This window comes from Salminus brasiliensis, chromosome 9 (genome assembly GCF_030463535.1).
Source record: "Salminus brasiliensis chromosome 9, fSalBra1.hap2, whole genome shotgun sequence".
Taxonomy (NCBI): Eukaryota; Metazoa; Chordata; class Actinopteri; order Characiformes; family Bryconidae; genus Salminus; species Salminus brasiliensis.
The window spans coordinates 18,827,272-19,115,629 of NC_132886.1; the positions used below are offsets into that span (position 1 = coordinate 18,827,272).

At 41.7% G+C, this 288,358-nt stretch overlaps 12 protein-coding genes and 6 non-coding genes across 20 annotated transcripts; 14 read left to right on the forward strand and 4 right to left on the reverse strand.

Moving 5' to 3' along the window:
• The first annotated feature begins 1,414 nt into the window (after window positions 1-1,414).
• On the forward strand, window positions 1,415-8,638 carry naa40 (N-alpha-acetyltransferase 40, NatD catalytic subunit). The gene is made up of 8 exons (XM_072686820.1): window positions 1,415-1,807; window positions 3,313-3,408; window positions 3,516-3,568; window positions 3,667-3,762; window positions 4,736-4,894; window positions 5,132-5,215; window positions 5,915-5,992; window positions 6,833-8,638. Exons 1-8 carry the CDS (start codon window positions 1,802-1,804, stop codon window positions 6,975-6,977), a joined length of 717 nt encoding a protein of 238 aa, XP_072542921.1. The 5' UTR covers window positions 1,415-1,801; the 3' UTR covers window positions 6,978-8,638.
• Window positions 8,639-10,220: 1,582 nt separating this feature from the next.
• On the forward strand, window positions 10,221-14,608 carry b3gat3 (beta-1,3-glucuronyltransferase 3 (glucuronosyltransferase I)). The gene is made up of 5 exons (XM_072686821.1): window positions 10,221-10,774; window positions 11,166-11,334; window positions 11,463-11,814; window positions 12,413-12,703; window positions 12,894-14,608. The coding sequence occupies exons 1-5, from the start codon at window positions 10,693-10,695 to the stop codon at window positions 12,990-12,992; spliced, it is 993 nt and encodes a 330-aa protein (XP_072542922.1). The 5' UTR covers window positions 10,221-10,692; the 3' UTR covers window positions 12,993-14,608.
• A 3,138-nt stretch (window positions 14,609-17,746) lies between these two features.
• Window positions 17,747-22,830, forward strand: LOC140561597 (uncharacterized). 2 transcript variants are annotated; one of them, XM_072686822.1, is made up of 3 exons: window positions 17,747-17,797; window positions 19,314-19,935; window positions 21,455-22,830. In XM_072686822.1, the coding sequence occupies exons 2-3, from the start codon at window positions 19,342-19,344 to the stop codon at window positions 21,605-21,607; spliced, it is 747 nt and encodes a 248-aa protein (XP_072542923.1). In that variant the 5' UTR covers window positions 17,747-17,797; window positions 19,314-19,341; the 3' UTR covers window positions 21,608-22,830. The 2 variants fall into 2 exon arrangements, with proteins under 2 accessions (XP_072542923.1, XP_072542924.1); XM_072686823.1 differs by lacking the exon at window positions 17,747-17,797 and adding an exon at window positions 18,869-18,933.
• Window positions 22,831-28,435: 5,605 nt separating this feature from the next.
• LOC140563254 (small nucleolar RNA SNORD31) lies at window positions 28,436-28,506 on the forward strand. The gene has a single exon (XR_011980473.1). It is a non-coding gene; the product is annotated as a small nucleolar RNA SNORD31 (small nucleolar RNA).
• Window positions 28,507-29,312: 806 nt separating this feature from the next.
• LOC140563255 (small nucleolar RNA SNORD31) lies at window positions 29,313-29,381 on the forward strand. Its single transcript, XR_011980474.1, has one exon. It is a non-coding gene; the product is annotated as a small nucleolar RNA SNORD31 (small nucleolar RNA).
• A 217-nt stretch (window positions 29,382-29,598) lies between these two features.
• LOC140563253 (small nucleolar RNA SNORD31) lies at window positions 29,599-29,668 on the forward strand. The gene has a single exon (XR_011980472.1). It is a non-coding gene; the product is annotated as a small nucleolar RNA SNORD31 (small nucleolar RNA).
• Window positions 29,669-30,779: 1,111 nt separating this feature from the next.
• On the forward strand, window positions 30,780-30,850 carry LOC140563256 (small nucleolar RNA SNORD31). Its single transcript, XR_011980475.1, has one exon. It is a non-coding gene; the product is annotated as a small nucleolar RNA SNORD31 (small nucleolar RNA).
• A 193-nt stretch (window positions 30,851-31,043) lies between these two features.
• LOC140563252 (small nucleolar RNA SNORD29) lies at window positions 31,044-31,109 on the forward strand. Its single transcript, XR_011980471.1, has one exon. It is a non-coding gene; the product is annotated as a small nucleolar RNA SNORD29 (small nucleolar RNA).
• A 388-nt stretch (window positions 31,110-31,497) lies between these two features.
• On the forward strand, window positions 31,498-31,623 carry LOC140563257 (small nucleolar RNA SNORD22). Its single transcript, XR_011980476.1, has one exon. It is a non-coding gene; the product is annotated as a small nucleolar RNA SNORD22 (small nucleolar RNA).
• A 666-nt stretch (window positions 31,624-32,289) lies between these two features.
• On the reverse strand, window positions 32,290-36,249 carry arl2 (ADP-ribosylation factor-like 2). Its single transcript, XM_072686824.1, has 5 exons — window positions 36,013-36,249; window positions 35,700-35,810; window positions 34,433-34,595; window positions 34,228-34,308; window positions 32,290-32,655 (listed from the first exon to the last, which is right to left on the reverse strand). The coding sequence occupies exons 1-5, from the start codon at window positions 36,075-36,077 to the stop codon at window positions 32,521-32,523; spliced, it is 555 nt and encodes a 184-aa protein (XP_072542925.1). The 5' UTR covers window positions 36,078-36,249; the 3' UTR covers window positions 32,290-32,520.
• Window positions 36,250-39,092: 2,843 nt separating this feature from the next.
• batf2 (basic leucine zipper ATF-like transcription factor 2) lies at window positions 39,093-44,208 on the forward strand. The gene is made up of 3 exons (XM_072686826.1): window positions 39,093-39,308; window positions 40,152-40,259; window positions 42,662-44,208. Exons 1-3 carry the CDS (start codon window positions 39,228-39,230, stop codon window positions 42,968-42,970), a joined length of 498 nt encoding a protein of 165 aa, XP_072542927.1. The 5' UTR covers window positions 39,093-39,227; the 3' UTR covers window positions 42,971-44,208.
• Window positions 44,209-44,972: 764 nt separating this feature from the next.
• On the forward strand, window positions 44,973-83,626 carry ppp2r5b (protein phosphatase 2, regulatory subunit B', beta). The gene is made up of 13 exons (XM_072687686.1): window positions 44,973-46,593; window positions 61,555-61,751; window positions 65,382-65,483; window positions 65,577-65,669; window positions 67,100-67,230; window positions 67,550-67,609; window positions 73,207-73,315; window positions 77,590-77,643; window positions 77,769-77,819; window positions 78,245-78,364; window positions 78,819-78,946; window positions 80,101-80,202; window positions 81,403-83,626. Exons 1-13 carry the CDS (start codon window positions 46,398-46,400, stop codon window positions 81,569-81,571), a joined length of 1,512 nt encoding a protein of 503 aa, XP_072543787.1. The 5' UTR covers window positions 44,973-46,397; the 3' UTR covers window positions 81,572-83,626.
• Window positions 83,627-91,295: 7,669 nt separating this feature from the next.
• Window positions 91,296-98,875, reverse strand: gpha2 (glycoprotein hormone subunit alpha 2). The gene is made up of 6 exons (XM_072686827.1): window positions 98,789-98,875; window positions 98,505-98,618; window positions 95,004-95,268; window positions 92,825-92,954; window positions 92,518-92,702; window positions 91,296-91,571 (listed from the first exon to the last, which is right to left on the reverse strand). Exons 4-6 carry the CDS (start codon window positions 92,940-92,942, stop codon window positions 91,467-91,469), a joined length of 408 nt encoding a protein of 135 aa, XP_072542928.1. The 5' UTR covers window positions 92,943-92,954; window positions 95,004-95,268; window positions 98,505-98,618; window positions 98,789-98,875; the 3' UTR covers window positions 91,296-91,466.
• A 1,141-nt stretch (window positions 98,876-100,016) lies between these two features.
• On the reverse strand, window positions 100,017-107,800 carry LOC140562223 (uncharacterized). The gene is made up of 9 exons (XM_072687689.1): window positions 107,741-107,800; window positions 107,320-107,448; window positions 106,706-106,754; window positions 106,534-106,609; window positions 106,232-106,354; window positions 106,108-106,136; window positions 104,407-104,555; window positions 100,662-100,713; window positions 100,017-100,263 (listed from the first exon to the last, which is right to left on the reverse strand). The coding sequence occupies exons 2-9, from the start codon at window positions 107,418-107,420 to the stop codon at window positions 100,069-100,071; spliced, it is 774 nt and encodes a 257-aa protein (XP_072543790.1). The 5' UTR covers window positions 107,421-107,448; window positions 107,741-107,800; the 3' UTR covers window positions 100,017-100,068.
• Window positions 107,801-108,059: 259 nt separating this feature from the next.
• LOC140562222 (glyoxal reductase) lies at window positions 108,060-110,252 on the forward strand. Its single transcript, XM_072687687.1, has 2 exons — window positions 108,060-108,931; window positions 109,255-110,252. The coding sequence occupies exon 2, from the start codon at window positions 109,270-109,272 to the stop codon at window positions 110,134-110,136; it is 867 nt and encodes a 288-aa protein (XP_072543788.1). The 5' UTR covers window positions 108,060-108,931; window positions 109,255-109,269; the 3' UTR covers window positions 110,137-110,252.
• A 320-nt stretch (window positions 110,253-110,572) lies between these two features.
• Window positions 110,573-115,777, reverse strand: badb (BCL2 associated agonist of cell death b). The gene is made up of 4 exons (XM_072687690.1): window positions 115,688-115,777; window positions 112,913-113,056; window positions 112,025-112,227; window positions 110,573-111,546 (listed from the first exon to the last, which is right to left on the reverse strand). The coding sequence occupies exons 2-4, from the start codon at window positions 113,046-113,048 to the stop codon at window positions 111,406-111,408; spliced, it is 480 nt and encodes a 159-aa protein (XP_072543791.1). The 5' UTR covers window positions 113,049-113,056; window positions 115,688-115,777; the 3' UTR covers window positions 110,573-111,405.
• Window positions 115,778-117,111: 1,334 nt separating this feature from the next.
• On the forward strand, window positions 117,112-218,102 carry exoc6b (exocyst complex component 6B). Its single transcript, XM_072687693.1, has 22 exons — window positions 117,112-117,313; window positions 134,243-134,408; window positions 134,559-134,606; window positions 134,705-134,795; window positions 135,161-135,206; window positions 137,090-137,294; window positions 149,714-149,884; window positions 154,866-154,934; window positions 163,156-163,239; window positions 163,970-164,016; window positions 164,660-164,780; window positions 165,412-165,483; window positions 165,822-165,919; window positions 166,774-166,879; window positions 166,977-167,086; window positions 173,266-173,377; window positions 176,225-176,359; window positions 176,529-176,708; window positions 189,167-189,308; window positions 191,752-191,825; window positions 210,578-210,690; window positions 216,334-218,102. Exons 1-22 carry the CDS (start codon window positions 117,225-117,227, stop codon window positions 216,458-216,460), a joined length of 2,406 nt encoding a protein of 801 aa, XP_072543794.1. The 5' UTR covers window positions 117,112-117,224; the 3' UTR covers window positions 216,461-218,102.
• Window positions 218,103-238,526: 20,424 nt separating this feature from the next.
• Window positions 238,527-262,160, forward strand: cyp26b1 (cytochrome P450, family 26, subfamily b, polypeptide 1). Of its 2 annotated transcripts, none has more exons than XM_072687694.1 (6): window positions 238,527-239,486; window positions 251,027-251,251; window positions 257,411-257,686; window positions 257,882-258,037; window positions 259,086-259,367; window positions 259,724-262,160. In XM_072687694.1, exons 1-6 carry the CDS (start codon window positions 239,283-239,285, stop codon window positions 260,114-260,116), a joined length of 1,536 nt encoding a protein of 511 aa, XP_072543795.1. In that variant the 5' UTR covers window positions 238,527-239,282; the 3' UTR covers window positions 260,117-262,160. The 2 variants fall into 2 exon arrangements, with proteins under 2 accessions (XP_072543795.1, XP_072543796.1); XM_072687695.1 differs by lacking the exon at window positions 238,527-239,486 and adding an exon at window positions 240,156-240,212.
• Window positions 262,161-288,358: the final 26,198 nt, after the last annotated feature.

Sequence of the window (288,358 nt, forward strand, 5' to 3'; positions counted from 1 at the left end):
TTTTCTTTGGGCGCGATTTAAGCATACAACAGGCTTCATCCTCCATGGCCGTACATTTGGCTGGTTGTGAGCCCTGTTTGCAGCCTTTTATCTGCATCTATATATAAGCTCAGTATTCAATGTGCAGGGCTGTCCCCCCCCCCCCAAAAAGCATCTTAGCACAAAGATAGCGCCCAGGTTCTAACAGTAACAGCTTTCTTTTTTAGCAGAGCCGAGCTTCTACTTTCAAGATGTCAAAGCAGAACATTTCCAGAGATGAGTGTAAGAGTTCATTTCTGTCATATCAACAATTAGCAAACAGTGATAGTATCACATCCAATGCTTTAAGGGTGCTCCACAGTCTAAATCAAAGCAGTCACACGTGTCCATGAAGAACAGCAAAGCCACATTTAACACTAACATCCTGCACTTTCCTCACCTGTAGGTGGAGAGTTTTTCTGGTGTATTTTTACTGGTGTGTATATTTTTGGTGTAATTAGTTCTCACCTTAAAATATTAATACCAAAAAATGTGTGTTTGGTACAGAAAACATAAAAACAAAGAGTAGGGCAAATGTGTAGAATAGGTACTTCACTATATGGACAAAAGTATTGGGACACCTGCTCATTCATTGTTTCTTCTAGAAACAATGAACGAGCAGGTGTCCCAATACTTTTGTCCATATATATGTATCCGACTTTTGTTGGAGAAACTGTCTGTACTGTCCAGGAAAGGGTCTTATATGTATTGCTGGAGAATTGCTGTGAGGATTTGATTGCATTCAGCAATAAGAGTGCAAAGGAGGTCAGGATGTTGGATGATCACCAACCCACCTCATTCCAAAAGTACCGGATGGTTCACCATCATCCCAGAGAACACAGTTCCACCGCTACACAGTTCAATGCTGGGGGGCTTTATACCCCTCTAGTCCACACCTGGAATTAGGCATGGTGCCAGTAGGCTCATGTTTATCTGAGAGTCCAATTCTATTGTCAATACTTCTCTACAGGGACTAGACAAGCTGTGTGCGTGTGTGTGTGCACATTTGAACATCTGTGTCAGCAATGGGTGTAACTTGAAGTAGCTGAACGCACTCATTAGAAGGGGTGTCCACAAATATTTGGACACATATTACACTTTTCCTCCCCGCTCTCTGCTTTCCACTTAGATATAATGGCAGATCATGGGCTTATTCTTTCACAATGACTTCATCTGGACTATCCACTGATATCCCATCACTGCTGAAGTCAAGGGAACCTCCTGTTCAAGGGAGCAGGAAGGCTTTAAAAGTATCACTATCTGTATCCATACGAGGCTAACCATGGTAGCCTTGGTATGATCGAAAATAACGTGCAGTATCGGCTACCCCAGCCCACCTGTACAGTTCAGTTATGAGGAACCACGAAGAGAACTCATGACCCCGAACCCGTGTCGTCATTTCCCCAAGACTGCCGTGGAGGGGAGAGCGAGCGAGCGAGCGAGGGGAAGAGAGAGAGAGAAAAGGAAGAAAGAGTAGAGCACAGAGACGCGATTGTCGTCTCCACTATTTGGCGCCAATCTGGCGGAGAAAGAGAAGGCGAATAAAAATAGTATGCGAGTTCATATCGCCTGTTCGGATTTCGATGCTGTGTTGAGCTAGCCGGGCTAGCTAGCTGGAGCTTAGCTTGTTGTTTTGTTATTGAGGGCTAGCCCGCTCGTTAGCTAGCATTTACCACCCTGTGCATCAAAGCCCCGCTGCTCTTTCTGCCAGACCAAAATCCCGAGGCAGTCGATAACGTTATAGCCTAAGTTTCTCCAAGGTGGTCGCTTTAAAGTCTGCGAAATGGGGGTGAGTTTTCTTTATGTTTTCTGTTGCTAGCCTGCCTTTAGGCTCTCTTTCCGTGCGGCAGTTTGAACAAAGAGTCGAAGCGGAGCGCACCAAGTGCTGATCCCTCCAGAGGGAGCGAGGGGAACATGAGGAGGGGGCGAAAGGAGAGCGAGCGAGCGAGCGAGGGAGAGAGAGAAAGTGATAGTGATGGCGATGGAGACCCAGCCTCGTTGGCTAACTGTGGACATTTGGGTTTCAGCCTCAGGATTGAGGGATGCCCTACAGTTGTGTTAAAGTACTGGCTGACGGCCATTCACCCTGCCACCAAATTATTGATGGCAGCACCGTTTGCGCCATTTCCCACGAATCAACAGCGTGTAGTGTGAAACATGCCATATGACTGCCTACTCCTTCAGGCTTGGATTATGAGCTAAGGGCAGGATTTCACTGCAAAATAGTGACCTATATATTTATATATATTTATATTTATTTGTTTGAGTCGCCTCGTGCGCTCAAGCCAGACATAGACTTTAACGTTAGCTAGCAAGTGGCATTGCTGGAAGCAGCAGCAGCAGCAGCTGAACATGTGGGCCGCCATAATGGACATGCCACCAGCCCAACTTGCCCCTTCTCAGTTTCAGCTACACCTCATGCGGTTTGTGAAGGAGATCATTTCTTAAACTGTTCTTACTGGACTTCTGTTTTGTAGTTCCCTTTCTGTTCCTCTCTAGTTTTGAGCATCGGTTTCCTGCTATTTATAGGCCTACCTTTTTTAGAAAGGCACATGTACGGTACATCAAAATAGTTCTCTTCATATATCCCAACTTGGAAAGCTGGAGTTAGATCACAGGGTCAGCCCTATGCAGCAGGGAGAGTTTAGGGCCTTGCTTAAGGCCCAGCAGTGACACCTTTGCAGCCATGGGCATCAGCCTCACAGCCCTGTGATCAACTACACAGTGCTCTAACCACTGATCTACCACAGCCCCAAAATGTAACGTCCTCATGTTCAGCTGGGCAGTGTGTCCAGTGCTCCAGCCTCTTTCTCTCAGTCTGTTTTCTCAAACTACCTCAGGATCAGAAGAGGTGACCTGAAATTTGTTTTTGTGACCAATGTGAATATGAGATCAGTGCTTTCTGAATACCAGCTCTGCGTAGTACGTTACTGTATAAGTAGGCTAAACAGCATGTCACCATGACGCTACATCCTTTCTCCTCCATACAGAAGAGGGTACCGTTCTCCTATATTTACTCTGCTGCTTGCCCTTGACCTGTTGCCTCTTCTAATATGTCCTTCCCATGTGATAAAATTGGTCTGGAGTATCCCTCCTTCACATTGAGTTGAGTTGCATGATGATCACACACTTAAGAGATGTAACCTGTGGTGAAATAGGCAGGGATGTGTTGTTGCAAAGACATTTTTTATGCCCCCCACTGTTGTAGAAGTAGGACATTGCTCCAGCCTATTTGAGGCTCGTTCGGGATTCATATTTGATAATCTCTCTTTTCTCTATTCGGTATATCTGCAGAGAAAGTCAAACAGAGCGAAAGAGAAGAAGCAGAGAAGGCTTGAAGAAAGGGCAGCCATGGATGCAGTGTGTGCTAAAGTGGATGCAGCCAACAAGGTCTCGGAGCTTCTCAATGTCCTCAAAGTTTAAACACTATATAACAGTATTTGAAACTTGTTGCATTTCGCTTTTTATTTTAATCTCAACATCTTTTGTCCCTGCAGCTTGATGACCCTCTGGCTGCTTTTCCGGTGTTTAAAAAGTATGACAGAAATGGGTAAGTTGTCAGTTTGGAATTTCATCATTTTGTTGAGATGTTGTCTAGTCCTTAAAGCTCACTGAGGCCTGTGGTGGTGTACTCTTCTTCTGTGGCAGGTTAAATCTGGAGATTGAGTGTAAGCGGGTGTCTACACTCTCTCCCATCACTGTGGAGTGGGCCTATGAACTGACCAGAGCTAACATGCAGACCCTGTAGGTATTGTGTACACAGAAAATATATACATTTAGGTTTATTTTGGATGAAGCGTGTTTGAAATGCATCAATTGTACTTTTTATGTCCCTAATATGGATTCTGATATCGGAACCCAAATTAATTACCAATGTTCTAGGAGGTTCATGAGTCCCTCCCGCAAATGAGGCCAGAATCTGTCCTGAGTGTGGACTTGGCCATTCTGGACAGGTGTGAAAACGCTTAGTTACTGCTGTTCAAGTTTTATATCAGCTGTGACTAAGGTTGCTGTACTTCTTCTGCAGGATCAAGTCCCCACCTTGAACTTTTTCTAGTCTCTTTTTGGTGGTGGGGCTCATTACCAGTGGTTGTTTTATTTTTTCATCTAAAATTCAGTCACCTTGGTTTTTGTACCACCTTGTTGGTGAATAACAGCTTCAGCCATTTTTTTTAGTTTTGACAATAAACAGAATTTGCCAGTAAACGTATAGATTGGTAGGTTACAGGCAAACAGTGGTTGCTATTTGTGTTACATGTTCTTAAGAAGCTGTTCTGACTTTGTGGTGAGAGTGTTTTGTAAATGCAGTGCAAGTGCTCATTTCTGTTATGTTCTCCCTCCCTTGCACAACTAGAAACCGATTAGTATTTTAGTAAATTAATCAAGCACATGGCTTTTGTACTTGCTTAGCCTCTCCATTTAAATAACCACCATTTTTAAAGACAATCTGGGGTTGAAAACAGCTTTCACACTTGGCTGAATGAACCACACTGCTGGGACAAATGTGGATTGGCATTGGTTCCGATACAGGTCCAGTCCTACTGTGTGTAGATGTGTGCAAGGTTCTTTTATATGATATAATCACTTAATATCAAAGTGGCATGTCTGTTAGCTTTCACACTTTAAGCTTTATCTTTATCTGCACATCAGCTTAATGAATCCTGGTGTTTTAACCAGTGTTGCCCTTTATGTCTAATGGTGTCTGTCGATCTGTTAGATATGAACAGAGTGAGTGGGGGTGGAAGGAGCGAGAGAAGAGGGAGGAGATGAAGGACGAGAGGGCATGGTATCTCCTGGCCCGCGATACCGACTCCACTCCTGTTGCTTTCTCTCATTTCCGATTTGATGTGGAATGCGGCGACGAGGTGTTATATTGGTAAGGTATTTTGTTTTCTAAATATATACATATTTTCCCACAGTTTAATGCGAAAGTTTGCGCACCCTTGGCCAAATAACACTTTTTGTAGAAGCATTTTTCTCTCCGTTCTTGTAGTTGTAATTTCTTCCCATTCTTCTTTGCAGGGTCGTAGTTCTAAAATATGCCGTCTGTGTGTTATAGAAGAATGTAAATGCAGTGGTTGGATGTTAGACTAATCATGTTTTTTCCCCTCAGCTATGAAGTCCAATTGGAGAGCAAGGTCAGACGGAAAGGCTTGGGGAAGTTTCTTATCCAAATTCTACAGCTCATTGCCAACAGGTACAAGGCCCTATATGTGTTAAGCAATGTAAGAGCATGGACAATTCATTCATGCTAATAAATGGTTTTGCCATGGCTTCTGGCATTGCTGGATATGCATATTTATAGAAATCATACCAGTATTTCCACAAAATGATATTCAGCACCAAAACAAACAGTAATTTTAAAATTAGTAAAATAAGGGGGGGGTGTAGCATTGTAATTGTTGGCCCTATTTTTGAGACATTGCTAGTTTGATCCCCAGTGATGCCACAGCTAGAATTAGCCTTGCTCTCCTTGTTTGCTGGTTAGTTTTAGCACTTATTGTTTTCCTTTAAGCATCTTCAGTTAACTAATAATGTTGCATTAGTTGCTGTTTGGGGAAAAAAGGGGCCTTTGCGGTCCTAGCTAGTGACTAAGAATTGGAAATGAGTAAAATTTGGGGGATAAAAATGGAAGCGTTTCTTAAGTGAAGAGTAATTCTAATGTTACCTGTCTTAGTTTTTCAACTTACTGAAATCCTGCTGCATAAAAATACTGGATTGTGTTCCTAATTGTGAATTCTTTTCAGACAAATGTTTCAATTTATTAACACATCTTTTAACAAACTTTCAAAAGACATTTGATCTAGCCGAAGACCTTAACTCCATTCTTAATTTATTATGTACCTCTTTTGCTAAGGTTTCTGATGCACTGCTTTCTGTATGTTTTCTGCTTCAGCACACAGATGAAGAAGGTCATGTTGACTGTATTTAAACACAACCATGGGGCCTACCAGTTCTTTCGGGAGGCCTTGCAGTAAGTTGAATCTCCTACAGTTTTTTTGTTTGTTTGTTTTTTTTAAACTTTGGTTAATGTCCTGCTTGTGTTAATGTGCTGTGTGGTACAAAATATGAGCTTTGATTTAAAGGTCTATACAACTAAAGCAGGGTGAATTCTGAACAAAGTGCCTCAAAAGGGAGACTCTTCCCGACTGTTCATTGGTCAGTTGGTCACACAACTGAGCATGCATTTTACTTGTTTGCTTAAGCACATAATTCACCTCATTCTGTGCTGGTCAACAACTGAAACAAATTCCAGCCATGGAAGTTGAGCTTGTAAAATCAGCAAGTAGCATGAAATAAAGCAAAAACAACAAGCATTGAGTGGTTTAAATAAAGTCATAAACTCAACTCAGTGGGACATGGGCAAACATAGCCAGAAAAAGTAAAATGCAATGTTTTTTTTGCTGTTTTACACACTTTATATTCTGATTCTTAGACATGTGATGTTGATGGCACACACTTTAGAAACACACTTTGGTTCTGGTTGTCAGCTACAACTTGCATTGAATTGTAATTTAATCAAAGTTTAAGGTGCTTAGAGATTCCCACACTCTCAACCATGACCCTCCCCTAAATGTGCATTTTTTTAAATGGGAGAGCATGCGTCTCCATGAGAGTTTGGTTCAATTTGGCAGCATCCTTAGTGTGTAGTATCAAGTTGTCTCCAATATTTCTGTCCAAAAATGCCAGGAATGCATACAGAAAGAGATTTGAGTCCTATATGGTTCAGAGTAAGACCTTTTCCTAAATTGTTTCATTGCTTGGACATCATTTGTGTGCATGCTCCTTCTCATCACTGTCCTCTCTGTTTCAGATTCGAGATCGACGACACTTCGCCCAGTATGTCTGGTTGCTGTGGTGACGACTGTTCCTATGAGATTCTGAGTCGGCGAACAAAATACGGCGAGGCCTCGGGTCACGCGCATGCTGGCAGCCACTGTGGAGGCTGCTGCCATTAGGTGCAGACCTTTTTCTTCCTTTGTACGGAACCACTCCTCATCCTACACTTCAATCAGCAGTCACCTCTTTGCCCCAAATTACCTCCATATAAAATGCCCTTAAGCCTAGTTCAGTCACACTCTGTGCGGGAGTGCCGGATGTCAGACGAGAGCCAGTCAGAGTGCCTCTGATGTTGGTTGGTTTCACTCCCCCACTCTAGCAAGCGTTTTTGAAAAGTTTACTTTCCTGTTGTCATGAGCTTCCTCGTTTGGCTAGGTTGATAAGATTTTTAAAGAGAAAATAGAGTTCATACAGATCTCCACATTTTAGATGGGAGATAATTCCCCTCATAGTTTTATCTGTGTCTAATTCACATAAACCATGTAAACATTCATTCCTGTCATGAGTTTAAATCAGCTGAAGGTCATTCTGTCCATCAGTGATTTGCGTTTGTGGGAAGGCCATGATCTCTACCTCTCTACCGAGTTGGTCATGACTATTATTTAACATGGGGAAATAAAGAATGCAGTGCTTGAAAGAGGAGGTGCTGTACAGACGCTCTATGCTCTATAGCTGAGAATGAGAATCTGCGTATTTTCAGACACGCAAAACTAATGGTGCTCTTCCGTCACTCTAAAGCTGTATCAATAAGGCGTGTTGAAGTTAAGGCTGTGGAGTGGTGACTGAACTTGGCCTTAGATTAGCCTCTCATAGCGGCATCTCTGAAGGTCCTCCTTGCGCTCGTTCTTAGTTTTTACCTGACTCTCGTCTGTAATTGGAGGTACAAGAACTGTGTTCCACTTTCAGTTTTATTAAGTTTTGAATAATGGAGATGGCAGTAATGACCATTGTGACCACTCGGCGTAAAGAACTCCTCTCACCTCAGGAACAAGCATGGTGAGTTTGTTCTCTCGGATCTGTACATCCAGCCCTGATAATCACAACAAAAGCTCAAGGCTGCACTTTATGCTTTTAGCCTACAATTGCCTGTGTCCCAGGCTGCTGGGTTTATTTCTTCTTCTTCTTTTTTTGAATGTCAAACTGGTTGTTACTGCCATTTTTTTTCCGTTCTTTTTTTTCCCCCTCCCTCCTCTCTACTGCTCTTTCAGGGTACATGTATTTTAACGAAATGCAAGGAGCTTGCCTATGTGTTGTATTACTTCAAGAAACTGAATACAATGGCTTTGTATTCTTTATAATCACTCAAAACTAGTCTGTCTCAGGTCATTCAACTAAATCAAACCTATAACAAATGTTTTATAATGGCTATATATAGGGGATTGCTGTTAAAGGATGTTGATGTTCTCTATCTCTATCTGATGAAGGGGTTGGTGTGTGTTGCAATGGACCCTTAGTGTAGAAAACTACCTTTTTCTTTTTTCCCCCCTTGCTTACTTTTATTATTAAGCATCATGGCATTTTTTTTTTATTAAGTCACTTCTGTATATCCATGTTTTTTGTTTCTGAACTGTATATAATCTATTTGCCTTGTTCATTTAATTTGCCTTCACAAAAGTCTTTTGGGGGGAATGATGTTGAAGAAGTTCAAAAAGTGACCAGATGTTTGAGAAATGAGTATTCCTGTCTTGTGCTTTGTTGTTGATGCAGAAAGGGAAAGTCATTTCAGCTTTCAGTGTTTTATTTGTATGAAGCAAATAAAGGAAACTTGTTTGACTCAGAATCGCTTCGTTTTCATTGCAAGTCTATTTTGTGCTCATCGATAAATCGCGACCTACTGATTGTGGACTAACTGGCCTCCTAGTGTCCTAGCAGAGATTTGAGACCTCTAAGACGAAGAAGTTGAAGAAGTTGACTCCTAAAGGGCTAGTTTGATTTTAATATGTGAACATTAATAAATATACACTTAAGAAATAGCTTTATACCTTCTTACCTATTAGAATAATGAGTTTGGTACATTAAAATGACATAACGTGAACCTATTGTGTTGTCTCCTCATTTGACTCCTTAAATTCACGCCCCCAAAATGTACACTAGGCTCATCGCTACAACTTCTTTAAGGGGAAAAATGAAAACAAGGCTAAAAGCTAATGCTAGGTTAATTGGAGTGCTGTTGCAGGGGGATGGCAATTGCCTACAATCTCTTCAGGTAGATAACTGGACACCAACATGGCAAGAGTGGGGAATAATACATTTAAAAATTAATAACATGAGTTCTTGTTTCAGTGTAAGTCTAGGGCTAGACTATGCTACATGGCTCCGGTGAGCTGCTGTGGCGATGTAAAATCAGGAGTGTGTCTGAAACTGCCCTCTTCGTTATCTCCTACATGCTGAAATCCAGGGCAAATACAGAGCACTATTATAGGGAACAGGATTCAACAAGGTACATCTTCCTTAGAGAAGCTGTATGTGAATTTTTAAATAAAACAATGCACTGAATTATGGGTATTCCAATGTCTGCTAGGGTACATTGTTTGTACACTAGAATTGTGGGGCATTGTGGGATTGTCATAGTGCACTTAAATATCTGCTGTTTTTGGGCACCACTACAAAATGGCAGCGCCCCAAAGCTCATAGTGCACTTTTTATTCTGAGACAAAATAACAGGCTTGTAAAACATGCATCTGAAAAAATGCATCATTACATTTCATTACTGAAAATACTGGTTTTAACACATACATCCGTCACCATCATACCGCAGTCCATATTTAGGAAGTAAACCTTAAAAATATCCAGTTATGAACTCACTGTTTTTGTGAGCTTACGAAAATCAAAGCATTTACATGTATCTGTCTATGTGTCTGTTCTTTATCAGCCTGGGCGGCTGTTTGAATAAGAGCCTTTAATCAAAGCACAGATCATTTACACATATATATATATATATATATATATATATATATATATATATATATATTTATATATATATATATATACATACATATATAGGTCACACAACCTTTCCTAAAGTAGCCTGTTCACAATTAAAGTTTTATAATAGTCACAATTTTTAGAATTAGTTTGAACAAATTTCTGCACAATTCTGTTCAATATATATATATATATATATAATTTAAAAGCAATACAACATTTGTGTGGTATAAATGGTATGATTGCCTATATTTTGTCGTTCCATTTATATAGATGGAAATATTGGAAATGGCTATTAATTAGTAATATTTATTTACGTTTTGGTCATTAGAAGAAAATGAAATGTAAAATAAGTTTATAAAACGGCGCTTTAACACGTTGACGAAAATAGATCGGAACTACAGCGGCTCGTCCCGTGTTCAGGGGGAATGTAATGGTTGTTGCTCCACGGCGGAAAATGTTGGCGCTGTGTGTGTGAGGTGAATTCAGCTGCAATGTCAGTAACTTTGCGGCCGCTTAATGGCTGATTCGGCCCAATATGGTGCATGGAGTGGCAGTTAAGAAGGACTCGGAAAGTGTATTACACTGCCTGGGCTGTTCTGAGGTAAAACAAATGTTACGGTAGTAGTGTCGGTCAGTCTGACTGTGAACACAGTCCAGCTCGCCCGGTTCTCTCGCTGGCCACGGTCATCTGACTGGGGGTTTTATTCTTCCGGCTAGCGGTCCAGCTAGCTGGGGTGAAAATATCCCTGTTTGAAGCTGGTCATTATGTTCTGCATTGGGTCGCGACCAAAACGCCAGGCTCTCGTAAAAGGAATACCTGCGCTGTGTTGGTGATCGCAGGACCCGCATCAGTCAGTCTGGTTCGGTTCTTGATGTCAGCGTTAGTTTAGCACTTCTACCACGACAATGAAGCTCAAACTCAAAACCGTGTTCCTGCTCTACTTCATGGTGTCTCTGCTGGGCCTCGTCTATGCGCTGATGCAGCTAGGTAAGACTGGGAAGCCTGATGTTGTTATAGTAACATCTATCTAAGACACCCTATGTAGTTTGCATTCATCTAATTCAAGGGGCATCCATTCCCCTCAGCAAATGGCAAGTGTCAGCTAGAGGGGCCTGTATAAATGCTACGGAGCTCCATCCAGTTTCTTTGGGATAAGCATAAGTACCATTGTTTATCACTAATGCTCTTGTGGGTGAAAGTAGGGTTGAACCCTCACAGCAGTGTTCCAACAGCTAGTGTAATTCCTTCTTTGAAGAGTAGAGGCTGTTTCTGCAGCAAAATGGGGGAAACCTTTCAAACCCTTTGATTTTTTGACTCTCTGTATGTAGCATATGTACATTATTCTAAAAGCATTGACAGATTTTGCTGATTTTTCCAGGTCAGCGCTGTGACTGTCGAGAACATGACTTGCCTAAAGACCGGACCATCTCTCGATTGAGAGGGGAGCTGCATAAGTTACAGGAACAGATGAGAAAGTCAGAACCAACAAAAGCTTCCAGGAAAACAAATCTGCCTACCATCTATGTAATAACACCTACCTATGCAAGGTATGTAGGTGTATGTTTAAGAAATTGGAAGTGTTGACATCTAAGACATTCAAGTCTGCATCTGTTTTCCAAACAAACTGTTCTCTCTGTGTCCATCCCATCCTATCCCATCCCATGTCCTGTTCCAGATTGGTTCAGAAGGCTGAGCTCACTCGCTTGTCCCAGACATTCCTGCATGTTCCCCAGCTCCACTGGATCCTGGTGGAGGACGCTGCACATCGGACGCCTTTAGTCAGGGACTTTCTAGCTTCTTCTGGTCTGACATACACCCACCTCCACATGCTGACCCCGAAAGATAGGAAACTCCAGGAGGGTGACCCCAGCTGGCTTAAGCCACGCGGAGCTGAGCAGAGGAATGAGGGTTTGCGTTGGCTGAGGGAGACAGCTGCTGCAGCTGGGGGGAAGGGGTTGACCATTGAGAATGCTGTTGTGTATTTTGCAGATGATGACAACACCTACAGCCTGCAGCTCTTTGAGGAGGTGAGTACGTTGAAGGTTATTTTGCCTTCTTGTTATTCTGATCTGCCAACCTACTTTCTGTTGTTTACCGTTACACCCCTAATACAAATAAAGGGTGAAGAAAGCTGCTAGTTTGGCTAAGCAGTACTACAGACTGCAGCCATGTATGCTTGTTGGTGTGCATTTTTACCTTATGCCACTGTCCCTTTTATGATGTGGATTGCAAGATCACTGTTCTTACTACTTCTTTATGTAAGTAGTAGTATTTGTATGTAGGTAATTCTCAGAATTATGTAATCATAAGCACATGTACCTTTTTAGACAACTGTATTGTGCCTCCAGGAGGAAAACAACTGATTTATATCATTGTAAGCTTGGGGATGCGTAATATGTATGAGCATCTACTATATTCATGGATTTAAAACACATTGGGACTCAGAAGATAATGTAAGTGAAGTGAAAACCATTTATTTCTTAAAAATAGTCTTACTAACAGCTACTGCCCATATCCCCACTACTTTAATCAAGAATACACCATTGCTAAGATCTCTTATACCAGCAAACGTACATCTACTACTATGTTGCTTCTACTTTCATTCCCAATATTTATCTGTTCCAGATGCGGGACACAGAGAGAGTCTCCGTGTGGCCAGTGGGTCTGGTAGGGGGGATGAAGTTTGAGCGGCCTGTAGTGGAGAATGGAAAGGTAGTTCGGTTTCACACTGGCTGGCGTCCCAGTCGCCCCTTCCCCATCGACATGGCTGGCTTTGCTGTCTCCCTGAAACTGGTTTTGGCCAATCCTGAAGCTCTGTTTGATGGTGATGCTCAGAATGGCTTCCTGGAAAGCAGCTTCCTTCAAAACATGGTTACAATGGAGGAACTCGAGCCGAAAGCAGACATGTGCAGTAAGGTGGGATTTGGCTGATCAGCTAATTGCTTAAGTTACTACACGTGTGTTGGGTTAAATCTGTATACTTCAGAGTATAATGGGAGATGAGGCACATTTAGCTTTGAATTGTATGTCCTGAAATCCCGTTTTCATGAGTAGAAATGATGCCCGCAAATCAAATACATGGTCTTTGTTTTGTTTGCTGTTGCAGGTACTGGTGTGGCACACTCGCACAGAAAAGCCAAAGATGAAGAGGGAGGATGCTCTTATAAAGCAGGGGTTAGGATCCGATCCCAATGTGGAGGTGTGAATCCTTGTACTCCAGTGCACACACACACCCACTGAGATCTGAATCATTTGGAGTGTAAAATTTGAAATGTTCCATATTGCCATATTTAAGCTCTTCTGCACCGATATATTTCTCTCAGTGCATTCTCAAATGTACAGCGGAAAAGGAGAATATTAAATACTGAGTCTTGTAGGCTGAGATTAAGTTCAGTCACTGGGTGTCCGACATATCATCGCATTCTCTACGTAGTTATTCAGGCCATAATAATAATCGTCAGTATTGTTGTATTTGCAAGAACCTGTATAAATAATAACAACGCTACTCCTAAATCATTTTATGGTTTAACTGCTTTTATGGCAAGACTGCTCACCCTGAACTATGAACCAGCGTTATGAGACAACTTTGCTGAATGTGAGATGTTTCATGCAGTTTTGCTCTGACGCAAACACTTTTTACCATGGCTTGACAAAGTCTGAGTACAGGAAGAATATAAACAGAAGACTGGAACCCTGCTGAAAATCAGTCACTATACTGCGATTTAAATAAACATTAGATGCTGGACCCAGTTTTGAATATTTTTAAATTAATTGAGCAGCTCATTATTCATTTTTCTTATTGTGATAGAGGTCACATGACTTCTTCTGTAAATATTTCAAGGTTAAAACAACAGTAGTGTCCTAACTTGTATTTCATCATTTTGTTCTAGAAATGGGCTCCGAACTGGTTATATGTAATATATGACATTTTATCAAAGTGTTTGAATAGTGTAATGGATGCGAGCAGACCTTTAGACGCACTAACCAAGCACACCGTCATTTTATAAATGAGGTCATGTGTACACTCATTCACGAACTGGCCAGGATGTCGAGTATATAGGTCAATTAGGGACTTCAAGAGTTAAAGTAAAGGATAAAGTGCTATAAGAAAACTTCCATGTGTTTTAAAGGGTCTGTGACACATTTGTCAACGTTGGCTCTTAAGGGGTTAAATTCTAAACCATTGCTATGCATTATGTATGTAATGCAATAGTCACATTTATACTGTACTGGGCATGGGAAGAAGGGAAAGTAGTAACCTACAAAAATAATGTGATGTAAGATGTGTGCTGTGTTCTCATTGCTACTGAGATTTCAGTTGTATATACTGTAGAATGCCATTATTTATATCTGAAAACGAAATGTTTACAAGTGTGAAGTTGTTTGTAGCGTCTCGGTTGGAGTGATTGAGTTTGACATTAATGTCTGAATTAAATATCTGGTATAATTTTACTGAATGAACAGAATGGAGTAAGTGCAGAATCGGGAATGGCCCGGCTCATACCAGGACATTTCAAGTATTTTATTTATACATGTTTCCTCTCCTTGGTGTGTCAGGGCTCATGTTGTCTGGCAATGATGAACTTTGTATGTCTGATCATTTAGATTAGTGGTTATAGGTATTTGTGTCTGTGCGTGTGTATGAGTGCAGTTTCATATGTATTTAGCTTCCATAGAGTTCTGTAGAATGTAAGTAGTTCACCATCCCTGCCTCAAGCCTCTGTATGTTTGTCTTGTGCCTCCTGTTGTAATTGTTGTGTTTATCTGCTGTCTGTAGAGTTCTTTTAAAATGCCTTCGAATAAAAGAGGTGTTTTACACAAGCGTCTGTGTTCTGCTTTCCACAGGACTGGCTTTTGGAAGCTTTAAGATGTTCCTTGATGCCACATGTACTCAGGAATGTGAAGTGTTTTTATATCTTAGGCCTTACGATGAAGTCACGTCTAACGTCTCCTGTTCCTCAGTCCCCTACAATACAGGAGGAATCTGATTTTACCATGAGTGAAATAGGAGGAAGGTCAGTGTTTACTAGTACGACTGCAGATTGTTTTATTGCACCACACAATGGAATCAAGTGTAGAGAACTGTAACATCCAGAGCAGAACAGACCCACCCAACAGAGACCGGGCATTTAGAACACTGACGGTTATTTTACTCGGAAAAGAATACACACGCTATGAACAGATTGACTGATGGAGTGGAGAGCAATCCAGAACCATGTCAACAGGGGAGATTTTTTTGTATGTACACACGTGAAAATTGAAAAGTGTCAATTTAAAACAAGAGAAATGCAGTCTAGAACATTGAGAACAGAGAGACTCAATTCTAGACTGGTATGAAGGGAAGGAGACCATTCTAGAAGTGGAGAACAGTCTAGAACAGTGTAAATGAAAGAGAACATTCCATTTTTATTATTTATTGTGTGACTAGCAGAACATAAAACATTTTAGAAGTGGAGAACATTCTAGAACAGTGTGAATATAGAGGAACCTTCTGGAACCTTGTAAATGGTGGAGCACATTTTAGAAGGGGATACTCGGACAGAGCAAGCATAAGTTAACATTCTAGATCACTGAGAACGAAACTTTGTAAATGGAGGAGAACAAGAACATGAATATGAACAGAAGTAGAATCTCCTCCTGGTCACGATTAGGTTCAGGTTTGTTGGGTCGTACTCTGGTACTCACTGGTTAAGTGGGTGGAGAGGTCACGGTTAGGTGCCTCAGTGTGCTGTTTGTTATCTGACAGAACATCAGTACTGCTTCTTTGACTGACATGTCCATGTAAGAGCTGAACCCATCATAGCCTTGTATGGAGTGTCAGTGCTCACTCATTCCCCAGCCTCAGGTCACTACAGGGATGTTGCTAGGTGAGTTATAGCCCTGGTGACTGCAGGAAATAAAGAACACCAACAACACACCCGTCTTAATCATGACTCATGACCACATCCCAGCTTCCAAATGTACTGCTCTCCTTACACACACACCGGCACACGTAATGACATGCACAGCTGCAAAACAGCTGCTTCTACTGCTCACACAAATACGGACTGATGATGATCGCTGGCGGGGGGTGGGGTGGGGGGGGGGGTAGATAGATTCACAAGCTGCTGAAAGACTTTCGCATGCAAGATTACTCACACCGGCTCAGCGGTCACGGTATCATGGCTTGACCTGTTGCTCCCATTTAGCCTCTGTTTGTTATATGGCACACCTACTGTTTCCGGGGATAAAGCACATTCCTCCCAGTAACCATTCCTTCCATAAACACTCTAATAAGCTCAGATTCAATACTTAAGTTGCTTGACTTGGGATGGGAGGTGTCAGTTTAAGTTGTAGAGAACATGACCAAAACTCTCCGGATGCTACTGGTGACTAACAATGTTCTCAATAATTGCATTTCTAAAGGAATACTGGTGAAAAATCTAATTTACACAATATACCTTTTCTGTAAGTTGACCAGCCAGGATGTGTTCAGATTCTAAAATCTGCCTTTATTTTAGGTTTAAATTGGAGCTATGAGGTTATGTTGCTAACAAGTAGGCTAATTAAAGCTTACATCTACCAATTAGCAAACTGTGTCCTCTCAACAGGGAAATTCTACAATTCACTACTGAGTGGATAAAAACCCACGTAGACCCAGAATTAATTCCAAGCTGTTTTGTGCTGGTCTCGTACAGGTTTGGTGAATTCAATGGAAAAACCTTTCTTGCTGTTGTTTGGTGGCCTTTTATAGACAGATATCCCTGCACAAAAAACCAAAAGTGATATGTGACTATATTTGTATTTTAGCCTAATCTTTACAGTGTTTTTAGAGCATTTCTTCTTTGCTTTAGTTTAAATCTCCCCATAATGCATTTTGTGAGCTTGTTTATGCTTTATCATTATTGTTATTTTTGTTGTTGTTATCATTCTTTAATATATTTAACTGCTTTCTTGCAACTGCAAACAAGAAAATGATCTCAGTGTCCTTCCCCCTGAACCATCAGTCATTTACATAAAACATCATGAAAACAGGTTGAAAATGTGCTGGAATTGAAATGACAGCGAAACTGTAATTAAAACTGGACATTTATGTTCTTATCTGTATTTCCTCAAAGCATTTTGTTTAAAGGTACAATTTAAAGGTACAGATCCTCCATACATAGCTAAATGGTTTGGTTTCAAATACATTACCATTACATACATAAGCCATTTTCATTGCTTTTTGTATCAGCTTAATTTACAGAGTGCCATTTGTCAATGCTATACAATAATTCATACACTACCATCTACTGAGAAATTTGGTTATTCATTACAATGTGTACTTTCAGAATTAGTATTTGTATTTCTTAGCTTTTATTAAATTGTAATGAGTGGTATAAGGATGTCAGCCTAACTAATCAGCGTAACGTCCACTAGTTGTTAGCTAGAGTAGCCCCATAGCCCCAGCTGCAAAAAAACAACAACAAAAGAACCACACATTTCACACTTCTTTCTCACCTATGACTGCTTGTGATTGAGTTACATGTAACTACGGGCTTTGATTGTTTTGTGTACCCAAGTAACTCGAGTCTTCTGCTTTGGGTCGAGAGTTGTCATTAATGCTGGCGCAATAACGAGGATTTTGTGGTGGAAACCTTTGATGGTGCAAAACATGTTGACAAGTACTGGGACAGCCATGAACTCTAGCTTCTTTCTGAAGTCCTCCACAGCCTCAGATTTAGAAGTTCATACACTGTCTGTATGTTTCTCTATCATCATTCCTAGACACTCCTAAGACATGTGTAGCTCATGTTGTTAATTGCACTGTGTTAAGACTAACCTCTTATTTCTTATCTAGAGAGAACGCAGGAGAACAAGGAGAGAGAGAGAGAGAGAGAGAGAGAGAGAGAGAGAGAGAGAGATACTGTTTGTTCTAGTGACGACAGGTTCAGACAGGGTCTGTGACGATAGTGTGGGAGTGTGTATGAGGTGAGCCGAGGGTTCACAGAGCACAGAGAGAAAGCCGCGCTTTGAGAGAGAACACTGCAGGTAAGCTACTTCTCTACTCTTAACCCAGCAAATTCATGCTTTTATTAGACAGTATTGGCTTTGATGGCTCAGTTTTGATTGGTAAGCATATTTTTCATGATACGCAATATGTCAGGACCTTTTTTTTTTTTTAAGAATCAAACTTGAACTTGAATACAATGAATCTCAGTTAGATTTCACTTGATTACAGGTCTCCGACATCAATATACAGTAAATACATAAACTGCCTGAAGACTTAACTAGTCTGTGGTAAATAGGCAGACAGTTTAAATATTAACAGTGTTGTTATTTGATCAGTGTCAGAGGTAACTGTGAAAAGGAATGGCAGATAAATAGGGAGTCGTATGTAAATCAAGTGCATACTATAAGCCTAAATGTGATACTAAATATTACACTACTGTCAATATTGAGAGGAAATTTTATATATCCAAAATAGGAATATTAGAGGAGATGGAAAAACTGTACTTGCATACATTAACGTATGTAAACGGAAAGATACTTTACTTTTTATGCTCATATACCACCTAATAAAACAATAAAATGTTAATGTAAAATTTACAAAAATGAAGTTACAACATACACGTATCTGCAGCCCATTACAAAGGTAATCTGTACTCAGTAACTGCAGCAAAAGGACATAGGCAGTTTTACACATTCTCCATTTCCAAACATATATGTCAATACAACACAAGCGTACAATAATCCATACCTGTCCAAAGTACCGAGTGACATTTTTAATGTCTGGTGATGTGTTTAAATGACGCCACTTTGGCAGCAGCCAAGTTCCAGCACGGCCAGGCAGAGTCAAAGTCAAAGTGAGGCTGGAGCTCGTCTTATCTATCTGCACAGTAGGCACACAGATACAGAGACATACAGATATGGCAACACATACACACAAGCACACGCGTGTACTGTACTTTGGACATTGTGAGCATGATGAGGTGACAGATAAAACCACAGCAGAAGAATGAGAGATATGCACCCTCAGCCCTCACAGAGCTCTGAACAGGCCTGACGTCAGGCTCAACTGATTCCTCATTGTTCTTTTGCAGAAGAACTGCTTTTTCACTTTTAACATATTGAGAGTCAAAAGCTGTGGAAGTCACTGCAGGAAAACCTAAGAGAGATTTTAAAAAGTAAAACCTTTAAAATGTTATTTTAAAAGCTGTTGAATCTTATTTAAAAAAATGATTACAGTAGGATTAGTGCATTCACTAAATAAAATCAGTAGAATTTCCATTTTATATTTCTATTCAAATCTTGCAGTTAATTTTAGTATTTTATTTTTTGTTAGTTTTTACATTTACTTTTCTTTCCTGTGTATTTTACTCATTTTTACCGTGTTTTTACAGCATTTTTTCTTTCTTTCAGTTTAAATCTCCCTATAATGCATTTTGTGAGCTTGTTTATGATTTATTATTATTATTATTATTATTACTATTGTTGTTGTTTGTTGTTGCTGACATTGTTATATATATTTATCTGTATAATCTTTTCTGCCTTCTTCTACCTTCAGTTTGAAAAAAAATCACTTTGGCAAGACCATGACGATCGGCAAGAGTTCCAAGAAAAACAAAGCTCCCCGCTCTCCTCCTTTTTTGGACCGGGCCAGTGGATTCTACGGACGCTTAGATGAAGCGGAAACAGAGGTGGGGAAAGAGGTGGAGACCAAAGAGAGTGAGTCACAAACAAAGCCAGGAGCAGGAGAAAGCAGCAAAGATGAGCAGGAGCATGCCATTTTTGACTTCAGTGAGGGCATGATGGAGGACGATGGGGCCACCCTGCTGCAGAGAAAGCCCAGCCGCCTGAGCCGCCGCTGGAGTAGGAAAAGCTCCAGGAGGACCAAATCTGAGCAGAAGAGCAGGAGAGCTGAAACTGAGGCAGTTTCTTCAGTGGATCAGAACGTGGATATGCAGCCAGAAAGCAGAGCTGAACCTGGACCAGCCAATGCGGCTCCAGAACCAATGCTGGTCCACTTCTCTATTAGAGAAGAAGCTGACGATCAGATGCTCATCTCGGCTACTAAGGAGAGACAGGTGGAGATGGATGAGAAGAAGAGAGGAGGAGAAACGGAGGAGAAATCAGGCGGAGAAAATATGAAGGTCGTGAAAAGCAGCACACTAAAGAATTATCGCAAGGTGAGATAACATAAACGTATGACTTAGGAGATAAGAAAAGGTTTGGCACCTTAAACTCATACCACACATTCCTCAATAGCCTGTTCCGGGTGTTCAATTGATCGCACATTGCCCTTGGACAGGTACATCTGTTAAAGTTAGTTAAAGTTTAACTCCCTGTTGATCTAATCCATGCATAATGAACTTTTATGGAAGCTGTTCTCTTACCTAATGTGGCTACAAAAAAAATGGGTCTATTCTTGCCGATCACTAAACTTTTCCTAGCTCTAGCTGTAGGCTATAATGTAATGACACTCTTTCTTCTGGTTGCTTCTTATATTTTCCATGTTCCTTCATGTTCCCTGACCACCCCCCACCCAGTTTCTTTTCCACCCCTCATTTCACAGGGCATTCCTGGTGGGCTCTATTCCATGTCCATGCCTTTTAATCAGTCTCTCTGTTTATACGATATATGTTAAGAGGAAAGGGAGGAGACTGGCATAGGGAGATAATCGCCCTCTTTTACTCTTTGTTCATACTGAACAACCTTGACTCAAGGGCTTTACTTTCATCAAGAAGAATTCCTGCAGCCAGTTAACCCATTCATGTCCAACAGCTAAGTTTAGTGTGACAGGGAAAAGTACCACAGAACGCTGTGTTTAATGCATGTCATTCTCGTACTTTTATTCACTATATCCTGTGGATTCTGTATTGTTTTGGTAATCATTAGTCCCATATGACTAAAACACTTATTTTAAAGAGATTTGCCCTTTTTTAGCTGTATGGTTTGATCATGTTCTAAAGGGGAAGTGCATTTAGTGGTATGGAGTTGCCAGTGTGTCTTTACTCTTACATTAGGACATCTGAAAACTCAGCAGGGCCAACCGAACCTCTGTCTATACCACAGTACTCATCACACACCTAGCTTGTTGTTGGACCTTGCTGCGTACAGGGGGTATAGGCAGTTGCTGAACATTTCTCACTGACAGACCTATGCTCGACCTAAAACTGACAGTGAGATGTGTAAAAACCCCACAACCAGTAGGAGGTCTTGGGCAAGACTTCTAGAACTACATGCTCCAACCTGTGTAACATTACTGACTGTCAGTTGCTCTGCATAAGAGTGTCTGGCAAATACCATAAATACAGATTAAACGTGTTTAAGTACAGATTGTTCCTAATAAACTGACAATGGCATGCATGCAGTGGTGGCTCAGCGGTTAGAGCACCGGGCTATCAATATCAGGGTTGTGGGTTCGATTCCCGGGCTTGGCAAGCTGCCACTGTTGGGCCCTTGAGCAAGGCCCTTTACCCTCTCTGCTCCCCGGGCGCTGGAGTTGGCTGCCCACCGCTCTGGGTGTGTGTGTACTCACTGCCCCTAGTTCACTAGTGTGTGTGTGTGTGTTCACTACCACAGATGGGTTAAATGCGGAGGACACATTTCTCTGTACAGTGTACAGTGACAAATATGTGCACCTTTACCTTTAATGTTAACCTGAATTGCTACATTGTTGTGATAAAACTCTCATTCTTTGCTCAGGCTTTCGACAGAGCACTCCGCCGAGGCTGGGAGACCTTCGTTGCGAACCTGCACAGTGTCACCCTCACTCCTGTCTCTTCCTCCTCTTCCTCCTCGTCCTCTCCAACCTCGTCCACAGTGAACAGAAACGCTGCTTTGGCAGAGTACAGATAACACAAGATCAGAATGTCATTTGTTCTGAAAGTAGTTTTTGACATTTCAGTTAATAATTGGCTGTGAATGTGTTAATATGATATTTATTTTTTATCCTTTCAAGTAATTTACATTTATTATTAATCGTTAAACTGTACACTGTACACTAACTGTACAGCTCAGGGGGCTTTAATTGCACTAATGGAAACATTGATCGTATGACCAGCAGAGTCATCTGTTTCAGCTTATCTGTTGTTTTATGGTTCTACGTTATGTAAAGCTGATCTTGTTTTAGGATGGTTTGCAATGCTTAACCTGAGAGAGCAAGGATGATTACTAATGCTTACTAATTAGTTTAGTGCTGGTTGATTATTTGGGCATGGTCAGCTAATATGCTGTTCCTGCATACATAAACACAGGGCCTTCAGCCTACAGAACATGTACCCTCACACCACCTACTGAAGTATTTCAGCACTTTTTCTAGATGTTAAGAAACAGAAGAGCTGGGAACAGAATGATGGAGGCAGAGTCAGCAATATGTCTTTGTAACTGGGCAAGGGCCTAAATATCCAACTCTGGGAGCTCAATTTAAAACAAATGTTTGTCTTTTTAAATATTTCTCTTCTTGGCCATGAAGTGTCAAGGCTCCTTTATTCTCTCTTTACGTGCAAAATGAACATGTCCTTTTCACTGTCACTGCCTACATATGTGCACTTTACGTTGGCATGCATGTTAGGGAGTACATCCACTAGAGGGCAGTTCAGAGTCAAGCGCTTCTGACAACCGCAAACATGGCGACTACCTCTTGACTGACTGACTTACTTACTTACCTACTTATTTACTTAAATACTTACTACAGAAAAGACGGACGCGGCCGCAGTTTAAACGGATAAAAACGGCGCTAAAACGATCATCCATACGTTTCTTTTAGGCCAGAGTTTCTTCTTCGCCGTGTCCATATGGCCGTGGTCGTGTCTCACCTGAACGATTGGCTACACTGCCCCCCCGCGATTTCCAGCGGTACTGCTCCGTTCCGTCCGGTCCGGATCCGTAAACTTCCCCAGAACGCAAAGTACGTTAAACAAACGTGGAGCATAAATGAGCCTTAAGACTGAGCCACCTGTCTGAGTTGTGTGTACTGTTTTTAAATTATTTTATTCATTATTTATCATCATATATTTTCAGTTTCAGATCGAAAGTATAGGCCTTTAATGTCTGCAGAAATAAAAAGGTGTTAATTTTTTTGCATGTGTCAATTCTTATATGTAAATAAAACAACATTAAGTGTAGGGGCAGTGGTGGCTCAGCGGTTAGAGCTCCGGGCTGTCATTAACATGGTTGTGGGTTCGATTCCCGGGCTCGGCAAGCTGCCACTGTTGGGCCCTTGAGCAAGGCCCTTTACCCTCTCTGCTCCCCGGGCACTGGAGTTGGCTGCCCACCGCTCTGGGTGTGTGTGTGTACTCACTGCCCCTAACACGTGTGTGTGTGTGTGTGTGTGTGTGTGTGTGTGTGTGTGTTCACTACCAGATGGGTTAAATGCGGAGGACACATTTCGCTGTACAGTGACAAATACGTGCACCTTTACCTTTTTTTTTACCTTTACTGTGTATGTCGATAAAACGGTCTTAGACCATATTTTGGAGCATTTCTATTGGTGCATTCTTTTTCAAATGTGACACACTATAGAGAGCAAATGCCAGAATTTAAATTATGTAAAATAAATAAATAAAAGTGAACAAAATGCAAAAATGGAGATAATAAGCTTTTTGTGTGACAGTGATGATATGTTATGTTAAATTAAGTAAAGGATAAATAATAAATAATGTACAGCATATTTCATTTATGTGGAACCAATCAACATTACCAATTTAACTCTTCTCCCGTGTGGGCACAGAGAAATCTGCCCATAATTCACTCCTTTCTAAAAAAGCTATTTGCTTGAGCACTCCTTGAGAAATCCTTTATTATGTAGATAAAAGGTGCTAGTTATGAGTGAATGTGCTCAGGGGACTCCATGCTCATTTTGAGTTATCCATAATTTAAAACAGTTATTCAAATCAGGGCCTACTTATTAGGCCAGGTCTGGTTTCTTTACTATACAGACAAATGTTTTTTGATACTTTAAGTTGCACCCATTGCTGACACAGATGTGCAAATGCACACACACAGTTTGTCCAGTCCCTGTAGAGAAGTATTGGCAATATAATCCCAATATTTTGTCCATATGGTGAATTTTGTGTGGTTGTTAGGCAGGCAAGAACATAAAATAACCCTTTGTTTACATCTAACCCATTTGAATTCTATTGATTTGGTGGAATTCCCCAAAAGAGACCTGATGACCTGGGGAAAGAAGCCGTTTTACGGTATGTGCTGTGATGTTGTGTGTGAGAGGCATTAAGGAAGACTGGGTCCTTGTCCAGGAGTTGAGAGAGGTCAGTACCTATGATTTAAGACACTGCTGAGCAGTCAAGTGACCAAACGACACTGATGAATCCAGTCAGAACAGTACTATGACAGCCATTGCAAGAAGGTGTAGCGCCATCTGGTGAAAGGACAGTGAAAGTCTCAACATAAAAAAGATAGAATCTACTGTTGAGTTTTCAAAAGGCAAATTGAATTGACTTGAGGGACTGCTGGTCACACTGTTTTTTGGTAGGCGTGGGGTGGCCACCTTCAGCATGGATGAATAAGCGATACCAGTTCTGAATGTCACTCCATTTATTTGATGTCCTGGAGAAAAATCCAAGTCAAGTCAAGTGGGTTTTATTGTCATTTCAGCTACATACAGAGTACACAGTGAAATGAAACAACGTTCCTCCAGGACCATGGTGCAACATAGACACAGTGCATACAGAACACAAGTGCAACACAATACAAGTGCGGACAGACAACACAACACAGTACAGACAGAGAATAATAAATAATTGGCGGTAGTGTGCAAATTATGCAGTGTGTAATAAATATTGAGTCCAGTGAGGTAGTAAAGTTATTAGTGCAAATGCTATGTGCAAAAAATGCTTCCCATTTTATCTAGGGTAAATGGTTGGAGAGAGAGAGAGAGAGAGAGAGAGAGAGAGAGAGAGAGAGAGTGTGCATGTAACAGAAAAGACATCAGTTCAGAAGTTGAGTTGAGTTGAGAAGTCTGATGGCTTGGGGGAAGAAGCTATTGCAGAGTCTGGTCGTGTTGGACCGGATGCTGCGGTACCTTCTTCCTGATGGCAGGAGGGAGAACAGTCTGTGTGAAGGGTGGGTGGAGTCATCCATGTTCAGACTGGTATGCTCAGCATGTAGGAGATGATCTGCCCCTGAAATACAGTCACTCACCTGGCAGCCAGGTCTGTTCTTTTGAATTCATCATCCTTTAGGAGCATTTCCCTAAAGTGATTGTAGTGCATTCATCATGTAGTTCTGTCAGCTAGCGAGGTTGAGCTTTTAACAGACCTGTTCAAGGTCACTGAACATAGAGTATGCATAGAGAGGCCATACAGACAGCAAGGCCAGTTGCTGTTGGAAACACCAAACTTCTTTTAATGTACTTTAGTGCAGTGCATTCCTCCCTTCCCTTGCCTGCATCAACAGGAGAGGGACACTGGACACTTTGTAAGGGACTGGTCCTCTCACCTGTGGGTCAGTTTGGCTTTAAAGCATGATGAACTACAGCTCTTAAAGGTTGTAGCAAGTGTCTTAACATCTTCAACGAGGGAGAGAATATTACTACTGGGTTCCGAGACATTTTTCAAGACTTCCATTCAAGATAGCTGTATCTCATTGAAAGCCCACATGGGTGATTTTTCAATTATGGAAACATTTATAGGCTCTAAATTTATGTTTGACATTCTTTAATATAGAATAAAAAGCTTAGGTATTAAATCTATTATTTATTGCACCAACAACTAAAAAAAATTATTCGAGAGGTGGTTGGATCGTTTTCTGCCGGATGCTGAATGGCACATCTTAAAACCGCCAGCACAACAGGTGGAACACCTCCCCGCTGCCTGGTACTGGCTGTCACTTTTACCAGCAGATCCTAAAGCTGTTATTACTCCAAATGGTCCGTCCTACATCAGCTGGCACTCTATCTGACATTCTAAAGCAGCAGGCACACCAACTGGCACATCCTGAAGCTGCTGACACTTCATTTGGCACATTCTAAAGCAGCCAGCACAGCACAACATCCAGCACATCCTAAAGCTGCCAGCACTTAATCGGGCAAAATCTAAAGTAGCCGGCACAGCATACCATCCGGCACATCATAAAGCACCTGGAACACCAACTGCCACATCTTAAAACTGACGGCACAGTATCTGTCACATCTTAAAGCTGCTGGCATAGCGCACACACAAGCAAGCAGCTGATATGGCACACCATCTAGCATATACTAAAGCAGCTGGTTCACCAACTGGCACATCTGAAAGTTGCCTGCACTTCATCCGCCACATCCTAAAGATGCTGGCACTACATCCAGCACATTTTAAATCTGCCAGCGTGGCACAGCACCCAGGACATCCTTAAGCTTTCAGCACTCCATTTGGTACATCTAAAAGCTCCTGGGACACAATCCGGCACATCCAATCGCAGCTGCGTTGTTCACATAGCAAAAACATTTGCTATATATCTGCGTCACTGACTGAAAACAACCCAGGCAGATGTTAACAATCAGACGTTCATTGCTATCTTGGCAGTAAATTGTCAACACAGGTGCGTGGCCAATGCGCATACACCCCTGCTTTGCGCCACTGAAATAGCAGTCCGCCGAAGTCAGACCGCACCTGGCTCTTAAAGGGAATAGCATGTGACACTCTGATTGGTTAATTGCATGTTACGCCCAAAACACACCCATGATTACTTAGGAGACTTGGTACATGCCTTTTAAGCTGCGCAAAGTGTACTTTTACGCTAAATCAAGCTGCGCGGTGCGCGGTTGATGGCTCGCCAGAAGATCGCTAAAATAGGGCCCCTGGTGATGGTAATGCATTATTTCCTACAACAAATTCACGCTGTTTTTAAGTCAATATGGCCCTAAGAAATCAGTTGAGAGCTCTAGAGAACACAGAAACCAGTAAATACTTTTATACTAAATTATCTGGATTTCTGCACTATGACACTTGGCAAATTAATCTAAAATATTTAAAGCGATATAAACTCAGTCTTGGCCATCATTAGTCTTTACTTTAAAGTATGCAGTCATTGTATTGCTAATATTTTTTAATGTTAAGATGGCAAAAAGAACCCCTAATTAAAGAATCTCCATGAAACCAGCTTGGCGGATAGCTCTTACTTTAATATCACAGGTTAGGCTGCCAGTTAGCTAAGAAACTAGATGAGGAGCTCGGATATGGGCGACCTAAGCAACTCTGCCCTGTATTCATTACCAGGGGCAGGGCTGATCAACTGCTTTCCCACTTCCCATCAACATCTAACCTTCTGGTTTATTGTCAAACTGGTATGAATGTGTTCACTGGTATGTCATTCTCTCTTCTGCAGTCCTTAAGGATTCAATGAGAGACGCAGTTTGTTTAATTGTCAGTACCAGACAACTGCATCTGATAAGAGACAAGTAGCAGCTCTAGCACTTGGTAGGTGGCGGTATATACAACTAACCCGGATGAAGAGGAAGAAGAAGGGCGGGGCTTATCGAGGCACATAAAACAGGCTGCCGCCTTTCCTTCGGCCACTTTGTTGCTGCATACATCACGGTGAGTTGAGCTGCGTGTTTCGGCTTTATGCAATTTATTAACAATATCACTCGTTTTTGCTTTAAGCTTTGCTGCATTATGTGTATGATTATGCAGATGCTAATTTACAGGCGCTTTATAGTAAAAGTAGCTCCCTGCTAGACAGGCCCTGCTGTGAACAGATTTTACTGTAGCTTCGTGTTGGGGCTGGGGTTTTCTAATCCGGTGCCATCCAGGGCGTGTAAGTGGTAGTATGCTAAATTTAACATTGATTATTGAAGTTAACATGGTGTTTTTCTTTGTGCGTAGTGTATTTACCTTCTGTTTTGGTGAATTAGCTTTTGGTCGTGCAGTCGTGGCCAGGCAGTAATGTCTGATCTCTCAGTGATGATAACTTTCACAGACCTGTACTGAAACGCTGTGATTGCAAATATGATTATCTGACGAGAGATTCATTAACGTGCATTAAGATTCACTGCAGCTAGTTTGTGGCCTGTTGTGCGGATCTTGGCACGTGCTCGAAGTTTCTCTCGTGTTTGCACGTGCGGCCCTGGGAACTGACCAAGCGCCCTCTTCTCTGCTTTGTATTTGCAGTTGCGTGAAGGATGATCCTCTGCACTACAATAGGTATGTTTCATCTTTAATATTTTGATAGAGCAGAAATAAAATGCAGCTGCAAATGTCATTATATCAAACTGCTATGAGGATTCCTGAACTCTCTCTTTCTGGATTCTTTTGAAGACACCATGTTCTTTCTGAGTAGTTTAATCTTTGGTTCTGAAGTTCTGGTGAATTAAGGGTGGTGTGTGACTTTTGAACATGCTGTTTTTGCAGATTCATCAAGCTGCTTGGTGAAGTGTTTACCCCTTCAGGTAGGTTAAAAAAAATATTGATCACTTCTATCTTGTCTGGGTGCTTAATGATGAATCTATTGACAAGCATATGTCTGATTTGCTGTGATGCTTCCAATTTTATATCTGAAGCCCTTACTAGCTCTGTTTTAGTAGTACCTGGCTCTGCTCTTTGCTAAATTAATTTCTTTACCCAACAGGTAGAAAACAATGATTCTTCTTCCTGCCCCTGGAGCTATGGAAGAAGTCATTTAACCTGTGGTAAGCTGCCTCTGGTGTGGGGTTTCTTTGTTTTCAAATAAGGTGGCCTGAGTTGAGACAAAATGGAGAACTGATGACTTGCATACCGCCCCAGTCTGAATTTGAGCTGACTGATTGGTAGTTCTGATCCTCTGCTTGATGCTTTAATATATAATCTCAATCTGGACAGTGTTTTTGTGGCTTTTTTTCTTACGGTGCTTAAGTCTTTAAAAAAAAACCTGGTTACACTACTGGTGTCTATTCTTAATGACTGGTTTGTGTCCAACAGGTCATGGCTAAAAGTGAAGACCCAGAGGTTCCAGCCCATGACTGGTAAGTTTGCTCTTCTGGACTGAATCAAGCTCTTGAAGATCAAGTGTAGAGAAATGACTTGATATTGCCTCTGATATATTAAATGTGTGTTGGGCAGTTAGAAATGTTGTCTAATTGGTCATTCTATTGAATTACCAATTCAGTCTGGTATATACCTAGAGCTCACTAGCCCTAAAATGTATAATATTAAATTAAATATTAAATAGAAAATGAAGGGGTTTCCAAAATGGCTGTCCATGTCTTAATGGGTTGAAAAATGTCTTGCAGCAGAAACTGGGAGAATACTCTTGAGCTACGGATGCCAGACTAGTGCGGCAGAAGGTCCCGTCAGACTTGTGGTAAGGGTGCTCTTGTATGTGCATGCATGTAAACAGCGTCTGAGAATGATGAAGGGTTAATCCCATCATTTCTGGACGACTATTTAGTCAAATGGCATTTCTAGTCACCAAAGTCTGATCAGACAAATGCCAGGCCGGTAATCTGCTCTTGCCCAAGATAATTTCTTAACTTTCCTTTTTGCTTACCCAGGTGCTTCTGGAATGATGCTCAGTCAAGACTTGGTGAGTAAATGTTCATGGTTCCGTTGTATAGGGCTGTCTGTAAGGATAAGTTTAAGGTGGTGCCAATGGGAGAACTGATGACTAGTATACCGCCCCAGTCTGATTTGAGCTGACTGATTGGTAGCTCTGATGTCCTTTTATTAATTTGGTCTATAACCTGGCTTTGCTTCTGGACCTCCTGAAGTATTCTAATAAGGCCAAAGTACACTTGCAGGCACTAACAGTTAAACCTGTCCCATTTAAGGTGGTGTTTCTTTGCATGGTTGAGATGGAGCTGCTAAGTCAAGCCCTTCTAAACAGGTAAGACCTTATATTCATTATGATTTGTCAAAGAACTGGGTCTGGTCTTATAAATGAGAACTGATGACTTGCATACCGCCCCAGTCTGATTTGAGCTGACTGATTGGTTGCTTCTGATCTCTTGCTTAATAAGCTGGTTTGCCATTTTGTCATTGCCTTAATTCCTAATGGAACACTTGTGTTCTGCAGGTCCTGGTTAAAAGTGAAACTGTAGGGGTCTCAGCCCATAACTGGTAAGGGTTTTTTTTTATTTTATTTTTTTTTATAAAAATGTATTAACCAATGCCTGTTAGGCCTGATCTCCATGATGAATTGTTTTCCTAGCTCAGGTTGAACCCATGTGAAAAGAATTCTTAACATCTGAGAGATTGGCTTGAGTTTTCCTCATTTTATTCAGTTAGGTTATGTAGATCAACTTTTCCCTTTGGTGTTTTAGGCCTTTTGAATGTCTGGGCTGAGGTGGATGGCTCAAAAGAATGGTGAGTATGCTTTTAACTGTAGTTGTGCACACTGGATGAGTTTAGAAAAACCTATTTATCATGCTTGTCTGAAACTGCATATCTCCCCCATCTGCTTGATCCTAAATGGTTCTACTCAATCTGGACATGAAGTAAATTAAGCTGTTGAAGTGGCATTGGTTAGGATCCAGCAAGTGTAGAAAAAGGATTTGATATTACCCCAGTCTGATTTTGAGCTGACTGATCATCTGATCTGTCAAATGCATGTTGCAGTTAGAAACATCTTATAGGGGGCATTCTGTGTAAGAATGCATCTGGTATATATCTAGGGCTTAAGCCTTAAAATGGAAAAAGAAATGTTTGCAAGATGGCTGCCCCTATGCTTGTCTGAGACTGGCCAGATCTTAATCTTCATTTCTTTCCTTTGACAGGCCTGTTATGTAAAATCAGGAGGACCTGGCTGTCTTAAATGCCAGGTATGTATCATACTTGATACACACTTTCTTTTCAGTCTGCATCTTATGATGATTTACCTGTAGAATCTCGTTCGTCTGAACCCCTGTTGATATATTCCACTACTGATGATGCAGAACTATACTTATGTATACTTTATGTAACTTGTGGTAAGTGAAAACTAATTTTTTTTTTTAACTTTTTTAGGGTGGACCTGCCAAGTGGACTTCAATCTGCTGGCTTGGAAATCAGGTGGGTAATGAATTGAACATGCACATCTGTACATAATTCTGTTTGCTGCCCTTTATGTAGTTTGGCAAATGATTGGTAATGGTAAAAATTGCATACTGCCCCAGTCTGATTTGAGCTGACTGATTGGTATCTCTGATCTATTTGATATTTAGCTATACTTGGTTAATCTAGAGGATGGCGCTAGTGACCAGCCCTGTTTACAGTGAAACCTGGGGGTTTGTGTTCTATTCTTAATTGCACATTTGTCCAACAGGTCATGGCAAGTGAAGAGATGGGGGTCCCAGTTTGTGACTGGTAAGTTTGCAATACCTTTTCTTTTGACCTGTTGAACCTGATCTCTGTGATGAAGATCCTAAGCTCACTTTGAACCACTGTGAAAAGTTTATGAACACCTGAGAGATGTACACTGTTGTAGCATGCCTGTCTGAGACTGGCCAGATCCTAACTTTCATTTTCTCTACTTGCAGGCCTGCACTATGTAGAATGGTAGGACTGTCTGTTAAATTCCAGGTATATATCACTTGATACTCTCACTTTCCTGCCAGTCTGCATCTTATGATGATTTACCTGTAGAATCTCGTTCGTCTGAACCCCTGTTGATATATTCCACTACTACTGATGATGCAGAAGTACACTTTATATTTATGTAACCAGTGGGGATTGAGAATTAAGTTTCTTTCCTTCTTATTTAAAGGAGGTCCACCCAAGTTGGTATATACCACCCAAGTTGAAGGCTTCTGTACAGGTAAACTAGCACACTTTTACACATGGTTACTGAAATGCTGCTGGTCTGAATGATGAAACTTGCACATGTCTTACGCCCTGTGTTGGCACCAGAACCTGAGAAGGTGAACCCACTGGTGTCCACAGGGCAACAAGGGGATGGTCTGTTGGGGTACCAACAGTCTGACTGGCCCAGCTGTAATGTTGCTAGCATCTTTTTTTTTTTATGCCTTTCTTACAGTGCCTTGTTCATTTTGTTTTAAGGTGCTGCAATAAATGCTTTCCTGGAATGATGGTCTGCTGTGTCCAGTCTCCTACAGCTGATCATGAAATGCACTTCTGAAGCCCTACAGTCCACTATACTGCGTAGTTTCTCCCCTTCAATTTTGTTTCCTTTGGAAATGGTTGGGCCTGTGCCCTATAATCTCTGCATTTTACTGCTGTTAAGTATTATGGCACATCTTTCAATAAACTTCTCTTGAAAATCAACTTGTCAGTGTGGTAGTTACTATGAGTGATTAAACAGGCAAGGACTGCATAAACTGCAAATGGAAAGCAAGATTTCATTCTGTATTTGAGAAGTTTAGTCTGCTGCACCCTTGCAAATAACCAATGTGAAGTGTTGGATACTTAAATGCAACATTCAGCTGGACTGGCTTGAACTACAGTAGGAGAAAGCTTATGGCTGCATTGTTGGTAGCTTTACTTTAAGGACTAGCTGAAGCTAGTGCACTCAACTTGCTTGTCCTCATTACTCACTTGATGCCAAAAGCATGTATTTTACCTTTTAATTCTTAGATTTGATTTGCAGGGAGTTAAAATACAAATGAAAAAAATAATGAAATACAAACATGAACCTGTATATTATGGTATTTATTTGGTTTAAAGTGGGTAATGAAAGCAATTTCAACAGGGGTGATAAAGTAAAATCCAGTCAACTCATACTGCAAACAAGGCAATGTTAAGGAAACATTTCTCCACTGTTGCCACATGGAAAATAAAAGCTTAAATATGTAAACTCATTTCAGGTTAGTATACTACAAATGCCAGTGGCCACTTCATAGAGTTGTAATATTTAAGGCAGTTTTCTCAATCAGCTGTAAAGATCCTAGCAGCAATATCATCCAGGAGCCAGTCTACACCCATGAGGAGGTTCTCGCCTGTCACTGCACTGCAGCCCATTATACACCAATGATGTGTCTTAATGTCATCCAGTGCTAATGCCTGTCAAGAGAATGAAACCATAATGTAAATTAAGTGTTTATTAACAGAAGCTTTAGAGGAGACAGAAAATGTTGAATGGAAGTTTGGGAAACTAGACCAAGTTTAAAAAAAAAAAATGTCCACACACCATATAAGGTAGCTGCTATTACCAAACTAAATGAAAGGAGGGTGTTCTTAGTTGTCGGCCTTGAAAGCCCACACCACTTTTATCCTCGTACATGAAAATGATGTAATTCTGAACTGCCAAATTTGTCACCATATGTTTTTGCATTTTATAAATAAAATATACACACTAAAAACACTTATTTTCTTTAATTGAAACATCATACTAATAATAACTAATTAATTAAATACTTAATTGAATACATAATCTAGCCATTGCAGCTGTGACAGAGCAGCATCACCCCTCCTAAACCATCACTGTCAGTTTTTACCACTAGATCTAGTTAAAAGTAGTGACCCCATTTACAGCTGGTCACTGCAAGTGACTAGTATAAGGATTGTATCCTGATGAGATTTTAGCCACCTGCATTTACACTTTAAAGTCAAATGCATATCCGGCTGTGTGGGACGGAATATGCAAACTGAATGCACGACAATTATTACTGATGTTTGGGTTGCTGAATGAGTCTTGGAGAGACAGATGCGTTTACACTGCTATAACGTAGCTCAAATGCGCCTTGGACCACTTTCTTAAGTGGTTTGAGTGATCGGATTTGTATCTGTTTTAAATGTGTCTTCTGTTTACACCTGCAATTTATTTGGCTTGTCCTTATCCAGATATAATCCTGGATGGATGCAGTAACCAGGTGTAAACAGGGTTTTTGGGCAGTCATTCAGTGTGGTCGAATCAATGTGGTTAGCTGGGCACTCTTAAATGAGATTACAGCAGTAATAGTAATAGACTTTGCTGATGTAAACAGCATGTCTATTTATTCCGTCCATGTTTTCCCACTTTGTATATTTAACACACGGAGGTTGAAAATGATGTAATTCTGATCTGCCAAATTTGCATTAATCAACGGTCACCATTTGTTTGCAAAGGGCCAGTATAGCTGACTGTTTCTTACACCCAACAAGAGCACATCTCATATTACATATTTCTGTAGACAGACCAACCGACTGAGGAGTAGAATCAGGTGTGCTTCTCCTTGAACAACAACAACAAAAAAAAACAAAAAACACTGTACCAGCATCAGCTCTTTGTGGATAAGACTGGTGAAGGAATTTTAATGTGGGACACAGAACTGTGAATTTTTGTGTTTTCTTGTTATAAAAAAGGTAAAATTCACAGCTTTGACCTTTTAACCTAATTTAAACCCATGATTAGTAGGTTTAAGCATTAAAAAACACCATTGCTTTGACACTGTGTCTCACTCCTTTGGGGGTGTTACTGTACAAATGATTTCTCACCACACCAGACAACTTAGGCCCAAAGTAAGAACTGTTCAGTAGGAAAAACCCTTAGATTTCTTACTTTTGGGCAATGCTGTGTTTAGGTTATCTGGCTAATTGAGAAATCTTGCTTGAAATATTCCCTTGGTGTATACGGTCTCAAAAAGAAACACTAACCTCTCTGATAGCATCCTTGGACAATGCACCAGGCAGATCTTGTTTGTTTGCAAATACAAGAAGAGTGGCTCCAGCTAGTCTCTGGCAAGATAAATATGTAAGAAATATGAATAGACATGCAAAAAAGCAGACAAATTAAAAAAACAAACTTGAACATATAATCCAGTATTTGAATCATTCAGTACTACTGATTAAACATTCTCACCTCCTCCAGTAACAGTGCACTAAGTTCTTTTTTGCAGTCCTCCAGTCTCAGTCTGTCTGCACTATCCACCACCCACACCAGTCCATCTGTGCTTTCGAAGTAATTCCTCCAGTAGGACCGCAATGATTTCTGACCCCCTACATCCCAGATATTTAACTTGAACCTATTCTTACAGAAAAAAAAAGTGAGAAGATAGGGGATAGGCAGGATGTATGCTTTAGAAACTACCATTATTAAAGATAATACAACCTGGACTAGAAAGAGATATTATTCCATTCAGTAATGATGCAGGATTCATTTAACACATATCTGGGCTGAGGTCAGTTTAGCCAGTTTATGCAGTAAATTAAACATTGAAAATGAACAGCTAATGTAAGTATTTTGGATTTAAAGCAACAGTTCACAAAAACAATTTCCCCATGCCCTGAACACAGTCAGTTGGTCTAGATGTGTTTGATTTCTGCAGTTTAGTTGCAAATTATATTGCTAGACAGATTTCAGTTACTTCCTACTCCATTAGTCCTGACCAAAAAAAAAAAAAAAAAAGCTTTCAGATACCAAGAATCCCAGCAGTCATCGGCAGGGGCCCTGCCCGATTTTGTTCCCCATGAAAAGATAGAACATGCTGGGCTCCACAACGCTAAAACTATGCCAACAACCAAAATATTAAATTAATATTAGGGCCCCTGTGAGTCACAGGCTCTTAGATTCATCCTAACCCTAGTCCTTTCCCCTCCGCAGGGCACAGGACATTAATCTGACACCAGAAATAATGTTGAACTCCAATGTCAGACAGATGTTAAATTGTTGAAAATGAAACTCGAGTTGATGTCAAAACCAAACATTGTACAGATGCTGAACTTTGGTTAGACAATAGGTTGATACCAAGATTCAACATCAGAAAAACGTTGAATTTCATGACTAAACACAAACAACATATCAACGTTGTTTACATATTCACTTAGCGTGGCCTGTTAACATTATGAACTGATGTTTGTCAATTTGACGTTGGCGTGTGACGTTTGGAAGACGTTGGATTTTGGTTACTCAACATCACACTTAATACCAAAAAAATAACAACGTCAGCTGTCATCACTGTTCCACGTTAAACAGACGTTGGAATTAGACATTGAATTTTGGTCACGATTCACAATCAAACAGATATAATAACCAACTGACTACAAATGGGGGAAGATGAAAACTGAGCCGCTGTCAAAATGTATACGATGTACAAAAGTTAAAGGTACAGTTCAGGTTTAGACATTACCCTCTATGTTCTAACGTCTTTATGTTGAATCCTAACGTTGGAGAAATAGTGCTGACATCCTCGCCATTGAATTTCTTCAGGATGGTCGTTTTTCCAGCGTTGTCCAGACCACTACACTCACGGTTAAGGGGGCACGGGACAGTTTTTACAGACAGCAACATCACATCAATAACAACAATCCTGACTAGACAGCGTTAACAACCAGGCAGATGAATAGAGTAACTAACATTCATCATTTACATACACCAGCTTTAAAAATAAGGACACACCTGCAGTGTGGTAACATGCTAGCTAGCTAACTCATGAAGGATACAGCATTAGGAGGCGCATCTCCCGCTCCTTGTGTTTCAACTTTCTGAGTATTGTCAATAAACCCATGGTGAACTCTCCTACCAGAAACAAAATGACGCAAAAGACAGACTGAAACACTATAATTATACTATAATTGTGAAATTACGTCGCTGGCTAACATCCTTTGTTTGGGTTCTCAGAAAACGCCTCTGCTCCGCTATTCCCTCACGCTTGCAGCGCCTTCCCTGAAACCAGGAAGTGTTACTGTCGGCCGCTCCAACATGCTCAAATCTAATTGGTCACCAGGTCTAGGAGAAAAAATGGTTTACGAGATTGATTGGCTATCTGTCCTGAGTGGCGCCGCCCTTTGAGTCTGACTAAGAGCGTGTCTGCACGGTAATTGGTTAAAGCCACCGTCAATCACAGGAAAACCTTCCATTCAGACTAAACACAGAGTATTTTGCTAAACAGACCCTTTTCACAAACACTAATCCTTTACGTTTTCCTCGGTTTAACTAAATCATCCCCTCTAAATTGAGGGAATATTTGGTGTGGCCTTTGTATGTCAAATTTGTGTGTTTTGAAAGAGTCACGTAAAGAAAAGTTTTCACATGACAACGTAAGTAATGTTTTTTTTTTTTTTTCAGGTTTCAGGTATTAACACGTAAACATTATCAATGATTACCTTTTATGTGCTGTTACACAAGAAATGATGTTATGTTAGCATACATCTGCAAAGTTTTAGAGGCACTAAAAATGTTTCATAAACATCTCTTGGAGCTTCCCGAGTGGCACAGCTGTCTAAGCGTTTACCTTTCATCAGAAGGTCACCACCCCAGTGATGTCACAGAAATCTGTAACTGGGGGCCAGAGAGATTATAATTAGCATAGCTCTATTGGTGCAGGGTGACCCTCCATCTCCACCATCACTCAGAGTGATGCTAACCAGTGAGGCTGTCAGTTAGCTGGGGTAACAGACCTTGCAGTTGGGATTCCCCTTCAAGTGTGTTCAGCTATCCAACGATGCTGTGTTAGTGGCAGTTTTGAAAGACGCTGTGGTTGGTTGGGGGGATTGATAGCTACTGGGTGGGAATCGGAAATGACTAAAAATGCATCGAATATTGGAAAAAAATAAAAACTACAAATCTTTTGGACAGAAATGAATAGATCAGGTATTAATCAGCCAATAGATCAGCCCATAATGTAAGCACAGACACAGTTTTGGGCCATCCTTTTACAGTGAAGGGTAGTTTAATAATTGTTAATAATGTTTATAAATGTTTAATAATAAGCTACAGCAAAAACACATATAACTGTATTATACAAACAATAAATTTTTAATACAGTTCAAAGTGTGGGCCATATTTAAGATTTTAAAATAGACAATAAAAAAGGGAAAGCAAAAAGCATATTGCTGACTGCAGAATGTTATGCAACCTTCAACTAACAGAAGGGGGTCAGACAGAACACTCCCTCATTTCCCAAACACTCCCTTCACACATACCACGCCTACAGGATGCATGGCCATATATGGTGTTAGAAAGATGAGGCAATGGTTGTGTTAGAGACAGAGGCAGACTGCAAAAGAATCAGCAAGTATCATTCAGAGATATGCTTATCTGATGCCGACTGACACACCAGCCTCTTCTGTGGCATTTGTGTTTGCTACCTATTAGTTCCTATTGCCCATGCATGGTGGTCCTCAGAAAAAGCTACGTCAGGGGCCCTCTAGCCATGCTGTTAAAACATCCAGTAAAACATGCAGTTAATTTTGCGGTTATTTGCCTTCCTTCAAGCTCAGTTCTTTTCTATGAGTGATATGTTGAGGAAAACCTTTTTACCTAGCCGTTGTAGGTAAGTCACGCGTACATGAATTTAATATATACCGTAGACAACTTCTCAGACACAGCAGCACATTTTCTCACTTAAAATGAATAGAGGTAATAGTTTTTAAACCATGTAATGTTTGTTTTTAGTTTTCGTACCGTTATTATTAATCCATCCATCCTTGTATCCTCTTCTATGCCCGGAATCATTTGGTGCAAGGCAGGAACGTCCCCAGACAGGGCGCTGGTTCATTTCAGGTTGCCACACATAACCACATGTTCACTTACTCCTACATCCCTACAAAAATAAGGTGCTACAAATGGTTCTTTGAGTGATCCCATAGAAGAACCACTTTTGGTTTCTTTTGTAAAGTATCTGTGAGTGTAGAGAACCTTTAAACTAGTAAAAAAAACCTTTATATCAACTTCTTTAAACTTTAAAAGGTTCTTCACCCATATGTCTGGGTTCTTCATAGAACCCAAAAAGTAGAGGCACACAGTAGAGGTCCTTTTTTATTCTTTGGTCTTTTTTAAATGAGGCCTACTCAAATTACTCCTACTTTACTCAGTTCCTAATAATGTCGTGTCTCACTGTGAACTTGGCTCCGGATCAGGGGGTTTTCTGACCATTCTGACTTCACAGGAAATGGAATTTGGAGAGCACAGCCTGGGTCCTGGGACAGTCTACTGCGAATGTAAAGTTAAGGCTGGGATGGGACAGTTCCCATCAGATTCCCCATCATCCCATTCAGACAGTTATTGTAAACACAGCAATAAACCTTGATGACACAATGCATTTCATAATGTCTCTATGTTTGTGGGTGTGTGTATATGGTGGGTGTATCTAGACGGTAGAGGAAAGATGCTCCAAAAGACTCCTGTAACCCTAGGGGCTCAGGATGTGCCTCTACTTGAAGTGAACACTCAGACCATGATTCATAGTGAGGGTTTTTGAAGCGTGGCAGAACTTACTGGTGTATTTGTGGTGTTCCTGACAGGAATAATTAGGATAAACGTTTGTGTGTGTGTGTGTGTGTGTGTGTGTGTGTGTGTGTGTGTGCGCGTGTTGTAAGTAGCAGACCATGTGTGGGCGTTTGTAGGAGTGTGGGTGCGGGAACTGAGCAGTACGGGAAGAGGCTCGTGCTTCCTCTGATCCGCGAACCCGGCCATTTAAAATAAGGCGAAACTGAAAGCTCGTGCGCTCCAGCGCGAGGTATAAAGCCGCCAGAGTTTCATCATCAGTCCCTGTGCACGAGCTCGCCCCTCTGCGCTCAATCAGACCTCAGACCTGCCCGCGCGCGCGCGCGTGTGTGTGTGTGTGTGTGTGAGTGTGTGTTTAAACGAGCTTCTTCATTTGGGTATGACAGTAGAGCTCTGACTGCTGCAGTGCTTAAACACGGTCAGCTTCGAGATGCCGGTTGCGCTCATGGATAAACTGGAAGGGGATTCGAGCTCTGTCTGTGGAAGCGACTGTCAGAGTCCTCACGACTGGGTAATGCGATTATTACACACACAGTTATCTTAATATGACACACAAATCAAATAATAATTCATATCTGTGCTGAAGATTATTGATATCGTTGTTGTTTTATGTTGTTTATATATATAAATTTGTTATTATATAAAAAACATTATATATGTTTTTAATAATAATAATAATAATAATAAAAATAATAACACACACACAAACATATATATAATACATATTTAGTAGGATCAAATATGTATGAGCTTGTAAGACATGCCCACTGTGTCGTAAAATGCATACTAGTACTAGTGATAGATGAGAGTGGAAAATAATAATAATTATTATCATCATTATTATTTATTGTACTAGTAGCAGTAGAAGTGTATGAATTATGTCTGTATTCTTGTATTGTATTACATTACTGTGGTGTTTTCTAAATTGAAATATATTGTTTCAGTACATTGTTCAAAAACACCAATGTTAGACTGACCACAAATACACGGTACACAGTGATTGGATGTGAGTGTATCAGTTCACCCACTGCCAGTGCTCTCCTGCAGGGAGGCCAGTACACAGGCACAGTAAACCTAATGAGTCCTTCATTGAAGTTAAGTTAGGTCAGGTTTACAGATTCATACAATCAGTCCCAAATCAGTAACCAAACATCTAACCTCTTTCAATAACTTCACTGAAAACAACACACTCTGACTACTGCATCCATGTGTATTCGTAGTCATTCTACTGTTCTGCAGTGTTTCTACAGGCAGAAACACACTCACTCACTGCCAAGACTTTTTCATGTCAGGTATGTGCTGAATGTCCAGCACTGGACGCGTATTTACACATTCGAGGCTTGCTGTGTTTTAGGAGACTGATCAGCCGGGTAAGAGGGTATGTCAGCGGCGACAGAGGAACAGAGATGCAGCCCGCAGGAGTCGCAAAAAGCAAACAGAGAGAGCAGATGTGCTGCATGAGGTCAGTGTACTTTTACACATACCAGCACTGTTTAAGATATTGTCTAGGACAGTCTGAGTGAGTGTGGGTGTTGAATGATTTCACACTATGGATTAAGTGATGTGGGTATTCAGCAGTATATAGTCATGTACTGTCAGGGTGGGTTACAGTGTATTGCAGTGTTGGTGTATGTGTGTGTGGGAAAAAATGCGCCTGTCCTGGCAGGCATTTCTTGGAAATACGCTGTCTGAAAGGAAGAGGGAACCGGGGTCACGGGAGGTCAAATTCCTCACTTCATTTGAGTGGTTTTATGTTAACTATTAGAAATTGGTTGTAAAGCGGTTCTGTGTTTATATGCTTACTTTTTTGGGGGGAGTGGGGGGGCATTTTCCTCTTGTGTGCTTTATGAATAACTTTAACAGAGAACAGACTTTTCATTCGGACCCTGTTTCACTTTCACTTTTGCGGCTGTGCAAATATTGGACTTTCCCTTTCTTGACCTCCTCACACCTTGTTTTGTTCAGAATTCCAGAGAACGATATGACTTATCAGACACAATGAGTGACTCTAACATTTAATCAAAGCAAGAGATTTTTCTAGGGAACACAGAACAGCAATCGGTGCAAAGCACATAACTTTTAATCACAAAGCAGGCAAAAGGGTTCTTTCTTCTTAGAGTGATGCCATGGAACCAGGGGACGTTTTTAGACTACTTGTTGTACTGGGGCACACACAGCATTTAGAGCCCTCTGCTTGCCTGATGATATTATTGGTTAATGTTATTAATAATGTTATTAACAGTATAGCATGTTTTTATTATTATATTATTAATAATATTACTTTCACATGCATACATAAAATGTTCCATTTGAGGAATAAAACTACATTTTAAATGTATGATTTTGTGTTTGCATCAATTAATTTTAAATTAGGCTTTTAAACTAGTAGCTTATAGGTATTTTACATAAAGTTATATAGGCTATATCATGAAGCTCATTTTGCAAGCTTGTGTTATCAATGCCTCTTTTACTAGCTAGTAGAAATAAAGCCTATGCTAATGTAACTATGCGATTATACATGGCTATAAGTAAAACGTATAGCTATGAGCTATCATTACCTTGTCTTTTACATGGCTGACTTTGATTTCAAACATTTACGAATGTCCATTACTCAAAACACCGGCTCTGACTGAGAGTGTGACTGCTCACGTTTGGTAAGGCGCATTATGGGGCATTATGGGAACTGTAAACCCTGTGGTGAATCCTGGCGTGTCCTGTAATTCTGCTCTGGAATTTGGGATACAGTTGACGTTCTGGCGTGCCCCAGTTTATCGGGTCTATTGACGCCCCTGCAAGGAACCAACTTTAGTTCCCTAAAGAACCATCTCTACATAATGTAGAAGTTCTACAGTTAAACAGTTAAAGCTAGAACCGCCTGTTAATGCCAAGAACTTCATTTTTAACCGTGTACTATGTTTAGTTACTACACATCTATGAATCTCTTCATCCAATCAAGACACTCTGCAAGAACAAATAATACAGCCACAGCAAGTGTAAGAACGCTTCTTGAACAAAAAGAAACCAAATGGATTTTTTGGCTTTTAGAGTGATGCTATAGAACCACTTTTGGTTCCCTAAAGAACCAGTTCTGCAAATGAGATGTGCGAGTGAGTGTGAAGAACATTCAGGTTTAAAGGATTGCCACATAATGTAAAGTTTCTATAACAATTAAAGCTAGAACCATCTATTCATGTCAGGAACTATTTAGGAACCATCATCTTTAACAGTGTGCTTTAAATCCATTTATTATCATAAATCATTTGAATATGATAAGAAAACTCCAAAGAAGCCAAACCCACCAGACACTTTGCTAAAACAATTGCACTATATGTCCACATGTTTGTGGACACCCCTTCTAATGAATACATTCAGCTACTTTAAGTTGCAATCATTGCTGAGACAGATGTGCAAATGCAAACACACAACTTGTCTAGTTCCTGTAGAGAAGTACTGCCAATAGAATAGGACTCCCCAGCACAGACAAACATGAACCCATTGACACCATGCCCAATGCCAGGCGTGGGCTAGAGGGATATAAAGCTCCCCAACATTGAGCTGTGTAGCAGTGGAACTGTGTTCTCTGGAATGATGGTGCTCAATCCAATACTTTTGGGATGAGTTGGGGGACAAGGTGGGGTGGTGATCATCCAACATCTTGACCTCTGTATTGCTCTTGTTGCCAAATGCAATCAAATCCTCACAGCAATGTAGCCTAAATGTTTTTTTAAGGAACATATTGTTCCCTAAAGAACTTCCCTAAATGGCTTTATTTGGCTTCTTTAAAACACAATGCTTTAAACACCGTCAGTAAACTGTGTTTATATTTGGGCTAAAAACTCTACCCTTGCTTGTCCACGCCGACAGGAATTGCAGGCTCTGGAGCAGTCCAACGCTGCCTACGTGAAAGAGATCGCTGATTTGAAGAAGGAACTGCAGCACTACACTACAGTTTTAAAGGAACATGAACCCCACTGTACTGTACGATGCTGGTCGGGGCCCTCAGTCCCCCTTACAGCTTCCACACCCAGCACCTTCCCCTCAGACGTAACCCAAACCTCCCACCCAAGCCCGGTTCCAGACCTTCCACTTCTGCCGTCACCCATACCAGAGCTCTCTCTAGCCGAACTTCTGGACAGGACTGACTGGTTGCCTTGGGACCCTATGGACATGTAAGAGTGCCCTACTTTAAAAAACAACAACAAACAAACATGGTGGCTGTTGAAGGAAGCAGATGTTTAGCAACCAAACAAAGACATTCCAGAAACACCATTCTGTATAATTCACTTCCAGCCCTAATCTGGCTTTAATACTCAGATCCTCATTGACCCTTAGAAGTCGAGAGATGTTACTTTCCTTTCATTGAACTATTTTTAATTATACTACATTTATTATAGTGTAATTACAAAATAGTCTATGTCAAATTGTAGCACACTTATCTTACTGCTGACGATAACTGCGACCTCTAAGGGTTAAGAAGAGGGTAATTTGGCCGGGATAGGTGTGCTGGAGCTGGAACTTAACTCTGCAGGACCAGGACTGGATGACCCAGCTATAAACTTTAGGCAACACTGGCCTACACACCACTACTGACTATTAAACCACTTGCTGCTGATCTGTGCGATTTTGATGTGAGATACAAATATATGTGTATTTGTTGAATCTATAATTATTACATTTAATTTAATCAGAAATATGAATTAATGGTGCATTAACTATTCACTTTATTAGAAAAACCAATAGTGTGCTTCTAGTCCCTGACCACCTTAATATGTCCACCTTAGTGGAGTTCTGGGATATATATATATATATATATATATATATATATATATATATATATATATATATATATATATACATACATACACACCTTCTATTTACTTTTGCCATTTGATATCATTTGAATCTGGCAGCTACTCTTTACATTGTGTAAATAGACCATTACGCCAAATAACTAATAATATATTATATTATATATATATATATTAAAATGTAGACAGTAAGTCATTTTTACATTGACTTCCATTTAAAGTTAAGATATTTTACAGAAAAGCTGCAATTTTGGAGATGAAAGGTTTTTGTGTGTTAACAATGATATATGAATTCATCACACTGGGTGGAAGAAAAAAAAGAAAAGACTAAATGCTTATTAAAACATACAGGGCTCTTCTCTAGATGATGTGTATAGTCAGTGTACAGTAAGATTCAGCTTCACATCAGAGAATTCATATGTATTTGTATATGGAGTTTTCAGGTATAAAGTGTAGATTGTATTAAATGACCCAATGCAGCCACTGGCAATTGAGCATTAAGTCACAAGTCCTATTTGTGTTATACATACAGTATGTGTGTGTTTAAGAAAGATGTGCATTTCATTACTATTTTAAATACAAAGGACAGAGTGTACTTGGCTTTGTTTATGACGATTAAACATTTAAATGTTTAATTAAAAGTATAAGATGTGTAAAGAGTTGTTGTAGTACACTGAACACACACACCACCACCACGTTTATCGCTCCACTGTGAGACAGAGCACCAGCAGAACCCAATCAAACATCAACGAGAGACAGACAGAGAGAGACAGAGAGAGAGAGAGACAGAGAGAGAGACAGAGAGAGAAAGGATGAGAGAGAGAGAGAGAGAGAGAGAGAGAGAGAGAGAGAGAGAGAGAGAGAAAGGATGAGAGAGAGAGAGACAGAGAGAGAAAGGATGAGAGAGAGAGAGAGAGAGAGAGAGAGAGAGAGAGAGAGAGAGAGAGAGAGAGAGAAAGGATGAGAGAGAGAGAGACAGAGAAAGAGAGAAAGGATGAGAGAGAGAGAGAGAAAGGATGAGAGAGAGAGAGAGAGAGAAAGGATGAGAGAGAGAGACAGAGAGAGAGACAGAGAGAGAAAGAGAGAAAGGATATGAGAGAGAGAGAGAGAGAGAGAGAGAAAGGATGAGAGAGAGAGAGACAGAGAGAGAAAGAGAGAAAGGATGAGAGAGAGAGAGAGAAAGGATGAGAGAGAGAGAGAGAGAGAAAGGATGAGAGAGAGAGACAGAGAGAGAGACAGAGAGAGAAAGAGAGAAAGGATGAGAGAGAGAGAGAGAGAGAGAGAGAGAGAGAAAGGATGAGAGAGGGGGTGAGAGACATAATCATTGCCTACCACAAACACAACCACACACACACACACACACACACGCCGCTCGGATTTCACACACAGCCGAACCGAACCAGCGCTGCTCTCCTGACTTCATCCTGCCCGCGTGCGCAGACAAAACCCAAAAGACGCGCATCGAGCGGCCTCGTGAGCGCGCGGGAGCGAATTCATAAACAGCGAAATAAATAAATAAGTGGTCTACATAGGAGCGAGACAGCGCCATCCGCAGTGTGCAGCCTCGCCTCCATCTCCTTTGCAGCACCTGTGCGCGCGCGGACACGGCAGAGGAGAGGTGGAGGAGGAGGAGTTGGGAGAGCAGCGGTGGAGCGACGGGGACAGACAAGACAGAGAGAGAGAGAGAGAACGTCAGGCGCGAGGGAAGGGGGAAAGTGAACGGAGGAGTAGAGGAGAGTATAGCCACGCTCTAAAGCGACTGTCCTTCATTAGTGGAGGAGGAGAAGGAGCAGGAGGCCTCTGCTGCTGTTGCTGCTGTGAGCCTCGCGGAGTCTCGCGCGTGCCGAGGCGCGTCCCCGCCCTGCGCGCGCGCTCACGGCCGCGGGGTGAGGAGGATAGAGAGAGAGAGAGAGCGCGAGAGAGAGAGGGAGAGAGAGAGAGAGAGAAAGAGAGAGAGAGAGAGAGAGAGCGCGCGCGCGAGAGAGAGCATCGAGACGACGAGCGAGCGCCTCTTACGAGATCACATCAACAGCTCGAGGCATCCGACCGGATTTTATTGCTGTTTATTATCATCGTTGTTGTTATTGTTATTATTATTGTTTTTTATAAATCCCTCCTTTGGACTGCCGACATGGAGCGACGGCGTTGATGGGCAGCGGGGCGGCGCGGCGCGTGCACTGCAGCTCCCTTCGATTTTTTTACCTTATTATTATATTTGTATTTTTAATACTTCCCGCATCTGATCCGGACTCTGCCTGCAAGCGTGTAAACATTGAACTAATCCGACATTTAGGCCGATGACTGTCTGATGACGGCAATAGGAGCAGGCTTTCTTCTTTATAGTGGCGGCACATGGGCTCCCCCATATTCCTATAAGTAGACCTGCTCGGCTATAGGCAGCTCTCTGCAGCGGTCATTGTCTTGGAGATGCGCTCGCGTTCGCTTTTAAGGCACGTCCCGTGCTGAAGAAGAAGGAGGGGGAAAGCACGGAGGGGGGAAATCGCGTATTGCCTCGAATCGAGCATTGGACCCCCTCCATCCACACCTTGACCGGCTTTATTTATTTCCCTCTCTCGCCCTACCCCCTCCATCCCCTCATTCCATTCGCGTTTGAAGCTGCTGTTCTTTGCCTCCTTCTCTCCATCCCAGCCTGTTTTGTCAGCAGCCACAGCTACGGCTGTGAGTGGTGCTCTTCATTCGCCGTATCTCTCTCTTCCTCCTCCTCCTTCTCCTCCTTCTCCTTGTCCTCCTCCTCTTCCTTGAAGCATCAGCCAAGGCTTCTGCAGGCAGACATGGAGACCCCCACTAAGCTCCCTCCGTCCAGCCCGTCCTCGCCCACCACGGGCTTCTCCGTGCCCAGTGCCGAGAAGGTGGACGGCTTCCCCCGCAGGTCCATGCGCCGGGCCCGCCAGAGAAGGTCCCACAGCTCCTCGCAGTTCCGCTACCAGAGCTCGCAGGTGGAGCTGACGCCTCTGCCGCTGCTCAAAGGTAAGGCCACGGGCTGCTGGGACAAGCCAGGAGGCCATGTTGTGTTGTGTGTGAGAGTGTGTGTGTGTGTTGAGTTAGACTGTTTGTCTCAGCATCATCAGATTCCACACCTGAAACACATGAATGAAAATGAATCCAACCATGTTCCTACATGGTTCTTGGCCTGAGCATGCAAATCTACACTCTTAGCAAAAAAGGTCTATATAGTACACAGTACTGAAAAAGGGTTAGTAGGGCTTGTAGGGCTATATGTCAATATTTTACTATTTACTTTAGAAAAGCAATGAGAGAAGAACCATTTAACCAGGCAAAGAACCATTGCTTTTGTGAGTTGTCATGGTTCAGTGTAGTACCATTGCCTTTACTAAAGAATGCTTGAAGAACCTCCTTTTCCTAGGGTGTAAGAGATTGACACTAAACCCTTACCTTATGTGTAGGATCCTTACGCTTCAGAAAGGTTCTTCACACTAAGGCATTGTCAATTGCTCTTGAGAGAAATAGTAATAAAAGGTTCTTGGAGGAACCAGAAGTAGTCATTGTATGATATTGCTTCCAGTGACCCTTAATTTTTGGAATTCATACATTTGGAGGAGTCAAGTTACACTCAAGGACTGGCTTGTGGTGTGTAGGCCTCAACCAGGTCAGCATGTGCCACCAGATGTTCTCAGGAAGAGGAGGAGACAGATTTTGGTTACAGAAACCCAGCAAGATCAAAAGTGGAGCCTTGTGCGTTTGATTTCCGGTATTGTAGAACTTCCATATTCATGGTTCATCTATAATGCACAGCTTTACGGCTTTTGGAAGCAGCTCTCAGATGTTAGCTGAACTAGTTTTTTTTTACTTTCCTTCTTCTTGCGGTTAAGGGTATAATGTTGGTGCCTATATCAGCATATCAGCTTATTGCTGCAGGTTGAGATCTTTGACTAAGGTTGCCTATTGTGCTTTTATGCACAAAAAGGTGCAGGAGGCAGTGGAACCAAATGAACCATAGCTGAGAACAGAGACATTGAGGCATTAGAAAAGGAAAAAGTGGTTGACATGTGAATGGGAACACGGAAAGTCCTGCTGTCGGATGAAAGGAGCCAATCATATTGTTGTTAAACACCACAAACATCATGCATTTTACCCTTTTGGTTGTAATAGAGATGTGAAGGTGGATTTTTTTTTACCAATGTAAAGGTTCTTCAGACTTCTTTATGGAACTAAAGCGGTATAGCATATTTGAAGAGTTCACCCCCCAGATCCTACACCCCTGCTTGCATGATACTCACTATTTTTGATGTCCAGCACCCAGAACATTGATCTCATATTTCTCTCAGCCAGTCATCACCAACATTGGGGGGGGTTGTTCATCATACGAGACCTCCGTGTGAATTAGTTGATGTCTAAATCAGAGTGTTCTGCTGGATCTCCTTTTAAAAGATGAGCAACAGTAGAATGGCCAAGGCCAGGCGCTCACCAAATCAAGACTGGGTTTCAGTACAAAACCTACCAATCCACATTTATTCAGATACTCCAGTCATCTTTGTCACCTTGACAACTCAAGCAGCGAAGCCTCCATGCTCTGAATGCTGTTTCGATGCTTACGTTATACAACAGGAGATTGCGTCCACCCTCCACAGGATATTAAACATATTTCTCGATGAATCACTAAAACGCGCCCTGATGTATTTAAAAAACAGGGTGTATTTCTGACCATAGTTCATAGGGCAGATTCAGCCATCTCCTCCACCGATCACACGTATGATTCAATTAGTTTTTATTATTTATTTCATTCAGACGCCCACAACACATGCATGATTCACACTCTGGCGTCATGCGGTTCGCGCGGTTGATTCATTTGGGATGCGTTTTTTTAGTTAGGATTTCTAGTGCAGCAGGATTTGGCAGGACATCTCCCCATGTGAGAGTGCAGATGTGGGTTTGCTGCCAGGATGGGGGGTCTGGACTGAGCCGTTGTCCTGCTTTACCACCCTGATGGCCTGCTTCTAGTGGCACACACGAAGCGCTAGTAGAGAGAGAGAGCAGTTCTATAACAACTCGACTGTCCTTGTCATCGATTCATTATATCTGACTGCTAAGGCTTGTAACATCCATGCCCCCCGTTGTCTTTATCACTCAGTGTTTTTGGTGTTGATCTTTTTGGTGTAGCTCTATCTCTTGCTTTACGTTATTAAAGCCATCAATACTAACCATGGCGGACATGTTAGCAATAGCTATAACCTGCCCAGCGTTTTTATTAAACAATATAAAATGAGTCTGCTGTTGCCACGTTCCTCAAAGGCGGTCTTTGACCTGAATTTACAGTTTGGTTTCTAATGGGACTAGCAGCCAAACCACTCGCTGTCATAGTGCATGTGCTCCATTTTGAAGTGTACTGAGCACAAGCTGGCAACAGCACATGCTTTAGTCTAAAAACATTTAAAGCAGCCATGTATAAAATTGGCTTATTGCCTTTTCCATGTTGTATGTGGTATCTACTTAAGTATTTAAAGTAGCACATGATCAGTTTGCACAGACCAGCCAAAGTCCAGTGTGTCATGTTTTTTTTTACGCTTCTCGCACGGAAATGTAAGCTTCTCCTCAGGCAAGGAATTACCTAAGCTTTATGACTTAGCCGTGATGTTGCAACCTCATGCCGGTGGACATTGCAGCAGTTCTGCAGAAAAGTGTGAACAACCGCATTCACAAATGATCATCATGAGTCATTTCATTGGTGTTGGATCAAGCCCGAACAATTGTGCAAGAATTTTTGGAATCAACACTAATGCAGATATTACAGTTAATATAGTCACAGTTTATGGTTGATGTTTTGATTCATGAATTGCGCCATGGAACATTTAGCACCGTAGAGAACACACATTATCACTTGCACTGTACACACCATGCAATAAGCATTATATTAGGACAGTGCAGACAACCTGTCCGATATGCAAAAACCCAGTACAGAGATGAATCGGGTGTTAAAGCTGCATAAAGCTGTACATGTCACTGTTGCATAGTAGTAGCAGTATGTGATTGACGTGAGCGTGGCACTGTCCAAGGGCTTCCTTAAGCATAAGTGTAATATGTTTAGTGATCAATGTACAATCAATAGGTACAGCTAGGCCCTTAAGGCCCAATTGTGTACTACTTTCCAAAAGTACACTACTTTCACTTTATAAGGAGGAAGGGTGCTCCCTAAACTAAAAGTATGGAGGACGTACAAATGAGGGTACCACCATGGTGACAAGCAAGGTATTACTTATATTACCAGAGGAAAGCCCCACCAGTTTGTACAGAAGTCCACAATAGTTACTGAATAATACGCCTTAGTGTGTAGTAAGCTTTTCTGCGTTAAGGGGTTAAAGTGTAAAGAACTGCCACACGAGCCATGCCTGGTTCTCAATGCTGGTATTATGTTCTAAAATATGCGCAGCACTATATCAGCTCAGGGGTTTACTCAGCCTAGACAAGCTGATAAAACAATATATAAAGTGACTGGTCTGACCTGAGTCGTACAGTCTATTGAACATTTCTAAAATAAGACCAGATTTTGTGCTTCAAATGAATACAAAGACATCATTTTCTGTAGCATGCCTTCATAGAGGCCCTCTGTTTCACTACGACTGATGACCAAAACACTCATCAAGATGATTACCGCATTCAGGAGAAGGTGGGCTCCTCCTTTTTTAAGATTAGGAAGTAGTAGACAACTCAACAGAAGTGTAGTTTAACTGTGTGAAAGTCCATACTGCATCTGCCTGTATGTCTAAAATAAGGTTTATTAGGTCACGTTTCTCTACAGTAATCTATAATTATGCTAGAAATAGAGACTATCTGACAGTGGTGTGCTAGCAGTTGACAACAGAACATGATGACACTGGCCATGAGAGACATATTCGCAAATGGAGCTAAATGTATAACAGAGAACAGTGTAAATTTACTATATTAAAACATGTCATTAATTAATCATGTTGTTTTTTTTGCCATTTTAGGTGTCTCACTTGTGCTTGTTTTGATAAGCACTGAAGAATGAGTATAACCTAAAACCTAAAGCCTAGGCCTAAAGCATCACATGCTATCCTCAAACTGTGTCAAACAGTTAAGTAACCTCAAACAGACTTGCTTGTGTGGTTTCTCACACCATGTGCCACTGTTATTTACATAAAGAAGAAAAGTACAGACACAATCCAGACTTCAAAATGGCTCTAAATGCTGTTTTAGCCTCATGGTGCACTCTTGTCCATGAGGCTGATTTGGCTAATCCTCTACATGGGTAATAGAAAAATGGTAAAACTAATGAATTTAAATGCAATGTTAAATACAGTTAGTAAGTAGTAAGTTAGTACATTTATACGTATCTAATCTTAAAGGAAGTGATTTGATTTTTTTTTAACTGGGTAAATCACCAGCCACCACAGCTTCATATGCGTGGCCATATGTGCTGTACTATTTCTCCAACATCCCTCTTATTCTGGCTTGGTAGAAATACAGATGTGTGTCTTCATTATCTCCAGCACTCCACATAAGCGCCATGTGCAGCTGTGTGTGACAGACATTGAATCATGCAGCTGTTCATGAATGTGTGGCCGTAGCCGTATGTTCATAAACGTATTGGTGTGTAGGCGTTGGAGACTGAACGTGACAGCTTTTGCTGTATGTAAAAAGAAACATTACTTAGTTTTTAGTTGGAAACTTCAAGTGAATGATCTTGACGGATAATATAATAATCAAATGGGAAAACCATGAAACGATTAAACCACCGGTCTCACATGAGAGAGAATCTGTGCTGTGACTATAAGAAGAGATTCTGGGCCATAACACCTTCACTGGACACTAGTGGTACAACAGTGACAGCATTTTCAGATTGTGATTTTTCATTTTTAAAGGGTCAGGATCTGATGCGACTTTGAACAACGTAAGTCCCAAAACTGGCAAAAATAAGGTTGATTACTTGAGCATAGCATAGACCCCTCCATCTGTCCGCTAACTTTATTCTGATAGGGTGTACCCAGATTCCAAGTTTTGGTTATTGACATTTACATACACAAATATATCTCTTGCCACTGGAAAAACAACCCTTGTATCTCTTCCTCTTTTAATGTAATTTAAAAATCACCTTTACATTTTCTCAAAATTGCATCAGGAATGGACCAAAAGAAATTAATATTAAAAATTGTGAATGTTTATTTCTCCTTGCCCGTAAAGTTCCACTGAGTTTGAATGAGATATGGTTTTGGTCTGACAGAGGCACTTACATATTATACTTCAATAAAAAAAGTCTAAATGTCGCCACAAAGTGAGTACACAAATAAATAAATTGGTATTTATTCATTATTTATTTATTAGTTGACTGTCATTTTAATATGGAAGGCCTATTTTCCTTGCAGCAGGACCCATAGTTTCTAGTCCTAGTTACCACCCTGTAGAGAATGACAGTGTTGGTCTGTGATTGGGGAAATAACTGAATTAGGCCATATGTATACATGATTTGCATGATTGTAATTAGTCTTACCTCAAGTCCAACACTAAATTGGCTTCTGCTGGTCCGCGTGAGCGAGTGTGTGTTTCTGTAAATAGCCTCTCTAGCCTGAAGCAGAGCTTTTCTTCCGCAATAGGCCACTCAGAACAGACTCTTTTTGCAATCTTCATTGCTCAATGGAGTCAACTTCTAGTTTCAAAGTGATGTTTTGGGTTTTATATTTGGCCACTTGAAAACCATTAATCGGGTGCTTTGATGTGACAGTGATTTGTTTTCATGCGGGTTGGGAAATGCATACACCTCTTGAATGCTAATGATTTGTATTCAAGTTATATTTCTGTGTTTGTATGGTGAGGAAATTAGCTGTGCTCTAATCATCAATGCATCTGTGTGTGTATATATATGTTAGGCCTGTTTCACAGCCCTGCAGTGCTTGAGTCATGCATTTCCCTGCATTCTACTTAGCTCTTTCTGTGTGTGTGTGTGCATGCAAGTGTGTGTGAGTGCTTTCATGTTCATATAGCTCCAGCTGGACAGAGTGGTGTAGGGTTACAGTATACAGAAGGTTTGCTCTTTCTCTGGCCTCCTCTGATCAATAAAAGGGGCAAGAGAGAATGAGGGAGATAAGAGGGCACGGAGAGAGACAGTACAGCCAGAAAGAGTGAACAATAGAACGTTGGAGAACCAAGTGAATCTACAATCTAAAATCTTTGATTTGAAATTTGAAAGGATTTGATTCTTCGCTTCTTAACTTACACTTTGAGAAATAATTCTGATAAATCAAACCAAAACAAGGCTGATGAATCAAACCAAAACAAGGCTTGCAGGAACAATTTCAGTGGATGGTTGAAGGGCTCAAATGCTGTTGTTGTAATGTTATGAGAACAGTTGTGTTTTTATATACCTGCATAGTCACCTTACAACAGTTTAGCCCCGCCCATTCATGCTGGAGTCATAAAAGGTGCTACTGTCTGGGCTGGGCCAGTCAATAAAAACAGAATCTAGAGGCACAGTAATAAACCAAGCCTGTTTAATCCTAAGGAATAAATAGAGGTCAGAATATGGTCATGTAAAACATATTAGAAGTGACTTACCCAAACCCACATATTATAAAGACAGAGATAATAAACAAGAGAACAAAATATATAGAATATGGGTCCGTTAAAGAATCACTTTCATGTAAATTAAATGTGTGAGTGTGAAAAACCGCCACATAATTTGATGGGTGTACGAAAGAAAAAGTAAAACACACTAGATGTTTAGGCAGTGTAATTACTCAGCAAAGCCACTACCAACCATTTCATAGCATCCAAATATGTGTTCTGCTGTGGCCTATATTTGACGTTGGGTCAATGCAATGTGTTAATTAATTCAAGCAAAGAGCTTCAATCCAGTCTGTGTTCTTGTGAATACCAAATAAAGAACACGGTAAATGCTTGCATGAGAAAGAGCCTCCTGTATAAGCTGTGTTCTTGCACACATTGCTGCTTGTTGGTTGTTTACCGGCTTGCTGTGTTCCTTTGCTCATTTTATTTATTGTGTACATTTTCATATGTGTAAATATTTATGTTTAGCTTTGCTAAATGATTCATTTTATCTGCTTAGAAATCTTGTTCAAATCTATCCAACGTATATTCAAATTTATCCTTAAAATACTGAGCTACATTTTTTATTCCAGATGTATCGAATGCATTAATGCTGTTGGAACAAAACATACTTCATCTCCATTTTTGTTGTTTGTAGCTTTTTACACAATTCTAAAAATCCATATGTCCTTTCCATAGTCTTTTCATGGTGAATTGTACAGTAGTGACTGGTCCAAATTGTTGAATAAACACCTCTCTAAGCTTTGACCCTATTATCAAGTGATTATCAGTTGTTTATTCTAGATTTTCTATCAGACAATTCACAACAGAATATAAAGAATGGCTGTCGGAAACAAAACCTACTATCCACATTTCTGTTGTTTGTAGCTTTTTACATAATTTAATAATGCCAGCTGTCCTTAGTATTCTGTGGTTATTTCATGGTGAATTGTAGAAATGCTAACTCGCTAAGTAACAGATTTGGCATGTTGTCCTCCAAGCGTATTTAGATGTGCAATGATGTTGAATCAGTCAAAAAGATGCATTTGGCTGGATTTACATGTCTTGGTGGAAGCTACTAGCCTATAGTCTAGCCTATAGCCTCACCACCAGCATCAGTGTCGTTGTGAGATGGGGAAGTCCTAGCTAGTGAGTGTAAACCAGCAACAAAATTAGGGAGGAAATTAAGGAAGAAAAGGAAAGTTTTTTTCAATCATTTTTGAGACATGAGGCTTTGTTCAGACAGCGTAATGTGTGTAATGCAAACTTTATAGGAGCATTCCTGTTGGTCCATTCATCAGCAGCTGCCATTTGCAAGTGGTGATAAAACCTAAAAAAAAACAGAATTTTAATTTGACAGAAAAAAAAAACATGCTGATTTGCCTGTTCCTCTGCAGTGCTGCTGTTTTTACCGTATTTCCCCAGCCGCTAGGTGCTGAGGCGGTTTTGGTGGCTCCGAAAATAGAGCAGCAGCTCATCAGCCACCCAAACACAGTAACCGTTATTTAACAAGAGAGAGTCTCTGTGCTCAGAGAGAGTGAGAGAGGGAGAGAGAGAGAGGTACTAGAGGGAGTGATGGAGAATGGAGAGGGTGGGGTGGGGAACGAGTAAGAATAGAGAGGAAGAGAGAGAGAGAGATAGAGAGAGAGAAAGAGAATGGCCGAGTGAAGGATGACATCATCCCTGTTGCTCTCTCCACCCCACTTTCTCTTGCACTGCCATTTCGTCCATTTCTCCCTCTATTGCTCACTGTCTATTCTCTCTCTCTCTGTCTCTCTCACTCTCTCTCGCCCCCTCTGCCTCGCTCATTGGCTACACTATATTTAGCTGCAGCTTGGAGTTGAGGATATTAGTGGGTGTTTAATTCAGTGATGGTGAGCCTTGCTGCAGAGGGGCTTGCCCTTTAAGACTTCCCTGTTAAAGTCATTTCACTGAACAGTTCACATTCAGTTACTGCTGTTCTGTTCAGCCTTCAAAACTCTGTTCACACACAGCTGTTACACTCCATTCACTCCACGTTCACACACTGCAGTTATCCCATTCACTTCATGTTCACACACTGTAGTTACCCCATTCACTCCATGTTCACACACAGCAGTTTAACCCCATTCACTCCATGTTCACACCCTGCAGTTTAACCCCATTCACTCCAAGTTCACACACTGTAGTTACCCTATTTACTCTATGTTCACACACTGCAGTTACCCCATTTACTCTATGTTCACACACAGCTGTTACACTCCATTCACTCCATGTTCACACCCTGCAGTTTAATCCCATTCACTCCATGTTCACGCACTGCAGTTACCCCATTCACTCCATGTTCACACACTGTAGTTACCCCATTCACTCCATGTTTACACTCTGCAGTTTAACCCCATTTACTCCACGTTCACACACTGTAGTTACCCCATTCACTCCATGTTTACACTCTGCAGTTTAACCCCATTCACTCCATGTTTACATACTGCAGTTACTCCATTCACTCCACATTCACACACTGCATTTACCCCATTCACTCCACATTCACACACCGCAGTTACCCCATTCACTCCATGTTCACACACTGCAGTTACCCCATTCACTCCATGTTCACACACTGTAGTTACCCCATTCACTCCATGTTCACACCCTGCAGTTTAATCCCATTCACTCCATGTTCACGCACTGCAGTTACCCCATTCACTCCATGTTCACACACTGTAGTTACCCCATTTACTCCATGTTCACACACTGTAGTTACCCCATTCACTCCATGTTTACACTCTGCAGTTTAACCCCATTTACTCCACGTTCACACACTGTAGTTACCCCATTCACTCCATGTTTACACTCTGCAGTTTAACCCCATTCACTCCATGTTTACATACTGCAGTTACTCCATTCACTCCACATTCACACACTGCATTTACCCCATTCACTCCACATTCACACACCGCAGTTACCCCATTCACTCCATGTTCACACACTGCAGTTACCCCATTCACTCCATGTTCACACACAGCAGTTTAACCCCATTCACTCTATGTTCACACACTGCCGTTACCCCATTCACTCCATGTTCACGCACTGCAGTTACCCCATTCACTCCACATTCACACACCACAGTTACCCCATTCACTCCACATTCACACACTGCAGTTACCCCATTCACTCCACATTCACACACCGCAGTTACCCCATTCACTCCATGTTCACACACAGCAGTTTAACCCCATTCACTCTATGTTCACACACAGTATTTTAACCCCATTCACTCCATGTTCACGCACTGCAGTTACCCCATTCACTCCACATTCACACACTGCAGTTACCCCATTCACTCCATGTTTACACTCTGCAGTTTAACCCCATTTACTCCACGTTCACACACTGTAGTTACCCCATTCACTCCATGTTTACACACTGCAGTTTAACCCCATTCACTCCATGTTTACATACTGCAGTTACTCCATTCACTCCACATTCACACACTGCAGTTACCCCATTCACTCCACATTCACACACTGCAGTTACCCCATTCACTCCACATTCACACACCGCAGTTACCCCATTCACTCCATGTTCACACACAGCAGTTAAACCCCATTCACTCCATGTTCACACACAGTATTTTAACCCCATTCACTCCATGTTCACGCACTGCAGTTACCCAATTCACTCCACGTTCACACACTGCAGTTACCCCTTTCACTCCACGTTCACACACTGCAGTTACCTCATTTACTCCATGTTCATACACTGCAGTTTAACCACATTCACTCCATGTTCACACACTGCAGTTACCCCATTCACTCCATGTTCACGCACTGCAGTTACCCCATTCACTCCATGTTTACACAGTGCAGTTACCCCATTAACTCCATGTTTACACACCGCAGTTACCCCATTCACTCCATGTTCACACACTGCAGTTTAACCCCATTCACTCCATGTTCACACACACCAGTGTAACTACATTCACTCCATGTTCACACAATAATTTAGTCTACTACTGACTGGAGATGCGTTATATATTGTTGGCAAACATTTCATTTAGTTTAATTAGAAATGAAAAGAATGACCCTGTTTACCACATAAATACATCCATATACATTGTGTGTAATTACAAATAATATTTATTTTATTATTGTGGGGAAATATATTTTTTATTATCTTATTTAACTAATGTGAGCATAGCAGCAAATGTATTTAGTGGCATTTTCAAACAGTATATTTCAGATTAGCTGAAACACTTCTAGCTTCTTGCTTCTGAATGCTATGTGGTGATGCTAAACAAAGTGTGCTGCAATTTCCTCATTACATTGAATAGGATTTTTGTGAGTGGTCTGTAATGCTTGTCCATCTTTGCAACAGTTGCCTCGAAAGATTGGATTTGTGGGCAGAACGGGGATAGATCATTTCTGTTCACTTTATACTGTAATGCATCAGTTTGTCTCTGTCCTAACTCATTCATTAGCCTTGGCCATTTTTATTTCGGGGCACTGTAAAATGCTTTCCTCCCCCTGCCTCATTCTCTCCTCCCTCTTTTACAGTCCCTCTCCTTCTCCCCCCGCCCTTCTCTCCTCTCTCACTTTTCCCTAGACAATTCAGCTTTTCTGTCCTTGCCTGTAGCGGTGTCATGCTCTCTTGCTCTCCTGCTCCTAAGCTCTCTCTCCCTCTTTCACACACACACACACACACACACAGACACACACACACACACACACACACACACACACACCTCACCCCTTTCTTTACATTTATCTCAGTTGTTTTTGCCTTTCTCTCCTTTTTTCTTTCTCTCCTGCTATCTCTCTTTCTCACTTCTTTATTCTTTCCTCTTGATCTCCTCTTTTTCTCTCTGCTGTATTTGACACAGGCTGTGAAGGTTAAGTCTAATCCATTTTTAATGGAGAGTAATTGTATGAAGAGGTGGCGTACTGGGACTGCATAGAAGGAGCTAGAGAGATAGAGAGCAAGAAAGAAAGAGAGGGAGATAGAGAGGGAGGGAGGATGCATTTGGCACATAAACAAAGCAGTTGAAATCAGTAGGCCATGTTGTGTGTAAGTCTCTCTCCCCTGAAAGGCAGTATTAGCCGTGTGTGTGAGTGTGTATGTGTGTGTGTAGCGAGCTGAACTTGTGGGGGGGGCGTTGTGATTGAGTCGGATCATAAAGCCTGATCACAGTGCACTGTGGCCTAAGTGAGGCTAAGAGTGAGCAGGGTTTTAAAAGAAAGCACATCATAATCCTGTTAAGACACAGCTGTGTCAGCACGTCTCACTTTACAAATGCTCACTCTTGCTCACAAAGGCACGAGCATTTATTCTCTGATCAGATGTATTCGTGTGTGTCTAATAAAGTACTTTCGCAGTGTAGGAGCCTCTTTTATAGTAAACAATGTCTGCTCTGGAAAATGCCACAGGATGTAGAGTAGTTATGAGTTCTATGAGAACTATGAAAAAATAAAGCATTAAAAAAAATAAATATATATCTCTCTCTCTATATATATATTGCATGTATATATATATATATATATATATATATATATATATATATATATATATATATATATATATATATATATGCAATATATATATATACATGCAGTGAAGCACTGGCTGTAGATGTGAAATGTAGTTCAGGTTCTGAAGTATATGAGTGATTGTTGCAGTTATTGACTGAAAGTATCACTGTCATGGTCTCGAAGCACAGACTGTCAGTGTTGACGTCATGGTCTGGAAGCGTAGATGGTAGGGTTATGCAATATAAGTGCTAGGGTTATGGACAAGTGTTGATATTATGAACAGCACATATAGACATTAAGTGTTGATGTTATTGACAGTCAGTGTTGAGGTTTTGGACTGTAAGTTTAAATGTAGATGCTATAATTATAGACTGTTAAGTGTTAATGTTAGTTATAATGTGTAAGTTTGGTCAAGGGCTGTAAGTGTTAACATTATGTACTGGAAAGTTGAGGCTTCAGACTGTAAGAGTTGGGGTTATGGACTATAAGTGTGGATGTTGCAGTTATAGACTGTCATTATGGACGTTGAGATTATAGACTGTAAATGTTATGGGTTGTGGATGCTGAGGTTATGGGCTATACATGTAGATTTTAGAGCCAAGTACTTTAAGTGATAGGGGTTATGGACCGTATATGTGGATGTTGGAGATATGAACTGAAAATGTGAATGCTGGGATTCACTGTAAGTGTGCATGTTGGAGGTAAGGACTGTACATGTTAGGGCTATGAATTGTGAGCATGTAATTTGGGATGATGGACTCTAAGTAATGGGGTATGGACTGTGAAGTATTTTACATGCTGTGTTTATGAAGTGTTTGGGGTTTTGGGTTGTGTTGATGTTGATATTATGGATCATAAATAATGTTAAGGTTATGGACTGTAAATGCTGCTGTTGACATTATGGATTGTAAGTGTTGAGTTTGGGGTCATAGACTGGTTATAGATTGTAATTGATTAGATTTTGTGTTAGGATTGTTGACCAAAAGTGTTTTATGGACTGTAAATGTTTAGGTTATGGACTGTTAGTTCTAATGTTGGGGTTATGGACTGCATGTGTTAAGTTTGTTGTTTTTAACTCTGTGTGTTAAGTTCAGGGTTATGGACTGTGTGTGTTAAGTTTGGGGTTATGGACTGTATGTGTTAAGTTTGCGGTTATGGACTGTGTGTGTTAAGTTTGGGGTTATGGACTGTATGTAATTGATTTGGGGTTATGGACTGTATGTGTTAAGTTTGTGGTTATGGACTGTTTGTGTTAAGTTTGGGGTTATGGACTGTTTGTGTTAAGTTTGGGGTTATGGACTGTATGTAATTGATTTGGGGTTATGGACTGTGTGTGTTAAATTTGGGGTTATGGACTATATGTGGTAAGTTTGGGGTTATGGACTGAATGTAATAGATTTGGGGTTATGGACTGTATGTGTTAAGTTCGGGGTTATGGACTGTATGTGTTAAGTTCGGGGTTATGGACTGTGTATGTTAAATTTGGGATTATGGACTGTATGTGATAAGTTTGGGGTTATGGACTGTGTGTGTTAAATTTGGGGTTATGGACTATATGTGGTAAGTTTGGGGTTATGGACTGAATGTAATAGATTTGGGGTTATGGACTGTATGTGTTAAGTTCGGGGTTATGGACTGTATGTGTTAAGTTCGGGGTTATGGACTGTGTATGTTAAATTTGGGATTATGGACTGTATGTGATAAGTTTGGGGTTATGGACTGTGTGTGTTAAATTTGGGGTTATGGACTGCATGTGATAAGTTTGGGGTTATGGATTGTGTGTTAAATGTGGGGTTATGGACTGTATGTGTTAAGTTTTGGGTTATGGACTGTATGTGTTAAGTTTGGGGTTATGGACTGTGTATGTTAAATTTGGGATTATGGACTGTATGTGATAAGTTTGGGGTTATGGACTGTGTGTTAAATTTGGGGTTATGGACTGTATGTGTTAAGTTTGGGGTTTTTGAACTATATGCGATAAGTTTGGGGTTATGGACTATGTGTGTTAAATTTGGGGTTATGGACTGTATGTGTTAGGTTTGGGGTTTTTGAACTATATGCGATAAGTTTGGGGTTATGGACTATGTGTGTTAAATTTGGGGTTATGGACTGTATGTGTTAAGTTTGGGGTTTTTGAACTATATGCGATAAGTTTGGGGTTATGGACTATGTGTGTTAAATTTGGGGTTATGGACTGTATGTGTTAAGTTTGGGGTTTTTGAACTATATGCGATAAGTTTGGGGTTATGGACTATGTGTGTTAAATTTGGGGTTATGGACTGTATGTGTTAGGTTTGTGGTTATGGACTGTACGTGTTATAGATTATAACTGATGAGTTTTTGTATTTTAAATGTTGGGATCGTGGACTGAAAGTGTTAAGGTTATGGACTGTGAATGTTTGGGGCATGCACCATGTCAAGGTTATGGAATGTGATGCTTATGACATGGAACCGTGTCTGATCACATTGAGGTTGTTTCTCAGCGGCATTGATGATCAAAAATGTGTGCTTAGTTCTGACGATGTGATTGGCTGAGAGACATTCAGTCCAGAGGAGGAGAAAGGAATTTTTATGATTGGAGTTTCCTCAGCATTTGTAACTTGTTAGTCAGTTTTTGTTTGTTCTTCTTTGTCTCAAAATATAATATAATACTCAATATCAACAACATATTTGGTATAATCTCAATGATATGCTTGAGGTAGTGCAATACCATGAGACATTACTTGTGGTGTGCTAATCTTTGGCCATGGGACACTAGTGCCACTAGCACTACCTTTTACTTCCTCCTGTAATTACGCACACAGTCAATTAACCTCCCTCCTCTCTCTCTCTCTCTCTCTCTCTCTCTCTCTGTCTCTCTCTCTCTTTCTCTCTCTCTCTCTCTCTCTCTCTCTCTCTCTCTCAGATGCCCCGGTGGCAGAGCTACATGACCTGTTCTGTAAGAAGCTGCAGCAGTGCTGTGTTCTCTTTGACTTTCTGGACTGTGTGGCGGACCTGAAGGGGAAAGAGATCAAGCGGGCGGCGCTCAATGAACTAGTGGAGAGCGTGGCCACCAGCCGTGGTGTCCTCATTGAACCTCTCTATCCTGAGGCCATCAAGATGGTGAGATGGACAGCATGGTGGGAACGAGTGAACCAAGATAAAGATAGAGAGTAAATAGATTAGGGGCTAAATGGAGGAGAAGAGGGGAAAGAAGAGATAAGGCTGTCCTGCGTTAGTTAAAGATGTTTTTTTTTACAGTGGAGTTCTTAAACTTAAGACAAACAGAACAGGAGAATGGCCTATTGATACCACCATTCAGTAGAGAATTGACAACGGTGCTGCTTTAAAAATAAATGTCCAAATGTTTGTGGACACCTTTTCTAATGAATGCATTCAGTTACTTTAAGTTGCACCCATTCCTGACACAGATGTACAAATGCACACACACAGCTTGTAGAGAAGTATTTCCAATAGAACAGCCCAATCTGGAGCAGATACATAAATCTATTGACACCATGCCAAAAGCCAGGCGTGGGCTAGAGGGATATAAAGCCCCCCAGCGTTGAGCTGTGGAGCAGTGAAACTGTGTTCTCTGGAATGATGGTGCTCTATCCAGTCCCTTTGGGATGAGTTGGGGAGGTGGGGTGGTAATGATCCAACATCCTGACCTCACTTACACTCTTGTCACTGAATGCAATCAAATCCTCACAGCAATTCTCCAAAATCTAGTAGAAAGCCTTCCCTGGACAGTAGAGTACATTTACTTCCAACAAAAGCAGGACAAACCCTCGAATTGAAATGAATACCATTGATCTCAAAAGATACAATGAATGAGCAGGCGTCCCAATACTTTTGCCCATATGTGTATGTTAGTCTAATTGTAGGCTTATTCAAGGTCTAGAAGACTGGCTCTGTGTGCCCACAAATATCCAGGCACCCCTTTTAATTAGTGAATTCAGCTAATTAAAGGTTCACCCATTGCTGACACAGGTTTTCAGATGTGCACACACAGCTTGTAGAATTTCTAATGAGCCTGGTGTCTTCATGCCCAATACCAAGTTTCAACTAGAGGGTTATAAAGCCCCTTCAGGAGGGGAGGACTATTGAGCAGTGCAGCTGTGCTCTGTGCAGTCATATATATCCATGCAGTAGCTTTGGGACAAGTTGTGGCATTTGTAATCTAGGAGTTATCCTCCAACGTAAAAACCTGACCATACTAAGGTAGCTGACTAGGGAAAGATGGGAAGGAGAAACCCTTGATTACAGAAGAGCTGGTGACACTAGCTGTATGTAAGTTCAAACTCATGCAAGTACTAACAAGCGTTTACTAAGATCAAGTTATAGTTTGCACTACACAAACTAGTCTTTATGTAGAACAAATATACAATGTTTACAGATGTAAGTGAAATGTACAAAAAGTATTGGGACACCTGCTCAGTCATTGTTTCTTTCAAAATCAAGGGTATTTAAAGGAGTTTATCCTGCTTTTGTTGGAGTAACTGTTTCTATAGTCCAGGGTAGGCCTTCTACTTGATTTTGGGGCATTGCTTTGAGGATATGACGGCATTCATCGACAAGAGCATTAGTGAGATCAACATGTTGGCTGATCACCACCCTACTTCATCCCCAACTTCCTAATTCATCCCAAAAATGTTGGCTAGCACCATCATTCAACAGAACACAGTTCTGCTGTTCCACAGCTCAAAGCTGGGGAGCTTTTGCTGCCTTACATTTGAACTGAGACTGTATTTTCCAAGTAGGAAATTTTAACTGGAACGTCCACAAAGTGGGATTTCCTTCTAGGCAAATCGGGAGAACCTCACCAACCCCGAGTTCAAAATTCAAGATGGCCTCACCGTACATTGATAGTAGTAAAAGCAGTAGTATTCAGTTTATTAGCCCTCTTGTCTATGTGTGTCCCATTAATTCAATCGTACACACAGTATCGTCCAACGTCTTTGTGTGGATGTGTTTCCATGATGTTTGGGTGCACAAAATACTGTGTAATGTGTTGTTATCCACTAGTGGGTCCTGGGACATAAACCTGGGACATAAAAAATGGGACGTATTTTGGTTAAAACACTGTACAAGGATTGTCAAACCAATAGTGGTAAATCTGAAAGTCTTAAGTTAACTGTAAATGTTTACAAGTGAACAATTTTCATGATGTTTAACTGGAATATGGTCAATTTGGGTGTGATGTCATTCCCAACTCTGGAATTTGACATCCAACTTCTAAGGGTATTTATACCATTTATACCCCTCAAGCCCAGGAATGGGCTACATTAATGTTTATTTGCTACAGAGAGTCATATTCTATTGATCGTACTTCTCTACAGAGACTAGACAAACTGTGTGTGTGCACCTTCAGTAGCTGAAAAATACAGTAGATGTAGATGTATTGTTCATACATACATATTAATTAGAAGGGGTGTCCACAAATATTTGGGCATGTAGTTGATGCTACATTATTGTTTAAGGTGACCTGACTACATGCTGGATGCCATGGTTTTACTGACTTCACTTGCAGCTGAAAATATGAAGCTGTTTTTTTTTTATTTTTTCCCTCATGAAAGTCAGCTCAAGCTGCCATCATGTTCCTTGGCAGCGTGTTCATAGATTGGTTCTGAACTTGTTATCATCATGTTAAAATGACAGTGTTTTGCTCTCGTCTATGTGGACACATTAGTTTGTTGTTATTTGCTAAGGCAGGATTGTCAGTGCAGCTTAATTTAGTAATAATAAATAATATTTCTTGTAGTTTTCTATTAACATGTTGCTTTCACTTCGTTGGATGCAAATGTGTTATGAAAATTTGTTATTTTTAGTTTTGGATGCATAATTAATTGGTTCTTGCTCTACTTGGTCATGCTAAACTGTGGCTGAGAATTCTACATATTATATTGCTTCATTTATATTTTTTCATTTGTCAAAAGTTTCGCTTTGATGTTGTTCAATAACTTACTCAGAAACTGTTGCTCATTACAGCAAAAATATACTTCCCCATTACACTCAGTTCAGCCTGTAATGATCCAAAAGCAGAAGACAATGTTCGACTTAAAATACTGAAATACTGGCTATGAACAAAATACTACAACCTACAGTCCTTTTCCATGACCTGCACTGTAACCTTATGCTTCTTTCACTTTCAGTGACGGTTCTGTACCTCTCAGCTCGTCCAGAAAAACATTACATTTACATTTATGGCATTTAGCAGATGCTCTTATCCAGAGCGACTTACAAGGTTACTCGTATTACAGAGGTGGGCCAATGTAGTGTTAGGAGTCTTGCCCAAGGACTCTTATTGGTGTAGCGCAGCATAGTCACCCAGACCGGGAAGCGAACCCTGGTCTCCCACATGGTGTTGTTGTAACGCAATGGTAGGTGGTGGTGTTATCTGTTGCGCCACACCAACCACACGTCAGTTAGCGGTGGTTTAAAGTGGGAATTACACTTCTCATATGTAGGGGCAGGAGATATCAGTTTTTCCATAGTGTTGCTTTAATGTGTATCAGTTTCCGGAGGCAACATGTTAACTCAGTTTTTTTGAGGAAATTAATCTTATTAGGGTTAGGAATGTAAGCAGCAACTTAGCTAAGGACTAAAGACTTGTTCAACACAGTCTAGGTGTCTACAAGGTGTTTTGGGCATATAATGACTGTGTAAGACATGTTCAAACAACATTAAAAGTGGTATTAGTTCATTTTTGGAAAATGTTGAAAGGACGTTTCTCGCTCTCATTCTCTCTAGATTTCAGTGAATATCTTCCGTACTCTCCCGCCCAGTGAAAACCCAGATTTTGACCCAGAGGAGGATGAACCCACACTGGAGGCCTCCTGGCCACATCTACAGGTGCACATACAACCATTCACACTGCTTTTGCTATTATCTAATCACATTTCAGCATGTGTTCTTTTTTAACCCTCTCTCTCTCTCTCATATTAGTTGGTGTATGAGTTCTTCTTGCGCTTCCTGGAGAGTCCTGATTTCCAGCCCTCCATGGCCAAACGTTACGTGGACCAGAAGTTTGTTCTACAGGTAAATATGTATGTCTGCGTTTGTTAGTACTATAGAACCAGTGTCTTTCATATATACACAAAGCACAAAGCTTTGTCCCTGCTTGCTGCTTGTCTGTATTGCTTTTAGCTAGCTCAGTTACATCAGTTACAGGTGCTCTGTATGTATGATGGATGGACTTTCTATGTGTAATTTCATTTCTGTCCCATTTCTCTGCTTTGTGGTGCGCTTAGGCTATGGATTGACCTTTTCACCTGTGTCTTGTTTGTTAGTTGTTTCACCCAAGCCTTTTCTGTGAGGTCATCCATCAGTGTATCTAGTCTCTCTGTGTTATTAGTCTTATTTTGTCCTTTTAATTCTGAAGATTTTATATTTTAGATTCCCCATTCTACCACATCCCAAAATGTCCAATTGGATACAGATCTTGTGACTGGGAAGGCCCCAGAAGAACACTGAACTCATTGAATTGTCATGTTCATAAAAGCAGTTTATGACAACTTTTATGGACTTTGTGACATGGTGTATTATCATGCTGTAAGTAGCTGTCAGAAGATGGTGGTGCACATGGTGATTGCTTGGTATTGAGGCCCAAAGTGGGCCAAGGAAACTTTCCCCACCCCATTATACCACCTCCACCTGCCAGGACTGTTGACACTAGGCAGGCTGGGTCCATGGATTCATGCTGTCAAATTGCTGTCAAGTTCCATCTCTAACATGTGTGCCTCAGTAGAAATCCAGATTCATCAGATTAGGCTTAGATCTTTTTAGTCTACAACTGTTCAGTTTTAGCGAGACTGTGCCAACTGCAGCCTTCCTGAGATGCTTTTGTGATCCCAAGAAGTGTTATTATCTGAGTTACTGTAACCTTTCTGTCAACTTGAACTAGTCTGGTCGTTGTCTGTTGACTTCTCTCTGAACTGCTGCTTTTCTGTTCCCAATACCGTCACTTACTGGATACTGGAACTGGATCTCTAGAAACTGAAAATCCCAAGAGATCAGCAGTTCCAATATGTCTAGCACCAACAATCATGCCACTCTTAAAATGATTTTTCTTTACTATTCTGATGGTTGACGTGAACATTACAGTCAATACAAATTAAATCCTTGAGGAGCACCTGGCCCAAACCCTCCCCTCCTTGGTAAAACAGATGAGCCTTGAGGGACAAGGAGCATGCCTTTAGGGGCAGTACGGATGTGCGGCACAGGGCCAGGGGAAATCGGATGTGTGAATGCACCAGGGTGCAGGTTCAAATCCCAATGCTGCCACCAGTTTAAAACTTGCAGTATTGTGAACTTTACTGCTTCACTACTTTGTACAGCTTAGCATATGACAGACTGTGCCAATCTAATGCCTAAAGGGGGGAACATACAACATACATGACATCTGTTTTAAATCAATGAGAGGAAATCTGGCCTTATGCATTATTTTTTTTTGTTGGTTATGTTTCCAGCTGCTGGAGCTATTTGATAGCGAAGACCCCAGAGAGAGGGAATATCTGAAGACCATCCTGCACCGCGTCTACGGCAAACTGCTCGGCCTGCGAGCATACATCCGCAAACAGATCAACAACATCTTCCTCAGGTTAGACACATAAACACACATGTATGAGGTTTGTTTGTGTGCCGGTTATATTTGATCTGACCCACTGTGGATTGTGTACATTTCTCAGAGCGTGTTCCTAAAGTGTTCTACTGTAGATCTAGAAGATTGATCTCAGATCACTGCAACTCTGCTTAATGACTCAGATAATCTTAAAGCAATTGTGCCTTTGGGAAAGCTTTGCCTATGAGCTTATTTAATGAACATGTGTTTTAATGGTCAATTTAACTGACACATGACTAAACGGTTGTTCTATATGACTGATTTATACGATGAGCTGTGATACATTTCAACCTTGCAGGTTCATTTATGAAACTGAGCACTTCAATGGAGTGGCTGAGCTGCTGGAGATTTTGGGCAGGTATGTGTTCATTGCTTCTGTACGACATCAACAATGCTCTGTTCATGCTGCTATTACAGTGTGTTTACCTGCAGATGGTCAGCTGCTACTGTAGAGTCTACTGTAGAGCTGGCTTTAGTTTCAGTTTTTGAACTTTACATATTTAAAGGCCATGGCGCACAAACCCAATAAACACCAGCAAGCCCATATGGTTGGTGTGTGATACCCTTCTGTGAATAGTTGGAGACTCTAGAAGGCCCTTCCCTCCATTCTGACTGTTCTGACTCCATTCGGACTACAAAGTCCTCATTCATTCACACAGTCTCCATATTCTAGAACGTTCTTCTGTTTTTACACTGTTCTACAATGTTCTCCATATACAGTGTTCAAGAATGTTCTTTTCTAATCATGCTGTTTTACATTCACATATCCGCATTTCTCATTGTTGTAGAACATTCCCCCCCCTTAGGCTGTTCTAGAGTGTTTTCTTCCATTAACACTGTTCTAGAATGTTTTCTTTCATTCACACAGTTCTAGAATTCTCTATTCCATACAATTCCAGATGGCTTTCTCATAATTACAGCTTTAGAATGTTCTTCTACATTTACACTGTTCTAGAATGTTTGTCTACATTCACACTGTTCCAGAATGTTCTTCTACATTCACCGTGTTCTAGAATGTTCTTCTACATTCACACTGTGCCAGAATGTTCTTCTACATTTACACTGTTCTAGAATGTTCTTCTACATTCACACAATTCTAGAATGTTCTTCTACATTCACACTGTTCCAGAATGTTCTTTTACATTTAAACAGTTCTAGAATGTTCATCTACATTCACACAGTTCTAGAATGTTCTTCTACGTTCACCCTGTTCTAGAATGTTCTTCTATATTTACGCTGTTCTAGAATGTTCTACATTCACCCTGTTCTAGAATGTTTGTCTACATTTACACTGTTCTAGAGTGTTTGTCTACATTTACACTGTTCTAGAGTGTTTGTCTACATTCACACTGTTCTAGAATGTTCTTCTACATTCACACTGCTCTAGAATGTTCTTCTACATTTACACTGTTCTAGAATGTTTGTCTACATTCACCCTGTTCTAGAATGTTCTTCTACATTCACCCTGTTCCAGAATGTTCTTCTACATTCACCCTGTTCTAGAATGTTCTTCTACATTTACACTGTTCTAGAATGTTTGTCTACATTCACCCTGTTCTAGAATGTTCTTCTACATTCACACTGTCCCAGAATGTTCTTCTACATTCACACTGTTCCAGAATGTTCTTCTACATTCACCGTGTTCTAGAATGTTTTGCACTCACACTGTTCTTGGATGTTTTGCCCATACCGTGTTCTAGAATGTTCTTATCCAATTATGCCGTTGTAGATCTATCTCATCCATTCATGCTGTTCTAGAAAGTCCTCCTCGCTTCACACTGTTCTAAAATGTTTTGCTCATACTGTGTTCTAGAATGTTCTTTTCCATTCTTGCTGTTCTAGAATAATCTTCTTGATTCATAATGTCATCATCCATTCACACAATTCCACAATGCTCTTTACAAGTTCAAAATGGTTTTCTCACAACCACCATGTTATAGAATGTTCTTCTATTTTTACAATGTTCTCCCCATTCACTGTGTTCTAGAGTGTTCTTTCTATAATCACCCCCCATATGCAGTGTTGCAGAATGATCTCCCGACTCGCTCCATCTAGTATATCCCAGAAGGTTTCCATATATTCACACTGTTCTAGAATATTTTCCTCCATCCATGCTTCAGAACATTCTCTGCCATTTATATTGTCCTACAGTGTTCTTCTATACTCACGTCCTTCTTTTGTCTTCTCTGCCATTCATATAGGTTCTACAATGTTCTCTCCCATTCAAGCTGTTGGAGTGCTCTCTCCTGTTTAAGCCTTTCTTGAAAGTCTCGCTGTTCACGCTGTTCTCGAATGCTCTTCATTCACACGGGTCTAGAATGTTCTCCCCATTCACACAGTTCTAGAAGGTTCTCTTCTCCATTCACTGCTTCCTTTTAAGCATTGTAAACTAACTACCAGCATAAGTGTCTGTGTATGCTGGCGTCGGTTGGGTCAGTGCGCTTTGGCCTTTGAAATGAGTGAAAAATCAGGAGGTCTTATGTAACTGATTATACTGTTTACGTGCATGAACATTAGAATCTGCTGGTTGGGCTGAAATACAGCATCTTATAAAATTATAAAGTGGTGTATCTCCTTCCTACGCGAGTGAAAAAAATAATTTTATTATGCATCTTTGGAGCATGGTGGTAACTGATATCCAGGGATACTGGTAATTGCTTGAGAGCTACTTAGAGCAGCGTGTGGGCTTGCGAGTCAAACCCTTAGCAGGGGTTCAAACATTAGTGCTATCTGCACTCAACCTCGCAGCTTTTTACTTGTTTTGGTGTTCCTGCTCTGTATTTAGCGCTGCTCTGCAATTTCCCGCCATGTTTTGGTTGTACAGTTTGCCTCAACGCAAACAAAATGGGGCCTGTTTCGTACCGCAATGGAACGCATGAACAAAGCCAATGTTTGAGAGATGGTGGGGGGTTGTGTGTGTTGGGGGGGTGGGGGGTAGAGCAGGAGTAGGAGAGATAGAGGGATGAGTCAGAGAGGGGTAGGGATGGAGGTCTACGTTCAGGTTGATGCTCGCAGTATTTTTAGCGCCGCCCACACAAACCACGAGAGTGAGAGAGAGAAGATGGGGCGAACGACATAAAGTAGTGACAAAGATTGTCTTATTGCCACTTCCTGTGCCCCTCTCGCATTGTCCCTGTAAGAGTAAGTGAGGAGTGAGAAATGCAGGAGAGAGAGAGAGAGGGTGGGAGGAGGAATATGAATGACAGGAAGAGCTAAAAGGGAAACGAAAGACAAAAGGAGGCAAATGATGATGAAGTGAAGAACCTGGAGGAGAACCTGAGGGAGAAAGAGATGAGAGAGGAATGAAATATCAGAAGACAAGCTCTTTTAATTGCCAGATGGAGAAGTGAAGGGAGAATGTGATAGAGGGGGAAGAAAAGAGGACACAGCAGAACAAATGAGAGTGTATATATGAGTGTGTATGTGTTTGTGTGTAAGAGGGATGAAAAACAGATGAGTAGAAGGGTTGGGGGTGGGCGGAGGGTGTAGCGGCTTAGCTATTGAACAGGAGTGTGGCGAATGTGTGTGTACGGAACATCATCAGGTCTACTGATACTAATCCTATTTACCTTCCCTCCTTCTGCCGCCTACACACTTCCCTCTATCCTCTGTCTTCTCTCTCTCTAAAACACTGTCCTATTTCCTTCCAATCCCTTCTTTCCGCTTCTTTCCTCTTTCCTTCGTTTCTCCACCCCGCTGCTCCTCATGCCTCATCCTCGCTTCTCTTCTCTTCTCTTCTCTTCGCCTCTGTTATCTTTTCTTCTCCTCGCTTCTCTTCTCTTCTCTTCTCCTCGCTTCTCTTCTCTTCTCCTCGCCTCTGTTATCTTTTCTTCTTCTCGCTTCTCTTCTCTTCTCTTCTCTTCTCCTCGCTTCTCTTCTCTTCTCTTCTCCTCACCTCTGTTCTCTTCTCTTCTCCTTGCTTCTCTTCTGTTCTCTTCTCCTCGCTTCTGTTCTCTTTTCTTCTCCTTGCTTCTCTTCTGTTCTCTTCTCCTCTCTTCTCTTCTCTTCTCTTCTCTTTTCTTCTCCTCGCTTCTCTTCTGTTCTCTTCTCCTCTCTTCTCTTCTCTTCTCCTCGCTTCTCTTCTCTTATCTTCTGTTCTGTTCTGTTCTGTTCTGTTCTCTTCTCTTCTCTTATCTTCTCTTATCTTCTCTTCTGTTCTGTTCTGTTCTGTTCTGTTCTGTTCTCTTCTCTTTTCTTCTCTTCTCCTCGCTTCTCTTTTCTTCTCATTTCTTCTTCTCTCCTCTCTTCTCTTCTCTTCCATCTTTTCTCTTCTCTTCTCTTCTCTTCTCTTCTCTCTTCTCTTCTCTTCTCTTCTGTTCTCTTCTCTTCTCTTTTCTTCTCTTCTCCTCGCTTCTCTTCTCTTATCTTCTCTTCTCTTCTGTTCTCTTCTCTTCTCTTTTCTTTTCTTCTCTTCTCCTCGCTTCTCTTCTCTTATCTTCTCTTCTCTTCTGTTCTGTTCTCTTCTCTTCTCCTCGCTTTTCTTCTCTTCTCCTCGCTTCTCTTTTCTTCTCATTTCTTCTTCTCTCTTCTCTTCTCTTCTCTTATCTTCTCTTCTCTTCTCTTCTCTTCTCCTCGTTTCTCTTTTCTTCTCCTTGCTTCTCTTTTCTTCTCATTTCTTCTTCTCTTCTCTTCTCTTCTCTTCTCTTCTCTTCTCTCCTCTCTATTCGTCTTTTCTCGTCTTATGTTCTCTTTGCTTCTTTCTGTTCTTTTTTGCTATTTTCTGCCTTTTTTTACTCTTTGCTCATCTTTTTGGCATTTATCTGCTGTTTGCCTTTTTCCCCTTTGTTTTGTTCTTTTCTGCTCTTCTCTTTAACGTTCTTCTTTTTCTGTTCTTCTCTTCTTTTCTCTGTTTCTCTGTTCTTTGGCTTTCTTTTATGTTTTTTTTCTCCCTTGTCCTTTCTGTTCTTCTCTTCTCTGCTCTCCTCATTTCTTCTCTTCTATTTTTTTGGCCTTTCTCTGCTCTTATTTTTTTCTGCTTTCCTCCTTTCTTCTCTTCTATTTTTTGCTCTTTACTTCTCTCTTTTTTATCTTCTCTTTGCTTCTTTCTGTTCTTTTTGATATATTGCGCCCTTCTTTTTCTTCTCTTCTCTTCTCTTCTCTTCTCTTCTCTTCTCTTCTCTTCTCTTCTATGTATTGCTCTTCTTTGCTCTTCTCTTTTCTGCTCTCCTCTTTTCTTCTTTTCTATTTTGTGCTCTTCATTGCTTCATTCTCTTTTCTTATCGTCTCCTTGCTTCTTTCTGTTCTTCTTTTTATATATTCTGCCCTTCTCTTTTTTGCTCTTCTCTGCTCTTCTCTTTTCTGCATTTATCTGCTGTTCACTTTTCTTCTCCTCTCTTTGTTTTGCTATTTTCTGCTCTTCTCTTCTCTGTTCTTCTCTTTTCTGCTCTTCTCCCTTCTTTTCTTCTATTTTCTGCTCTTCTCTTCTCTGTTCTTCTCTTTTCTGCTCTTCTCCCTTCTTCTCTTCTATTTTGTGCTCTTCTCTTCTCTGTTCTTCTCTTCTCTTTGTTTTTCTTTGGTTTACTTTTGGTTTACTATACTCTTCCATTCTGTTTACACATTTTCGTTTGGTTACTTTTCTTCTCCTTTCTTTCTCTTTCCCTGTCTCCTCTCTTCTTTTCTCTTCTCTTCTCCTCTCTTCTCTTCTCTTCTCTTCTCCTCTCTTCTTTTCTCTTCTCTTCCCTGTCTCCTCGCTTCTTTTCTCTTCTCTTCTCTTCTCTTCTCTTCTCCTCTCTTCTTCTCTCTTCTCTTCTCCTCTCTTCTCTTCTCTTCTCTTCTCCTCTCTTCTTCTCTCTTCTCTTCTCTTCTCCTTTCTTATCTTCTCTTCTCTTCTCCTCTCTTCTTCTCTCTTCTCTTCTCTTCTCTTCTCTTCTCTTCTTCTCTCTTCTCTTCTCCTCTCTTCTCTTCTCTTCTCTTCTTCTTTCTTCTTTTCTCCTCTCTTCTCTTTCCCTTTTTCAGTATCATTAATGGCTTTGCTCTGCCTCTGAAATCGGAGCATAAGCAGTTCCTGGTGAGGGTCCTGATCCCCCTGCACACTGCCAAGTCTCTCTCCATCTTTCATGCGCAGGTTAGAGTCACAAACATATAACCATGCATATAAACACATAAACACATGTATTGTGCATCTGTAAATAAGTGTTATATAGCATTAGAGGCCACAAGGGGGCGCTGTAGACTAATGTTTGGAAGTGTTATTCTCAGTAGGAGAGGGTAGGAGGGGTTGTGTGTGATGCGATAATACTAATGCCTCGTATGTCTCACAGTTTATTCTGCAAACTTGATGTTTACCACCTTAGCATAGAACATCATTTCAGTAGCCTAGTACTAATATGTGTGTGACTGTGCGAATGTGTTTCTGGGGGCTTTTGCCCTATATTCTTTCTATCTCTGCCTCTCTCTCTTTCTCTCTCTCGCTTGTCAATATCTCTCTATTCATAATTTAGTTCTCACACTCCAGGCTGTTTACAGTTGTAATGCCCTGCAAGGACCCCCGAACACCCGAGGCTCTCCAAGAGAATGTCTTCCCTAGGCCAGGCCTATTTCTCTCTCTCTCTTTCTCTGCTTACTCAGACATAAAGCCTGGCCAAAATGCCCTCCTCAGTTTTATTTTTAAAGGCCCCTCAAGCTCATTTCTCATCCGTGTAAAACACAGATGCAGCATGTCTGAGACACTATGGAATATGGTAGTATACAGTAGCCCTAGGTTTTCCCACTACCCTGTGTCAATGCACAAGACTGCAGTGCATGAATTACCTTGTGCTGGAGTGGAAGCTAAGAGGACCTAGAACAGTGGCAGAAATTTCAAAATAAAATTCTCAAACATCAGCTTTGATGTAGATGTAGTAAGTGTCTTACTTTACAGGTACATTTTTTGACCATAGCTGGATCTTCAGATTTGAACACTTGCAGTGCTTGAGGTGATGGCACAAAGCAGCGGCTACTAAAACAGATTGGAGAGCTGAGAAAATAAGATAGAGCTTATGTGATTGAACTACATCTCACACATTCAGGAAAGATGCAGAGAGTGCAATGATTTAAACTGGCCGTAATACAAAAGAATATACCTAATTTGATTGCATTCAGTGATTAGAGGATTAGTGAGGTCAGGATTTTGGATGATCACCACCCCACCTCATGCCCAACTCCCCAGTTCATTCCACGTGTATTCGATTGAGCACCATCATTCCAGAGAACACAGTTCCACTGCTCCACAGCTCAACGATGGGGGGCTTTATACCCCTCTAGCTCAAACCTGGCATTAGGCATGGTGCCAAGAGGTTCATGTCTGTCTGCTCCAGAGAGTCCTAATCTATTGGCAATACTCTTCTACAGGGAATAGACAAGCTGTGCAGGCAGATTTGCATAGCTGTGTCAGCAATATGAGCAGCTTAAAGTAGCCGAATGCAGTCATTAGAAGGGGTGTCCACAAACATTTGCACATATGGTGTATCAGAAAACACAGCTAAAGTGGACTTTAGATTACTTTAAAAAAGTAGGTGATGATGTAAACCTTGAGTTTACTTAAAGAAGCTGGGAAAGTTTCCAAATTTACAAACGTGAATTCTATAAATATCTACAGAAAATGTAGGTTAAGTAGTTAAGTAGTAGGCCTGAAGTTCAGGATTCATATTTTTAATATTTATTTTAGTAAATTATTATTGGTTTGTTAACAAACAAGTAAGCATGCTTAAAACAGTGGGTAACCCTACATTTAGCCTACAATCAACTAAATATAACTTAAACCTGAACTTAAACTCTATCACTAACTCAAAACATAAATCTTACCCATACACTAGTCCTAAATCTATCCCTGCTCCTAATCCTAACCCTGTTCCTTACAGGAAAATAGTATAAATAATTTTCCATCAAAAAATAGCTTTAAGGGCTAGATTGGGAACCTTTAGCCTGTTCACCAGTCAGCAGCTGAACTTTGGATTACCTGTGACTGCTGTACTGTTACATAGTAACAGTGTGTTCTGTTTGCATAGGAACTAATGACCAAAAGCGCTGCTAAGTCAGGTATTTTTTACACAGGACTTTTCGCGATTAGGCCACATTGAGCCTGAGAGTAGCAGGTGACATTATGGGCTTTACACTGTCAGTAAGCTGCCTCTTCATTTTCTGGTGTGTGTGTTTGGGGCTAAGCCAGACCAAAGCCTTGCAGCACATTCATTGTTAGAATCTACTCTAAGACTTATCTCGAGTCCACTCGTCAATGGGTTACAATCTCTGTTGGCTCCGTTTGGTCCAGGGAAGAAAACAGGGTACACACCACCTCACATGCGGTACGCCCTCCAGATGTAGATGTGAAAGATTAGGATAAGTAAGGTCACATGGATACAGCCATGCCACTACTGATCTGGTATCACCAACAATGATCCAATAATCCAATTCCTAATATTCACCAAATATTCAATATCACAGGCTAGTTATTTATTTTAGACAAAACTAAAAGTGTCCTCACGTGCATACTTGAAAAAGAAACAGAGATATCCACAGGATATGGCAGACTATTTTACCCACCTGTCAATTTGCACAGGATTAATATAACCTGAGGTTATTTTTACGACTCGTTTTACAGAAGGTAAAAGGCCCTGGAATAGCACAGTCTGTAAAAATGACAGACAGGGCTAAAATCACTGAGAAACTGGTAATAATTCACCCCAGCTCCCCACGTAAAACTAAACCCATCCGAAAGTTTTTCAGTTGATTAGAAACATGTTTTCTGGGTAAAAGCGAGCCAATCAGATTCCCAGTTGTTTTCAAGTAAACTGAACATTTTAATTGATGTGAGTTTTGTCATTTCTTTTAAGAAATCCTTTTGGATAACATGTTAGGACATGTTAGGAGTGTGTGGGTGTGATATAGAGACTATACGAAGTAGAAAGGCAGGAGATTAAGAAGTTTACATTGTCACCCTCAGAAGAACTAGGTGAGCCTACATGACATCAGTTCTTCCGAGACAGGCACACTCACACACTCTCACGCAATCACTGTCATACTCGGACTTCACTTCAACAACCATCCATGGCAGAAAGGGGACTGTAATACTCACACTTGACAGTGAAAAGCATTGTGCCTCTGCATCCTCTGACCTGCAATCCCTGTAGATCTCAGATGCATAGCTCCTCTCTAAAGAACTGTATGGTGAAGGAACGAGAGAGACAATATATTTAATAGACAGAGAATATATGATATGATATGATATGATATGATATGATATGATAATGCACACATAGGGCCTCATTTACCAGTATTTGTACATTTGTTCTTGAAAATAGTTACAAAAAGTTCAAATACAGGATTCATTGATTCATGATGTGTTTTTAAACTGCAGAACTGTTCACAGCTTTGCTCATATAATAATTGGCCTCATGAACTGAACAAATCCCAAATAAGAAAACATTGGTAAATGTGTTTTCTGAGAAATTGCTTCTTAAGAGTAGTTGGTGAAGAAGGCTCAATGTCTTGTTAATCAGTTGTAGGGAGAAAGTCTTAATATTACCAGATACAGTGATCCAACTCCGTAAAAGTAACTATACTGAATGCAGCTGTAACACTGTGATCATAAGGACATGTGTAATCTTTTTGTTTATTTATTTTTACACAATTCTGCTAATGCCAACTTAAATTGACTAATACAATTTTTTATAGGAAAGTTAGTTTTTTCCTGTTTTTGTTCCCTTCTCCAGTACTGTATTGTACTATATCGTACTGTACTCTACTGTACTGTGCTATACTCTGCTGTACTGTAAGTTACTATATTGGTCATATGCAGGAGTTTTTTTTTATGAGGGAAACGGTATACAGTTGTAATCCCTGGTCAAATTCCATATTTTAAGCACAAATTATATTCATTTGTTTATATATTAAAAAAAGGAAAAAACATCAACATCTTCCATAATCTTTGTACATGCTACACTGTATGATTATTTTTTTCCACTATGTTAAATTTGCTTAGTAAAGTTAGCTTAGTTGGGCTTTAAAATATGTGTGTTCACTGTAAATCAAGTGTTTGATTTTTATACTCAGAATCAGCAGAACATTTGACCAGGGGTGCCCAAACTTTTAAATATATCTGTAGATTGCCAGTGCTGTATTTAGCTGAAAGCTGCTGGTACAAAAGTGCCTTGCATCTGAGCTGTCTTGATTAGGCCTGAATGAGCTTTCTCTATAATAGACCTAATCAGCAAGATCAAAGCACTGTCTGCTAGGAGCTGAGGCAGTCAGCGAGGTACAGGCACTGCTCATGAGTGCACAGAATAAGCACACACACACACACACACACATTTATTTCACCTGAAGCTTTTCCTCTTATTTTGTGCCCTTTGCGTCTTCTAGCTGGCCTACTGTGTTGTGCAGTTTATGGAGAAGGATGCCACCGTTACAGAATATGTGAGTTGCTAAGTCACTTCACACGTGGAACAGTGCTCTAAAAACAATATTATTATTAATATTGAAGCAGATATGATTTTCAAGGTTTTTAGTACCATGACGTGAGTCTTTTCTTTTTTTTTTAGATCATCAGAGGGCTGCTTAAATACTGGCCCAAAACCTGTACCCAGAAAGAGGTGAGAAACACAGATGGTTGGGTGGATGAGGCATGGACAGATGGATGTTTGGGTGGAGGGTTGTGACAAAAAGCATGAAAGTAAAGGTCCCATTCCAGACTGTTTTTAACATCCGCTCACCAACTTTGACTCATCCTTTGGAAGTGTGTCATGTGTACATAGGCCCTTAAGATGGAAATGGTGATAATCCTAAGAGGAAATGGTGAGGCCAAGTGGATGAGGGCTTGTTAAAGCTGCTATTAAAATTGACAGTTAGAAATGCAGTGTAATTGATTATGGTGGTTTTAGATGACCACTGTGCTAAACCTTATAGCTGTGTCTATGGTTCATGAAATTGGTTATTGTGTATGAATGTTGTAAGTGTAAGTGTGTGTGTGTGTGTGTGTGTGTGTGTGTGTGTGTATAATGCTGAACTTTGGTTCCAGGTGATGTTTCTGGGGGAGATTGAGGAGATTCTGGATGTCATTGAGCCGTCTCAGTTCATTCGTGTGCAGGATCCACTCTTCAAGCAGATCGCTGCCTGTATCTCCAGCCCTCACTTCCAGGTCTGCTCTTCCAACCTTTCCCTCCAACTCTTCTTCCTTCTCCTTTTCCATCTCTTCAGCTTCTTCACACTATACACCTGTCATCACTTCATTTTTAACCCAGTAACCTGCAAGAATCCATATGTGGGCCCACATTTGAAGTATTTCAAGCATTTTAAGTATAAAAATGATTAATAGGATTAATAGGCAGCCCTCAGTTGTAAGGGATAAGCCCTTAGTTAAACCCTCTTATTTGCTAAATTCCATTTACATTCAATTTACATGCTTTATCATCAGAGTTTGGTCCACACTTCCCAATTGTTCTGTTCTGTTTATGAAGTAAAAAATATCAGTTACATGGGGAATATTGTAAGGATGTATATTCAGACTCTAGCTGCTCATCACACATGTGTCTTTCACTAAGTAAAGTGGGCCTGAAGATGCTGAGCTCTCTGTGTGTCTCTGTGTGTGTCAGGTTGCAGAGCGGGCTCTGTATTTCTGGAATAATGAGTACATTCTGAGCCTGATCGAGGAGAACTGCCAGGTCATCTTGCCTCTGGTCTTCGGCACACTCTACAGAGTCTCCAAAGAGCACTGGAACCAGTCAGTAACACTCACACTAACCCCCCCCACACACACCCCCACACTTCAAATGATCATTGAACATTTATTATGAAACAGCTCCTAACCTTTTATTAGAGTTGATAAAAAGGAGTCCCTAGTGACCTTCTGTGCCCAGTCTCCCTAGAAATGTTTATTTAGTTCTTTGACCAGTTTACCTAAAGTAAGACTTTGCCAAAGAATCAAGAGTATGTATTAAAATTAATTTGATCAACAAAGACATGTTCAGAAAAATTAGTAGTAGTCATCCTAAACAAAGTCCTTATAGGCAATTATGTTTACTCAGTGGTGATTTTTGAAACACTGCTGGGCAGTTATTTTCATTCACACAAGACCAGGCTTCTATCTCTATGAATGTGGAGAAACCAATATACTCCAAACTTATGGTCAAATTACTGTTTCTGAAACCTAACGGAATCACTGATAAATAGCACTATGAATAGTTTGTAGCGTCCGGCTCAATATCACACAAAAATATGATTTTTCGGCTTTTCTGGCTACTGCACTTGTGCAGATCTCCGCTTTGAGGAGGGGTTCCTCCGTTCGAGGCATAACCAGCAACCTGTTCAGCAACCGGCTCTTTTTGTTGAAAGACGGGACTCCATAAGCAGGCGCCATATCACGAGAACTCTTCACTTAAGCCGGTCTTCACATTTATAACTTCTCTGTTTTAAAGCATTAATTCTCTCTGTATTTTCGTCCACTTTTATAATAACAATGTGGCATACAGTGCCAGAAAGCACATAAGCAAGTCTATTTGACATTACAGAACAAACAGCCCAGTTTACATGATGCTTATGGTGGTTATGAGCGCCCATTACTTGTTAGCTTCATTGGCTTTGTAGTGCAAATGTGCAAAACTTCAAGTCAAGTCAAGTCAAGTGGGTTTATTGTCATTTCAACTACATACAGAGTACACAGTGAAACGAAACAACGTTCCTCCAGGACCATGGTGCAACTTAAGGAACAAGCACCAAATACTTATAGACATACCACATTTGGCCTACAACTGATCTCTTTAATATACTGTGGTAGTTGGTAGTTAGCTTTAAAGTAAATTTATAAGTCAGGTCAGGTCAGAAGTGCAATGTTGATGTTATTGTGTGTTATTGTGTGCTTTTTTTGTATTTCATCAGAACGATTGTGTCTCTCATCTACAACGTCTTGAAGACCTTCATGGAGATGAACAGTAAACTCTTTGATGACCTCACTGCCTCCTATAAGGTGGAAAAACAGAAGTAAGTTGATGACCATCATAAAAGTACAAAAAGATTAACTTTATTAACAATTAATGTACACTATATGTCCAAATGTTTGTGGACACCTCTTCTAATAAATACTATGAGACACTTTAAGTTGCTGACATAGATGTGCAAATGCAAACATACAGATTACCTAGTCCCTGAAGAGGAGCATTGCCAATAGAATTGGATGCAGATAAACATAAACCTGTTGGCATCATGCCCCCCGCATTGAGCTGTGGAGCAGGCAACTGTGTTCTCTGGAATGATGGCACCTCATCTAGTACTTCTGGGATTAGTCAGGGTAGTATTCATGGGAGTTGGGGATAAGATGTAGATGTTGGTATTCATCCAACATTCATCCAACAACCACACTGACACTCTTGTTGCTGAATGCAATCAAACTCTCATAGCAATACTTGAAAATCTAGAAAGCCTTTGCTGGACAGTAGAGACAGTTACTCCAACATAAGCAGGATCAGCTATTTTTAATACCAAAACGTTGTCTATAGAATGTATGTTAACTGCTCTGAGTAGATTACTGTCTGTGGAGGTCGACTGAACTCCAACAGATTTAGGAAAACAACACTGAAGTATTTCTTGTTAGGGCCCATGTCGTACATTTCTTGCATTTTTAAAGCTTTATGCACTAAACATCTTTCAGCATGACTGATTAAAACAGGTCATTTTTGCTACCGTGCCTTTAAGACATATATGATAGATGTAAGTGACCTCTGTTCCTTGTTTCTGATTGGTTGTCCTGTATTGTGCCTGGTTGAAAAGCAGCACGAACTAAGACACTTTTATATGAAAAGGGATGTATGGTTTTGACATGAACGGGTGGAGCTTGGCAGAATAGGGAAAGGTATAAACTGTTTTTTGTGACATCACAAAAACAATATACTTTGAAACTATTCATTTTCATATATAGACTGAAAAAAAATGGCAAACACTATGTTTTAAATATGTAACAACACTTACATACTAAATCAAGCTCTTTTAATCAAACAATAAGGATTTAATTTAGCATGTAATTAAGCATGGCCCTGTAAAAACATTTCAAAATAAAAGTCTTTAAATGGTCTTGTGTGAGGTGTGCTGAATATGTGGAGATGTTTAAGTCTGTCTGGTTCATCACCGCACTTTCTCCCCTTTTTAACCATGTACCTGTGTATGTGTGTGTGTGTGTGTGTGTAGGGAGCTGAAGAGGGAGAGGGAGCGTGCTGAGTTATGGCGGGGTCTGGAAGAGCAGCAGGAACGGAGGCTGCAGAGTTTGGGAGAAGCCAGTCGCAACCAGAAGAACCTGCAGGAGAGGGAGAAGAACAGCAAGAACGAGCCAGAGAACAGCGCTGCCAACACCACCTAGAACACACACATACCTACAGGCCCACACACACAAACACACACGCACACACAAATAACCACACATATAGAAAACATAATACTCTCTTTTACAAATAATTTTTATTCTGGAGCCTACCAGTACTTCTTACAATTCACACACACACACACACACCTGCACAACACTCACACACAAGTACATACTCCCTTACACAGGTACACACACATACAATGCAGACATGGTTGTCACACCAGACAGATGGAACAAATACAGGCTGTCCATATGTAGATATACTACACAGATACAAGACACACACACACACACACACACACACACTGATAGATAAATAAATGTCATATAGGAGTGAAATGAAGATAAATAAGACGAGTATCTCTCTTCATGTTCTTGACTCATTTCCTCTCTCCATACGCGTCTTCAACACCTCTTCAACTCCTTCTATCTCTTTCATTTCTCTCCTTCTGTTTCTTTCTCTTCCTCTCATCTATACAAAACAGTGGTCTCATGCATACACACACACACAGACACACACTCCTACCTACAACCACACCTACATACACCAAAGACACAATCAGCACAAACAAGGGCACACAAATCATACTTGCATGGGAACCTGACTGGGCCGCAGTCAGTAAGACAGACAGACAGACAGACAGACAGACATCCACACACATACTTCAACAACAACAACAAAAACAACAACACACAAGCGAGTTTGTTGGTTAACTTCTGGAACTGGTTTAGGCTACTCTCCTGCTGACCGCTGGACTTTACACACTCTCTCCTGAAAAAGACGAAGAGGAATGCTGAAAACAATGATGATTCCGAAGAGTTATGAAGATGATATCTCTGTAAAAGTAATGATTATAATGTTCCTACTTCTACAGCTTATTCTATAAGTACTACTTCTATTGCTACTTCAACTGATGTTTTTATATATACATATATATATATATATATACATATATATATATCTCTATAAATATAATATCTATGTCTGATTCTAGTGTTGGTGGGGGTATTCTAGTGTAGCACCTCTAAAACATGACAAAAGTATGCTGCTAGACTAAACTTGTTCTGATGTGACGACAATACATTACTCTAGTCCGTTCTTCTTCTGGGGTTTTGAACACGCCATTCGAAATGTGTTACTTTAGCAATATCCTCATCCGTTTCCAATAACGTGTGTCGGCAGGTTCGTTTCTATCTCTCTTCGGAGCCAATTTTTCTCCGCCACACCGTCTACTGCAGTGCACACAAAGATGTTGCGTTGTATTTTTACATTTTGTTGATTTCATTGGGTTTTGTTTCATTTTTGTAAACTTGTTTTGCTCTTGATATTTATTCATATTTATTTGGAATGGTGACCTTATTGGAGGCTCAATGAACAAGACTGCAAGTGAATGGAGGCCTAAGCATACTTAAAAGCCTTGGAAAGTCACCGCTCGTTGGTATGGCATGCATGAATGTGCGTGTGTGTGGCGTGTGTGAGGGGGTGCTTGCGAAAGTGTGTGTGAATGTGTGTGTGTGTGTGACTCGGCCTATAAAGTGACAGAGGAGGGGTCTTCAACAACAAAAAAAGAACAGGGTTTGAATCAGTACATACCATTCAGATTGATTGTACGTTTAACTGTATAACTCTCGATGTTGGTTGTTGGTTCTGTGCCGACATTGCCTCTGTTTGCTGAAAACAAACACAAACAAACAAAAAAAGAGTAGAAAAAAAAATCCTCATCACTTCTTCTGTTCCTAATTTGAGAAGGACGCTAGTCCCTCTTTTCCTGAGTTCTGGGAGAGTTTCCATAAAGAGAGGGTGGAGATGTGAAATCAGTACGTTAAGGGTAGAGTAGAGTAGAGAAGGCAATAAAAAGGACTGGAACTGTAAGCAAACGTAGCATCACTTCAACTAGACTTGCACTGTCCTCTTGATTGATGTTTTGTGTTTAAACATAGCAATGTATTTTTGGGGGACCAACGGCTTTGGGATATGAATGTATAAAAAAAAAAAAAACAAGGGGATATAAACATGAAAATGTGTGTTGAATAAGTTCACATTGAGAAGTATGTGTTTATATGTCGTTATTCACACACAGCAACAAACCATGTACACACACTCACAAAAAAAAGATAGAAAGAAAGAATATGCAGTCAGAGGTGGGTCGTAACCAGTCACATTTACTCAGAAGTGATACACACTTTGGTTTCATAAAGAATCATATTTGTGATAGGGATGTAGAGAATTCTGGAGAAATTGGTTAAGGAACTTTACATCAAGTGAAAGTTCTTTAGATCTTTTAAATGGTTTTCACGCTCACATGTCACCATTACAACTGTGGTTCTTTATGGAATCGAAAGTGGTTCTTCTATGGCATTACGCAAACAGCCCTTTGTAGAAATTTGGAGAGGTTTGTGCTTTACTGAGAAGGCCGAAACACTTCACTGTAAATGAAAAGGAAGTACTGGCATGGCCTGTCTCCTAGTGGTCCGAGTTGAGTCAGCTATCAGAAGGGCAAGGGTTCAAATCCAAGGACTCACTGGGTGCTTCTGGTTATGCTCTTGGCCAAGACACTCAACCCCCAACTGTTTAAGGTGGTGCTTAACTGTTTAAGTTAGGCAGCAACATGACAGCAACATTTCCTTATAAATGGATCCATAAACACAATACAATAGAACAACATCGCAGCCAAGCAAAAACCTTGCATCTCCATTTTCACTTTTTTGTCACAATTGTAAATCTGGTAGTTGTAATTTATATTGTGTCCAATTTCATGATGAGTGGACCGATAGAAATATTCCAAAATGACGTGGAATAAAATATTTTACACTGGGGGTTTCCTTTTGTAAAGTTCACATTTTGGAGATACAAAGGTTTTGCATGACATATAGGTTTGCGTGATATATATAAAAAGACAGGAAAGGCTTTTTGTCCTTTTTTGTGTTTTGAGTTATTTTTTGAGTTGTTTTTTGGTCTATGAGTTATTTGTACAACTTTGTGATTGATCACCTTTTTTGTAGCTGCATTTTATTCTTTTGGCTAAGAGTGTGTCAAAATGAGAAGACCAGAGCCTAATAATCTTCAGATCAGCACTTTATCTTGGTAGGCTATTGTAGATGATTTTGTAGATGCAAACATTTCCATTAACTTAAATATCCATTTAATTTAATTACATTTTCATTTCCTTAATGCTAAACCGGACCCTAATCCAAACCTAAATCTCAATCCAAACCTTAATCCTAATCTTAATCCTGTTAAAAACCCACATCACTCTTGTGCTAAACGTAACCAAAATTCTAACATTTGTTTGCATTGAGAATCAACAGTTTGTTAATTACACAGCCAACATGCTCAAGTGGGGCTCACATGGGGGCTCTCTACATGTATTGTTACCAGGACCACCTTAATCTCTCATGAGTCTCATCTTGGGCCCGTATGCAGTGTACAACCCAGATGGGGCCTATGTTTAACCCGTCCTGGTCCCATTACTAACTGCTGTGCATCCACATGTGGGACTAACGCAGATTGGGCTGCCTATACAGGCCCTACACAGACAGCTGGGTAAACCTACCCACCTGTAAATCTACAGGTAGCTGTTCAAATCAAGTAGATCCAACTTCTGGATGCACTAAGAGGATCCAAATGGATCTATGGATGCTCAAGAAAAAAAAAAGACAGATTTTCTACATATTATTTCACCACAGCAACAATACTAATACCTAGAGTATGGATTTATGCTTTCTTACCCACCACCTGGTTAAGACGGTTCATTTTATCCAAAGCTTTTATCTCAACTGGTCCATTCTGCTTTACTTTCTCCCAGCTTTCACAGGTAAGACGTCTCTCCACCCAGTAGCTCTTTATATTCACTGTATTTAATCTCTTTAAACTCCTAGATGCCTTAACAGTAAATAGGTCTCATAACAGAAACATGAAATGTTTCACATAAAACGTTTTATGTTTTCATAATTAATAAAAATTAATACAGATCACAATAATTATACTTTCTATACATTACTTTTTTATATTTAAAGCCCATAGCATCAAAAGTGATTTTATTCAGAAATAAAATACAAAACATAAAGGTTGTGTTTCAGATTTGTGTCTTAATAGGAACAAGCAAAAACATGATATTTCACTGACCCCACATCCGACCAGTCAGTGCAGGCAAGTTTAGTTAAAGGTGCACGTATTTGTCACTGTAGAGTGTGGACTGTACAGCGAAATGTGTCCACCGCATTTAACCCATCTGGTAGTGAACACACACTCACACACACACACATGTGTTAGGGGCAGTGAGTACACACACACACCCAGAGCGGTGGGCAGCCAACTCCAGCGCCCGGGGAGCAGAGAGGGTAAAGGGCCTTGCTCAAGGGCCCAACAGTGGCAGCTTGCCAAGCCCGGGAATCGAACCCACAACCCTGTTATCAATATCCCGGCGCTCTAACCGCTGAGCCACCACTGCCCACTAGTTAGGGGAGCTGGTAACTGGGAACACTGCTAACAAACACTGGATGTGGATCAGGATCTTATCCTGGAAAAAAACATACAATAATATTAATTTAGTGGCATAAACAAAAACAAAAAGAGTTAAAAACAAAAACAAAACTAAGAAAACATTAGTAAAATGACAGACCTTATTTAACCATCTAAGCTAAAATTGGAATGGTTACTCGATACGTGTTAGAAACCACAACAATTTTTCTGTACATAAGAAATTAAGATCTCTGCATCTTGAGCAGGTTTCTTGCTAAAACAAGAATATGTTCATATTTAAGGCCTTAACAGATGCTCTTATCCACTTCCACTTAACTGACTTACAAAAGTGCTTCACTGTTTAATTAGAAAAATACCGTTAGCTAGTTTGTAGAGACCGGGATCTTAAACATTACTAAATACAAAAGTCATAATGGAGACCTACTACTCCACCACTCGCTCCATCACTTTGGGCCAGGACAGAAAAAAGTCCGGAAGCTTGTCTTCAGTGGATTTGCTGCATTAGTTCCAAGGCCTAGTTTGCAGGCAAGGTAGACTAAATTTCTCTGCCACTATGTCATAGAAGGCTATTCTTAAGGAAAGGAAGCTTTTTATACAGCCTAGAAATGGAGCCTGCTTTTGGGGTGATGTCAGAAAACGAAGCCTGAACAGCAGAGTTCATTTAAAATGTTTTAAAAATGTTTTTAAAAGTTTTTTTTATAATTCTAATTCAGTTCCTTTCCTTCCTTCTTTTGCTTTTTGCTTCATGCTGCAATTGCAATTTGCCTGTTTAGACTGTTCCATTTGTGTGACCAATAGGCTACTAAGAAGGAGTCCACCTGGCCTATCTCGACTGCGGCCTAGGCTTTGCAATGCAGCTGCTGTCACCGATGCAAAACATTGCTTGACTTGCTGGGTTATTTGGCAACCCAGATTTAAGTAAATATTGGACTGAACAGATGCGGGGTTATTTTGACTCATCCGGTTGAGTTAAGTTATTAACTGGTTTGGATTGTAACATTAAACCCAATTCTGCTCAAGTAAAAATTCCAACAGAAGCTGATGAAAAAGAAGCTAAATATAAAAATAACCTTAATTGTGGTGAAAGCCACATTGAAAATCTGCATATTATTTGTGATATTTATGGCGATACCCATAAAACCACAGGTCATCAATACTGGCTGCTACTTTTTAATACTGATCCAGAATAATTTACAAAAGGACCTTTGCTGTTCACTGTTAGTATGAATAGCCTAGGGTCCAACACACATTATCAGCTACAAGGGGAAGCTGGCCTCAAATTGTATTTTCTTAAGTGCCCACTAGAGGGAGGCACTATAAGACTAAGAACTACAGTTGAAACCTGACCTCCCAGTAGCATTTAATTCCTTTCAACAGAAATATCTTTATCATCAACTTCATGTGCCATGGATGACGTCTACTTATAGGTCTTATTTGCTGGCATCAGAATGGCGACTGATGTTTTAGCTTGTCGTCTAGTGCCACAAGTCTTTGGCTTGAATGGGCATGTCTGTTCCAGGAATCCTCTTCTTCTGCATCCTCTTTCTCTGGAATTTCTTTTTGTGGGAGTGAGTTACCAGTGACCACGCTGCAGTGAACTGAAGAAGGTTGCTCCTCCCTCTGTGTCATCATGTGCTGAGTCATGTGCTATTTATAATCTGTCTTGCAGCATGGCCTTCAGGCATCACCTCTTGACCTCTGCTTCCTTTGTGCTCCTGGTTGCTGCGGTTGCTGTTGCTGTGACGGGTCTGCACAGTTTCTGTGGCTGTGCTGTGCGGGATTTGTCCCGGCTGCGAGAGTCTGCGCATACAGACAGAGGCATGCTGGGGCCGTTGCCACACCTGGGAGGTGACCGTTTTACTACTTTAGAGAAGAATGACAGATAATCTGGGTAAAACCAGTAGTCAGTAATATGTCGTATGATTCTCACCAAATAAATGACTGGTAGTAACTTTAACCATAACCTGGGTGTTGTAATACACCTGCTTTAATCCGGTTACCATTACAATAGTAATAAAACAACTTTATTATTTCATCATTACTGTGTGGTTCTGATTCTCAGATTTTAAGTTCATTTTGCCACCCAAACAGGCATTGACCCCTACTATACATGAGATCAGAATTTCATGTGTACAAATACTGCAAAGTAAAGTAAAAACAAGAGTCCAGTGACAGGGAGCAATGAAAAGGGATAAATATTATCTAGTACCAAAACAGTGAGACCAGGTCAGATATGATAGATCAGAATTTCAGCTTTTATTCCTTGATAATTAACTAAAAGTATTGGGACACCTGCTCATTTAATGTTTCCATCAAAATCAAGGATATTAAAATAAGTTGATACGGCTTTTGCTGGAGTATCTGTCTCTACACCCCAGGGAAAGCTTTCAACTTTCTTGTTTAGCATTGCTGTGAGGATTGATTGCGTTTAGCAACAAGAATGTTACATTAGTGAGGTCAGGATGTTGGATGATCACCACCCCACCTCACCCCACCTCACCCCAACTCCCCAGCTGGTCCCAAAAGTTTTAAATGGACTAGACAAGCTATGAGTGTGCATTTGCACATCTGCGTCAGCAGTGGGTGTAACTTAAAGTTGCTGAATGCATTTATTGGAAGGGGTGTCCACAAACATTTGGACATATGATGTATCTTTGCAAAGTCTGACCTTTTGATTCATACTGCTGAGATTTCAGGGATCTCCACCACTGCCTCTGCCCTGTGGAGGTTGTTGGTGATGTTACTGACTGTTGTGTTTTTTGAGGTTTTTCTTCACAGCTCTCACAGTGATTCAGTCATCAACTTCTGTTGTTTTGCTAGGCTGACCTGTTCGATGTCTGGTTGTTAGGACAGCAGTGTTTTCTTTCTTTTACAGGACAGTTCTAAATTGCTGTGTTGGCTAAGGCCAGTGCTTGTGCAAAGGCTTTGTTTGACTTTCCCTCTTTTCTCAGCTTTGAAATTGCTTGTTTTTCTTTCATAGACAACTCTCTGTTGTTCATGTTGGGTCATCCTTTTACACAATAATTCACTGCAGTTCAATGAAAACCATGTAGCGTCTGCAGAACCCTGTAGCTGCTCTGTACACTAATTCTAGATGAACAGACCAATAGAAATGCTCTACACTGACTCTTATTACATTAAGTTCCATTCAAAGTTCAGAACATTTCAGACAGATGAAACCCAGGGCTCAATCCAAGAGTAGATATTCAGAGCTATTACAGTAAAATCTAACAGGGCACACCCGGGCAACACGAATCACCTTTCAATCACGTTTCCAATATATTTGCTTGAAAATGGGTGGCTTCAAACAGTTGTTTAGGCATCTTGATGTAAATATCAAGAAATAAAAGCTGAAAGTCAGATCTTTCTCATATTCATCATTTGATCTAATCCAGTTGTCTTCAGTGACATGCAAAAAGAGAGTTCTCCTTCTACAAATGAAGTTCTCTACACTCTTAACAGGGCTGTCCCAAGCCTTTATGGGGCCCTAAGCTGATTTTTTATTTAGGGCCCCCATACCACCACCTTAGCACCAGATGCTTCATCATTCCATAGGGAAAGGGATATTGAGCAATACGCTGAAGCACTCGGGTTTTTATCGACCACCCAAGCGGCAGGAATTGATTGACCTAGTATTGGTGTGCCAACTATGAAAATAATTGATCAATTTAATTAAAAATCAGTTTTATCTGTGTAATACCATTTCATTTTATTTATCAATGTTAATGTTTTTAAATATGCATTTTTATCATGATATCTTGTTGCCCCTGGTGGCGTTAAGGCCCTAAGCAGCTATGTAATTCGAGTATGCCTTGGGCCGGCTCTGACTCTGACTTAAAAAGAAATAAGAAATGCAATAGAAAAACTACTGCTTTTGGTTCCATAAAGAACCATGTTTGCAACAGTGAGTGTGAAGAACCTTTAAATTGGTAATGGACCTTCTCATCATCAGTGATGATTCTTTGGACCTTTAAAAAGCCCTGCTAAAAAAAGTCCAGCTCAAGGCCAGCTTGTGCTGGTAACTGGTTTTGGATGGTCTAAAGTAGCATTTGATGGCCAAGGTGGATGAAAGCTGGTCATGGTCATGTTGGTCAATCAGCTTAGCCATGATGGTCTTGCTTGGTCAGGTTGATCATGTATGTAGGCCAGATAAACCATCAAACTCATCAAAAACAAAAAAAACAACAACATTTGCTGGTCAAGATCTGAGCTGGTCAACAGCTTGAGCTGGCCAGGCTGTTTTTTTCAGCAGGTAGTTCTTTACCATTCTCATTAACAGCGTACTTTATGTTAGGTGTGTTGTAACTTAGGGGCCAGCTCCAGAGCCTCCATTCAGAGGCACCATTGAATCTTCTCCTATAGCTGCCTGCCCGACGTCTCTCCACTCTACCACTACCCTCAGGCCCTGCAGTGTGAATGCAATGCCTGTGCAGCACACCACACAGAGTGTGAGACCTTCTGAGGAGTCCCAGACTCTCTCTCTCTCTCAACCACGTGCAGTAAATGCTCCTGCAGCTGTACTTGTTGGAGTGCTTAAATTATTATAAAACTATTATTTAAGAAGTGCTATTGAAATCACTCATGTCATTTCTAGACCAATTGCTCTTAAATCCACTGCACTGATTGCATTAACAACACCTCATTGACGTGATGTCGAGACTGACCACAACAGCCTCTTTAGTCCTGAAAAAACACAGAAATCTACATTTGCTTTCCCTTTTATTTCATCAATAGTTTTAATATCACATCTCTCTCGCCCGTGCAACAAGACACTCTCACTCTTATGCGAAAGAAAAAGACATTCAACTCTCAAACATAAATTAAGTATGTACAATCTTAATGTCATTCAGCAAATATTAAAATGTATTTTTTGGTAGTACTGTGGAAAGGTCTTTAAAATTATGCCTTACACTGTTTCTCAGATGCCTTACAGAAAGGCTTCTCAGCATGAACATGGTTCCTAAAGCAGCATGGGCATTTCTTGCTACTGGGCTCCCCCTACAGTTGGGACGTGTAATTCATGCTTTGAGCCGCCACTAAAAGACACACTTTTGCACATGCATTTCTGGACAACTCAAGAGATACAGAACCGTTACTGAAAATGAAAGAAGCACTGAAATCACTGAAAAGTGAAAGGTTCACATTCTATTAAAAAAGTAAAAAAAGTAAAAAATGGAAATGCAAGGATTTTGTGTGACAGCGACAAATCAAATGATGCTATTGTGTGTGTGTGTGTGTGTGTTAGCTTAGCCATTTCATTCCCCTAATCATGGATGTCCAGTATTTACAGATATCAGAAATAAAACATTCTGTGCTGGAGTGTGTTGAAAAGAAGTGTGTTGGGTTGCTCTCTCTCTCTCTCTCTCTCTCTCTCTCTCTCGGTCTCTGCTGTATGTCATTGGAGGCTTAGTAACGGGACCTGCGACACATGTCACAGCGGCAGGCCTGCGCAGACAAGATCTCAATGTTGTCATGGTGATGGCCTTGAGGGCATTCCACACGAACTTTGACCTGAGGGAAGACGATAGCTGATTTCATACATTTATAGAGTGTATCTCCTCTTAAAAATGAAGGTGCATGAAGTGGTTCTTTGAGCGATGCCTCTGAGGAACCACTTATGCTTCCCATTGGCTCCATCTATAGATACTGTTTAAAAGATCAAATATTAATATGTAAAATAAAAACCAAAATACTTTATGGTTTTTACTTTAATACTTTAATATTAATATGTAAAATAAAAACCAAAATACTTCACAATACTTTTTTATACAAGCTTAGAAATACAGTCACACTATATGGATAAAAGTTTTGGGACACCTGCTCATTCATTGTTTCTTCTGAAGTTAAGGGTAATTAAAAAATTCTGCTTTTTTGGGCTAAGTGTCTAGTCTACTGTCACAGCATTGCAGTGAGGATTTGATTGCATTCAGCAACAAGATCGTTAATGAGGTCAGGACGCTGAATGATCACCACATTACCTCATTCCCAACTCCTCCCAAAAGTACTGGATGGAGCACCATCATTCCAGAGAACACAGTTCCACTGCTCCACAGCTCAATGCTGGGGGGCTTACTACCCCTCTAGCCCACACCTGGAATTAGGCATGCTGCCAATATGTTCATGTCTGTTTGCCCTAGAGAGTCCTGTTCTTTTGGGAGTACTTCTCTACAGGGACTAACAAGCTGTGTCAACAAAGGGTGCAACCTAAAGTATCTGAATGCATTCATTAGAAGGGGCGTCCACAAACACTGAGACATATAGTGTACGTGAATAAAATATTATATGACAAATCATTAAAAGCTGTTCTTCATGGACAAGTTTGAATTATGATGGACACTTTGATTAGTAGATGATTTGGATCTGAACTGTGCTTTGATGTAAGTGTGTGTGTGTGTGTGTGTGTGTGTGTGTGTGTGCGCGTGTGAGAGAGTGTGTCTCTGCTGTGTGTTGTCAGTACCTTGGTCACCTTGCTGATGGTGCAGCAGCGGGAGGCGGAGGTGATGTTGTGTGTGAAGTTGGAGGCCAGCAGGATAGAGTAGTGCGAGGGAAAAGCGCTGGACTCACAGTAGCCCACACAGGCATACACCATGCGGGACCCTCGACAGGTCCCCTGCTGGTCACTCCGGATGGTCACATTAAACGCTGCAAGAGGGCATGAGAATGAGGAAAAAAATGGAAAACTGGAAACACCATCTGCAAACACCATGTGAGCAACCCCATCTGCCGGACTGAGGCTGTACGTGTGTGTGTTTGTGTGCACTCACGGTAAAGGTGACAGCCGGGGCCGAGGCCCTTATAGCTCCAGCAAAATGGCGTCAGCAACATCAGCAGCACTATTGGCAGCACCAGCACAAGAAGGTCGAGGTTCACCCGCCTAGCCATGGGGTCAGTGGCCTGCGCATGAGGAAAAATGACATATTGGCATATTTCATCTTAGTCAGGCGTGTTCAATTCTGGTCCTGGAGAACGTACTTCCTAAAGAGCTCCTCCAGAACATGCCGGACTCTTCACATATTTAGAGTAGGCAGTTCTTTCTTGGACGTTTGGTGCTTTCCCCGATTATGTACCTGTGAACTAAACGCTGCTTTTAAAAGATTTCTGTGAAAATATGATGTAAAAATGTATATTGGGATAACAAGTCCGTATATTGTGGCTTTTATCTCCCTTTTTGTTTTTTCACTTTTCGGCATTAAGTGAATCTGAAGCAGTTATTCTTTACGTAGTGTCAGGAATGGACCAAAATGACCACTGAAAGTTAAGATGGTTTTTTCCTTCTCCTGTCAAAAAGTTGACATTTTGGAGGTACAAGGTTTTTGCGTGGCATGACAATATACTCTCTGTACCATTTAAACAGTAGAGTCTCTGAAATGTGGGGCTTTCCTGTTCTATGTAGAAAGTGCAGTGAACTCTTACTGAACCTTTCACATCTTCCTATCCCGATCTTCCCTCTTCCATCCAGCTGATCCTTACATGTACACCCCCCTGTAATTTCTGATTTCTGATTTAAGTAGGCAAACACAACTGCTGCTCTTCATATGCTCAATTTTTAAAGTAAAACCCCTTCCTTATGTCAACATTTCTGAGAAAACTGACAAGGCAGGCCTTTATTCTTTTTCAGATGCTGGTAGTTTCCTATTCATCTTTTTGTAGTACACTCAGCAAAGCCTGTTTATGTCCTGAGGTTGTAAAAGCATGTGTACTACCGTGAATAAAACCAACAAGATACGTATACGTATTTACTCTATATACTGCCTTTAATGCTAATATGCTATCACTGACCAGAAAACATGACAGCAGGAAACCAAAAGAGGCCATAAGAGACTAATTTTATGGCGTGAATAAACTCAAGCATGGGCATGGACTCGGGCAAGGGTCTGAGTGGTTTATTGCTTAAAAACCATATATTTTTATAATTATACAATATTAAAAAAATTAATTAAATAGAATTCAGCTGATGTGATTTTATTTACATTTTTAAATCTAAAATCTTACTCATCCTCTGTGCTCCAGGGTCTTTGTGACTGGTTTAATAATGTTTATATACTTTGTTGAGTTATTCCCTTCACTCCTTGTGATTAGTCGCCCCAGCAAAAGCCACCATGACCTCCTTCAGGTCTTTCCAGCGCCGCTATTTTTAAAGTTGCGCTATGAATATTATCTCAGGAGATTGTTATTGGGGGGCGTTTAATTGCACAGTCAGTTAGCTGGGAAATTACCCACCCCCCTTTACAGTTTCCCCAATTAAGGATTAATTACATCTTTTTGATATGTGTGAGTTAACAACATCAACATCACTGAACGCTGTAGTTGAATTCATTTAAGCCTTTTTTTGGCATTTCTGAGTCTTTATATTTTACAGCACAGTAATCTGTTATGTTTTACTGCAGAATAATATCCATATCATGCAGTTACCCATTTAATAAGTTGTACAGAAATTATTACCATTAACTATTCAAGAACTCATTGCTATGAAACGTACATGTAACATGTAAGCTGTTTAAGTGAAGAATTTGTGTGTAGGCCCACCTACAGCCTCTTAGGGCCCAAGGTGTTAATACATTCATCATTTAGATTGTACACATCTTTGCTGGCCCCTTAAGCCACACATCTAGCAATGTCCTACATAGGTCCAGAAGCTATGCAAAACCCACTAATGTCACTTTCCAGTGGCATATTTAAATTAGAAGCGTTATCTTTCCTAATCCCCATTGATAATAAATTGAAATGTCATTAAAGCAACCCTGGTCTCTAAAAACAGCAGATCAATTACATGTTATAACAAATGTACTTTAATCATGCAAGCCAGTTATGAAGCATTAAATAAACCAACTGTCATAGGATTAAAAAATAATTGCTGCATGACTGTCTCATGACAGCCTATATAAAAAGCACATGTTGAGAACTAAAACATGAAATAAGGTCAAGTAAGTCATTTGAGTTTACCTGTAAGGGTGGATCTTGAGCTGCCCAGGTGTGTCAAGGTTATTGCTGAAGTCAAACAAGTGTGTGTGCTTGTTTGACTAGGAGCTCTCTCTCTCTCCCACTACTATAAGTAGTGCAGGTACAAGTTATCCTCCAACATCCAACCTAGTTACGCCCATCTACTGTCCTTTCCTCAAATCTGTGAGACCCCTCCCACAGTATTCAGCGTCTTCTACTGCTCATCATCTCTGTTTTCCCGCTTTCCTCTCAAATCCCTACTGCAGCTCTGGGTTGAAAACAAGGACAGAGAACATCATCAAATGATATACCATTTCCAGCACAGCTAAAATAACAGGATTCTGGGATAACCAACATGTGTGTTAAATGAACCACAGTATCTCACTAGAATCACTGTGCAGTGTTCTGCACCTCTATACACCTCGTTTGAAGGCTATTACCGTGGTGTGTTAAGCCTCATTACCTTCAACATGTAGATCTCCATTCTTCTCTCTTTCTCTTTGCTGCTTCTCATGTTCATACTTCGGGTTTCCTTCTCAGCCCTGTTAAATTTCTACACTACAGTTGGCTACATTGTGGATGGGGTGCTCACAATGCAACCTAAGGAACATGCTTCCAAAAGGAGGCTGTTCTTTGCAGTCTTACAAAAGGAGGTTCTTCAAACTCTTAAATAAAAAAAAATCCTGCTTTTAACTGAATTAACTTATTGTGAATGTGAATTTGTGAAAGCTTCAGTCCGTGTGAAAGACTAACAGAGCGCAGCTTCAGTTTTTTTTTAATCTAATGCAAAGATAAATTGTCTCCAATCTAATTTTCACAAAAAAAAAACAATTTTAGTACTTAATGTGATGAATCGCTCTGACAGTAAACCAACACACTCCTGCCCGGGTGCATCTCAAGTTAATTTGTTTTTTGTTTGAGTGAACGAGTTCTGTACTTGGTTCTGTAAGTATGTATCTAAGCTGCTCTGCTGCATCATGGTGTTTAACAAAAAAAAAAAAAAAGCTAGATGTGTTTTTCTGCCACCAACATTATATAGCTCAGATTACTGTCTGTACGTAAAATAAAAGAGCCAGAGGTGTGTATCAGAGACTGCTCTGTCTGATACAGAGGAGCTAAATCAGTCAGTGTTCATAAAGCAGCTTTGTTTAATGTAAACAAGTTTTACTAAATTTGATGTTACTGTTTTTCTCCACTGTCACAGTCAGTATACTAAAAGGCATTGATTCTTAGCAAACTCACAGTGTTAAATAATGATCAATATTCCCAATCAGTTCATTAGTGATAATGGTAAACTATTTTTCTTATCAGCCAGTACATTTCTACATGAGCTGGTTTTGGGCACCTTTCCACAAAATCTGTCTCCACAAATAAAAGCTAAGAACATCTAAGAATGATGTTTTTTTCATTTGTTTTTGTTCCTTCAAAAGTTTTGACAGGATTTTATTAACATGCATATTTATTTTGTTCTGTCTTTGCTGGTGAACCTGCACCGTTGCTTGATTGAACAGTGTTTTCAGTTGGTTGCACGCCCGAGAAATAAGCAGTAATGTTTACAGATTTGGTTGTTGGGTGAGTGTTTTGATAGCACGTCTGTGGTATGAGTAAAAGTAACATGCTTTTTGTTAGATGTTTTGTTAATGTTTTCCAAAATACTGTCACTGGATACAAAAAGCAGATTCATTTTCATTAGAAATGTTACCATATTAAAAATGCCTTGATTCCAAGACACATTTCTAGAAACATTCCATTTGTTTCTACAAAGACAACAAATATTCTGCACAATGCAAAAGAATCTTATGGACAGGTGGCAAACCTATCCATACCCCATTTCATGCTGATCTACACTCTCTTTTTAGAATCGTAAGAATTCTTAATGACCTATTTACAGTAGCACGTCTTAATTTAACTTAATATAACTTTTTCGGCAAATGACTAAATCTTACCTTACTAAACAATCTCCTCTGTTATGTTAACAAATAAAGTAAAAGTGACCCAACTAATACAAACTTGCTCAGACAACTAGCAACTAGTATCTGTGGCTCAACATAATAAAGCTAAATGACAATACCAGGAAATGTATATCAGACAGCTAGAACAAAAATAAACATCCATTTGATGGTTTAGAAAATTCTTTCATTATAAATGGGGTGTGTGAATGTGAAGAACTTGTTCAAAGTGTAAAGAAACTCTATAACGTTACGTTTCTAGAAAGTTTTTCATATTATGTGGAGGTTCTACACTTAAATACCAAATCTTCCAGACTCATGAAGACTCAGAAAATATCTGCCTGGTCCTTCATACATTTAGACTACTACTAATACACTCTTAAAACAGGGTTCTTTGAGAGTTCTTTGTTAAGTGGTGTAACACAATGCATTTGAGGTGAAGTGGAAACATATGAATGTGTTTTTCCCCCGGTAAGCTGTTTCTTTACATTTCCAACATTTAAAGAACAACGTTACACACTAAGTGTAAGTGTCTTATTATAACAGCAGAATCCCACACAAAATACATTTAAACCCACTATTATCTGACATGCACAACTCATGAGGTCATTGGAAAAGGAATGGGTGACATAATTTTACACCCCCCCTCTGTCTCTCAAGACACCCTCACATAACTGCAGGATCCCCATAGTAGATCTCAGAATAATAAGCACGTCTGAATGAATGGTGCGATTTCTGTGCGTTTAAACAACTCAACTAATTATTCTAATTACTAAGTATATTGTGTGCTGTTGCATTAAACCTGGCTTTCCTATTGTTCTATCTTCACCAGAACGAACCTCATTTAAGAGTAAATAAGCTACTGTCAACATGCACAGAACTGCCTCCTTTCCAAGGAGATTGAAGTGGACCTCGCCTGCGGGGCGAAAGGGCAAAAATGTGAATTCTAGAGAGGGGAAAACTGTTGTCATATCCTCCACTGTCGCCATGGCACCAGTAAGACCAGCTTAAAGTGGAAGCGGATGCCCTTTTTTCATGTTCTCGTGTTTCCAGGTTACAGTGCTTCAAAACCGTCCGAAAATAAAAAACAGAGGAGGCAAAACATGGCTCCGGGGACCTGAGTCATGTAACTAAAATTAGCACACTTTGAAAAGTTAATCTAATTGTTCTATACTGAAGCCGGTAATGATCTTTGGTGAAGGCAGTTGTCAGGTAAATGCGTGGATGGGAAGGATGGGTCGGGATGGGGGAGCGAGTCATAAAGCCTAAGTGCTCTTAGCACAGAAGATGAGTTCACCTTGTTCACAGTGGTACATCAAACACACATAAACACACAATAATGCCTGGCTTACCGAACGACTGGCAGGTAAGTTGTAGAGTTTCCACTGACTATTTATTGAAATATTTAATTATAAATTATTAAAAATGATATCATTTATGGTTTGAAAAAAAAAATCAAAGATTATTGTGCTGAATGCTGTAATGTCATGTTCACATAAAAGTAAGCCTTTCAAAACAATTATGATAAACCACAAAAAGTGAATTAATAGCTTACAAATGTAAAGATAAGAACACATGGTCACGTGGGGACCTTTTGTTCACAGTGTTTGAGCTGTTGCTTCTGTCTCATGGTCTGCTGAAGAGCAGGGAGAGGGAGAACATAGCATTTCTGAAAAGAAAAAACACCTGCATAAATAAAAGGATTAGACATTTTAAAAAGTTCATTTTCCAGACAGCAGTGGATCAGGGCATATTTTGTGTCTTGCATGTAAACAGTGAGGAGGGTAAGTGTACAGTGTAAAGGCACATAAAGTCCTAAAGCCCTTCAATTTCTCTTACCTGGCTAGTCTTCTGAGTACCCCAGGCCTTTCTCTCACAGTGGGTCCGGACTCACAGATCTCAGAGTTGTCTTGCTCCACTGCTCAAAAGACAACTTACATTTCAGCTTCTACCAGGATTAGCATGATTATTTATTTAAATTCAGTTGAAAATGTCCTGAACTGGCAGTGATTATAATAATAATGCTCATTTTCTTGAACTGATCTCTCACAGCAAAAACTAGAGCTGATAAACAATTAACCTCATTTACTTGCAGAATTTTTTCCTTGATTTCCATTTTTCCCTAATAAAGTGTTTAGATGTTTTGTTCTGGGCTGGATTTCCCAAAAAGCATCTTAGCACAAATGAGGTGGTAGGGCAAGCACTGAACTGAACAATCTCTCCACCAGTTATAGACAATAAGCATTTTAACACTAAATGTGGGAAAGGTTTTGGGAAACTAGGTTTCTGAGTTCAGAAAAAACTAATCACTCGATGAACTGTATATTTGTGGATAGCGGGGCACAACCTACAACATTGTGGTTTAATAACTAACATCTTACTCTTTCTACACTGAAAATGTGAAAGTGGTGTGAGTGTAAATATTACAACTTGCACAAGGGTTCGTTCTAACAGTCACTGAAAACCTGGTAAATTGGTGCAAAAATGAATTTAATATAATTGTATGTTGACTCAATCAGGTGTATATATACAACTGTATATATACAGTTTGTGTTTTTACAAACAAAAAATTAGGTGCTTTAAATGGTTCTTTGAGTGACGCCACAGAACCATGTTTTGGTTCATACAGCACCATGTTTGTATTAACGATGTATGAGTGTGAAGAACCTTTAACAGGCCTAAAGAACCTTCTCTTGATGTAATGTTTCTAATCAACTACCAAAGTTTTCCACACTCACATCTCTATTACAAACACTGTAAAATATAAGAATATAAGGGCACATTAACATATTTTTTACTTATTGCTTTCATTCGGAGGCTTGTAACAATGTGCTGAACTAGCCTGACTAGTTCTGGCTGTGAGTTGTGTTTATAATTCACAGTGGTGCTAAATTATAGCCCCTGAGAAGAAGATTAAAATAATATATGAGTGAGATTCTGTGACTTATACTCACAACTTAATCAACAAACTGCTTTGGGATATCTGTCAACATGTGCAGAAGACGAAGCAATGGGAATATGAGAAAGTCCCCAGAAGCACGATCTACTTGCACCCATTGAACCTGGACCAAATAAGCATGTAACAATTTACCCTGCTTTGGGTTGTGCCCCGCTCTCCCCTATACCATTACTAATATGATTAAAAATGATAGTGGCGGCTCTAGTCTCTCCATGTGTACACTGCGGAAACGACTGCAGTAAACAGGGGTATAGGAGTTAAAGTGATATTTATGGTGAGCATGTGACTCATCCTTAGTTGCTGGGTTCTTGGCACCTGAAGCCGGCTGGGAAGGCACCTCTGAATCAGCATGTAACTGTGAGAGAAAGGGAGTGTGAGGCTGCGATTGTGAGAGAGGGAGAGAATGAGAGACAGAAAGAAAACACCACAAATGATGGACGTATTGGCTCTTAAATTTATCTCTGTTCAAATAAAACAAAATGGGCTTTTATTTTTATCAGTTTCTATAATTAACATAATGGAGCTAGTTATGCCACCTGAGTGGGCTAATGTGTCAGGCCGTTTGCCCTACAGGGTCAATAAAGCATGATTAGACACTCAGACAGACAGACAAGGTTTATGTGTGAGTGATGGACAGAACACCTCTCTCTCCAACACACACACACACACACACACACACACACACACACACGCGCGCACACGCGCACACACACACACACACAAACACACACACACACACACACACACACACACCTCACTGCCACAAGCCATCCCTTCTGCACCATTGGCCAGGTAGGGGGACTCTCTGGGATAGAAAGAGAGAAATCTATTTTTTCCCTTTCAGTTGACACATTCAATTCTTGTTCCCACTTCCAGCACATTTAACATGAAAACACAAAGCCTGTTTGAGGCATGTCTGCAAGCTCATCAGCCTGAGGCCACAGAGATTGCCTGAATAAGACGATGTCTATTTTGGAGCTGACAGGAAAGTGGATTGTATAAACTGTACGACTTTGGTCTTCACCAGAACAAGCCTAAGGCTAAATCCCCCTAATGCTTCTACAGAAGATTATCTCTTCAAGCCAACCTTCTTAAAAAAAAGAAAAAGAAAGAAAAAGAAAAAAATGTACTTTTGAAAGGATGCCACAAATGAACCACTACTGGTTCCATAAGAAACTCCAACAAACAACTTCTTAATTTATGTAAATGAGATGTTATGGTGTAAAGACCTTTTTTTATTGGGATCACTAAGCAGCATTTGTAACTTACTATGACAGTTTCAAAATCATGTTGATGCTCCACTGTTTTGTAATAGTAAAAATAGTGCCGCTGTTGCTGCTACTTCGGGCTCTACATGCTGCTAACTACACTATGTAACTTTTGTGATGCGGGAAGGAAATTGCCCAAGAGAACAGTGTAACGCTGCGTAACTCGAGTCATATTTGTGTAAAACCCTGTAATATTATTGTGACAGTCCACATGCCTCTTTCTGTATCTCTCAGCTCATACAATGCACTTAAAGAGTTACTTTTAGTAGTAGTGCAAATTACATTTCCCAACTGTAGGGGGAGCCCAGGAGCAAGAACATAGGTTATCAAATGAGCAGTATAATATGCTCAGTTAGTGGGTGTCACAGTAATTGGAAGAAAAGGAGAACTTTGCTTGAACAAAAGCATTACAAACACTACACATAAAGATCAGAGTGTTGTGGCGAACAATATAACCAATATCCACCATCTTCCAAAAAAGAGGACCTGCTGCCTCATTGGGAAAGGTGGCAAATAAATGTAAATAACAAACCTAAATGTTCATATGTCGGCTCTTACCATTTTGTGGAGGGAAAACCAAAACCAAAACATCCTTACGCAGAAAGAAATGGCTCAAATATGAAGCTCTGGTGAAGTGGACGTGTCTCATGTGTGTGTCTAACATCTCATTCTTGTTAGACTAACGTTTTTGGTCCTATTCTTCTCAGAATATGGTGTCCCACAGCACAGATCTTTTTGTGTTGTGTTGGAAAGCTAGCTAGCTATGCTCTAAATAGCGTTAAATAGCCTCTTGGCATTTTGGGTTAGAACTCCTCCCAATGCCACTTTATGATCAGTGTCTACAGCAGTAGCCTACTTCAGACATCCTTCATATAGAATACAACACAACCAAAAACCACTTGATACAAAATGATTCAAACTCTTGAAAGTGGTGGAATAACGGTTTTAAAAGGGATAAATAACTGAAGTCTGCCTTTCAATTAACCTTTATAATCATAGAATTACTATGTTTATTTGCTACATTAATTATATTTGCATTTGATTTACTTTATTGTCAGAGTCTGGTCTATACTCCTGACTTCTTTTGTTTGTGCTGTTCTGTTTATTAAGTAAAATATGACAATCACAGGGTGAACATTTCAATTTAATGATGTATTTCAGTCAGTAAAATAGGGTTGAATGCACAACACTACTTGCAAAATGAGGTTCAGATCGAAGGTTAAGAATCTGCACATCCAACAGATTGTCAGTGTTTCAAAACTAATCCAAATGTAGACGTTTCATAGCGTCTAAGAGGGGACCCAAAGGGTTAATAGTGAAGGTGACATAACCGATAGAAATGTGAACTACCAGCATTTGTCAGGCTGCGCTGCACTTGGTTTATAGATTTGCTTGTTTGGGATGGGATGCTTTGGTATTAAAATGATTATATTCAGCCTTCTGGCTGAGTGATGCTTTGATTGAGATGGCGCCCTGTGTTCAGCCTCCTCCGCTGCACCATTTCATAACTACAGCCTCACATCTGAAACTGCAGCCAGACGCCTAATGTGACAGATTAGACTAGTGACAAAGCAAATGCTCATACAAATATCACCTCCAGCTCTATCTGCCTACCGTCTGCCCACACTGAAGTCTGTTTTCTTAACATCAAGTGATTAGGGTTATGTTTAGAGTTATGGCTACACTTGAATGTAATTTCGGGATTGTGGGTGTCTTGTCAGGAAATACATGTCCTGGGAGGAATATTAAAAGGACAGCAGCCAATATTTTTTTAAGATATTACTACATTCACAGCAGTGCTTAAAAACATGGGGATTTTCACCATTTTGATATTATAAAAAAACATTTGTCACAAACAAGCAAATCCATATACCAAGAGAAGCATGTTGTGACATGCTGGTAGTTTAGGCGAAGGTCGCTGGTTCGATCCCCAGCACTGGCAGGAAGTCGGGGCGGGGGAAGTAAAGAGACTCTTTCTCCTCCCTCAAAATCCAATGCAGAGGAGCTCTGAAGCAAGGCACCTAACCCCCAAAAAGTATTGGAACACCTGTTCATTCATTGTATCTTCTGAAATCAAGGATATTAAAAATAGTTTATCCTGTCTTTGCCCTGTCTCTATAACTGTCCCTACTGTGCAAGGAAAGATTTTTACAAGATTTATGAAGCATTGCTGTGAGGATTAGATTTCATTCAGAAACTAGAGCATTAGTGAGGTCAGGACGATGGATGATCACCCCCACGTCATCCCCAACTTCCCATCTCATCCCAAAAATATTGGATTGAGCACAGTCATTCCAGAGTTCCACTACTCCACAGCTTAATGCTGGGGGGCTGTATGCCCCCCTCTAACCCATCCCTGCCAATAGCTTCATGCTAATGACTCCAGAGAGTCTTATTCTATTCTACAGGGACTAGACAAGCTGTGTGTGTGTGTGTGTGTGTGTGCATTTGCACATCTATGTCAGCGATGGGTGAAATCTGAAGTAGCAGAATGCATGCTGTACTGAGTTTTACAGTTTAGAGTGGCCAACTAGACTTCCTTACAATAACACAACACACACACTACTGGAATTTTTCTGCAAACCAGGGTCTATTAAGATGCCACCATTGGGCCCTTGAGCAAGGCCCATAACCGTCTAGGGGTGCTGTAGCATGGTAGACCCTGTGGTCAACAATGAAACAGTGGTGGCTGAGTGGGTTCAATACCAGAGTCCACTAAGCTGCCACTGTTTGGCCCTTAAGCAAGGGCCTTCCAGGGGTGCTGTAGCGCGGTTGACCCTGCGATCTGACCCCAGCTTATGCGAAGAGAAGTATTTCATTGTACTGTACAAGTATAAGTATAATCGACAATAAAGCCACACATTAAACACAGCATCAGTTCATCTGCTTTTTCTGATAAACAAAAACATGAGATAAGCAAGCATTTACTGTGTATCTGGCTACAATATTGGAAGCTGGAGGATCCTAATTTAAGAGCAGTTATTAAATATATGGCCACATTTATGAGTAAGGGACAACATACTGACACCCTGGGTGTTGTTTAGGGTTTGACCCAGACAGTGACCTTTCAAACCTTTTAGTGTGTGGCCAGTAAAAGACACAAGAGCATTTAAAAAACAGGGCAGAGGTCACAAAGTGGAGAATGTGTGAGAAGAATGGGCTTAAAAAGCTGAAGGGAGGAAGAAAATGTGTAAAGATAAGGAAGGATGGGTGATATGTCCAACACCTACTGGAGATACTCAGGATGGGGAGCGTCCAGCATGTTGTGATGGTTGTCCAGGTTCTGAGCGCCCTCTTGTGCTTGCTCTGTTCTCCTGCGTTTTGGTTCCCATTCCAGGCTTGGAGAAAAACATGGGCTGCCCAATGCAGTCTCTCGATTCTGCACAGTAGAATAACAGAACCAAAAAAAATGTGCTGTGAGTTACAATTACAGTAACAAGAAGTTCCATTTTGTAAACAATGATCTCAATGATCTCAGCGCTTCTACAGAAGATTCTTTTAGACCAAAACAACAAGACAGTTTTTACACCGAAACTGCCCAATATACAGTTTATTATTTTTATTACCATTATTATTATGAAAATGCTGATCTTTGCTAAACTAAAATTTAGGAAGGCTGCAAATTAAGTCCTTAAAAATCCTACAGAGAATTCACATTAGAGTTTATAGTAATAAAATACAATTATTAAGGCTTGGTTATAAAATAAATTAAATGCAAATTTCTTCAATGTTTGTTTTGCAGTGAAAGAGGATTCTTGGAGTGGGAAATTTCAGCGCCATATGATGATTAATTCCACTGTTATTAGAGAATGAAACTGAAGATTTTTATTGCACTAAATGAATTGTTTACACAAAAACTGCATAAAATATAGAATGCATTAGCCTAATGTGGGACATTTCTTCACTGAGGGCATTTCCTGTTTGAAGATTGCCTGCTCCACAGCTTGTGTTAACCCAATGTTTTTCTCATTAATTTGCAGAAAAACTATACTTATTACACTTAGGTGTTTCCTAATTAGGCAGCGCCCCACATTAGGGGCAAAATTGCCTCATTATGAAAATACTGAACTGCTATACTGATATTAAAGAAGAGAAGCGAAGTCCTCTAATCAATAACAACTTTGTATTTTCTTTCAGCTGTGGAAATCCTTACCAATCACAGTTGAATAACAGATAAATGTTTCTTTGGGTTTGTGCAGTCTAGCAAAGGTGAAGTATTTTTGGTTAAAACAATTATTTCCATTTTTGAATTCACATTGCATTCACATTCACATCTGCACCAGTGCAGGGGTGGGCAATATGATAATATTATATACAATATGCTTTTATCGTCAGTACTTAAAGAATGCATTTTATTTATTGGAGTGAATGTATTTTTGGATAGCAGTTTCTGAAATCAGCCTCTATTGGTGCATTTGGCTAATGTGTTTACATACTGTGATAATTATCATATAACATTAGAAGGTTTTAAAATGTTGTGATATAAGTTTTACCATTTCGTCCAGCCCTAGTGTGTTGAAATGTACCAATGTACTCACAATATTAATGTTTCCATATTGTGTAGACAAGACTCTTTTAGAAATCTGAATAATAACAAACATTTGCAGACATTACAGGCCATCAGTGCTGCAGAGTTTATAAAGCTCTATCTGTCTTGGCTCAGTTCTTAGAAAAACTGTCAGGTGCTTTGATCACTCTGAATCATATGGTGATGTAAACTCTTTAAATTGCACAGGCCAAAAAAAAGTGGAACATCGTGTATTATCTCTCTGACAGTTCCTCTGAACTATACTGAGGTGGCGGAGATGATGTAACAGCTGATGTAAGTGCTTGTTTACAAATATGCTCCTTTGGTGTCGGGAACACAAGTTCCTTTAAAATTCCTTCAGTCTCAGGCATAAGACATTCGCTAGGTGATGAAAGGTACTCACTGGAGGGATCCATTCGCTTGCACGATCCACTGCAAGACAAGAACAGAGAAGACACCTAAATAACCACCATCATGTCACTTCTTAATCATATGAGTATGTGTGTAAGCTACCAAGAGTTGCTTACTTGTGTACTGAGGGACTGGCTCATTAGTCTCCACATAAAGGGTGATGAGGAAAGGGTAAGCAGAGAGCTTGACGTCCCCCTTCCTGAACCTCAACTCCGACACTCGCTCCCACCTACTCTTATCTGTGGGCAAGGTATTGCAGAGAACAGAGCTACATTGCCTGAGCAGCAGATCAAGTTATTTATAGGTTTTAGCTAAACTGAAAGAGACATTGGCAGCGATAAACTTTTATAAACTCATGCAGCATGTAAAAAATGTGACTGAAAGGGACAGGTAAAGGATCTAACTGTAAAGAGCATACAGGGGAAGATGGTGAAGTGCTGGGTGGTGAATGGATGGAGACTGTCCAGACTCATGAGCACAACTCGTACAGCATCCTATATATATAAAAAAGAAGATTTTCACTTACTGTTATTGCAGTTCACATCAGATGTGCTTTTTCTCTCTACATGTGTTTGATCACTCTGTATTACCTCCAGCTCCTTATTGACCAACTCACTATCCAATAACTCTTCTTCACAACTATAAAAAAAACAAAACTGAGTAAGTTTAAGATGGACTACTAACCCACAAGTCCAGAACTTGTGTGTCCTTGGTTAAAATCACTTTAAATGACATGTTCATTAATGTCTGTTGTTCAGTGAAATATGATCAGTGCATACATTTATATGATGGCTAGTTATCAGAAAATGTGTATTTGAATGTCTTTAAATAGGTATTAGAGCAGCACTTAAATATTAAGGAAGGGATATACACACACTGAGCACTTTCTTGGGTACGGCCACCCTTTAATACAAAATCAGCCTCAGATCTTAGCATGTTTGCATGTTGGGGAGTCTCACAGATGTAAAGGGTGTTTATCTGAGCTACCCTATCCACTCCTGAAACCTGATGTGAACTGTTAGAGTTGCTGATAGAGGAAAGACTGGTTAGCTGACTGTGTGAATGAAAACTAGTACGAGTGTCTCCTACACCCTGGCGCAGTGGATTGTATTGCTGTCATACTGTTTTATTTATTATTTCCACCGTTAGTTATATTCCTCAAATGTACAATTGTGAGACAATATAAAAACAGTGCGGATCTTGCCTGATTTTGCTCCCTCGCCTTATCTTAAACTTGTAAACCTGCTGGCCAACCTGGAAAAATCTGGTTTCAGGCAGGGGGAACGAGAAGGCCTGAACTGGCATGTTTCACCTCAGAGCTGAGAACAATGACCTGCAGTGCAGAAAGAGACTGAAATTACTAAAAACATCAAATATATGTAGAACTGTTTGGACATCCCTCACTTTCAAGCGTTAGCTAGCTAACCAGCAAAGTCTGTCAAAAGCTCGTGCTAGCACTAAATTTATAAACGCAGCAGTTTGGTCCCTATTTATTGTTCAGATGACACAACACACAAAAAAACACATTCTGGTCGTGTCTGATGGGACACAGTTAAAACTAAAAGCATATAAATGTAAAGTTTTTAAATTATACACAATGAGCCGTTGGGTACTATCGTAGCTACCTACTAAGTTTGAAAAACAAGCACCCTTCCTAGTCCACTAGAATTAAACTTCGTTTCCTGTCTGCGGTTCTTGATTTCCTCTGATGTGTAACCCATAGTGTCCCAATACAAGGTAATGCGTATACCTTACAGATCAGGCAAAATCGAAGCCCGCAGACAGGTTCATTCAGTCTCTCTCTCAGCTACTGGAATTCCCACCTCTCGGTTCTTCCAACGACCTGATTGGTCGGCTGTTTACCCAATCAGCCGCGGACTGCTGCTGTCTCTATGGTGACGGGCACTACAGTTGCACCCACCCATATCGTCACATGACCAAGGTAAGGCTGCACACATGCCTGTACAAGACACGACGACGACTAGCTACATTCAGATATTTATGCATTTATGGTATTGTTTAGTTCAGCCATACGAACATTACAGTCAAACGAAACTCATTAATTTACTAAGCAACACGCGAATCGTCAAAAAAAAAAAAAAAACCTCACACGAGGTAGATATATTGGGTGTCTTGTTTGTTGACTTAGCATGAAGCTACTTCAGGTATTTCAGAACAGGAGTTCGTATTTTGAGGCTTGTTATCGTGCTCTCCTCTTTGTTTCTTTATATTACAGAAAGCTACATGTATTAACCTGTAGATACAGTAGTGGCCGGTTATACATGTAATTGTTCACATTTCACTAGTAAAAGCAAATATGAACGTAATCATTTGAATTTTAGCAGTGTTTTTCCCCACCTAAACGTCATATACTTTTCAGCAGAGAAATCACAGAGCTGCTAGTAAATATGTAAAGGAAGGGTTTGTCAACAAACACATTTCATTTTCATTCATGTTTGTTTTTTAGTGAAATATATTCTGATTTATATGTTTATTTGATGGCTAGTTATCAGAAAGTGTGTATTTATACTCAAATATTAAGGAAGTTATACACACACTGAGCACTTTGCTATGGACACTCTACTAATGCTGGGGACAGCCACCCTTTGCTACCAAACCAAGCCTCAGATCCTAGTTGCATGACTTCCACAAGATGTTGGGCGAGTCTTACATATGTAACAGTGTTTATCTGAGGTACTGTAGCTTTTCTGTCCGCTGAAACCAGATAAGGCATTCTCCATTAACCTCTAATCAACCCGGCTTCCCATCAGCAGAACTGCCGACAGCCCATCTGGAACCAACAATGATGTTTTTACGTAACTAGCCTCTCTTACTCTTACTAACGCCTCTCTTACTCTTACTAACGCCTCTCTTTTTAAAGATAACAACTAATATTGAGAGTGCACTTCAAGATTTAATGTCAAAGTGTATGTCATTCATATTTTACTGGTACTAAGACCATTTATACTGGTTCAAATTAATGCTTTGATTGTGGACTAAATCAGAAAAAAAGCTAAATTAGCTTTTTATAGCTTTGGTCTGTTAAGTCCAGCAACTCAATAAATTGATGTGGCAAACTTGTCTCAGATTTGTCTGGAACCTTATTTTTTTGTAAGGTTTGTCATTATTCTTTGTTTAGGTGCCCCAGTTCCCAATGACTGAACAGAGACCCTCTGTCCTGCTTAACACCGGGGCTCATATGCCTCTGTTAGGCTTGGGCACATACCGTCTGCGAGGTCCCGAGGACACGTACCAGGTTGTGGATGCTGCCTTAACGGCAGGCTACAGAGCCTTTGACACAGCTGCCGTCTACCGCAACGAAGCAGAGCTTGGCCAGGCCCTTCGCACCCTATTGCCGAAACATGGGCTTTCTAGAGCAGATGTGTTCATAACCAGCAAACTGAGTCCCAAAGACCAGGGTGCTAAATCCAGAGATGGCTGTGTAAGGAGCCTGGAGCAGCTGGGGCTGGACTACATTGACCTGTTTCTTATTCACTGGCCTGGAACGCAGGGTCAGGATGTGGGGGATAAGCGAAACCCAAAGAACCGTTCTCAGAGCTGGGCAACCCTGGAAGATTTCCACACAGAGGGAAAGTTCAAGGCCATTGGGGTGTCAAACTACACTGTGAAGCACATGCAGGAGCTCCTGAAGGGCTGCAGAGTTGTTCCAGCCGTTCTTCAAGTGGAATTCCACCCCCGGCTGGCTCAGAAAGAGCTTAGGGCGTTATGTGAGGAGAGTGGAGTTTGTTTCCAGGCGTACTCCTCGCTGGGGACTGGGGTACTTCTCACCGACCCTGTGGTTCAGGGGGTGGCAGAAAGGTATGGGAAGACTCCAGCTCAGGTACTTCTGAGGTGGGCTTTGCAGCAGCATGTACCTGTGCTGCCAAAATCGGCCCAGCCCAACAGAGTTCAAGAGAACGGGTGCCTGTTTGACTTTGAGCTCAGCGACGGTGACATGGCAAAGCTTTCTGCTCTGGACTGTGGGGAAAAGTTCTGCTGGGACCCTTCACCTGTGGTTTAGAGCATCTGGCAGTTTATTTTGTGCCAATATCTCTTATATGGGACTCAACAGACACTGTCAACACTGTTTCGAAAGATCTGAGTTGTTGGTGAAAATAAAGAGAATGTCAGTGTCAATCAATTCAGGTGATTAAAAAACCTTTCACTGGGATTTGCTGCAGTTAAGCTGATAAAGAGGTAAATATAATTACAACCTATATGACAGTTTTATAGACTACTATTGTTGATATTCCTAGCTGTTAAAGTAGCTGTTAAGCTTAATCTGAAATGGGTACAGATATGGTAACTTTGTTCTCAGCATAGTAAGCAGCATCTCAGTCATAAATGGGGGAGAAGCAAATCACATGATAATTTATATTATTTAGTTTCCAAATGCATTTTATAATTTTCTTAAATCAAATACCTCAAAGAAAGGCATGTGTACAGTTGTAAAGTTATTTTTTTTTATTTTAAGAGTGTAGTGGTAATGAAATATAAAAGCAATTAAAAGGCATTTCAAATTTACATTTTCAAGTAACATCAGTGATGAGTGTAAGGCCCTTTCCACTATCATTTTCAACTTTTGTGGTTTTGCTGAAGCGCTGGTGCTTACATGTTGCACAGATCCATTATGACTTACAGAAAGTGGTATAATAAGCAAATACAAGTTCAAAAAAGGCATTTTCTGTTTAAAAACAACCCTGCATACACCCAAGGAATAAGATAGAAAAGATAAAATCACATTTTTTTTACACATACAAATCAGTCTTAAGAGGTAATTAACTTGAACTAAACTCATGTACAAAACCTGTTTCTTTTTTTTGTCTTCAAACAGATTGACTTGTTAAAAATAATAAACCTATAAACCTTTTAGGTAAGGCTATGTCCAATGGAAAAGACACTGTCCAGCTTTGATTAGTCCCATATCTTAACTGCCATGAAAATGGCTTAATTCCTCTTTTAAACTATAACTGATCATTCTTACAAACTGATTTGCATAGTTTTCCCCTCACAGTTCTGGGAGAAAAAAAAAGAGAGATCCTAAAAGAATCACCTGTATTGCCTCTGACACTGCAAATGTCAGTCACGAGGAAGACTGCTTTTGAAAGATTTGCTCGGCTGGGGCTCCTAGTATCCACATACTTAAGGCAAAGGTACTAAACTATCCAGTGGGAACATGGCATGAGTCCCCTGCCTCTGTCCACTGGCTCGCAGTTCCTTCTGCATTTTCCAGTACATACACTACTATACAAACAGTGGCTGTCTTTCTGTACAGTTTTTCATCGATCAGTCACTCTGCTGGACGGCTGTCTGGGGCTGGTAGGCTGTTGCTGGCCTCAAAGTCAGATTCTTTGTGGCTCCAAAGGAAGGCAAACCAGCTGCGGGAGGTGTGCATCTGGTGTGCTGCACCTGCACTCCTTACCCTCTTCATCTGCCAAAGTAAAAGTTGTAAAGTGAGAGAAAAGCAAGTTATAGTATAAGTTATATATAAAGTGTCAATTTCATGATGAATGGACCAACAGATATTGAATAGAAAAATAGAAAGAGTTTAATTAAAACAATTTTAAGACAATATGTAGTCTCTCTGCTTAAACACTGTTCAAGGAAAAAGCAAACCTCAGTAGGACTAGGACTGAGGCCAATTCTTTAAACCAGAAAGTCTTCTCTATATTTATCTCCAAAATACTGACAGCATCCCTGCTTATGTATTGTTCTCCTGTCAGTATAATGAAAAGCTCCAGGCCCAATTATACTGCAGCCACTACGTCCATGTTACTATACATGAAGAGCGTACAGTTTTGGTCCTTAAAGACTGGCTGATGATTTCCCTTTTTGAACAGAATTAAATCAGTAGGGAGTAGGGAAAGGACTGGACAAAGCAAGAGCATTGAACATTGAGCATTTCTTACCCCTTTATCCAGCAAGGTGTCAAACTCGTCGCTCATCTTCCTCAGCTGTCGGCCATATTTCTTGGCTGCCCACAGAGCTGGGGGAGCTGAGCGGCAGCGGCGGCGGAATGAATCTTCACTTCCAGTCACATCTACATGTCTACCAGCGCCTGTCTCCTGAAGGTCCTCTTCATTCATAGAGTGGTTTCTCTGCCTTGGCTCCACTACAAACAATTTCAGACAAGAAGAATCTCTTAGACATTTAATTGTCTCCCACTCATAGCTCATTGCAACAAAGTGCAAATTTTACATTTTCAAACATCACATTTGTTTTTTCCATGTAAAAGAGAAAACACTGAATTGATAATACTGATGTGTGTATATACCAGCTTGTTTTTGGAATAAGAACCAATCATTATTTTTCATTCAGAAGGGCATACAATTTACATCAAGCAGGCTACTTTTATCCATCTGAAATACAAGACATTTTTTAAAGATCACTGCATAATTAAATGGGTGCATCACAGGTTTTCATCATGAGGTTTTCTTCTAAAATGAATAAAACACGAGGCTACAAATCAAAACTACTGGCTAATAGTGTAAATCAAGTGTAAATGTAATTCCATATAATTATGTGAAACAAAGTAAAACAATAATTCTAGTTACAATTTCCTCAAATAATAAAACGTTTCAGCATGGGTCAATAATTAGGTGTCAGAGGGTCTGCACATACATTGTCTGCACTTTACCTGTCTACACAGGTGACTCATTACCTACAAAAATAGATTATTTGTTTTTCCATTAGGGACTGTAGTGCATTGTGTGTGCAGCCTGGATGCAGAGTAGCTGACATCACAAGCAAACGCTCCTGTACACTTTCCACAGGCCCTAGCCTAGACACTGACTCACCTCGGAGTTTCTCGGAAAGAGGAAGGTGCTGCCTAGACCGCGATGGCTCAGCTGTCTTGCTGGCCTCTGGCTGGTCCGTGTCTCCTAGCTCTTCAGACGCATCTGACTCGTCAGATATTGTGAACATTTGAGCCATTGTGAACTCTAGAACAATAGCAAAGAAGAGTCAGAAGTTCAACATCAGGAACCATAATCATTAGAAAACCACTATTTGTCTCCCTTTTGTTGTTTGTTTGTGTCCACATATTCAACAAGTCCAATCAAGTCAAGGTTTATTTGTCATTTGCACAATGTCATAAGGACATGTCTAAGGACACCAGGGACAATATTGTAGACCTGCACAAGGCTGGGATGGGCTACAGGACAAGATTCTGGGGCTCCATGCAAGGACTCACCTCATGGGGTAAGGATGATTCTGAGAAAGGTCAGTAATCAGCCAAGAACTACTTGTTGCCCAGCAACAGTCCTAACACCTGAAAGACCTGGATGGAGGAGTGGGCCAAAACCCCTGCTGCAGTGTGTGCAAACTTGGTCAGGAACTACAGGAAACGAGCTGGGACCACAGTCTCAAAGATTACCGTGAGTAACCCACTACGTCGTCATGAAATAAAATCTTGCAGGGCATGCAAGGTCCCCCTGCTTATGCCAGCACATGTCCAGGCGCGTTTGAAGTTCGCTAAAGACCATCTGGATGATCCAGAGGAGGCACGGGAGAAGGTCATGTGGTCAGAGGAGACCAAAATAGAGCTTTTTGGTATCAACTCCACTCATCGTGTTTGGAGGAAGAAGAAGGAAGAGTAACCCAAGAAAACAATTCCAACCTTGAAGGGTGGAAACATCGGGGTGCTTTTCTGCAAAGGGAACAGGACGACTGCACTGTATTGAAGGGAGGATGGCCGGGGTCATGTATCACAAGATTTTGGCCAACAACCTCCTTCCCTCGGTAAGAGCATTGAAGATTGGTCGTGGCTGGGTCTCCAGCATTACAATGACCCGGAAAACAGCCAGAGCAACTAAGGAGTGACTCCGTAAGAAGCATTTCAATGTCCTGGAGTGGCCTAGCCAGTCTCCAGACCTGAACCCAATAAAAAAATCTTTGAAGGGAGCTGAGACTCAACGCTGCCCAGCAACAGTCCTAACACCTGAAAGACCTGGATGGAGGAGTGGGCCAAAACCCCTGCTGCAGTGTGTGCAAACTTGGTCAGGAACTACAGGAAACGTTTGACCTCTGAAATTGCAAACAGAATTTTCTGTACCAAATATGAAGCTTTTTCTATCAAGTTTTCCTATGGTATCATACTTATTTCAGCTATTTATTTGTAATAAAATGCAAATTAATAATTTAAAAGTCATACAATGTGATTTCTGGATTTTTTTTAATTCTGTCTTGTTGAAGTGTACCTATATATATATATATATATATATATATATATATATATATATATATATATAGGTACACTTTCCCCACTGTATGTATAGAAAGCTATACAATTTACTAATATAACAAAAAACAAAACAAATAAAAACATTGTTTCAATACATCATGTAACCATAGTATATAGCATTGATATTTAAATATTAAATAATTAATATGTAATTTAAAAATAATTTAAAATCTATGTAAAGCTCACTCCCCACAACAAAAAACTTTTTAATGCAATTATTTACAAGCCTCACCATGTGTTAATATGGGCAAAGCTAGCTGACCTATAGTCAGCGACAGATAGCTAGCTACGTGAAGTAGGTCATCTCTCCTTCACTGGAAAGGAATCAGTGTGTACTGATTGTGGACACTGTGTATGATAGTGTGTACTTTGTTGATTTATGCATTTTGTATATTGTGCATCTAGTACAGTGTCAAGTTGAGGCTAGGAAACCAAGGTTTTCACCTGCCCTCACACTGTGTAGGAACCATGTGTTAACGGAACTAAGCTGATCCGAAATCACTCAAATTAATGGTGTTAAATGGTGTGTATACACAACAATGCTCCAAGACGTAGTAGAAAACCTTTACTAGACAGTAGAGACTCCAACACAAGCAGGATAAACTTATTTTAAAAGCCTTGATTTCGAGGAAACAATGAATTAGCAGGTGTCCCAGCGGTTTTGTCCTCATAGCGTATATCTGGTTAGTAGGTATCTAAGTAGCCAGCTAGTGCTACCCCTTTACAGACACAGCCCAACCTTTAGGACAGCTGTTGCTGCAAGTGTTCGGGCTGTTGTGTACATAACACAATAATTTGATTTGGTCTGTGCCTACAGCAAGACATTATCGTACACACTGTCGATCATAACCAGCAGACACCCGCTCCGCCAGCAACAGACAGACAATCATCGGTTAGCTATCGCTAGCCAACTACACTGTTGTTGTTGATGATCTGACGTTAGCAACTTCCGCTAAAATAGCTAGCATAGCACTAACTACTGACTAGACTAGACTATACTAGCATAGTATAACGTTAGCTAGCTAGCTACATTATTCGGGTTTTGCAAGAAAATTATAACATGTGCAGTAGAAGCAAGCAGAAAAAAACATGTAGCTAGCACTAGTTAACTTCTCTAGCTCGCTGAAGTCAGTAATCTGATAAGTGTATGCAGATGGCGCTGCTGGTTTGCTAGCTAACTAATTAGCACTAGAGCTAGCTACTTTGTCTTGGTTAGCAAGCTAGCTGTCTCGCTTAGCGAGGTAACTTCTAGTCTCACTGACTTGGATTACTCTTCACCAAGCAGTGGATTTAAGAAGTACGTTTAACAGTCAGCCACTGTGTCTCTTACCGAGTTTGGAAAGCTGGCTGACGGCAGTAGAGTTGCAGATCACCGCCGCTTCTCGCCGCTGTCGCAACTCCAGCAGCCGGTGTGTGTGTTTGTTTTTCTGACAGCTTTACTCCACCAATCACAGACTCTCAGCTCTTTAACCCTTACAAACCCAGGCGTTGATTTTTTTTTTTTTTTTGTTAATGCATTTTTTCGCTTTAATCTGCTTTTATAAATTATATGATTTGTTTGATATAGTTTGGATGGGTTTGGGGAAATATTGCAAAATAACAATAGCAATAGCATAGGCTTTAAGGGGCAGAGGATCCTTGGAGAAGAGGCTGGACGCACTGTCTATAACAGGGGTGGGCAGGTCCGATGGTAGGATGCCACCAGGCTCAAGATTGAGAAACACTGGTGTGAATATTAATATAGTGGTTAAAATTAAAGCGCATAGTTGCATATTTACAACATCCATAAAAATGACCGCATCATTTTGTTGACATGTTAATTTTTATTTATTTGACTAAACATGTTCGGAATGGGAGATATATTGTAAATTGCACATATTTATTTATCTTCAAAACACGGACTGTTGGACTGTTGCATGTCGCATCTGTTAAAATGAGGAGTAGATATTAGTATGACTTAGTATGATCTTTTTAATCTGGCTTTATCATTTGGCTTGGTTGAGTTTGATCTTAATAGGCATTTTAATGGGAATAGTTTTGGAAGGTAAAAATATGCTAATTCTATACCCCCTCGAATTCTGCTCATCCTTATCTAAAATTAAATCGAAGGCTAAAATATTTTAATAAACAGAAGGATATGATACATAAATCATCAACTTTAGTGTTCAAGCACTAGATGTCAGTAAAGCTCACTGAGCATGTCTGGTTACAGCTTGCTCTAGCTCACCGAGATTTACTTCGGTAACATGTTTAATATGGTGACCCCAGATTAAAGTCCACTTTAGTTTAAAATTATGCAGACTTTAATCAAATAATAAACAAACATGAACAAACATTAAAAAACATAATTCACATTTGGTGAGAAATGTACAAACATTAAATAAAAAAACAAACAAAGAAACAAAACTAACAAAACATTAAGTTTGACTGTGTGTATTTGTACTAAAAATTAGATTTAAAGAAATTTATTATGAAATATGCAAACACTAACTGTAAAACATTTAAGTGTTAATAAAAATAATTATAATAAAATGAAAGCTTCTTTTTTTAAAGATGACTAATAGCTTTGGCCGTGTCCAAAACCACCTACTGCACTATTCCTGTGCTCTATATAGTCTATAAACCCATACTAGTCAGAATAGTGCTGTGTGGTGTTGGGTGCTGCCACACAGACCATACTAAATAGTATGAAAAAAATTATAATATTAACACCACGATTAGTAGTGCATTCATTTGAGAGAGAGTGTGTGTGTGTGTGTATGAGAGTTATCCTAAATTCGTTCAACTTAATCCCGGAAGCAGAAAGTCGTTTTTTCTCCTGGGCTGTGTGTTGTTTCAGGTGACGCAGCTGAGCGCCGTTAGTGAAGATGGCGAGCGCAGAGATCGCAGCGGAGCACGAGAGGATCCTGCGGGAGATTGAGAGCACGGACACCAACTGTATCGGCCCAACACTCCGGTAAGTTGTCGCAAAAAACGGACGGGACGTTGTGTAGGTCGCAGGCGGATTTTTGAGGGAAGCCCTTAAAAACCAGCTGTCTCCGTCTTCCTCTTTTCGCTGTAACTCTTTGCAGAGACTTCCAAACAATCTCCCCCTAACTTGTCATCCAGCTAGCGTGCTAAGTGGCTCGCTCACTGCTAGCAGTTCACCCAGAGCGACACACTCACTCACACACACCCTGCCTTTAGTATTCATATCACACGCCTTTGCAAGTTGGTCTCTTAAAGCACACTGAGATTGGGACTGAACGCTAAGGTTAGCGTTATGCTCAGTCTGTCTGTGGGAGACACTGTTGAGTCCAGTGTTGGTGCGAGTGGTGAAGAGGCGCCTGGCTCCTAATTTCCCAACTACTGTCGTTTAACCATGTTGGCGAAGTTGGCTAATGCTTTGTTGTGGGATGCGCAGTGGTTGTCCTGTACTAGCACTTATTTGGGAAAGCAGTGTGAGTTTTTGTAGGAGATCTGCTACGCATTATGTTGTGGAAATTGAACCGACTCCGTGCGCTGTTCAGTGATTCATTCTCCCATGCTTTACCAGGTACTAGCCTCTGTTACGAACAGTGCCTGCAGGAATGTCACAGTCATTTCTACATGATTTTACACAAGTACTACAGAGTACCTTCAGTCTGTATTATTATGTTATATACCGTAACTATGAGGTGAAATTATAGATATTAAATATTGTTATAAAAAGCACTAGCTATATTCCATAGATTTGCTTTCCATCTATACAAGGGCTTACCAGCTACTCGTGTGACTGTTAGATGCCTATTTATTGGCAAATTATAAGGCAAATAAAAAAAAAATATAAATTCCTTTTGGTGTCATTTTAAGAGAATACCAGTACTCATTGGCTTCATTAATGCAAACGTCTGCAATCATCTATGTATCATAATGTGATTTATTTAAACACTGTCATTGATTTTATCAGTGTTGCCCAGCACTAGTATAGCCTTAGTAAACAATCCAGGACCAATTGAGCCACTTTTGCTTGTTAAAAAAGCACACCACGCCTGCCTTGATCAAACATTCATGTGCATATCTGTAGCCTGCAGTCTGCTAATTGTATGAGCCGCTTCTTTTTTTCTTTTTGTAACAGCTCTCAAGGTTGGCATGGTGTGTGTGTGTGTGTGTGTGTGTGTGTGTGTGTGTGTGTGTGTGTGTGTGTGTGTGTGTGTGTGTGTGTGTGTGCGCGCGCGCCTGTGTGTTATCAGCTTCTGTTGCCCTAAACCTGATGAATAATTGGATGTATATGTACGGGTGAAAGGGACAAACAGTGGTACCGTCACTGGCAAGAAGTGGCTAATTTTAGGTTAGGGCTGCTTGCTGTATAATTGTGTGTGTGTGTGTGTGTGTGTGTGTGTGTGTGTGGTAGACACTGATAAGAGCTTCATGCTTTCACACTTGTGAAGTGACTCACGTGCAATGGGAGGATAGTCCTGGCCTAAATTGTGTCTCTGTGGTATTCGTTTGCAGCAGAAGTATTTGATGGAAGGGGTCATTTGTGTGGCCTTTATGTAAATTATGAGGCTGACCAGGTATTATTGTTGTTGTATTATGATGATGATGATTATTATTTATTACTATCAGAATAAATGTAATGATCTGTTAATAGATTTCTTGTTCTGTCTTTTGGAGATCTAGATTGGCCACCAAACCCCTTCCCCAGTTGATTCCTGTAAATGATCTATTTTCAAGCTCTTCCTTTTTGTAGGCTTTCCACTGCTGTATGCCTAAGGAGGGGCGGCTTTTGAGTTTGGGCCGAGGCCGATAAAAGCTGAGCTAGCTGTGACGGAGCATGTGTCAGGTCTCAGCTGTTGACTGCTGCTGAGATTAGCAGGTTTTTGCTGCAGTTCTCATTTACAGGTTCAGCTTGTGAGAGATGTTGTTGAGAGAGGTGCTCACACCCTCAGGGCAGGGTTCATATAGCAGAGCTGGGGGATGTTTCAAAAAGCACCTCACTGGACTCAATATTTATTGCACACTGCATAATTTGCACACTACCCCTAATTATTTATTATTATTTATATAATAATATATATTATTAGATATCTGTATTGTGTTGTATTGTCTGTCTGCACTTGTACTGTGTTGCACTTGTGTTCTGTATGCACTGTGTCTATGTTGCACCATGGTCCTGGAGGAACGTTGTTTCATTTCACTGTGTACTCTGTATGTAGTTGAAATGACAATAAAACCCACTTGACTTGACTTGACTTTTGTCAGTTTTAGTTGGGGAAATCATCTTATTGGACAGTTGACCTATTGGCCAATTGATCCATGCTCTGTCCAGTGTGCAATGTTCAGCTGTTGATGAGTGTTTTTTTTGGTTTGTTTGTTTTTTTTAATTGTTTGCTATTGAGTTTGGTCTCGGCACTTGGTCTCGGCACCTAAACCAAAGTTCTAGTATTGTGACAACCCTACTTGGTAAAGTGGCTTGAAAGAAGCTGGTTTGGGTTCTAGCTCCTGTGTGTCTCATTTGCACTCAATGTACATGGCAAATACAATAAGCTGTTTACGATTGAAACACTTCGCTTAAAATGAGCATCTAAAAGATGGCTGTCATGCTCAAGCTACTCACTCAAACACGTGACCACCCCACAGAAAGAAACACAGCATCAGTGCAGAGTATGGGCTATTTCTGCCTACCCCCCACCCCCGTAACAGTATTTCAGTCTTATCTGCCCCATAGCCCTACTCATCTGTACTGATATGCTTTGTTTTTATTATTTGTAAGAAAGTACAGATAACTGCATGAAAATGTCAAATTTCTACTTAAGAAAGGTAACCACGTATAGGTAATGCGTAACCACATTAACTAAAAAATTCTCTCAGCTTTGTAGGTAGCTGCTTTTTTATGTGAGCTAAAGACGAGACTTGGCTCTTGTTTGGTACAGTTCTGGGTTAGCAGCACAGCATTGCTGCACGTCAGGATGTTGTGTGTTTGTTTATGCTCAGTGTACAATGCAGTCGGTAATAGAGCGCTGCATTTCACCTCATTTGATACCATGTTTGTCTCATGTAGTTGGCCATTGTTTCCTCGCGGCACGAGACATTCTCGTGCTTTGTTTTTCTCTATCCAGTAACAAACACTTTGGCCTCCGGAGTCTCAGACGTTAAATATACGCGTCACACAGTCCAGTTCGCACTTATATCCTAACACAATTATGCAGTAAGTGATAAGAGCTGAGTCGCAGTATGTGTGTTTGAGATTAGCCTGGTTCAGCTGCTTCTGTTGCTGAAGGTGGAGAAAGACATCCCAGTTCATGCTCTGTAACCGGTGCTGTGAGTCAGCTCTCCCAGTCTGCGCTGTCTCCTCTCTTTTAGACTTTCCAGTACATTTGCATGAGCAAATGTCCAGGACTGTTTTGCTTTACCCAAGCTTAGTCAAGTTCAGCTTGGAGAAAAACTGTCCTGAAAAAAGGGTTCGGTAACAACAGTGGAACCCTTTTGGCCTCATTTTTTAAAAATGGGTTCCATGTAGAACCAAATGGCTTTTACCAATCCAAGAAACATTTAGGCATCCAGATGGTTCTGAGTTGTCATGTAGGGGTGTGCCGGTCCGATACTCAGTATTGAAACTCTGTATTGGCCAAGATATCTGGATCAGATATCATAAGAAAAAAGCAGAATCCCATTCATTACCCTAAACTATCATGCAAATGCATGGTTCAAGTCTACATTCTGGTTTTCAAGGCTTCATAACTCCAGATCAGTGTAACTTGCAGACAGGTACACGTATTATAACAAGCAGCAATACTTGCTCTATCTAACCATGTTTTTATAGTCTATAAAAGAAAATCCAGTTGCAGATGAGAAGTATGTTTATGATCAAAACCTGGTCAAATTTGTCAATCACCTGAAATTGCTGTCAGTATCAGTATAATAAACAAATTCTTGCTATATAGCACTATTTCCTTTACTAAAGTAAAGGTGCACATATCGTCCTCATGCCAATGAAATAATCAAGGTTAATTAAGCAATTGTGACTGCTGTAGTCTGGAGGCATGAGTTTGTGCAGTCACACACAAGCATGAGGGCCTTTTAGCTTGTGTTGTGTAAAAGAGTGCTCACACGCTTTAGCAAATGCATTGGCAAAGCTGAGTATGGCTGAGGTAGAGTGCATGTAACAGCTTGTGATGGCAGCATTCCTTCAGCTGAGAACTCTGACACTGAGCTGTCCTTGCCTGTCGATGTTGCTTATGTGTATCGTCATGCTTTCGGTTGAATATGCTTTTGAATGAAATGGCAGTGGCCTGTTCGGGTTGTTGGGTCTATAAAGGCTGTCAGTGCTCTCATTGGAAAACATGCTTCACTAAGTAAACATGATGCATTAACAGGATTTTAGTCAACAGGCCACTCCCCTGCAGCCCGGCAGCATTTCTCCACTCACTAGAAGCTTCTGTCAGACTGTGTGTCTGCATGGGGAGGCTGTGGAGCATGTCCCAGAGGAAGGCTTATTGATTTGTGTGTGTGTGTGTGTGTATCGGTTAGCAAGAGAGAGTTCATAGCAAAAGCAATGAAGCTCTGAGCCAGCGCTGTAAAACATGTAGTATATGGACAAAAGTACAACAGCGTTAGTGAGGATGTTGGATGATCTCCACTCTACCTCATCCCCAACTCCTCACCTCATCGTGCCCACGTGGGCATCAGGCATTGTGCCAGTATGTTCATGTTTATCAGCTCCAAAGAGTCCTAGTTTTCTACAGGGATTAGACAATCTGTGTGTGCATTTGCACATCTGTATCAGCAACGGGTAGCAAGGTAACAAGTAGCTAAATGCATTCATTAGAAAGTGTGTCAACAAACATTTGGACTTTGATGGTTGCTTTCCCAGACAGGGATTGAGCCTAGTTCTGGACTATACAGCATGCTGAATGAAGGTTCCCAATTAAAGGGACAAGGTAGTCCGGGACTACCCATAAAACTGACCCATAGTGTACAGGATTGTCCCAAGAAAGATTCTAATCCAGCCCACCAAATGAGTTTTTAGAATGTTTTCATGGATACTGGAACAACAGGGCAAGTGGGCCAGGCACCCACTACTTAGGCAATAGCCCACCCTTTTTGATACAGTTCAGGCTGCCCAGACTCTCTGGCTGCATGGGCCACTGACCTACTGGCACAAATAGACAGGCACTCACACTTGCACTCCCACTCAAACTAACTAACATTTGTTAGCATGTGACTATATAAGCTTGTCTTTTTTTTTTTTTTCTTTAACAAGTGGACAGAGAAGGTCAGGTTTCAGAATTGGACTGCATGTAATGTAATTTGGCCTGTTACCCAAAATGAGTTTGACGCCCCCCCCCCCCCCCCCTCTGAGCCAAAGGAGTTCCATCACAATCCTGGACGTGCAAGCCCTGAGACAGCCTCCTGCTTTTGCTAATGTGTGTTTATGCACATGCTACTATGTCCAGATGGCAACATCATTAGAGTTCGGCCTGTAAGGCACTGGAAGTCTGTGCCAGACATGCTGCTGAGCGCTGCGCAGAATCATCACCTTCTTACATATCCTGTCTCAATCACAAACACACACGCACACAAACAAACATACTAAATAGTTGCCTTATTGCTGTGATATGATTTTGAGGTTGAGGTTGGATGAGAAATGTGTGAAGCACCTTAGTTGGATTCCGTACCTGCCACCCAGTTTGGATGAGATGCAGCCATCATGGTGTAACCAATGCTCGCAGGATAGGCTACAATAGCAGAAAACCAGGCTGCCAAGAACAGAAGGCTGAGGCTGCAGTAGGCACAGGATTTCTGATGAGAGATGCCGATGCCCTCAGAGTTTAGTCCAACAGCATGAACCAACAGCTCAGGCTGGTGAGGGTGGTGTAATGGTGTGGGAATGTTTTCTTGAGCCTGTTCATACCAATCAATCATCACTTGAATGCCACAACCTATTTGAGTGCTGTTGCTGACCATGTGCATCCCTTCATGGCCACAGTTCACCCCTCTTCTAAGGGCTTCTTCCACTATGTTATTTCACCATACCACAAAGCGGAAGTCGTCTCTAACTGGTTTCGTGGACATGATTAGTTCAGTATTCTTTAGTGGCCTTCCAGTGGCCTTCGAGTACAGCAGAACATCTTTGGGATGGGGTACAATAGGAGATGGCAGCATGAATGGGCTCCTGAAAAATCGGAAGACATTTCCAGCATGGACCAGATTTTCAAAGGAATGTTTTCAACATCTTGTGGAATTTATACTATAAAGGATTGGTCCCAGTATTGGTATAGGGTTCCTGATAAGTATTTTGTACTTATCTTCCTTTTTGTGTAACTTTAGGTTTCTTAATTAACAAATGATCAGCTGATTGCTTAGTTACTAATAGAATGTATTGGTGGGAGCTTATTATTATTTAATGACATAAGTTTCTGGACAGAGGCTGTAGCATGATTGATTGTACATTGACTTAGCCCCTAGGACAGGATGGCCTTGTTGCAGAGGGTTGTGTGCCCCTTTGTTGTGTCTGCCCAGTGTGTTCGTTGTGTGATCAACCGTTTCAAACTATATCAGGAGGAAAAGGAGGGGGGGCAAAGCCGGAACACTAGAGTGCCACTCTACGTCTGTGAATACCTCAGGATACCAGTTCAAAAATTCATTCTTATTACGGCGCCATCTTCAAGAACTGACATGGAAGGAGAACTGGAACTGGATTGATGGATGGATGAACTTTGATGGTTCCAAATTTCTAGTTGCTTCTGTGGTTTTAGAAGTGATGCAAGTAGACCTGTTTTATCATGAAAATAAGGAAACTGAGTTGAAAAGATGTCCCAGAATTCTACTTTATTTTGCAGTGTAAGGAGCAATGTAATTACAACAAATTAGTTGCTGAATAAAGAGGAGTTACATATGGTTTTTACATTTGTGTAATTACTCAGAATTTCAGAATTTTACAACTTATAGACGCTGAATTCCTTTGTCAGCAATAGGTGCTTATTATATAGTAGCGGAGTACGGAGTACATACTGTACTTGTACCGAACCACAAGGTACAAACCGTGTTACGAACCGAACATGACTTTTGTGTACACCCGTTACACCCCTACTAGAAACTGTTTGAAAAAAATAAAGAAATAAAATAAATAATCCATATTTGCTGGTGAAGTGGGTATACGTTAAAAAAAGCCACAGCAGAAGTTTTAAGCTTACATCACTTGCATCTGCGAGGTTGCAGAGTACAAATCCAACTATTTCCTGACTCATGTAAACCAAGAATTTTCCCACTACTTAATTACCTAGATGCATGTAAGCGCATTGGTCGGGTCACTGACTATCTGGTTTTTCAGCAGTTGTCAGGTCTTTTAGACAGTTCAGACAAGTTAGACAGTGCTTCCACCAAACTCAACAAACTGTTCCTCTATGCTCACCATGTGTACAAGAGGCATTGTCATTTTTAAACAGGAAGGGCCTTTACCCAACTGTTGCCACTGGGTCAGGAGCATACAGTTCTCTACAGTTGTCATTGTATGAAAGGCAGCATCCTATCACAGTTCCACATTGAAAGTCCCTGATCTCTCCCATTGCACATCCCTTTCCATATATATATATATATATATATATATATATATATATATATATATATATATATGATATTTAGTAATCGCGATACGCAATTTGGATGCTAGATCCTGTCCTGTACAACAGTTTGTCATTGATCTATAAATAGATATGTTGAGTCTATTAAAAATAACTGCTTAAGAATCCTGTTTCACATCTCACCACCTCATACCTCCCCTTCCTTAGTGCCTCCAGTCCTGGCCCCTCACAGCTTCACAACAGAGCTGCTAGCAGACACAATTAGCCTGTAAACAATGTAGTCTCTGATGAAGGAAGTCTAAAAGATCTCCCTACTTTGCCAAGCCCACGACTGTGGATGAAAAACTGAGGCAGAGGTCAGAAGGAACACTGTGTCATCAAGACTTGATTAGAATGGAAAATTGTTTCCACCAGGTGACTGGACCTGGCAGTGCCATATAGAGTGATTTTTGAGCTTGAGTATGTCTGCTGCATGCAGTAGCTAGTTGAATCAAGATTTGCATCGGCAAGTCCTTGACAATGCACAGCCCTAGAATTTGGACTGTGCTGCATCTAAATGGAAACTTGTAATGATCTGGTTGCCTTGTGGATTGACATGTTGGTCAGCTCTCTATACCTACACCCAAAACCATCACCTTCCAGGTTACATTGAAAGGAAACTATGCAAAATATATGGGTTATTTATTAGTTATTGGAATCATATTAATGCAGCATACTACGTACATGTATACTGAGGGCCCTCAAGAGCAGGTCTAGGCTAAATGGAAAGTAAGCCTGCATCCGGGTTCCCTGGAGCTTCTCTGGTCTGAGAACAAGAGAAGTGTAGTGTGTACAGGACAAGCAATCTGACCATTTTGATAGTCATATAGTGTGAACATGGCATTAGGGATAAAGAAAATGGTTTTATTAAAATTAATTAGTAGTTAGCAACATGACTGCACAAACACTACAAATGAAACTCAAGGAAACAACTAAATTGGATGAAAAATTGTGACAGGCCTTTTAAAAGTGTGCAGATAATTCAAACAGCTGTAATTATGTTTAAGTACAATGGGCCTCAATTATGAACTGTTCTTAAGAAGACATTTTATGACGATTCTGACATTCACCAGATTTCTCTTATTTAGGATTTGTTTAGCGAATGACAATGGGAGTTATGACAGTGGGACGGTGAACAGTTCTATAGTTCAAAAAGGCATTAAACTGACATAGACTGGTGGATGAGGCTCAATGTGTTGCCAGCTTATCCCCATTGACTTGTTCTGGGTTAAACAGGGTTAATTGTGCTCTCCATAGAAAACAACATGCACTTTTTCAGAGTCGTTTAAGTACTAGCAAAATCCACAATACGTTGAGAAAAGCAAATTCTGTGTTTTATCACAATAACCAGTAATAGATGCAGCAATAATTGTCCACCCTTTGTATGAATGCTTTGCTTGTGGTGCAACAGCGAAGTAGGACTAACGTAGAGAAGCAGACAGAAGACAAGCTTAACATGAGGGTGCAGCGCTATCCACACCCATCTGACTCATACACCATGCCTGACGTACACACACTTGTGAGATTTGGAGGGCCGTGCTGTAATGCCTTGGACCAATTTAGCAGTGCTGAGAAATTTCCTTTTTCCCCCCCCTCTGTCCCCGTCCCTGCAGACAGTATACTGCATTTGCATAGCTCCCAATGAGTGTTTTCCTTTTCTCTCAACAGAGAAAAGTGCTCCCATAGTGCTTTATCAGATTAGGGCAATGATGGGCTTAATAACTTCCGTCACTGGACTGGTTTTGTTTTGGTCAAGTTTCATTAGAGGAAGAGCTGAACTGAAGTGGTGCACACAAAGTCTGAAGTTAGCAACTTGTCTTATGTTAAACTGTCTTAGATCCTGAACTTGTTTAGGCCTTATTTAATCAAATAATACCCCCCCCACCCCCTTTTGTTAGTTGTCTTGAAATGCTTCAGCTGGCTTTGCGCTGATGTGCCAGAACTCTAATTGACTTCACTGTGAGCAGCTTGTTCAGGTTGTTGTCCAAAGCACTAAGTGCAGCGAGGGCCTGAGATAAAAAGGTGCTAATCTCCACATTGTGCAGGCATTTTGGACTTCAGTGCTTTGCTTTTGCCTTACAAATTGCACCAATCTAACATTCCGTGGGAGTCGGAGTTTCCTTAGTTTGGCTGTTGAAATATATCCATCTGCCCCCACTTCTGCAGTCCCTCTTACCCCATGTGGAATTCTCTTGTCCCAGAGAGCCGTTCCCAGGCCCTTAGAGAAAGCTCTTTCTTGCTGCTTTGCTCTATGACCCTTATCTTTCCTCAAGCATGTCTGCCAACATGCTCCCCTCCCATGTCACGTGAACACAGTGTTGAGCTATGCCTGGTACCAGCTCTCACATGTTGAATACTATCTAGTTTACCATGGTTATCTGCTCTTCTCTGAGAGGCATTACTGATTATTTTGCATTGGGTCAGTGGTAGGTGTATCTTTCAATGTGATTAATCAATATGACACATTTTTTAAACAGTGGAATTCAAAATATTGAACTTGTTTTCGCATGTTTGTAGAACTTAAGATACATGGAATACTGTTTTAAGCATTTTTGAAGCAAAACAAAGCTGACCCTGCGTGCAAAAGGTAGCTCGGTTAGTCATATTTAGTGGACAATTGGGTTCAATTAAACTGGACTCACCAAGGTTTGTTTACTACCAACCCTGTTGAATCTAAGATGATTTAATTAGAACCATTTTAGTGTGAAACACATTGCTGTGCTGTAATCAGAATAAATCCCAGAATGGATTCCAGAAGACATTAGATACGTTTAGAAAACAATTGAAATATCTGTAGATATTTCAGATGCTTTGGGACTCCAGCGATTCACAGCGAGAGGCATTATCTTCCGAATGGAACACCTGGAACATTGGTGGATCTTCTCAGAAATTAAATCCCCCTCCAAAACCACAGTGATGGCTCATCCTGGAAGTTGTAAAGGAACCCATACAAACAAAGGAACAAAGGAGCTCGTCTCAGATAAGGTCAGCGTTTGTGATTCCACCTTTAGAACAGTGTTCGTTTCGTTACGAGAGCTCCGATGGAATGCATTACACTTTTTGTCCGTGAGTTTAAAAATAAATGATCATATCCATTTGAATTTATCTGCACATGTTAACTTTTCAAACGAGTCATGCGTTGTGGAGGCTGGTTGTGCATGCAACATTACCAATGTTTACTTTGACTTTAGTTGGATTTGTTTCATGTTTAGTTTCCAGTGTCATTTATTACCGATAAGATGTAGGCCTGTGTGTAATTCATCATCAGCTTTGCTGTTCAGTGAGACAGCAATTTCTACAGCCTTCATAGCATTTCAAATACTGCTGAATTATTAATCTAACAAAACTAAGCAGCAACAAGAGGCTACATAGGAGTGTTTCTTTGCAAAGTATACCCTCAGTCACTGTAAAACTGAGTTGTCTGTACACGGTACATTCTACCTGTTTAATTCGAAATTTCTAGAGAAAAGTGGCTGTATTCCTTATGTATTTTCAAATTATTGTTTAATTATGTTATTAAATGTAACATAATTAATATAATAACATAAAACATAATAACAGTACATATTCAAACAAATAGTAAACCCCCCCAGAATGCATGACTTACTACTAACGTACTAAATATATGTATACTAAATATTTTACACATTTCCTTCCTTTTTGACAAACCTTTTCATAGACTAAAACTAACAATAACTATATGACTAATGTATATAAATATATATGTAATTTAAGTCTGAGGACTAAGACTAAAACTAAATTAAAATGAACAGTACATTAGACTAAGCAGAAATGGTATGCAATAGAAGAGACAAAAAACACTGCTAACCACGAAGAATCTAAAAACACCAACACTCGCATGACCTCACATTGTGCTGTGGATTGATGGGTCAAAAGTGGTCAAGACAGGGGTTATGATACATCTGACATAAAGCTAACTCATCCTTCCACAACAATAACATTTTACTAACAGATGATGGAGGGGGGGGGGTGCTGCTTCAGGGCTCGGGCTATCTGCCATGATTGACAGATTCAAAAGTTCTTCTCCACACCACAAAATGCTGCAAAACAAAAATAAACTGATGGAAATGGATAGAAAAATGCTTGAGTTTGCAGTGGAAACTATTTGATGATTTCAAAGTGTTAATTTAAATTAAAAATAAAAATGTTTTAACCTACTGGAGTTTTTAAACACATCAAATCCAATGTTTTCTTTATGTTTCTGTGGATATCTTTATAATAGAACAGCACAGAAATGTGGTTCAAACATTCCCTGAATCTGTAGAGTCGTCCCTTTCCATTGCATCCTATCGCAAGATGATATGTGACTCGCATCCAGAGTTTATGAGGCTGTGAAAAAGTGTTGAGAAACTCCTCTGCATCTCATCTGGAATTGGTGGACCTGTTCGTCCATCTATTTTCTGTTGGGAAACTGACCAATGCACTCTCGGAAAATCACTAAGCCCTTAATTTTTCAGGTTTAGGGCCAAAGCATATCTTCACACAGTGGGGCCCTGTTATGGAGAGAGATGAGATTGGTCTGAAGCTTTTTAAATAAAACGTGGGTATTAATGCTATACGCCTTTAAAGGTAGACATGCAAAATTTAATTAGACTTAGACCCTAGAGACTATTCCATTAACCAAAATTTAATTCATGCATGTGTGGTATGTAATTATTGGATAATATATCTTGTTCATTACCTTTCTTTTAATCAAGAGAGATTATTTATGAGACCCTCTTGTGTTTAAGTCAAACAGAATTCACTCAATTTTATTCTCTCACAAGCTTTTTACTGACTGCAGGTTTAATTCACATGCTTTCTTTTTTAACTCCATTCATCTGATTATGCTTCCACCTTGAAGGTTTAGGCCGACAGCTTTGTGTGAACCCTTGTTCCCTTGCTTATTCACTTGAACTGACTGAACTGAAGGGTCTGCCAGCTCTAGGCTGACTGACTGACTGCTGCAAGTTTGATCAGATTTCAGTGTTTGGTAAGTGCCACGTGCTAAGGCGATTTCCTCTTTTAGACCTTCTAGTATTACAACCAAGCTCTGGATGACTCTGCAGCTACACTGTATAGACAAAGGTATTGGGACACCTGCTAAATCATTGCTTCTTCCGAAATCAGGGGTATAAAAAAAAAAAATCTTGCTTTTGTTGGAGCGACTGTCTCTACTGTTCAAAAAAAGGCTTTCTAATAGATTTTGGAGCATTTGTGTGAGAATTTGATTGCATTCAGTTACAAACGTGACCTCATGACCTCATCCATAGCTCCTTATCTCATCCACTTTAAAGCCCTCTAGCCCACGTTGGCATCAGGCTTTGTGCCAGTATGTTCGCGTTTATCGGCTCTAGAGAGTCCTATTCTGTTGGTAGTATGTCTCTACAGGGACTAGACAAGCTGTGTGTGCACGTCTTTGCACATCTGTTTCAGCAATGGGTGCTGTATCAGAAAACATTCATTAGAAGGAATGTCCACAAACATTTGGACATAGTGTATGCGTATTACATGCTCAAAGGTTCCTTGTTTTGTCGGGTTTCCCATTTGTGAATATGTACTAAATTTAGGCCCTCTGTGTGAACAGTGCTATTTCTGCCCTGTTCTATTTTTTTAGCCACTGCTTAATGTCTATACACTGGTCCCAAAGGAAGTTACATCATCACTGACTGCTCTAGGGTAGCTCAAAGGTGGTGAGGGTGAAGGAAGTAGATGAATAGGAATGTTGTATAACAGGTCGCCAAACGCACAGTTTCAGCTCACAGTTATGGGTTGTAGTAACGCAGCAAGACTTGCAGGCCTGTCTAGTGTGTACGCTGGCCTTTAGTCTTACAAACGTCACTAGCAAAGGAAGGTTTCACTACTACATCACCTACAGGTCTGTGCACTGTCTCTGTGCAGCTTTGCAGTATAACACTGTATAACACGTCTTCACGCTATTACAATCACACCATTACATCCACCAGCCTGGACGGTTGATTCAAGGCAGGTTGGGTCCATGCGTGAAATTCTGAGACCAGGCTATGCTTTTCCAGTCTTTACCTGTCAGCTTTTGGTGAGTCTGTGCCAACTGCAGCCTCTGATTTCTGTTTTTGGCTGACAGAAGTGGAACCTGACCTGGTCCTGGTTGGAGTGGCGCAACACATAACCCCACTGCCTGCCAGTGAGCTACCACGTCATATGGGAGCCTGGGGTTCGATTCCCCGGTCTGGGTGACTATGCTACACCAATAAGAGTCCTTGGGCAAGATTCCGAACACTACATTGACCCACCTCTGTAATATGAGTAATGTTGTAAGTTGCTCTGGATAATAAATGGTCCTCAGCTGTTATTCGACTCAAGGTTTGACGTGATTTTGTATTTTGAGAAGCTTTTCTGCTCACCACAATTGTTCAGGGTGGTTATCAGAGATACTATCAGAGCTTGAACCAGTCTGGTCATTCTCCAGTGAGCTCCTTCATCAAGGTGTTTCTGTCTGCAGAACTGCTGATCGCTGGATGATTTTTAACATTTTATTTATTGCACCATTCTGAGTGAAGTTGTGAGACTGCTGTTCAGCAGTTCAAGAAATACTCAAACCAGCACCAGTGGCCATGCCTCGCTCAATTGCCGATATCACCCCCCCACCTTCATGGTTATTGTGAACATGACCTGCTGACCCAAATCTACACGATTTTGAGCTTTTTGCTTCATACATTTCCAAAGATAAACATAACTCACAGAAAACAAGCAGTCGTAAGGCCCTGCTAGTGTGTGGTTCCCTTCCTTTTTGCGTGGTCACAGAACCATCTTGAGGGGACCTTTTTTATTTTATGCACCGTCATTTTCACCATCTTTGGTCCATCTTTGGTCCATCTTTGGTCCATCTTTGGCCCTCTCTTTTTCTCTATGTTCCCCTCACAGTTTTTCTTTCCCATCCTTTTTTCTTTTTTGCAGGCTTGGAGGGCTTTTAGACTCTAACCTTGCTCAAGGCCATCATCATGTTTCAGTTTTGAAAAACTGTCCCGTTCTCCAGAGCGCCCTCAGCTCTGAGATCTAGGCTAGAATGGTTAATCAAAACCCACCGAGTCAGTTAGGCTGTGTCCTCAGGACTGCAAATGTTGGCTCTAGCATAATGGCCTAAGAAATGCTAGAGTAGTATATTATATACTTAGTATTATATACTTAGTAGTATATTATATACTTAACTGACAGACTTAAGTTAATGACTAAGCATTTTAATTCTTTGTGGTGTTCAGTTGATCAGCAGAAAAACTAGGAACACAGTGTCATTCCCAGGAATTTCATTGATTTTTTCAGAGGAGATTTGGGGGGCTCCAGATGACCATTCACTTTTGAATGGCCGGGCTCAGCTGGGATGTGCAGCTGTGGTCATTAATGCAGCACATACTCAGCATGAATAGAAATGAGATGGTTCTTGCTTCCTCTCTGTGTTTTAAAAAAAAAATGCTGGACCTGTGTCTCCCTGTGTTTGCAGTTGCTTACAGAGAACTGCATTCTCTGTGTTTGTGCTAGCTAAGCAAGAATTGACACACCACAGATAAAAAGCCTTTTAATTGCAGCTTTCTGTCCTTTTAACAGAAGTCGCTCGATGTGAGTCATTCATGCCTAAACGTTTAGAGGTGGGATTTCTGTCAGCCAGAATCACAAGTGTTCGCCAATGTAAGCTAACCTTGGAAGTTTAACTTTGTTGCCAGACTGACGGTTTAACATTTAAAATCAATCAATCCTTAAATAAAAGTGTGCACAAATTATAACCCTTAATACTGTATTAAGGTATGAGGGTATAGAAAAGGTGTATATTGCTCAACCATAGTGCATAAAAAATCCTTCATCATGCCAAGACACTGAATCCTGTGTTTGCTCTCTGAACTGATCTACATCACTTTCCTTTAACTCTAGATAAGGCACCAGGGTTGTTCTGGGCATCCCTGCTGTAGTCTTGGTGTTTGTGACAACCCAGGATTTCTTGAACTATTTTAGATGGTGTTTGTGTTTGTGCAGGAAACCTTAGGTTACATCAAGAGGGAACTGCTTGGACAGGGGCATTTCCTTCTTAACAGGAAGGGTGTACTCAGGTGCAGTTGGGCATGAATCAGCTTGTCTTTCTGAATATGACTTTTTGGAGTCTTTTAATGGTATGGCAGGATTCACCACTGGGCTGTGGGCTGTATGATTTGTTAAGCATTATCTTGATTGTGGCCATTGCAGTACTGATATTACAGGATGTTGGTGTTTTGCCCAATCAGGGTTTTTTTATACATGCGTATAGCTGATTATGTTGCATTACTTCAGGACTGGAACTGGGTCAATATCTCCTTCTTATTGATGGTTTTGGTGTTTGGGTGAACTATAGTATTCCAAAATATAGCAGCGGTCACAGGAACTGAAACCATGTTTTGAGGGTAGAATCTGGGAGGGTGTTTTGCTGCCGTGTCTTTTTAAATGCCTCATTTGCTACTTTCACGTCTTGCAACACACTAACTTGCATTTGTAGATGAACCTTTCTATGCAAACACTGGAAAGATCTGTAAAATGTACAGAATGGGGTACATTTTTTACTGGAATTGATCTGCTACCAGGTTGCAGATGAGTCTTCAGTTGAGGATTTCATGGCTTTAAACCCGAGCGGATAGATTGTTTTCCATGCAGGCTTGCCATCTGGTGGTCAACAGCTGTATGTGCATGCATTTGGCCAGAGGCTCATTTACTGACCTGTTTATTTGCTAAATATGCCTAATGGATAATTGACGGCACCATCTGCACCAGTGGGAAGGTGGTTCCATGCAGTTTAGTGGTACTGTAGAGACAGGCCTCACATAGTATTTCCTTTAATGTAATACAGTAAATGCATTGTAAATTGAACTAGGTGTGTGAAAAGCATAACCAGTAGCACAATGTGGGCTCCATAGCGCTGGGTTTGGGTCCCCTCATCTAATACAAATATTATTTAATTACATAATAAGTTAAATGTGATGTACTAATATATGTACTGAGTGGCAAGCAAAACGGTTTGCGTACTATTCTGGGTAAAGCTTTCCCTCCCTGTGGCAGACTGGGGTTTGATATCTGGCCAGGAAAGCACATCACACAGTACCAATAATAGGACCCCTTGGGCAAGACTCCTGGTTTATGGTATATTTGCCTACCTGTGGATCATGAACCAAATGTAGGTCATGTTTAAGTTAAGAGTGTCAGCCCAGTGCTATACATTTGTACATACCAAGTGACTGTAATAGAGAATTCCTTGCAATTAAATCCATCAATGAAGTGCTTTGAGTTCTACCTCCTTTTCACCATAGATCAGTTTACGATGGGCAAGAACATGGACTATTCATGGAGAAGCTGGAGGGACGGATTCGGAACCATGACCGTGAGATTGAGAAGATGTGTAACCATCACTTCCAGGGCTTTGTGGACTCAATCACAGAGCTGCTCAAAGTTCGTGGAGAGGCCCAGAAACTCAAGGTGAGCAGAGCAAATTAAGGTGGTGAAGGAAAAATAGGGCAGAGGGAAGATGCGCTACAGGGTTCAGGATTTGTGAAGAGGGAAATAAGTGGACTTTAGGAGTTAATTTCTAGATTTCCTAACTTTTTTTTCTTCTTTCTTTCTTTTAAGGGTCAGGTAACTGAGACCAATCGCAAATTGCAGACTGATGGCAAGGAGGTATGAATCACCTGACATAAACATCTGCCCGATGGTTACTTCATTTATGCCGTCCTTATTGCAGTTTAGATGACCAGCAAAAGTATGTTCTCTTGTAGCTCCTGACGACAATGGATGAGTTGAGGCAGTGTCGTTTGCAGCAGAGGAACATCGCCACCACCGTCGACAAACTCACACACTGCCTGCCAGGTATGGCCTTGACAGCTCAGTATTGTCCGCTTCTTATGGCTTGTCATTTAGGACATCAGCCAGTGGTTCCCCAGCCCTGGTCCTGGTGGGCCCTCTCTACCATGCACATAGTAGTATTTACTCTGCCCTGACATGCCTGATCCTGCTAATCAGCTAATTAACAAGCCCTTCCTGAGGTGACAGTAATGTGTTTGAGCACGAAACCGCTGTGTGTGTGTAGTGTGTAGGATGGGGGGGGTCCTGCAGGACCTAGGCCACTCGTCACTGTCTGTGCGATCAATCCATTACACTGAGAACGTACAAACCGCTACAGTGGTGTTCTGCTTGTAACACTTCTGTTATTTATTTATTTATTTATTTTTCAGTGTTAGAAATGTACAGCAGACTACAGGAACAGATGAGGGCCAAAAGGTAAGAATTGTGTTTCAGCCTGTTTCTTAGTTGCAAAGATGATCTTTTTATTTAAGAGTTGTTCTGTTGATCAGCACTAGGTGGCAGCAGAGATTAAAGCATATACAAAGGATATGTTAAAGGATATATAAAACAATTTTTTTTTTTAAGATATTTAATTTTATACTTTAAATATTATATTTGTATTATGACTGTTTTGGCCTATTTCCTTTCTTTAGTTTAGATGCCTTTCTGCTGCAGTAACAGAACAATATAACATTCAGAATGCAAAATGTTTAGGCATATGTGGTAATAGAAATAATCCATACTATTTTAGACCCACCTTATGTTGCCTCAGTGTAACTTATTGGCTTTGGATCCATTAACAAGGATTGATCTTCCACTATAAGGAATTCACACAACGAATCAGATGTGGCCAGAGCTTTTACTGGTGCTGTAGAAGATATTTTATCACTGAGAAACAATGTTCTCCTTCTAGTTCTGGTTCTGGTTGAATACTTAAACTGGGAGCTCAGCTGTATGCTGCATGCTTTCCTTCATAACCTTCTATAACCTTTTAGTTTGACCTGTAGATCAGTCTCGCGTGTAGCACAGCCAGCTAAAGGCACTGTTGCTCCACTCGGTCTGAGGAGAGAATTAGAGCCAGCAACATAACACAAGACTGAGAGAGAGACTGATGGCTTGAGCAGACTTGAGATGACCAGTGGAAAGAGTCATGCTGTTGAATGGTCCTGTCAGACCAAGACGGTCGACCAAAGGAGAGAGAAGTGGCTAGAACTTGGATGAAGTTGGGCTGAAGTGGATTTATTTTCACCTTCTTTTTTCCCTGAAGAGGGAAATTGGTTGGCCCGATGCAGAAGCCTTGTGAGGCCTGCAGTTGTGCAAAGTCGGCCCATGGCACAGTCTCTCTAGGTTCTGTTAAAGAGGTGCTGATCCAGCATCAAATGCTGAAGGAGAAGCGTGTGACCGTTGGGATTTGAGTGTTCTTTGTGAACCGATTTGGTAATGGTTTAAAAAGTGTGTTGTCGGCCAGTAACTCTGTCGCTCTTTTGCTCCGTCTCGTCCTCTTTCTGACCTGAGGATGAGCAGCTCATACACTATAAATCTTGCGTCCGTTTTTATTTTATTTATCTTTTCTGTCCGTGTTTCCCTGCCTCCCGCTCAAGCTTGGTTTTGCCATTAGCCCTGGGGTAGTGGAGAGGTCGGCCAGGAGCAGCTCGCTCTCCAAAGCGAGAAGTATTGTGTAATGCTCAGTGACTGCATGTGCATCTGCATGCATCTCCAAATGCGCAGATATTCAGCTATTGAATTATGCAGGAATCAATGTTCATGGTCATTTAGTTTGTTTTATTTATATTAGTTTTTTATTTATATTTGATAAAAATCCACAATTTTTTGTGCAGTTGGAGCTAAAATATATGTATATTTTTTTTCTTTCTTTTTTAAAAATATTTTTTATACAAAAAATATGTACTTACATACGTATACTTGTGATTGTATTTGTTTTGTATTTTGTATAATATATTTTATGTTTGTTTAAAGAAAAATCAAACAATTTTAAAAGAAAAATGAGCTCAAATACTGTTAATTTTCCATAATGCAAAAAAAGTTGGATCTCCAACAAGAGATGACAAAAAAACTGTGTTAACACTATATTAACTGCCAAAATCAAATTATGTCAAAAAGTGACACATTTTAAAAAATGGAAATACAATGTTTGTGTGGCAGTGATTCTTATCTCTTTCTGTAATAGAATCATGGCTGATACATTAATCTGTCTGTCTGTGTATAGTTGTGTGAGAGTGGCAGTGACTTCTCTGTCTTCTAAGAAAACCATGTCAGCTACATTTGAAAAGCTAAAGTTGTGTGTTTGCGTGTTTTAGATACTACCCGGCTTTGTGCACACTGGAACAGTTGGAGCAGAGCTGCCTGCCGAAGGCGGGAGGCTACCGTTTCTGTGGCATCATGGCAGAGAACATCCCTGTCCTCCGCACACACATTAGAGATGTTTCCATGTCAGACCTCAAAGACTTCCTGGAGAGCATACGCAAACATTCGGACAAGATTGGAGAAACGGCCATGAAGCAGGTTTGTTTGTGTGTGTGATTGTGAATTTGCAAGGCTTATGAATGATTCAGGTAGTGTCAGTAATTTCTTTTTGAGGATATTAAAGATAGGTTTTGATTTTGGTTATCAGTTACAAAAAAGCGGTTTGAATGAACATTGCAAACGTGACTCCATGTGGCGATCTCAAGACAACCATTCAGTGCACCTTCCACTTAAATGCACATTCATTCATCGCCATGCTTTCATTTCATAGTAGTAAGTGTTTGAGATCAGCGACCATCAGCAGGTTTTACTCAGGGTTCAGTATTGCATCTGAAAACTGTTTATAAAAGTATTTGGACACCTATTTCATTCATTGTTTTTCAAAATCAAGGATATTAAACAGTTTATCTTGCTTTTGTTGGAATAACTATATACTCTCTAGGGAAGGCTTTGTACGAGATTTTTGAGCATTACTGTGAGGATTTGATTGCATTCAGCGAGAAAAACGTTAGATGATCAGCACCCTACCTCATCCCAAAAGTATTTGATGGAGCACCACCATTCCAAAGACACAGTTCCAATGTTCCACCGATGAATGCTGTGGGGGCCTCTGTCCCACGCCTGGCAGTACTGTTCTACAGAAGTAAGTGTGTGTGTGTGTGTGTGTGTGTGTGTGTGTGTGTGTGTGTGTGTGTGTGTGTGTAAAGCCTGTAAAGCTTAGAGATAGCGGTCTAGGAGTTGTGGATCTGTGGTTGTGGATCTGTGGTCAAACATCAGTCTGACCAGTCTTATATTAAAGTAAAGGCATGAATGCTGGCACCAACCTAAAAGGTTTGACCCCTGATTCGGATCACTAAAGGAAGGGCAGAAGCTGGGCTACTGTTTTGGTTTATGCGATTAAATTTGTTTTAGTTATTTATTTATTTATTTTTGCTTTTTTCCACTCCTTATCTCTGTCCATAGCCTTGGGAGACAGAACTGCCAACCTGTTGTGAATTAAAGGCCGTTTTGGGTTGCGTTTACCTCATGCCAGAGGACAGTTGCAGCACAGAATGTGTGTGTGTGTGTGTGTGTGTGTGTGTGTGTGTGTGTGTCTGCACAAGGACCCTACTTCAAGGACAAAACCGGAGAGTTAAGGAAAAGACTGAGGGAACACACATATGAGAGAAATTGAGCTGACTTTTCAGGGGAATGCAGAAAGTCCTGCTTTGTTTTACTGGTTATTAGTCCAAGATGAAGAACATGGCGCAGTTTCAAATGCCGAAAAGGCACCAAGTCCCCAAGCCTCTTAGAATGCATGTTATTTATTTCTTTTTCTTTTTCTCTCCAAAACCATCCTTTTCAGGCATTATCTCTGTGTTCCTGTCCTCCCTTCACTGCTCTCTCTTTTCCGTCCTAATCACTACCAGTTCTGCTCATTATGGAGCAGTTGCTGTTCCCAGTAAACAAACAGTGTGGCACGGCAGACGCCAAGACGATGTCGCAGGAGGGTTCGCATACTCGTCTCAGTGGGAGAGCAAAAGCAGTGTGTGCGTGAGTGTGTTGTTGTGGTCAGAGAGAGTGTTCTCGTCTAGTGGATGCACATATTTTCATTAAATCGGTAGTTTGGTGAAAACTCAGATTTCCCCCTTACCCTTATTCATATTCAATCAGCCAAGACCAAGAGCCGTGTTCAGTGCCTGAAGTTTCTTTCTTCAGTTTTGCATTAAAGTTGTTCAACTAATGTAGCTAACAGGTAATTGAAGATGATTGAAACCGATTCAGCATTGTGTAAATTGTAGGCCTAAATTATCACCCAGTGCTTATGTGGTCTCGATGTTGGACTCAATCAAAATGGGCAACGGTATATACAATGGCTTAATAAGATAATAGCAGTCATGCTGAAGACATTCTTTGTCCTTGTTTTTGAGAAACAGCCCTGTTCAGAATGACTGGTTTGAGTTCTTGTTCTTTAAAATAATGACTGGTTAGCGTTTACTTCACCTTGAGTTCACAGCTCTCTCGCTTGCTGCAAATCAGGATCAATACATTCATGTATACTCCTCATGCAGTTGTCGTGCTTGGATCTGTGCTTTTGGCATAGTGCTCATCGGTCCAGCTTCTTCTCAAGTTGTGGGTGGAGTCTCGCAGATGAGTGGGCATTGTAATTGTAGAATTGTCTCCTCGTCTGATGTAGAAAAGGGAACAAAATCAGAAGGGCATGTTAAATGCTCGGTTTCTCTTGTAGGCAGCCCACAAAGAACTGAGAGGGTTGTCTCATTTCACAGTTTGTGGGTTGGTAGCCACTCCAGCTACCCAAAAGTGTGTTTTTGATAATATGTCCCTATTAAAGTCTTTATAAAGGATTTCTACTTTACTATTTTCCAATATCGTATTTCAGAATTATGGAAAGATTATATAAGAAACTGGTCCGCCATCACAACACTGTTTTTCATGTTTTGTCAGTTGTGTCGATTTAATTCGGACCTAAAATACTTTTATTTTAACCATATTGCTTTTTGGCTTCTTTAGGAGATATATAGACAGGTTTCTGCCACAAACGATTATCTAGAAGATGTTCAGCAGACTACACTTTTATAAATAAAATGGTGGGGACAAAATTGGACATTTTGAAAAGTGTCCCCAGCATCTCTAACATATAAATAATGCCCATGTGATTACTGATCTGATCAATAGTGAAAGCCCTAATTTGATATGTGCTCTTTCACACGCATCTGCACTGTGTTCACAACACTATGTCGTACATTTCCGATACTAACGAGTAGACGCTGGATCCTTTCTGAAAAGTCATGCTGATTAACTGGACACCTCGCTCTGGGTCTGCAAGCTTAGGTAACTGAGCACGGAGGTCCTTTCATCACTCCTTTCACAACTTATGCCCCCCCCCCATCTCTCTTGTATTCGTCATTTTTATAGCTTAGTTTCACTCACGAAGACTGCAGCTTGCTTCAGAGACGGGCTTGGTGGACGTCCACCAACCTCCGCTGTATTACTGTGCTGTTTGGGCCCTCTCTGCTGCTTCTATGTGGAAGACTCCTGCATCTCATTATGAGTGTGTGTGTGTATGCAAGGATGTGTGCTTGTCATCGGTTGCCAGTGTTCTTCCTCCATCTTGAAGGGAAGATTGCTTCATACTGTCTGTCGCACAAGTGGGGATGGAAGACGTGTTACTGCAACCACAATCTCACGCCCATTAAAAGCACTGTGGGATAATCAGCGTCCACAGCTGGGGAAGGATGGAGTGGCGAGAGAGAGCGACAAGGCAATTGCGAAAGAGATTGTGAAGAATAGGGACCGGTTATGAAGAATAGCCCCTGTACACAAAAAAAAACATACTGCAGTAAGGCCTGTTCCGATTATACCATTAAACTCAAGAAATGGCCTTCTCTGTGAACCCCCAGTAATTAGCTAGCAACAAATACGTATTTTAAGTAAAGGCTTCTTAAATAAAAACAGCAAAATGCACATTTCTCAGTTTTAGAATTATGGAGGGGAAGGAAGGGACAAAACAAAACCTTAATCTCCTTGAGGTAGTCTGGCCATTTTACCTTTTAACCCACCCGTTCATAGCTACCCCTAGCACTGCCACTTGCCACATTTCACTTTCAATACATCCAAAGCCAACCACTGCCGCCAACATGGCATGGCAGGGCAACCGTCTCGCTCTGAGGAAAGCGCCGGGTCCCCAGCTCTGCCACACTAGCTAACAGATGCCCAACATCACTTTTAGAGGTATGAGGGGGGAGAGAGAGCGCCATCTACCCATCCAGTGCAAGCAAGGCCAATTGTGCTCTCTCTGACTTCGGCCACTGATGGCAAAGCAGTATGCTGGGGTTTCGCTCTCGCAACCCAGATAGAGTTAAATTTGTTTCTTTTTAATCAAAAACTGAAATTGAGTTTTTTCATAATGAAGTAGTCGTCAGAAACACCATTATTTCCCACACGTAAGAACTCTGCTGTACCAGCCTTACACTGCTCTGCGATGTGTCTCTCTCACTGGCCACTCTGCCTCAGTCATTTCTTGGCGACCGCTTCCCACTCATCAATTTCTCAGCCCTGCTTGGTGCTTGTGCAGGCCCTTACAGTTTTTTGGCTCTTGAGACTCGTGCACATGGCTCAGCGTGGAGTTGCCATGAGGGTTCATTACCCTTTAAAATAATGCAAAATCCGTAAAGAAAGCCTAACTGTTTTATATAGCTGTGTATTATGATTGCAGATAATAGCTGTCCCCTGGACCTAGTCCTTGGACTCCCTGTTCTAAAGCGAGAGTATGGAAAATATGTTGAAGCAGTAGTTCATCGATTAAATCATATAAAAAGATGATTCATGACAAAGCATACAGTTCAAGATGACACATTTCTTTAATATTTAAGCAGCATTTACTTTTTTTTTCCCCATCTTTTACAGTTTATATCATTAAAGGGCCCAAAGCAAGACCTCCAGTTTGTGCCTTTGTGTCCATTGTGGATTTTGAGGTATTTAGGATCATTGTCCTGCTGTAACAGCCCTTCTCTTTTCATTGTGGTGTGATGTTTGCTTCCAGAATTGATGTTTGAATCCATTCTTCCCTGTGCCACTAACTCTAACACAAGCCCAGTGCATAATTGATCCACGACAGTGTTTAACAGTCTAGGTGTTCTTTTCATGAAATTCTGCACTCTTGTTGTACCTATATTGTACCTTTTGCTCGTGCACATGGCGCAGCGTGGAGTTGCCATGAGGGTTCATTACCCTTTAAAATAATGCAAAATCTGTAAAGAAAGCCTAACTGTTTTATATAACTGTGTATTATGATTGCAGTGTATGAAAATATGTAAGAAGGACTTTGATGGTGGTTAATTTACATTGAAATATACACTGAAATATTCTTAGAAACTCGTCTGGTACATCTGTTGTGAGTCAGAATGCCGCTTTTTTTTTTGGAGACAATCATTTGTATTTTGTCTTTTGTGACACTGGTATAGCAATAATGAGTACCAAACAATATATATTGTGCAACCCTAGTGGCGGCTCCTCACTAGTTGTGTGCCTTCCGCTACCCATGCATGAATCTGACCTTAATTTGCGCGTCATACCATAAACAATCATATTTACTCATGTGTTGTATTGATCGTGCATTCATTTAGCCTGTGATGGGACAGGCTGTGTGCCAGTGGGATAATGAAACACTTTAACTGTAAGCACTGGCTTATGTGTTTTTAATTAAACACTTTCTGAGGTGTCTGATCTAACCTTTCAGCCTCTGGCTGAGACCGGCTCACAGCGTTAAGCTGTGCTCTCTCAAACCACAGTGTCAGCGTTTGTGACACTTAAGCTCACATTCTTAGCCACACACGGGCAGACCGATATCCATATCAGGATTTGCTGAGTTTTATAATTGGCACCGGTCAGCGCTCAGTCGACCACATGCATTACCATCGGAGTTCATAAGGTGATGGGCTGAACTCCATCCCGCTCGGCTTTCTCTCCCATCTGTGGTCACATCTGAGCCAGATTTTGTCTTGAGCTACCGCGATGCCTCTCTGGCATGCGCGCTGAGCCGCTGGCTTTAGCTGCTGCTCCGCTCTCCGAGATAAGGTCTGCATGTAGGTCAAGACATCAGCTGCACTATACTGGCTCATACAGCTAACTCTGGACTAGACACATTTCCCGCTCCTTTTTGGGCAGCACGACTCCACTCGAATGTGCTGCACATGATAATAGCTGTCCCCTGGACCTAGTCCTTGGACTCCCTGTTCTAAAGCGAGAGCATGGAAAATATGTTGAAGCAGTAGTTCATCGATTAAATCATATAAAAAGATGATTCATGACAAAGCATACAGTTCAAGATGACACATTTCTTTAATATTTAAGCAACATTTACTTTTTCTCCCCATCTTTTACAGTTTATATCATTAAAAAAAAGGGCCCAAAGCAAAACCTCCAGTTTGTGCCTTTGTGTCCATTGTGGATTTTGAGGTATTTAGGATCATTGTCCTGCTGTAACAGCCCTCCTCTTTTCATTGTGGTGTGATGTTTGCTTCCAGAATTAGCGATTTGCTTATTTTATTTAATTGAATCCATTCTTCCCTGTACCACTAACTCTAACACAAGCCCAGTGCATAATTGATCCACGACAGTGTTTAACAGTCTAAGTGTTCTTTTCATGAAATTCTGCACTCTTGTTGTACCTATATTGTACCTTTTGCTCAAAATCCATCAGGCTTGTGTTCATGGTTCTTCTGATGCTGAATATTGTGGTGCTGTCTAGTAGAACAGTGCACCACCTCTCCAGAGTCTGCTAAATCTTCCTAAAGAGTCTTTCAATTGAACAAGTTTTTTGGTTTGGCTTTCTAGCAATGCTTCATACATTTCTCTCAAAGTCGTCTGGGTCTTCCAGATCTCACCTTGACCTTCACCTTTCCGACAGCTATTTCTTTATTGTGTTACGAACCAATTGAACGACTAACTAAAAATGTTTTGCTGTGTTCTTGGGTCTTTCTCTTGCTTTGTGGGCATCAGTTATTTTAATTTCAAGAGGATTGTTGATTGTTGGGACAGGTTTGAGGAGTTCATCATTTGCAACTCCCGGCCATAGCCCTACCAAGCTAATGATGATCTGAGACCTTGGTAAAAGATGACATCTCAGCTCTTTAGCATACCCAACCTTTTGCATGCTTTTTCTTTTTTTTTTTTTTACTCTAAAATTGCACAATTAATACTGCTTAAAATGGTGGAAATGCTAGACCAGTTCAACATCTACTCATTAAATCATTTACAGTAACACAGATTTTTACCTGGGCCGCCCAGACTTTAGCTTGCAACTTTCTTCAGGAACACCTACAGTTTAGGTTTAGTCCACTGGAGCTGTGAGGCTAATGTTGTTAAGAAGTACTGCAGACTGTGCAAGTCTGACATGCTGATGTACTAGTTTGCAGCATTTGTCACCAACATAAATTAACAAAAGAACAATACACAAGTCAACAGTAGTAACAGATGACTATATGTAATTGTGATATTGTATAATTGGTATAACTGCTTTCATAATAAAGACTAAAGATTTTGTACTTTTGCAAATATTGAATTTAAAATAATAGCTTTGTCTTTTTAAATTATTATTATATATATTTTTTATATTTTAAATTTTGGTGCTACTTTAGGCCATGCAATTTTCCACAGTTCAGGTTGTTTATCATAAAATGTCTTCCAGGGCCATGCTGTTATTGTATTTATTTTTTATTTGTTATGTATATATTTATCTGCTTTTAAAATGTGTCTTACATGTGTCAGATGATCTGATATAGACTTGTAGATATGAGACTCATTTTGATGTTTTTACTCTATTGTACATGGTCTTTTGGCCTCTCTCATTACCTTGTGCTATCTAGAATACCAAAGCTCTACCAACTGGCCTGGAAAAATCTGCAGAAAACCTACGATATTCACTATAAAATGTGCTCTCTAAGAAAGTGTAACCTTTTTAAACGTAGTCTAAATATCTACTATTTCTCATTTTTTGTTATAGAAATACTATCATATTTAATTAATTTCTAACTTGATCTAGCACATAAAATATTGAATGGTAGATAATGTCACTTAAAACAAGTAAAATTATCTGCCAAAGGAATAGGACACAGTTGATGTAGTTACTTGAAATAAATATACCCCGAAATACGTTATATTACACATTGTGTTTTTTCAAGAAACATAGAGACCAATAGGAAATGGAAGCACTTGTATACATTAGTTTATTGTTCTTTCGCATGGTGGAACCTTCATTATTTTTTCTATGTACTACATTTATTTTAATCTGTAATGAAGGAGTGAGTGGTGTAAATAATGTAGAGGAATGTTCTGTGCATTTTCACACTTGTCCTCTAAGTGGCGGCAAAGCGCAGGGGATGGTGTGTTTCTGAAGGGTACTCTGATGTCTCCCACAGAGGTGGAATGTTGGCAGTGGGCTTAACCAAGATTTAAACCCCGGTAACCTCCTAAGAAAGTCGCTGTCCAGCCTCCACTTGCCAAAGCCCCACATTCCTCCTGTTAAAGTTTGTTTTCTTGCATGTCTTTGAGTCCTGTACGGTTTGTCATCTTGGTGCGTGTGAGTGTTTGGGTTGTAACTCAACCCTTGCTGATGACAAAGCAATATGGCTTTGTTCTTCATAAGTAAACTAAGGGCAAGGTAAATCAAGTTCAAATGTCCTATAAATTCTCCAATTCCTCCAGAAATGAATCTGTAAATATATACTCTGCACATTTACCCTGTTTATACAATAATAATAATTTTCAGCTCCTGTTTCTGACGTGGATTTTTTGCAGTCTTCTTCTTAAAGAGATGGATATTTAGCACTGCTGCGCAAAAGCACTTGTGTTAGCCCAATATTGACTTTTGCAGTACTGATATAAAAGGAGGTTGTCTAACCAATCATTGTGGCTGTTACTGAGCTCTGTGGGGGTATTGACCAGTCAGACAGTTTCAGATGAGCGTTTCTCTGAGTGTTTTGTGTGTGCATATGTGTGTGTGTATATATATTATAGTATGTTCTTTTATGAAGTCAATTTCTTGCTTTGCCAACTTAAAGATCTAACCCTAGATCGTCTGTGGATCACTTGTTACTGGATGCCATGGATCACCATGGCAATTTTTGCTTTTGCTTCATGCCTACCCTGTTCCAGAGCAGGTTAAGTTCAGGATTTAGGATTATTACTATTATTATTATTATTATTATTATTATTACCACCACTACTACTACAAGTAATAATAATAATATAGTAGGTCTTCTGTGAGATTGCACCAGATGGGCTAGCCTTTGCTGCCCACTCCCATCAGTGAGCTTTGGATGAGCCTGAACCCTGCTGCTGGATCACCTGTTGTACTTCCTTGGACACTTTTAGTAGCTTTTGAGCACTGCATGCTGGAAACGCTCAACAAGACCTGCCAGTTTGGAGGTGCTCTGACCTAGTCGTCTAGAAATCACAATCTGGTCTTTGTCAAAGTGGCTCAGATTCTTTTGCTTGCCTGTTTTTCTCTGCTTCCAACACTTTAACTTTAATAACTGACTGTTCACTTGCTGTCTAATATGTCCCACCCCTTTAACATGTGCCATTGGAACTAGGGATGCCCTAGGAGCTAGGGATTTTTGAATGGATCGGGTTTCTGCTTTCGAAGCCATGTCCTTAGTTTTCTTGGAGCCCAGCAACCTTTGGCCTTAAACTTTGTCTAAACTGGTCTTTTTTTCATGAAACTGATTTCAGGTAGTCCAATAAAAATGTTTTGTGGAGGATGATGCTGATGCTGATGTTGATGATGATAATAGCATTAATGTGAAGTGATTGCAATTACAATATATAATGGTTCCAGTTGCCCTACAATTTACATGTTTAAAAGGTCTGATTGGCCTAATGCAACTAAATGTAACTATGCTAGAACCAACATCTGGTTCCCCACTGGAACAGAGCGAAAGGGCAGTGATTTTCTTTTCCCTTCGTTTTTATCTGATTTTATAATGGCATCAGTCAACGATCAAAACTACCTCTACAGTTTAGTAGATCTACTGTATGTCTGAAAGCTCTAAACCAGCAACAAGGCAGTAGTTAACTTTGTCTATTCCCCAGGGAAGATGACTTCTCTTGAGCTTATAGAGCACCTCCTCCCCCCCACCACCAGCACTTTCCATTCTTCCATCCTCGACTCCAGAAGGGTGAGCAGACCGCTAATAACAGGAGGCTGTTTGTCTAGGGGCTCTGTGATCCAGGCTCACTGACTGCTTCCCATTCCACTGGAAATTAGGCCCAGTCCCTGCTCCTGTGATTGTTTTAATTCCTCTAACAAACCGTCTGAAAATAAATATATTGGGAGTATCTGCTGCTGTAATAATGGCTCCATTGTATGCCTTGGGGCCTATTGCATGTGTGTATGTGTGGAAGGAGGGAGTGTGAAGGAAAAGACACAAGTGTAAAGAATCGGTAGAGGTTTTATGGACAACGTGCTTCCCTTCATCGTTGTTCTTGCTGTTTTCCCTTCCCCCTAACTTATAGGGTCTCTGTGGTCTTGATCGTTTTGGTTGGTTGCATTAGAGCAGGTCTAGTGGCAGTGCTTGGTACTCCCCCAGTCCCGCCTAGTGCAGATACATTAATGAAAAACACATTGTGTTGCCTGTGAAGTACTGTAGAAGGAGATTGATTACCTGTATTTAGTTACCAAACACACACAGACCTCATGTATGAGGACATTGCAGTGATGTCATGCTCCCTCATCACAGTCCCTTGTCTACTGTAGCTGGACTACCTCACTGAAAACAGTTTACTTCTCAGTAATCACAACTACTGTCCTATTCATGTTTTTATTCGTGTCTTTATCAGGCCCCTCCCCCCTTTCAGCAGTATGTCAGTTCAGGATTTTTTGGAATACAGTTTACCTTTATTGTGTCATTTAGCAGTGCTAATTTTGTAGGGCCCTCTAAACTGAACCCTTTTTAAAAAGGGCTTTATAGAATTTCTACCAGTCCAAAGAACCGTTTTACCACACAAAAGATCATTTAAGCATCCCGTTGAAACGGTTCTGTATATAAGCATAACTTTTACTAAAGTTTACTAAAGTGTAGCTGACTATAGAATTGCATTAAAATAAGAATATTCTAAACATCATTGGTGCTTTTAGCCTTTGTACAGCACAGCTGATCGAGCAACTCTTATCTCCACCCATAAACAGAAAATCGAATATTTTAAAGGCAGCAGTGTCAAATATATCCTGCACTTGTGTACTTGCATGAGATCGGGTCTTTTACTTTGTACGTTTCCAAAATAAAAGTGAAACTAGCTAAAAAATCATTTCAACGTTAATTTCATGACATTGCTCTTGCACCAAAACCTTGTATCGCCAAATAAAAGGAAAAAAACAAACATTCTTAACCCTTTTTTTAAATTGTTATTTACTGCGGCATTGATGCAGAAAATAGTCTGCATTATTTGGTAACAGGTTAGCACGTTATGGTGTCCCCCAAGGTTCAATTTTAAGGTCTGTAAAGTTTATGAAGGTAACAACCTGAAGTTCATGTCTCCCTACAGAGTTTTAGGCATTAATTTCCAAGGAAATCAGTGTAAAAAGTGTCATTTTGCATCATTTCTATTGGTCCATTCATCATGAAATTGAGACCGTGTATAGAACAGCTGCCGTTATATCAAAAAGTGAAAATGCAGCATTTGCTGTTTTGACATTGTACACCTACATTCCTCCAGATTTATAAGTATCTACATCCTAATTTTGTTCATGAGTACATGAAGAAGAAGCCCTGAGCGGAACCAAAACTCAAAATGATTGACACTGGATGGAAACACTATACTAAACAACTCTGTATAATGAACCAATAATGAATCTTCTCTCTACAATCTGATGTTTCTTCTGACCCTTTTAAAGCCTCTTGTTTCTGCTGCTGCTCCTCCATTGGCTCCTTCACAAGAAGGAATGCTTGCATGCCCATCTCCTCCTTTCTCCGTCTCCGGCCCTCTCAGTGAATCTCTGACGCACACATCATTACTTGTATGGATGCGAACTCTCAAATGTCTCTGAAAGAACACAACAGATGCAGTTACCATTCTAAAATTTTAGGAAAAACCATGGTGCTCTTCAGATGCTAACATGTTGATGAAACCTGTCTGAAACAAGACCATCAAGACCACCCTTTATGGACTGCTTGCGTCTGCTTGAGTCCACTTCTTCAAGCACAACTGCTTTAGGAGTTTGTTATGCTCATTCTTTAGGGGTAGAACCTGTTTCACCTCCTTTACTTGGGGTGCTTTTTGTTTGCTTGCAGACAATGGCTTGAGGGCTCTCCAAGCTTGAATTCTCCCCCAATCCACCTTTCTTTTAGGAGTCAGTAATTAGTGCAGTTCCCTCACAAAACGACTGACGTGAGCATTGACGTGAGGGCTGATGTAGGAATTTACGTTGGCCTTGGCGTTGGGCGGTCATCGTTAATAGAGTTGTGCTCAAATGAAGTGAAAATGTCTGTGTTCACATTGTGCATCTAGCCACCTGTTGGTGCTTCGTTCCTTTTATGTTTGATATAATTAGCCACATTTAGTTTTTTGTAAATATAGATGGAGTAGGGAGTGTTTTGTCAAGACCTCTGAATGGAGGACAATGTCTCTACTGGTTTGGAACCAGCCTGGGAAAAGTTGACAGTTAAAAGAAACCTCGGGACTTGCATTGTCTCCTTTTGAGTGCCTTCAGAGCTCAGTAATTACTCCTCTCCATGCAGTGAATTTTTCCCATACTGCTGCCAGTGAACGAACACCTGCTTTGACGATTTGCATATCCCAGCCACTGTGGTAATGGAAACTAATCATGTTCATTATTGAAAGTATTTTGCAGGGAAAAACAATAATCATATTACAAGAAAAAAAGTTACACCTATTGTTGCACTCTTGTTGTGTTGACTACACATTGTGCATAAAGTGTGTATGCTTGTGTTTTCTAGGCGCAAGTACAGAGCTCTTGCGACAGCGTGGTTAGACACCAACAGCGCACAGGCAGTGGACGGCGATTGCGTAAGGAGGGGGGATCAGGCACAAAGGACCGCTCAGGTGGCAGCCCACTCTCGGAACAGGATTCGGGGATACTAGATGTAGAGGATGAGGAAGATGATGAGGTAAATGACACTGACGGAAAAATGAGGCCTTGCAAGATAGCAGTCATCGCCTGATGTCTGCCTGGATTGTTTTCAGACAGGCGCACCTGTGTTTTCCGTTGCCAAGATAGCAATAGGCCAGAAATGTATCATTTTGAGACCACCACGCCCATCTGCGTAGATATATTTGCAAGCACCATTGCTATTTAAATGATGCAGGCAGAAGGTGTGAAAATAGACTGTTGGCGGGGTGTAAAATAGCAACGAGCATCGCAATGCGCCTTGCACAGTGTGTAAGCTGCCACTGTTGGGCCCTTGAGCAAGGCAGTTTACCCTCTCTGCTCCCCGGGCGCTGGAGTTGGCTGCCCACTGCTCTGGGTGTGTGTGTGTGTACTCACTGCCCCTAACGTGTGTGTGTATGTGTGTGTGTGTGTGTGTGTATGTGTGTGTATGTGTGTGTGTGTGTGTGTGTGTGTGTGTGTGTGTGTGTGTGTATGTGTGTGTATGTGTGTGTATGTGTGTGTATGTGTGTGTATGTGTGTATGTGTGTATGTGTGTGTATGTGTATGTGTGTGTGTGTGTGTGTGTGTGTTCACTACCAGATGGGTTAAATGCGGAGGACACATTTCGCTGTACAGTGTACACTGTACAGTGACAAATACGTGCACCTTTAAGAAGATAGGGCCCCATATCTTACCCAAGTACATCTTACACCATAGTCTAATAATGCAGTAAAATGACCCTGCAGGAATAATAATAATAATAAAAAAAACATGTGATAGTAATTTAATATATTTATTTATTTCTATATATATTTACTGTAGTTGTTCATTAGTCTAGGCCATTCCAAACATTTGTCTTGTTGCATGACCCAACTGCACTTCACCTTTAGCTCAAGGACAAATAACCTGACAGTCTCTTGAAGAATTCTGTAAGCGGAATTTATTCATTCAGCATCCATAGTTCCCTGAATGGTAGGGATATTTTTCCCTATATGAAGGGCCATCCTACTCTAAGCTGTAGGACTTGTATTCTTTGGGACTCTTGAAAATTGATGGTTGTGGGGATCAAACTGGTCATCAGTGATCCAAGCCTTAGGTGGCTGTACTCCTGTAATGGAGCCCTGCACTATTCTACTACTGATCGTATTCTTGCCCAGTGGTTTTCTAATGGTTGAGACATAAACACTAGAAGACTTCATATTTGATGCCTTGCACACAAAAGACATGTGTGCAAGTATTGGGACACAGACAGTTTTTCCAGCTTTTGTTGGAGTTACTGAGAATGATTTCCCTTTCTTAATGATGGACTCCCTTTCTTAATGGCGTGTCCTGTCTCTGCTCTTGTTTTGGTGGGGTAGGGGAAGGGAGCCGAGAGATACGTGTGAGACATGTGGGACGTGCTCCCCAGCCGTGGAGGCTCATGACAGACAGACAGAAGGAGCTTTTAGCCTTTTCCTGTAGTAGAGTACTGAGAGACCTCTGACGCAAACATGAGGACAAATGTTGTTGTTTATCAGATGGTGAGCCACCTTGTCCACATAAGGTTCAGTTCATCTGCATAAACATTTTTGTTAGTACTCTGTTATTGTGAAGTTTTTGTCTTTTTGATTTAAACACAGTAAGGGTGCTGTTTTAAACAGTGTCATTCCACATGCTTTTTTGTGGCTCATGTGTAAAATTCTGGTATTTAATGATTTCATAATGCCGTGAAGCAGCGGTTACCAGCCCTGCACTGTGGGGACCACTGCCTTGCATGTTTTCATGGGTTAGATCAGGTGTGGTAGAGCAGAGAAAACCGTACAATGTCCTGCACTGCAATATTCCAGGATGAGACTGTACAGTATATTGATGAATTATTTTGGTCCGTACACAAGAACAGTGTCTCCATTGTAAAATTGTTATGGTAACAGCAAAACATTCCCAAGCCAATACAGACTACTATCACCTTGCCTTGCAGTTGCAAACTGCATCTTTGCAAACAGCCATGAACACAACATTATCGGATGGCTAACATTTGGAGAGGAGCACTTAAATCCAAATCCATAGTTCCCTCAATAGTAGGGATATGTTTCACAGTTGTTATGAGGGGGCCTGTGCTCCCTTGGAGTTATATGAATGGACATATCACATCTTTTCAACCTGAAACTGAATAATGGCTGAATACATTTGGAGGAGAGCACTTGAATCCAATTACTAACAAACACATCATCAAGAGTTCAATAGAACCTCATCATCATTATATTGCAAAATAGTGTTTAGTCTGTATCATGCAACAATAACCAGATTATTTAACTCCATCAATTTCCCCTGTAAACATATGATTTAAATAACAAGTAGCAGTTTAAAAAAAAATATTTGTGTTTTTAAAAAATTGCACTGTGATTCACAAAATTCTAAAATATAGCAATGTGACAGACCCCCCCCCCCCCCCCTTTTACATCCTAATGGTGAAATCTGTTTAATCTCCATGACAGTTTCTATTAGGACACATTTGTGATAATGTTGTTAATAAATAAACAATAAAGTTTCCTGTTTAAATTATTCAACTTTGATTTAGCAACGTGCTAAAGATTTAAAAATATTCATTATATAACATCTGTCTATCATCTGTTTTGTTTCTTTTTCAATCTGTTGATCCCTAATATAATCATATCTATAAAAATCATAATCATATATACAATTTAAATAAACTACAATTTAATGCAGTCCCACAGCTTAGGTAAAGATGTTCTCCGTTAATACAGCAGTAAAATCACTTGTTTTTAGTGGACAGTTTATATAGTGTTATATACTGAACAACGCATTCAAAAGGCTTATGCACACATCCTGTAGAATCTCTTAAACATACACACACACACACAAAAGAAAAAAAAAAAAAAAAAAAAAAAAAAAAAAATATATATATATATATATATGAACGCACTGTTTAGTGCTGGCTTTAGAAACACAAAGGCATGCGGTTCTCCCGCCAGTAGAACAGAGTGTTTCTGTGATGGTTTATTTTCTAACCATTTTAAGGAAAAGTGGTTTAAATGCAGTCAAAGCACAAGAACCACAGATATAAAATTTTTTCTTGTTCCACTGTAAAATCAACACACTCCACAACAGGCACTAAACCGTTTTGTTACTTTCTGGGAATGCTCCTCACTGCAGTGACTGTGAATAATGTCAGTTAATGCCACCAAAGGTACGCCAGAGGGCGCTCTGCTAAATTGAAACTGAAAAGGATCAGAGCTGAGCAATTAAAATATTCATGGATTGACCCCGATTTCAACTCACTGAATCAAATCAGGCCATACCTAATAAAGATATACAAAGTGTAATGCAACAATTCATAATAATTATGAATAACTACTTATTGATTGTTTACATTGTAGTTCTGAGTATCAAATATATAAAATTATTCACAAATTATTAATAAGGTTTCAGTAATTCAGGAATTAGAAACGTAAGTTACTAAACAACACGTATACCAGATTTCCTGCTATTAACAGCCATTATTGATCTATTAGACGGTTAAGTTGCTGCGACTGGGAACTGCGGCTTTGCAGGAAGTGCACCAAGCACGCCACGACATTCTTTACTGTAACTAGTTCATTCCGCGGTGACCCGAGGGACCTCTAATATTGTTGTTGACCTGCAGTGGTGTCCACATTTTGACTCTAGTTCCCCTCTGTTGACCTTTTTAGTCCATTCCTTGTCTCCGCCTCACCCTGCGCGTGCGTCATCACTCTTTCCTGAAGTTCATGAAGCCGCTCTCATACCAGGGGTCCAGCCTGTGCCAGCCTTTAATCTGCCCACCTCTGGGCTGTCTCAGGGCTTTCCAACACACAACAGTGCCCAAGGTCACTGATCAGTGACCGCTGACTGACCCTGTGCCACCTTCCCTACCTCTCTGTTCCTCAGCCGCAGTCCTGGCTTTAAACGAGTGCCCTGGAGGAAGCCTTTTGTACACACTGTCCCAGCGCTCTCCCACTGCTGAGTTGGCACTGGTGCATGTGTGTGATTGTTTTCTCCTCGTTCACTCTGGGTTATTGTTCAGTGCTGCTCTTCCCCTCTGGAGCTGCGACTCCGCTGCCTCCCAGTGTTGCTCCCTGCTTGCCTTTCTGTGGGCACCACATGAAAGCTGGCATTGTTTAGTTGCCGTTGACTTGATGAAACCTTGGGGAGTTCTGGATTTTTGCAACAGCAAGGTCATGTTGGTTGAGGCAGGTTGGGGTCAAGTGTGTTTTGTGAAACTTTGCTTAATCTATGAAACAGTGGTCCACAGTTTGTTTACTGCAAGCATGACCTGAATCTCATCCTCGTCTCTTTTGCAACCGGCTTGTTTTTTTTTGGATTAAATATGATAGGGTGTGTATTGTCACAAATAACATCATGGCGGTGATTTGGTTGCAGTCACAAGCCGAGGCCATAATGATATTCACAATAACACACGACTGGCTGTGGCTGTGACCAACATTTTAGGGCACTAATGGGGAGGTCAGCCAAACATGATTTTGAGGACACTACAATGCACTACATCTCCCACAATGCACCTGCAATGTAGTAAACATCAAAGCTCACTACTTAGCTAATTGTGGACCAAAATGCACTGCGAGTGGCTTTACTTTTTTCAAATTTTCCGCCGATGCGGCCTCGCCAGGCGGCCAACATGCTTCACCACACCATCTAACAGACCCCAACCAACATCGCTTTAAGAGCCATGAGAGGGGAGTGCACCAGCTACCCACGCAGGCACAGCCAATATGTGCTCTCTGACTAGTGGCATGGCTTGGGATTCGATCTTGCCACCCCTCGGCCATAGTGCAATGCTTTAGACCGCTGAGCCACACCAAAGGATTACTTTTGTCTAAACTGTTTATGACTACTGAATGATTGACAATGTGACAACTGATCCAGTAGAGTCTGTTTTTTCCCTTTCTGAATGACTGTGAATTGTGGTGTGTAGTATCTGACCTGAAAAGAAATCCTAAGTGTAACATGTCTTTCTTCTGCAGGTGCCAGGTGCTCAGGACTTGGTGGACTTCTCTCCTGTCTATCGCTGTCTGCACATCTACACTGTACTGGTGAGTTCAGTTAAACTCTCTTGGATTTGCCTCTGACTTTTATTCATCTCCTCCTATAGTTTTCAGTTTTTGTATGCTTGCGTGTTAAATGTTCTCTGGGATTGAAAACACCCTTGTGTGTGTTAAAGCATGGTTTGTGTCCTTATTCACTGTAATTCACTTTTACCCTGGACTGCACAGCCTTTCACTGCTTGTGTTTGGTTCATTTGTGTGGCTTTTCGGAGTGAAAAAAAGGCAAACATTTGCGTGATGTCATCATAAATTCAAACGACTGTGACTGTACATCAGAAAAATGACGTGTGTTGTTGTCCTATCATATTTTTGCTATATCGCCAATGCTAAATGTGGATATTCTCTAGTATTCTGCTCTGCATGCTGTTAAATTCCCAGTTGGCCTCAGATGAGTGCCTTTCTAGAGGGTCCTGGGACTCTCCCTGCCCAAATAAACAGCCACTTACTGCAACCAACATGATGGATGTATACCTCAGCGTCTCCTGCTCCCAGAGACCTTTGTCAGCCGTGTTAATTGGTTTACCGTTATTGTGCACTAAACTAGTATTTATCAAATCACTTTTCCACCAACTGTTTGCTTTTCTTTGAGCTTGGAAGTGGAACTCTTGAGTGCGAGTAATGGTCTGTGTGTGTACATGCCCAACATGTGTTGATGTCTCACCGTATTCTCTTGGGCCTGTTGCACTCTTAAGATGCCACAATGTTACTTCTTGCCCTTACACTGTCAGCATCCCACATGGGGTGAGAGTGAGCATTTGTACAATGGTCTTTATATTGGGATCTGGTGGGAATGACCTGAGAATAGAGGAGGAAACGCTGCTCTACTCTGGAGACTTTGGAAGGTTGTTTACATATATCAGAAGGAACAGAGAATGGTGAGGGAAAAAAAATGAAGCAGTTTGGGGTCAGTGCAGTGGTGGAGGATGGTAGCACATGTGGTCAGACATACACAAGCACAAGCTTGCAGAATGGAAAGATTTTGAGGCAGGACGTGAAGTTAAAATGAGACTCAAGGTCACATTGCAGAAATAAAGCCACAACAATAACACAGAAAGAAACAAGTGAGGAACACTTCAAAAAAATAAAAAATAAATAAATAAATAAAAAGGGATGTAAGCTCAGCACAAGGCAACAAGCACAACCCAAGTGGTGGTGCTCAAGGTCTTGGTTACTTGTTTGGGCTGCTGTCATCACTAAAAGAACACAGGAGAAAATCTACAGGCCCACACAGGTCCGATAAAGGCTAATAGGTGCTGTCAAGGACGTCTTGATAAGGATGTGGCTATTAAGCTTGAACTGTAATATAAATTGAGGGAAACAGTTTTTGTATAATTATTTGTGATAAATAAGGATTGTATTGGATGAGTTACAGAGCTTACAGAGAGTTGCGTTTTCCTTAATATTAATATACCAGAACCTACTAAACCAACTGAGCAACCTGCTAATTGGTGCTGGGCATTATAATGGTTTATTTGGTACACTGTTTAAAGTTTGCACTGCGTTCTGCGTGTCTTACATACCGTAATACCATTTTGCAAAAAAGCACAGAAGGAAATTTTGGGCGGCGTAATTTATATGCATCACAAACAGCACAAACGCTTAGGACTGTGTTGCTACCGGCAGTAGGCTAACACACATGCTCACTTCCCAAGGACCCCTGGGCTGTTTTCTTGTCTGATTGAAACCCGCTCACTACTGTGGAGGAGATGAAACCATTATGAAGGGGAGAAACCCGCTTGACAATTAGAGGAGAATAACCAACCGCTGTTATAGCAGTTGGTATAGCAGAGACTAACTCAAGATTATGATCATTAGAGGAGAGCTCTCAACCAGCGAGAGACCTGTGAGAGGCTGTGAGAGGTCACCAGCTGGGTGACCTTTAATATTACATTTACATTCACATTTACGGTATTTAGCAGACGCTCTTATCCAGACCGACTTACAAAGTGCTTTGCTATTTACCCAAGAAAAACCTTAGCTAGTTAGAATAGACTAATAGTTCAAAAGATAAGCTTAGACACTACTAAACACAAGACAATAAGGTGACCATAGTACTCTATTCGTCTAAGTATTCTCGGAAGAGGTGGGTCTTCAGTCTGCATTTGAAGACAGCAAGCGACTCGGCCGTTCGGACACCCAGGGGCAGTTCGTTCCACCACTTTGGTGCCAGGACAGAAAAAAGCCTGGACGCTTGTCTTCCGCGGATTTTGAGGGATGGCGGGTCAAGCCGAGCTGTACTTGAAGCTGGAAGGACTCTAGGAGCGGATCGGCTTTTGAGCATTTCCATTAAGTACGGAGGGGCTGGTGCGTTCTTGGCTTTGTAGGCCAGCATCAGGGTTTTGAATCTGATGCGGGCAGCAGCTACAGGAAGCCAGTGAAGAGAACGCAGCAGTGGAGTGACATGGCTGAATTTAGGGACATTGAAGACGACTCGTGCCGCTACATTCTGGATGAATTGCAGGGGCCTCATGGTGCGCAGAGGAAGACCAGCCAGAAGAGAGTTGCAGTAGTCAAGTATATTTACTTGATATATAATATATACTTGATATATAATATTAAAGATAAAGACAGGTGAACTTCCCCCTCTCTTTAAAAGAGCAGATGTGTTTCTTTTCACTTCTTTAAATAGGCGAACTGAAGTATCCCTCTCTTCCTGAAAGTCCACTTGTGCCACCCGGACCCCTGACCTCCAAACCCTGGGAAATAACACCCTATGCTTGCATTGTAAAATGCAGTATGTAGGCTGTCCCAGAAGGACAGATTTCCTGGAACATACGCACTCTACATACTGTACGTACAGTACAGTGTGTGTGTGTGTGCGCGCATGCGTTCACAGGAAGTAATGTTGAAGTGGTAATTGACTTAGTGGCCCATTACTTCTACATTTTTAAACAAGCATTATGTAAACACTTCACTGTAATGTGACAGAAAGGGAGTGCACACTGCCCTGAAGTGTGCTAGGTGAAGCCCAGGGGAGATTAAAGTACGTGGAGGGAGATAAAAAAAAAAAAATGGGGAACTCTGATTTGGAGATAGTTGATGACCCAGGGGATGTAAAGACAGGATAGAGCTTTTCCCCTCTTGGTCTGTTTTGACTCCTGGGTTGGCTGCTTTCCAAATGTCTTAGGGAGGACCGAGTGAGGGAAAGAGAAAGAGAGGGACAGAAATACAGAAAGGAAACAGGAAAGGATGGTGAGCGATAAATTAAACATGGCCCAATTCAGATTAAAGACGCTTTCACACTTGGGTGTGGATCGGTCATACATAATTGTGGGTCGACGACCACATGCAAGCGAATCCTGGTTCAGTTTGTTTCTGGTTGGAATGTGTTTTTACAATATTCTACACCAAGTGATGTGCGCTTGTCTATATTTGGCTCCTGGGCTCCCCTTACATTTTGAGGTAATTCAGTTTTACACTACTGGCTAAAATCACTTTGAGCTCTGCCTCATGGACAGCTGTACACATGCATTTGTTGACATGCGACGACAAAGCATGTAGGCTGAAGGAGTGGGGTTATAGGATTTCACACAAATATTTGTATAGTTTTATAGTCCTTGCTTTGTAGAGGTCTCTTGCAGCTCCACCGAAGTTGCACAAAAGTGCAGTTTATACTTTGTTGGTGCTCCTGGATCACAGAACTGCTGCCAAGAAGAGTAACCAGACTCCTCTTTTAATGAGTGAGTTCAGCTACTTCACAGTGCACCCATTACTGACACAGGCGTTTAGTTGTGCATCACATCTTATTTAATCTCCATAGAAAAGCATTGCCAATATAACAAGATGCTCTGGGCTAGCACGGTCACGGTCATCCCGCAACACTGGACTGTGGAGCAGTGGAGCTGACTTCTCTACGGTGTTCCAACTTAAACCAGCCAATATCTCTGGGATACGTTTTTATCCTTCGTCATCCATTATCATTACCTGACCTCACTAATGGCCAAATGCCACCAAATCCTCTCAGCAAGGGAACATGTCCTGTCCTAAAAACCCTTACTGTAGAATACAGTGTAAACGTAGTGTTAGTCTGCTTAAATAAAGACTCAGAAGTATAAAAAGTATCAGTATTTATTTGTTTACCTCACTGTATGTATTGATTTTTGATGTATTGATTTTTTATTTATTTATTTATTATTATTATATTTAATAATAATAATAATAATAATAATAGTAATAATAATAATTTATTTATTATTATTATTATTATTATTATTATTTTTAAAATACTGTTTTTAGACCAAATTCTCAGTCTGGCTGAGTCTCTGCTGGTTTTTTATTTATTTATTCTTAATTAGTAAAAAATTGAGTAATGTGTGAGGTGCACAGACCCAGATTTTTGGCCTACTGATCGTGTTTCAAACCAGTTTGAGTATATCGAACCTTTTGTTTGTTACACTACTCTTGAGCGTTATCTAGTAGTATATACTGCTTAGTGACTCCATCTGAATGTGTCCTGTCAATAGCCAATAAAAACCGAGCACCATTTAAGAGAGACCAATTTTCTGTAGGACATTTTGAATGTGAACCTTCTGCAGAGCACAGAAATGAGAGAAACGTGAGAGCCTATTATGCCTAAGCTAAAGAGACCAGCAGAGAAGGACGCTGTAAGAATACAAGGGAAAGAGCTGTAGCAGCTTAAGGTGTTAATAAAAAGTGACCTTGGTACCTCTGGGTCTTTCACCTCTCATTGTTGTTTCATTTCCATGTTATTTTGGTTGATAGTTTTGGCATTTCCCTTTGTTCTGTTCTGCACTTTTTTTTCTGTTCTCTCAGACTTCGTTTCGGAGCGCGCCAGAAACAATAAACTCCCATGTCCTTTTGGCCTTTCATTGCAACACCAAATCTGACCCAGTCAGAGCCCATCAGGGAAATGGCAGAATTAATTAAAGTCATGCTTGGATTGAGACCTTCAGTTTGAGAGAGTGGTTAGCCTGTCTATCCATATATACAGTAGTAGTTAAAATCTACTCAGAGCAAAGTCCTTGATGAATGAACCAATAGGAATGCTCCAAACTGACTTGAAATGGCATCTTTTTACATCGATTTCCATTGAAAGTTAAGATTTTTACCGTTTTCCTTTAAAGTTGCCATGGAGATACAAAACTTTTGCACTTTTCTCCTAAACTAAGCATCGCTGACATGTTCAAGTAGCACCATGGAAGATCAGAACCACTCAAAAGAGGAACCCTTGGTTTCCCTCTGGTCGACACCAGATAACAGAGGAAATAATATGTACCAAAACAAAATATTTAAATATTACAAGTTTTGCAGATCTTTCTTTAACCAACACACACACTCACACAGGGCAGACTTCTGAAAGTGCCAGTACTTATTCTTTCACGCTGAGAGATGACGAAGGTCATGCTTGCTTTGCTCAGGTCAGGCTCTGTTCACCCAGCAGTGACCCACCACAGCACAGGGCCTTTGAGTTGTGTGCTTGTGTGAGTGCATACATTTGTATCAGGGAGGAAACAGACCCCTCTGTACTGCCAGGAATCAAAGGAGTCTGGCAGAGGCAGCCCACATTGGATAAGTATGTGCACGTCCCCAGTGGACAGGGTCAGGCCCAAGCATGTATCTTTTAACCTTTGGTATCTCTCTGAGGGACCTGCTGAGGTATTGTTTGTGCCCTTTTCCCCTCATGTACCCAGTGTAGTGTTCAAGAAGGTTTTTCAACAGAAATTGTTCTGATTGTTTGTTTTCTTTTAATGTTCATCCCTTTTGCCTCGTAGCTGTCCTTAGACGTCTCACTTTCTTTGTCTGTCAGTCATCCATGCCACAATATTACTGAATCGCTGAACAATAAGCCTTGAACTCAAAAGTTCTTAAAGAAAGGCTTTGTGGAAAATCCATGTTTTGCTTTTCCGCTTTTCTCCTTTTCATCCCTGTTGTTTCTTCACCTTATGTTACTGCATGGCCCTGCACTGGAGAATTGGCAGCAACTTCTCGTCACAATACAAGCTCTAAGATACAACATGGAACAGCACATGGGACAGACAGGGTCACAGTCAGTACAGTTACTTTGCAAATCTTTATGAAAATGCATAGGAAGACTAACTACAAATGGTGCTGAAATTGTGTATTCATTAATAATAATAATAATAATTATAATAACAATAATTAATAATAATCAATATTACGTATTCATTACATGACGACACAGTCTCTGTTTGAATAGCCAAACCAGAGTTCATGCAAATTTTGCTTTAGTTGAACTAGCTCTTTATCGTAATAGAATGCCTGGTACTATGGTTCCGAATCAGGTCAATTCTTAAAGACTTGCAAAGAAGCTTCTAGAAACTTGTCTGATGAAGCAATGCAGGATATTGACCATTTGTTATGCCATCTTTACCTTACAGTATTGTACAATATTAGGAAATGGTTGTGTTTTCAGGTTGAATATTTGAAAATCTGGATGACATGATTGGGTTATACTACATTTTTTTTTTTTACTTGGTTTGACTGTAAAGTTTGGCAACATTTTTGGGTAATTACTACAGTATTGATTGCTACAAGCTTCTTTTCACAAATGAAGTCTCATTATTCAGTATCTGTGGCCCATTCTAAAATTGCGGAGACATTTCAAGTAGGGAAATATGACCCCTCAAGTCAGCTCTGTAAATTGTGTAAATGGTTTAAACTGTGTACAATAACAGAGTTGACGTTTTTTACCATTTTGTGTCTCAACTCCATGTGCTACTTTTTTGTTTATTACAAATTGAATGGGAGACTCCAGCAATATCACAATACAATATTTGACCAATAATAATATACTACTATAATATAAATATAAATACAAAATAGTAAGATTAAAGGTTTGGCACATATTACCCCCTTATACATGTTTCCTCTCATGGAAAGGGCGTGTAATCACTGGCTCCTGGTCGCATGGTATCTTATTTAACTGTTTGCAGATTGCATTGTCATTTTATTTCAAAGGTAACAGAGTTGAGAAAACATTGGGACAAAATTTAAAATCTATTTTTGAATTGCTGAAATTACATATTACATGCATATAATAAAATATATATTCTATGCAGTTAACATTTATTTATATTATTTGTTTGCACAAAACATTTTTACTTATTTAATAATGTGTGGACTGGGAGTCTTTTGGGTTTATATTTTTGTATAAATTGTATTATTGAAAATGAGAAATTTGTATAATTAGACATATTATTCAAAACTGATTCACTAATTAATTATTTTGGAGGTTTATCTGGGAGATGCTAAATGTATCCCAGTTCTAAAATTACCCATATATAATCTGTTTTTGGCTTTTGCCAACATTATTCTTTTCAGCTGGTAAATGAATGAAATTGCTCATCATTTCTGTCATTTCCTTTATACGTTCAAGTTCTGTGTAAAAGGAGGTTCAGAAGTATTGATGCACCAGCGACCATCTCGATTTACATATCACAAAGACTGTATTCATAATGTGTTACTGTACCGGTGTTTAGACCACAGCCCCACACTACACTCCATTATGCGGACATGTGAGGCCTGTGTGCTTTTGGTGCCGCACTCCGTTGTTATCTGTCGTCTTAAGAGGGAGAAATAGTTCCTGTTCTTGCTGAATGATTAGCCTTTACTTCAGAGGAACTGACCAGGAGAAGTCGATAACCCCATCCCACAGGCACTGTTTTCTTCTCTTTCTCTCTTTCTCTCATTCCTTCACTTTTGGTATCTGCTCTTTTTCAAAGTTAGGACCTGTGCTCTGGAGACTTGCTGTGAGATAATGGACTGTGCCGGAATGGAGGGTGGTGGGGACTGTCGGGTTTGAGCAGTTTTGGGAAAGCTGAATTCTCCAAGCCCAGAATGAATGTGCCCTTTTGTGTTTGGCTCCTCCTGTAATCAGTCTAATTCGAGCTTTGTGATTAGAAAAGGCCAGCTGATTTGCCCCTATTTGAAGTTGATTGTGACTCTTGAGTGGAAGTCATTGTGGCTTATCACTCCCCATCATTACAGCAAAAGAAAACCATCAGATCACCGCAGCCTCTCCACCCTTTTTCGCCCTCTGCTCCTGGCTCTTTTTTTATTGTTATTGTTATTGTTATTATTCGTTTAGTGTGTTTACCTGCTCCTTACACTGGGGTGATGTGGTATGATTGGCATGTGGGGAATCGTAGTGCAGCACAGTGGTCAAACCCCCTTTCTCATTCTCTGTGCTTCGTTTCTGATGTTGAGTGAATCCGTGTTTTCTGCCCAGGGTTCCCGGGATGAGTTTGAGAACTACTACAGGAAGCAGAGGAGGAAACAAGCTCGACTAGTGTTGCAGCCGCATTCTAACATGGTACGCCTTCACTCTGCCACTCCGTTTGTCTTATAGCTCTATAGTCCCCCTCACGTCCTCACTGCACATCCCACACTAACCGCAGTGTTTTTAAGGTAAATGCATGGTTTCTTTCTGTTGTGTTTGCCTATGTGAAAATAAGACAGCCATGCACAGTTATTTTAACCAGTATAATGTACTGACCTCTTGGTACTCCATTTAGACATTGGCAGCTGTTACGAGGTTGGCCAGTGATCTGTACAGCCTGATCTACATCGCAGCTCTTGTACTTGTGGGCATGAGTAGATCTTCAGGGGTCCGAGAAGAAAATGCAGATCACCTTTCCAAATTGGAGAGGAATGTTACCTTGACAACAGTTTTGGTCTTTTTTTTTTCTTTCTTTTTTTTTCTTCTTTTTTTTTTGACCCACAGCAGATCATCGTAATTACATAATAGTGGTTTAATTCTGGAATATTTGTGGTTTACACCATAGATAAGTTGGCAACATGATGGTGCTTTATTTATATATATATATATATATATATATATATATATATATATATATATATATATATATATATATATATATATATATACACAATTTTGAAGGGGGTGACCTTTCTTATTTCTGTATAATTATGTCACTATCTATAGCAAAGAGCAGTATGGCTGTGAAACACAGATTTTAACTCTTTGGTGCAATTTGTTTTCTTTCAATTTCCACTCTGCTGTGTATGTGCGTGGACTTCAGCACGAAACACTAGAGGGATACAGGCGGTACTTCAATCAAATTGTAGGGTAAGTTCACTGTTTGTTTCCTTATATTTTGATTTAATAAAATTCATGTTTTCGTAAATACATTTCTTATTTATGCATCTTTTAGAGTTTCTTTTCTCTTCCCTCTAAAAAAGCAAGTTATGAAAATGGCCAGCATTACTGTGGCATTCTGCTCAGGCTCTTGCCACGGTCATTTGCTGTTCTATCCTCGATGTCCAAACCTTAACCCCTCATTCAAACGCACCCCCTCCTTCCCAATATTCCATCCGGGGCTGTTGGAAAAGCTGCCAGGCTGCAGGATTTATGGGTTCGGGGATGTGGAGTGGCAGATGGGTGTTATTCCAAGCGTCTGGTTGGGAATATGGGGAAGGTCGGTGTCTGGAGCAGAGGCTTCCGCAAACATCCTGGTGGCACGGGCCATTCCCCAAGCACTCCCACAGTGAGATGTCTGGGGCAGTGGGGATGTCTTGCCCATTGGGCCCAGAATCCACAGTTTCCCCAGAGTGTCCACACACTCATGTGTAATATGACCTGTATCTCCGTATGGTTGACTGGGCATAGTTGTTATACATAGGCAAGTGCAGAATATATGTAACTCATGTATAACCTTTGTGTCATTATCTATAAGTCTGTTCTCTTTGTTTTGTCTCTCCTCATGCCATAGTTTCTTTGTAGTGGAGGACCACATCCTGCATACAACACACGGGCTGGTGAACAGAGCTTATGTGGAGGAGTTATGGGAACTGGCTCTCTCAAAGACCATCGCAGCACTACGTACCCACTCGGTATGTCCGTATAGCCAAGCCATAATACCACTTGAATCCTATATTGTTATAAGTTTCCTGTTCTCAGAGTATTGAGGGCTTTAACACACTGAACCGTAGGTTTATTATTCAGTCATCAGTCCTAATGCAGAAACCTTTATAAATTATTTGGTAACCATTTAGTTGAACATTTTTTGTGGCATCCCACAGGGCTCTGTTTTAGGGTTTAGGAGGAAGCTGATGTTAATTGTGGCAGTAATGTAGTTATGAGAGTGAAGAACTGAAATGTGGGCTTACGCACAAGGGAATGAATTGACATCAGTTGAAAGTCTTACACTATGTCTTTTTTTTCCTTAAATGTTTTTAAAAAATTTAACATTTGTCCATAATTAATTACATTGGGGGAAATAGTGCTGTCCCTTCCCCTTTCTTATTACAAGAGTTTGTTGTTGGTTCAGTAGAGTCTTTAACTTCAGGTTGAAGAAGAAATACAGTTTATTAAAAGGTCTTAAAGTTTGTGTCCTCTGTTTCTTTGTACTGACATCCCCAAAGTTGTCAGAACCTGCATTGCCTAGATCGATACCTAGAATCTCCTCTTACAGTCTACGTCCATGTTTTCACCAATCTTCACTTATTCTGTTGTTCTTTACAGTCCTACTGCACAGACCCTGACCTAATTCTGGATCTGAAGAACCTCATAGTTTTGTTCGCAGACACCCTGCAGGTAAGCTGGTTAGCCCTTCTAGCCCTCTATATGTCTTCCTATACTTAAACAAATGGGTCAAGTAAACCCTTGGCCAGAGACAAATGTAATAGAAGTACAGTTGCCAGGATGCAAGAATATTGTTGTAGAATATTGTATATTTTAGATGTAGGGCTTACCAGGCCAGTTAAGTGGTCTTCTCTTAATTCTGATTCCTCCTGCTCTACCTCATTAAAAAGAAAGACTGTTGATATTAGATTGTGTAGAAAACACCTCATACTACAACCGTATGATACAGGTCAGCCGAGGTTCAGAACTCTAAAGCTTTTCTTCAAGCTGTTTTTCTGAAATGCTTGCAGGGTTATGGGTTTCCAGTGAACCAGCTGTTTGACATGCTACTTGAGATGAGAGATCAGTATGGAGAGATTCTTCTGAAGAAGTGGAATCAGTCCTTCAGGTAAGACTCTTGTTCTTGTATTGTTCTAAGAGTCACTCTCTCACTCATGGTCATACATCTCACTCTTGGTCCCAGTAAGAGCCACGCTGACAGTTTTATCGGTGGATTGTGCTGCATGTGTTTTAAAGTCTTCAGTTTTTAAGTTTTATCTGATAGTCTTGCACACCAGAGGTTTATATTTTTAGGAAGTCGTCTGTGGCGTTTGTTGTTCCAGGGAGCTGCAGATTCTTAAACAGGTGAAGGAAAGGGAAATGATATCAAGCCAAGATAGTTGAAATGACAGACCAGCACAATAGAGGTGATAATATTCCTCGAAGGAGAAAAATTCTCTTAAGTATTTATTTTTTTTTTCATGGTGCGCCGGAATCACTTTATGTGCCATTAAAATGATTCGGAAACCACAAAAATGCTGTCCTATTGTGGAAAGGCTAGACTTCAGAGCTCCTTGGAGAGGCTCTGCCAAGATTTGCTGGGCTCAGTCTTGAGAACGGATGCGATCGACAGGTTGGATTGACCTTGTCGGTGTCCCTGTTGATTCCTGCTGGAGACCTTTGGCTTGCTCTGTAACTGCTGGAGGCCTTGGATTTCACGGCCTTGAAATGATACTGCTTTGGGAATGTGAAAGAAACTCAGATTACAGACACACACTTTTTTTATTTATACTTATTATTTTAAAAACAATAAGCGTGATTTTGAAAAATCAAGTTTTCTCTAACCACACTGGCCTTTTAAAGAGCATTAGCTTGCCTGAATGAGACAGACAGAAGATTTAAGCTATTTAAACCGCTTATGTGGTTTGAGACATAGTGTGGTTTTGTGAATTGAAAAGTTCTTTATTTATTATGACATTGCAGGCAAATCATTGATCAAGACAATTACAGTCCCATTCCCGTGGCAACAGAAGAGGAGTATCGGCAAATTGCAGGCCAGTTCCCCTTCCAGGACCCAGAATCGGAGAAGGTTGGTTTGAAGCATTAGTGGATATTATTAGTGTTTTATCTCACGAAATGTATGAATTAGTCATTGTATCTGATATCAATAACCTTCTTCTAAACAGATGTCTTTTCCGAAGAAGCTTCCATTCTCTGAGTTTGTACCCAAAGTATACTCACAACTCAAAGAGTTCATCTACGCCTGCCTCAAATACTCTGAGGACCTGCACCTTAGGTACCAATGAACACACATACACACACATGCACATGTACAAACACCCCACAAATAAGTCATTCTTTACTCCTTGTCAGCAGAACAGACAGTATAGTTTGCATCTGCATGCACTCCTGTGGTAACTGTTTATTTAACACACCTTTTTATGAAGTTTATATCATCTAAACAGTTCTCAGTCATACTGCAGTTTAAAGTGGTCCTGGAATGTCAAACTGTATTTTACTTGGCATAGGTGAGTAATGAGAGTTTGGTACATGGAACTGACATACCATGAACCACAAACACTGCTGTGTCCTCCTTCAAAAGAAAATCCAGCACAACCAAAATAGAATCGGAAAATGGCCCAATTCCAAAACCCCAAAACTGTTTTATAACGGCCTTGACTCGATATATTTACACCCCCAAAATTTACATACACCCAGCCCACTAGCAAAAGCCCTAGTGAAAGCTGCTGGCCTTTTACCACCTCTTCTCTCCATCACCCCTCCTTACAAAACAAACTGGATGTAAAATAACAGGGTTGTAAATAGGCTTATAATACCACTTCTGAGGACGTGTTTCTTTAACCAGTCACTGTCTTGCTATTTTTACACCATAAAACAACTTCAGATACTTAGTAAAAGCACTATGCAGTACTGAAGGTCTGTTTATGTTGATGTTTGATGCATTTTGTTTTCATTGCTCAAGTCATTGATTACAGGGGTCAGGACACATGAAGTAGAATCTGTTGCTAGTCAAATGACATGTTTCTGAATATGACTGAGTAATAGAGATCTAAGAGTCTTGAGATAAAAGTCTCTTGCCTGAGCAGGCAGACTCCCCACCAAGGCAGTGTCTGGCTAGACTTGCAGCAGGAAAAAGCTGAAAAACAGAGAGCAGCATTGAGTACATCTACATTACCCCTCTTTCCCTTTTAACTTTCTACACTTGCATTTTAATAAAGAGCCAGGCCATGTAGACACGTTGTAATGTGATGTGATCTCTGACCCCTTCCCCCATGTCCCCTGATCAGAGCATTGGTCTTGGGGTCAAGGTCAGAGTTCACGCTCCACAGGACCTTTGACGGCAGCAGTTCCGGCTAGGCGGAAGGCGTAGGGCCTCTCCTGATTGAGCTTTATGCTAAAGCTTCTGATCCTCTTTGTCAGAACTGTAGTCTATAGTCTGCTTTGGCTTCTCTCTCTGCGAGCGGCACGTCAGGTCTGGTTACTTTAGAAGCTGTTTTGATTTCTTTACTTCTTCGCCAGAGCTTTTGAGGTGCGAGTTGCAGGTGACCAAGGTCACCAAGTAGCCACAAAACCCTCCCTGCAGCTGAATTACCAGTGCACGATCATCATCAGTAGTGGATAATTGTGTCTAAGACACGTGAGACACATGCCTGTATGTCTCCATCTGTAAGGTCAACAAGCCCCAATTGCATGATTACGGAGGAAAGCACTCAGATGGGTTGAGATGTCTGGTCTTATATCCGGTATGGTAAACAAGACCCAATGGGAACGAAGCCCGAGACAATCAAAACCTCTAATTCTCCTACATCACAGCATCTCTGAACCTCCTGGCTAATCTTTTTCCTGTCTAAATACAGCCAATCAGACTTGGCTTTACATCAGACGAATGTGGAGACTGTTGGAATGCACACAGTGCTGAGTAGTATTGATAAAAATGTAAATATTTGGGCTCAAAATGGCTTGACGGTCTAATGCTCTGGCACTATGGCCTGGGGGTTGCGAGTTCTTAAACCATCCTGCTTTGACATCAGTGGTCAGAGTCAGAGAAAGCACAATTGGCTCTGCTTTCTCCGTTGGGTAGAAGACACTTTTCAGTGATGTAGGCAGGCACAAGCATCTAGGGACCTGCTTTCTGCCGAGCATGTTGTATGCCTAGCAATGCCGCATCGGCATATATTGGAGGGAAACCGTGTTAAGTCCTTTCCCTCCTAGTTTAGGGCGTGTTGCGTGTTTAAATGTTCCAAAATAAATTGCAGTATGGTGGTATTTGATAATATTTAGGATTTCAAACATTCTACAGGTGGTGCAGCTGTTCAGGTATTACTTCCATCAGATTTCTGGTCAAGTTTGATCCCCAGTGATACCTCTGTCATCTGTGAATGGGTGTCCAAGACTGCATAATTGCTCTGTTTGGGTGGATGACGGTGGTCACTCAGGACTCTCAGTGTAAATGTCTGTTGGCAGATGTAACAGAATTGGAAGTGCTCTGCTCAAATTGCATTGAGCTGTAAAATTATGTTGATCAGCAGCAATTCAAATAGATCTTCATGTGTGTCATATTCAGAAATATGCTACCCACCGTTCTCCCAATGGTGGTAGCATTGTGTGACGGTGGTTGTCCTAGCTGATGTTACGCTGCAAATTACATGAGCCTGGGAACACTGGGCTGGTTTCTGCAGAAGAATGGATGCAGTGCTTCTTTATCTATAAGTGAAAATCTAATACAGTATGTCAGCAGAGCCTGTAAATATCGCCCACCACTACTAATTGCACTGAAAGTCAAGGGGGTCCGACTGCTTTGGCAATTTAGGAAGCAGACTAGCCTCCATGCACTTGTACGGAACAGCTTTTGAAACCAGACCCTTAAGCTGTCTCTGGGGATCAAGTGTGACGAAAGCCTATATCGAGGGGTCAGAGGGGTTAGATATCTCCTCTATTAATGCTGCTCTCTATTAAAGGCCTCTCGTTCTCTCAGTGGCCTCGCCGTCTGCGGCCGCAGCTTGACTTGGCTTCTGCCTCTCTCTTTCTCACTCTCTGTTCTCCTCACATCCACCAGACACGTCCTGTGTGGTTTTCGGAACGTGGCCGATCCTCGTGCTCGGGTGTCAGTTGAAATTCAAAAATAAACATTCCCCCCCTTTTTGGCCGGCCGCTGCAAAGACCATGCCGCAGTGTGTGGGGTCCCGGATTTCCAGATCCAGCCAGAATCCCCCTTACACTCACTGCTAATTTAACAGCTCTGTCAAATAAGAGCTCTGCTGGGTGAATTTTCACATATTTGACATTTTTCCTCTGCAAATCTGCGTTCTTATTAGCACAAAAGCAATTGAGTGAGCTGAACAACAGGGCCGGACAGGTCTGGATCCAGGTCTCTTGTGAGGGAATGTTACTGTGTGCTGTTCTTCAGTATGTGCATAAAAAGGAGAAATTTGAAACAGGGTATTGAAATGTGTAGCTACTTTGCTGACTGCTCTGTTTTGAGGCTTATGTAAATCATTCATTCATAGGGAAAAGAAGGAGGGGCTTATTTGGTGTATATATACACATGCTATCATGCCTGAGCTTTCTAGAAGTCATTTATCAATCATCAGTTGTAAGAGCTAATAAGAGAGCTCAATGGAGAATGGCCAGAATGGGTCAAGACCCAGATCTGCAGAGACTCTGCCGAGATTCTGCCGAAATGTTGGGGTCAGGATCCAACCTGCCTTGTATTAAAGGTCCATGCTGGTGAAGGTGGTGTAATGGTGTGGGAAATGTTTTCATGGCACACATTGGGCTTGTTAATACCAGTCATTCGTGGCTTGAATGCCAAAGAGTATTGTTTCTGACCATGGGCATCCCTTCATGGCCACAATTTGCTCAACCATCTAATGGTTTTTTTCAAGCAAAAGACGTCTCAACCTGGTTCTTGAACCTCACAATGAATTCAGTGTTCTTTGGTGGCCTTCCCAGTCACCAATTCTCTGTCTAGGACACCTTTGGGATGTGGTTGGACTGGAAATTTGACCCAAACCATATCAACTTGTACCGGAATCTCAGAGTTTCTATTGTCTTGTTGAAGCCATGTCATGAAGAGCTAAGGCTGTTATGAGAGCAAGGGGAGGCCCTACCCAGTATTAGTATAGTGGTCCTAATAAAGTTGTATATGTAGGCATATGTGAGAATGCATGGGTCAGGATGTTGCTGTCGGAAGCGGAAACCTGTGATTGACAGACCAAAGGAGATGAGCGTCAGTTCTGCATTTGGCCCAGACTAGAGCACCGGAGGCAATTAGGCCTTGTGGTTTCTCTGTGCTAATATTAAGTCGAGGTGCAGTAAGGGAAGGAGGGAGTCTGCCCTGGTCTGTGCACAGGTGGCGGGAGACTAGACTGTAGGAATTTCATTTAGCGTTCAAAATGTCTCCCCCTTGAATGTCTGCTAAACTTTGAACCCTTGGAGAAAAAGGGTCCTTACAGATGTTGGAGCAGTTCCGTTCAGCAGCTGACCTTTTCTTTATGATGTGCCTGAATGTGATGGTTCAGTAGTTCATAAACGGACAGCTAGTTTGGCTTTTGGGCTCCATTTGATGAATCAGTGACCAAGAATCCAGTACAATGTGATCCATCTTTTTCTCCTCCCCTGCGCACACATTTCCTGCCCTTTGTTTTCTGTAATGGGCTTAATTAACCTTCTGATTTCCAGCCATCCCCTTCTGCATGACTCCAAACCACCCCCCCCTTTGGTTTTATTAAGATGTTCTAATATGAAGGTATTTCCAGAGTCAGTATACTGACCATGTTCATGCACACATGGCTGGAGTTATTGAACATCATTGGATTCACTGTTTGTGGATCTCTCACCATTGCATTTCCAGCGTTTTACTCTCTTTCTGTCCGTCTCGCTCACCACTTTTGTGGTCCGTGAATTCTGCCGGATGACACGACCAATTTCCTGATTACTCATCTTTAGGCCTGTGCCCTGTTTTGTTTTATTTACTCCGTGTCTCCACATGAGCAGGAGGCCACTCGAGTGCATTGACATCTCTGCTTCCATTCAAAGACTGTTCGTTCTTTTCTCAACTTCTTTTTTTCGTATTTCTTTTTCTCTCTCGCTCTGTCAAGGTCCTGTTGCCAAACTCGAGCCGAAAGAAATTCTTTCCCCCCACCAAGGAGCAGAACGTTTCTGAAATTCTTCCTCTGCCTCTCGACACAACTAGAGACAATTTAGTAATTTGGTAGGAATGTGTTTGGTACCCAGAGACGGAGAAAAGTGTTGCGCTTTTGGTCTCAATTTAGGCAGACTCACATGATCGAGGCACAGCGTTCTCATCTCTGTCTGTCTCTCTCTCTCTCTCTCTCTCTCTCTCTCTCTCTCTTTCTGTCTCTCTCTCTCTCTCTCTCTCTGTCAAGTTCTCTATCTGTCTCACTCTTTCTTTCAGTCTCTGTCACTTTTGGTCTCTATTAAGTTCTCTGTATCTTGACCAACGTCTCTTCGTTCTTTGTAACTTGATATGGAGACAGTTCTGTCTGTCTTCATATCAAGTTTTTTCTCTCTCTGGAACTGTTTGTCCATCTGTCTTGGTCAAGTTCTCTCTCTCTCTCTCTCTCGTTCTCTCTCTCTCTATCTCTTTCTCTCTGTGTGTTTGTCCATCTGTTCCTCTGTCTGGATTAAGTTCTTTCGGCCTTCAGTCTCTCCCTCTCTCTTACACTCGCTCATTTTTAACCTTTACTTGAGGGAGGTGCAAGGGATGCTTCCAGCTGTACTTGTAGTAACAAGGATGGGAGCACAGACCACCAGCGGACGTAATTAGTCCCACTTGCACGCTTTCCTGACTCCCTCACCACTAAATTTCACTCTTCAACAACGAAAGTGGAAAGGAGAAGCAATACCCCCCTCTTTCTTTGGATCTTCTAATTTATACTCTGTAGGTGTGTTTTATATGCTGCCGGTTCTCCGGTGTTGGAACATGCAGAGTTGCAGTCCACAGGGTGTCGTCGTTCTCTGTGGTCGACCCCCATCTGTGCGCTTTCTCTGTCTGGCTCTGTTTTGCTCCGTTTCTCTCCCTCTTTCCCGCTCTCCCTCACTCACTCACTCTTTCATTCTCTCTCGACCAGACGTTCTGGTCCCTCTCTCAGGAGGTGGAGTAATTGGGCATTCAAGCTTGTGGTTTGCTGAAGAATAATGCATATTCAAATCTGCTCCAGAGAACATTTGGTTTATTGTTGCAGTTCTCGAAATGTCCAAGTTGGGTCGCAGCTGTAGCAGCTGACGGACGAGCCCTGCTCTGAAATATTAGTCCTCCACAATCTGAGCGAAACCATATGGAACTGCTTCTATAATATCTGTAGCTTATATACACATTAGTGATCTGCAGGTCTGCTCACGTCTGAGTTCAACAGCTCTCTGGTTACACATACGTGAATGCTTGCTTATGTAATGTGATTGTTTATGAATTTGCGGTTCTCTTGGGTTCAGTTCTACAGAAATTGACGACATGATCCGAAAGTCTACTAACCTGCTGCTCACAAGAACCCTAAGTAACTGCTTGCAGTATGCCATCAAGAAGAAGAATGTGGGATTGGCAGAGGTAAGGTGCTGTTGTGCAGCCCTTTAAGATACACACGCATATATATAAAATGTAATACCTTCGTTGTAAAAAAGATACACCATCATAGTGGAAATAACCACCCCTAGCTCAGATGACACTAGCGAAACGTCCTGGCATGGACTGTATTAAGTGACGGAAGGTGTTCATTAAAAAGGTTAAGGGGTCCACAGTGGCAAGCCGATTGCTCTGTACCACTGTGTTCCCCTCCGGCAGTAATGGCCTTGAGGGGCACCGCTGCCATTGAGAGGAGCGCAATGTGCGAGAAGTCCATTCTCAGTACACCTTTGCTATGGTGCCGACTGTAGAACATTTCACAAAAAATAGTGGTTTCCAAGGTGCTGTGGACCAGGTAACCTCTACATTTGACACTTTACATTACTTAATCCATTCCACAGTCCATGCCATAATGTCTTGCTAGTATCATCCAATATTCCCACTACTATGACTTTTTATTACACCTTTTTATAATTTTAAAAAGCTATTTCCTGGACATTGTGTTTATTTGTTCAGGAAAAAACACTACTGAGTAAATACAAATAATCTGCAAAAAATGTATTTCATGTTTGTCAGTATGTTCAGTAAACAATTTCCAAATTCTTTGGCTAATTGACACTTCATGAGGTTAAATTAGGTGTGCTGCTAACTGTGAATTCAAACTAATTCCTGTCTTGGCCAGGGAATCAAGAAGAAATATGGAACTAAACTTGGTTATAATACACTGCTCGAAATGTATTGGCTCTCTTTAAAGGGTCTAAATCAGTTTTAAATTTCTTTCTGGGAACCAACCAACCAACCAGATGTGAAGTTTTATAGAAGTACTGATGCTGCATTCTAAGAAAAGCATACACTACCAATCAGAAGTTCAGACAATATTGACTTATATAATATAAGTATAATAATAATATAATAATTTTACTATATATATATATATATATATATATATATATATATATATATATATATATATATATATATATATATAAGCTCTATACTGCATTCATGATTGTCTGCATTTGCTCTAGCAATGTTAAATGTTATACAGTCAAAATGTGGCAAAGACGTTTGCCTGGGACTATATATATTTAATGCTTAAAGGTTGCCCACTTATGTTGACCTATATTGACACTAACCTCTCTTGCTGTACTCTCTTCAGTATAGTGAAGGTCTAGTGTGGTCTCAACAGCCTAAAAAACAGCCTACATAACTTTTTTTAACTTTTTTTTTTTTTTTACATAAATTTGCAACCAAGGCCGCAACACGTCAGCACATTCAGTGTATTCCTGACAAGTGTTCCTGGACGATGGCCCGTGCAGATAAGCTAAATTCTACCAGACATAATACACCTCTGCCTTCTGTTCTCCTCAGTCCCTCTCCATGTTCACCTGGACAAGCACGCTTTCATCACCTTCTTAAGAGGCCCCATCATGACTCCCGTTGCCTCTCCACACTTCCCCTGCCCTGGCTGCTCTCATCGCAGCCGGCTCTGGCTCTCTCGCTCGAGTGTGTTTAGTCTGTCCCAGCCATCACCTTCCCAGAGACGTTAGCTCCCTGCTTATGTTTAGGTCCCTGTTTATAATCTTACCACTCCAGCTAGAAAGTTCAGCTGGGTGACACTGATTCGAGAAGAGGGAAAGCCATGGGTGAAGGCTGGGGGGAGTTTTGCTTATGAGTTTGAGTTAGTTCATCAAAAGGGCAACCTTCCGCTCACCCACTCTCACCGTACCCCTCTGTTGGGAAAAACACTGCCACCCCCTCACCGTAATAAACACACATGTGGACGCACACCCATGTGTTTCATGCCAGATCAGATATCAGAGATCTTTAGCCCAGGCCCCAATTCTCCTGGTTGTGTGGAAGTACGGATGTGTGACCCAGTCTCCATGCCGGAGCTTCCCCCCTGCAGGGTGTTCTGAGTCTGGGGCTGGGGCCTGGGCTGAATTAGCCCCATTGCGCCTTGCATGGCTGCTGACAGCCCTGGCCTGCCTGTGCACCCTGAACCCCTGGCCCACAGACTGACTGACTGAACCCAGAGCAGTTCTGCTTCTGTCCAGTCCTGTCTCCGTGCACATGGGTAGCGCTGTGGGAACCACTTTTACAGAGTAAACTTACAGAGTAGATAACTGCTTAAAATGCTCAGTTTACCTCCTAACCATTTGCTGTTGTGGAGACTCTTATTTTCTGTAGTAGGACAAATGCTGGGTGCTGATACCGATGTGCAGATGAACACACAGCTTGTTTAGTCTCTGTAGAGATGTCCTGCCAATGGAATGGGACTCTCTTAGAGCATATGAACATTGGTATGCCTAATGCTAGGCGTGGGTTAGAGGGGTATAAAGCCCTCTCTTTGAGTTTGGGAGCAGTGGAACTATGTTCTCTGGAGTGATGATGCTCAATCTAGTGCTTTTTTGAAGAGGTGGGTTGGTGCATCATCCAACATCCTGACCTCACTAATGCTCTGCTAACAGAATGTTGTCAAATCCTCACAGCAATGCTTCACAATCTAGTAGAAAGCCTTGCCTGGACAGTAGAGACAGTTATTCCAACAAAAGCAGGAAAGAATGGATGAGCAAGTGTCCCAATACTTTTGTAATTTATTGTATATCTTGATATTTGGTTTTAGTGGTATTTATGGATAACAAATACTATATCTATGATAACATCGTACTACATACTACTAAATAGTATATAGCTAGTATGTAATACATAGTAAGTTTGCTTTCTAAAAAGCGGTTTCTGTCCAGTGCTGAAATTGTGTGCTTGTTAATGGAATGATTTCAAATTCAGTAGATGCGTTTCATTAAATTGCATTGTTTTTGATTTACCTAGCTGGTTCAGATCATCATAAATACAACTCACCTGGAGATGTCATGTCACTACCTGGAAGAGTTCATTTCCAACATTACCAATGTGCCTCCAGATGCAGTCAATGCAACCAAGCTCTACGGCACCTCCACCTTTAAGGTAGGGTGAAAGCCTGCCTTCCAGACTTTCTAAGTTTAATTTTCCGCTACTTTTTCTTATCAGTGGATTACATTACTGGACTGGGGCAAGCATAGTGAGTGGTGTTGTTGGTTTTGTTATTTATTTATTTATTTATTTATTTTATTATTATTATTTTTGGGGTCTGTAGGATGCAAGGCATTCAGCAGAAGAAGAGATCTACACTAACCTGAATCTAAAGATCGATCAGTTCCTGCAGCTGGCTGATTACGACTGGATGGCGGCCCAAGGGGGAGGTCAGGCCAGTGACTACCTGAGTGACCTCATAGCTTTCCTCTGCAGCACCTTCGCAGTGTTCACACATCTTCCTGTAAGTGTGTTTGACTCAGATTTGCACGTTTCTCTTTTTAACCCACCTAACAGTCTTACCAGAATATTATGACCATCTACATAATAGTGGAAAGTTGGCTCGGGTGACAATAGCGAGGCGTTGTGGTGTGGACTGTATTATGTGACAGGTGGTGTTCATTATAGAGGTTAACTTGTTCACAGTGGCTCTTCAATTGCTCTGTACTACTTGCCGGAGTCATCTTTCCCCTCTGGCATCAATGACCTGTGGGGCACCACTGTTGGGAGGCCCTCAATGTGTGAGAAATTTATTCTCGGTACACCTTCAGAACATCCCATGAAGGTAGCGGTTTCTGAACCCTTTTATCATGCCTGTTTGGACAGATATGTGCAGCAAACCTGGTCACGTGGAATCCCCTGAGTTTCATTCAGAACCTGGGTGGTCATAATATTTTAACGTGACTGTGACGGTGGATAAAGAATGGTAGCATCTTGGAAAACTTTGTGGGATTTTCAAGAGTCACTATAAATGAAGATGTGCTGAGAATGGACTTCTCCCAATGACATAACAATGGTGTCCCATGGGCCATTGGGCCATGGAATGATGACTCCAGCAAGTGATACAGAGCAATCAACGCACCACAGTGGACCAGTTACCCTCTGTAATGAACACCTTCCTTCAACTAATACAATTCACACTGAGCCAAGGGTGCTTATACCCACTATTAGGTAGTTGGTCATAATATTCTAATATGACTATGTATATTTTGATCATTGTTTTATAAATATTGTATGCCCTCATTGCTGTGTGGAACAGAAAGGCGACTCTCTGCCTCTTTACCACACTTTTTTTTTTTACCACCACTTTGTCCACTCCTCTTTGTAGACTTCTTCTGTAGACCTCTTTTGTAGCCTTTCTTGCCTTTTTTAAAGGTATACTTACTCTCTCATACTTAAAATGGACAGTCTTCCTTTCCCTGACCTCACATTTCTTTCATATCCTTGTTGCCGTGCTCACATGTCTGACAAACACTGGAACGTAAAGCTGGTATTAGCTGGGTTAGCCGATCACTGTGGCGTTCCGAGGAGCCCTTGTGTATCGATCCCATTGCTTTAAAGGGGATTACACCCATAGCACACTTGAACACAGAGTCGAAGCTAAGTGGGATCAGTGTGGTAAGAGGATTGGGGGCCATAGTGCAGGTCCTTCTGGCTTGGCTGCTATGGAGCTAAAGAGAAGCTGAAGGCGTGACCCCGAGGTGCTGCTCAGGTTTGGGAAGTTCATGGCCTCCTCCCAGCCTGGCCTTGACCCATGACCTAAAGCGGATTTAAGCCAGACAAAAGCGTTCTACAATGTTTCCTTCTATGGGCCTCTGCTCAACATCCTCTTTTGCTGCATTACCAGGACTAAAAGAGTCCTAGTGCCAGAGCTGGGCCCCCTGGTGTTCTCAGCTTCACAGTGGCCCCTGTTCCCTCTCAGAAGTGCTGAAAGGCGCTTCCAGAACACCCCCCACCCTTTTTCCCTCTCCTGTAATCTCTTAAATCTCACAGTGCCCTCTGACCTAGCTTTGGCTGCAGGGGGACGTGTCCCTTTTCAACCCCGGGAAAGTAGCAGCCTGCACATTTTGGGCAGTTTTTGCCAAGAGAGGGCAACGTTTGCTAGTCGCTTCTCATTTCCACACACCATTCCCTTTGACTCATGCTTGCCCACATGCTTGTGATTTTTAGGTTTCGTGTTTTTGCACGTGAATGTTGTCCAATGCTTCGGTTCTTCTGAATCCTCTTCCAAGAAGGACCTCTTTATCCTGTCTCCATTTCACAACTCTGCCTCAGTCAATCCTTAGATCCTAGCCCATGAGCATGCAGGTGTGAAAGTGAGTACGCGAAGGCTCTTTGAGTTGACAATCCTGAAGTTCTGAGGTTGACTACGAAGCCACAGCCCCATCAGTTGAGCTGACACACTTGACCTTCTCCACCCTGACCGCTCAACCACAAACCCAGCAGCGAAACCCTGAGAGACCATCAGTGTAGACCACGAAAGCTTCAGCCAAGGCCACATAGATGAGTAAAGGGAACGGTGTGGTCAGCCAGCCTTACACAGCCTTGTGTATAAATCCCGTAAAAGCACAGTCATAAATGTAACCTTTGACCTAAAACCAGTCCCTGCCTCCTCCTCTCTCCTCTGTAGGGCAGTCCCATAGAGCACGCCAGACTGCCGGTAAGTATGGTTGCAGTGTGGGCCAAATTGCTGGCATAACCTTGACCGTGAGTCATGATTGCAGTGTAACACTATCGCATGTTACCTGGTGTTCATCTGCCAGCTCACATCCTAGGTTTGACTTACAGACTTACTGTATGTTTTGTGATGAGAGAGTGGTTGAATGTTCATTGATAATAGGTCTCCTAATATAGGGTGGACCTAAAATGCTTAGGTTGTCTTGTATCTCCAACCCACCCAAATCTGCACACATCTGTTGTATCTCTCCGCATCCCCAGTTGTTTACTCTACCTTTCATCTGAAGCCTCTGATACTATGTGTCTAGAGCAAAGCGTTTAAATGGACTTCATTGGAATAGCACAACTCCTCTTTTGCCTAATAACTGTGATTCCCAACCCTGGACCTGGTGTACCTGTTGCTGTCATGCAAAAACCTTTTATCTCCATTTTTGGCATTTAGCACTTTTTGACATGATTTAAATCTGGTAGTTGTTCTTCACATTGTGGCACAATTGCATGATGAATGGACCAATAGAAATGCTTCAAAATGACCGGGAAGAAAATATTTTACATTAACTTCCATGGAAAAACCCCTCACAACTTTCCTTCTGTGAAGTCGCCATTTTAGACATACAGTGTTTTCAAATGTGAAAACCATTCAAATGTGCAAGACAGAGGTTCCAAGGGACCATGGTTGGAAACCTGTGAATCACTTGTCTTAAAATTGTAATGTCCGCATAGAATAGACTGCAGCTCGTACCTCATTTTTTTGGCCTTAAAATACTACTCCATTGCCATTAAATAGGGCTCAGTCAATGACGTGTCACTTCCCCACCAAAGAGGTGAAAACTAGTACTAAGTGCCTCATCATAGAATAAGGACCATTTTTGGTCTCTCACCTTGCATCAGCATATCATGCTTTTTGCAGCTCAAAAAAAAGGCCCTAGTCCAAGGCAGCACGCATGGCTTTAGCACTGACCGCTTCCCAGAGCATGCTGCTCAACAGTCCAGGTTATAGTCAAAGCAACTCAACACTGTGGATTAAATCTCTAGGCCTTGGCAGGTGCTGGTGAAACGTGCCTCGTGTCTCTGCTGTAGCGGTCCACTGCCATGTCCCATGGTGCCCTGTTTACATGGTTTGGGGTTTTGTAGAACACTGTGGAAGCTCCTGTACTTGTTCTGATGCGTGAAACCACTGCAGCTTACCATTCAGGGCCAGACCATTGCATTTGCCAGGTTTTTCTTTCAGGACTAGACTTCCTCTGCTTGGAAAATTGTATTCTATGAGAAGTGGTGAATATGCTCTTGTTCGTTCTCTGCTCTCTGCTTGGACACTTGATTCTGGTCCACGTTTGAGACCTGGACAGGAAGCTAAATGGATATTCGGATATAGAAATGGATGTTTGATGAGTTATCATTGCAGAACACTTTAGAGGAGTGAACGCACATACCAGCTCTCCCAGTGGCATTACTACAACCATGTCCCAGGGCAGCCTTTACTGGAAGCAAGTATCTCAGTTTGTATATGTGTGAGACTGAGGGAGACCACCAGAGCTGTGTGGGTTTGTGTAGTGTAAACCGAATGCAGTCACCCACAGCTCACATATAAGCAATCTGATTGGACTGGAGAAGAACAGAGAAAGACCTCCAGGTGTGTATTTGTGATGGGTTGTGTGTTTGGGAATGTGAGAGTGAATGTGTACGTCTTTCTACTTGCTGTGAACCAAGGAATGTAGGAAATGTATACGTATTGACTTTGTGGGTATTGTCCGTAATCATTCACATGTAAACACATTACACGGACAGCATCTTCCCAGCACTGGTAGCATCATGTGATTGGGCGGAATATTGAAAATATTTGGAGACTGAGTCGGCCAACGTTGCTCAAGAGTGATGAGGGGAGAGAGCGCCATCTACCCACCAGGAGCGAGCACTGCCAATTGTGCTCTGTCTGACTCTGGCCACTGATGGCAAAGCGACATGGCCTGTGACCTCCCAACCGCCGTTTGACGTACAGAATGAGCTCCGACTTTACTAAATGTAGTTTAATTCAGTAAAACATGGGGTGCATGGGGCCACATGCAGTGTTTGTGTTGCACATACTCAGGGGCCTGGGGTTGTGGGTTCAATCGGTTCAGTCCTGTGGTCCCTCTGAGCAAAGTGCGGAGCCCTTAATTGCTCCCCAAGTGCTTCGGTGGCTGTCCACTACTCCGAGTATGTGTGCTCACGGCCATGAATGGGTTAAATGCAGAGGGATCTTTTCTATTTTGACCTAGGTGTAAGCGTGTAAATGTATGTGGGGTTGTGTGGGACCTTGTGATGGACTGGTCCCCCGTCCACGCACCCAATGATTCTGAGCAGGCTCCGGACCCACCGTGACCCTTAACAGGAAGAGTCGAATTAGAAGCATTAGATGGATGGGTGGATGTTCTAATATTCCAAAATGAATACAGCTGAATTGATGCATTTCCTCAAAAAACAACCAGCAAAAATAAGCCATAACAATAATATTACCTACCTGCCTAACATTGAGCCACCATAACAGATCTGACCCTACTAAACATGGACTCCACAAGACCTCTGAAGGTGTCCTGAGGCATCTATCACCAAGACAGTAGCAGCAGATCCTTAAAGTCCTGCAAGTTGTAAGATTAAGCCTCTGTGGATCCCATCAATGAGCCTTAGGTGCCCATGACCTTATCTCTCAGCCTCTCGTTAGGGTGTTGTGTGTCTTTGCAATCAGCGATTGGTAAGTGGTGCAAGTTGTTTTGTTGTGAACGTCTTCCACCAGTCCTTGGAATGAAATTTGTGTATTAAATTGACCCTTTAACTCTAACCGTATATCACATCAACCCCTCCTACCCTCACTGGTGTGGTACTCCAGAGCTCTGTGTTCTCTGTGGTCTGTTTATTTTCACAGCAGTGTGCAGCTGAGTGCTTTTTAATGAGTGCTTTGATGAGTCCTTCTTTAATTAAGCACACTGGCTACCTCTCACTCACTCACTCTTTCTCCTTCCCTCCTGCTCCCTCTCCCCATCAGTGCCTCAGGCTAATTGTTAACATGCGTCTGCCCTGAACTGTAAAACAAATGTGCTACTGTGAGAGGTGTGGGCTTCCCTAGCATTGGCGCTGTTTGAAACAGACTTCCAAAAAGCATGTACACACGCAAATACCCCTTTGAACTGGGGCTCTGTGGCTACCACAGGGACTAATTCATGATCCCAGGGGACATTCAGTGCCCCAATCCAAAACAGGCATGTCCATTTGTGTGTGTGTGTGTGTGTGTGTGTGTGGACATGTATACTGCTGTGTGTTTGTGTGTGTGTGGGTGGACATGTATACTGCTGTGTGTTTGTGTGTGTATGTGTGGACATGTATACTGCTGTGTGTGTATGTATTGTATATGTCTCCTGTATCATGTTTTTCCCCATATGTAATTCAAGAATGCGGAACCGTTCAAGCCAGAGATGAACTTTCGATGACATGATTTTCAACCATCAGGAGAAATGGAGAAGTGTGTGATTTTGGGACTAAAAGGGTGTGGGTTATTTAGGGGCTTGTGAGATTAGCAGGCATCCTCACGTCTTCTGGTAAGGCATGCCTGAAAAATGGAACTTTGTGTATAACTCTTCACTCTCCACTGGTGATCCACAAGGGTCTGTGCTTGGTCCTCTTCTGTACTCTACTCTCGCTCTGTAGATGCAGAAATAAATTCTTATTCTTAATGGGTTCTCAAACCATGACACACAACTCATCACTCATCTCTCACAGCAATCTCGCCAGCAAGCTGTTTGGCTGTTTTTTTTTTAAAAGGCGAAACGTTGTTAGATCACAAGAAGTATACAGTCCAACAAATCAGTTTTACTTATTTTTTGCAATTATCTACAGTGCCGCTTTGCAACTAAACATTGTGTTTTTGAACTAATCAGCATGCAAAGGTTACTGTATTTTCAGTTTTTTTTTTTTTTTGTAAAAAAATGTACTGCTTTGTAGGAGCCAGTTGCTTTAGGTTTTCAGAGGCAGCTGTTCAGAGGAGCCCATGACTGCTGATTGTTGGGACAAGATTTGAGGTGTCACAGTATTTTTAAAGCTTTAAAATTTGCAGCAGCTGGCCTTTCTTAACCATGATTGTGAACCAAACCATAGCCCAACAAGCTAATTAAGGTCTGTGACCTTGGTAACTGCTGTCCGAGAGCTGAAATCTCTTGGATGCCACTGAACCTGCAAAAAGCTGACGCAGTCTTTCTAAAATTGGATAAAATAAGCATCAAATTAAAATTATCTATATATCTAAAACAGTGAAAATCATGTGCAAATTTAAACTGCAAGCATCCTGCTAAGCTAAATATGATGTGCAAATGACAAGCCTGGCATTGGGTATTTAATTGTTACAGTATTTGCATGCTGACTTGTACACTCGCCTGATAGTAGAACAGAATGTTTCTAATTAGAAGCCAGGCTTTTACACCTCAGCACAGGTCTGGCTCTAGCAAAAAGCTCCTTAGATGCAAATTTCATTGCATGAAAACTAATTATGGTGTGAGCACTGAGCTGCCGAACTGCCGTTGGCTTTTTAGCCATAGTGGCTGGCACATGCTCAATATGCAGGTAAAAAAAAAGCTTCAAATCCCCAAGACAGACTCCGTTCCTCCTTACTCTTAAACTAACTTGTTCTGTGGTGTGTCGTTATTAGCCTGCTATACGCTCTAGTGCTGTTCAGCATTTAGCAGTTGTTAAAATCATGGTTAAACATGTACTGGCTGATGAACTGAGAGTCTTGGTAGTTTTTTTTTTTCTGGTAAATAATTTTTCAGAGCTTATTTTTGTCCAAAAGGTCAAAGCAGGTCAAGCTTGCTCCCACTAACTTTAAATTCAGTTTGGGTTAGATCTTATTGTACATCATGCTTAACCAACGAGCGTGTCCCCAACCCAAATGTTCTGCTATAATTAAACTAGTTCAGCCCAAAATAATGAGGATGCTATTTCCAGGTTCTGGTTATCACTCTCTCCCATGCGAAATCTACACACGAACTCTATGCCAAATCAATAAACCTCTTGCTTCAATCAGACCGAATGAACATGCTCGTGAGAGATTATAATGGCTGCAGCAGGAGACAGGTATTCGTGTGTGTTTTCATTTCACTATAGGAAAAGAAACAACAAACAGCCACCATTGCTTTGGCCCGCATGATTAATTATGGCTATTAAGCATGCAGAGACGATGGGCTGAAAAACAAGCGTGTTTATTTTTTAATCACTGCAGCGCCGTACAGGCACCCTAATTATCTGTAATCGCCTAGTTAGACCTGAAAGTGCTTCAACCTGATTAGAGGCCAACTGGGTTAGACCGCAGGGTGACTAAGAGGGTGTCTGTCTGTGTCGGAAAGAGAGATACATGACTGACAACCAAAAGAGTGTTTGATTACACTGGAGTGTTTGTATAGATCCGATTTGCCTGTAAACAAGCCATTCGTGCTGAATGGAGAAAACACGCTAGATGTAACAGATGTCACTAAGCGCTGCTAATCTGGACTGACTGGCATCCAGGTGCAAGAGCATCCACTCAGGCTCTTTACCCCTCACCTCCTTGCTCCTCTTCTCTTCTACAGGCTTTTAAAGCACTGGGTCTAAAGGTCTATGGCACATTTAAGATTAGATAAGACTGGTGCAGACTCCTCACAGGTGTTCCACGAGGGTCGGTGCTTGGTCCTCTTCTGTTCTCTTCTATACCCTGCTCTCTCTTGTAGATGCAGTAGTCTTCTTATGGCTTCTCCTACCACTGCTATACTGATCACACTCAACTCATCTTTGACATTCAGGCAGAGTGTAGTATTATATGTACACTACATATTATACATCGTTTCTAGGTATCCATACCTTATATTATAAGCTTGAGGGACACTATATAGACAAAGTATTGGGACACCAGCTCTTGCATTATTTTGTATGCAATCTGGGAATTAGAGTTCATCCTGCTTTTGTTGATGTAACTGTATCTACTGTCCAGGGAAGGCTTTCTACTAGATTTTGGAGCATTGCTGTATTTGATTTCATTCAGCGACTAAGGGCATTAGTGAGGTCTCCACCCCAGCTCATCCCCAATTTCTCAAAAGTATTGAACGGAAGATCATCATTCCAGAAAACACAGTTCCAGTGCTCCACAGTTTCAATGCTGGGGGGCTTTATACCCCTCTAGCCCACACATAGAATTAGTCATGGTGCCATTAGGTGTTAATCTACTTTAGGGAGTCCTATTCTATTGGCAGTGCTTCTTTATAGTTCATTGAAAGTAGCTGAATGCATTTATTAGAAGGGGTGTCCACAAATATTTGGACATCTAGTGTGGCCTCTGGCCTGTTTACTTTAGGTGGGGATATTTTCAGAGTGGACAGCAGATCACTTTTGCAAATTGATATGGATAAAAATGTCTGCCATAGAAGAGCCACTATTGGTTTGCTAAAGAACTGTGTGAGTATGAAGAACCTTTTAAAGGCTTAAAGAACCTTTACTTGATGTTAAGATCCTTTACCAATTCACAAACATGATTCTTTAGCAAACCAGTAGTTGCATCACTCAAGAACTGCTTGTAGACCCTTAAGTTTTAAGAAATATAAATGTTAGTAGCTTTGGATTGCTACTCCTGAATTTACACCAGGCCGGACAGATGAAGCACTGTAGTGTATTATGATAGCAAATATTGTTTACAAAGCTCTAGAAAGTGGGAGTGTGTGGTTTTCGTGCATGTACAAAGACCAATTTGACACAGAAAGTGCAGCAGATTGGAAAAGATCATGTTTGGAGGCGTGCATCTAGTTGAGCCAACATTGATTGAAGCATTGATTATGGAATTTTGGATAGGAGGACGGAAGACTGACAAATACTTGAGAAATACTTTTTGTCTGAGTTGATCTTCAGTCAGTCGTCGGGGCCAAACAACATGGAAAAGCCGGGGAGGTCATAAAATTAGCAGTTAATGCTCAGAAACATGCATACAGATGCCACGTGTTATGCAAAGGGGCCAATTACTGTTATACATGAAGTGCTGGAATTTTCTTGGCTCTATTAAACAAATAATAGGTATTTTGATATCTGGAAGCACATACTGGGCAGCCTCTGTGCACATGTGCATAACATCAGAGGAGGAAACACTTAGGAACGAATGTATAACATTCAAAATATAATGAGGCTTGTATTGTCATTGGCTATTGGGGCATATTTTACAAAGCTGGATTTTTGAATCCCCCTACAGTCAGAAAGTAGAAATCTAGCTTTGAACCAACAACAAAAAAAAACAAGCTCACATGCATTTCTGGATATGCTGAGAAATACAGAGGAGTGACTAAAAGTGTGGACTCTGGTTAGGTGGTAGATGAATATTACAGGGTCTTGCCCAAATATGACTCTGGTTACTCAATTCTCACTGCGAGTGTTGTCCCGCCCACCTCCCCAAAGCTACACAGTGCAGTTTGCAGCGAGCTAAGCCCAGAATAGCAGCAATAGCCAGTGGAGCATCAATGTTTTTTTGAAGCTGCCAATTTAAGGTTAAAAGGCTACATAATGCTGCTTTAACTAATTTTCCTCTTACTAATTTCATTGTGGTCACATGATGGCCTGCACCTTCCCAAACCAAGCTCTGCTCACCTCTCCCTCCTCATAGCAGCAGCTCGTGTTCATCAGTAGCGCTGCTCTGGGCCCGGCTCCAGCCCGGCCGCTCGGCTCCACTCACTCCCACTGTTAGATCAATGACTGCAATCAGTGTGCTGGCCCTCGCATTAATTGGTTAAAGTCAGCAGAGTGGGGAGAGCGCAGGATGAGGAGTTTTGGCATAGCAGTGTGCTGGGTGACTAAATCAGTCTTGTTGCTCTCTCTTTCTTCGTTGTCTTTATTTTCCTCCTCCATCTCTCCCTCCATGCTTTCTTTTTCGTTTGTTTGTTTGTTTTTGTTTGGTTGGTTGGTTGGTTTTATTGTCCTTTTACTAAAGTAAATAAGCAGTAGCGGAAGCTCCCAGTGGTCACCGCAGTTTTTAACTGATGACTCCAAATATGTAAAGATGTTAATAAAAATGTGGGGGAAATGCTAAAAACAACACGCACCTGTTCTCATTAGAGAAGGATATCAGACAGACTAGTAAAACTGCTTGCCCCACCTTTTCTTTATGAGCAGGTTTGCATTGGCAACTTCATGAAACTTGCGTTCCACCTTTTCTCTCTCTCTCTCTCTCTCTCTCTCTCTCTCTCTCACACTCACACACTCACACACTCACACACACACACACACATCACACCTACAGTGACTGGAGTCTGCAGCTGACATTCTCCATATTGCACAGATTGAAATATGAACATAAAAAACATTGGACAGTGTTACTCATTTTTTTCATCATAAAGTTTCACTTCTCTCACTTCACGTCTCCGTCTCTCTCCCTCTCTCATTTCTCTGTCTGTCTGTCTGTCTCTGTCTGTCTGTCTCTCTCTGTCTATCTCTGTCTATCTCTCTCTGGTTTCACACTTCCTTATTCTCTGTCCCTCTATGTCTCTTGGTCTCTCTTTCTCTCTGTCTTTTAGTGTTTCTCCCTCCTTTTTTGTCTCTCTTTTTGTCTCTGTCTCTCTGCCTTTTTCTTTCACTGTCTGCCTCTCGCTTTTTGTCTGTCTCTCTGTATTTTTGTCTGTCTCTTTTGATCTCTTTCCTTTTTGTTTGTTTCTCTTTGTCTCTCTTCCTTGTTGTCTTTCTGTCAATCTCTCTCTCTCTCTCTCTCTCTCTCTCTCTCTCTCTGTCTCTCTCTCTGTCTCTGTCTCTGTCTCTCTCTCTCTCTCTCTCTGTCTCAGTCTCTGTCTCTAACTGTCTCTGTCTCATTGTCTGTGTCTCACTGTCTGTTTCTCTCTCACTGTCTGTGTCTGTCCCAGTCTGTCTGTGGAATTTGAAATGCTTTTTTGGCATGAATTCTACACAACTTGCCAAATCAGATAGTAGAATAATTCATATTAAAATAAATACAACTATATATATATATATATATATATATATATATATATATATATATATATATATATATATATATATATATATGAATATATATATATATATATATATATATGAATATATATGAATATATATATATATATATATATGAATATATATGAATATATATATATATATATATATGAATATTGCATACAGTAAAATCTATTAACATTGATTAACATTGTTTAAATGTAGTGTGGTCTTTCTGCCTCTCTCTCTCTCTGTAGATTTACTGAAGAGCTCTTACTGAGCTGCGTAGATTTACTGCCCTGCCCTTTGCCAATGTGTAGAAAGTAGAAAGTGCCGTTGTATAATAGAGGTTTCTTTTTTATTTTTTTATTCTTGACCCCATTAGACAGAAATCCCACAGACCTCAGGCCCTCCACTCTAGTGTTTTCTTTTAGGTCTAGTATCATATTAAAAGCTTTGGATCTCTCCCGAAAATATTACTCTGGTTGTCAGGAAAGAGCTGGACAGCAGTCAACGACATATTTTAGTTTTTTTTTCCCTGTCTGTGTGTGTGTGTGTGTGTGTGTGTGCGCAACCAAGTTTGAAAACTGGGGAAAAGACAAATGTATTACTGTGTTTTAAGTGTATTTTAGTAGTCAGCATTGCTGCTGGGTCTGCACATAAGTAGTTTTGCATGTGTCAGTGTGTTGTAGTGTGGTGTGTTGTAGTACAAGGAGTATGTATTTTGTATATATGGTGTGTGTGCATGTATGTGTACATGGAGCATGCATCAGACCAATGGTTTCGAACCCAGGTCCTGGAGTACCCCTGACCTGTATCTTTTGGCGCATTTCCTGCTCTGACACGCCAGAGGAAAAGCAGGGAAAGCACAGTGAACAGGTGTACTCCAGGGCCAGCAACCACTTGGGACTCGCTGTTGGACCTTGAATATAGCGGGGACTGAGAATCGGAGAAGTGATGCACCATTGGATGGGATTAGAGGAGAAATTGCTGATGATAAATAATCAGCTGTAGAAGAGAACGAGGAGTAGTCATTGAGGTCTCCATATCTCAGATTGTCCTCAATTATCTTTGTCTCTGTTTCTCAGATCCAAATGACTTTGTTGGCATGAGTTGTATTCAGCGACTGTTGTCAAAGCAGTAAAAGGAATGCTAAGTTTTCAGTTTCGTGTGACGCCGTTGAAGAAAGACAAGCCATTTAATATATGTTCATACTGAAGACTTGGACTCATATCTGCATATCTGTATTTCTCTCTCTCTCTCTTTCTGCAGGGAAAGGTAGCTCAGACAGCTTGTATGTCTGCATGTAAACACCTCTCCACCTCATTGCTGCAGCTGCTGCTGGAGGCTGATGTCAGACAGGTATCCATGGGAGCGCTGCAGCAGTTCAACGTGGATGTCAAAGAGTGCGAGAGTGAGTACGGCCCTGTTCAGACTTACTGTAAACCCTTTCAGTCTTGTGCACTCGTTTCTTACGACTTTTATTTAAGTGTGTCAGGGGGATGCCATTAAATGCTAAGAGATGAAGTAGCTCATGCCCGGCTTTTCTTTACTTGGAAATGATTTTGGAGGTAAAACCACAACTCCTATCCCTGGAAATAATGCCACGAATATTGTCAACAGATGTCATTTTCCACGCACGTCTTTACGTATCACAGGCATTCGATTCTAGTGGAGACAGATCCCACAACTCCCCAAAGACAGATCAGAGTAAATGAGAGAAAGAAAAGAGAATGTGTTTTTGGCTGGTGATGGAGCTGTGTTGCAGCTTTCCCTGCGACCACAGCTCACAACGCTTTCGAGAATTTAACCCAAGCTGCGTTAATGGATTTCCCATGATCCTCATCTCGTGCACGCCGTCGCCCACAGGTCACAGGCAGAGAGACAAAATGACCTGCCAGCTCCAGATCAACTGCGGTGGTTCCTCCATCTGTTGCCTTTTTAGTTTTTTGTTGTGTTTTTCTTCACTTTTCCAGGCTGGAAGAACGGGCTGATCTGTATTTACTCGAGTATCGGTCACTTTTCAAAGTCCCGTTGATTCGGAATGCCACAGAATCGTGCTGAAAATGACACTTGGATGGAAAGTGCCTTAAACTCTTTCCTCCACTTACTGCCTAAATGGGTTTAATAAAATAGAGAAGCCAATGAGTGGGTTAAGGGTCCTTCATACTTTAGGTACTTTACGTACTTCTGTTTCAAATGTTGTAACTGTCACTGCCCACACACTTCAATGCGACCTTTACATTGGCATTGGTGTAATGATAATACTTACTAGCAAAGCGACGAAAGTGGCAGCGGCGTAAACCGTGTAAAAAAAAAAAAAAAAAAAAAGTTTCACCATAATTATTTGGGTTGTTTTTGGCCAGAGTGTTGTCTTCCGCATGTCCATTTGGCATGGGTCTCACTCAAACTATTGACTATACTGCCCCCACGCTTTCCAGTGGTACTGCTTCGCTCAGTTTGTATGCGTTGTATTCGTTTTACACAACTTGCACAAATACAGACAAAATTAACTTTAAAGTACGGACAGGATTCTGTCTATATTCATATTTAACTTTGAGAAAATAAAATTGAGCAAAAGAAACTTGCGCATGATGTGGCCCCTAAAGTTAAGTGAATTTCTATAGCAAGCCTAAGGGTAAGGAGTTAAATGTGGAGTTAAAATGGAGAAAATGGATGTTTTGTTGCAAAGCTCAACGAACAGTCAGCTGCTAGGGTGCTGTGCGTCTTTTCATAATCAAATGTTGATTAGGATTTATAACTCGAACAACACTGTTAACCCTAAAAAAAAAAAAAACTCACCACTGTTGATTCCAACACATCAAGGAAAGATTTCCTGCCTTATAGAAGAAAATTATGCAGCTAAAACAGTAAAATTTCTTAGGATGCTAGCCACACCCAAGGGACATCGAGATCTTGCCCTTTGACAAAGTCCACATTTCTCTACAGTCTGCATTTAGCTTGTGAATTTGTGGCTCCCAAATGTGTTCATCTTGTCACTTTGCCATTGCTGGAACTGCCGCATCACTTTTGCCTGACATTCCTTACCTGTGGGAGGGCGAGTGCACTTGTGCGAGTGATCATTGAGGTTTAGGGCGGAGACGCTGGGACAAAAGCTCGAACAGGGTGAGCAGGCGCTGGCTCTGGATTTGCGGGGGTCAGAAATAAAGATGGCAGGCGTGTAATCCGCGTGAGAGGCGAGAAAGACGCACAGCGTCGCAAAGTGAAAGGGATTTCTCCCAGCTCCGGCTTGTTTTGTCCCCTCGTGTCAAATGTTCCGTTTTCCAGAATGGAGAAGCTACTTGTTTACGGGGTTTCTCTCCAAAGGCGGAGAAAAGCTCCAGTGGCCTCACATCCAACCCCCAGAAACCTCACGACAACCCTCCCTCCACCTTCACCCCCTCTGCCATTGCCTTTTTCACAAGGTTTTGTCGCCCCCTTTGCCCTGTGCTGCTCCACATGTTCGGGAGAGTGGCCCCATGGGAATTAGCATCAGGTTTTAGGCTGCTGAGGTAAAGGCACCCCCCCCCCTTGTCCCTCACACCCCACCCTTTCCCTGCCTTGTCAGATCAACACTGAGGAGAATTAATGAGAGTTTGATGATGAGGTTTTTGAGACGGGTAGCACAAAGCCCAATGGCAGACCCACAGACATGACTCTGTGGCCCTGAACCACCCAACTAACCCCCCCTGCCTTCATCAGCACCCCAACACCATCAAAGCCCCCCTCCAATCCACCTCCCCCCACCCACACTGAACCTCCCCCTGTCCTCCCCTTGTCCCGGCTGTCATCCGTCTGCCAATCTCCCGCTCCATGGCGAATTCCCTGCTCTCTTTATCCCTCTCTCTTTCCCACAGGGTTTGCCAGGGCCGGCCCGGTGCCTGGCTTCCAGGGGGACACTCTGCTGCTCGCCTTCATCGACTTGAGACAAGTAGGTCTTTGTTTTTTTCCACCCCTTTTTCTTTTCTTTCATTCTTCTTTCTCCCTTTCTTCTGTTTTCTCCTGTTTACCCCTCAGCATCCCCCCCTTCTTTTTCTCTCATTCTCTCTTCCCTATCCCGCCAATCCCAACCCCCTAAACCTCTACCCTAGGCCTGGTTTGTTTGAAGGTTTCTTTCCTTAAGTCACCCTCAATGCGTGCGTCTGTGTATATTTTATTCATATCTGCAATCCCAGGGTCTCTGACACATACAGACCGTAGAGCGGTTTTGTATTCGTCTTTGTTTCATTTGGTTTCGAGGGTGGCTAAAGACCTCTGGTTGAGTTTAAGGTGAGTGTCTCTATGCAGGCCTTTTTTACGGGTCATCTTATCCCATTTGCACCTTTTACACACTTGAACACTGAGTTGCACTCTCAGAGCGCTTGTAGGTTGACCCATGCCGTCAACAAAGTCTTAAGACGCAAGTAAACGCTCCACAATGCTGAAATGACATCAGAACCAAAAACGCAGCGGTACCTCTGCCCTTTCCTTTAGTGCCTTTATTGCCGAGCTGCGTGCTGTCCGCACTAAATCGATGCCTTTGCTCACAGTGATTGTGCAAGACTGCGTTAAGTTTAACATAGCCGATCAAATTGTAGCCTTGCCTGCAGACGAACAGGAGTGTATAATGTATGTGCATTTGTGTGTATGGTGTGGGGGGGGGTCAGGGTCTAGAGGGGATGGGAAAGAATAACACTCGGGGGGTATGAGGGTCCATATTTGGGACCCCCTCCCTTGCAGCTGAAGTGGCCAACCTGAGCGAATGTCGGAGGCTGAGAGGGGATGACGGATGGGCTGGATGCTCGTGGAGCGTTGGATGAATGAGCTGACAGACAGTGACAGATAGCTCTTTCTTCCATTAAAACAATCCCGTTTTGTCCCGCCTGCCATCATGATGCAGTGCCACTTGTTTTCCATTTAGGTTTTTTTTTTTTTTTTGGGGAAACCTGACTTCACCATGAAGGAGCTTGTGTGGTTTTTGCTTTGGATTTTTTTTTTTTTTTTTTAAAAGACGGCAAGAAGAAAGCCAAAGAAAACGATGGGGCAAAATACGTTAGCGTAAAATCATGGGTTTCGGTTGCCCATAATGAATCATCTGTCTGTATGTGTCTCTGGCTATGAGTGTCGCGGTAATAATTTTAAAGTAAGGAGGTGAGAAAATATTTGCCCCCTGTTGCTTCCATCCATCCGAACCCCCCTCCCTTCCTGGGGTGGCTTTTTCATGTGGTTGTTCTGGGGATCAGGGGCGTCAGAACCGCTTCGTTGACCCAAGCATCCCCCAGTGTGGCTGGCCCTGAATACGCCCGATAAATCAACCTGAAGGGCCCGTTTGTGTACCAGGCTCCCAGGTCCTGGGATGGGGCTGTGGGTCAAGCCTTCTAGAGACAGACAACAGAAAGGTCCGGAAGCTCTGGGAGGGGTTTGCTAAGAGTATGGAGCTTCGCTTTACGCTCCGATCTGAAAAGAAAAGAATATGAAAAGAGAGAGAGGGGCATCCAGACCCAGCTTCAAAGACCTAGAGACATTGAAGGAAAAGTGGGACAAATGGAGAAAGATTGACATGTTGATGGGAGAGGACATGGGCAGATGACTGAGAGGAAACGGGCAGAACAAAGACGAGAAACACCATTCAGTCATTCAGTCACCATCTCATTAATTATTGTGTTGATATGTGTTGAAAGGACAAAAGATTTTACAATATCTAATAAGACAAAGGTAGGATAGAGGGTAGAGGTAAGGATCAGAAAGGACACTCACTTTCCTCAAGTTCCCTCAAAGGCCTTCTTCACATTCTTCTCACATCCTTCGATTTGTCTGCAGAAGTGATGTAGAAGTAAACAGCTGTGACTGCTATTGAGAGAGTCCCGTCTCTTCCGACAGACAGAGTGAGAAAGCAGAAGTGGGCAGTGTAAACAGTGCTGCTGGCTGAGGCTCGACGCTGCAGGGCTATATTTAGCGGCGGGGAGGCTTGCGGTGGTGGGAACCCTTGGCTGGCCTTGGTGTGTGGGAGGCCTGCTGGGCTCTGCGGTGTGCCGCCCACCCCCCTCCCCCCCCTTCAGCGGTGCGCACACCCTTGGCCAACGCCCACGTCAACTCTGCCCTGGATCTTCTGCCTGTCCAAATTCCTCTCAGGGCTTACGGGAGAGAGGAAACTCAGTGGGGGGTTTCGGAGGCCCTTCAAGACTTTGAAGGGATTCTCCAGGAGGCGAAGGGATGAGTTTTTGGGTGCTCCATTTGGAGAAGGGTTGGATGATGCCTTGTTTTGTTGAAAGGGGCATAAAATGTCAGATTTGTCAGACTTGGCTAAAATCCATGAACAGACCCTTTTTCTTTGCGGCTAAAGTGGCCAACTTGAACGAATGTCAGAGGCTGAGAGGGGATGACAAATGGGCTGGACGCTCATGGAGCATTGGATGAATGAGCAGACAGGCAGCTGATGTACATTTGCTTCAGCTGAAGGCCATTAGTAAAGCAATGCCGTTGATTCACTGTGCTTTGGCCTGCCTACTGCAGGTCTTGGATAAACTAAGGATGCTAAGGCCTGCAAAGGCTTTGGTCATCTATGTTTGATTAAAGTAGAATGACCAACCATGAAAGTCCTTGTGGTGTTTAGGTGTACCTCTCCAGTTTCTCCTTACCCCAAAAGGCTTATTTTGTTCGGTAGCAGTGGGAGAAAATGGAGGGGGGGGATCTGGTTCCTCATCCCTTAGGTTTCAGAGCCAGGAGGCCGCTGTGCATTCCTGTGGCCTGTCCGCAGGCATTATCCTAGAATTCCTAGAATGCTTTTAAAATGGCCAATGGAAAATGCTTCTCTCCGTTTTACTTTTTTACCAGTCCTACTCACAACTACTCTGGTGTTATAGGTGATTAATGTCACTGATGCCTCCAATGACTATATGCTCTGCTTTTGCTCTGTCTGCATCCTCAGTATTGTCAAATGCACAGAAACTGAAGATGCTTGGCCAGTTTTGATTTACCCCTAATCCCAACTGAATTCTTTGGTAGAAGACTTTATCCATGACTTCATCCATGCATTTGCATCATTAGTTGTGCTTTATTTCCAGTGCCTCTTTGTCTGTGCTCTTAATTTCTTGTCTTCCGGCGTAATATTTCATTGCAAGTTACCCCAGTAATTACAGCAGCCTCACTATATGGACAAAAGTACTGGGACACCCGTTCAACATCAGTGGTATTAAAAAAAAAAGTTGATCCTGCTGGAGTAACTGTCTCTACTGTAAGGATTTTTGCTAGACTTTAAGTCATTGCTTTCAGGAGTTGATTGAGCTGAAGAGTTATTGAGTTTAGGATGTTGGATGATCACCACCCCATCTCATCCCTGACTCCTCAACTTTTGTATACTGCTCTAACCCACTCCTGACATTAGGCATGGTGCCAATAGGTTCATGTTTATCTGCGTCAGAAAGCCCTTATTCTATTGATAATATTTCTCTAAAGAGACTAAACAAATTGTGCGTGTGTGCATTTGCACAATTGGGTTAGCGGTGGGTGCAACTAAAAGTAGCTGAATGCATCCATTACAATAGATTTCAAACATTTGGACATATAGTGTACAACAGTACACAATGTATTCCTAAATGTGTATATTTCACAGTGCTGTCTGTTCTGACCTGGCTGTGTTGCCATTTCTTGATGGATATTATAATGGCTTAAAGTATTGTTTCTCTCAAGCCTGCATATTGTGATGTAATATGGGACCATAAAAGAAATCATAATACACATATATTCAGAATCCATGCACATGGACGTGGGTTATAATTACTGTCGAGTTCACCAAAGATGCAAAGTAAAAGAATGCTGCTGTTCTGTCAGGGTGCAAGGCAGGGACAAGTTTATAAGGGGGTGGTTGCAAAAGTTGAACTCCTGGTTCAGAGAATATTTTCTTTTCTTTTCCAAACTCCGCCAGCTCTGGAATGACTCTGGAACTTAAAGGAATCCAAAGAATGTTTCTCTTGCTAGAGAAACCAGGCAAATCTGCTTTTAACCTTTTTTTTCTAACCAGATTCTTATGCCACTACTTTAAAAGCTTTGTGGAAACCACAATTGGCCACCTATAGTCTAAACTTTCTGCAGAGGGTAAAAATAAGAAGATGACGAAGATAAAAACCCTTTTCTCCAGGAGTCTCCAGGAGTGTGGAGGATAAAATCAAGACTTTAAAACCTTATCAAAATGATGTTACTGCTGAGAATGAATACCAGAACATTTGAACTATGTTAGACAGAGAGCAAACAGTCGGTTCCCGTAGTCATTATTGGCGCAGGGGCAGGCATGGAGACCTGAGCAACTTCAGCTTCAACTTCAAATTTCTATTGCAAACGACTGGGTCAGAGCATCTCTTAAACGGCAAGACTTGCAGGATGCTGTTGGTCAGCAGTAGTAAGTTCCTACAGGCAGTGGTCTGAGGAGGGACAAGCCACAAACCGGCAACCGGGTGTTGGGCGCCCAGACTCTCCCAAAGGCAACAAAAGCTGTCCTGTCTGGACCTATTGAACCAATAGGAGGGCTACTATGGCACAAGACAGATTTTTTAAATGATTATGGAAGGAACTGTTACACTTGGCACATTGTTCAGAAAAAGTTTAAGTGACATGATAAGGGCTTAAGGTGTTTCTGTGGCCTTCTAATTCCCTAGATCTCAATCTGTGTGTGTGTGTGTGTGTGTGTGGGGGGCACCAGTGTCTCAGAACTATTTATTTCAGCATGCAGTGTATGCCCCAGGAAGAGAGGCCTTCTCTCCACTTATAGAATATGTGGTTTATCTGTTTAGGGTTTGTGGTGTGGGGAGACACTAATTTCTGAGCTCTATCTAAGACGCGCACACAGTTGCGTAGGAAACAAGTGCTGACTTGTTTGTTGCCCCTAAATAACTGAAAGACTGTGACTAGCAGTGAACCTTGTGAAAAGTGAAAAGTGAAAGCAGCAGAAATTACAGTTACAGTTCACTTTGACGAGTATTAAAGGTCATAACTGACATCATAACTGACATTATACTTGTTTGAAAGACGAAACAAAAGCTGAACTAGGTTCGGGAATTTCTGCTCCCAAGACTTATAAACACGGAAAGTCTCTTGTACCATTTTGCAAGTTGAGAGATGTGGGAATCTCAGCCGTTTCCTGAGCTGATGTTGGGCATTTCCCAGTAGAGCAAGTGTTCATCACTCATCTTGGGCCAAGCAACACCGAATGGTTTCTGTTGCTTGTATGAGAGACTGTTCAGCTGCAGTCGTGACCTCACTCTCTTCTTTCACTTTCATATAGTCTCATGCCACTGTCTGTCTAGAACAAAGGTGGACAATTCTGGTCCTGGAGGGCTGGATTCCCACAGTTTTTTGCTCTTCTTGCTCAAGCACGCCTGATTCAAATCATTGTTAATAGCAAGGTTTCATCTTGGATGGCAGCTCATCACTCAACCCCAGCAAGACAGAGCTACTGTACAACCTGGAACGTACTGGACTTTACAATGATCTTGCCCTCTCCTTTGAGAACTCACTGGTCACTCCAGTCATGGATGACCAATTAAAAATCTGACTCTGTCATGCAGATTTCTCCTCCTCAACATCCGGAGAATTCGACCCTTCTTCTCTAGAGAGACCACCCAGGTGCTTGTTCAGGCTCTTATCACTTCAAGACTTGATTACTGCCACTCTTTTCTGGCTGGTCTCCCTTTGCGAACCATCAGGCCCCTTCAATTAATCCAGAATGCAGCAACATTGGTTATCTTAAACGTTCCAAAGTTCAGCCATGTATCTCCTCTGTTGCGTTCTCCCATTTGGCTTCCTGTAGCTGCCTGCATCAGATTCAAAACCCTGATGTCTGCTTACAGAGCCAAGAATGGACCAGCCCCTCTGTACTTGATGGCAGTGGTCAAAAGCCGATCAGTACCAAGAACCCTTTGAGCTTCAAGTACGGCTCGGCTTGACCCGCCATCCTATAAGATCCACAGAAAACAAGCATCCAGGCTTTTTTCTGTCTTGGCACCGAAGTGGTGAAACGAACTTCAGAGTCACTCGCCATCAAACTCCAACCTATGTCTGACCTTGAATGTGTTGACTTGTACTTCATGGAATATTGGAGAAGTGTCTCGGTTCTGGACGATTTTTGTTTGTGTAGTGGGTATTTGCTATTCTGGGATGTCTGTTAAGAGCTGAAAACCCCCAGTCAATGTATGCATCTTTATGCAGTGGTACTGTACCGTAGTGGTGACTCACTGAGCGGTCAGTGAGTCAGGAGCATTAGAAGACCTTTCCTTCACCCCTTACAGCAGCACAAGTCTGTCTGGACTATGGGGGTTGGGTGGAAGAAGGCATCGGGCAAAAATAAACAGTAAGCGAGAGAGGGGGAGGATGAGCACCTCTCTAGCACATTCTCCCTCAGTGATGTCAGCTGAACGGACTGGACCCGGAGCGTATGTTTGTGTTTCTAATGGAGTAAGAGTCACCACTCGGTCAAGCGCAGCTTCGGCGAACTCATAACCTACAGGGTTCAGTAGCTGGGGTCAGACAGACAGGAGGAGAGAAGCGGAGGAGTACGGGGAAGCGGGGCTAGAGGATGAAACCATCTGGCCCGTACGCCGCTCATTACCCCCTTCACCCTTACCTCCCATACATCAACTCTGCGTGGTGCCTTTCACGAAAGATTCCCGATGTGAAAGCACATCATGAGAGACAGAAATGAGGACTTTAGTGAGAATCCAGAGTTTATGAAGCAGTCTGGGTGTTCTTGATGTTTCCTTGTTTCGTTAAAGAAGGAACAAGCGGAGTGGAGAAGTAGGGGAATAAAAGGAAGAGGGACAATTCCCGTCCTCTGCCCTTGCCATCTCTTCATAGATGTCTAAACAAGCCAGTGACAGGTGTCACAGTTTAATCGTTCCCTCTTGCTTCCTCTCGGTGCCCAGAGAGTGTGTCACGCTTAACTATGTGCCCCCTGCTCATTCTCAATGGCCTGCCAGTGTGTGGCAGTGAAAAGGCCGTTTGAGGCCCTGTCACGGGTCTCCAGGGGTCAGACGGATGAGCTGCCCCACTTGTATGGAGTCAGTGAGGGAGCAGAGATTCTACCAGGCAGGGGGTTGACATCTCTCTTTGCATCAGAGTCCCATTCACCCCTATGAGGATGACACTGGTATCTGGGTATCTGTGTATGTCTTCTTGCAGTGCAGATGGATGCTGAAGTGTCTACTGAGTCTTTCTAGTTTGGCTCACTGTTAAGTACCGAACAGTGTCCTTTTTCTCTCTCTGTCCCATGCAAAGGAGAGAACGTGACACATCAGGGGTATGTGTTCCTCTCAAGACAACTCCTTTAGTTGCGAGTTATTTCATTTCAAAACAGCTGCATATCAGAATGTCAGAAAGCATTTCTTTTTTTTATGTGTGTATGTGTGTGTGCGCACACATAATGGGGTAACAAGCTTGTGTAGGGGGACCACATATCTGTGGTTTCCCCTCTGTGTCCTTTGGCTCAAGAGTTGTATCTCCGCACCGTGGGGACTCATTACTCTCCTAGTGCTGTCAAATTGAAGCAGTGTTGGTTAATCGGCAGTGCCCCTGTGTTCTTGTGCCTAAGATGTTTGAATGATTGGTTGAAACCCCAGGGTTTGGATAGACTTTTACACATTGGTGCACATGTACACTCATAATTCACATTTTGGGCCCTATGTGCAAGCTTTATTATACAGCGTCTGGAATACAGACTGATGGACTTTGCAGTCTCGTCTCTCCAAGACAAACCTGACGGATGGCGGGCTCTTGTGCTTTCTAGGTAAAGGAATGTAGTGTTAAACCCTTCGGTCACTCAGTCATTCTTGTTGTCTTTAATTATTGTGTGCTCCACTTTTTCTTTTGTGACCACAAGACCTTCAGTGGACTCTACAAAACAGGACAGAATCTGTGAGCTGGGGTGGTGATGATCTAACACTGTCAAAAGAACGATGTATGTTGGCAAAGCAAAACTTTATCACTTTCTGTTAGTGTGAAGCAGGTAAGTATGCTAATACACTATATGTCCAAATGTTTGTGGATACCCCTTCTAATGAATGCAGTCAATTACTTTAAGTTGCACCTATGCATCTGTGTTCTCTGGAGTAATGGTGCTCCTGCTAATACTGTTAGGATGAGGTGGAATGGTGTTCATCCTACACTCTGACCTCTCAGAAGGCCTACCCTGAACAGTAGTTGCTCCAATAAAACCAGGATAAACTTGGTTTTTGTGTAGTTTTTTTTTTTGTTTGTTTGTGTTTTCCCCCCTCTCACCCCGGAATGAAGAATGAATGAGCAGGTGTCCCAATACTTTTGTCCATATAGTGTTTTGTGTACTAATCTGCCAAACTCACGCTATTAGGATTAGTATATTTTATAGTATTCGTTTTCAGTTAACAGTTGAGATGCACACTGTTTTTGTGTACATCCCATAATTCAGTAGTGGACACAGGACTAGATGCCTAATATCTTTTCATCTTCAGATGTTTACCTATCTTCCTAGCGACCTTTTGATCAAAATTGTGATCTCTTGTCACAGTACACATTACAGTGTTTAATGTGTTATTGAACTTCCACCTGCCCCTGTGGAGATTGCAGCCTGTAGGTAATCTCTAAGAATATCATGCGCATTTACCAAAGACCTCGAAGGAGGATTTGCCTACCTTTTTAAACAGTGGCCTCCAATTTCAGTCCTTTTTGGACACAGAGCAGACACGCATGGTTTAGATCGGAGATCTCATAACACACTCTTCTGAAGCTCTCCTTGTTTATCATCAGCTGTTGACACACGAGAAGAATAAACAAAAGTAAGAGGAGATGTTTGACTGGATGGGAACAATAGCAGTTCTCTTCAGCTCTTTTCTCTGCTCTTCATCAGATGGCTGGTTGGCTGACTCTATGATGCCCTTGTGTGGGTAAAAGTATGAATATAAACTGTGAAAGAGGCAGAAGACCCTTGTTGGTTGGTCAGTTTTGCACATAACATAGGTGGGGACACAAATCCAGCAATTACTGATATGAGGCAGATGACATACACACAAGTCCATCAGTTAGACGTGGCGAGATGCAGAGTCTAGTATTGTTACCTGTCTTTATAGCCTTGTAACTCCGGATGTGAGTCACACATGGTCACATGGCAGTGATATGCAATGAAAAGGGTGGGCTCTACAGATTCAGGAAATGTTGAGCCACATTTCTATGATGTATTATCGAAAAGATATTAATAGAAACCTTAAGTAACACCAAGTTTGACACGCCATTGCATTCAAAGATTCCAGGGGGTTAAAAGAAAGGTCATTTATAGTTCTCGGAATGAGGGACCTTAATTTCTGTGTTCTGTGTTGTTCCACTAATGGTGTACAAACTCTCACAAAGGCCCACAACTACATGGTCTTTCATCCAAAGCATATCTGATCCCCAAGAGTCTGAGCTGCTCACTGTAATTGTGGAGAGATCTGGGAGAAAAGGGTGAAATTAAACATTTAAGTAACATTTCTTCTCATTGCCATAATATGGAGAAATGGTTGTTTTTGTTCCCACCTGGCTTCCTGAGAATCTCACTGTAGCCCTGGTTGTTGCTTAGCTCTGCTGTTACAACAGGTCCTTCCTCACAGGGAAAAAGTCACAATGGAAACTTCAATCATGCTCGACAATATGATCGAAAAAATGTCGACAACAGGAAAACCGTGGCTAAGATCACATAGCGTGCACTTAGACCTTGGGATGTGCTATGCTCTCACTTTTTTGTATTACGCTGTATACTCAGTTACTGCACAAGGAAGACCTATTGGTGCCAGTGACTTTCCAGTGAGCAGGTGATCGATTCAGCTGGAGGGACAGGGAGGGTAACAGGAGGAGAAGGAGATGGAAATCCACGGAAAAGAAGGCACAGCGAAGGAGGAAGGGATGGAGAGAGGGAAGAGGCAGTAATGGGGAAAGACAATGTGTGGGGCGGTGAACTCATCCTGCCCCCAGCGCACGCTGGCTGACCTTCCTGTACTTAACAGCCAGAACCAGACCAGGTGTAATCACTTTCTCCAGCCGTCCTCCTGTCTTTCTGTCCCGGAGCGAAGAGAGAGGGAGAGTAAGTGAAAGAGCGAGGGGGAGGGCCAGTCGAGTAGTGGCCTCCGGCCGACCCTGCCGGCGTTTCCCCGGAGCCAGCGGACGATAAGCCTGACGCGCTATCTGTCTTCTCTCTCTCGCTCTCTTTTGCTCTCTCGTGCTTCTGCTCTCTCTCGCGCTCTCTCTCTCTCTCTCTCTCTCTCTCTCTCTCTCTCTCTCTCTCTCTCTCTCTCTCTCTCTCTCTCTCTCTCTCTCTCTCTCTCTCTCTCTCTCTCTTCTCTTTCTCGGATGTTGTGTGGTACAGCAGTCAAGCTGCGTGTGTAATACCCGTTCACGTATAGCGTTCACACACAGGGAGACCGAGTGCTGACCCCCAAGTAACCTTGGCTTCTGTCCAGTCAGGGAGTCAGGCAGGATCTGGAGTCTGAGCCCCTCTCGCTCGCTCACTCTTTAACACTGCAGCTCCCAGTCAGCTTAGCCCAGCATGTGGAAATTGTGCCCTGACAGTAGAGACTGGGTTACAAGGGGACAGAGGAGAAACGCAGGCTTCATTTTCTTACTGCTACCCTCTCCTATTACTCTATCTGTTCCCTCCTGCTTTTCCTCCTGACATCCCTACTGACCAGGAATGTTATGAAATATCATTGGTGCAGTGTCTCAAGATCCTCGAGTCCTCTTCTACACTTGAGACCCTGGGCTCTTTACCATAATCCAGTCACACACCCATAGCCTAATATCTTTTGAGGACCAAGAGCTTCTGCCCCCTTTCAAAAAGAAAAGTGCTACTTACCCTTGATTGACTAACCCTAAAAATAATAAAGTGGCTAATGTGCTCTGTGCCGGGCCAATTACTGCTAATGGACTATTAGACTGTGCTATATTAAGCTGTCCTTTTTTTATAGTAAATAACTTGCAACCACGACTAATCCTGAGAAGTGTGTGTGTGTGTGTGTGTGTGTGTGTGTGTGTGTGTGTGTGTGTGTGTGTGTGTGTGTGTGTGTGTGTGTGTGTGTGTGTGTGTGTGTGTGTGTGGTGGGAGGGACTTCTGCCCACCCAAAAGCAATAGGACACTTAAATTATAAACTTTGTCATCATTGCAGTGGATGGAATCTATTGCTGATTGCCAATACTGTTGTTGTTTGGCTTATTAAGCCTTTTTATTATTATTATTATTATTATTTATTTATTTATTTGATTATTTTTTTTATTTTTTTTTATATAATTATATATTAATATATCTATTTCTCTCCATTTAATTTTTTCCATCTTGTCCTCCTCCTTCCTTATGAGAATGTGCTCTGTGTCTGATTAAGGGCTGATGGAGAGATTGTTTTACCTGTTTTGCCTCCTTATGACCTCAATTTCAACCCTCATTGCCTTCTTACCGGAAAGCCTGATGTGTTGTAGGTCATTTACAAATGCCAATTCCATTGCTAGTTAGAACTGTAAATCGTTTTTTGGTGAATTCCAATGGGACAACAAGCCCTGGCTTGACCTTATTGCCTGAAATGAGTCTCTCTTTTTCGCTCTCTCTCTCTCTTGCGCTCTCTTTCGCTCTCTTATACTCTCATTCTTTTTCTGGCATCTGTTTATCTGTTTATCTTCATGCTATGGTGACTGTGAATAAGTGGAATTTGGTTAGTAGCCTTTCTGTGACCCTCAGCAAGGGCTATCAGAGTTCATGTCCACAGAGGCGGTGCTGCACTGCCACATAAAAGAGTGCTCAGATGATCTGATTAGATCTTTTATTGATGTCCTTTTGAAAGGGTTGGTGTTTTATTTTGATAAAGCAGTGTAGCGCTACGTTATTGTAGCAACCTGTTATAGCTGTCTCTACATTTGCATGCACATGTTAAATGACACTGTCAGTGTCCAGTCAAATACAGTCAATGTCTCATTTTTGTCAAACACATCCTTTAATTTTGGGCATTATTGGTCCTACTGATAACATTTTGACATTTTTCTAAAAATACTTATCATTACTCATTAAAGGCTTATTGATTTCAGCCTGATTTATTCTGTGCATGAACACGGTCATATCAGAATAATATGACCACCTACCTAAAAGTGGGAATAACCACCATTGGCTCTGATGATGCTAATGAGACAACATGGAACGGAGGTGGCGGAGGGTGTTGATTATACAGGTTGACTGGTACAGAGTGGTGCATTGGTTGCTCTGTACCACTCTTGTTGGCAGAGTTGTTGTTTCCCTCTGGCATCAGTGGCCCATGGGGCACCACTGTTAAATGCCATTGGAAGGCGCTCTGTACACCTTCACTATGGCGGCTCTAAAACATCCCACGAAGAAGCAGTTTCTGAGATGCCGCCACCACCATTCATGACTGGTGTGCTGAATTATGTATACATAGAGCACACATAGAAATATTTAGCAGCGTGCAAAGTGATTATTATGGGCAAAGGATGTGATTTGACTGATGTCCAAAAGGGCATGATAATAGCATAGCAGGTGAAGGGTGGTAGCGTCTCGGAAACCACTAACTTTGTGGGATGTTCTATAGCCACCGTAGTGAAGAAGTACTGGGAATGGACTTACTCGCATATTGATTGCCTCCCAATGGCAGAACACTGGTTCCCCATCGACCGTTAATGCCAGAGGGGAGCAGCGACTCAGGCGAGTGGTACAAAGCAATTGAAGCGCCACTGCGGACCAATTAACCTCTATAACACCTTCTGTCACTTGCAGTCCATGCAGTCCAACATGTCAATGGTTAATAATAATGGTGGTCATCCCTGCTATTAGGTATGTAGAAATTTCCATAAATGTCTACACTTTATTGTCCCCCAAATGATTAGAATCTATGGTAATTTATGCATTAGAAGACTCATAAACAATATATACCCAGCACCTACAGCACCTCCTCAGCATTTCTTTCCTGTGCTGCCTGACTGGCATGTCCCTTTGTCTATTGTCCTCGCTGTTCTGCTTCTTTACTCTAAGTTGAGACACTCGTGACCACTGCATGGCTCTGACCGTTCCAACGCACTGTTGCCCTGGCGATAACTCTGCCTTCTATGAATGGACAGGAAGGTGAGAGGGAGGCCACGTCTTCCCCAAGTTAATTCATACTCCCCTGTGTCAAACACTTATTAATTACCAGCAATTCTTCAAAACCTGGGTCAGAACGTGCCTAGGCAAATAAGATCAGTACAGTTCAGCAGTACGGTTCACCCAAAGCTTTACACCTAAGGCAGTTCACCTATGACCAAGTTGGTACACCTGAGGGCAAACACCTGCTACTGTTTAGGGATGATCAGTTGCTACTGTGACTAAGGCACGTATTCCTTAGGTTTTTTTTTTTTCTTCAGAACTACCAGGTCCAGCTTTCACAGATATCGGATTCAGTCTTGATGACCCACTTTAGAGAAATAGGATGTCTCTCACACTGTTCCCATGGCTGGGTGTACTGGCTGTCTCAGTTTGGAACTTCTTGACCGCCACTTTGCTCTGACCGCTCTGTCACACTGTTGCCCCAGCGATAACTCTGCCTTGTCTGAATAGACAGGAAGGTGAGAGGGAGGCCACGTCTTCCCCAGGCTAATTCATACTCAGTGTGTCAAACAGCCATGATTTACAGTCTGAAACCCCACTAAAGAAGTGTCAAAACATACCCAGCAACCACACTGAAGGGCATCCCTTTCCCTCGTCACCCTGAAACCGTTATACGTTCTCCCGTGTCTAACTGGGTGAACCTGTGTTGTCATATTTCAAGACCAGTCGTCTTCTGTTACAGATAGATTACCTATTCTTATGCTCCTGTCTTGTAATTGTATTCCTGAATGCCTGCTTTTCTTGTCTACTTGTATTTTGGAGCTTTGTGGGTGCATCTGTTGCTTAAATACATTTATATTGACAGTGTAATGTATCCTGTGGGCTTCAGTCTATCCCAATGTATAGGTGCCTCTGTAGTCTTAGTGACCGTTCCACCACATGCCCTGTTGATAACTTATGCTTGTCTGGAGAGCACAGGAAGGTGAGTTTGGGGCCGCTCCTTCCCCAGACTAACGCTATACCTCCTCAGACGGAGTGGCCCCAGGAAGAGGGCTGTTTTCACTCGTTCCTGATGCAGCTTGCTAACAGAGCAGGGAAGCCTGATAACACAAGAGTGACCCAGGCGGAGGTTCAGCCCAGAGGCACTGAGCACTAACTCCAGCCAGCTAACTGCAGTTTTTGAGCTCGGCTTGATTGGCCACTGTGCTAGAAGGTAAAACTGTGGAGGTTTGTGAAGAGTATGTGTGGTTTCATGGGTGCATAGGAAATTTGCTTGGTTTGCGTCAACACGTATTATACTTTAGAAGTATTCATGATGTCATAGGAAGAGTTTTTGGCTCTACGGGCCCTTTGCAGTGGGATCGTTTTGTGAGATTTATTGGATTTAGTGGAAGCAACATTCTGCAATGCGTAATCTTCTAATCAGGTCATGGCTTTCGCTTTTCGATGTAATATGGGGAAGAACTGAATTGTCGTCTTTGTTCACTGCCATGATGATGACCACCATCATCATCATCATCTTCATCTTAAGCCCTATTCGGACAGGCTTAGTTTTACATGTGGTAATGTAATTATTAAGTCTCTCAGAGATTTTGGTTCCATCTGAATGCACATTTTTATGGACTGTGTCAATAAAGATTCCAACACCTTTTACCCTCTGTTAAATGAGCCGTAAAAATAACCATAGGTTATGTTAATTCTGTACAAATCCACATGCGGATAAATATAAGGGAGTTTTCACTCTGCTTTTCAAGTATGGAGGTGCTTTAGGAGTTTTGTCGTACGCTGCACAGATAACTCGGGACATTCAAGACTGTGTCAATCCAGAAGACGAGCCAAAGAACGCATTTCTGACTATGGATAAAGGCAGTTGACTGACTGCATTACCCCTCCGTGATACTACCTCTAGGCTGTTTTCTACCTTGTTTGAGTGTTGTTTTGAAGCGTCCACCAGAAGACAGGAGCTTGAACTGTGTCTGAGAATAGATAACCTTATCGGATAACCTTTGACCTTTTTGGGGTGCCGCTGTTTTAACTGAAATCTGGCCAGCTACGTTACTACTACTCTGAGGACTGATAATGCTTATCATCTCCATCCTACTGGTCCTTCATGCTGAGTGATGCTTCTCTCTTCTTCCTTCTCCCCTCCTGCCTTTTCCTCACTCCTCTTACCTTGTCCTTGTGTTGGCATGGCCCACACACACACAGATAGTTGTGCTAAGTGCTTTCACTTAGCACAAAGAGCACTGTCCACTTTCTTGGCTCCTTCCAGTTTCTCAGATGTGTGACTATTTTCACAGGTCACTGTTTTGATAAGATTAGACCTTGCCCCTTTGGCCTTACACATAAACATCAATTGAGCTTTCTCACAGAAACAGGCCTAAGCTGCACTGGTATGTAGACCAGAATGTTGATGTTAACAAGGTGCCAGGAAAAGCTTTGGAGTTGAGACTTGCTGAATGACACAGTGACAGGTTTGTTAAAGTTCAGATGGCGTCAGTTCTTAAGTGTTTAAACTGACAACAATTGTGACATCCCTGCTTTCATGGTCGGCTTGACCAACACCATGAAAGGTAATCTTTTCTGTCGAAGTAAAGGCACATGAACCCAAGTGTTTTACAAATGCACAAATTCTTCCATGCGATTCTATGAAAATGCTGGAGGTCCAGTGGTCTAATTTTGAGGCTTTTGAGGCCATGTGTTCAAGACATTTTTGAAAGACTCTTGTCTAGAGCTGTGTTATCTCAGCTTTGATTAAACCTCTGAAGTAGAGATATCGGTGGAAGGCATGAGTGGATATCAGGCCTGGCTTTTGCTGTTGCACTTTCTCATCTGTTTCTCTCCCTTGCTACTGTTGTTCTCCTGTTATTCCTGTTCTAAACACTTAAGGGAGTTCTGGATCATTTTAACTGGAACTATTGGTACCTCATGCTCGATTACTGTACACAATAGAGGTATTCTGTCTGAAGTATCTGGATTGGATTTGTGTCATCGTTCAGATTTATGGTTCTGTGCTGCATATTATCATGTGTTTTAAAGCACGTTTTATTTATTTATTTATTTTTTAAAACAGGATTTGAAGTATTTCAGTGGAGTTTTCAGCATGCCCAGCACACCTGGACTTTAAAACACCTGCTTATAGTGCTGATACACTATCTGAACTACTCTTTTCTCTGGGTCAAACCCCCTGTCTCTCTCTCTTTCTCTCTCTCGCTCTCGCTCTCTCCCCTTCCTAGCTCTGTCATAGGGGTTATGTCGGGTGGTGGGTTGTTATTGTTTGCTCGAATAAGCCGATCTCTCTATTCCCCGGCGGTTATTATCATTGTTATCATTGTTCAGGCTTACGCTCAGCTGAGCTTGGCCTGCGAAGGCCCACGGGACTGCCGGCTCAATGCCAGAGAATGCACCAAACAATACAGAGAGCCAGGGGCCAGCCAGAGGTGAGAAAGAGAGAGGGACATAGTGATACAGGCAGAGGTCAATGCAGAATTAATGGACTTATGGAGATCTTGAAGGAGATCAAAGCAATGGATGGAGAGACAGTCAGAAGAAAATGAGAGAGTAGTTCAGGATGTGGACTTTTCCATCAGAGGATAAAGACACTGTACAGTACCATACAAAACTCGACACGGTGTGTTTAGATTGAAGAGAGGGAGGAATTTGTTGGTCTGTTTTGCTATGGAGGAAGAGACTGCAGTCAAAGCTCTCGGAAGAAGGTTGAAGAACGCAGCTGCACTTACCCTCAATGACCTCATCAGGTCATATTGAATAAAGTTCTGTTATTGATCAATTATTTATGAACTGTGCTCAGTAGCTATGTAGTTTTTACGTAAGGCTTTTTAATGTTGTTGTTGTTTTGTTGTTGTTGTTCCCAGAAAGTGAACCTTGATTTATAGCACCAGTTGAGCTGCAAATCAAACCTTGTTTTCAAAGCTCCACCAAGCAAAAGACTGGGAAAATAAAAACAGAGGGTCAATTCACCGTCCTCCCCGAAGACTATTAGCGAGAATAGTAATTCACTTGGCGTCCAAACAAATAAATACAGCAGTCGGAATAACCATTAGGAGCCCTTATCCAAATGCTGGGTTCACTGAAAGCGAGAGTGGGGGTGGGAGTGTGCGCGTTTCGGGGTGAGAACGGGGGCACAAGGAAAACAAGGTCAACACTTCAGTGTGCAGCGTCATGCTTTTTTTTTTTCCCTCTCTCTCTCTCGCTCTCTCTCTTTCTCTTTCTCCCCATCATTCTTTCTTTTGGAAGAATGAGAGGAAGTGATAATCCAGTGCCTGCCCCCCCCCCCCCTCTTCAGCCTAACCCAGTGTTTGTTCAGCCAAAGAGAAGAGTGGGGCCGATAACACCGCCACGGGGTCACCGCGAGGTTAGAGAGAGAGACTGTGCGAGAGAGGACGAATGGAAGTTCATGGGGAGGTGAAGGCGGAGCGGAGAGAAGCAGAGCAGAGAGGTGAAACCTGGGTCATGAATGCGTGTGACGAACCAGCCAGCACCGTATGGAATGTGTGCGCGAGTGTGTATGTGTGTATATGCAGGGTTACGGATGACGGCGGCACTGCCTGGCCCCCTTCCTCTCTTCCTCCTCGCATTTTGTTGTTACCTTCTGGCGGTCGGGATGCGCAGCGTGTGCCTGCAGGAGCAGGCAGAAGAAAGAAATCTGAAAGTGATACGCATGCAAATCTCACTTATCACACTCTGGTCCTTATCTGCTGCCGCGCCACAGCACTGTGTCATGTGTGTGTTTTCATGTCTGTGTGCTCGAGGTCGTGAGAGCGAGGAGGTTGCTTCCTTCATACTCTGTGCGCTCGATCTGAGAGGGAGAGAGCGATTCCTGCTCCTGCATTTCTCTCATATCCTTGATAAACATACTTATGTAAACAAGCATATCGTCGCTTGCATGTTCAGGTTTGCAGGTTTTTCCACTTTTTGACATATTGTGAATCTGGCAGCTGTTCTTTCCATTCTGTCACAGTTTCATGATAAATGGGCTAAAGGATGATGAAATGTTCCAGAATTACTTGGAATACAATTGATTTGCATTGATTTCCATTGAAAGTTAAGAAGGTTTTTTGCTTCTACTGTAAAGTTGCCGCTTTGGGGATACAAGCTTTTGTTTGGTCTTGATTCAGAAGAGGATGGACTTCAGGTCAGCATGCATTCAGGTCAGGTGTGTCCACATTTTTGGACTGACACTGTACATACCTCTGATATCCGTGCTGAATCACTGTCTCGGTCAGCGTTTGTGTAAATGTGCTGGCTTGAGGGGTACTGTGCTGAAGGTTGCAGGTTTCAAAAGGATCTTAGTGGGCCAGTAGCTGTTCGGGTCAATCACGGGTCATTACCGGGTCAGAGGCAAACCAAAACATCCCGCCATGCAAAGTGAAAGTGTGTAAATGACTGTTCTCTCTTAACCTACCTCCATTCTCCTCTAATCCTCTGCTTTGTCATGTTCTCTCCCCTGTGCCTCCCCAGAGGCCCTGCTCTCTTATGTAACATTGGAGAAAGTAAACCGAGCTGACAAGCCTCAATAAAGGGGTGGGATTGATGGTGTCACACTCAACTTGAACTGCTATGATGAACTTTTAATGATTGTCTCTCATCTTGTATTTTTTTTTTCTCTCTTTCTCTAGCTGTTGGATCTGTTTACTCAGTGGGACTGGTCTACTTATCTTGCTGATTATGGACGTCCTACCTGCAAATACCTGAGGGTCAATCCACATACTGCTCTAGCCCTTCTGGAGAAGTGAGTTGCACACAGCCATTCTGCTCAAGTCACACACAATGACTTGCCAGTTTATTAGGAACACACTACTTCTTTTCACCCTCACTGGCCATTTTAGGAGATACACCTACTGTATAAACACACTTTGTAGGTTTACATTTAGTAACAGTAGACCTTTTACTACCCTTTACTCCAAAGGTCACCTGGTCAATGGATCTAGTGATCTACTGCCCTGGAGAGTTGAGTTTTACCTTCCACATCTGGCTGTAATATTCAGATCATTCATTGAATCAGGTTGTAGATGGACCGGACAGGACCACAGCTCAGCACTACACCGTTGATTAATGAAACGGACTGCACTGGTCTACAAGGCTTCTGTACCACTACAATATCAGTGTCTCTACAGTATTTAGTTCACTCAATACTAGAAGTGAACTGATATTGTAGTTTACTACTAGTGATGGTTTGATAATGGTCATTTTCCATTGATTGATGGTATACAGGGTGACTGGGAAGTTATAGATGGGCTTCAGAGTTCACCTGTAAGGTAGACATAAGTTCACATGAATTCACTGCCTTCCCCATTTACTGCTTGCAAACATGTTTTTTCAGCTTCATCTCCTCCATATTAGAACTCTGCCATTTGTCTTACACCCTATTTTCTTTGCTCTCATCACTCAATCTTCTGCATATGAGCAGGATTTCTCGGGCGTGAGTACTCTGCTTTCTGCATGGTGTGTGTTTGTGTGAAAACTGTTGCACATTGACTGACTCTCAATTCAGGTTGTGACTAACTCACAACTCAGACTCTCAGCTTGCAACATTACTCGTGGCGTGACTCGAAGCTCACTCTTCATGACCCAACTGACTTTTTGACTTTCAGATGGCTTGTGGCTCCAGTCAGACTTATGACTCGCCCTCAACTGACTAGCAGTTAGGCTTAAGACTTGACCTTAACTGACTCGCAACTTGCCTAGTGACTTGACTTGACTGACTTGACTTGTGAAACATTTGGACAGCTGTAATGTGGTAAATGCATAAAACCTTTATCAGCTTTACATATGCTTGTCAGTTTTGCTGCTGTCAGTGTTTAACCAATCAAAACTTATTTGTGTAGCACTTTTTACAGATGATGTCCAGTTATAAGAAAAAAGATCAATTAAAGCCCCAGTGAGCAAGCAAATGTGACAGTGGCAAAACTACTTCTAAATGTATATAAATAAATAATTCTAAATTATTGATAAAAAATAATAATTTTCCACCACATAGGTCTGTTATTATGCTTAGGTGTGCTGATGTCATATTAGTGATGGTAATGAAAGAAATGGCGATGGTTAATGGTAGTAATAATAATAACAAAAGCGTTAAGAAGGTTAATAGTCATGTAAATCTTATTGGAGTCAGTAATGGAGGGTGGGCAACTAGTCCAAGACTGATAGCAGTAGCTGGAGGGTGGCTATTTGGTCTGTAATGGGTAACAGGAGAGCCGGACTGTTAAACTTCCATCAGAGTCCGGATGGAAGGCAGGATGGCAGTCATTAATTCAGTAAAGAATAAGGAGATGGGATTGGTTCTGTTTGGATTTATGAAATACAGAGGCTCTGAGCAAAAGCTCTTGGAACTCACAGTGGTGCCAGTATAGCTACAAAAGAGAAATCTTGAATCTGATGGACTGAATAAATCCCTGTATACAGCAAATATGGTGTTTAAAGAAAACGGCTGTATAAAACTGTTGGCTAGTATTCATTTTTAACAGTGTGTATGCTAGCTAGTGCAATTTCTAATCTGGCTGAGTAGGTCAGCTAATACAGGAATTTAGTACAACGCAGTGCCTGCAGCAAATAATGAGACTAAATTAAAAATCTCACCTGAAGACTCTAGATTTGACTCTCCCCTGCACACAGAGACTCCACTCTACTTTAGAAGTGTGTTTGTATGCATGGCCATTCAGTGAAATTGTTTGTTTTTGCATGGTTATAGATTGTCTCATTGGGTACTTTCTTTACTATAATTTTACTGTATCTTATATTCTAGACCATGTAGTCATCACTTCTGTCCACTCTCTTTTTCTCTGTCTTACCACCTATCTTTGAGAAAGGTCACATGTTTCTGTTCCCTGCGGCACACACATGCTCTCTCTCTCTCTCTCTCTCTCTCTCTCTCTCTCTCTCTCACACACACACACACACACACACACACACACACACACACACACACACACACACACACACACACACACACACACAAACAGTCCAGCCTGATCCCATTTGAGCTGCACTTACCCCAGCCTTACCCTCTCTGTCCTGGAGGCTCTGTGAAATTGATCTGTATTACTCAAGCTTTACAAACCACACCAAACCAAGTGTCTCCTCTGTTGAAGACCAGAGAATGTGTGCTTGTGAACCTGTCAGGGTTAAAGAATGGATAGGTGAGGATTATAAAGTCTTTACTGCATTAAGACTTGAAACAGATATTCATACCCACCTGCCGACTCTCGCACTGCTTTTAACAATCTCAGATACGCATCTAGTTTCCTTTCTCTTTATCCCTGTGTGGAAAAACACATACATGCACATGGCTACACACTTTCTCACACACACACACACACACACACACACACACACACAAAAGCAAACATCCAGTGCTAGGCGAAAGTGATGGCTATCACTTTAGTGATAAGTCGGCTGTCTGTAATCATCTGCCAATTTCTGTGGCTACAAATACGTTGTTATATGTCTGTGGTGATGGCTATCTTGTCTAGTAAGCCACAGCAGTGCAGAAAGATAAGTGATGTGTGTGAATATTAGGGACATGGCTGTTCGGTAGAAGAGATAAGAGTTTATGATACTCAGCACTGTTACTGAAGGCTACTGAACTACACTGGGCATGACCGTTCGAGACCAGAGATCATGAGGAGTATTTGTATATGAATGCAGTATACTTTAAAATCTTTAATCAATTAGTAAAACAAATTATAGGGATAACTGTGGTTATTAGAACGTTCAGATATCCAACCAAATCTTGTTGGTATTGTTTGAGCTAGGTATTCAAATAAGGCATGTGTAGTTGTGGAAATTACCAAAAATGTGCAATTTGTAATGAATTTAATTGAATAGATTAGATTGTTGGGATACAAACGGATGTTTTATTTACATTTTTTTTTATTTTGATTTATGAAAGGTCAAATGATTTTTATATATATATATATATATATATATATATATATATATATGTTTGTGTGTGTGTGTATTTTGTTTTTAGATTATTATTATTATGATTATTATGATTATTATTTATTTTATTTTTTTTTACATTTTTCCCAAAACGTTGCTGTTTTGGAGATGCAGCAGTTTCTTCATCAACAGTCAGCCCTACTGAATCATCTTTAAAGCCATGCTCTTTACATGGGCTCCCAACTTCCTTCTGACTGAGTTTGTAGAAACCGTAGTTCCAGTTGACTGCCTGGAGCCACACCATGAGACCATGAGTCCTGCAATGGCTCAGTAATCTCCATGGTAGCCACTAGTGTGGGCAGCTGGCACAGGATGCCTTGAGCTTAACAGAATCACCATGCGGAAGTGCTTTCGGGAGCACTGCGTGGAAGCACCACGCGGAACCGCTTGCGATACCCTGTGCTGGTGGTCCGCCTTCTATCACCAGTCCCCCTGTGGAGCTCTAGTCTGCTCCTGTCCATTGAAGGCTTTTTGGGGATGCAGCCCCTGTGACCAGCCTGCCACCCAGCATGAGACTAGAACAGAACCTGGCGTAACCCGCAGCCCCTCCTCCCCTAAGGCTTTGACTTTTTCAGAGCCGGTTCTGAAAAAGAGGTGGAAAACATTAAAGGGCTGGACCTTGGCACAGACGTTCCATCAAAATGTCTAATAAGCCCACTCTTATTGTTGTGTTAAACCTTTCAAATTAATGTGTTGGGTTACTAGCAACCCACAACCCTTTTTTCTACCCTAGCTAGACTGTTGTTTGGTAGGCCCTCCTCTGTATTGAAGTATTTCGTATTTTCAGTATTTCTTTGTTTTTCAATTCAATGAGATTCTTGGCCTATCTTCCTTGCATTGCTCTTTTGAGGTCTGTCTACAGATTTTGGATGATGTTTAGGTCTAGGGACTGTAAGGGTCATGGCAAACCTTTTATCTTGTTTATTTTGGAGGTGTGTTTAGGACTGTTGTCCTGCTGTAGAAGCCAACCTCTTTTAATCACTCAGACTGTGTGATGTTTGCTTCCAGTATTTAGTATTTTTTATATAGTATTTAAGTGAATTCATTCTTCCCTCCATAAGTGAATTGTTCCCAGTGCCACTGGCTACAACACAAGCCTAAAGCATGACCGATCCACCCCCTTGCTTTACATTTAGAGATGTTCTTTTTCTGAAATTCTGCATCCATTTTTGTTCAAACATTGATCATTACATCTAAAAGTTGTATTTCTATTTATATTATATAACACCTTTACTTGCCAGTGAGCTACCACACCATGTGGGGTTCCATTCCAGGTTTGGGTGACTGTGCTGCACTACACTAATAAGAGTCCTTGGGCAAGACTTCTAACTCTGTATTGGCCCTCCACTGTAATACGAATAATCCTGGAAGTTTCCCTGAATAAGAGCATCAACTAGTTCCCCTAAATGAAAATGGAAATTTTAACCACTGGACATGTTTCCAAAAGGTTTTGTGTGAAGGACGCGTGAAAGGTCTTCTGAGCACTCTTTGATGAAGGTCATATTTGTGCTTGAGTGACTGTACAGTAGAACAGTGCACCACCACTCCAGAGTTTGATAGTCTTTTGCCTTTCTAGCAGTCCTTTTCGCAGTTGTTTCAAAATTGTCTTGGTCTTCAGGCCTAACCTTAACCGTCACCTTTCTTGTTGTCCGCTGTTTCCTTAGTTTGTAATGCAAAAAAGAAATGCCCACTTTAAAAGGTTTATCTTCCTGTGTTCTTCTACTGGTCTGTGGTCCTCAATTGCAATGTTCAGAGTGCTAGGCACCTACTTGGAGGAGCCCATGGCTGTTTTGTTGGGACAAGATGGTTGTGAACAGGCCATAGCCCTGACAAGCTAATTAAGGTCTGAGATGTTAACAATTCACTAATCTTGCCTAAAATGTTTTGATAAATGAAACATTCATCCTTACTGTTATGCCTTTTGGAGATCAATTTATATTCTACTCACTCTAACTATTAATAATAAAATGTTTTTTTTTTTGTCAGGCGTTCCCAAACTTGCAAACTTGTATGTAATTGCTCTCATGAATTATATTTGCATGAGGCTTTTGTACCTCTACATTTATTACTACAGCATATCTATTGCTTTGTCTAGTGTATCTATACAGTTTATAAATGTGAGTGTGTGCTTTCTGTGCGATAAGTTCATGGCAGCATGCGCATGATGCTGTGTGGTTGTGCATGTTCTGTGTGTTTGGTGCAGTTTGCCCGTTCACATATATGCACATTGTACAAATGGCCAAACATGTATACATTCAAACAGGAGAGTCCAATCTTATTCGCAAAGTAAGGCTGCAGGGTTTTGTTCCTAAACAGTGCATCATGATTTTTACTGTATGAACTGTGCAGAAAGATGTGCTGTCTTTTAGTATGAGAGTTTCTAGCTTATTGTTTGTCATCTGTTTACTAACATCCTCTTCCTCTTCTTTAGGATGAAGGACACTAGTCGGAAAAACAACATGTTTGCTCAATTCCGAAAGAACGAACGCGACAAACAGAAGCTCATAGACACCGTCGTCAAGCAGCTGAGGAATCTCATCGCTACCCACCAATCCTGAGTCCACTGGCTGTTCTGCTTCAGCTTGACCCCTCCTCTGTGTCTTCCTTAACTGGTCAACTCTTCTGGTAGAGCATGTAGACCACATTTGACCTGTCCTTATTGGTGGAGGGGGATCTTCTCAGCTCAACTATTAAAAGATACAACAACAACAGCAACAAAAAAGAGACTTGCACTAATATACACATGGGTGCCATGAGTCTAGTACGTGCCTCACCCCAAGGTGTCCCAAATATACCCTGACTATTTTGCCATCTTGTGCCCAGGCCTTTAATGCCTTCTTGATTGATTGGACTTTGTGCCCTTAGTATCACATGTCTTCCTATATAACTGTCTAAGCACACTATAGAGGGTTCACCTTAGCAAGGCTTTTGCTTGCCTTTGTTATTTTTATTTGTCAGTAAGACCTTGCTTCTCAGTTTTCTGTACCTACACTCCATGTTTCTTTATGGAGATGTGAGAAAACCTTTTGGAGGTCTATGAAACCTTCACATATTGTACAAACATGATTCTTTATGAAACCATAACTGATTCTTCTGTGGTATCCCTCAAAGAATCATTTGAAACACCTTCATTCTTTACCTATGTGTACCTATATTGCACATTTACCAATATCTGTCTATTTTGGACTGTCCTTAATACAGACAACTAGACTGATCACTTGTTTAGTGCGTCCTAGTTCTTGTAGTCTTAACCCACTGCACAATTATGCCAAGCTGGAACATGTGCTAGTCACTATTGTACTTTTAGAGGAACCAGAGATGTATAATGACCATGAAATGGGGCAGAAATTATGCAAATCAGTAGTTATTGCCTTAACCTTAGCCATCCACAAGGACTCAGCAGCTGGCATTCTTTTTGCCAAGGGAAGGCAGATGGCTCTCTTGCGGTCTTCCAGTTCACCTGTGTGCATATGTATGTTTACGCAACTTCTAGTGGTCAATACACACCTTGAAAATGGTTTGTGTGAAACGACTGTATTTGAATGACGGGATTTTCCTCCCCAGTGTTTTTGTCCATGGGTGCAATATTACATTTGTTTTTCAAAGAGGGAAATAATTGGAAAATTTTTGTTTAGGAAAGTATGTATTGTCCAAGACTGAGGGCTGTGGAACCTTTATAAAGGGATGTGATAATAATCCAAACTTAAAGGGAGTATTGCACTGTTCTCTCGTATCTTAAGAGACAGTTGTGGTGTTTAAATGAAGAGTGAATGGGCATGTTCACTGTATGCTGGTTGTGCTTTTTTGTGCCTTGATTGTTTTTTGTTTGTTTGTTTGTTTTTGTTCTGTCAGGAATTATTGATTGTAGTGTTTTCTGCACTGCACCTGGACTTGGTTTGTGACCAAGCCGTGAAAATATGCGAGTGTGCCTAAAAGAGTGAGAGTGACAAGGCAGTGACTGTGGCAGTGTACATTTGACCATGCTGCTCTTGTAGATTGTGTGTGTGTGTGTGTGTGTGTGTGTGTGTGTGTGTGTGTGTGTGTGTGTGTGTGTGTGTGTGTGTATAGAAACACTTTATTCATTTTGTTGTTAATGGAGACAGCTGCACTGTACAGACTGTAATGTTAAACCACTAATGAATGACCTTACAATACTAATAGAGTCTAAGATAAATGCCAATAAATACACAATAAACAAAACCACAGCTTTGAGTAAAGACTTATTTTGTAGTTTTCTCATGTATCCAACTGCAACAGTGAGGAACTCCCAAGGTCTTCTGGTAGCTAAAATCATTTCCATGGAACTAAAATGCGATATGCAGGCTCTGCTCGTGCTGTACCTGGTTATTTTACATAACATTGATGTGTTTGATGCAGAAAAGATGGACAAGGATCTGAGCCACTTTACCAAGGGACACGTTTTGAAGACTAGATGACCTAGACAGAGAATCTTCAAAACAATAGGCGGGTGTTCTCGATATGTAGTGGTTAGTATCTACTAAAAGTGATCCAAGAAAGAAAAGCCAATTAACAGGTGACAAGCTGTGGACCACCAATGCTAGCCGATCTAGTCTGAGCCCACAAAAGACAATAACTGCTGAAAAAGTCTGTGACTCAACAAAGTCAGAACTGGTCAGGCTGCACGCAGAGGTCTCTCAATATTAGGCTGGTGGGTTTGATGTTATGGCTGATGGCTGATAGTTCATATGGCACAAACTCAAGGCCTTCCTTGAATGGTTGTGGTTCACCATCAAAGTACCCTGTTTGTCCAACAAATGTCCATATTTATGTATCTTTCTAAATCGAGGGTCTTAAAACAGAATATCCTTTTACACTGGATATTGGAACATTGTTGTGAGGATTTGCTCACAACAAAGATATTGATTGGAACATTCTGGTGTGAGATCAGATCCACTTTGTCCTCATTTCTGACATCAATACCTTTTTTCCAGTGGGAGTTTCTAATAAGTCACGCTGTTTGGAAATGCTTCTTAATGTGCTTGGCCAGCTCTGAATCCATGGCTTCCTTGCGACTGGGTCTCATGACAAAGAGTGTGGACCACCCACAGATGATCTGATGAAGAAGGGATGATGGTAAAGTCGATGAGGCTGTTGGAAATCAGTGAAGGGAGATGAACTTGGGCCACTTCCACAGAATGGCCTGCTGAACTTGAGAATGGCCTCCCCACCACTCTGCTCCCGTTTCCGCTTTGGGTTTGGCATTTGCTTAGTTGTACCCATATTCAAGATAGTTTCCTGATTCAACATGCAGTGTTGCATGCCCCCTGGTGTGTGTGTGTGTGTGTGTGTGTGTGTGTGTGTGTGTGTGTGTGTGTGTGTGTGTGTGTGTGTGTGTGCGCGTATATGAAGAGCATCACTGAACTGCAACAACACAAACACACCCTGCTCTCTCTCACACTTGTCCTCTTGTGCAGACGCGATAGTGTGGCCCACCAGGGTGGTGGAGCGCTGCATGCTTTGAGTGGCTTGGGCAAAACAATTCTTTTGGGGCTCACTTGAGCGCAACGTCCTTTTTGTGAGAGATCAGTGACCGAGCAGTGCCAGCTCAGAAGAAGATGATGAACCCTAGCCTTCACTTTCTCTTTTCTGTCAGCACTTTTCCAATTCTGAGACTTTTTGGAGGTTCTGGAAGCAGCTTGAATTTCATTTGGAGGCTCAATTTGGTAGATTTTATTGCACTGGGGGGGAGGGCTTGTCTCGTCTCTCTTGTCTCTTTAAACACCGGTAATTCCATATCTTGATGACTGCCGCCCTCTCCAGCCTGACATTGATGGAAGACTGACCATCGGGGTACCCTGCTACCTGCCGCAGAGCGCTTACCTGCCCTCTCTTCTCAGTATTTGCTACACTTCACACCTTCAAACTACATCTCTGCTTTAATCTGATGGACCAACGTTTGGATATGTGATGGGACTGATTCAGCATCACCATAACTATTGCAAAGCATATCAGTGACCATGCATAACAATGAACTTATGGGGTGTTAAGGTACAGTTTATTGGTCATTTAGAAGTGGAGGATCGGTCTCCCCCCACTGTGAGTCTTGGTTCCTGCCAAGAGGGTTTTTGTTTTTTTGCCACTGTCGCCTTTGGCTTGTTCACTTGGGGGTTACATGATCTATTTTATTTAATTTATTTAGTCTTATTTACTTATTCACTCTTTGTGTTATCAGGGGGAAAATGACTTGGCTTACCCTTAAGACTCAAGGTTTTGTATTTGAATGGGTACATTAATAGGACTGTTGAGGTCTGTTTACTAAGCCGCAGTACAATACACACTAATATGCCGCTACCGCATTAGTGCCACTGTCGTACTGGGAATGGTTGACCACCATATAAAATTTGGTCAGCAGTGGTCCCTTTCCATTCATGCCTCGTCTAGCCTAGTTTAGTTTTGTCCATACAATTAGAACGCAGGTGGGTCCAACACAGATTTTTATTTATTTATTTATTTGTTTGTTTGTTTCTAGTCAAAGTTATTATTTCTTGGTCAAAACTGATTGGCCCATTCTGTTGAAAGACAAGACTTTATCCATGAACCGACACCATGTTGGGTGCTACGAGAACTCTATTCCAATTTCAACCAATGGCTGCTCTCTTCATTTAGACATAACATCACTAATAGACAAAATTAGTGTAATTGTGGAAAAGGCAGGCACTGCAGAAAGAGATTACACTAGTTGCAGCTCGCAGCTGGATTTTGTCTGTTGCACTATGCGCAGTGTTCAAGGGAAACTAGCTTTTCCAGCTAAATTCTAGTCCACAACAGTGAACAACTGCCTACACTTGATACTGTGACAAAACAAAACAAACAAAAAACCCCACATTTTAGAGGAATATCAGTCACTGAGAAGTTACACCACCTTGTTCACATCACACCAAAACAGAAGACTGAGATGTGGTGGTCAGTTTTGCATGCTATTAATATGACCTCTTCTGTCAAGGTAGGTGGTTCTTGGCCATATTCAGATGGGAAATAGCATCAGGCTCTGATGATACGCCTGGAAGTTTGGCATGTGCCTGTATGAGTGGCTTACGGGAAGCTCTTTCATCACAAGTCTATCCATTCTGGAAAAGAAACATTTCGCTTGTAAATCCCACAATTCCCATGGATTTCCAAAATTGAAATCATAAATAAAGACTAGTGATTCATTATTCTGATGGCTCGTTTTCTTCAGCAGCACTTTGTAGTAGTTTCATGCTGTTGCACTGTTGCTGACCTCCACATGCTCAACATCTTAGTCATAGGTGAGCGCCGTTGTCAGCAAAGCATAGGCTGGTTGAATAACTGAATTGACATACAAATGAATTGTGTGACTGAAAGTGAGAGTGAAGATCTGTATCCGTTCTGGCAGTGTTGCTGCAGCCCTACATTTGCATATATATTTTTTTTCTATAGACGTGCAGAGACTGTGGCTGAATGCAGGACCCCAGTTTGCCCCCCACTGCCTTATACTTATACGTAGAGTGATGGCTGATATTGGGCAGGTGCCCTAGAATGACAATGATCCCCGTTGTACATTTCATAAGACGTTCTGCAAAAGACGCTCTAACACCTCAGTCGTTTGGCAGTCATATTTATGTAGCTACAGAATCTCACAGCTGCTTATGGGTCAGATGAAGTTCAGAGATTGCATGGCTGAGTGTGAAAATCTGCAGAGTTTGCATGTTAGTTTCTGCATGTTGCGTGCAGTCACGCGTCCTTGTTTCTTCATCACCAGCTGACACAGATGTTCCGTGTTTTCTAATCCACACAGTTGGGACTTGAAGCTAAACGGCTGGCACAGTGCAAAGCTGGCCTCAATAAAACAAGTGCACACGGCTTTATATGCTTTGGGCAAACTGCCCAAATGAGAAATTATCAGGTGACTCTTTTTTTGCTCCTTACAGTACTGTCTTCCAGAACAAGTCAGATTCTTTGGAGTTTGAAGAGACATGTTGATGCAGGGAAATGTCATTTGCTTTGCCTCAGGTGCATCTCTCCATTATTTATAAGTGACAACTAAGAAGATGCTTTAAACCGTTTAATAATAACCTCCTTTAAAGGCGCCTTTAGAATGATAAGCTGTATTTACCTTGGCACAGGTGGAATAATGGCATTTCCGTACAGGGAACTGATGTATTGTGAATGTCAAATACTGTTGTGTCCTCTTTTCAAAATGGAGCTATAAAACGGGCCAGTTCCAAAACCCCAACTTGCCTTTTCTTCATGCCCCCAGAACTGACATACCTTCAGCCAACTAGTGAAAACCTTTCAAGGTTAAGCGCAATGTCTACTTCAGGAGAATATGGAAGCGAGGGAGGAATAAAATGCTAAGTGGTGAAGCAAAAATCAGAACATTTCTTGTCCCAAACAAAGTCTCAAATTTACTATTAATGCAATAAAGAACAACCTAAAATATTCAATAAATGCCTTCTTCAGAACCTTTGAATATAGATTTCTGAGAAATCTGGTCTACGTGGGTCCTGTCACATCTACACATTGTGAAATTCTGTCCATTTTAAACAAACAAAAAAAAATACGGCCTACGATTCTTTTAATGGAACATCCTATGCCCTTACTGAACCGATGACCTCCATAGAACAAGCCTCCAAAAAACAAGCCTGATGAACTTGTCTTTACTGTTTTATTTTCATTTTGAAGATGAACTCCAATGAAATATGAGCTCATAATCCTTCCCTGTTTATTCCATCTCCAGCTAAAGTGCTACTGGTTCTGTCAGCCCTGGCAATTCAGCTACAACTCACACATGTTGCTGAGCTGATGATGCATTCTTAGCATGTGTGACCCCTCTCTGACTCATAAGCTCTGTTTACAAACACAGATGGACATTCAGCTCTCGTATGAGAGCACCACTGCTAAAGCTCTTGTATAACGAAAGACAACTTCAGCATGTTTGCTGCTGATGGATGATACTAGGTAAGTGGTTTCTCAGTTACTGAGGTTAATCTCTGTGGAAATCCCAGCAAGTGACTCATATAGTTCCCAAAAGCTGGTGAGCTTTTGTGTTTCGATACAAGTGTGTGTGAGTGAACAGCACTGATTTTTCATGTTGCATTCTGTTACAATTACACATAATTTTGTACTATGACAAGTAAGACACACTTGCTGGGTGTCTCAGTACACCCACACCTACTATACAATCTTTAATAGGAACGCCAACATTACTTTTGTGTTTAGCAAACACATTTCCTATATCATCTCTACTAAGGCCTGAGTAGACTGATAAATTACTGTGATCAGTTATTTATCTCAGTGTTGCAGAGATCTGCTAAAGCCTGAGTAGACTGATAAATCACTGTACTGATCAGTTATTGATCTCAGTGTTACTGAGCTCTACTAAAGCCCGAGTAGACTGATAAATCACTGTGCTGATCAGTTATTTATCTCAGTGTTACTGAGCTCTACTAAAGCCTGAGTAGACTGATAAATCACTGTGCTGATCAGTTATTTATCTCAGTGTTACTGAGCTCTACTAAAGCCTGAGTAGACTGATAAATCACTGTGCTGATCAGTTATTTATCTCAGTGTTACTGAGCTATACTAAAGCAGGAGTAGACTGATAAATCACTGTGCTGATCAGTTATTTATCTCAGTGTTACTGAGCTCTACTAAAGCAGGAGTAGACTGATAAATCACTGTGCTGATCAGTTATTTATCTCAGTGTTACTGAGCTATACTAAAGCAGGAGTAGACTGATAAATCACTGTGCTGATCAGTTATTGAGCTCTGCTAGAGTATGAGTAGACTGATAAATCACGTTTAAATCACTGTGTGTTTTTGTTACATAAGCAAAACTCAGGGGGTCAAGAGAGGTCATGGCCTGTGTTAGTGACTGCTGCCTCAGTATCCTGGGTGAGACGGGAAAGAGAGCGACACAAACAACATAGCGTGCAGAGGAATGCTGAACACACACTCACCCATCAGCATGAAGCTTCACACAGATACTGATATGAACACACTATGACTGATGGTGAGGGCTGATAGTGTGTTCTCTCTCAAATCCTTGTCTCAAGCGGAAGAGGTTTAAAAATAACCAAAGGTGTGTGTGTCCTTATGCTCAGGGCGGAAGTTATTGTTGGATAAGTGTGTGTGAGTGAGTGCGTGCAGCTCAGATGAAACGGCTGGTGCGGCTTGGGCAGTAGTGTGTATTAGACTAGGTGTTTGCATAGTGTCTGCCACAGGAACTTATCAGCCTGATGTCTATGTAAATACAGCAGCTACTGGACATGTACCCACCAACAAAGCCTTATAAACACACACTTACACATATATTGTGTGATACTAGTAGCAGTATTAGCGTTCGTTCTCTCTCTCTCTCTCTCTGTCCCTCTCTCTATCTATCTGTGTCTTAAGCACTCTGTTGGTCTGTCTGTCTGTCTGTATGTCTCTCTGTCTCTATCTAACCCTCTCTCATTCTGTCTCTCTGTTAATTAACATTGCTGCCTGGTTTAGAGGTATGTAACTCCCTCCCACACCCACACTTACACATTAGCACTGTTCTACAACTGAGGCCTACTTGAAGCCCCCCCCAGCCACAATCCAGATTTCATGTCCATGTGGTGCCTGGATAGTTGAAACCACAACGTTTTGTCTATGGTTTGTCCATGGATGCCCACCAGGGCTAGTAATGGGACCAGGTGGGGTTAAACATGGGTCCTCTCTGGGCTGTACACTGCACATGAAGCTTAGATGGGACCAATGTGATATTTAAGTGGGCTGTGAAATAAGGGGGTCCATTTGTGAAGCCTAACTGGCTCCCAGTAACAACATATGTACTAACCCAGTCAAAGTACATGCCTACCTGGAACCCACCTAGGCCATATTCCACCCATGTGAGCACCACATGAGTGTGTTGGCTGGGAACATCATAACCACAGCGGGTGCCCGTGTGTCCCATTGTCCCATTGTCGCTGGGCCACCGGCTAGTTATGCTGCTGCTGGTTTGTGCTGTTGCCGGGCTGCTGCACAGACTACACTGCTTCAGGGCTGCATGGTTGCTGGGCGCTTGGCTGGCTATGCTGCTGCTGGTTCTTACTGTTACCGGGCTGCTACACAGACTACGCTACAATACAGCAAGAACTTAAAGTTAGTCTCATTGTTTCTACCTGCAGTCAGCGATCTAAAAACGGCCTCAGGGTCGAGTCTTAGTGCTTAAAACAAAGCTAATGACATTGAGAGCTTATAACTACCAATAAACCGTCTGATAAAACAGGACAACCTCTACTGCCAAGTTGAGATGTAAAGCATCTAATGTCTTCTAAACGTCGCATGCCATCATGTTGATGTTAAATGCCAACATTTATTTGTGAGGTGTGGTGTTCGCAGTCAAAAACATCTGTTAGACTATATAATGTTAATGTCCCAAGCAACGTGAAATTCTAACGTTGTTAGATGTTATGTACCAAAATTCAACATCTGTCGTAAAATTGGAGATTGATCTTAACTCCAGCCTGATTTCCCAACATCTATCTGACATTTGAATTGACGTCCATTTCCGGCTGGGAGCCATGATTCCCCATTAAGCAACAGTATTGTCTATGAGTTGCAACTGCATAGCTCGCTAACTGAGTATGGCTAACTGGATGAGGGAAGCTGGAGGTTTCCGAAAGGGGGATCTGACAGGCGAGACGGATGAGGGAGGGAGGAGAGGAGAGGAGTGAAAGTGCAGTTGGAGTGTGGGAGAAGATGGAGTGATAGGGGAAGAGAGAAGAGACAGCGAGCGCACGTTCTCCTCTCTTCAAATGAAGATGGATGAGGGAGGCCACCCTCCTGCTCTTGCTTACTGCTCCTGGGTTATTGATGGGCTCCGGGGGTCAGAGGTTACAGAAACAAAACCCTGGCTTCCTCTGTGCGCTCCGTGTGTGTCTACCCCCTTAGTCAAGGTGTTTGTGGGATTCTTGCATGGGGGATGAGTGTGTGTGTGTCTTTGTCTCACACACACACTTCAATCCTGCCATGTTCCACAGGGTCAATCCATCATACTACACTCCTAATAATAAAGGTTCCTAAACGGTTCTTGGCCTCAGTGTTTCAGTGTTTGCTAGAAAAACCTGTAACCTGTTTTGTGGAGGTTCTTCACACTCACCTCTCATTTATAAGCCTGGTTCTTATAAGATCCATCCATTTGAACATTCTTTAAGGGAACCAAAGATGGTTCTGTTATGGTATCACTGAGGAACCCATGTTGGCATGTTGAAATTTACTGTGAGAAATAAACAGAGAAAGTGTGTGTATGTGTGTATGTGTATGTGTGTATGAGGCAGGTTCAGCTTGTGTGTGTGTGTGTGTGCGTGTCTACAGGGAGGGGGGGTGGGGTCTCTTGGTCATGCTAATCACGCTGGCCCCACTAGTCAGTAAGCAGTGGGGGTTATCATTGAGCCATCCATCTCCATCCTTCAGGCCAACAAGGCGTTCAATTACGCTCCGATTTACTGCTCTCCCGGTCTTCTGCTTTGACTGGAACGCCGTCGGCGGAGACGATTACTATCAATCATTTGGAATGCTGCCTGAAATAATACCAGCTTTTAAGAGATCAGGCATTTCTTAGGCAGGAACCCATGCAGCCATCTCTCCCTCTGTTCATGTGCCTACTTATTTACACACTTCAGAGGAAGATTGTCTTCTGGCCTTCTGCTCCTGTTCTTCCTGTAAATCGAATTATTACTAACCTTTTGATTGAACTGAGTGGAACTTGAAATCTATTAAATGGGGATGAAGATCAACTGTGATTCGTCATACTAGACAGCGAACAGTATTCTATGCTTTCTGGAGATTAAACAGGCTGTTAGAGTAATGGCTAGTTGGTGTTCCTCTGGCATTGGGAATCTCCATGAGAATTTCCCCCTTAGATAAAGTGATAGTGTGAAAGTAGACCGGACAAAAGATTGGACTGTCTATTCTCATTTTTATTCACAGTGTCCACTCCTCCCCCCCACCACACTCAGATACAGTATATTGAATTACTATACTGGAATGTAGTTGCTCGGAATTTGGTCAGATTAGGTTTGAACTCGCTCGGCTTTCTGATTCTTTTGGATCTTGTTACTCTCCAAGTGCTGATATCTGTGCTATAGACGTTTGCTCTGAAATTGAAACCACAACTCTTTTTATTTATTTATTTATTTATTTTTTATGAAGTAGCGACTTAAGGTTTTAGTAATGCTTTTGATTTTCATTTTTTATGTCTATGTTGGCAGGAACTAAAGGGTAAATGGTCAGAATTCCAGGAGTAATAGATGTTCATGACGCATGTTACAGATGTTGAGAAATTTACTATAAATAGTCTTTTTTTTTTCCCAAAGAAACCGGTTTGTCTCCAAAGTGACTGCACATGTTCTCCCTCTCTCTCCTTTCCAATAACCCTCAGCTTCCCTCTGCATTGGAGGACGCCCAACCATGTAAAGGAGACTTAAACAAAATAAAATGATAATGGTTTTTATAAGGGGGAAAAAGTTGAAGGTTGAGTTTTTGATCTCATTTCCAAGTATTTATATGGAGTTAAAGTGTCCGATGATATTAGGGTAATTGCTGTGCACAGGGGTTTTGCAGAGAAGTTGGAGGGTTCCATGCAGATTCCTTTTGAATGCTATGATTGGTAATATGCCATACATAAACCTGCATGAGTGTGTGTGTGTGTGTGTGTGTGTGTGTGTGTGTGTGTCTGGGGGGGGGCATCTGGGTTAAAGTTAGCAGAGGCTGATGGGCCTCAACCTCTGAGTTGGGGATGAGTTGAGGTGGTAATCATCTAACATTCTGACCTCACTAAAACTTTAGTTACAGAATACAGTCAAAATCTCACAGCAATGCTTCAAAATCTAGTAGAGGACCTTGCCTGGACAGTGGAGACAGATAATCTGAGGTTATCTAAATTTTTCAATTCCATTGATTTTAAAAGAAACAACAAATGAGCAGGTGTCCCAAAACTTTTGTCCATATATATCATTTCACTTACAGTAACATAGAAACTGTACAATGTCTGCCTTGTATCTTGTTGTATTGGTAGTAATCATCTTGCAGATTTCATGCTCCCAATTGTAGTATGTAGTACCTGTGTACCTTTCAGCCTTTTCAGGAAATTTTATTAAGGATTACATACTTTTTGTTTCTGCCATAACAAATGAGCATATCTCTGAAACAGTCATTTTAATAATATAATTCTGTTCATGCAATAATACAAGATTTCTGTATTATTGATTTCTCAATTATAGTGTATTATTGAGAATATACCACAGTTACATTTACATTTACGTTTAAGGTATTTAGCAGACGCTCTTATCCAGAGCGACTTACAAAAGTGCTTTGCTATTTACTCAAGAAAAACCTTAGCTGGTTTGAATAGACTAAAAATAAAGATACCTCTAAGTTTAGACATTACTAAAAGTTTTTGACAAAAAGACACAAAAAATGATTAACAAGAAAATTTCCTTATATCCACAAAGAACCCCAGCTCCAATCAGTCCAGTCAACTGCATTTTAACACTGAGAGGTCTTAGTTCTCTACCCCGTGGATCAGTTTCTCCTGGTCTGTGTTTGTTTTAATTCGCTTGTTGTCAAGTTCGTTCTGTTTAACAGGCTCAGTATCAAGGGCTTGTGTAATGGCTTTGCTAGGTTACAGGCCAACAAGGCAGGTTGATATTTACAAAGATGCATTCGGAGTGTGGTTATCGTGAGATAGTGGTAGTACCTGAAAGTACTGTATTAACTGTTACTGGAAGTGACTGCCCAGACGAACAGACCTTTCCTATAAGGGCTTTGCTTTAGTCCTTTGATCTTTCATGCCCATTCTTCTCTTATTAATTCTCCTTCTCTCCCACATCTGTTCTACTGAATGCTCTACCATCACACTGTTGAGAGTCTCTACATGAAGCTGACTCTGCAGAAGGACAGATGTGTTTTTTTGCACCCATCAGCTGATGTTCTAAAACTATAACCATTACAACAGCATGTTCCACATGTTCAGTCTGGGTTTGAAGTACTTCAGCTGTGTTAATATGTAGATTTTAGGCCTGCTGTTTATATAATTCACATGCTCAAAATGTAAAACGTTAAACCTTTGAGTATTCCTTTTCCATTTTAACAAATCGGCTTGTGGTTACTGGCTTGGATTTATGAGTCTAGGAGATCCTGTTAATTAGTGTAGAACCTTTATATTACATTTCATCTACAAATATGAATATTTAAAGACCCAAAATGATTTGTGATCCCTTATCATTTGAATAATATACTATACCCCCATACACACTCCTAAAAATGAACGAATAGATGTTCCAATTGTTAACAAATGGGTGAAACAGTTGTCTCACCTATTTCTTAAAAGTGCTATGATTAGGCTTAGAACCAGGGTTAGGTTTTGGGTTTAAGGTTAGAGGTAGTGTAGATAACTGAGTACATATTTAGGCAGCTAGAAGGATCTGAAATGCACCAGATTAAGGTTTAATGTGGTTCCTCAATGGCATTACTTCAAATAACCCTTTTCAGCAGTGTAGAAAACATGTCTATATATATCTGTAAATGTGCCAGTTTAGCCAGTATGGCTAATTTTCAACTAGTCCCTGGGCAGACACAAAAGGACTAAGACACTCATTCACTCATAAAATGACATAAAACATTAAAGATACCCACAAAAAACAAGACAACTTATTCAATGAATTCAATGAAATGGCATAACAGTGTAATGTAATATTAATTGGAAAACACCAACATAAGTTTTGATGTGTGAGTATTCAGAGACTCATACAGTTCATTTTTGGGTGACCTTCTCAGTCCCTTTTTACACTCAAATACAATGACATTACCAGGTTACTTTTACTACTACACTTTTCTCTCATGGAAAATGCTAACTGTTAAAACTAAAGCATGCATTTGCGCCTCATTACAGTCCTGTACAAAATTTACTCCAGTGCTGTTTTTTTCTTTTTTCTTTCTTTCTTTTTTTTTTTTTTTTTTTTACAAGAGACCAGTAACTGGTTAAAATATGAATGGGATTTCTGATAACACTCAAAGTGACAGATAAAGCCCTGCCCGTCAACAAAACAAGCCATGATCTTACCGCAAGCAGAGAAAAGATGCTGATTAATGGTGCTAGTGGGGAACCCCCTAACCCCTTCCCCCCACCCCCATCGATGTGGGGATCTATGTTGTCCTATGTCCTATCTATGTATCCATGTTATTTGTGCACTATTGAGCCGAACGCTACAAATACTTCTTGAGGTTTTAATCACATGTTCTCAGTTTTTTTAAACATGTTCTTGAAATGGTAATTTGACCTTCAGTTTTGAGAATTTTGATTTCTCTTTATTCATAGAGAGCAGAGCCCGGTCTTGTGTAATTAGAAATAGTCGCCTGGTGGTGTTGCAAAGATGGCCGCCAAGTAGACAGACTTGCCTATAAGGACTTTGTTTTTACTCACTAAAATAAACTGAAAACTGTTCAAGAACTGTTCAAATAACTTCCAAGAAATGTCCCACTTTGACGTTGTCTTATTTACTGTAACCCACCATGTGCTGTATTATTAAAAAGACATAGAAACCACGTCCCATGTTGGTTAAAAAAGTTAAAGGTCTGTTCAACCGCTTAAAAAAATACATCTTTTCAACTTTCACTTTCAACCAGAATGGGATGCGGTTTCAACAAACAGCACTGATGTTTTTTCAATGTCTTTGTGACAGCATAGTGCTGGGTGCGCAGGGAATCAGGTTCTGTTCTCACAAGGTCTTCAAGTAATTACCTCAGTATTGTACGAGGAGTTGCTGGGTCAACCAGCTTGTGTTCATGCTTTACCCCTTTCTGTTTCTTCACAGGTAAGTACCTGGTAATACCATGGTAAAAGTGCATGTGTGAAAGAGGCTTCAGAAAGAGAACCAAAGCTGAAAGTTGGAATACAGCAAACTCTTTTCATCATCTGAGTGCTAGGGTAAAAAATCTATACTAGTCATTTTCTCTTAGGCTTCACCTGGCTGCCAGCACCCTGCATCACCCTCTGTGTGTCTCAGTGATGGATGGTAGTGCCCGTTGGCACTCAAACTAAGGGATGACTGAAAGAGTGCTCATCTGGTTTTAAGATTTGCAGTAGTGGGAGTCATTTCGGTTTCCTTCTTTTTTTCTCTCTCGGTCTCTCCTTGTTTTCTTAGGAGTGATTGTGTGCCATAGGATGGCTAAGCATCTATTATAATCCTCGCAATCAATCATTGTTACACACACAAACATGAACATGCAAAGAGGCACCAGGCATATGCAAACAAATCTGACATACAAATTTCACATTGGGAAGTCAAGCTTTGATGGTTGTATGGTCACCTTTGGGAACACTAAATGCAGAGAAATTTCTCCTCTAGTCTCTATTTCTCCTGACACAGAGCAGCCATCCCTAGAAAAGCCATGTCAACCATGTGTCAGAGCTCTAACTTGCATGGCTAACTCGCTCTGTCTGTGAACCCACCCAACGCATGGCTGTTTCTTATTTGTTCTGTTCGTTGCCTCTGAATCGTATAACTTTAATGACAGTAAAGGATTAGGAGTGTCATGACTGGACCAGACTCAAGCTGAATCACTGAATGACATCTGTATTTATTTCTTTATTACAATGGCACATCCATGTGATTCCAAAGCATTGTTGCTGTATGAAACCAACCCAAAGCCATATTAAAGTGCAATCATTTCTGATGGATGTCCCTCTTTTCCTAATTAACTCCTTAATCCCTCCTGTTTTACACGTGCACCCCTGCCCACATTAACTTTTCCAACTGACTTGCATTGTTGCAGCTTGGTTTGTTAACATTTTCCCATGCTCTGGGGTCTAGCTTTTTGAAGGCCCGGGAAACGACTTGGTTTTATTTACACGAGAAAACCACCGTGACTCAGCCTCTATTCCAGGTAATGACTCTGACTGCTCTGGAGCAGTGCTACGCCGTGGCCTCTGTAGTCTTCAGTAGAGACAGGTCAACAGCTGTGAGCCATCAAAGTCATTAAGGAAGCTGATATGTCTGCTGGCTCTGGTGAAATCACTGTATGTTGTAAAACAGTTTGTAAAACAATGAATGACTGTGTAGGTGACCAACTTGTTATGGAGTGGAATATTATCAGGCATAACAGCAGATGAGCAACACTAACATTATTGCTGAGTGGGAAATTGTGCCTCACAGTGCTTGAGAGAGTTGAAACTGGGGTAAAAAGTCCCAGTGGTGTAACTACTGGCAGTGCAGTGTGTCATTGCGCTGGACCCCCCTAACACCCTTATTGGACTCCTTAAATGGTTAATTATGCAATTTTGCACTTATGACTTGTGTAGCTATGATAATTACATACTTCAACCATCAAACAACATTACAGCACAGATATTGGCATTGGCATTGCTAGGCCAGTTTTAGGGGGAGTGTTTAGGCAAAGACCCCCTTCTAATCAAATTCATCATTAGTTCTAGGGAGTGTACAATGTTGAAATTGCATGATCATGAAAAAAGGGGTTACATTAAAAATCCAGCCAAGTTTGGATGAAAAGAATTCACAGAAATACAGTATAGCAAGGCTATTAAGAAAAAGCTGATTAGGTGTCTAAAAGCTGTCTCATCATTTACGAGTCAATCTCTTTATGTGTGGCAGCGAGACAAGGGAGAGACAAGGAGGAGGGAGCCAGCGCTTGCTTGTGAAATGATCGTATTTACTGTAATAGTGCGTCCTGTGAATTGTCCACGCCACTGCATGCAGCGAACCATCACATCCATACTGTGATGGATGAATACAAGTGCGGTTACACCCCTATTTTAATGATTGGGGTCTGTGTATTCAATCAAAAATATTTAGGACTATTTAGGATCTATTAAACCTAAAAAGAACCCAACACCATATGTCCAAATGTTTGTAGAGACCCATTCTAATAAAGGCATTCAGCTACTTCAAGTTGTACCCTTTGCTAAAAATGGATGTGCAAATACACACACACAGCTAGTCCCTGTAGAGAAGTACTGCCAATAGAATAGGACTCTCTGGAACAGATACACACCAGGCGCGGGTTAAAGCAGAGTAAAACCCCCAAGCATTGAGCTGTGGAGCAGTGGAACTACATTCTCAGGAATGATGGTGCTCCATCCCAAACTTTTGGGATAAGTTGGGGAATTGGGGATGAGGTGGGGTTGTGATCATACAACATTTTAACTTCACTAACTCTAACCAAAAGCTAGTAGAAGGCCTTCCCTGGACAGTAGTGACAGTTATTCTGTTATTCTTATATTTTGGAAGAAAAATTGAATGACCAGGTGTTGTAATACTTTTGGCCATATAGTGTATCTAAAAGAGAGGAGATGGCATTGCTTGACTTTGGGCCCCCATTATTTTATTATATTAGGGTTTATAAGCTCTTAGTCACAGTCCTGAAAATTCCCAATGTTGTTTCTATGTAGGTTATTTATTGTTTTCTGATTGGATCTATTACTCCAGTGTGATTCATCACTCGGTGAACTACTGTCATTTCCTGCATCTTGCCAAACCTTGTTCAGCCAAAGACTGTAGGTCCCATGAAGACATTTTAGGATTATTGGATACTTCTTAACACATCTTGTGGTCTGCTTTGGTCTGAACTTGCTAGGATGAGCTGACCTGGCTTGTTGGCAGTTGTTTCACTTGTACTTTGGGTTGACTTTATTTTATGACGCTAGGGTCCTTAAGCTCTTAGTCACACTCCTAAAAAATTCCCCAACGCCGTTTCTGCGTAGGCTATTTATTGTTTCTGTTTGGATTCATCACGCAGCCTCCATTCTACACACTGCTGTCATTTCCTGCATCTTGCTAAACCTGGTTCAGCCAAAAACAGTGTGGTTTTATGTTTATGTATGGGCATGCTGAGTCATGTGACACATACTCAGATCCACACAGCACATCCATCAAGAGCAGGGGTGGGGAACCGAGAGCTAGAGAAGATTTTCTGCTGTAATGCACTGACTGAACTTGCCGATGAACAGGTGATTGAATCAGGTGGGTGGAGCAGAAAAAGCACAAAACTGTGCTGCAATCCGACCTTGCAGGACTGGAGTTCCCCCTCTCTGATCAAGGGTACGTTTTGAGGACTTTCCTAAATGCCTGCAGGTGTGTTTAAGACACGAATGAGTGGAATTGTACAAAACTAATACAGTAGCTCACCTGACATGCCTTCAATCAGATGGAGGAAATGATGGTAGTGTATGCGTATGTAGGGTGAGAGTGGGTGTCCCATGCATGTGTAACTGTAGCCTTCCATGTAACTGCAGGTGTGTGCAGTGCTGGTGTCCCAACCGTTTCCTCTGAGGAAAGGTGTGATCTGTGTTGATCTTACTTAATAAAGGGGAATTCTGATGGTTTTACCACAAATCTGAATAGTGAAATGGTTGAGATGTAAAACCGATGCTGTGTTGAGTGTTTTAGTACCTTTTTAATGGAAATTTGTTTGTTAGATTTTTCCCTTTTTCTCCCAATTAGATTTTTCTCCCATCTGTGGCCCATTACAGAGCACAAACATTGCTTCTGACACTAAGAGGTATAAGAATTCTCAGATACATGTGAAGCCAGCCACCACCTCCTTTTGAAATGCCGCTGATGTGGCATTGCCGGGCATGCAACACGCTCAGGGGAAAAAAACGCCGGGTTCCCAGCTCCACACCACCAGATAACAGATGCCAGTTCAGGCCAACATTGCTTGTTGTAAGTAAGTAATGCAGGGAGAAAGTGCCATCTACTCACCCGGAGAGAACAAGGCCAATTGTGCTCTCTCTGACTCCAACCGCTGATGGCAAAGCAGCATGACTCGGTGTAGTCCTTATTTTATTGAAAAGGTATGAGGTTTTCAGGGAACTTAAGATTCTTCTGTCTAAAGTCATCTGTAGATCCTGTGATGACATCCACTCCAGGCGTCTTTAGGCATCTCTTAGGCAAGCTGGTCTGCTCTTGGGATGAACTTGCTAGGATGGGCTGTCCTGGTCATGTTGGCAGCTGTTTCAAATGTTCCTCACTTGTAAATGATGTTGCGGAAAGTGGAATTGCTGATTCCTACTTGTTCTAAGATCTTTCTAAATCCCTTCCCAGACTCATCTGCAGCTACAGCCTTGATTTGTTTGGATCTTGCTATGATGAAGCCACTGACTTCAACAATCAAGAGCAAACCACACTAAATATCTGAGGTTTAAATAAGACAGGCTCCTCCAAAATCCACTCTAACCATGTTCAAACCATTTGCGGCTGATGTGCAGCACTTGATTCTAATTTTATCCATGTAAATAATAGAGTAATAAATGTTCCATCTTTTTTCTACATACAAAAACTGCATTTGTGTTAATAAAATTTTACAAAAGACATTTCCTCAGTTTTATTCTATTAGTTCTATTACTCCCATCTTTCAATACTGTTCAAATGAGGATCAGATGTCAATGTTTAAATATGTTTAAAAAGGTTTTACAAAGATTTTCATGGAGACATCAGCAATATTGTATATAAAACTAGTTCAAACCAGCCTGAATGACTTTGTTTACATGGTCTTCTCAAATTCTGAAAGAATTGGTGAAATTTCCCTTTATTGCTTAATCACAAGCCAACAACTCTTGATCAAAATCAAGATATTGGCTCACAAAGTCCCTTCAGTTATCTAGTAGTGTAATTAACTGGGATGTTCATAACCAAAACCAGGTAATAACGGATCTAAGTTATAGCAATAAAAAACCAAAAAGGTGTTGACGTGGTCTGTGTTTAATTGTTTTTTTTTTTGTATTGAGTCCCAGAGAGGTAGTAAAGTCTTAAAGGAGCCCAAATGGTTAAACTAGCTTTACTCTTAGATGTTTTTAATATAAAAAGGTCACAGTCCGTTACTTTGGAAACCAGTGTCCATAATCCTACTACACTCTTAAAAACAAATGTGCCATGCCAAAGAAGAATCACTTTTGGTTCCATAAAGGACCATTTCTACACTCATAAGAAGTGAGATGTGAGTGTGAGGAACCTTTAAATTGGTAAATAATCTTTACATTGTCTTCCTTACAGGTTCTTCACACTTTGTCGCTTTCTTTCACACGTTACTTTTCCCTAGACCTAATTTAGCTCACATTTGTTGTCTGGGAAAAGAGAGGAACCAGCTCAGACTAGAGAGTATTGCTCTTTTATCATGTAGGCAAATCAAATAGTGCTGGGCTGAACCTCCTGATGTGAGAAACTATTTTAATGCAGATCTAATTGTGATCTGTGTGAGCTTTGCTTTGAATCCCTCGTGGCTCTCGGTTGTAACTCTCAAGGCTCCACATTACCGCAGTTTAACGCAACATTACCGCGGTTAAAGTGACTGGTGTGCGGTGTACACTTCTGCACTGCCCTGCTTGGCCTGGCTGGGACTGCTGTGAGATTCACTCCGGGTCCGCGGCCACTAGGCGGCGCTGGAGCGTTGCGAGACGCGCTCTGGCTGAGTGAAAGTGTGATTTGTGGAGAGAAAAATAAACGTAAAAAGTAACTCAAAAGTTTGAGCACAGTACAAACTATGCTTTTACTATGGTTTGGTAAAAAAACAGAAGACGTGTGATATCAGGGGCAGTGCTGGTGGGCGCGTGAAGGAGGTTTTATGAAGAGAGATTTGAGAATCCACCAGAACATCAGTCAGTTCTTAACTCTCTTATGATCATCTTCACCGGGTAGAACGAACGTGTATTAAAGGGTATCAGCTACAACCTCTCTCTCTCTCTCTCTCTCTCTCTCTCTCTCCCTGTCTGTCTATCTGTCTCTCTCTTTCTGTCTCATCTTGCTCATTTTGACAGGGGAATAAAGTGAAGCAGAACCGCGCGAGAGGAACGCAGGTGCTGACTCTAAGGGTAGAGGGGGACTCAGAATGGTCCTCGCGCCATAACCCCCAACATAACCCCCCCTTTACCAATGCAGAACCTGCTCCATGGACAAACTTAAGGACCACAACACGGTATAGTGGAACACTGGACACTTGTGGACTTGTGAACACCAAATGTGCGCAGCTAAGATGACCAAGTGACCAATACGCTGGAGATTAAACGTATTCATTCTGACATGACCCACGGTGTGCGATATGGACATGTATGTCATGAAGAACAGGAGGTGAAGCTTGGGTTGTCTCTACAGTAAGAAAAACTGTAAATGATGGACTAATTCATGCCAATTAATGGTATGCTCGTCTTCTCTCTTTCTCTCTCTCTCTCGCCCTCTCTCTCCTCATCCGGGGTCAGCACAAGCCTACTCTTGCGCTGAGAGTCATTACATAACCGACCGCGTAATGATGTCCATAAACCGAGCGCACAACTGCACAGAGCCATGATCTCTGCTGAAACACAAGGCACTGGCACCAGTCTGCCTCTGCGCTGGACTGCATCTGCTGCTAACGCAGCGCAGAAGGTGAGGGAAAGTTTACAGGAGCGTGAGGATGAGCGCTCTGCGCTCTGCTCCTGCTGCGCTCAGCGACAGCACTCAGTCCTGCGCGCAGCGTCTGCTCCGTTTGACTTAAAGCACTCACACTGGAAATGAATGAGCAGTATCTGTCCACTCCAACACACTTACACACACAGCGCTTCTCTTAGCCCAGGGTTCTCTAAGCGCTCTGACGCACGGTCACCAAGAAGTGCCTTCCAGAGACGCACTATAAACAAACAAACACACATGAACTGAACTGATTCCTATCCCACTGAATCCACCGTTTACACGCGCATCAATCGGACGTGATTTAATGAACTGGTTTAACTGCGTTCAGTTTTTATTCTATTGGTAATTAAAAAGAGAACGGTCATTGGTCTTTGTTGCGTCAAATAATCCTATAATAGCAGTTCGAGTAGATGGTTGACGTGCTTTTACGTAGTGTTTTCACTTCAGTTGACCCCTGGATCCTTATAACCAACGCTGTGCATTTTCAACGACCCATCTGTGCCCATGACGCACTACCGACTCTAATGGCTCAGTCATTGCGCACAGTTTAGCGCGCGTTTACGCACGCACACATACACACGCAGCGATCTGTATGGAGTGTGTGACAGCAGCGCTTGCTGCTTTTCTCCCTTTATCTCAGTCTGCTGGTGCCAAAGGCCGGATAGAGTAAAGCAGGAGCGCGCGAGAGAAGCGCAGGTGCTGAAGCTAACGGTAGAGGGGGACTCAGAATGAAACACAAACTTTTAACCTCGTTTTCCTCTCTCTCTCTCTCTCTCTCTCTCTCTCTCTCTCTCTCTCTCTCTCTCTCTCGGGCATGGGTCCAGGTCCAGCACGCTCCTCTCTCTCTCTCTCTCTCTCTCTCTCTCTCTCTCTCTCTCTCTCTCTCTTTCTTTCTCGCTCCCTTTCTCTCTCTCTCTCTCTCCTTCCTCCCCCCGTCCCGTCCCGTCCCGTCACGCTGGGGTGGGGTGTGTGTGTGTGTGTGTGTGTGAGAGAGAGAGAGACTGTGTGTGAGGGAGAGAGAGAAGGGGGGTGGGGAGGTGGGGGGGGGGGGGGAGCCGCGCGCGCACTGGCGCACCGCCGCCTCGCTGCCTCCGCTATATAAACACACATTTAGAGCTCGACTAGCGACTCCAACTCACGTTGAGAAACTGAGAAAGTGTATGTGAAAAGAGAGAGAGAGGGTGAGTGAGTGAGTGAGTGAGAGAGAGAGTGAGAGAGTTAAAGACAGAGCGCATCAGAGGCGAGGCGCACACACAGACAGAGTAAGAGAGAGGGAGTCTGAGCGGAGTCACTTAGAGCTCGTTTAGCGCTCCAGCCATCAGCATCATCCGCGCGCAGACCGCACAGGATTACTCCTCCACCATCCAGTACCTGCTTTTACCCTTCTTCTACCCTTCTTCTACCCTTCTTCTACCCTTCCTTCCTCCCTCTTCTTTTCTTTTTACTGCGCTTAAACACACTACAGGTCGGAGGAGGGTCATTTCTGGGACTTTTTGCAGGACTTCTTATTCTTCTTATTTAGAACTTTGAGCAGCACTTCTAACAGCCTGAGCAGCCACGTGTTTGCACTGTGGCCTGACAAGCTCACGCGCAATTGGTCATCTTTCCACAAAATTCAGCTTCTTCATAATTTTTGTAATTCTTGCTTCTGAAAAATGATGCTGCACTGTCTGACCTCAACTTAACCCAGTCAAACTGAAGTCTGACCCAAACTGCTTTCATTCAGACCTTCAGGGCTGCTCTCTTTCAAAAAGTAAGAGGCGTTTTGGGCGTCTTTCCAGCTACCTTTGTCTCCTTCTTCGTCTTGTCTTCTCGTTCCATCAGTTTGAGGAGCAATTAGCACTCCTCTGTAACAGTACACTACCTGTCCAGCAGAAGCCCCTCAGCCAGCTACCCACTGCTGGGCCCCTTGGGCTGGCCGTTGTTTCTCTCTCTCTTTCTCTTTCTCTCTCTCTCTCGCTCTCTTTACGCGATGCTCTTCCAAGGCTTCGACGTGCTCTCGGCTCTGGCCACTCTGGCCGCGTGCCTGCTGTCCGTGGCGCTGCTGCTCGCCGTCTCTCAGCAGCTGTGGCAGCTGCGCTGGACGGCCACGCGCGACCGTAGCTGCAAGCTGCCCATGCCCAAAGGCTCCATGGGCTTCCCCATCATCGGAGAGACGTGCCACTGGATCCTGCAGGTAAGCGGCGCTCGCACGTGCACACACACACACACATGCACGCAGGGGTACACTCACAGGCTTCCTCAAAGCACATGTGTTTAATTTTACACGTGTCACACGTACTCATGTCTTACTTACCTTTAACGCAGCCAGCGGCCACGTGCTCACGTCTTAAATATGTTTTCTAATGACGCACAGACTTTATGACGACACAATTAGTGTTTGAACCGCGAGGACGCACAGAAAACGTAGCTGATTGTTGTGGCGTCATGTTTTTTGGGGGATTCCACACAAAAGCGTGTTATGAAGAGGATGATGATGGTGATGATGATGATGATGATGATGATGATGATTAATTTTAGCTCCCTCACACGTTTTGGTATAAATGGTTAAAAACCATTAAGGGTTAACATAATGTGATGAACTCGCGCACGCGATCAGTGCGCGAAGGTGCGCGCTCGACTCCCAGCTGCGTTACAGGGGGTTCCCTTTGCAGACGCTGCTATAGTTTGAGGGAAAGCGCTCGCGCTCCACGTGCAGTGAGTTGTGTTCCAGCAGCGCGGCAGGCACTTCTACCGGCTTCTGGCGCGCACCACCCACCAGTGCTACTGTTCTCTCCGTGGCGCGCGCTCTAAAAAACTCAGTTCCCCCGCGCCGTCAGGTGTGAGCCGTAGTGGAAAAGCATGCGCGAGCCCAGAGGAGGTGTGTGTGGGGTGAGGAGTGCTGGGGCGCCTGCCACGTCTGGTGAGTTCCACCTGGGTCTTCTGCGCTAATGGCTACTTGGCCCAGACTGCTGGAAAATGCGTGCGCGCGAGCGCGAGCGGCTACAGAGTTACTGTTTAGCCACTGAAACGTAGAATAGGGCTTGGGTTTGTCAGCTTTTACGCAGGAAGATGAGTAGGAGCTCCGTTATTCTGTCAGGAAACGTAATTTACTGAATTTTACTGTAATCAAATGATTGCCATGATCATGCACTTCAGTATAATCAATTTTCTTAATTGGAACGATTCCAACTGTGAGATAATTCTCTCTGTTAGAATTGAGGTGTGTGTGTATGTGTGTGTGTGTAGCTCCAAACCTGCCCCGGCACCGCAGAGCGCGCGCATCACTCTGCTCCCGTAATAGATTCTCCAAACTTGACCCAAATCCAAGAGCGACTTGCCGTGCATTTGGCAGCGCGCGCGCAAAAGCAAACAGCCCTGCGTCAGGCTCGCGCTGATGTGTCTTGAAATCGATAGGGGCTTGGAACTGTGTCGTTCTGCATTATTATTTTTGCTGTTGTTCTTTTCGGAAGGGTGCAGTTTGTGCCAGCAGCGCGAGCGCGAGGGGAGAGAGCGCGCTATTCCGCACAGAGCTGCTGCTTAGACTGGACACACGTTTCTGGTGGGATTCTGAGAAAGTGCGGAGTGTGTGTGAATGGTGCCAGGAACAGTAGACGTGGTGTTCAGTTAGGGTCAGCTCCTCCCGAACGCGTCTCGCGAACGCGATCCCAGTGTGGGACAAGTTCATGTCCTGTCCGCTGATCGCATGCGGGGATCCCCTGACTGAGTGTTTGACACGGTGAAAGCTGTGGCTTCTGGTTCTTACTGTAAAATAACGTAATGTCACATATCTTTACTGTCATAACTTAATGTACATATATCAATCATACTGTATACTGTAAAACATCTCATCTAATCGGTCTAATTTTTCATATCTACGTCATTGTTCCTCTCTCGCGCGCGCCTCCTTAGTCTCCTGTCCGCGTGCACGTGCACGCTCCTGTTTTAATTCTGTCCCTCCTGTCATTTCACGACTCTCCTCGTGCAAAGTTGTTCCAGATGTGTTGGGATGGATCTTGTTCTATGGATTCCCTCCATTAGTGAGCGAGCGGAGCGCACAGATGTGGAAGGCCACTAGTTCTGCGCTCCAGCAGGGGGACGCAGCTTTTTTTTAGGTCTTAGGCTTCACCACTACAGTGCGCTGAACGTGCACTGGTGAAAAAGCTAATAGGAAGGGTTATAGGGATGCATGTACACGTACACACACACACACACACACACACACACACACACAATCTCTGTATGTGTTAACTGGCCACCTCACCTTCTCTCTCTTATACTATTCCTCTTGCAATTTATTTCTCCCTCTCTTTTTCACGCCCCCCATCTCTCTTTCTATCTGCTTGCTCTCACTGTCTCTTTATAGCATCTCTTTCTCCAGATCTCAGTTACTCTCTTTCTATGAATTTTTAGCCTAGATGCAGACCAGTGGCAAAGTCCGGTTCAGTGGGCCTGATGCGGGTCTTCTTCTTCGACCCCTCTCACAGTCAGTGATTTCCATTTCAGTGTTCTAGAATGACATTCACGTAGTTAAACACTTTGGTGTTGTCCAAACGTTGCTCCCTGGAGCCCTGAAACATCCTTAGAACTCGGAGGGCACATCAATGTCATGGTGAAAATCGTGGAGAATGGAAGAGCTTTTAGTGCTCATTACTGAGTGAATGGCAGTCTTTAGCCAATGAGCTTAATTGTATCACAGAGTGAATGGTGCTGAGCACAATCCGTTGCGCTACGTGTGAGAGGCCTGCTGCCACGCTCTCTCCAGGGCACAGGTCACCCAGCGGGCACCGGCGAGGAGCCCTCTATCCCTGTATCTTGCTCTTCCAGTTCCGAGTTCCCCCCACCTGCACCCTGACCCAGATCGCTTCTGTCTGGGGGGCCACAAAGCCCTCCTCTAGTGGGGTCATACTGCTCTCACCCCCCCTGCTGCGATAAAGGCCACAAGGCCTGGGGCCTGATCAGCATTCTTAGGACTTGCACATGCTCACACACACAATCTCTGTCTCTCTCTCTCTTGCTTGCACGATAACTCTCATTTGCAATCTAAAAAATGAAGGTTTATGAAGGGTTCTGGTCTTTGAGATAGGTATAGAAACTTTCCATTATGTGGAGTTTCTTTTCACGTCAAAGCTAATTCTTAAAGTTCATATCTTTCACAACTTTTTCAGAAGCATTGCTTGAAATAAGAGGTTAATCTATGGCATCAATCAACCAAACCTTCTATGACAGCAACACCCTTTAGGAGGGTACCCGCTCACACTCACTCATTCACTTGTTCCCTCACTGGTACCCACTCTCACTTGTTCTCACTCACTCAGTCAGCCATTCATTTTCTCCCTTGCTTGCTCCCTCATTTTCACCCTCCCTCTCAGCCCATCCGGGATTAGTGGGCATGAAGCAGGAGTGAATGGCAGCACCGCAGCATGGCCCCTCTTTCACCCCTGGAACGCACCACCAACCCCTCAAACAGCCTCTTGTGTTTTTACGGGGGGGTGGAGAGAAAGAAGCTGGTGGCAAGGAGGCTTGGCAGCATGAGCTGGAGGTGGGGACGTGTTGAGGGTGGTGGTGGGGTGGGCTGGTTTAGTTGTGTGGGGGGGCGAGAGAGTGAGAATAAAAGAGGGTCCCGGGGTGAGCGCTCACACCGCACTGAACAACCCTAATCTCTCTCCACATACTGTTTCCAGGTCAAAGGGGAGCCCATTCTCCTGGGCCGGACTTGTTCAGCCAGCTTTACTCTCTTTTCAGATGACTCGTGGGTTCTGGCGCCCGATCAGCTCTGAGTGAAGCGCCCCTTTCTGTGGGGATGCCTATCTGTTACGCTTCGTCCCTGCCTTCAGCTCTGCGTGCTGGGTCGATGTATCGTCCCATTATCGCTCACTCCACTGCAGGAAAGGCCTTTGCCTTTGCAGACCTGGTAAAACTCCAGTTATCTGAATTCATTCATCTTAAATTATGTGCAAATGCACCCAAGACATATTTAAAACAGAACAGCAATAGGATTTCAGTCTGACTAACCAGTGACACATTTGACTACAGAGTATAAATGCATGTGGTTAAAATCTAGTCAATCACTAGACACATAAAGCGACCAGGTGTAAACAGGTTCAAAATCGTTCTTATCCCGAGTGTTGCGGGATATGTAAATGCAGTATTAGGAGTCTTGCCCAAGGACTCTTATTAGCAAAGCATGGTCTGCTTCCCCAGGCGGGGGACTGAATTCTTTGCTTGGAGGGCAAAGCTGTTACCGACTTTTTTTTTTTTTTCCGGGGGTGTAAATTTCCCCCAGAAATCCAGCATGCATAGTTTCGTTACGAGATGTAATTCATTCATGTCACGTTCTGCGTTTAAAGGCTTTAAGACCCCATGCAGTCCTTTTGCCCTTCACCCCGCCCTAGCACCCGCTTTGGCAGCCGGGTACAGTGGCTCTTTTTTAGAGGGGTGGGGTGTGTGGGGGGGTGATGGATGGTAGAATAATGGGACCTTCACTTCTTCTCTCCTTTATCCCTGTCCTCTAATCTCTCTTTCTCTCTGCCTGTCTTTCACGCCTTCTCCTATAGCCCAATGGAAAGAGTCCAACATACACATCCTGAGAGATTCCAGCTGCCCATTGCAGTAAAGGGACACATTAGCTGTGTTTAGACTGAAGGTGCAGGTTAGCGTGGAGAGATCCCCTCACGCTGTTGTTACCTGCAGCGCTAAATCAATAAATGGCACAGCCAAGCAGATACGGAGCCGTCCAAACACTCGCGTACACGCCAGTGGGGACGGGGAGGGTCAGATGAGCAAAAGAGGGAGCAAAAGAGCGAGACAGCGAGAGCGAGGCAGAGAGAGTAGGCCAAAAAAATGAAGGGAAAGCCGGGGAGGTGGAGATAGATGGGGCCGACGTGAACGCCAACCTAAACAGGGATTACGTTTTTCAAATCCTTCTGCTTTGTCTGTCATTCCTCTTTTCCTGTGTGACCCTTGCTGTCTGTCTTTCTGTTTCTGGCCGACTGCTACTAAAGAAACACATCCAAGGTGCTTCAAATAGCATACAAAACCAAACACCACCCCCCGCCCCCACTTCTTTCTGCCCCACACCTCCACCCCCCCTGGCCTGTTCGCTAAGCGCCCCCAGTGTTTGGGTCACCCTCTTGCAGATCTGAATAAATATAATTAAAAAGGGTTTTTGTGGTCATTATAAAGGGGTCATTTGTATAACATTTCCACTGCCACACAAAGGCTACATTTATGGAGCGGGGAGGCTCGACCGGTGTCCAGTTTACACAGAAATTTGTATTTTTAGTTTGTATTTGAGGCTGCATGGTGTGTGAGTATATGCATGTGTGTGTGTGTGAAAGGGGGCCAGTGGAAAAAAGCACTGCCCTTTATTGCGCCCCTTGTAAAATATCTGAGAAATTTCTTTGCGAACGTAAAATAAACGTTTGAGTGTGGCGGGTTAACCTCTTCACCACCAAGCTAAGCCAGGCCAGACCAGACCAAACCAGATGCCCCAGTGGAGTACAGGCGAGTTTTGTGTTTTAAGCCAAAACACACACATACACATATTCTTACACATCTGGCCCTTCTGGCCCTGCTTCTATTTGGGATTCAATATGCAGAGTTCATCTGTCCATTTGTCCTCCTACCGTCTTATACACGCTTTTCCTCATTCCAAACACGTTCCCCATCCGTTTATCAGTCTGCTGGTTTCCTCATTCCTCCTCCTTCCCACCATCACCACCACTACCACTGTACCGTCATTCCAGGGTTTTTGGCTTTCCACATAAATAAGCTTGACAGACTAAATACATGTGGGTGAAAAGCAGGAAACAAAAGAACAGAATCTAAACTTAAGCCATGAGATTCCTTCTTTCTTTCATTCTCTCTTTTTCCCCCCGGAGCATTCCTGCAGCATCCCCATCCTTTATGTGTTTCCCTGACCAAAGTGGGCTCTCTTGTGGTAGCCGTTCTTCTCTCTGTGGTACTGAAGAACAAGCACCAGTGCTGACGCAGCACTCAGGAGAAATGTGCACGTTTTTGGCTGCGAGTGAGTGACAGCTGCTGGGACAGTGTGTGTGTGTGTGTGTGTGTGTGTGTGTGTGTGTGATGTGAGTAAAACACCTTCTCTTCGGATTCCTACGACAGCCGTGCAAAGGACAGCTTAAACTGCACGTACGACGCTGTGCGTGCGTGCACAGCCGAGCGGACGGGTGGACGGACGAGTGAGAGTGCATGTGCTAGTGTATTTGAGAAAGAGAGTGAGAGAAAGAGAGTAAGAGTAAGCTGCAGATTATTACCTCATTGCTTTTCCAGGGTGTGTGGCGCTTTCGTGCGTCAGTCGCCCTTTTGGGGTTTTCCTTTCCTTTTTTTTCTCCCTCTTTCTCTGCATGTCTGTGCCTCAGTGGCCCCGTGAGAAGAGCAGGGGGCGGACATTTCTCACCTTCTGGCCAAATGTCATCTGCTCTGCCACACCCTGTCCTGCTTCCCTCTGCGTTTCGTCCACTCCCGGCCTGCCTGGCTATTTCCAGCCCAGCGACTCAGCCACCTATGAATTAGACTGCAGCCGTTCTGCAGCCAATGTTGCTTTGTCCCTCTCCATCATTCTCTCTCTCTTTCTCTCTCTCTCTCTCTCTCTTTCTCTCTCTCTCTTTCTGATTGCCACTTTTCACCTCTGTCCTCATTGCACTTGACTCAGGACTTTCTAAGGCCTCACACTGACTCACTTCATTTGACTAGCTAAATTAAAGCAGCATTATGTAACATTTGTCCCTTCAAATAACAGCTTCAAAACCATATTGATGCTTCACTGACCTGTGACTCCGGGCTTCTAACTGCTTTGGCTACTTTGGCAAAGTGGGCGGAACAACGCTTGCGAGAACAGCTTGCAGTGACAGTTGTGGATCCCCCGAATTACACTTTCTGAGTGTAGGGGGAGCCCGGGAGCAGGAAATGCTGGTTCTCACATAATGCTGCTTTAAGCACTACACTCAGGGAATCACAAAACAGTGACAGCACTGGGGTGGAACAAGTAGAGAGAAACTGCACTTAGGTAAAACAATAGGTACTTGTGTGAAATACAGAACCAATAAACAAGAGAAAGCCAAATAACTTCATTGCTGAACATGCGCTTATAATTCTTTATGTAACTCAGACTAGCAAGTCTGCATCACTAATTAATACTTGAGTAGTGGATAAGAACACTTCAACACAGCAGGTAAAAATGGCCCATACACGATCTTTTTCATCAGATGTGACACAGATGTGCACCAAATGCTGGATACGCAGCTCTAATGCATCGGCTAGCAGATGCCAGTGCCGGCCAGCATCACACTGAAATGATGTGGTGATAGGTGACAGAGAGAGCCATCTACCCACCTAGAGAGAACAAGGTCAATTGTGCTCTCTTAGGCTCCGGCTACTGACGGTAGGCAGTTTGACATTTGGCATTTGAGCCAGTGATCCTTGGGTCATAGTGGCAGCGCCTTAGTCAGCTGGACCACACCCAGGGTATTTTCTCTAGCATAGTCCTGTCCAGTAGTGTAACAGAAACTCATTATGTTATATAATGACTGTAATCAAACAGAGGTCCGATTTGAATAGCATATGCATGCCTCACTCACTGGATTCTAAGACCACAAAGGTGGGCCATGCTCTGTTTTTATTCGCTATAAGGCTCTAACCAACCCCACTGATGGAACGAGTGCACTGTGGGCATCATACACTCTTGCTCTGTGCAAACACGCATGCACGTTTGAGCTTGTCAGTGTGCATTTCTTTCTCCATGTGTTTTACTATAGGATAGCTTACATATGGAAGTGGCAGGGCAACACACCTTCTGAGTTTTCTGTGTGTGTGTGTGTGTATTTGTAGGTGTGTGGGAGAGATCCCATGCTGCGTGTGTGTGAAAGACGCCCTTGTCCCTTGCCTGTCGTGCTCCTCCGAAAACGGCTCCTTGCTCGCACAGCACACAGCCCAACTGCTGAGAGGAGAGCAGGAAGGGGCACAGACACACACAGACACACACACACACACACACACACACACACACACACACACAAACACACACTTACTTGGGGGGTGGGTGTGATGGTGGGATTTAGGTGTTAGCGCAGAGCAAAACTGCATTCCAGAAGAAAAAAAAATGTACATGCAAACACAACTCTCACAATGTGGTGAAAGATGCTACATTTATTTCTCCCCATAATACTTTTGGGTGGGTTTGGAGGAATGTGTGTGTGTGGTGTGTGTGCGTTTGTGTGTGTTAAATGTGAGTAAGTGAGTTAGTGTTAGCCCTTGCCCTCACACTCACTCGATATGTTAACTCCTCACATTAACTGTACACCAAGCTGGCTGTTGACCATCTAACCCCTACTGTATACACTCTCTCTCTCTCTCTCTCTCTCTCTCTCTCTCACACACACACACAGACACACACATAAAAACACACATGAGCACCCCTGTACACCCCCGCCCCCCACTCTCATTCTGCCGTGTTTGTATGGCTCCCAGCCAGAGTTCCACAAGGGTGAAATATCAGCCAGGTGGTTTAACCCTTAGAGGTTACGAGTTATTATTCATTTTTCTTTTTTATGATTTATTATTTAATAATATCCAATTACATCAAGCGTTTGTTTTTTCGGATGATTGCAGCTGCAACCTTGAAGGGTTAAGGAAGGATCGGTTCCTCCTACATTTCCTCTTTTGAGTCCTTTGTGTTCTTTTGAACCCCCTTATCATCTCTGCTGCTTTGCCAGTGGTCAGCCGTAGTTGGGTTTGTCCTGTGTTGTTGGAAATTCCTGAGGCCATTCCTGCCAGGGGAAGACTTGCAAGTTCCTTTGTTTATTGACAAACCATCTTTTCCCATGAACAATACAAGTCAGTGCATAACAAACCCAAAACGCACATTTGCAAGAAGCTCACCTCAGCAGAACTCACCACAAGGTTCACTCTCATTCAAAGGTCAGCCAATACTGAATCCAGAGAAGTTGGAAAAGTGACAGTCAGTCCAATTTAGTGTAACTCAGGCTCATACGCACGTTCTCTAATCCTGTTAGTGTGATCATATAACACTTTTTATAATTGAGATGACCATTCTTTCTCCTCATAAAGGGGTGGGGGGGGGCACCCTGCAGCAGCTGGTCACTGGAGAGTACAGTATTGTCTCCGGAGTTCTTCCAACTACGAGCCAGGGCACTCGATTACATTAGCGAGAAAAAGAGCAGGTACAGCAGATACAGGCAAGAAGGCAAGTTCAAAAGTTGGGTGAAGGTGTGGCTAACACTAGCTTTAAGATCGGCTTGCTGGTTAAAATGGAAAAGCGTACAGCATACATGCCGACGGGAGATAGACCACCAAGCCTAAATGTAATTTCAGCAGATCAATGCTGGAAACACACATTTCAGAGTGGAAACATGAAGACTGGTCATTCAGATAGGAAGCATGCAATTCTGACTGGAAACAACAAGACTGAAGTCTCGAAGAAGTCTTGAAACATGCAAAACATTCAAAATTTAGACTCAGTGTATGAAGACTGACAATTTGGATGGAAATCAGGCCAAATTCAGACTGGAAAAATGAGGCCTAGAATTTGAGACTGGAATTTTGTAAAATTTGGAAACAGACTGAACATTTTAACTGGAAACATGCAGGCCTCTACCTTATGTTGATACATGTGTCAAACTCATCATGCATCCCACATACTTTTGAACATATCATTAGTGGGCTGATGACAGATTGACTTGTCACATCTCTTTAGTATAATCAAGCCCTAAGAACCATACACACACACGCATACACATACGGCACCAGTGTGCCGATGTGGAGTGTATTCAGGCCTGCCCTCTCAAACAGCCAAACAAACAGGAAAAAGTGCAGCTAAAATTATCCCCCCAAAAGAAGCGTCTGTGTGCCTGAGCTCGTGTAGCATTCTATGAGAAACAGGTCACAAATCTTGGCCTGGGGAGGGAGGAGGGGGCACAGGGAGCAAACAGCTCCAACTAAGCTCCCTGCTGTGGGATCAGTATGTGTGTGTGTGTGGGTATGCAAAGCTGTGAGGTTACAGTGGGTCTTTATGTGCATTGCAGAGGTCCCAAGGGCTGCAGTCAATTACTGTGTATTACATAGAGCAACACACTCAACTACTTAGAGCCCCTCCATAGACCCGTACTTCATAGGACCGTTAGATAAAGTTCAGAATGGCTCCTGAGAGCTTGTAAGTGTTTTCATGGGTATTGAAAGATCTTGTCTAGCGTGTATATCATGGGTGCTGTATTTTCTGCTGCATTTTGTTTGGATTGTGTGTGTGTGTGTGTAACATTTTAGTACATGTTTAACTGTAAAATTCATTACATGTCTTGTTTTTCTCTGTCCAATCTGCAATCTTAGTTGCTTGAGCTAGACTACGTGCGGGACTCTGATCTGCTTTACGTCATGATAGTTGACCGAGAAAGCCTTAATTGTCCTGCGATTATTTGCTTCCGGGCATATCCCATACTAATCATTAGCCATTATACTCTGGATAGGTATCACTATTCTAGCCTGGTTGGTCCAGAGCCATGAGGCTCTCTTCTGTGTTACGTCCTCAATGAGCTCCATAGCTTAATCTGTGTACTTATGATACCTCTAGACATTCATTTAGCCAATATTCCTTTATTTCTTTCTTTATTGTCTCACAAGAGGAAGCATGTATTGCAATTATGGAAAATCCCATTTTAAAAGGATGCATTTTTAATGTTAGTTGTGTAATAGTGCTTTCCATTCACCTCTTTTATTTTTAAAATGCACCTGGATGAAAAAGCCAGAAATTTGAGAGCATTAGGTTTACTAAGTCACTCTAAAACTTCAGCCCTAATTAAATCCTCCCTTGCCAGCTTTCCCTGGCATTTCTGAACAGTTAGGTGTCTCTGAACTGTCAGCTCCACATCCACACAGGATGCTGCATAGCACAAACACGTAATGTAGCCTTCAGGATTTGCATAATGGTATTGCATGTTAAACGGAAACCCTGCTACTATTGCTATTGAATAAAATGTCTAAAAGTTGAGAGTTTGGCTTTTTGGACAGTAAAGCTAGTTGAGATATGTCAGGGACTTGCACACAGGCATATCATTCATACAAATGTAAGCATAACCACAGACGGAATTTGAGATTCTACACAAAAACACAAATTAGATCACTTCACCCCTTTAATCCTAGCAGCTAGGCTAAGCTAACTGCTAAACTAAACCACTTACAGAAAATCAGCTGCAAACTCAACCTTTGCACCCTTGCAAAACAAAAACAAATGATTGGGATTATCCCATAACACCATTTCCTATAAATGGCCATTAATGCTGATACCTGCTGTAATATCGTAGAGACTACACCAAAAGCCCTGCAGCACACTTCTGGAGAAGCAGACTGGGGTCTATGGGGTCAGCGTTCATCCACTGCATTAAGCTACTTTACTGAGCCTTAAGACTAAGGATTATATTAAGTGCATACTCAAAATGTGGTTAATTAAAAATTCTAAACTGTTCAAAGGATAGGGAATGGAGATATTACTTCATACAGTCTGGCTGCTATGTAGGGATACTTGAAAGCTACAAAATTCAAAATGTAGCACACAACCACAGCAAACTATCAGGATCAAGCAAATGAAACTGATATATAGTGATGCACTGCTAAAAAGGATGAAATCATCGCTAAGTCTGATCAGTTGTTCTTTCTCTCTCTCTCTTGCCTTTTCCTCTGTCCCTACCTTTCTCCTTCATGAAGGGCGCAGGGTTCCACGCCTCTCGGAGACAGAAGTATGGCAATGTTTTTAAAACACATCTGCTGGGACGCCCTCTGATCAGGGTGACCGGAGCTGAGAATGTGCGGAAGGTCCTGATGGGCGAACATACTCTAGTGAGCGTGGACTGGCCCCAGAGCACCAGCACTCTGTTGGGGCCCAACAGCCTCGCCAACTCCATTGGAGACATCCATCGCAAGAGGAGGAAGGTACGAGCGTTCTGAGCACTCACATAGCCACCCAGATACACATGTAAATATGCACAGGCCACATGCTGAATCTTTTAAGTCAGTTAGAATCATTGTATCGTCTTTATATGTTAAATGAATTGGAATAACACTGCGTTCCGGTTACCTCGTAAGTTGGATGTTCCAGTTAAACATTCTGATAATTGTACACTATTTTAAAATATATAAAAAAACAGTTAGCTAAAGACTAAAAGTAAAAGTAAAAGTATATAAAAAAATAAAAGTATCTTTTTATGTTTTCGGTTAGCATTGTTAGTGATTTAGCCATTAGCAGTTGAGAATAATATGTTATACAGTATTTTGAGCATCCAAGCACCATGGAAACTTTGGACTGAAAATTGGAAAGTACAAATAGACTAATAAATGGTATAATTGTACTGATTTTATTACTATTGATGTACAGTGTGGCCATTTTGGATTATGAACTTGGGGTTGGTGAGGCTCTCCCGACTTTCCGAGTAGGAAATCCGACTTTTGGGGGCGTTCCAGTTGAAATTTTCTGCTTGGAACTCGAACAATCCGACATCCCAGTTCAAATGAAACACAGCATAAAATCTCAATCCCTTAATGTATATTCAGGTCAAGAAGTTAAGAACGTCTAAAAAGCTGCAACAACACAACATTGGCTCTAACCATAACTGCACAAAATTGAATGGATTTCTCTAAGGATTTCCGGAATTACTCCGACTGACTACACAAACATACCCTCATGCACTCATATACTGTATGTACACCCATCCTGGCATTGAGCTGGTCAATTCTGGCACCAGTTCTCCTTCTTACAAACGAGAGACCAAGAGAGAGTGCTGTGAGAAAAAAGAGCCATCTATCTGCAGCGCGAGAGCAGAAAGGGATCTCCAGCACAGAGAATGAAAGAACAGGAGAGAGATAGAAGGTCAGATGGAGACAGAGAGGTAAACACCATTCTCTCTGTCTTGTCCCGTTTTGATTCGGGAGCAGATATCAGCTCTCTCTTTAGTTGGCCTTTGCAGTCGCTCCATAACAGTCTCCAATCAGTGACTTAGCAAAATATTATAAATCTGTTCTCCTCCGCTCTGACACTATTGTCCAGGCCCAAAATGGGCCCTTTTTATGCGTCTGGTCCCATCCAGGCCCACAGGGGCTCAGGTTTCCCCCCACACACACCTGTCCCATTGAGGGGTCAGAGGGGTGTAATCAGTCTGCTTAATCCTGCAGGCCCGGGGCCTCACGCGAGCCCCACTAATGACCACTAATTAGTCAGCTCGCCTCAGACGCACAAAGACGGCTTTATACACCCACAGGCTTGTGGCTGGGTGGACCTCCGCTGGCCACTTCAGATGACCTGCAGCGTCATGCTATGCGCAGTTAGGATATATATCATTTATCTATATGTTTACGTTAAGTTGTCAAGTTATTAGGTCTGTCTTGTACTTTTACTCACTGGTCACTTTATCAGATAAAACTACCATGTAGGTGCACTCTGTTCAGGTCTGTAGCCCCTGATGCTGCACAGTTTATCAGCCATTCCCAGCAAACCCCACCATGTTTGAAATATTAATACCATGCCAACACACAATAATAGGCCACTATTATGTTAATGTCTCTGCTGCAAGAAGAGTCTACCACCAAACTAATATCTGGGAAATGGTGGTTCTACTGTGGCCTTTTTGTATTGATGGATGGGGTAGACTGTAGCTGACATATAGGCTAAAAGCAGACCCACAATGTGCCATTTGATTGGTGTATCTAAAATAGCTAACTGACTAGCTAACTTATTGATGACAATTTCAGACATTCAGCTCAGACTCACGTTCACTACAAAGTTCCCTGCTAATCAAATGCTGGAAATTCTGGATAACCCACAACCTTTGAGAACCAATGCCTGATGGACAAATTCCTTGTATGTGTCTTTGCCTTATCACCGCTGAGTGACCTGACCTGTGATGGAAACTTTCCCCTCTGCACACTCAGAGGCTGTTCTGGGATTTTGTGGTGATAAGACTCAGCTCTTGAACTCCGGAGACTAATCCGTCACTAAAGCTACATGAGGAGGGCCATGTGCCGCCTCGGGGCCCTGAACACTAAAACAACATTCACAACAATAACACAAACACTGGCTGGGGTGAGACCCCAATCCCTTCAGTGATCATAAGCCTTCAGGGAGAGTGGGCCCCAGGCGTGACCTGGATGGAGGAGAGGCTGAATGCCACCTCATGTGATGGACGCTGAGCGTGTCTAAATATTATAGCTGAATCAGCCTCCAGTATGAGTTCCTGTAAACCCTACGTTTAATAAAGATGAATCTTGGATATTTGGTTGTAGGAAAAGCAGCACTTTAATGAGTATACAACCTTTACATGATGTGGAAGGACCTCAGAAAGGTTCTTCCCACTTGCATTACTCATATACAGAAATGGTTCTTTGAAGAACCATCCACTGAAAGGATCTTTCAGGAACCAAATGTGTGTCACCACGCCAAAGAAGCCTTCCTGATGCCTTTATTTTTAGAGCATGTTTAAGAACGGATGATGATGGTCTAGAGTTACTGCTCGGTTCCATACAGTTCATTCTCTGAAATGTTCTAAAGATGGTCTTTAAATTGACCCTTTACAGTTCTCTCCTATGTTTATGTCTCACTGTCGCCGTCCGTCTCGCTCTGTTGCTCTCTGTCTGCTGTGCTCGTCTGGACCTCAAGCTCCTCCACCTGTTTTCGTTGTTCTTTTGGCACATTTTTCCACCGTGGGTGCCAGAGTGTTCTCTTCTCCGCTAAACAGAAGCAGGTAGAGAAAAGGACAGAGAGGGGGTGACTGTGGGTGAACTGCTCGGAAGGTCGTGAAGCTATACCACAGAGGTCTTTCACATTGCTTAGACCATTCTCTAACTGGTCGTTCAACAGTTAACCGGAAGGTCCATCCAGGCCACCTCAGACTTAGAGTGATATATGATTTTTGTTCCACACTTGATGGTTCAGCAGATGGATGTTTTTGAGATTTTGCAGTTACTGGAGTGGCCAGTAGAGGGCACAGTCCTTTAATTCTACAGCTCACCTGCTTCCCAGCAGATCGGTCCCTGTGAATAAGGGATTGTGTTTTAGTTCTGAGAGAGAGTGAGAGTGGGAGAGAGAGAGAGCGAGAGAGAGAGAGAGAGAGAGAAAAGAGAGAGAAGAAAGAAGCCCTTACATTCTGCTCAAACCAGCAGCTTCAAGCAGTTTCATATAATTTAAGACATATGGAAATTATTAAGGCAGGGGAGTTTCAGAAGGTCTCTCTCTCTCTCTCTCTCTCTCTCTCTCTCTCTCTCTGTGTTAATGTGAATGGGAGAATACAAGAAATCCCTCCTTTTATATGGAAGACAGAGGAGTAGCCTAAGTATTTTCTTCAGTAATATATGGAGTTTCCCTGGATGATGTGGCCTGGCGTTAGCTGTATTTGACTGACGTCTGTGCAGCAGACAGCAGACACTGTACTCTTCACAAGGGAAAACCGAAAAACCCTCAAGCGCACTGCTGCTGACCCATACGTGAATAAGCATGGAATGTGCTATTGTATGGCAATGAATCACATATGTGGACTCTTTGAGTGTACAGCCTATAGTGAAACAGGAGCTAATGGAAGTTTTGGAACTGTTTTTACCATACATGTGCACATAGACACACATCATTTAAGAAAGGGTTGGCTATGGTACATGGCTTTTTATAGCACGTTCTTTGAGAAATAAAGGAACAGTAAGGCTACAGTCTGTCAGATACTGCAGATGGTGAATTGGAACGAGCAGAGCAATGGATATGGACGTGAGCTTATAGTGTGTCCCACAGTGTGATGGACATTTGCTGCTGGCTTCCTTACCATTTGCTAGTTGATCTTAAAGCTTCATAAACTGAATCTACTATTCAATAACTGTTCAAAATAAGTGGAAGGACTTGGAGTGTCCAATGTAAGAAAGGATGTCAAGGGTATTCTCAACTACTATATTGTACTGTAGCAAAATAGCACTGTAAAAGTCATGTAAATGCCTTGAAGCATTCCAGAGAAGTGCTGAATCAGCCTGGAGTCCTGGAAACCTCATGTTAAACTATGATGACTCTTGGTTTGGACATTTGGTTCTGGGGAAAAAACACTTCAATTAGTCTAAAACCTTTACATTACAAACAGTGATCTACTGAAAGGTTCTTTAAGGAACCTTTTTTGCAACATCACTCCAAAGAAACCCATTTAATGGACTGTGTTTGTGAATGGATACCGATGGCTTTGAATTACTGCTCTTCTCCATACAGTTCTGTAGTAAACTTCACAGCGTGGAGAAATTATCCATGAAGTGCTCCATAGTAATGACTGTAAATTATACTATAAGCAATATGAAACTAATCTGCAGGTTATGTAGTCATGAATGTCGTGTGGAACTGAAAGTGTGCTTAAGGGAGGGGTAACAGGCAGAGAATAGCAAAGCTTGCAGGAAAATATTGAATGCTGGACTACTTTTATTGCTGCTGTGATCTCTAATGGCTATTGTTCATTCATTCACAGCAGAGAGACAGAGAGGGAGGGAGTATGTGTGTGAGAGAGAGAGAGTAAGAGAGAAAGTAAGTAAAAGTAGAAAAAGCGAGAGTGCGGATGGGTAGAGACAGCAAGAGAAAGTGTGAGGGAGGACCTGTGAGTGTTTGTCACCGCCCCCGCCCCCGTCATCTTTACAACGCTGGAAAAGCAGTGCGGAGCCAAAGTATTTGGGGTGAGATGGCATATAAAAAGTGCTATTGTTAGTCAGCGGAGCCGAAGTTTTTAAGGGGGAACATGGATGTTATTTCACCAAACAAACCCGCGCGACTGAGGCACATTAGAAATGCGCTGCTGTGGCCAGGAAAATCTTACCTTCCCCGCTCACTCTCTCTCTGCTGATGGAGAAGGAAACTCACTCTGTCCAGCTCCACTATAATGGAGAGACAGGGAGGTGGGGTGGGGGATGGGGGTGATTAAAAGCGAAAAGGTCAAAAATAGTGGAGACTTGTGAATTAATGAGAATGTTCCATGTTCCGTGCTTGAAGGAAAATAAACCTGTAATATAGCTGCTGACTTGTGGCTTCAGGAAAATATTTAGATGACATTTCTCCTGATATTTCTGTTGAGCAGAGCACAGCCTAGTATAGCCACACTTGGTCCTGGTTTCAGGAGTCAGTGGAATTGAGGAATTGTGGAATTGTGGGACGTGTAGTTTTTTTTTGGTTTGTAAAAAAAATGCAGCCTAACACCTGTGTCAAAATGCATGCCCAAAGTACTTTCAGGATCCTTCATATATCAAAATACTTCTGTATTTGTTATTTCAAACTTGTGGCAGGGTGCTTAAAGCAGAACAGGTCTGAAATGCTGGCAGCTTTAGGTTGCTTTGCGGAGGTGTGTTTATAGTTTAAAGAACTGTCAGTCAAGGTCTGAGATTTGGAGAGGTGCACCAACCGCATGCCTACAGATGCCAAGTTCTGCCTACAGATCGAAGTTTCTCACACTCAGGCCTACATGCCCATAAGCATTGCTGACTCAGGCACACACCCTTACATCTTGTACTTGTACTGTGTTTTAGTGTATGCATATCACTATCTGCATGCCTACAGATGCCAAGTTCTGCCTACAGATCGAAGTTTCTCACACTCAGGCCTACATGCCCATAAGCATTGCTGACTCAGGCACACACCCTTACATCTTGTACTTGTACTGTGTTTTAGTGTATGCATATCACTGCTGTGAAAAGAAAACCCTGTTATTCACCCCTTAAACGTCTCAGACATCCACATCCATCCTAAAGCACGTATCCCCAACTCTGCTCCAAAAAAGTGGAGGGGGGCATTACTGTTTGATTTTCCTGCTCCAACACATCTCTTAAACCTGGCAGCTGGAGTAAAATTGGACTCTGTCCAAGAAAAATCACTAAACTGTGCTGGACTCTAGACCAAAATCGGAGACCTTGTCTGAAGGCTTGATATTGAATAGCTACATGAAAAACAATGTAAAGTAGCTCATTTTATCAGTAGACGTCTGGACTTGTTGGACCCGTCTGGAGGTTTTCTTATGATAGTGAAACTATGTATTAAACTGTGCATGACTCTGTGTGTGAAAGATGTAGGTACTGAATCACTATTTCCTTCCTGAACAGATTTTTGCCAAGGTCTTCAGCCATGAGGCTCTGGAGAGCTACCTGCCAAAGATCCAGCAAGTGATCCAGGAGACGCTGAGGGTGTGGAGCTCCAACCCAGAGCCCATAAACGTGTACCGTGAATCCCAGCGCCTGTCCTTCCAGATGGCCATCCGCGTGCTCCTTGGCTTTCGAGTGTCCGAGGAGGAGATGCGCTTCCTTTTCCACACCTTCCAGGAGTTTGTGGATAATGTGTTCTCGCTGCCTATTGACCTGCCCTTCAGTGGCTACAGGAAGGTAAGTGGTTGCAGACATCAGCATTATTCAACCCAAATGCTTAAAAGTAAAGGTTTTTAATTTTTTCTTGGCTTGAACAAATGAGTTCTAGACAAACCTTTATTGGAATAGAACCCTTACATTATATGGAAGTTCTAAAAACTTAATTTAGCTCTTCATGGACTAACAATATTGCATGCATTGGTGTCTGTATAGGGCATTCGTGCAAGGGACACCCTTCAGAAAGCCATAGAAAAGGCCATCAGGGAGAAACCGCTATGTACACAGGGGAAGGACTACTCCGATGCTCTGGATGTGCTGCTAGAGAGTGCCAAGGAGAACGGGACCGAGCTCAGTATGCAGGAGCTTAAGGTTTGTACTATTTCTTATTAATCCTCTATTTAACATGGAGCACACAGTGTCTGAGCCCCTTGTTTGAAGTGCATTGTTTAGTTACCTTCTTCTTGGGCGGCGTGGTGTGACTCTGCATAAGGATACAAGGATTGGCACTGAAGACTGAGCTGTTGGAATAGAAATGGGTAGATTAGCTGGTTTTAAGCCAATCTCTATCAATAGAATGATGAGCCATCTACTGCTTGGACCTTATTAAGACTTTTTTGGCCCATTTTTGGGTCGGTTGTTCAAAATGACAAGGGACCTCCTCCATCCTTCATTTCTACACAAATGGAAAGGGTGGAAACAAGTTTAGACACAATTGATAGCCAACAAGCACTCTCCACACATGCTGTTTTTAACATTGTTGCTGAGCAGGTTCTCTTTCCTGGAGAGGCACTCCTCGCCCGTGTTCAGACCGAGGCAGACGGGTGGATCCCTCAGGCCTGTCGGCACCAGCTCACTGGCATGCCATTAAAACAAATGAAAGCAAAAACCTGACCTCTAAAAAGTGGCTGCCAAGCCTCAGAGAAAGAGAAAGAGAGAGAGAGCCCCTTCTCTCCTTCACAGAAACCATGGAAGGCAGCTAAAACCAGAACTCTCAGTAGGCAAAGCCTCACTCCCAATTCCATTTCTGTCTCTCGTTCACCTCCTAAACTATGTCTCTGCGTCAAGCATACCTAATATGAGTGCTCCCTTGTCGAAGTAAGTGTGAGGCATACTAGATATACTAGCTATCATTAGCTTTATTTGCATATGTTTGCGGTTAAATATCTCATGTAGTTGATAGAATTGTTACCAAATAATTGCCACACATCTTGGGTTTTGGCGCTGTCCACAGTTCTCCAGACTCTGGATTTAATCAAGGCTTCAGAAGCTTCCACAATCTGGGATTGTTGAAAGCAGGGCCAGTTAGGCTCAGTGGGAGTGTATGTGAGAGTTGTGCGTCAATGACTAAAAATCGTTCAGCATGTCTCCTAAGAATACTGAGAGTATACTAAGTCAATGTTGTTTCTCGCCTCTCTAGGAGTCCACAATTGAGCTGATATTCGCTGCCTTCGCCACCACAGCCAGTGCCAGCACCTCTTTGGTAATGCAGTTGTTGAAGCACCCTGCTGTACTGGAGAAGATGCGTGAGGAGCTACGCAACTGTGGTCTGCTACACGATGGCTGCCTGTGCCAGGGAGAGTTGCGGCTGGACAGCATCTACAACCTCAAGTATTTGGACTGCGTCATCAAAGAAGTCCTTCGTCTCTATGCTCCTGTGTCTGGAGGCTACCGCACTGCCATGCAGACCTTTGAGTTGGATGTAAGTAGCAGAGAAGGTGTGCTGTAGAAGACGTTTAAGCAGTCAACCAGGAACAGTGTTTCAGGGTCTTCCAAGAACAGGAAGAGTTTATACCATACTAAGTATCATCAAATTTGGCAATCCCATACTTCACTACATACCATTCTGTAATCTATAAAAAACAAAAACACTTATTGGCGGAGCAAATCCAGGTCTCAAGATACCTGTTACTACTGCTGCATGGTATAAGTGTCCATGAGCTTGAAGACAAAGCTCAAGAAGTAAATTCCCGACATCTGTCTTGACTTATCAACTACATCAGGTTGTGTATATGACCTTCTTCTTTTTCTCCCTCTCATCACCCGCTCCTCACACAGGGTGTACAGATTCCCAAGGGCTGGAGTGTCATGTACAGCATCCGTGATACTCACGACACCTCTGCCGTCTTCAAGGACGTCCAGGCCTTCGACCCTGACCGCTTCAGTGCAGAACGCAGCGAGGACCGCGAAGGACGCTTCCACTACCTGCCCTTCGGGGGTGGTGTCCGTTCCTGCCTGGGCAAGCAACTGGCCACCCTCTTTCTGAAGTTGCTAGCTGTGGAGCTAGCCGGGGGGAGCCGTTTCGAGCTGGCCAGCCGGACATTCCCCCGGATGGTGTCCGTGCCTGTGGTCCACCCCACCGACGGCCTTCGTGTCAAATTCTTCGGCTTGGACTCCAACCAGAACCAGATCATGGCCAAGTCAGACGAGATGCTGGGTGCCACCGTGTGATTGGTCGGTTGAGGGGTAAAAAAAAGAGTAGTTAATGAGAGAAGTGGGCGGAGCCTGTTGAGAGTTACTGTTGAAATATTTGCCCTCTCAAGCAGCAAGCTGTCAGTCAAGAGAGACTCTCTTCTTTGTAATTTTCAAGATGTCACTTTCATCTGCCAAAAATGTACAGTCTATCTTTTTTCTAAGAAAATGTAAAAATGTAAACTAAAAAAAGCATCAACAAAAAAAGGAAAAACAACTATATTGTAAATGCTACATCATTATGAGATGCTATGGGACAGAGTGCACAAGATGAAAGAAGCTGTTTCCGAATGTTCGTAGAAGGACTGGGAGGTTCTAAAGGAAAGAAGGATAGTGGTGTTATTTGTGTCCAGCTAAGTAGACGTCACAGGGTATGGCCCAATTGTGTGTTCACAGTAAAGTGGCCAATTCTGATTAAGGACAGGAAGAGTCATTCTTTTTACGGCCTGCGATGAGATTCAGTACAGGGGTATTTTTCAGGGTTAGTGTGAATGTGTATGTGTGTGTGTGTGTGTGCTTATGTGTGTTACAATGCCTATGTATGCGTACATGTGGGTGTATGCGTGTGTATGTATGTATGTGTACATATTCAGAGGGAAGGGGCGGATTATCATTCAGGCTATTAGGAGTGTAGGAAACAGTGTAAGCTAGAAAGAACGCAAGGAGGGTGTGATTACTCAGGTGTGTATGTAGTATAGAAGGGCCTTTGAGACTAACCCAATTATATGTTTATCAATATCTGCACATAAGAGACAATTCATTATCATGGGAGTGTGAGCGAGAGTGAAAAAGTGAAAATACTCAACCTGTGCTTTTTGTTGCAATGATGTCAGTGTGTCAGGTTGTGTTGTATTGAGTATGTGTGTGTGTGTGTGTTTGAATGGGCATGAGACTCTCGAAACAAGCTATACTGGGAAGTAGAAAGTCATTCATACTGCAAAGTGTATATTCTCGAGACTGAATTTAGTCAGAGACGGGGAGATGGCATCACTACAGAACGGAGCGGAAGTTGCCGGTCACTAAATTTGCTGCTTGAGAGTTGCTTTTGTATTCTTCTGTTGGAGCAGAGCTCTATCTGCCCTCTGATGAGGATGACTGTCCTATTTCCTGCTGCTCCACTCTGCAACACTATAATGCGAATGAAAAAAAAAGGGCGAGGAATCATCAGTCAGTCTCTCAGATATCTTTTACCTTTTCAATGCCACTTCACAGGAACTATTTATGCCAGCGAGGTGCAGTGGGATTTAAAAAGAGGGCCCCTTGGACTTTTGGTGGAAACCCTATGGAGGACCTCTATCACTTCTACCACACATCAATCGAAGGACTTTTATTTTGATGAAACATGCCACTGATCTTTCTCTTATTAATAAATGGATGCGTCAAATTAAAGTCTGCTGCTTCCAGCGTGCCGCTTTCTAACAGAGCGTAGATTGCTACAGTAGTCCGCAAGTGAAGTTTGCAGTTGTAAGCAAATGATGATGATTGTGGGAGTGAAGAGGGCTTTGGAAATACACTCATTTTAGAAAGCCATGGGTAACGCCTATTTGCATTGTCTAATATCCTAATATTATTACTATTAATATTATTGTAATAAAATATTATTTGAAGTGCTATTTTTGTTATATTTCAGAATAGAGTTCTAGTATAAATAAAGTTTGTTGGTAAATATTGTTATATTTAGAATATGAATGGCAGTTATATTGTAAACAGTGTTTAAATGTTAATATGGTTTTATGTTATTGTAATTATTCTGTTATCAATATTATCATCATTGCATTTAGTTAATATTAATAAACACAGAAGCACTTGTGAGGTATGTTTATATTGAGTGCCATGCGACTACATGTTCTGTTCTTTGTTGATTGTTGAGTTTGTCTGTACATAATTTTATTTCTTTTTACAAATCCACATTTCACTTAGTTAAAATATGAATGTTTTTTCCCTCCTTTTCCTTTTTTTGTTACAATGATTTTTAAATGTACTTGGCAATTTTATAAAACCCTGTAATAAACTATAATGTGAAAAGCCACTACTTGGATATCTGAGTCCTATTTTCTATTAAAGTGAATAGTGATTGTTACTGGAATGCATTTCAGCTTTAACATAGATTGGTAGATACACTATATTTCCAAATGTTGGTGGACATCCTTCCACTTTAAGTTGCCCACTGCTGACACAGATGTGGAAATGCACACAAAAAGGCCCTGTAGAGAAGTATTGCCAATTAAATCTGGACCTCTCTGGAGCAGATGAAGCATGAACCCAATGGTACCATGTCTAATGTCAGGCGTGGGCTAGAGGGGCATAATGCCCTCAGCATGGAGTTGTAAGGTAGTTCTCTGGAATGATGGTGCTCCTGGGATGAGTTGGGAAGTTGGGGATGAGGCGGGTGAAGGTCCAACATCCAACGTCCTGACCTCACTCACGTCCTTGTTGCTGAATGCAATCAAATCCTCACACCAATGCCTCCCTTGGACAGAAGAGACAGTTCCTTCAACAAAAGCAGGATAACCCCTTTTTAATACCCTTGATTTTGAAAAAAACAACAACAAAAAAAAACAGTATATACAGTATAATACTTTTGTCCATCTAATGTAGCTAGATAGAACCCCTGACACATGTTAGGCAGAAAAAAATGCCTATATATATTATGCCTATATATTGCTGTATGTTAGTGCAATATATACACTGATTAGTCAGAACATGAAAACCACTGTGAACCAACTAAGTGGTTATTACAGCGGTACCCCTCAATGTGTGGGATATATTAGCCATCAAGTGAACAGTCAATTCTTCTACTGTGTAAAAAGCTGAAAAATGGCTGGGCATAAGGATCTGAACCCCTTTGACAAGGGCCAAATTGTGATGGATGACTGTGCTTGAGCATCTCCAAAACATCAGGTCTTGTGGGGTGTTCCTGGAATGCAGTGGTTAGTACCTACCAAAAGTGCTCCAAGAAAGGATACCAAGGCTCATTGAGGTGTGTGGGGAGCGAAAGCTAGCCAGTCGTCTTTGCACAGAAGAGCTACTGTAGTGCTGAAAATATTAATGGCGACTATGTCTTTCACAATATTGGGTAGGTAGTTTTAATGTTATGGCTGATCAGTGTACACACACATAAACACTGTGAAATACTGTACATCTATTTAACACATGACATTAGATCAGCAGTTGGTCTTGCACAGGATAGCATGAGATACCTCAACAACAGCAAACATGCAAACTAAACAACACACTAACTGCTTAGGCCAGGCCTATGGTTTCCTGTGATGCTTTGAGGGATCAACATACGCTTTTGATTATGATTAAACACATTTTACTTGTCAACCACACAGTTCTTTGTCATTGTCCCACATTTCCTGGAGACCACAGAACATTCTTTTGATGATCTGTGGTGAAGCTCTGCCATTAATCCATGCTTGTTTTGTAAAGATAAAAAGGAGTTATCAATTATATAGCAGGGGCTCCTTTTTGTAATGTATCGTAACCATAGAGCGGGGTCAAGCGTGATGCAGGAAGTGCCTTGGTGCAGACATATATCCTGTCCAAAAAAAAAAAACAGCTATAATAGCATGACATCAAATTTCCTTTGCAGTGATCTATTCATTTGATACTTCGCGCCATGTACACACGCATATTTCATTTCCCTTTCAAGTGGAAGAGTGGAGGGAACAGCCACAGAGCACAGTTTACAAACAACAGCTAGACCCAGCAGAAGCAACATGTGTGGACCAGCATGTTCACATCAAAACCCAGCGCTGGTAGACAACTCTGACTGGAAGTACGCCCACCAGGAACCATCCGTTCCATACTTGCAGCTTCTGAAGTTTATTTATTCTGTGTTCTAGCACAGTATGTACTGCAAAGCGCTTCATTTTGTGAAGGAATCATCCAAGTATGATTAGCTGGAATGATCAAATTAGCATTGCTCATGAATTGTGATAGATTAATCCAGTTATATCCAGATATTGATGAGGAGCCTCTAAATCAGTAAAGAACATTTACAATACATTATGTTAAGGTTCTTTAAACCTTAAGGCTTTAGGCTACCAAAAAGGCACAGTTTATGGTATCATTTATGGCTCTGCATGCACTGTATGCCCACATGTTTGTGGACACCCCCTCTAATGAATGCATTCAGCTACTTCAAGTTGCACCCTTTGTGCAACTTGCCGATCTGCACCAAGAGCCCTTCGAGCTTCAAGTACGGCTCGGCTCGACCCGCCATCCCTCAAAATCCGCGGAAGACAAGCGTCCAGGCTTTTTTCTGTCCTGGCACCAAAGTGGTGGAACGAGCTGCCCCTGGGTGTCCGAATGGCCGAGTCGCTCGCTGTCTTCAAACGCAGACTGAAGACCCACCTCTTCAGAGAGTACTTGGACGAATAGTTCTATGGTCGCCTTATTGTATTGTGTTTAGCAATGTCTGAGCTTAGAGGTATCTTTTGAATCATTAGCCTATTCTAACTAGCTAAGGTTTTCTTGGGTAAATAGCAAAGCACTTTGTAAGTCGCTCTGGATAAGAGCGTCTGCTAAATACCGTAAATGTAAATGTAAATGTAAATGTGTGCATACACACAGCTAGTCTAGTCCCTGTAGAGAAATACTGCCAAAAGAATAGGATTCTCTGGAGCAAATAAGCATGAACCTATTGGCCTATGCCTAAAATGCCAGGCATGGGCTAGAGGAGTATACCCCCCTCCTCCAGAATTGAGCTGTGAAGCAGTGTAACTGTGTTCTCTGGAATTTTAGGAAGAGATGGAGAGTTGGAGATGAGGTGGGGTGGTGATTATCCAACATTCTGACCTTACTAATGGTTTTGGTCACTAAATGTGATCAAATCCTCACAGCAGGATTTGAGCAGGTGTCCTAATACTTTTGTCCATATAGTGTATCTGAGACCTGATGAATGATTTAAGAGATTGATTTCTTGTGTAAGCTATTAGCGAAAGGAAAGCTGGGCTTAGGGGAGTGAGTGTCTTGAAGGACAAGGAAAGATTGAAACCTTGAACAAATGAAACCATGAACAGATGGAAGCTCTTCTGTAACTCTCAGGTTTCAGGTCACACAGTGGCATCCTTTGTTTGAGATCTATAAGTTATTACCTATTACCTGATATCAGATCAATGGTCATGAAGATGATGATGATGATGATGATGATGATGATGATAGCAGGGGAAACAAACAGAAAGCAAAGTTTTTCATGTAATTATACTATCAATGCTCAATGCTCATGTGAACAGGTTAAATCCAGCTTTTAAAAAAATGCTCATGTGCTTGTGGGATTATTTGCAACATCCTGTAAAACCTATGGCTACAAAATAATTTATTTATGGACAGAGCATGGAGAGGCTAATTGCTTTCTACACTTTGACAGAGTTTGTTCAGAACGTCAATCCGTACATTATAGTACATATTAAGCCCCAGTTGTATACCCACCCACTCATCTCTACATCAGGCCCATTCTCCACAGTTGCCTGTGTGACTCCACTTGCCCTTTACTTCTTATCAGCTACTATGAAGAACAATGGAGTGCTTTCAGCCTTCACCCCCCACCCCCCCACACAGCACCCGCTTCTGTGCCAGGAATGTTGATTTCCGACCGCAGTGTCTGGGAGTGTGCCTGGAAGGAGATATTTGGAGAACGAGGAGATGCTTTTAGGACGGTTGGACTCCTTCATTGTTCTCTGAGGAGAACACTCAGTGAGGGAAACACGGTCGCTGCTGGGCCTCGACCCCTCCGAACCAGCAAGTCCCTCATCTACACAACATTCTTGAGGAGATTTCAAATGTTTTTACTTCTCCTGCAGACGCTTTGCCAATTTTCCTCAATTAGACACACAAAGGTTTCATTGAGCTGATACAGAGATCCTTGGGCATGCTAGCCTATGCTTTTCAACTGGAGCACGATGATGAGGGAATAATGCTGTGTTTCGTTGTGCGGCGATGTATCATTGGAAATGAGATACATCCAGGGATAAGATGCTGAAAAGATCAGTGTTTTGTATCCAGGACTAAGTTGATTTTTGTTTGTTAAGCTAATTGTTTTGAAGAAGGAATGAACCTCATGGTCAGAAAAAGCAACATTACAAATACTTTAAGATAATGGAGGCATCTGATATCATCTGGCTACAGCAACTGATCAACAAAACCAAAGCTTTAAGCTTGAAGCTGAAAAGTGTGATCATGTGCACAATTTTAAACATGAATAATTAACAACATATGCAGTACTACACAAATGTCAGAGACCAACACTTGTTTATTTATAGGGTTTATTCATTTTGGAGGAGATTGTATATAAGATAACCTCATCTACATGACAAGAAAGTCCAAAAACAAACATTTTTAGAACTAGACTTCAAAAAAAAAAAAAAAAAAAAAGTTGATGTATAGCTGTGAGGAAGCTGTTACTTTAGTATGGTGAAAATGACTAGCTGAGCATGTTAGCTGGGCGCTTTGCTATTCCAACAACCAGATAACACTCTGAAGTGCCGCGTTATTTAGACATTGGTCGAGACCACTACTCACTCGTCAAACAGATGAGAGTATTATCATAACAACAAAGGAAAGTCCATTGAAAGAACTTCTTACTGTGCTGAAAAACTGTGTTTCAAAATGGTAATGCTGGTTTTATTTGGCTCTAATGAGGGAAGCAATTCATTAATATTTTTGATTGTCAAATTGCACCCCAGCTACTACACAGGCCTGGCCAGTGCAGGGTTATGTATTTGCAAGAACCTGGTGATATACATCACGATACAGGGATTACTATTCAATATATTGTGAAATAGTGTTGTGATACTGTAATCAGACTAGTATATTATTTATTGATATATTATTTCTTTCAATCAAAATTTAGGAAGCCATAGTACAAAAACAAATGTACTTTTTATCCAATCAAAAGAGTGGCATCTGAAAACAGAGTACAACACTGCTATCTAGCGGTCAGGGTTAAAACACAACACAAAATGAACCACTGTCTCCCACCAATCTTTGCATGTAAGCTAGTAAAATCAATCAATATCAATATAAAGATCAATATTTTTGATACAGAAAGTGGAATTCTGCCAGCTATCTGATTTGCACTGAATTTGTACATTTACATTTGAGTTGTATAACTATAACTCAAAACTGTTGTAAAAGCAAATTATATCAAGTACAGTAACATTAATTTTATAGGAACAAAAAGTGACAATGACAATATCATTTAATTCATTTCTATTCTCATGGTTGCTTAATGATTATTATTTAATGAAAAATATTATTTTTTTGGTTCATGCTTATGAGGTTAGAGGGGTCTTCACATAGGTGTTGAGAAGCAGAAAATGTTCCAACTTCTAAGAGCTTTGGAGGTGTGGAAAATCATCCCTGCAGTTTTTTAGGGGTTTTGTAGATTGTTTGTGATTTTCTGGAAAATATGTGCAAAATGAATAATTTGTATTGGATGTACTGGATGACTGACGTTTGACTAGAAGTGATCTCTGACCTTTGGCCAGTACTCTGTGTGTTTCTGATTCATTGTTTTATAACACATTCATACTGAAAGAAAATACATGTAAGCTATTGCAGTTCATCAATACATCAGTGATTCAAGCAACAATATGTCCTTGCCAAAAACATGTACTATGTTGAAACATTCATCGTCACAAAATTGCTACAAGCTGATCTCTGGTTTAAAACCCTCAGCTGTAGATACAAACCAGGAGTGGTGACAGAACTTGATGTGAGTCCATGTTTGAACTAAGCTTGAACCCACAAAGCATGTCCATTCGCTGAGGACATGCTGTAAGGGTTAAAGGTGTTGTGAGGATGCCAGTGCAGTAAGGGTCAAAGCAGGGACACAATCACTGATTGACTTCAACCATATTTGAGCCAAATTCAAGTTGGGATTTGAGTGGGCCAACTGAATGGGACAAAGTGTCTGTGTAATTTTAGACACTGAAGGTGAGCTGACCTTTCTTTTACAGGTGCCAACACAGCTATCAGTAGCCAGGCAGGGGATGTTTTGAGAACTAAAAAGTTTAGGAGGAAAAGCAATTTATCTGGCATGCAAATCGACCAATCGCAGACCAATTAGCAACAAAAACAAACTCACATTTAAAAATGTAGTACACCAGTCAGAAAACATGATGGCTCATTTCCTGCCACTGCCAGTTTCCAACTAAATTCAAGAGTGTGCTTGTGTGACGGTAAAGCTGACTGATCTTCAGAGAGGACCAATGGTAACTACTAACATTTAGCTTGATGAACAACTGTTTCCCATCAGTCTGATAAAATTCTCCCGGAGCTGTGGTGATGTTATCTTGCCATTTGCATCAGACCGTCTGTGTAGTTCAGTATTTCAGTATTTCCTGAAACACAACCCAAAAATACTTCCATCTCAGAAAACAGCTTTTGCTTCTATGCTAAAATGCTGTTCACAGACACCCTGAATGGACAAGGATTGTAATGGTGACTAGCCCAGTGGCTATCAAACCAGTCCCTGGATCAAAGATCCCCAGATAGTCTGTATTTTTGTTCTCTGTGTTGTGAATTGGCTTTGAGCAAAATGTGGTCCCTCAGATCCCTTAGGATTGGTTTGAGAACCATTAGACTGATGTATTAATGGATGGTTCTATGGAGAACCATTTTTGTAAATAAATGTGCATGTGAAGAACCTTTAAATGTTTTTAAAGGATCACAAAAAGGATGTACAAGCTCTACAAGAATGCTTACACAATTTTGTAAACCAGAAGGATAAATCTTTTTTTTTATGGCGTCGCTCAAAGGATCATTTATTTTTAACGAGACGTAACAAGTATTACCTGGACAATTCTTTCAATTATAGACACCCAGTCCTGCAAAGCCAGTCCAGATGTTGGGGTTGCATTAACATGATCAATGTATTGCCTTTTATTTGGCTGATTCAGGATCTCTTTAAAGGTAAAACACCTTTAACCTTGAATGCATGCAGAGCCTGCAGGACGAGGCTTGGTGTGTTTGAGATACAAGAGCAACCTTCAGGATCAGCAGTGATCCCACAACTGGGAAAATTTCCCTTTCCACTTCTCTCTCTCTCTCTCTCTCTCTCTCTCTCTCTCTCTCTCTCTCTCTCTCTTTCTTTCTTTCTAAATTCACAATGCTCCCATTGTCCTCTAGATCTGGCAAACAGAGTGTACAGCCTCTACTCTTGATTGTATTTTGACAGCATGTGGGCTTAAGACTGTGTGTATATGTGTGTTCAATGTGTGTATGTGTTCACAAGTTGTTTATGGACATGACCTTTCAGAGGAAGGAAGACCAGAGCTCTGTTAATAGACTGTGATCCAAAATCAGAAAGGATCCAATGTGGTAACGTTTTGAAGGGAATAATAGTCAGAACTTTATTACATGATTCATAAACACTCACTAGGTTAGACCTGGAGACAAAAATAAAACTGCTGTCAGAGAGTGAAGGATGAAAATCACACCAATAAACTTATGTTCCTATTCCCAGGTTCAGGAGGGTTGTGATGTAGAAACATGCTGCCAATCAGATGAGGGTTGTAAAAGTGATAAAATGCACACAAAACCCGCACTATACTGTTCTCTTCAGACAAAAGTAAAGTTCTGCTTCAGCTTAGTGACATGTATAGTCTTTTGAACATGAAGTGTGTATCAGGTTCTACCAATTTCAATTGGGTTTAAGTCTAGACTTTGACTGGGCGTTTACAGAAGTATGTTATTTTTAAACCAATATGGCTTGTGTGCTTTGGGTCATTGTCTTGTTGCATGACCCAACTGTTTTTCAGACATAGATCATTTTCTTGAGGAACTTCTCTTCAAGAGGAAGAAACTAGTTCTTAAATTCTTATTGGATAGCAATGGTTTCCAGTATTATATGTGTCTCATTTTGGTAAGTTTTTTTCAGTCATTTAAATTAGTCAATTAACTACTGTTTAAATCTTTCTCTATTTGCTCTAATTGTAACTCAGTAGAGCCCTACAGCCTTAGAAATGCTTTCATAACCTAGTCCACAAAGGTGTTTCTTCTCTGTGGCATGATATGCTTGACTGGATAACGTGTGTGCTGCCAAGTTCACTCTGATTTAAAGGATTGGACAGGGCAACTCCAAATCAAGGCTGATTGTTAACTGATGCGCTCACACTGGTTACTAGTACATCATGACCATAGACCTGGAGTTCCTGTATTCTTGTGTCTTTATTTCCACTTTCAGAGACTGACAAAGCTCTGTTCAGGGAACCCCCAACACTTAAATACATTACATATATAAATACAATAAAAAATGGACAACCACAAACATGGTTTATTTGTTTTAAAAAAGTTAAAAAGAAAGTTTGAAAAAAGAAGATGCTTTTGGTATGTGAAATAACACAATAATCCACATTAAAAGTAAAACCCCACGAGAGAACTCCTCCAATAATCATGTTGATGTTATAACAAAGATGGGTCTTTCATCCAGTGTTATTTCACCCAGTACCATATACCAAGAAATATGCCAGTGGAAAACAAGGCTACGTGATATTGTGAATGGTAACTGAGGACCACCTACGAACCACATGTCAACAAGCCAGCCACTAGCAGAAATAACCATGGGAATGCCAGCACAAGTCATATCAGTTCTTATCAGGTTTGGTGCAGAAAATGCATGACCTCATGTCCTGAAAGCCTCCATATCCAGGAGTCAGTGTGCGATGCGGTATTGTTTTGTTCAAGAATTAAGTTGTAGATGTAAATTAACATGTAGTTGTGATTAACACCCTCTGAAAAGAGATGAAACGAGTTTAGTTAGACTCCAGTGTTCAGAAACATCTGAAGGTGCTTAGGACCAACATAAGGAAAGTACATTCATAAAGGCTGCTTTAGTTTTCAGTTTCAAATTATGACAAACCTTGGAGTTGAAATCAATCTCTCGTTAAGTTGGGCAATTTCCTTCCCTCATTAAGCATGGAGAATGCAAAACAGGAATGAGACCATTGAAAATGATCACTCTGATGACACAGAAGACTGCTGCTTTTCCCATCTCCATTAAGAGTCACGCACACACACACACACACACACACACACACAAATACGAACACACAAACCCTTTAAGACTGTGTAAGAGATTATATCAGTCGCATACTCTCTCTCTCTCTTTCTCTTTCTCTCTTCCCCTCTCTCTCTCTGAGCGAGCTTGAAAGTCTGCTGCACTGTGTTCTGTCACACTGAGAGTATCGTCTTTAAAGTGCCACAGATTTCTCGTTCTTGTTTTCATTCATTGAATTCTCTCTGCCTCTCTCATGGGTGAGTTCTTCAAGTAGGGCAAACCTTTTTTAACACCTCTACACAGGAGCAGGCTAACCTGCTGGTTGTACTGGGACATGCTGCATCTTTTTATATTGAACATTGCAGTGCAGAAATGTGAGAATGCATTGTGGAGGATGGACATTCTGGACATTAACTGCAGTGTCTATAGCATCAGCCAACCACCAACACCACACTCCTCCTGACTCCAGGATCTTGTCTCATTAGTAGATAATGTAACATGAGTCCAGAATATCACAAGATTATCGAACTGTGTGCCAAATAACATTAATAGAATCAAATTGTGGGCTATAAAAGTTGTCTAACCAAGTGCAAGTAAGTTATTTTGTGCCAGAGTAGATACAGTGACCTGCTGGTTTGCTTTGAAAACATATCTGTGTCTGTTAAGTCATTCTCAGCAACCTTTTAAAAGCCCTCACTGTTCTGACTTTCCTTTACCTCCTTCTACCTGTTCTGACTTTCCCTTTACTCCTTTCTTCCCGTTCTCACGCTCCTGTCACTCCTTCTTCCTGCTCTGACTCTCCTTCCACTCATTTCTTCTTGTTCTGACTCTCAGTCCATCTTTTTGTTCTGACTCTTTCAAACCTTCTCACTTTTCTGACTCTTTCACTCCTTCTTCCTTTTCTATCACTACTTTTACTCCTTCTCACTTCTTTAATCTCTTTCATCTTCCGTTTATTTTACTGCTTTCACTCATTTTCCCCTGATCTGACTCTGTTTCACTCCATCTTCCTGTTCTGACTCTACTTTCACCTTTTCTTCCTGTTCTGACTCAACTTTAACTCCATCTTCCTGTTCTGACTCTACTTTCACTTTTTCTTCCTGTTCTGACTCTACATTAACTCCATCTTCCTGTTTTGACTCTCAGTACTTTTCATTGTTCTGACTCTCAGTCCTTTTCCTTGTTCTCATTCCTTGTTGACTCTTTTTGTCTTTCTTTCTGTTCTCTCTGAGTCTTTTTTCAGTCCTTCTTCCTTTTCTATTCACTTCTTTGCCCTGTTCTGTACTCTACTTTCACTTTTTTTTCTTGTTATGACTCTACTTTCACTCCATCTCCCTTTTCTGTCTCTACTTTCCCTTTTTTTCTGTTCTGACTCTACTTTCACTCAATCTCAAACTGTGCTGGCTCTCTTTCTACAGCCTGAAAAGTGAAAACATTGAAAAGAAGTAGTAAAAGAAGTGTATTGTGGGAAATGTAGTGTCTGCAGTAAGATTACACAGTTGCAGTGCTTGTGCCACATAGTTTAGCCCAACAATAAAGATAAAAACAGAAACGGTTAGAGCTGACACACTGACTTCTTTTTCCCTGTGATTTTATTGGGCCACATCAGCATTCTAGCTGTGACATCTTTATTTCAGTGTCAGCATGTGGTAACTAGTAAATTCCGGTTCTAGTGAGAGGACTTCTGTAAACACTGTCCCTGTTTTCACAGAGATGTGAGGGGACAAACAATACAACACTGCCTAAACCACCATTGACTAATATTTATTTCATATCACATAAATATAATGTAATACTGTCCTAACCATTTGTAGCTTGTTATGGAGGAAACACAATAAAATAAAAAGATGTTTTCACTGTAGTGGACACCAAACAGTTTCCTTAAAGAGCAGGAAATGAAGACTAGAAAAATACCCACGAGAAACAGACAACCCATGTAAAGGTCCCGCACAAGTCAATTAGCATGTCATAACGACATGTGCTAACCATCCATATCAGAGAAAGTTCAAGTGACACAGCACTCACTCTTCACCACATTTTGCGTGAGCTCCCGCAGGGGACTCGTTTGATCTCGTATTCCTAATACACACGCATGCTCACATACACACATGCCGAATGACACATCTGGGTCACTGGCAGCTTTAGAAGAGTTTAGCACTCCGGATCTTGACACTTTTATGTGAATCTGGTGGCTAAGCCATGAGTTATAGTGAGAATGCTGCATTAGGATTTAAGCAAAGAAGAATAGAGCATCTATCTCGTCAGGCATAACTCAGAATCAGCCTTTAGGCATTGTCTAATAGATTTAACGGAGACAAACTGCTACACACAAACATACGTTCTTAGCCAATTAAATCAGCTCAGATGAAGATCTGCTACTCGGGGTTCATAAGTTCATGTCTGGTAGCGTCATGTCAGGTCACAATCCAAACCTCAAATAAGCTCAGAGCTATCTGGAAAAGATTATGCACAAAATAAATATCAGATGCGTGCACCTCTGCTCCTATTGCAGTGTCTTACTGATGACGGCGCAGCAAAAACTTTGAAAAGAGGCAGAAAAAAAGTTTGAAAAGAAAAAAAAAATATTCAGACAGTTTTCTGGACAGGCGCTGAGGAAGTGTCACTAATGTGAACTGGTTGAGCAGTGCAGCCAAGGTCCCCCTGCTTGTATTTTCTGTTTTCATTGACTCTCTCCACAGCTCCAGGAGATACAGCGCTAAGCTAATTAGAATTTCACCGCAGGTCTTTTCCAATTCCCCAGTTGTCTAGATCAGAGGGTTCCTTCTGCGCCTGGCAGACCTTGTGGTCATCCCAATCACCAGATTAAATGTTCCTGGTCATCAGAAGAACATTTAATCTAGCCCTCCTGATCAAGCCAGGTGTCACCATGAAAAGTGATAGCTGGAAAGCTGCCCCATCCTGGTCCTGCTGACTTGTGCCAAATACATGCTAACAAGCCCACTAACCAAAACCACCTTGAGTACTGGAGTGAAGTTCCAGAGGTTTTGGTGGGTGATTGTGATTCTAAGAGACTGCTGATAATGTTACAGTGTGGACATTTCCCCATTTCAGGCAGAAGAAACAGGAGAGGACCAACTCGTCCAGTTTGCCTGCAGATTTTGGGTCTTACTCATAGCTGGTGCTCCAGGTGAGTCTGGAGTTCAGGGAGAAGACCTTCAGTGCATTTTGAACAAAACAGGATAAATGATATGCATTTAGACAGTGTGAGCAATAGACAATAGGTGTAGATTAAGGTCTAGGTTAAAATTAGGTTTAGGTGTAGATTAAGGTGTGGGTTAAGGTTAGGAGTAGATTAAGGTGTGGGTTAGGGTTAGGTGTAGATTAAGGTGTGGGTTAAGGTTAGGTGTAGATTAAGGTGTGGGTTAGGGATAGGTGTAGATTAAGGTGTGGGTTAAGGTTAGGGTTAGGTGTAGATTAAGGTTAGGTGTAGATTAAGGTGTGGGTTAAGGTGTGGGTTAAGATTAGGTTTAGGTGTAGATTAAGGTGTGGGTTAAGGTGTGGGTTAAGATTAGGTTTAGGTGTAGATTAAGGTGTGGGTTAGGGTTAGGAGTAGATTAAGGTAATCACATTACACTTCACATGTTTGTAGTTTTTCCTTGGTTACAGTAACATTGGGTTTGATGAGACGACTTTCAGTTGTGAGTCGATACTCTGTTGCAAGTCGACTCTAAGAGGAGTCGTCTGTAGTCTTTACTTCACCACTAGAGGGCACGTTTCCTCTGAACATAGTAATGTTTCGTTGGACAATAAAAAGTGACCAAGGCGGACGTTTTCCCTAGGAGATCTAGCTGCATGACTGTATTACTGTTTTACTGATGAAGCTGGTCTCTGAACGTATTGTTGATCATGGGTTAGAAAGGAGAGGGTTAATCCACTATGTCTACTAAAGCCACTGAAATGTGGTTAGTGGCTCATTTAGCGGAACTTTATGAACCTTTAGCGACCTTGGTGCTGTCGTCTGCAAAGATGACTTCACCAGCCACTAGAAGAGGCATGTCAGCATGCTTTTGAGTATCTCTCTCTCTCTCTCTCTCTCTCTCTCTCGCTCTCTCGCTCTCTCTCTCTCTCTCTCACAATGTGAGCACCAGTTATGATGAGTTCATGGTAACTCTGCAGCATGTCTTGGGCAGATGTTAAATTCATATCCATAAATTAGCAGTGATGATAAAAAGCTGGTGTGATCATCGATACAACAGCCAGCTGAAGAGATCAAATCTCCCCATCCCCCCCACCCTGAGAAACCCCTATCACTCACAATTACACACTCAGAGGTACCATGGCCTTGTCTACTCTGTGTATATACTCTCCTACATATGAAAACATTTTTTAATAAATTATATGAATGGTAGAAAATCTATTAAGGTAACCGTTACTGAAGGTACCTCTTGTGCTACTAACATTTCCCATCTATGTCCTTACCATTCACACAAAAAGGAGCTGTTATACTGGGGAAATGGCATGGAAATAAGAATTCAATCATACAATGCAGTGTTTATGTGTATGGAGGGTATATAATTTAAAAAATCTGTCAAAAAAGAGTTTTGGAGTTTGGAGAATAATCATTGGGGGAAATCTGAAGTGTGTCACTGAAAAGAGGGAACGCATCTTACAGGCAATAAAATTAAAATCTTTTGTATTTGTTTCAAACTGTTTGGATTTAGCTGAAAGTTAATAAGTTCCAGAAGTGTTTCATAAACAGTACAGCCCCTGACCCCGTACCAGACCTTTACAGAACAACTGTGTCAAAGCTCGCTCTTTGTTGTCCTGACATGGCTGATTGGACATTTTAGATGGACGTGTTTACATTCGACAATTCTTCTAAACAAGCTTTGGATTAAGTACTGCAGTCAACAAGAATAGAGTTCTAATCCAAGGTTTGGCAACCCAAATGATAGAAAGAGCTGTTGTCTCATTTCAACAAAAATTAGATTTTTTTTTTTTTTTTTAATGTTAAATATAAAATTATTTGATAGCTTTCTTCCATTACAGGCAGCTAAGAAGTTTGCCCTTTTATGAAGTTTATAGTTAAAAACACATAGTTGTTCAAAGCAAAGAGTCAAAGCAAAAAGTTTTAATTTATTTTATTTGAAATCAACAATCACAATAATACATACATATCAAAAATATACACACATCTACTTACAGTATTAATTCAGTGGTGCTGGCAGTTCGAAAATGTCTTTTAACTTGCCAAGGCCAAGGCCTCTTAACTTCCTGTTAGTGATCATGACTGACTACATCTGGTAGCTTCCAAAGCGTCCAAAGGAGTCCAATGCTGACCTGAGAAATGGAAGGTCAAAGGGAGGTTTAGTCATTTTGCCAAAGTTTTGAGGACATTGGTTTGGATAGTCTGGAACAACCCAAGATCCACTCAGGAGTTTGGCCACTCAGGAGTCCAAGGAATCTTTATTTTTACGTGCTATAGTGTGTGTATGCGAGCCTACTCACATACACACTTCGACTTTTGGTTTAAACAAGATGGAAAACCTACATCCCTCGCCACCTAATAAACTGCAGTGGTTTTGTCTTAGTGTGGTTTACAAGGCACCTTATCAGGTCTTATGTCTCGTTATGAAACCATAGTTAAAGGACTTCCAAAAGTATATTCTTGGGACATCGAAAGCTGATATGCCAATATGTCTGAAGTCTTAGTCATAGGGTGGGCTCACTCCAGAATGGATCTCCCTGCTTGTTCTCAGCTTCTGGCTTTAATTGTGGTCTTTTTCGTTAAAAATAAAAACTCTCCTGGGCTTCTGGAACCGGCCTGATTAATATGATTTCTAAAGGCAGTGCGGAGGCCTTGGCTGAATTAAAGTTTTCAGTAATGTAGCTGTCTCCTCTGCTGGCAGGTGCCTTCTGACAGAGAAGCTTTCTCTCACTGCTCTCTCCCACTGCACTCAAAACACATGTTTCATATCCATGTTCTCCAATGAAGTTATGAAATATTTCGTGGTTCTGATAGGCAGCCAAGACACATTCTCGAGATAGAGGAGCGAGACGAGCATGTCTGCATGCTAGAACCTCAAAAACTAGAAGAGGATGTGGACGGAGAAGAGGTTGTGTTGGTGCAGGACATGAAGTGAACGAGAAGTGGTAATAAATGGGAGAGGAGAAGTGAAGAGTCGAGACATACAGAATGAAGGAAAGACGAGGGAAAAAAAGAGGAGAGCAAAACCTCAGCAATTTTATCCAGTCATCTCGGCAAGGGTTTGGGCTGGATGCTGTAATTGGATTCATATTCGCGTGCGTGCGATAGGCTGATAGCAATCTGCCACCATGCTGAGCACTGGAGGAGGAGGTGGAGTGAAAAAAGGATGGAGGAAGAGGAGAGGAGAAGAGGTATGTGTTAACCTGAGGAAGTGCTCTTGATCCTTGCTGGGCTTCTGATACTGGACACCTCCCAAAGGGACAATACAGGAACTCTCCTTCACCTCTATGGAGCGTCCACCATTACTGTTCCACTGTCTACTGATACACATCATGTACACTTCATGTTTATTCAGTACCAGGACGTCAGGTCATACATACAGTCATCAATCATTAGTGTAGCCTGTGCAAAAGTTTGGAAACCCTAAGCATTGCAGTTGAAGTCCCTGTTTTTTTTATTTTTAAACAAGTCTCAGAAGTCCGTGTCGGAGGCCTGAGGCATGTCACTGTTTGTAATTAGAAACTTTCAGCTGAATCAAATGACCAAACATTATATCTGTCTAAAGATAACCAAAAAATGTAATGAAGGCCCACAAGACAGCTTGCTGTTTCAACAGTGTCTGAAATTATTAAGAAACTGCAGTTCAAGGGAACTGTGGAGGTCAAGATGATATCTGGAGGACACCAGCGAGATCTTCTCATATGCTGGAAGGAAAGGGCCATTGGCAATGTTGCACGGTTGGAGGAGAGAATTATAGTTACTATGTGGGAATTTAACTGTATATAAAATGAAATTATATATATATATATATATATATATATATATATATATATATATATATATATATTCATATGTCCCTTATTATAAAATAAATAATGAATCTAATAATAATGTGCTCTGTTTAAAAGAAAAATCATGAGAAAGCATTCAACGTCAAGGTCATTCTGTTGCTGGACAGTATGATTTTTCTCTGGTGTTCCTTCAAAGTCTGAGAATGTTTTGTCCTGAAAATGTACAAAAACAAACACACTTGTACCCTTCCACCAGGAGAGCCAGGCAGAAGCATTAAATCCAGATGACAGGGAGAGAAGATTGTGCACATGGGGTCAAATCTCAGTCAACTCAACTCTACGTTTCACCTCTCTGTGTTCTCTAATAGAGGCTGCCTGATTTTAGATTCACACTGGCAAAGCACCACATTGCAGTTTGGTCTAAGCTAACACCATGATTTAACCCCTTAAACTGCAGGCTTATTATTCGGTTATAATTGTAAAGCAGCATTGTGTGAAAACTGGCAGTTTTTCTTCCTGGGCTCTCAGCACCACTAAAGGACACACGTTTCTGGATGAGCTGAGAGGTACAGAACTGAAAGGTACAGAACTAGCGTGGTCCTTCCTGCGTCGCAAGAGTTACATGCTGCAGTTTCTGGCATGCAGACATGATTTAAAGCTATTATGTTAAGGTAATAAAATACTGCATAATGTTGCAGTAAGGCTTATTATCCATGAACCTCTATGACTTATTCAGTAATTACTGTGAAATAGTGAATGGAAATGTAGGTTTTGTAGTGACAAACTGATGTTTGGGCCAACATAGAGGCCCTTGTGTGTGTTGACTTATTAATCTGCCAGTAATCTTTTAGTACATTAATTAATTTTGATTAATTAGTTCATTATTATAAAGTTTCTCACTATCAATTATGAAACTGTGTAGTTATAAGAGCAAAGAACCGACCAAAGAGTGCTTCAGGCCCATTCAGACACCTCAACTTTTAGGGGTTAAAACTTGTTAAACATGGAGCTCTACATGCTTTCCCTCCAACTGCCGGGGCATTAAAATGCAGGGTGTCTCCTGGATGACCTTGGCATTTTGGATGAGTGAAAGTGTGTGAAATAGGATCAGGCAGTAAGTGGGGCAGCCCTCGGGAGGGGTCCTGAAGGGATGTTGTCTATGGGTGTGAACATGAACAGACTCTACATCAGCAGCTGCTCTAATCAGCAACAGATATACCAGCACCTGAACATGCACACACACACACACACACACACACACACACTCACACACTCACACACACACACACATAAACAGTTTGCAGCAAAGATCCACAAAATGTATAATATCTATGCAGTAATCTGACATGTGATACCCCACAAAGCCCTTAGAGTACCCACAGAGTACAAACACACACACACACACACACACACACACACACACAGGCCTGTCAGGTAACTGAGATAATGAGACATGTCCTCTGTATGACCTGCCACCTGTTGGAGGGATTTTCACAGAACATCTATCTGCTCTCTAGCATCTGCACACACACACACACACACACACACACACACACTCATTACATCACTCTAATCCTTCTCTCTCTGACACACACTTACACACCCTTCACCCTTTCACCCTGACTGGATGAAACCACTGAGGAACATGTATACTTTCACCTTGGGCATAATGACCCGAGTGCAGAAGAGTAACACCAAAGTGGCTCTGGCGGTGAGCCAGTTTGTAATAGATGTGTTTGAATGAACTTGCATATTTATGTGTAATAGATTTTTTTCATTAGTCATAATAATCAATAATCATCTTTTTACCAATAAAGTTTTAAGGATTTGACCTAAAGGTGTAATCGAAAGCCTTATTGACCTAGGTAGTGTCATATCATGGTTTTTGCTTTTTGCTGTGTGTGTGTGTGTGCTCTCTATTACTATTACTAATACTGCTGTTTTCTCTGTATGTAAGAACATGTACCGATTTGTCTCTACATAAGAACATCAACAGCAAGGAAAATAAGAACATGCAGACCCCTGAGGCTGAACAGATGGACTCTGTGCTCGTCGTCCAAACAGCTCTGTGTGAAGTTGCATCAGCGTGCCACAGGATATGAATCATTCTCACTTTGCAGCACGGTGGCATTTAGGAGAACTCTCCTACTTCCACTATCTGCTGCTGGGTTACAGCATCACTGACCCTGATCAGTGCCCTTTCTGACAGCTCAGCCTGTACCTTTCACCTATTTATTATTATATTTATTATTATTTATTACCCCCCTAAAGATGCCAAAGACAGCATTTATTGAGTATTTTAAGTTGTTCTTAGATGCATAAATGGTTAGTATGCGACTCTGTTTGGGACCAAAAAATGCCAGCCTTGACCGGGGCTTTGACTCATTAGGGAATGGGTTTATGTAAATTTTGGGGGCTTAAATATAGTGAGTCAAGGCTGATGCGTAACAGTTGGAATTTTGGAATTGGCCTGTTTTTGTTTTATGCACCAAACACTCATTACTCAACACTAATTTCCTTATACCAAGGAAAAGACCAAAAGAAAGGTTTGACAATCTAGGGCCACTTTGAACTCTATCCATACTCCCCCTTCCCCCACCATGATTCATGATTTCTTTCTATTTGACTCTTTCTTCAGCTCACACCACAGCATAACCGGTGAACATAATCGTACAATGAAAGTCCTTTCATTAATGTCTGGAGGAGTGTATCAGCCACTAAGTCTGATTGTCCTGTAGTGTGGGCCCAGCTTTGGTGAGTGTAACCTGTATAGGTGAGCTGAAGGATGTTAACAATAACTAACAAGGGAGTTAAATAGCTTGTACACAACAGTTGATTGAAACTTAAAACAACAGAAAGTGATGTTTTTTTTAGGTATGTGCACATTTGATCTCCACTAGCCATGCAAATCAATCAATAAATAATCTCCACATCACTTTGAAGCAGCTCCTCTCAGCTTGGTGCTAAAGGACAAGGGTCAGCCTGGGACAGGCATAGAATGAACAGCCATGCTAAAGCCCCTGATGAACTCGGCAAGACCCCAGACAGATGAGAACAGATGCCCATGTGAACATGAAGTCATACTCATAGACAGAATGCAGAAAAGACTTGATCGCCCTTGGGCTTCACTCACCTGTCAAATTCTGTCCTTTCATTAGAGTGCAAATGTAAGCAGATGCGATAGCGGGAAAAGGAAGCTTCTGTAACGTCTGGAACTGATAAACAGAATCATTAAAGAGAGTTGCAGAAGGCAGTGAAAGAACGCGATTGCAATATAATATCACTCTCCGGCAATCAGGGGAGGTTCAGAAGCATGTGCGGCTGCACTGTGGTCAGCTGTTCACGACTAGGTGTTACGTTGTCTGACCATGACCCATAACTGCTGTCTTTTTTCTAATAGGAATAGGAGAGGTAATAGGAGCTATTGGAGTGGTTCAACACAACCTAGATTCTCTCACTTCAAAGATGATAAGGGTTTCCAAAAGAAGGGTTGGTGGACACTAGTTTAGTACAATAGCATCTAGCTCACCATAAGCTCTTCTGAAGGTGATGATACGATGGATTGGATCAGGTATGGTTGAATAGGATTAGAGCTCATATCAGCAGGAAGGTAGGCTTTCAGAAGCAGGGTTGGTAGCCACTGGATTAGTGCATGTCTCTACTGCAGTTGGCAGTCATCTTCCTGGATATCTACTGACCAATCCAAATCGACATCACCTCAGACACTTATGAACGTGATGGTAAGATAGATCAGATGCGGCTTAATAGGGTTGGATCTCAAGTTTGCATGAAGGTAAGTTTTCAGCAGCAGTGTTGGTGACCTCTGGTTTAGTCCAAGTCTCTACTGCAGTGGTCAGCCCTCTTCTTGGAGATCTACTGTCCAATCCAATCTAAGTACTTCTGAATGTGGTCATAAAATGGATTGGATCAGGTGTGGTTGAATAGGGTTGGAGCTAAAATCTGCATGAAAGTAAATTGTCAGAAGCAGGGTTGGTGACCACTGGCTCCGTCCACATCTCTACTGCAGTGGCCAGCCCTCTTCCAGGAGTTCTACTGTCAACCCCAATCCAATTCACCTCAAACTTCTCTTAAGGTGATGATAAGACGAATTATGTGTGACTGAATGTGGTTGGAGCTAAAATCTGCAGGAAGGTAGGTTTCCAGAAGCAGTGTTGGTCACCAGTGGCTCAGTCCATGTCTCTACTGCAGTGGTCAGTCATCTTGCTGGAGATCTACTGACAAACCTAAATCTAACTTACCTCAAGCACGTCCGAAGGTGATTATCAGATGAATCAGGTGTGGTTGAATTATAAATCATTCAGCAGACTGCCAGATCCCTTGGGGAGTGGAGATCATCACTATTCTCCTATCTTGGTCCGATCCTTCAACAACTACTGGGTATGTTCTTTTTGGAGCCTTTTTTTTGTTGTTGTTGAGGAAACCACTTCTGAAGGCTTGTATCCTGTTTGTGTGTTTTGAATTAGCAAATAAATAAATATATATATATATATATATATATATATATATATATATATATATATATATATATATATATATATATATTATTTGCACATGTCCCCAGTACAATGGATCGACAATCATGTTGGACCTCTCCCCATCTGATCGTTTCTCAAACAGATGCAAGATGTGGGTCTCCATGCCTTCGTAAAGGCCGCTGAACGTAACTCCGCCTGGGGAAACAACAGGAGTTGAGTTACTTTCAGATGGAAGCATGTCATAACCACCGACGTGGACTGAAGTGCTTAGCTGCGTCACACCTTCTGTCAGACAGTTATTAGATATTATCTATTGATAGAGATTATTTTGTTAACAGCAAGGCCTGCCTTATCTGGACTATGGACAACACAGACCATATGGAAAGGGAGACAGAGACAGAGACAGAGAGACAGAGAGAGAGAAGGAGAGTTTAGTGAAGAATGCTGAGCTGATCTGTAAGTAATTTGGTGGTTGGTGCTGCTTTGGTTTATTCATGTCTCTCAGAGCCCTAAGGGGGTTTACATTCAGTCAAGCTACTGAGAGACTGAGCCGAGAGGAGGGATTTCTCAGAACTGAGAGAGAGAGATAGAGAGAGAGAGAGAGAGAGAGAGAGAGAGAGAGAGTGAGAGAAGAAAGTGATAGAAGAGACAAACGGAAGGGCAGATAAAGAGACAGAAAGAAATTGGAAACAAGAGAAATAGAAAGAAAAACAGAACAGAAATAACTTTAAAGTTAGAGAATGCAAAATCGATCAAAGAAAGAGAGAGAGAGGAAGAAGCAGAAAAGGAGATATTAAAAGAATGAGAGAAATTTAATGAACTAGAGTATAATGAAGTTTTCACATATGAACTCCAGACAAAATTACCAGAAGAGAATCAGGCTCACTCATGTAGCGTAGCCGGATACTGTCCGGGTCAGACATATTGTCATTATGAGAAATGTTCTGTGAAAGCACAGCAGGATGCAAAAAGTATGCTGCAGAAATAGCAGTGTTTTGTTTACAGCACATCGACGATGGCAAACGAGGAGACCGACTCTTCCACCGTGATGTCATCAAGATGCCCAATGTGAATTCTTCAGAAAATGACCTGAGCTGTGTCTGAAACTGTGCACAACTTTGGGGGTTCTGTCACTGTAACAGTCGCGCAATGTGCCGTAATATATAGAGTGAAATCAATGTACACTAAACAGACATGGAATACCCATAACCCATTGCATTGTTTGGTTTGAAGATTCACGTGCAGCTTCACTGAGGAAGACTAATGTTCGGATAGTTTATGCGATGCAATCTGCTGTGTGATCGTGTGCCTAAAATCAGTCACTACCTCGTCGAATTCTGTTCTCTATGGTGCTCTATAGTGATCTGGATTTACACATGTAGGAGGCACAGGTTTGGACACATCTCTGCTCTATGCACACATGGGCTCAATAGGGCATTACCCTGACTTTGTACTGGGGGGCTGGGGCTGATATGACTCAGGGTAATGTCCAGAAAGGTTCTGGGTTAATGTGCACATTTGAAAGGGGGCTAGAAAGTAGGAGGGAGAATTATAAATATATAGAGAGAAAATAAAGAAAGTGAGCGATACAAGAAGAGCAAAAGAGATAAAAGGAAAGATGCAAAAAGAAAGAGAGGGCGAGAGAGAGAGAGAGAGAGAGAGAGAGAGAGAGAGAGAGATAGCTTTCATATCAATGCTATAGTCAGATTCCAGGCATTTGGACAGTGTCTTCCAGATGTCAGTAGCACTTCATTAACACCCCTGAAAAGATAAATCACTGTTTCCTTCTCCCTCCTTTTATATTTTCTTTTGCTCACTCCATCACTTTGTCACTGATGGTAGACTGAGTTTCTGAACCTCGTTTTTTTTCTCTCTCACACATTGTAACATGGAAAATAGAAGATACTGAAGCAGAGTCGTCATCAAATCAGTGTCAGAGGAGTGACACTGACAGCACAACCACAGAAAAATTGCTAAAATCCATTCCGTTCTTTCTATAGTGACAGTGTATATTACAGAGCAGCTGCACTGAGGACACATCTGTTTTACTCAGACTCATGATTTTATCTTTAACAAGCATGAAGTCGTTTCTGTCTTTTTTGTTTCTTTGTATTTGTTTGTTCAAATAAAGAATATGTACATGGGGCACAAAAGTATTAGTAAGCTCAGGCACTAATGTTGGATGAGATGTTCTGGATCATAAACGTCACTCCAACTCATCCCAAAGCTATCAGATGGAGCTTCATTACTCCAGAGTGTTTTGATGCACTGCCCCGCAGCGCGACATGAGCAGCGGAAGGGGGGGTGGGGGGGTGGGGGGCTTCTCACTGCTCTAGCTGATGCTTGACATTGGGCACAGTGACCTTGAGCTCATATGTAGGTTCATATACCAGTGCTTTGCCATGAGGATACAAGACTTTTGTGTCAGCAAAAGCTAAAGCAAAAGCTATGTAGCTAAATTCACTCATTAGAATGAATATCTGGACACAATTGGACAAAAGGATCTGTGGATTAGCACATATGTACATCATCAAACACAAATTCAGCATGTTGAATTTGACCAAACGTTTCAACTTACACACTTCCGTCACCTCCAAAAAGCATCCTGTGGCTACTGTTAAACTATTACAGGATGATAATCAATCTCATAACCCACATATAATGAAATGCTTAAAAATGAGCTACATGTACATATGTTCAAGACACATTTTATGAGCTATAGGCTATGCTACACAAGGACTCAACTATAGCTGCCAGAAGCGCCTCACCTCAGAGGAGTCCTTTGCCTCACCTTCTGGATTTGAGTGTTGAACTTGACATTTGTCACAATCTTCAATGACCCGAGGTACCTGTGCCAATGCCTCCTTGAGCAACTCAAAAAACAGCTTTTCCACAGGATTTGTCAGAATATTTCCCCAAGGTAAAAGACACTGGAATCTTTATTGATGTGGTAGCACGAAAACTGAAACTCTGACTCGGATGGGACTAAAATGAGAAACTTCCTTTTACATTACCCCATGTCCCCCATGTAAAAATATGGCTTTAGACACAGAGTTCCTAATATGAGCATGATGCCGACTACAAAATGTCAACACGACTTCAGTAGTCTACAAACTCTACTGCACCATCCTCATCAACAACCTACTGGTAGACTTACTGACCATAAGAGCAAACTAATCCAGTTTCTGGTAAATGATCTCACTGTTCTATGTTTTATTTCAGCTTCAGTCTGCTTCAGGATAACTAATGTCGTGATTCACAAATCATGAGTGGTTTTTGGTTTAAGAAGCTTATGCTCTCCGCACACATGGAGTTTGATTATATGTTATATGTTCTACAGCAACCTTTTAAAACTATGCTAAGAAAGCAACCATCGCTAAGCTCATTAGCGCTCGAATATTCTCCAGAACGTGCGCACAGTGTACATAAACACATGGTCAAGGTCTGTGGTCTGAGTTTTGGTTTACTGTATTTGGTCAAACTAAAGGATCTTTTTATCCTTCATCCTTTCATTTTCATCTGACAAACCATTAATCATACGTTGGGCAGACTAAGAGGAAATAATTATAGTCATGGTTCTGGGGGTCAAATTTCCCTGAGTTATGCGGTACAGGATTCAAAGGACTATGTCAAAGCAAAACACTCTTGTTGAGTTGTGAGTCAGACATTGCAAGCACAGATCGTAATAGGTGGAGACTTCAAAATCCTTTAAAACAGCCAACAGACGCGCCAAATTACAAGATTAACGTCTGTGATAAGGTGCTAAAAGGCTGCCGAACGGTGAAATGTATGACGTACCTTGTTCACTTGTCATATTTAGGAGGACATCATGACACTGAAAGGAGCGAGATCCTCACCAGAGCTTCAGTTCGATCTTTAAGCATTACGTTTCAAAATATAAATCCGCAGCCTTCAGAGCAAGAGGTGCTCTATATCGCACTGTATTGCCTGGCTCTGATGATGTCATCAGTGATGCCAGTGACCCCGGCGACCTCTGATGTCATGCTCGTTGGGACTTAGACGATAACGAAACCATGAATCAAGCTTGTGCAGCCACCCAGGCAGAGCAGAGAGACAGAAAGTGTGAAATATGGAGTGGAAAAGAGAGAATATGCTCTGAAAAGCATCACAAACAGTGTATTTCATGCTGTCAAGATCTGGAAAGAAAGGAAAGAGAGAAAGACTACGTGTCAGGCGTTCTTGGAAGGTAGCGGAAACCTTTCTGTCCCAGAGAGACGTTCACTTAAAGGTTGTGAAATATGGTGGAGGGGTCACTGAGGGGGTGCAGACGGGGGTAAGCAGAATCAGACTGACCCTAAACAGATGCAATTACTTATATTACCATGACCCCCCCCCCACACACACACACACTCCAACCTAACTCCCACTGCCTGCTCTCACTTCACCTCTCCACCATGGCTCAACCTCAGTCACTTTTTCCATCTCCTAATATCTCTCCTAATCTCTCCCATCCCTTTTAGCTTTAAACTATTTACTATACATTCTTCATTGCATGCAAAAAAAATATATTTATATAAACATACATTTTAAAGTAGCTGAATGCATTCATTGGAAGGGCTGTCCACAAACATTTGGACATCTAGCTATATACAATTATGTAATAAGCTAGATATGAAATTTATTTTGAATAAATGTCTTTATTTTAAATTATTTTTTTGGCAGTCATTTTGGTGAACCTATTTCATTCATGTGTAATAAATGGGTATTACACACACACACACACACACACACACACACACACACACAGCAATGAGCTGAGTAACAGTGCCACTGTGTTCTCTTGAATGATGGTGCTCCATCCAATACTTTTGGGATGAAATAAGGTAGGTTGGTGATCATCCAACATCCTGACCTCACTAATGCGCTAGTCGCTAAATGCCATCAAATCTTCACAGCAATGCTTTATGTATCTAATCTAGTATAAAGCCTTCCCTGAAAAGTATAAACAAAAGCAGGACAAACGTTTATACTTTCATAGTACCCTAGATTTTGGAAGAAGCAATGAATGAGGAGGTGTCCAAATACTTTTGTCCATATAGTGTACATATAGGCTTACTATATGTCCCTTCACCGCCATTAAGCACACACATACATGCATGTAGTCACGTAGATGTGTAGGCTTACAGACATGTGCATATACACACACATACACCCCTCAACACACACACACACACACGCACACACACACACACACACATCGGCACCAGCACATCTGTAGCAGGAAATCTGTGAGTTTAACCTTACAAGCAACATGGGATTAACTAAACCCACTGTTAACCCCCACAAGGGACAGATAAATCCTATTCTCACCTCCACTAGCCAGCGATGAGCCACATCCACCTCATCTACACAGTCATCCATGGCTTCAAAACCTCCACCTGACCCTGCTGCAACAGAAGAGGGGTTAAGGGTGCAGGCCCTGTGGGCATATGAGGGGCTCTAGGTACAGGCCTTTCCCAACACCCTGGCTTTGAGCCCAGGGCTATTTTATAGCGCTGCCTGAACAAAGCCTCTGTGCTAGTCATTTATACTAACAATGATGCTCTATCTAACAAGGGCCATATTATTGCACTCTTGATCAAAGTAGCTATAATTTAATTGATATTGTCTATCCTATTGTATATAGATACAGTCACTTCCATAAACGTTTAGACAGTGACACCATTTCTGTAATTTTGTCTATGTACATCAACTCAATGGATTTGAAATAAAGCAAGTCTACACTTGCTTTTTTATTTA

Coding starts and splice junctions, on each gene's coding strand:
- gpha2 (XM_072686827.1), bottom strand. CDS start 92,942: ATGGCTAGGCGGGTGAACCTCGACCTTCTTGTGCTGGTGCTGCCAATA. Junction 92,703..92,824: donor CCCCGGCTGTCACCTTTACC/GTGAGTGCACAC, acceptor GCCCTCTTGCAG/CGTTTAATGTGACCATCCGG. Junction 91,572..92,517: donor CCATCAGCAAGGTGACCAAG/GTACTGACAACA, acceptor GTCTTCCCTCAG/GTCAAAGTTCGTGTGGAATG.
- badb (XM_072687690.1), bottom strand. CDS start 113,048: ATGGCTCAAATGTTCACAATATCTGACGAGTCAGATGCGTCTGAAGAG. Junction 112,228..112,912: donor TCTTTCCGAGAAACTCCGAG/GTGAGTCAGTGT, acceptor AATTGTTTGTAG/TGGAGCCAAGGCAGAGAAAC. Junction 111,547..112,024: donor ACACCTTGCTGGATAAAGGG/GTAAGAAATGCT, acceptor TTACTTTGGCAG/ATGAAGAGGGTAAGGAGTGC.
- LOC140562222 (XM_072687687.1), top strand. CDS start 109,270: ATGACTGAACAGAGACCCTCTGTCCTGCTTAACACCGGGGCTCATATG.
- LOC140562223 (XM_072687689.1), bottom strand. CDS start 107,420: ATGCCAGTTCAGGCCTTCTCGTTCCCCCTGCCTGAAACCAGATTTTTC. Junction 104,556..106,107: donor CAAGCGAATGGATCCCTCCA/GTGAGTACCTTT, acceptor TCTACTGTGCAG/AATCGAGAGACTGCATTGGG. Junction 100,264..100,661: donor GGATGGCTTGTGGCAGTGAG/GTGTGTGTGTGT, acceptor TTTCTCTCACAG/TTACATGCTGATTCAGAGGT.
- cyp26b1 (XM_072687694.1), top strand. CDS start 239,283: ATGCTCTTCCAAGGCTTCGACGTGCTCTCGGCTCTGGCCACTCTGGCC. Junction 258,038..259,085: donor TCAGTATGCAGGAGCTTAAG/GTTTGTACTATT, acceptor TCGCCTCTCTAG/GAGTCCACAATTGAGCTGAT. Junction 259,368..259,723: donor TGCAGACCTTTGAGTTGGAT/GTAAGTAGCAGA, acceptor CTCCTCACACAG/GGTGTACAGATTCCCAAGGG.
- arl2 (XM_072686824.1), bottom strand. CDS start 36,077: ATGGGTTTATTGACAATACTCAGAAAGTTGAAACACAAGGAGCGGGAG. Junction 35,811..36,012: donor GAGATGCGCCTCCTAATGCT/GTATCCTTCATG, acceptor CCGTGAGTGTAG/TGGTCTGGACAACGCTGGAA. Junction 32,656..34,227: donor CCAAGGATGCTATCAGAGAG/GTTAGTGTTTCT, acceptor TTCTCTTGACAG/GCATTAGCACTGGATGACAT.
- exoc6b (XM_072687693.1), top strand. CDS start 117,225: ATGGCGAGCGCAGAGATCGCAGCGGAGCACGAGAGGATCCTGCGGGAG. Junction 134,607..134,704: donor TGCAGACTGATGGCAAGGAG/GTATGAATCACC, acceptor GTTCTCTTGTAG/CTCCTGACGACAATGGATGA. Junction 165,920..166,773: donor AAGTGGAATCAGTCCTTCAG/GTAAGACTCTTG, acceptor ATGACATTGCAG/GCAAATCATTGATCAAGACA.
- ppp2r5b (XM_072687686.1), top strand. CDS start 46,398: ATGGAGACCCCCACTAAGCTCCCTCCGTCCAGCCCGTCCTCGCCCACC. Junction 46,594..61,554: donor GCCTCTGCCGCTGCTCAAAG/GTAAGGCCACGG, acceptor TCTCTCTCTCAG/ATGCCCCGGTGGCAGAGCTA. Junction 80,203..81,402: donor TATAAGGTGGAAAAACAGAA/GTAAGTTGATGA, acceptor GTGTGTGTGTAG/GGAGCTGAAGAGGGAGAGGG.
- LOC140561597 (XM_072686822.1), top strand. CDS start 19,342: ATGACGATCGGCAAGAGTTCCAAGAAAAACAAAGCTCCCCGCTCTCCT. Junction 19,936..21,454: donor CACTAAAGAATTATCGCAAG/GTGAGATAACAT, acceptor TTCTTTGCTCAG/GCTTTCGACAGAGCACTCCG.
- naa40 (XM_072686820.1), top strand. Junction 3,409..3,515: donor AAGTGGATGCAGCCAACAAG/GTCTCGGAGCTT, acceptor TTGTCCCTGCAG/CTTGATGACCCTCTGGCTGC. Junction 3,763..4,735: donor AGAGCTAACATGCAGACCCT/GTAGGTATTGTG, acceptor TCGATCTGTTAG/ATATGAACAGAGTGAGTGGG.
- b3gat3 (XM_072686821.1), top strand. CDS start 10,693: ATGAAGCTCAAACTCAAAACCGTGTTCCTGCTCTACTTCATGGTGTCT. Junction 11,335..11,462: donor ATAACACCTACCTATGCAAG/GTATGTAGGTGT, acceptor GTCCTGTTCCAG/ATTGGTTCAGAAGGCTGAGC. Junction 12,704..12,893: donor AAGCAGACATGTGCAGTAAG/GTGGGATTTGGC, acceptor TTGCTGTTGCAG/GTACTGGTGTGGCACACTCG.
- batf2 (XM_072686826.1), top strand. CDS start 39,228: ATGCCGGTTGCGCTCATGGATAAACTGGAAGGGGATTCGAGCTCTGTC. Junction 39,309..40,151: donor GTCAGAGTCCTCACGACTGG/GTAATGCGATTA, acceptor GCTGTGTTTTAG/GAGACTGATCAGCCGGGTAA. Junction 40,260..42,661: donor GAGCAGATGTGCTGCATGAG/GTCAGTGTACTT, acceptor CCACGCCGACAG/GAATTGCAGGCTCTGGAGCA.